A 288,358-nucleotide genomic window follows, 5' to 3' on the forward strand; every position below is an offset into this window, starting at 1 on the left:
TGGGGGATAATGTCTCACCTCTCACATCCAATTGGTTTCTAAATCCTGTTGTTTCTAACTCTGTAACTTCACTCCAACAATCCTTGCTCTTTACCATCACTGCTGACAATGACTAGTTAGGATCTAGTCATCCCTACCTCAGTGATTGCAATTTTCTCTAGCTCAGTGGTCCTCTCCATTTTTTCCTGACATCAGCACACAGGGTGATGTTCACATGCATGATTCATTCCCTCAGTCATAGTCAATGTCAAGTATAGTTCTAGAAGTTTAGGCTATAACTCTACTCCTTTCTTTCCCATGCCATGAGAAAACATACTAGAATAGTAGTAAGAGTGGCACTATTAAAGAGGTTAACTTGGGATTCCCTGGTGGCGCAGTGGTTGAGAGTCCGCCTGACGATGCAGGGGACATGGGTTCGTGCCCCGGTCCGGGAAGATCCCACATGCCGCAGAGTGGCTGGACCGCTGAGCCTGCGCATCCGGAGCCTGTGCTCCGCAACGGGAGAGGCCACAACAGTGAGAGGCCCGCGTACCACAAAAAAAAAAAAAAAAAGAGGTTAACTTGAACCTGCTCCCATTTATTTCAGTCTGGTTCAAATGTGAGTACTATATTTTCAAATAGCAAACTGCTTGCAGCACATATGTGTGCAACTACATCATGGTTGAAAGCTTTGTGTTAACCAGCTTCCTTTACCAGTTTTCTTACCCCACACTAATCCCGTCCTCACGATTGTCAAAGTAAGCTAGTTTCTATTATGTAGATTTTACTACATGTTTTGCATTTTCTATGGTGTAAAATGCAACTCCCTTTGGTTTGGCACAAAATGCCCCTCAGACCTGGCCCTTTTTAGCTTCTTCAGGCTTTTCTCTTACTATACCTCACCTTGCATATGACTTTTGAAACAACAAAATAATGGCATTCTCATCTACCTTTCTTCATCCCCCCCCCCCATTCCTCATCCCACTGCAGTCTGCCTTAGGCTACAGGTGGTCCCTTGACTGTGCCCTTCATCCTGGGCACTCACGACCTATGTACCACTGAGTATCTTCACTCAGCAGTAATGGACACTTGGAACACTCCCCTTCCTCCTGATTCTTTGGCTGCCCGTTTATTAATTGCATTTTTGGCTTTTTTTTTTCCTACCCATACTTCAATATTCTGCCTCCAGGACTGTTTCCTATGTAGTTTTCTTTTCTTCTCTGTTTTCCTGTTCTTTTTTTTATATTCTACTATCTTTGAGAGATCCTCTACACTTTGTAGTTTCAACTACCATCTGTATGCAAATACCAACAAATCCTTTTTTTTTTTTTTCCTCTTCTAAGCCTTACATCTTTCCTGAGCACTATATACCCAATTGCTCATAGGACTTTCCCACCTGATGGTCTTATAAGTGACATAATTATTCACAGTGTTTCCAGAAGGGACTTCATTATCCCACTACCCTCCCAAACCAACCTTTTTCTCATTCAAGTTGCACACTTCTATAAATGGAATCATCCACCCAATTTCTAAGCCAGATATCTAGGAGAATCAATACTTGACCTCTACAACTCTTTTTTGAACCCTACATTTCAACCAGTTATCATATCTTGATGATACCTCACTAATACCTCTAAAACCCCACAACCTATCTCCAAATCCACTGCTACGCCTTAATCCAGGCTGCCATCATCTGCTACTTAGATTAATTTATCTTTTTCCTTCAACTCTGCTGCTCACTAACCCATCATCCTCCACACTCAACCAGTTATTTTACCTCAATTCAAATCTAATAATATAACCCTCAGGACTTAAAACCCTTCAAGATAAGTTTCAAAGATTTAATATGATTGATATGGCTCTCCAAGACTTGGATCTGGCCCCTCCTTCCAGCCCAGACTACTTGCCATGTTCACTCTCATACCATACAGTCCAGTTATATTGAACTTTTTTCAGTTCCTCATGTGGTTTTTTTTTTTTTTTTTTTGTCTCTGTTTTGCCTGCATGGGATACTCTCCTTATCCTACTCCCTTCCTTTGCCTGGCTTTCTCCTACTTCAGAGCTCCTGTTCTCTAGGATTGATTATGTCTTCCCACTGTAGATTTCTAAGGTCCCAGTATTTGCCATATCATTACATCACATTTCTTTACTAAAAATTTTCATCGCATATGACTGCTAATAAAGTAGACTCAAATTGGGGAACTATAAAAACGTTATCTACATACCTTAAAAAATTTTTTTGGCCTAATACTTTAAATGCACAATCACCACCAGCTTTTTGATGTAGGGCTATGACTTTTAATTTGGAGATGAGTACATTGAATGAAAGAGCCATTGTCTTTCTTTACCACAGTGCACCATGTGTAAGTTCTAGTTTCACTTTATTTAAAGTGCAGTGATAACTTAAAATAGGGTGAAAAGTTAAAGACATTGACCAGTCAATCTGAATGTACAATTTTCTGGATTATTAAGACTTTTTTTCTCAGTCTTTTCTGGTTTACATCTTTTACCTAATTTTGGTAGAAATGTTTTTAATGATTTCCCTTTATTGAGTCTTTCCAAAATATTCAACTTAATTTTCAAAGAAACAACTCTTTCATTTTACAGTCTATTTCACCAAATTATGCAAGCAATGTTTAATTATATTACATGGTTACAATAATAAGTCAACTGTCATAAATAGTTTGAGCATAAACACAACTAATTCTTGGCAAGCATGCAACTCAGCCAATGAGAGAAGTGTGTAGGCTTACTAGAGTGTAGCCTACTGTCTGAGAGCTTTCACTGAGCCCAGAATATTAATGAGTTTGTTTTGCAAAGGCAATTGATAGTATTAGTTAGTTTGCCAAGTCAGTTAAGTGGAGGTCTGTTAAGAGTGCTCTGTTAACACACTTGTCTCTCTTCCACATTGACTGTAGGCACTGTGAGGACAGGAGAAGAATACATGTCTTAGAAAGAAACCATCTTTTTTTTTTCACCATGATGTTCACCAACATGTGCTGGGCACACAATAATTTTTTTTTTTTTTTTTTTTTTTTTTGCTGTATGTGGGCCTCTCACTGTTGTGGCCTCTCCTGTTGCGGAGCACAGGCTCTGGACGCACAGGCTCAGCGGCCATGGCTCACGAGCCCAGCCACTCTGCGGCCTGTGGGATCTTCCCGGACCGGGGCACGAACCTGTGTCCCCTGCATCGGCAGGCGGACTCTCAACCACTGCGCCACCAGGGAAGCCCTCACACAATAAATATTTGCTGACGAAATGAATATATTAATAAATAGGTGGAATACCTACTCCTCATAGCCTGTCTTTCCTTCAGTATAGCTCAAGTGTCAACATCTTAATTTATAGCCTGACTTCCCTGATTGATCTCTCTATCCTTCAAAGTAAAATGTGTAACTTCCCTCTGTCTCCACTGTATTCTAAACCTACTCCCAACCTACCTCTTTAAAATACTCTTACTAACATTTCATTTTGTTTCTATTTCCTTTTAATCTATTACATATCTCTGGAAGTCAGGAAATTATTTTTATTTTTATATCTTATGTTTAATATATAAATGGCACATGTAATATTTCTGAGAAAAATTAATTAATAAATAAATGAATACATAGCTCTGCCATGTAGGTATACTTGTCACTGCTTTAGATGAAGAAACTGAGCCAGAAAGATTAAACAGCATAAGCAATAGTACAAAGCAAATAAATCTTGGGGTCTCCTTGGTCCATGGACCCCAAAGCTCATTCTGTCTTTCAACTCTACTATGTCTCCTTTAACCACCTAATAAATTAAAACTTCTTCTAGGATAGAAGTAAAGCATTTCCTGGTCTCGATCAATTCTTACTTGCCAGCTATCCGTGAATATTAATATTCTCTTTGCTAAATTTTTTTTTATAGACTCATAGGTGAATAGCAAGGAGGAAAGACAGATGATGAATGTGCAGGAAAAATGATACAAACCTGAGCAATAAGGTGGAGTATGTGGTCTGAATTAGAGGAATGTGGAAACTGAGGTGGGAAAGAGATTATATAAAGCAAACCAGACCCAAAGATATAGATTTACCCTATGGCATTAATTAACCCATGGAATGGGAACATTTATATAAATTATCCATGCCACTGTTTCTCTCCATGGAGGATACTGTATTTCCCATATATGGTTTGGGAAGGCTTCCTGGAGTAGATTGATCCCAAGTGGGTATCTTGAATGATAGGAAAAAAGAAAATAGCTTAGTGTTTGGAACAAGGGATCTAATTTGCAGGCTGAAAAACCAGTGTTATTGAAGGAAATGACACAAATGAAAAAAGGCAAACCTGGATGATGAATAGAGTGAAGAAAGAGTCATTGCAATGTTGTAAGCAGTAGAGAATCTCTGCACACTCAAGGGAAGAAAGGAACAACATCTTTATATTAAGGATTTTCCTGGACCTCCCACTCCATACCACTGACTCTTGCATTCATCTCTGATTTTGTCCAAATCAGACTTGCCTAACGCTCATCTTCGTTCTTCAGACGTCATATCTAATGCAAACTCTCTTAGTTCTCAAACTCAAAGCTTCATATTTTAGAAAATTCAGACATAAAATAAATTCTCCAGTTTTCTAAACACATTTATAACTGATTTACTTTCAGTATACTTAATAATGTAGCTGTTCAACAACTTTTTGTGTTTCACCACAAATTCTTTCATATAATCTGATTAAAACACATCCAGAATATACTACTACCTTTCCTACTCTACTCGTTTTCAGTTTTATTCAGCAAAGATATACATCCCTGTCGTCACTTTCTTCAATATCATTATCTTTGTAACATCATCTCTTTTGTTTTTCTTTACTATTTATAAATTCTTAATCTACAAACAAGGTGGGTGGGTCAAGTAGTCTCTCCCTTTCCACCTTTCACTTCAATCACTTTTCCACACATTTACTTCCCCTAAAATCAAATCGGCTATCTTCACTGAAAATTAAAAGTACAAAATTGTCTAAAACATAAAATATATTGAGATATATAATTATCTTCATATTTGTATCCCTGGATTGTCACAGGTTAACTCCATAGATTTAGGCAAGCCATTAAACTCTTAAGTCTCTCGTTACTCCAACTAGAAAATGGGGTGGACAGTAGCATCTACATCATATGACTGTTTTGAGGATGAAAAAAGAAAAATATGGAAATCACCACAGTGACTGTTACATAACTTAATAAAAGGTAGCTGTGGTCATTATTACAATACAGGATTATTTATACAATTGAGTTTAACTGTTAAGACAGATCAAAGATCTGCTACTGAGCCCTTGGAATGTGGCTAATGAAATATGTCTAGTCCAAATCGAGATACATTGTAAATATAAAATAAAAACTGGATTTCAAAGACAATGAAAAACAAAGAAGGTAAAATATCTTATAGGATTTTTATGCTAATATTAGGTATATTAGATATATTGGAATAAACAAATTATTATTAAAATTAATTTCACTTATTTATTTTAAATGTGGCTATTAGAAAAATTTTAAATCATGTATGTAGTTTGTATTTGTGGCACATATTACATTTCTATTGCATAGCACCATGATACATAATAATCACAAACTCATGAGTGGGTTTAGTGTTACCTAGAAGTCCTGTCATAAACTTTCTATTTCAGCTGAAATGTTGTCACCCATAATTAACTTTATTAATTTTTATAATATATACGTATAATAGAAGAGGCTCTCTCTTACGATTATAGATTTTAAATAATCCATATATTATGATGTGAAATTCTTTCTATATTGTATTTGTAAAATGCCCTCCTACATAGCCTGAGAAAATAATATTGGGCATCGTATATTTTATGTATCCAGTTAATTTATATTTGTGTGCATAGCTGAAGATGTGTATGATAATAAATGGGAAAACTTAGTTAATTTTACTACAAAGCACGCAGGTTACCAGAAGACCAGTAACACATTGTGGTTAAAAAGTGGTTCCAGAGAAGCCTATGTAGGTAAAAGAGATTGTCTAAAAGCTCTGTCGGGCTACAGGGTTGTTCTATAACTGTACATCCTGCCTTAGTGTGACCTTGAACATCATCTGACTATGAAACCCCAGTTCCCAGTCATGTGATGAGTTGGTGGTGGAGAAAAAAGGCTTATGTAAATAGATTCTCCAAAAGCCTCATGGTGAGGACCCCTGTTTCTAGCTTTGTAAATTGAAACGAAACCTCTAGCTCAAAATAAGATGATAATGCATGGCACATTTAAATAACTGCAAACATACACCTATTTTTTTACACATATATGCCACATCTATAAAAGAACAATTTTAAATGGTATTCTATTGCATACATCACAAAGAGAAACAAAAAACTGTTCAAACCTTCATGAGAGAAGGAGACACACATGACTGGACACCACCCACCACCCCAGCAGAGGTATATGGGGATTCACTATCTGGCCAAGCAGTGGTCTGTGTCTGTGCCTGTTTGAGGTCTCTGCTTGTGCTTTGTGTTTCTCTTAGACACATTCAAATTCAAAGGAACTTAAAATTGAGGAAGCTTTCCCTTAAAATTCTTTTGTAACACAATTTCAACCTAACTTTTTAGTTATCTTTCTGAGAACTTCCCAACAGAATTTTCAAAATCTCGTATTTATTTATTTATTTTTTGGCTGCATTGGGTCTTCGTTGCTGTGCGCGGGCTTTCTCTAGTTGTGGCGAGCAATGGCTACCACTTGTTGCGGGGCATGGGCTTCTCATTGCGGTAGCTTCTCGTGCTGCAGAGCACAGGCTCTAGGCACAAGGGCTTCAGTAGTTGCAGCACGTGGGCTAAGTAGTTGTGGCTCACAGGCTTAGTTGTTCTGCCGCATGTGGGATCTTCCCGGACCAGGGTTTGAACCCGTGTCCCCTGCATTGGCAGGCAGATTCTTAACCACTGTGCCACTAGGGAAGCCCCTCAAAATCTCTCTTAAATCCCACCTTTTCTATGAGGCTATTTCTGGCCCCAACACCTTCTCCTGGTACCTGTGTTTTGATTCTTGGTCACAACTTTTCTTTGAAATCATTTCTGTACATCTCATTCCTTCTATTGTTTTATGCATTCCTTGATAAAACTCTTCTTACACTTTACACTTTAATCCCTTGAGTTTAACTTTAAAGTTTGCTTTTTTGCTGTACACTCTCCCTAGATGATCTCATCCACTCTGTGGTTTCATATTACCATATATATAGTATATGTGTGTGTCTATATATAGTATACATACCATATATTTTATATGTCATATTGTGTGAAATACCAGTATGACATCCAAGTGGGGTTTACATGAACTTAAGCTCAGATCTCTCTCCTGATATTAACCTAGTATCTTCGATTTCCTACTAGACATCTCCAACTGGACATCACAGTGGTATTTCACACTCAGCGTGTTCAATATATTCCTCCTCTTTCTACCCCTCAAATCTGTTTCTCCCCACTGTGATTTTGACATCAAAAAACGGCACCACTGTGTACTTACTTTTCTGACTCAGAAACTAGGGTATCCTCCTCAATTTATCCTTCTTCTTCACCACCTACATACAACCAATCACCAGTCCAGCACTTCTACCTTTTAAATATCTTTGGAGTCTAAGCACATCTATCCATTTCCAGACCACTCCCATAGCATCAGCCACCATGATCTTGTTCTAGGATTTACTGTAGCAACTTGTACTTCCTGTCTGGCATCCCTCCAACCTAGTCTCATACTGAAGCCCAAGCAATTTTGCAAATCTAACCATGTCACTCCCCAGTAGAATCTTCATTGGTTCTTGTTTCCCTTGGTATAGATTCAAATTCCTTGAATTAAAAAAACAAAGCCCTAATATCTGACTCTATTTACTCACCTCTCCAGTTTTATCTCTTGCTGTGTCCCTGTTCTCATCAAATACTCCAGCCATATTGAGCATGCAATTTCCTGAAGGTAACCATTCATATTTATTCTCTTTCTGTCATCTCTTTCTGATTCTCCTTTGTCCTATTCCTCTTGTCCATCTGTCTGTTTTCTCTCCACCCTCCTCTCCAGGAGTTTGTAGATGTCTTCCCTCTGCATAGAACATACTTTCCATCTTCCTCTCTGTTTTCCACATTCATCAAATTTACTTCGATTTATCCTTTTGGACTCAGCTGAGATGTCACTTCCACCAGGATGCTTTTTCTCGCTCCAGTGCTAAATTAGGTTCCCCTTCTATTTATCATCACAGCATTTTACTTTTATAGCAATGACTATCATGTTTTATTCCTAATTATTTTCTTCCTCAGTGTAAGATAATTTCATTGAGTACACAGACTTTGTCATATTCAATATTATATCCTAAGCACCCAATTTGACACACTGGAAGTACTGAATAAAAGAGTGAACTCCCTGTAGTACTTAGCAAAGTGGCTTGCCTGCAGTAGACATTCTAATCCCTTAAATTTTATTTATTTATTTTTTTAACTTTATTTATTTATTTATTTATTTATTTATTTTTGCAGTATGCGGGCCTCTCACTGTTGTGGCCTCTCCCGTTGTGGAGCACAGGCTCCGGACGCACAGGCTCAGCGGCCATGGGTCACGGGCCCAGCCGCTCTGCGGCATGTGGTATCTTCCCAGACCGGGGCACGAACCCGTGTCCCCTGCATCGGCAGGCGGACTCTAAACCACTGCGCCACCAGGGAAGCCCCTCCCTTAAATTTTAGATGATTTTACTAGTGAATACTGTAACAGGAACCAAACATGCACAAAAGGAAGAGATGGTATAGAATGGAAAGGGACAGAGCTTATGGTCTCCTCAAACTTTCAAAGTAGACTCAAATTTAATTTTGGAAACAAAATCATCTGCACATTCTATCCTCTTAAAGCCTCATCCTACAGGCTAATTCTGTAGACATTTGCTTAAACTTCTCCAAGGACTCAAAGTGACCTTGTCAAGAATCCCAGAATAAATAATGTTCACTGGGCCAGAATCCTAGAATGAAAGTGTGAATATGTTGCTTCATACTGGTTTTTTGTTCTTCTAGAGCTATTTACCAAGTAATTTCTTCAAGGTTCTCAGAAGAAAAAAAAAAAAAAAAAACCTTTACATCTTCAAATGATAATAATTTACTCCCTTCACCTTGACAGAATCAGGTTTAAATCTAGGTTTTAAAATGTATACATGCTTTCATAACTATATCTCCTAAATATTCTATGCTTAATATTAATAAAATGATCAAGGACTTAGACCCATATGTAGCCTAACTTTATACTTAGAGTAAAATATCAAAAGGCCTTGCTGTGTCATGAATTAGGTGTTACACCATATAAAGCAGGCCTGTTTTGTACATAGTGATAAATGCAGTGGGATAGGTCATTCACTCTTACTGTCATTCAGATGGCCAATGATGTTGCTGTCCTTGTTTCTCCAAATTAGTTTTATTATGGAGTTCTGCCATAATAGCTGGACAAATGGGATGAATTTAGATCTCACAGACCAAATTTAGAAACTAAAGCTCTTTTTCTTTTCCAGACTATTGCATTTGTAATTTACACAGGTTCAAAATAGTGAAAATAAATCTTACTTAAAAATGAGAAAAGTAGAAAAAGTCTTTTCTTCTGAGAAATACAAGTGTTATTTATAACTCAGCCTCCAGAGAACTAAAGAACAAACAGCAGATAAATAGAACCCAGAAAGTTTACAAACTTAAAATGTAACAAGTGAACAAATTATACTAGGTGTACCTTAACCCTCTGCTGGTGTATTATTATAGGTGACATTGACTGTCCAAAAGCAGCAGGCTGAGAGATCACCAATCCTGATGCTTGAATATACTAGGTTACCATGGAACACTAGCATTACCCAAAGCTACTTATAAACCTCTATGTGGTGACTAATAATTGTAGTTGGGTTATACACACATTGGAAATGTGGCTGGCAGGGCATACGGACATTAATATGAGCCACATGATCACAGAAAAGAAAACACATGCCCTCCATTTATCTTGCTCATCTTTGGAGGCTTCCTTTAAACTGGAATAATTGCGCCACGTTTTCTGAGTCACATACAGGAGTATAATATAACTCATCCAAGCATATCTAACATACTTCATCTTAAAAAAGAAACTACATCATTAAGATAATCTACATTGAATGATATGTTAGCAAATTTTTACATGGCCTCAAAGTCACCACACAATATCAAGCTCTTCAGTGTTAAGTTTTCTATAGGTTAGAAACTATGACCAGGATAAATTACTCTAAGAAGAGTTCAAAATATAGCACAAAGGAGAATGTTATTAATGCTGAAAAATATCATATTGAATATGGTGGCAGGTATCTCAAGAGGATGTTTAATAATTTTTAAAAAGCCCAAGCCACATTTTTATAAGTAAGGCAGAGAATGTTTTTCAGCATGCTCTAGTTTAAATAGATAATATTGGTGTCTATTTTAGAGTTTCAATTTAAAAAAAGTGTAAGAGAGATAATAACATAGTGTTAATTCAAAAGAATTAGACAACAACTCATTTCATATCTCAAAGACCCAAGAAAGCTATTTAAATTCTTCTTGGTGAATAAAGTGCTGTTGTCCCTTTACGTGTGCCTGAAGCAGAGTTTTTCCCATGCTCATTATGTGATCAAGTGATCACATTCTTAGTTATAATCAGACTTGTCAAAACATTAAAGAAGAAAGCAGAAGACTCTGGGCTTATACTTGTAACTTGGAAAATATATTAGTGTAATACATTGGTATAGCCAAACTCTACCATTTGTTAGGATGACTACAAAGTAATTTGGCTAAGAGTTTGGAAAAACATGAGTCATTTGCTGTCCCAGTTTTTTTTTTTTTTCCTTGAGTGTTATCAAATGATAGTAATATATATACATGTTATAATCTGATGCAAATAAATAAAACAAGAAGAACAAGAAGGGAGGTGGGGTGAGGTGGGGAGACAAAGGATAGTCTGTTTGAAGGCCAAAATATCAGGTTACTTACTTATATTGTAGAAGACAAGGGAACATGGTGGTAGGCGTAACTACAGCAACCATTGCTGAAGACTGGGGAACTTGTCATCAGGTCAAAGCCAAGAAATTCCAGATGGTTGTACATGTCTCAATCCTGAGGGTACATGACATCAGGTTGGATTTTATCATAAATATATCACTCACTTCATAATGGCTAGAGTTGGAACTGGAGTGAATCTTGGAAACTCCCTTAGGCTACAGAATTAACAAAGTGGTAAATTAGTAGATAGGTTTTAGCACCTAACAAGAATAAGCACAATATCTAGGCCACTTACAGAATTTGGAAGATACCATAAAGTGACAACTTATCATTGCAAACACTTGAATATCATGGCCAGTGCTTCCAGTACAAATATCTTCACATTACTCATGACAAGTTAGCTCAAGAGTTTTAAATAGAAAGGAGTTGGAAAACAAGCGTAAATATTGGAAATTATATTCTGCAATAAGGAAAGAAAAGGAGTATGAGGATATGGATAGACTGATGGATAGGCAAAGAATGCCATTAATTATGGAGGAAACTTGGTACACAATCAAAAGCCCACACTTATTTAAATCAAGCATGAAGGCAGTTTTCAGAAGACCATGTTTAGGATAATTTATTCATCTTTAAAATTTCTGCAGAAAAATTTTAATTTTTAATTAAAATTAATTAAAATTAAAATTTTTAATTCCAGATTATTTTTGCCCTGCTACTTAATGCTGTTTCTTAGCCTTCCTGACTGTGTCAATGAGTTTATCTGGAATCATTCTGTTAAAAAATCACAATAAGCAAAACATTACTTATAAGGTATGACTGTTGAAACATTTTTTGTTATCACTACCTTATAATATTTGCTGCCTTTGTCCATTTGGGCTGATATAACAAAAGACCACAGACTGAGTAGCTTATAGACAACAGAAATTTATTTCTCACAATTCTGGAGGATGGAAGTGCAAGATCAAGGCAGTATGTTCGCATTCTGGTGAAGGTCCTCTTCCCGGTTCATAACTGGTGCCTTCTTGCTGTGTCCTCAGATAGTGGAAGGCACTAGGGAGCTCTGTGAGGTCTCTCTTTTTAGGGAATTAATCCCATTCATGAGGGCTTCACTCTCATGACCTGACCACCTCCAAGAGACACCTCCTCCTAAGACCATCAAATTAACATTACGATTTCACCATGTGAGTTTTGGGTGGACACAAACATTCAGACTATGAATCTATTATTCCCCTTTATTAGTGGGGCTTATCAATCAAAGGCTGAATAAACTTCTTTTGAAATGAAACACTGGACTAAGTATATACAGAATCGAGTCTAGTTTTAGCTTTTTCACTTATTGTGGGTGTTTATGAACAAAATCACAGCAACCTGAACCTATTATTAATAAAGTATCAGGTAGCCTACAATTTCCATGAGAACTTTGAGAGTAAATTAGATAAATCCAGTTAACAACTGTGCTAATTTGTAAAGTCCTTGTAAAAAAAAAAAAAAAAAGAAAGAAAAGGGCATAGTTAAAACTCATATTCTGGTTGCACTAAATTACTTACATTAAAAATGATTGTATTTCAGATTAATCAGAATTGTGACAGGGTGAAGAAGAACAGATAGCAAATGGTACAGCAGGTTATGTTGAGAAGAGAGGGGAAAGAAAAAAGGTTGGTGCGGACACAGATGAGGAGGGCGGTGAGAAAGAAGCTGGAAAGAGATGTAGATGAACTACATGACATCATGAGAAAAAACAGGGGAAGAAGGAAAAAAATAGGAAAGAAAATAAGGCCACTTACTCCCTAGACTGGGATATTCTGCTTCCAAGATACACATCCACTTTTATTGCTCTAATAGCCAAACGCCCTAGGTCTCCCCATCCCTACTTCTGAATGGGGAATATTAGAAACTCCCCCATCATTTGCAAAAGCTGTGTGGGCCATAGTCTCTTAAGCTTTTATATCCACCAAACCGGAACCAATACGTGGGCCCAGGGCTTTGAGATAATAGGGACTTTATTCCCATTCCCTCTTAGTTAAATTCTCCTACTTCCCTATCAAGGGATTTCACAAAACCCTCCCAGTGGAGACAGCTGATTCTGATGCCAATCTCCATCAGCTGAGGTAAAATGACAATACTGCATGACTCCTGCCTTATCTAAGGCCCAGTAGTGCCCCACACATACACCCTTACCTTCATTTTTACCTTTGGTTCTTCCTGTGCATTTAAAAATCTTGCTTCTTTGCATATGCTCCAGTGGGTCAGACGATCAGGTTCATATAGCTCTTTTAAGGGCTTCTAGAACAAACAACTCAACACCTACATGGGCAGCAGCTGTTTTTACTGTTTTTTTTTTTTTAAATCTTTATTGGAGTATAATTGCTTTACAATGGTGTGTTAGTTTCTGCTTTATAACAAAGTGAATCAGTTATACATATACATATATCCCCATATCCCCTCCTTCTTGTGTCTCCCTCCCCCTCCCTATCCCACCCCTCTAGGTGGTCACAAAACACCCAGCTGATCTCCCTGTGCTATGTGGCTGCTTCCCACTAGCTACCTATTTGACATTTGGTAGTGTATATACCAAATGTAACGTCAGTGCTCTCTCACTTTGTCCCAGCTTACCCTTGCCCCTCCTTGTGTTTTGAGGGATTTGTCCTGTGCCTGACAAAACTTCAAGTTAGAAGTAGTTGGTCTGATCTAAGACATGTTTTGGGATTGTAGAGCAGCAGTAAGGACAAAAAGAAAAAGGCTAACATTTCTTTTTCTCAGACTGAGCATCTGTTTATTTTCTGGGATCTCCCTTTACTTTTCCCCATTTTTATATGGAATTATGGGTACCTTATAGTCTTTATCAATTCCTCTCCTCTGCCTGTTAGGCTAGTTTATGCAAGCACCTCCCTCAAGTTCTGTGCCACCCCAGAGAAAATCAGCAAAATTCAGCTTTACCAGTTGTTATCCTTGTTAGTATCTCTAGTGAGAAGTTAAAAAAAAAAAATCACATCGGGAACTGTTAGTAGGGCTATTAATGAAACATGAGGTTTTGTTGAATGTTTAATGGGTCAATCTTAGCACTCCCGAATAGTAAGAGGCAGAGTGGCAGAGTTGCTAAAATGCTAAAAACGAACTTCCTTCAACAGGTGGCTCACACCCCAGGGAACCCTTGGGCTTGAGCATGTTGATAAAGTCTTACAAGCATATCAAGATTTCAATTATTTATCATTTCTCTGACTCTACTGCAATAGAAAAATCAAGAACATATGGCAGGCTTAAAAAGTCTTTTTCATTTTACTTCTGTCGATACTGTAAGTCAGGAGAATTTGATATTTCTTGCTGATCTTGAAGGGATCCTTCATAAACCTAACACTTTTAAACCTTGCTACTTCATTTGTTTGCACTTTCCCCCCACAAGGTAGGTTACTATTTTGGATTAAAGGCTGGTCGATGAAGTAACATTTCATTAGAATATGTAGCATTTTTCATTCTCTGTGGCATGTGGAAGAGAAATTATTGGGGAATGTGATAAATATTCATAAAATTCTAATACTTATGGATGAAGGAAGATTCTAATAGCCATCTCAAATGTGATGGTGGACTTTAACTTGGCATGGGGGATAAAAGATAGCTAAAGCTCAATAAAATGAGTTTATAATCATATGTGTTCTTTTACGTTTCCAGTTATGAAGACATTTGTAACAAAAAACCTTATGTTAAAACAAACCATATTTGTAAAATCTGAGGAGATTACGACTCACATGGTGGTGGTATAACATGAAGTGGTAGTATAACAGACAACCCATTTTTGCCTACGTGATTGAACAATCTCTATGACTTAATCCATAATCTAATCTTGGTCTGATTTCTAAGAAATGCTGGTTTCTAATATGGTGATTGACCATTACTTGGACGGCTTGTGTAATTCACTCTGTACTCTGGAGCAAGTCACAACTTTCTTCCCTCAGGTCTTACTTTTTTCTTCTATAAATAGGGGATAGGGGCTTCCCTGGTGGCGCAGTGGTTGAGAGTCTGCCTGCTGATGCAGGGGACACGGGTTCGTGCCCCGGTCTGGGAAGATCCCACAGGCCGTGGAGTGGCTGGGCCTCTGAGCCATGGCCGCTGAGCCTGTGTGTCCGGAGCCTGTGCTCCGCAATGGGAGAGGCCACAACAGTGAGGCCCGCGTACCGCACACACACACACAAAAATAGGGGATAGGGTCTGACATATATACCTTTAAGACTTGTTTTAAGGGTAAAATAAGCTATATATGAAAACTGCCTGAAGAGAAAAGAGAGGTCATCCTTAACAAACCATAGGTTACTTTCTTTGTTCTCTGCTTTGGTGGACTACATAGTAATGATGGGGGTTTCTGATCTCACATGTACCCAAATCTCTGGGTCAGAAATCATGACATGTATACACAATGGCAATGATAACTTAAGCCTGATATGATTCAATAGCTCAGTTTTCTGTATTTGAAAGATGTGTTTGTGTACAGAATTTTCACCAGAAAGTTTTTATAGCAAACTTTTTATGTCAGAAGTTTATTTTATTGGTAAAATATTAAATAATATACAGAATTAAAAACTGCACTTACACTTCTGAGAAGAAATAAATCTTGGACAAATTATATGCTTGTTCCTGAGATTCCCTAAATTTATTCCAGTAGCTGTGCACTCAGACAGTACAAACCTTTATAATATAATCCTTTTCACAAAGTATTACAAAGTTTCTGCAGCTTCTTTAGTTGTACATACATACACACACTCACACATGCATATACAACACTCATACACGTATACACAATACCCACATACATGCACAGAACATGTATGTGTGTGCATTAAAAACAAAGAAAATACAAGTCCCACATTTTAGTCTGCAGTGACAAAACTGTTAGCGGAGGTCTCCAAACTGGTATATAGCAGAGTGACTTGTCACACAGCTGCAAAGACTGTTTCAGTATTTCCATAGTAAACCTCATTTTCTGAGGTATGGTATTTGAGCCTTAAAAAAAACTACATTACACTGAGCAAACCTGACATACAAGGTCTGGAATTTTAATTTTACATATATATATATATATATATATATATATATATATATATATATATATATATATATTTTAAACAATAGTTTTTATTTTCCCAAATTATTAGTTTGAAAAAAAATGAGGTTTACTGGTTTGACCTATGTTTTTTTCGCTTCTAAAACTTAAAATATCCTAGAAACTGTCAAGCAATTAGTTTTTAAAGTAGTCTAATTACCTTTGGTATTGTTAAAGAAAAAAAATCTAAAATGGCCAAGACATATACTGTACAAATGCAGTAACTGCCTTTAAAAGAAATGCCAAAGAAATGTTATCTTTTAAACCAAATATGTATTTACATTACAGCAGTTTTACTACAGGGACACAGGTATAAAAAAAGAAAATCAGAATACTACATATAAATATGTATGATATGAAAAATACCTCTTAAGTTTGTATGAAAACAGGAGTGCTCCAAATATTTCTTAAAAATTTTCTCCAATAGGTGATAGGTAAGTGTTTAAAATTGAGCTAAGTGCTTTACTTTTATTTTAAAGTTCATTTCCAAAAGGAGAATAGAGAAATAAAAAAATACTAGGTTCTTAATTTAAAACACTGGGTAGGGTCTAAGAAAAAAATTCAGTCTCTAAGAATTTCAACTTTCGGACACATTTCTCAGGCAAAAGATTACTAATTGCAAAGAAAATTTAGCCTAAATAGAGATATTATGAGATTAGACCAGTAGTTTCCATGTTCTCTAATCTTTTGACTGTGGAGTGTTTTTCTTTTTGCTTGTTGTGTCCTTTAACTAACATACCATAATTTTCAAGGGTTTCTTTTTGTCTTTAACTAAAGAAAGAAGGAGAAAAATAACCATAGTTTTTAAGACTTCAAGAAAAGTATTGCACTTATACAGAAAGAAAAGAAAACATCTTTTAAACTAAATAGCAGAAGCAATCATTCTGGGATTGCAAATAACACATGGTCTAAAAGGTCAACTATTAAGAGCAAATGTGAAGCCTGGAGAGCCCACTCCAAACCTGGAATATTATTATAGTAATGTTAAAGCATTTTCTCCCAACTGGGAGATAGTTAAGACTTTTTGTTTCAGATTTTTAACATCTTTTAAAATTCTTGCAAAAAAGTTGTTTAATCTCTCATAATACACATTTTAGGAAGAAGAGCAAATCAGAACGCAAAATCCAGCAAAAAAGGAAGGCAAACATATCATGTTATTATGATTACATAATCTCTGAAGTCATATTTTAGATACCCAATATTTGAAAGTGAAAGTAACACAAGGGTTATATACCTTACTAGTTTTAACTCAACTACCTTTTTAAAAAATTATAAAACTACACTTGAGTATAAAAATATGTCAGCAGATTATACAGACAACAAAAATCATACACAAAAAATTAAGACTTAAGAGACCTATGAATTGGAAATAAGAGTTGACCTAATCCTCAAACTAGTAGGGGGAGAGAGAGGCAGAGATGTCCAGAGACAATGATGGAGGGAACGTGGACAGAGAAAAGAAAAGAGGTGAGGAGAGCAGACAAAATTTAAGAGATCACAAAGACCTTCACTACACAGAAGGGGAAATGATTTATGTTAAAATCTGAGCGTGCTTGACAGTCAAAATGTTTTATCACAGTTTCAGAAATTGAACTACTTAAAAAAAAAACAGAATAAAACAACAAAAAACAAAACCCAGAGTCCTTCCCTTGTTACAGTGTATTCATTAAAAAAAAAGAAATCCATTTCCAGTAAATTAAGTAGAATCCTGATAAGTGCATAGTTGGGGATTCAGTGACCTCCACCCGTTCAAGAAGGTTTTCTTACTGTGTGTCACTTGAGGTAATTTGAAGGGCCCGATTAACTGCAAACTGGCTTATCTGTACCTATATGAAGTTTTATGCTGTACTTTATGTGGCTTAGCAGAGGGCCTCTAAATTTTATATTTTATTCACAATAAAAAGGACATCTTAGAAAACTAGTCATTCATGTACCACTCTCTGTATGGGATAAAGGTTAATACACAACAAATTTATACAGAAAATATACAAATGCAATGTTACGGGAGAAAAACCCCATCAACAGAATTAGGAACTTATTTCTAAGAGTGTGTGTGAAAAATATCCACAAACTTACAGTACAGCAAGAGAAAACTAAAAGGCTAAAAATACAATGTTACATAAAAACCTTATGGAAATTCCAAAATTTTAGGTTTCTGCAATAAATGTAAAAATATTCAAGATGTCATTATTTGGCCTAGCAATACACTATGATAAAAAGAAACGCTAGCATATCACAGCTTCTTGGTCATATGACATTTGCTTTGAATAACAAGCAGCTCATTTTTTAAAAAGCTGTCATATTTTAACACATCCATTGCAAGTAATACACAACCATGGTAGGAGACCATTTGAGATTATGCTTTGGAGAACAGCAATGTGATATGACTGTTCAGTTTTGTTTTGTTCAAGGAGAATTAATTACCTGCTTCTCTACATCATTGCACAAAACATTAACAGGTTAGAAGACAGAAGTTCTAAGACTAGCAGAACACTAGTCTACAGGTGAAATTCCAAAACAATACTATATTTTATTGACCAAAAAATTCCACTAATAAAGCCTTGTATGATATTAGAACTTATTCTTCCTTAAAAACAAAACAAAAACACATACCACAATGCAATTCACAGCTACAATTTCCCTCTACCTCCTAGTTTACCTGCATAATCTTGTAATGGTATTCAGAAATATTATCAAACTAAAAAGATATTAACATCTGGTTTCAAAGTTTCCTTTTACTTTAAGCAGATAAGCTGAAAGTCTCTGTATTGGAAATTCCTCTAAAAGTTTTGACCTAGGAACGCAAAGAAGAATTATATAGTAATCAATTTTAAGTGATTTTTAAAAATACATAATAAAAGTGTGGTAGAGCTACAACGGCTAACCAACACTCTCTCAATGCATTTTAAAAAGGCACCAATATAAATAAATTTTATAAGTATTTAATACATTAAGTTCAGGATCTTAAGACCAGTTACTGTATATTTTAATTATTTTGCAGAAACTGGAGGTTTAAAAACATTTCTAAGATAACTTTCATATATACAGACTTTAATTTCACCCTCCCCCATTCTTCTTTACTTTTGCATTTGGGGAATTTTCTGTTTTAGAATAATTTTCACACAGATAGTACTTACTAAATATATATATATAATATAACTAAAGATGACCACAAATGTAACTTATCCCTTTTTGTAAAATGAACAGTTCAAAGTTAAAAAATAATGTATCCAGTACCTCCTATATTCTAAGTTCTGTCTTGAAACCAGGAGCATATAGTTTTTTATTTGTATTTTTGCAGCCTTTTCTGTTCTTTTTCCACCATAAGGAATCACTTTAAAGATAACATTTGGGAAGTAAGTAAAACATCATTTTCATCTAAATGCCTTCACTGATGTAAATTTTGTCAAACATTTATAAAATGTCATAAAACTTCATGGTTCTGTGAGGTCTACAACTGAGACGCAAAAACCATAAATCAAAACAATACCAAGCTCACTAAAACATTCTTCTCTTTCTCCATTTGTCAACAAGTAAAAGTTGAAAATTTTTCTTTTCTGTATCTTCCTATTCAAAAGTAATTTGTGTTTCTTTCACTTTGGAGGTTATATCAAATCAACTTAAAGCCTTTTTTAAAAAAATTCGATTTGTTTTGATTTGTTCTGTAAGTACACAGTAAAGCCTCAAGGTTTAAGTTGAATAGCTGTGACTAGTCCTAAAGACACACTAGTAACTTTAATATTTCTCAGTACAATCTGGTAAAGTAAAACTACTAAGTTGCTCAGGTATTAACTATAATTTTAACTCTCTATAGGCTCTTGCAATACATCTGATCACTCTGCTTTTTTTCATGAATTTTCTTTAAAAGAATGTATGTGTATGTGTACTATGATGCATGTATATAGCTGCTTGTATGTATGTAGGAGAGACAATCCCTACTTTTAGCCAAATCTGAATCCTAGTCTCTCGTTCTCCTATTTTGTCCCTCCAGAAAATTCTCAATGGCATGTTTCAACAACTCAAAATCTCTTCCAATTTGCTTACTGGTCACTTTCACTATTTTAACAAGCCAGATTAGAATGACTTTTTAAAAGTGATTGATCACTATCAGAGAGAGGCAACACATTTCTCTAACAGGAGCTGGAGATAAAATTCTGGGCAAAATTAGGGCAAAGCAATGTGATGAATTTTTGCCAAACTGGAAAATACAGAAGCTAACCTATTTTCATGCCCCTCAAATAATCTGTAATGTGAAATCTCACCTAAATAAACTGGGCATATAACTGTTATGTAAAACTTGATTTATTTGGTGTGACTCTCATATCTATTTTTAGGTGCTACCACCTTGCATATTTCCTTTCATGAAGAAGCATGCAAATATAGCCATCCAGGGTTTCCCAGAGCACTGTGTCCACAAAAATTCTGTCTAACCTACACATTCGAAGTGATCTTGCTCTCATTTGTCCCTGCCACACCCTGAGCCATCTTTGCCTCTTTTTGTTCCTTATATAAAGCTAAGAAAGTACAAGTACACACTTGTAGCAAATACACTCTCAAAAGTATTAAGTCCCTTCAATAAAAAAGATTCTCAAAAAGATGAAATCAGAAAAGGAGAGTGCATTAGTACTGTCCTCATGGGGGTACTATACAACTCTGTAGGTCCACCTAAATTCAGTTTCATCCCAGGGCAGGTAGGTACATGATTGTTCATACACTGGAAATAAAAAATAGTAACCAGGAAAAAAATTCATAGATGATGCCAGCAGAAACTCATACATAGCCAAAGTTATGAACATATTGACTGCCATCCAAATATTTCCTTGAATTGTAGTAAAACACAAAATCACTAACCTTAAATTATTTACCCTCCTCTAAAAGGAAAAAACAATTAAATTCCAATTATTTATGAGTGGTTGGGGCAGGTGGGTGAGGAAGTCTCAAAGACATGCTTCACCTTTGAATACACTGTATGTTCACAATGCAGTAATGTACCAAAGCATGCAGGAAAAGTGACAGTGGACGTTTTCTTTAAAACATTTTGCATTTCTGTTTTGGTGCCTTCTCTCAGAGTTAAAGGAACAATTTAGACATTTCTCCAGAAATAATTACCAGAGGGCTGGTAAAAGAGAGTTGTGTTGTAACCATTTTTGCCTAGCTCTAGCTGTGTCAGTGCTTAGAAGCTGCTTACATAAGCAGATGGTAAACTAGAAAATGAGTGAAGAACAGTACTGGGGCCAGATCTGCCTATCTGTCCACAGTTCTCTAGTCTTGCTAATTCTCACATCATTCTTGCATCATTAAGAAACACAGTTTCAGCATCCCCTGTGATGAATTTTTTTAACAGCGGTTATCAGCTTAATGTAATTTTAGTATTCAGACATGGTTATCAGATAATCCAGTCATGGTCAGGCCTGTCCTCCGTAAACACAAACAGTAAGTTCCCCCTCCAAGGGTGCCCCCCAAGAAAAAATTTAATCAGTTTCATTCAGTTCCTCCCCTCTAGTGCTGTTAGACTGCAAAGAAAAAGCAGAGGAGCGCCCATATAAAAGAAATTAAACTCTGTACATGAAATATGGCAACATATGTATGAATTAAAAGAAGAAAAATTCTGTAGTCGAGGATTGAGATTCATTTCTGACCAGAACTTATAAATAGTTGCATGTTTTTGAGACAGAAAAATGTGGACGTGGACACTTAAGCTTGGAGGTTCAGTCACATTCTGGACTCCAAGAAAGGTAAAAATAAGTTTTGCTTTTCTGTCTTATCTATAGTTAATGTACCGGTTACAAAGAGGTTCCCTTTTCCTTGTACCAAAAAGTGGTAAATATTATTATTGAAGAAATACTAGAATAAATAGCCCTAGTTCCATAATCTTATGGGGTTCAAGTTACCACATTCAGGTCAAATTAGCAATTGCTCTGAGGAGATTTTGAAAGAAATAGCCTATGGCAAGACTTTTATAGACCTTCCACTAGAAGAGTAAAAGACGAACAGACTATGGACAAAACACTGGGTGGTCACAGCTTGAGAAAAACCAGTGAAAAGAGAAATACCAGAAAAGGGATCTCTGAGTGGATTTTTCTCCCCTACTGTTAGCCTAATTATATTTTTCTGCTGACTGGTTAACACTGATTAAATGCTGATAAAGTGACAATCGTAAGCATACTTTTAGAAACAGATACATGTACTATGCTGCCATCACATTGCAACTTTAAAAGAAAACGTCCCAAACAAATTTAAGAAAAGCAGAGGTCCCTTCTGGAAACTACTGACTGCCTCTTAGCCACTCTTAGACCATGTTATTCTGAAAACTAGATAAAAATACTATTCATTAAAGGTGTTAAAAGTAAGGCTGCCAGGGTGTCTATAAAATGCCAGTCATCAAAACTATGGAAAAACAGTGCTTAAGTTTAGAAAAATAAGATCCTAGGACCTCAGACGTATTTGTAGCTGTCCTTAACTACCTGTAGTTTAAAAGTGTTGCTATATGGTACAGTGTACAACATACCGTATTATAAATTCCATAGGGGAAGTAAACATAGAACCCACAACAACTCATCCAAGGAGTTATCACTGAAAATAATGTGTTTGTGTTCCATGATCTCTAGAGGGAAAACAAAAAAAACAGTTTACATTTTGAAACAAATTCTTCTTTGAACAGTAAAATTACTTATCCCATTTTAAACTGTGAAAGTCCTACCCAGAAAACGCTAATCTTTCCTGCCTTCAATCGTAATCCTGAACATCAGTGGCAAATTAGAATCCTTAGGTGAATCTTTATGAATCAAGTGATTATTTTTTTCTCAAAGCATGATATGCCTTAACATCTATGCATGGCAGAAATGAACTGCTCTTTAATTCCCATAAAATAAACAAGCCAAGTTGTCAAGAAAACAATATCCCATCCCTTCTCTCTTCTGTTTCTTCCTTATTGTAATTAGGCAGAGCAAATGACACTGCGTCCATAAAATAAGAATTAATGACAGTAATAATATTAAAAAAAAAAAGGTATGTCAACATCTGAAGAAGGTGGGACTGTAAGTGCAGTATTTCTTCATGTGCAGTTCATTACTTCATAGGGGTCCCCTTTGGAATGAAAAGGCCTAGTGGAATGTGTGCTCCCCTCGAACAATGTGTGATGAAAACTCATAACGGTCCTGGCTTCTGTAGCCACAGATGTTGCATTCCAGTGGGTCCCGGTAGCCATGGCAACCCATGTGAATGGTGTACATGACATGGTCTAGGAAAAGGACTCGACAGTGCTCACACTTGAAGGCCCTAATCTGTTCTCCTTCTCCATTAAAGACCTTGTAGATGTCCTTCAGCGAGCCCTTAGGAGCCTTGGTGGTATCCAAAGCCTTGACGTCCTCCTTCATGTAAGCTGGGCTTTGTTTCCTCTTGGGATTTAAGGCTGGGTTTCCTTGGTAGGACTGGTGGTCATCATGGCTGCTTTCTGAGTCAGTAGAATCTAGGCAGCTATTGCTGGGAGAGGCCTCTCTTTCCTGGGGTCGACTCTTTGGTCTGATGAGAGAGATAGGGCCATCCATGTTGTTTTCATGACTATCGGAGGTTTCCCTGCTAATGGGTCTTTCTATCCTATTTGGATGATAGACCTGAGAATAAGCTGAGCTTATAACTGGGGCCACCTCAGCGATTGTGCTTGGTGGGTGCTGCATCAGAGGGTGAAGGGCCTCAGCTCCAAGGTAGGTGATTGCATTGTTGATGGCTTGGTCCATCATATGAGACTGCATCAGCTCAGCCTCCTTCTCATATGTTAAGTTCATGTCAAAGTGAATGTCTGGGTAGCTGAATCGCATGAGCTTTTCCCCTGAAAGACAGAGGGGGAGAAAAGTAAAAAAGGAAAAAAAGAACACAACAAAATAAGTGGTTGGACTAAAAATATAAAAGTACAAAGTTAACTCATCACTTCCATTTTCCATAATATGGTATCTCTTATTCTTTAGATCAAGTATTTAAGCTCTTTAATTCTGCTGAGACTCACAAATACTCTTCACCTACAAAAAGGATTAGTAATAAAAATTTCACAAGCCATTTGCACTTGTTCTAATGCCACCATGAAAATGCATCTAGCCTGAAAGTTATAATTGTGTGTTATTTTCATTCTCTATTAAAATGCCCACTTGTCTAGAGCTCAGCCACTATAGGAGAAAGAAGAAATACCAGGTGAAAGTAAGTCAGAGATTATACTTGTTTTTGCATACTTTAAACATCAGTGACCAAGCCTCAAAGATCATAAAAGCGAGAGTGATCTGGTTATAACACTTGTTATCTCACAATTGTGTAGGCTTAATTTGGTTGATTTAGCTGCTATATTAGAGAAAGATTATAGATCTAATACATGTCATTCTGGAAAATTTTTAAATGCCACAAGTAAAATACTGTTAAAAGCTGATATTGTCTGATAAACTGAATGAAATTTAGGGCTATATAAAAATAGGATATTTCCCAAAGCACTTATTATAAACTTGGAAAATACTATGTTTCATTGTTTTGCTTCTTGAAATGGATAATTATTCATTTTTGCATCAACCCTTTCTTATTTAGACACATGTGCAATGGTGCTGGTATGTATGTATACCCATTGTTAGTTTTCTATACATTTTCTTGACTGAAGGATATTTGTAGTTTTCCCTTTAACATTTACTTCAACTAATTTAATTTTACTTCAGTATTTTACTTCAACATAATATCTAATATTAACTATAAAAGAGTCTGGTGCATGAAATAGTAGTTTAAATTTTTCTCCTTCAAATATTGCCAGCTTTGGACAGAATATTTTATCTTTGAAAACTTCTGCCACTAAAACAATGTGTTCTCCTTCTAATACTTAGTTACTTTGATAGGTAAATCTTACAGATAAATGCTTCTTTAAAATATATGTGAAGTTCTTATAAACGTTTAGTGTGTTGTTGTAGGTGCCTAACATGTGATGCTGATCCATAGAACTGTATTCTGGAAAAATACTTTCATGTGGCTAGTATTATTACAGGTTTGAAGAAATGTCCCCCAAATGAGATGAAGGTAATGGTCAGAGTAATGAAAATAGAAGAAAAAATATGATGAGTAGTTATCTTGTAGCATACAATTAAGATATTGCAACGTCAAGAGTTTAAAAGTTAAGCTAGACAAACCTAATCTATATTCTCAAAGAGTTTACAGTTTAAAGGGAGTGACAACAATTTAGGGATCTTTATAATACAGTGTGATATGTGGTATGGGGTCAAATAAGAGGGATTGGTAACTCATAGTAAAAGAAAACTTCTTGAAGAAAGTGACATCAGAGAGAAGAATGTGATGACAAATATTAGCCAAGTAAAGGAATGGTGGGGGTTGGAGCAGCTGGTAGGAAGGCTCAGAGGCTAGAGGGCATGACGCATTCTAGGGATTACTTACACTTTGCATATGGCTGAGAATGGAAATAGATGAGAAAGTTGGCATCAGATAATATAAGGCTCATTCAACAATTAAGGAATTTGAATTTTATCCTGAGAGCAGTAAGAACTGAAAGGGTTAAACAGGGAAGTGACTTAACTAGAAACTAGATATTTATTTAGCAAGATGGTTTAGGAAGTTGTTGCTGTAAAGATGTAGAGATCATGGTGGCTTCAACTAGTAGAGTGGCAGTGGAAACAGAGAAAATTCGATGGAATGGAGAGAATTTTAGAACATGTTGCTAGAACTTGGTGATTATCTAGACACAGAGAATGAGAAAAAGAGGTTAAGTATGGAGCCCAGGTTTCTGGACTGGGGAAATTAGTGGATAGCAATGGGATAGAAAATATGGTGAATTCAGATTGGGGAATACTATGAGTGATAAGTCATGTCTAATAAGTACTGAGATACAGTCTCAAACTCAGGAGAGAGATCTGGGCTTGAGATATAGATATGAGAGTCATCAGTTGATAGAAAGTAACTTCTGAAGCCATGGGAATAGATGATATCACCCAGGCATAGGTAAAGTGTGAAAAAGAGAAGGTCAAAAATAGAACCTGGAAGAACATCAAGATTTTTATGCCTGCCCATAAACTAGGGCAAGTGGGATTTGAGCCCCATGCTTAGAGAGCCCTGGGCCTTGTTCCTCATGGAATAAGGAATGTACAGGGACAAGGGAATGTGTTTACCTGGAGCTTACACACTAGACCATACTCTAGGTACCCAGGACCCCAGAATTCCTTCTCCAAATGGCTGGGAGCTTGCACCAAGTGTCGCACAGTCCTCTTCATAGGGTCCATTCTCCTGAGTACCAACTGTGCTGCCGGTATGTACACTCTTAGATCTGAAGAACGGTCATTTCACTACTCTTGTGTGCTCTGTGTGGGGTGCGATGTGAAAAGAACTTGGATGTGCAGACTAAAGTCTACACATATGTGCATAAGGCCCCTTTTTGCTACTGGAAAGAATCAGGAGTGGGTTTAAAAGAGGGGCCTGGCTGCAGGTCAGGGAGTGGTGGTTCTGCTCATGCCTCCAAGGTCTGATGTGGAACTCCAAGGAGTCTGAGAATTCTATATTTATTTGAACTCAGTCTTCCAGATTAGGAGGTTAGAACACAATAGTTTTTAAGCCTGATTGATAATATTAAAATATTTAGGCATATGAATTGAGGCCTCCATTACTACTGTTGTCCCATTTGGATAACTGTTGGGGTAAAATCCATAAAAAAAGACTGAGAAGGAGCAGTCAGAGAAGCTGGAAGAAATGTAAGAAAGATCAATGTCATAGAAACCAAGGAAAGAGAGTGTTTCCAAAGGAACTAACTATTCAGCAGTGCAAATGCTCTCTAGGTTTAAGATGGTCTAAAAAGGTTCCTCTGGACTTGACACTCTGAAGCTAGTGGACACCTCAGTGAGAATAATTTCAGCAGAGCACAAGGAAGAAAGCCAGGTTGCATAGACTGGGGAATGAGTAGAAAGAAAGAACTTATAGAAAGCAAGTATAGAGAACTCTTTCAACAACTACATCCTTGAAGAGAAGGAGAAAGTAGGTAGCTGGAAAGAGACCTGGGTTTGGGGTTAGATTTTTTTTTTAATCATGAGAGTTTATCACTTTGAATGCCAAAAGAAAAAGGCCAATAGAAGGGAGAGGTTAAAAATATATGTGAGAAAGGGGGAAAATAATAGTGTAAGTTATCTGGGGGCTGGGATAGGAGAATTCCAGAGCACAAGAAGAGGAATTAATCAGAAAGAAGGATGCTTCTTTCATCAATGAAAGAAGAAAGTATTCATGTGAATGCACGTGATCCTACAGGATTCGTGATATTATACTGAAATCATTTCAACTGATTTTATTTCCTATGAATCTAGATGTAATATCACCAAGGAGTGAGATACCATGTTTTGGGAGAGTAGAGAAAGGTCGAAATGCCCAAAGTGGCGAGTAGGAGAGAAAGCTATTCAGGGACGAATTAAAGGAAGGCTGCTGCTATATAGTAGGGATGGGACAACCGGTATTTGAGATCAGTTACTCATTTATTTACAGTGATGCCAATTCATAAGGCTGTGGGATTTTCTCTAAAATTACTAGCAGCTACGTAGATGTGGAAAAGAGGCTCAGTTGGCTCCATTAGAGAGTGAGGTTTAACTAGGAGAAAGATAGAAGGACAACAAGACGACAGAGTCATAGAATCTAAACTGAATAAGAAAGGAGAGGAGGAAACATATACAGAAAATTCAAGGATCACTGGCCTGGAGGGCTTGATAAAATCAAAGAACAATATTTAACTGAGGGACATGATAAAAAGAAATTTACAGTAAGTGTGGAATGATGAAAGTTCTCACTTCAAAAGACATCATAAAAACAGTTACTATGCAATTGTTTGTTATTCAGTTGACCCTTGAACAACATGGGTTTGAACTGCACGGGTCCACTTATAGGAGGACTTTTTCAACAGTAAATACTATAGTACTACATGATCCATGGTTGGTTGAATCCATGGATGCAGAATAGTGGATATGCAGGAACTGTGTATAAGGAGGGCCAACTGTAAAGTATATGCAAATTTTCTACTGTATGAGGGTCACTGCCCCAACCCCTATGTTGTTCAAAGGTCAACTGTGTATTACCACTAGGATAGAATCCAAATAAAGAAAAAATACCATCAAATTCTAATAAAAATCTAATGTCCTTATTTTAGAATCAAAATGTAATTTTAAAAATCTACCCTTTTCTAAGGAATGTAGTCAAATCGAGAGTAGCATCACTAAGTCAAAGGAAACATGAAAATATTACAAAGAGCAGAACTAAGTAAATTCAGAAAATAGAATAGCAATAAATTTCATATTTTTGCAACTATACTAGTCTCTAGTTGAGACATAGACATTTAATGGACATCCATCAAATTAATTTTAAAAACAGATGAATGACACTTTTAAAAAGTTATTTATAAACAGGAAGAAAGAGACACAGAGAAATAAAAGTAACTTAGGGCCCAAGGCAGATCTGAGTATACTCTCAGGGGCTAGTTTTAAACTGACCTAGTATAAACTATGATCCTTGGGGCTACCCTTCAGCATTCCTTCAATGAACTTTGTCAGTTAATCTCTCCAGCTTGTCTTAAAGTGATATTTTGGTGATTTGTTAGTTCTTTAATTTTAGATTGAAAAGAAATCTTCTCTAAGTGTTTATTGGAGTAGGACAATTGTATCACCCTTTCCTCCCTGAAATAACCAAAGAAAAGATTTTCTCTCAGTCACTACTCAACCCTCACAAGGATGTTCTATAATGCGTTTTGACACTAGAATGTGAGAATCTGTTTATTTTTATCTCTTCTAATTTTTACTCTATGTAAGTCTATAAGAATATATATTACATATATAGTGATAATTCTTTATATTGAATCTGTTATTCATTCAGTTTTTTTTTAAAAAAACTAGATGCTTCTGTATCCTCAGAGATACTTTACAACTTACACTCAGAGTTGGCATCATTCTGTATACTGTATCAAAGAATATCTGAGGGCTTGGAAATGCAAAAGGAAAGTCTAACACATCACATTTAATCTTTTCAGTTCAAAACTGTAGGCTACATGAAAACAAAGATCAAAATATGAACTATAGATCCAAATATGAAACATCTTGAATGTAGGCTGCTGCATTATGTATTTTAATGCAGAATTTTTAAAAAAAAGATTTCTTTTCATTCTAGATTAAATACTAAAAGCATTAACATTGTGTAAAGAAAACAGCTTAAAAACCTGGCGCTAATGCAAATTTAAAAAGATTACAAAACTGGCTAGTAGGCTTCATCATTTCCCTTAAGTATTGTTATTTCACTTTATATAATATTTCATTTTGAGAAAGCAATTGATTACTATCACTCGTTCCTTCATTTCTATTTCTTAGGCCCATATGCCTAAGGGTGTGTAGTGTGTGTGTGTGTGTGTGTGTAAATGCGGTACACACGGAGTGGCATAATGGAGTAAAGAGATGGGCATTTACTTCATGAACTGAAATACACCAATATATATTTCTAGCACATGGGAACATGCCTTTGCTCATTAAAATCAAGTTTTACAGAAATAAAACCCTTTGTAATGCTTACCCACAAACTTTTGTGGAGTGGAGCTTTTACGTTTTCCCATATTCCCTGTGAGCTTCTCTATGACAGCAGGTCTCTCAAAAGGCACCAGAGAAATATTGTTGTCCATAATAGGCTCTTGTTCCTTACAATCTTCCATAGGAGGTACTATATAAAACCATACAAAAAATGTAATCTGATAATTTCTTCAACATTTAAAAAGATACAAAGCTGGACTTGCCATCTCAATATGTGTTATACAAACATAAGCTAGTATGCTTGAATAAAAGTTAAGTAGAAAGAATAACCTCTAGTGTTAAAGTATACTTTTAACACTAGTGTGTGTATACTCACACACACACACACACAGAGGATTTGTTTTTATCCGAGTCTCTCTCAGATCAATGACATAAACTGTTGCCACTCTTGGTGGCCAACGTGTTCTTCTTGTGTCTCATCTTAGTCCTCTGAAAGTGTTTTTAACATTGATTAAAATCAATACTACTTTAAGACTGCACTGTTCTCAAGGCTTCTAGAGTTTATTTTTCTAAAACAATTTAAGTAAGTCAATTTGTTTTGGAGGAAACCTTACACAGACACACAGAAGAGCAGTATAATATTTAATCAGTTTTTTTTCACCCATGTATTTTCCTGTAACAGATTTTCTATTTGATGAGCGGAGTGAGCTGTGATCCCTATTGGCAGTAGCTACATACCTGCACAAAGCAGTCTTCATGAAGGAGATCCAATTCTAAACATGTCCATGCACAGTAAACGGTGACAGCTTTAAGGTTGTAATTTATTTTAAAAACAGCTCTTCAGCAGGACAAAAGAATCTATTTCTAAACTGGCATATTTGCTTACTAAACTACTGCTCTAATTCATTTGACATAAAGTCTCCAGTGCTGCTCCCTCTTTATCCCATTTGTCTAAGTTGCTGTGGGCTAATATATTAGTTCATAGATATTGACATTACATATTGACATTTATGGTGTAGACACAGAACTTATAAAAGTTGTTTTTGAATAAAAATACTGTCAAAGGACATTTAAGTAAAGATAGAGTAATATCAGAGACAGACCAGATCAGTTGATTAAAACCAATATTCACAGGAAGGACCATAACTTATTATTTCTTGATTACTGTTGCTTTCTCCAATTGTACTTGTGTCAGCGCTGTTTGGAAATCTAAAGGTTTCATATTTTAGGATATCTTTACTTCTTCATCATGCACTGTAAAATGATTTATTCTGCTCCTTTGGTTTGTAAGGGGATAGCCCCACTGTGTGAAACACAATGTATTATCCTTTATAAGGGCAGACACTAAGAGTGAGAAAGCAAGAGATGAAAGTTAAGAAAATCCAGTGCACAATTCAGGTGACCTATTTAATAACCAATACAGGTCGCTGATTTTGAAGAAGTGAAAAATGGAATCAGAAAATGTTTTTGTAATTCAAGCATATTTAAAGACATCCATATTCAACCTAAGTTTTGGGTTAACCTAGTATAGCCAGGTGGATGGGCCAGAAAAATTCAATCTTCAATCTCTATTTTAATGGCAAGGGATTCTGTAATTATTGGATGTTAATTTGGAAAAAAATTCCAAGAGGAGACTTAGAAACAAAGAAACACATAGGTCACTTTCTATACAGATATAATTCATGATATACAACTGCAAAAAGATGTCCCCAGATATTAACACAACATCATGTCCTCTCTTAGCAACAACTAAAATAAGAAAAAAAAAAAAAACTTGAAAAGCAAAGAAAGAATGACCACAGAATTCAAATAAGGGGGGCCAGGAGGATGGAATGGCAGTGATGATGTGGAGGGGAGCCATGCAATTAGATACAGATTATTGTCAAAATTTTAACTTTTGTTTTAGATGTTGAATTCACAGGCACTTACTACATTATTAAAAAATAACTATATAACTGAAAAACTGGCCATGAATGGACCAAAGATGAAAATATGTCATGAACCAAGATCTAAAACGAAAGAAGGAAAGAAAAAAAAGTTTGTTGTTGTCAACCTTGCTAAAAAACAGCAAAACTGGTTAACAGGGTTTGCCCCCAAATTGAATATACTAATTAGTTTTGAAATGAGTAGTCTAAAACTTGGCAGTTTTGCTCTAAGTCTCACCTTGAATTTTCATATTTGCACACATTTAACACTCAAAACGAAACCTGGGTGTGGGAACTGTCCCACACCACATCCACCTCAATTCAAGTGATTTGTCCCAAGTTCAATGAAGCTCATATGAACTGAAAACAATGACTTTGGCAGAGCTCTGATCTAACTTCTACTTCACAACCAACAGTCCTTTACATATCAAACATTAGTCTTGTTTCTACCATATCAGCAATAATAATAACAACAACAGACTCACCCTATGTGCTAAGTACTGTTTTAAGGCTTTCCATCTGATAATTTATTTAAGCTTTCAACAACCCACTGAGATAGGTACAATTACCATCTCTGTTATACAAATGGGGAAACAAAGACCCAAAGATGTAATTTTCTCAGCATGCTTTTTTAAAAATTGAAACATAGTTGATTTACAATGCATTTTTTTTTCAATTTTTTTTACTGAAGTATTTTCTCAGTGTTTATATCTAGTTAACAGGGAATATATGAGTAGAACCCAGGTGGTGTGACTCCAGAGCCTGGGCTCTTAGCCACTATTTGAGTGTTGACTTTGTATAAACAAGTTTGAAATATTTTTAAGGTCTCCAGTGAGAAAAGACCTGACACATTTTATATATTACATAACTAATCTAAATTATTTGCTTTCATGTATCTGGGTGCAACTCATCAAAGTATTTCTAGATATACATTGCTTGAAATACAAAACAAGTTGTCTAGTTAACTCAATAATGCATTAATCGCATTGTGAGACATTCAACTAGGCTAAGAAAATACCAATATGCAAGCTCCACTTCTTAGAACAAACTTCATAACCAAATAGCTTCCTTATTTTTGAAGTTATAACCAGGATAAAAATAGTTATCCTTGTATTATTTCATTATCTCACCACATTGATTAATCATAAAGATAGAACCATACAAGTGTTCCCTAAATAGCTATTTTGCCAAACAACCTACTCAAATTTCAAATTCCCAGAAGACACAGTCTGAGGGACCTAGATTAGGTCACATGTCCATCCCCCACCAGAAGAGGGCAGGGCACCTAGACTGACAGTCCTGCCATGGCTTCAGCCGATTAGAGAGGACAGCTCTCTAAAGGAGAATTTGTTAACTTTAGGAGGATGAGGGCATGTATGACATGTATGACAGGCAAACAAAACAGATGTCTTCTATTTTGTCTCAAATTTTCTCCATGTTGTAAAACACAAAAGAAGCTTTTATCTAAATTATATTCTTGACAACATTTGGCAATGCCCATACTTGAAATCACTCTTTCCATTTTCCCATCCTCTGGTCTTACTCAGCTTCATTGCTCTTTTCTTCCCCTTCCTAATGTGTTCTTGGTCTTCTAGATGTCTTACTCTATGCTCTATATAAGGTTATACCCATATAACCTTATAAAATCTCTTACTTTAGACTACTACCTATATAGTGATGGCTCCCACATCTTTATTGCCTACTGAGACTTCTCTCAAGAGCTCGAGATCTATATATTGAACTTCCTTCTAGATAGTTTCACTTGGCTGTCTCTCACAGGTGCCTAAAAGATAATGTGTTCAAAAACTGAAATCTCTATTTTCCTCCCCAAACTTTCTCTTCTTTTCCTGATTCCCATCTCAGTGAATGACACTACCATCTACCTGATCATCCATGCTAGACGCGTTGGGCAAATCCTAGACTTCTTCCCTTTCACCCAGTCTTCTGCCCCTCCTCCCTGTCACCTCTCCTTATATATATGCATAGAGGTACTATGCGTCTTAGATTCTATGTCTATAGTTGCTCTCAATTAAATAACTGTTCTGCATATTGCTGGCTACTAAGCCCAACTCAACCAATCAGGAGACTGTTGCAATGGACTACTTGGCCTTATCTTGACTCTTCTGATCTATCTCCCACATTTCTAGCAATCAAATGTAAATGTAATTAATACTTTTTAGGGTGAAGTACAAAATTCTTTGCCTAGCACAACAGGTCTTTGATGCCCTGTTCATTGCCTCTCTTTCAGGCCTTATCACCTTCCAATTTCTCTTGCCTTTACCAACTGGGCTCTAGTTATACATAAGTACTTGTAGGTCCTTAACCCACCATGCTCTTTTAGACTTCTGTTTCTTCACACGTGCTGTTGTTCTCTCCACATGAAACACCCTTTTACATTTATTTAGCTGGCTATTTTGCCTTTCAAAACCCCACTCAAACAAAATTTTCCCTAGAAATTCCTCTTGGACACCCACTATGATTTAGATATCTGTCCTCTGTGCTTATCATCTGATGCTTATCACTCAATGCTGTAACTATTGGTTTACTGGTCTATTTCTTCCAATAGCTGGTAAGTGACCTTAGGTAGGGACTGCATTTTATTTAACTCTGTGTCTTTAGTACCCTTTACGATGTGAGACAAATGGAATAGTCAATGGATGTTCACTAAACATCTTAATGAAGGAAATGTTGTCACCCATTGGAAATAGGTTGAACAAGCTTACTAGGAAGTTTATAGGTTCCCAGTTGTCTCCATCCTTGCAATAAAGAAATTCCCTTTACCAAATAATTCAAAACACAAACATAAGAATATATATTCTTGCTTTAAAGTTGGCAGTCTTTCTGGGTCACACTTTCATTTTTGTCTTCAGGCAAGGAGGAAAAGCTAATTACATACTTTGCTTTTTAAAGCTTTTACTTGAAGCTGAGAAGACTTGAAAAATGAGCATAAAATAACTTTCAAATAAGATAATCTGCCATAAAACCCAATTCATCATTATCTTTATTTCCAAAACTACAAGTCATCAATTTCCTCCTTTTCCATCAAACTTGAGGACTTTTGATTCTAACTTGTAAATATGTCTTCAGTGTTTCATCCTTTTCTCCTGCTGCTTCTCTTCATCTTTTCCTTGGCATTCTCAGGCCTAGTCTCTCCTCACACTCCAGTCAGGCATCTATCCTTTATTCTACATTGGTGACACTGTTCTTTAGAAGAAGGAATTTGGTGACACTGTTCTTTAGAAGAAGGAATTTGATTACCCCAATGAAATTCAAACACTGGATTAGCATGTAAAGCTCTATCGTTGCATCACAACCTACTGTTTTAGTCTCATTTCCTACCACCCCTTTAACTCCAACTACGTTCTATGTCTATAAACTTGTTAATGTTCTTTTATACCTCCAAGTCTTAGCCTATGGAAACTTCTCTCCCTGGAATGTGTAGTTTCTGTGAATCTATCAGATCTATGCAATTTTTCTCATCCTCGTGTATGGATCAAACACTTCATTTAAGAAGCTTTTTCTTGACTTCTCCAGTCAGTTAGGTCACTTCTGCATCTGTGCTGCTGGAGAAGTGTATATATGCCTTTATTAGAGTGTTTGCTTCATTTTATTGATCTTTTATGTATTTCCTACCAGACTACAAATATAAGAACAAAATTGTATCCATTTATCTTTATATTCCCAGAACATTCCATAGAGCTTGGCACATAGCAAGCCCTCGATATATGTTTCCTGAATGAAGTGAAAGAAAGTCTCTTTGACTTCAGATGCTTCCTCACTAGAAGGAGCCAACATGGGAACATGTTTTGGGAAAGAAAGGCTAGGAAATATAACAATGTCAGATATGAAAAAGAAAGAATAGTAATTAATTTCAAAGAGCTAATGGGTGACCACAATGATGGTACCCCCCCCACATACTCTGAAAGAAAAGACAGAATAACAGATACGATGTAACAGGATTCTAAGAGAGGGAAGGTATAAATATGAATTTCACTGTGGCTCTGTCAAAAATAAGTCACATGCCAAGCCATGTATATGAGACAAGGTTAATGATGAACTGTAGTAGCATTTTATCCATATTGTCTCTCTTATGGCATTTATCGACTCCTACCTCATAGGGTCAATTCTCTATTAAGCATATTAACAAAAGGAAGCAGAGATTAAGGATAATCTCAATTTATTATTACACCATACCTAGAAAAAGTACAGATTGAAATAGTAGTAATATAAACTTATGTGGTTAAAACTCCATCCATTATTGAAGAACAAATATTTGGGTCTATAAATGATATCAAAACCTACCTGCCCCCTCCCATGCATGCACACACTCCATCTTGGCTTTATCCCCTGCTCTACCCAGTACCTGAGTGTCTTTCCAACTTTCCTCACTCTTCCAGTTTCAGAGCCATCTGTAAAGGACTTCGCCTGTCAAGGGCTAAGCGATCTGGGGAATGGGGGTTGATGCTGAGGCTGTAGTTGTTTAGAAGTCTTTTTACCCCAAAATATACCTGTTTAAACTTTTTGGCACCACTTACTCTACAGCTGATTAATATCTCAACAGATAGTTACATGTTGACTATAATTATTTATGTACGCCTTACCTCACTCTAACAACATAAGGTCTTTTAGGAGAGATTCTATTTTTCGTATTCACATGTGTTTGCAACACAGTTTCATAAGTAACTGTGAATGGAAAAATTAGTTAATAAAACTAATAATCCAGTCAAATGTCAAAATTGCAATGAGAGAATATTATACAGAAAAACTAGTAGTAGTGCCATAAGGTGTCTTTGGAAAACTTTGGCATGCCCCATGCCTCCATCAGCTACCCTGACTCAAGCCACCTCTAAAAGCAGCAATTTGAACAGAAACAATGTGCTCAGTAAGTAAATGAAGCCTCAAATGCCTAAGTTAACAGGGGTAAGTAACTTAACTTTATAGGGGATGCAACATTTATTTTTTCTTAATATTTAATGCCCGGAAATAGTAAAAAGAACTTTTTTGGGTTTTTTCTTTTTTGTACATCCAATCACTTTTAATTCACACCAAGCCTATGAGTGACAAACTCAGACATCACATAGCTAGACCAGAGTTGTTGGACTCCTAGGTCCACCATTTTAACCTCGATGCTCTGGATCCTACACTACTGTTATAAGCCCCAGCAATGCAAGCTTGCAGTACCAAATTTACAAACACTTAAAACATGGACACGGTTTTAAAAACGTTGGTTGATAATAATATAAAAACAAATAGACTCAACTCACAACAATGATAGAATTAAATCTGATTCTTTAGATTATATAACCTATCCTCAATACAAAGAAACGCTTCAATTATTCAGGATAACAAAATAAAAGATTCCCAGTTCATCAACAAGTAATCACTAGCTGTCCAATAAACATAGTTCCACAGTACATACTATGTAAAACAAACAAAAACCTCACAGATAATCCTTGAGCTGCCTATAAATACAAAACCGATATTTATATTTTAAAAGTGACTAGAGGATTTCCCAACTGTACTATTTAATACTGGGCAAATCTTTTTTAAATGAAAGATATAAATGTATCAGTAAGTTAACATTTCTCTATATATTTGTATGAATAATAAAATCAATCAGTATAAAAATATAATTAGTAGGACCAAAGAGATGCCCCAAATCTAAAGAATTAAAATTCATAACTCTCCTTAAAAAGGATGATTTACTAACATTAACTTTTTAGTTATAGATAATTATTAATTGATAAACCTTAGGGACTGCTTTCCTACCCGCTATTGTAGGAGATCAGGATGTTTTATTTGGGTTTTTATTTTTGTGGAGGGAAGTGGCACCTAATTGTGGTCTAGATTGTTCCTCATACTTGTAGAAAGCAAAATCAGTAACTTCCAAGATAAATCACAAGACAGATTGGAGACATTTTCAATTATATCACTGATCACTTACCTAAGATAAATGAAAATACACAAATAACCAATTACTTCTTCTAGAAAAACCTATAGACTTATGTGAAACCATCTCGAACTCTTTGGTGCAGCCAATGTAAAAGAAGAGTAAAGAGTACCTTACTTTGGTGTATTCAAGGCCAGCTGCCATTATGATGGCAATTCAAACACACGCTATCAGAAATAATTTGGGTGTATCACAAAAACTCAGTATAGCTTGTTTGCAAAGTGTCCCAAAGCTCAACTCATTTCAAGTACTTAAGATAATCCCATACAAAGTGAGTGTGACCAGAAATTGCTCTAAAATAGACATGCTGAAGGGTAGAGAGAACTATTTAACCCATAACAAACGACGAAAACAGTAAGGGAGAATGAAAATGGTGAATGCCATTGCTACCCACCATGGTGACTCATGACCTGCCCGGCAGCCTCCATGCTGACATTCTGGAGATAGTTGTGGCAGCGTTCCTTGTGCTCCTCCAGTGAACTGCGCTGCTTGTAGCTTCGTCCACAGTAGTTGCACTTGTGAGGTTTACCCACTGTGAAGAGAACTCAAGATTAGTGTGCTGTCAAGTCTCATCCAAAGCAAAATCACCAGCTAACTTTTGATAGTCTGGAGGAAGCATTTATATGCTTTTCAGACTTAAATCTCTTCCACCACCACACTCCAGTTGAGGCAATTAAAGATAATAAACTTCTACCAAGATTAAAAGATAGCAAGAAAAGGCAGATCGTACCTTTGGTGATAGGGGAAATAATGAATCAAAATCATGCTCTGACTGTATCCTAGATCATGAGAGCCTGATGATTGATCTTCAAATTATCTGACTCTTAACACTAACATTTACTCTTACACAGTTCTCTCAGCTCTGACTCATTCAAAAGACAAATCAGGAGTGTCCTAGATACATGATGAGAATTATTTTTATTTATTGGGAGGGGGCTAAGAATGGAGAATTTTACTGAAGGAAACTAAAATCCAATAACTTGAAATGTCATTGTCTAATGAAAAGATTATTCATGGGTACCAAGAAGACTAGAAAGAATTCAGGTGATGAGAAAAAGCACAGATAAAGGCAGAGAGTTTCTCTTTTCTTTCCACCTTAGTAATAACTATTCACACATGCAAAACTTTGTGGCAGATCAGCCTATTCTCCTACATCAGTCAGCACTGTTCTTATATTACCAAGAATTATTAACCTACTAGGTGCTTTGAGTCAGGATTATTAACAATAATCACCAAAGCCCTAACATATTTAGTTATACAACGATAGTGATACTTAATTACATATTTCACATTCAGGAAATGAATTATTTTCTAATAGCCACATCTCATTATACCTGGTAAAATACTTCAATGCTCACATTAAAAAAAAAACTTTAAAAAATTAAGAAGGAAACAAAACACATTTAGGGAAAGAGGTGTGTTTTAATGTAAGACTATTCACAAGGGTATCACAGAGCACATTGATTCTTGGTGTTGAATGGATACAGAAAACCATAAAGCATCAGGTGGTCTGTTGCCAAAGCCCTCAGTTAAGCACATTGTGAATCAGGTCAGCTGCTCTCATTTGACTCCCTTAGGAATTATTTTGTTTTGCCTAGAGGACAAATAGACAACTCTTTTTCATGGTCAAAGATAGCATCCTCAACTCCAGGTCCCTTACAAACCCATGCTAGGATAATGGTCATAAATGAAATTGAAATACTTTAACAAGACAAGGTATTCACACCTGCATAAAAATTTCACTACATTGATTAAAAAACCCAAACAAACCTTTAGATTGTATTTGAAGTGCATATAAATTCAAATCAGTGATTTGATAATCACAATTTTTTTGTAAACCATCTTAAAAAACAAAAGCTACCTAAGGCAGGATCAGTCATTTCTAAAAATACTAGGCAAAGTAACTTCTATTTTTCAGAACCAAGAATTTCTGGGAAGTAAAAACCAGGTAGCTTTTTAAATTGTGAAGACTCTTATAGCACTGTGTGACAGCATAAAAAAATACAAGAAAATATTTTTTTAGTCAAAAATATTAATGTAAATAGTATAAGTATATTTATATATAATTGCATTCCAAGATATGGGGCTGCATATGACAAAAAGCCTCTAATGAATTTTCTCTCAACAAGTCTATTAAGCAATTAATACTTGTTAAGCATATACATTGTAGTTAACAGCCCACTATAAACTAGTTCCACCGTCTCTGTCTTCCCCTTCTTAAGTCCTGTTGCATTGTGTCCTGTGATACCTATGTTTTACTATAACATAATATCCTCCTATACTTCTTCCCCTTAATTCTCTAAGCAATTGACACCTTTTAAACTGAATTAAAATATAGTTCTTGTCCACTCCCCTTGGCTCAAAACCCTCTATAAACTCCCAACTCCCCAGATAAGGAAGAAAAGACAGGATATTTTCTACTCCCCTCATTTTAGAATTCAATCCCATCTGCTTTACTTCAGCCTCTCCCATTTTGTCATCTATTTGTTTAAAACGTCACTCTTTCCTCTCTTCATCCCATCCTTGTTCTCTGTGAGTATAACAGATATTTGAGTAAATTGCTCTAAAAGTATAACCTCAATTTCCCCAAATCTTCATCTGTATTCTATTCCAGCAATCCACATACTGGGTGACATGCTGGACTCTGACATATCATAACTATTCTATGTCCAAGAAATTTGTTCTGGAAGTGTTCCACCTTACCCTTCTACATGTCTCATTTAATACATCTTTACTGAAAGCCTACTAGGTACCAACTCTGGGACAAGGCGGGAATGTAAAGTGGAGAGCAAATTCTCATGGTGCCTATCCTCATGCAACCAACAGTCTGTTGAGGAAGACAGACATTTAACAAATATACAAGCAATACATTACAAATTGTAAATTCTACAGAGCTAAAGAATGGTAAGCTAGTATAACATGGGGACCCCAATTTAGTGTGAGAAGGTTGGACAGGAAGGTCTGCCTGAGGTATGAACATTTAGGCTGATAACTGAAGAAAAAGTAGAAGTTAGTCAGATAATGGGGATGGGGGGGGAGGGTGGAGGAGAGACAGTGTTTCCGGGAACTGCCGTCATCTCTTTCTATTTACTCTCAAGTTCTTAGTTACTTCGAATTCTAGATCATGCCCTTGCTACTCTTTTGAAAATTATTTTCAAGCATCATCAACAGTCCCTTCCAAATCCAATGGCTCTACTATCCCTACAAGACCATTTCCTGTCAGTTCTTTGATATTTCTTTTTTTCTTTTTCCAGTTTTATTGAGATATAATTGACATAGAACACTGTATAAGTTTAAAGGGTACAGTAGAATGATTTGACTTACATACGTCATGAAATGATTACCACAATAATTTTAATGGACATCCATTTTTCCTAAAAATCAAGGTCATGAAAATATTGTTTATATTTACTCCCTATATATGATGAGTTTAACTGTATAATAGGTATCAACTATATGAGTTAATATGTATAACATATGTATATATATTCACAGAAAAGGACCAGTCTTTTGCTACTTCTCTTTTTACAAATGTTATTATTTACACAGTCTCACTATCTGAAACACCTTCATTCTGCTAACCCTCCTCAAAGCTCCCTTAACTCCCCAGTGCCATCTTTTCCAGGTTCCAGGTCTCCATGATGTAATACCTTCAACATAGGGACCTTCTATCGCCCCTCCCCTAATAAAGTTCTATATTGAGGGTTAAAAAAAAAACATTTAAAAAAAGTCATCAGTAGTCTCTGAAGTGCTAAATCCGGTAGACTTTAATCAGTCCAAAATGTTCCTAAGTCCTTGTCCCTATCAAACTTTCAGGAGTCTTGAATCTCCTGTTTTAGCTTCTGGGATCAGATTCTGCATCCTCACTCCCTGGCTTCTCAATCTTTTCCTACCTGGTAGATATATATGTACCTCCAGGATTTGCTCTCAGTACAGTAGTCTCCCTCTTTTCCCTCTAGATTAAGCCCTCATTTCTATGAAATGTCCAAATCATGCCTGGAATAATTTCCCATGTTTGGAAGCTCCTATTTGCCACAAACATTTTAAAAGTGATCATGGTGAACCCAAGGACACAGTTTCCCCCCTCTGTGCTCTCACAGCGCTCTGTCCATATTCTGTTAATGCATTACTTATGACAATTGCATTGTAATTATCCATCTGATCTCCGTTTCCCTCGTCCAAACAATGAGCTCTGTCATGAGGACAAAGGTTATGTTTTATTCAATTTGGAATTGATAGTGCTTACTGTAGTTATTAAACATAGGAGATACTCAATATGTATTTGTTAAATGACTGTACTTCAACCGCATACTTCCAAATGCCTTTGGAGTATTGCGTTATGCATATTCCTCTGAAATCTAAAATTCAACATATCCAAAATTATCTTCCTCTACAAAACTACTTCTTTATTCTGACTGCTCTTTTGTGCGTTACTACTGTTTTAATAAACCAGACTCGTGACAAGGCAACCACTATTGTTGCCTCCTACCTCATTTCTCACATCCAAATAATTGCTGAAGTTTATTCCTCCATCTCACTCCCAGAACCAACTTCCTAGTTCAAATGTTCATTATCATGAACCTGGGCAAGATTAGTATACTTCAAACCAGGTGTTCTCTTGCCTTGTGTAATTATTTTACTCCCCTCCTCAACAACCTTCAATGACTTTTCACTTCCACTGAACAAAGTTCAAATCTCTGTACCTGGCATTCAGCATCCTACACTGTCTGGTCCCAAGGGATACATCCCATCTTCTACCCCAGGATTCAGCCAGGATTACCTTCCACTTTTACACTTCTGAGTCTTAGTTCTTTCTGGAATGGCTTCACATAATTTCTGCCTCTTGAAATCCTACACATCCTTCCAATCTCCCTAACCATGTTCCATCCAAAAGCGATCTTTCCTACTAAAGAACTGTAACTGTATTGGTCCTCACACTTAGGAAACTTGTAACATTCTGTCTCTTGAGTTATTTGTGATTACATCTGACCCATGACCAACTTGGGTTTGTACTGCATGGATCCACTTATAATGTGATTTTTTTTTCGACAAATACATACTACAGTACTGCATGATCTGCAGTTGGTTGAATCCACAAATGTGGAACCGTGGATGTGGAGGGCTGACTGTGAAGTTATATGTGGATTTTCTACTGCAAGGGAGGGGGTGTTGGTGCCCCTAACCCCTGTGTTGTTCAAGAATCAACTGTATGTATACATTCATTTTGATCTCCCATGTTAGATTATGAGCTTCTTGAGAGACTGAATAATGTCTTATATATCTTTGTAACCTCCAAAGAGTTTAGCATGGTGATTTGTTCACAGCAAGAACTGATAAGTGGTGTTTTCATGAATGACATAATTTCCTAACTCTTTAAATATTTTCCTTTCACTGGTTTTCCCTGAATCTTTTATGAACTTTAAAAGCAATGCATCCATATAGAAAATTTTAAATTCACCAAAAATTATTTATAATTATATCATTTAGAGATAAGTATCTTTAACATTTTTATATCATGTATTTTTTCTGTGCATGCAAAGATATATTTTGTTATGAAATTGGGTCATTTTATATGCTGTATTTTACAATTTGCTTATTTTACTGAACAATATATCTTGAAATTTCCCCATGATATAAAATAATAGTTTTGTTGCTGCTGTTAGGTAACATTTTTTTCCCGAATTCTAAAATTATGATATGTTGATTTAGTTTGCCTTAGCATTCTTAGTCCTTTTCTTATTTACTTTAATAATTATTTTTCTTTTTACCATAGTTACTATGCCCATACTTGAAAAAAAATATCAAATAGTCCTAAAGGGCACTTAATGAAATAGTCTTCCCCTTACCCCACCCCCATCTAAACATAATCTATATCTCTGTCCTCTCTTTTTGGAATTTCTATTAGTTTGATGTTAGACCCTCCAGATTGAGTCTTGAAATTTCTTTTTTCCCTCATATTAATTATCCTTTTACCCTGTTTACTTTTAGAAAAATTCCTCACCTTTTTCTTTGAATCTGTGAAATATTTTCTGGCGAATATAAATTTCTCTGACCTCTTTCCTTTTTCTTAAAAATAGTATTCTGTTTTTTCATGGGTACAATAACATTTATCTGAGCATAATTTTTTCTTTTTAAAAAAGTTCTTTTTATATTGTCTTCTCTCGCTTTTTTTTCTTTTTTACACTGGTGTCTGTATTGGAGGCTTTCCTTAAATGTCTGGTGCCTGAATATTTATTGTCCATTTATATTTAACAGTAAGGCACTAAAAAGCTAATTGGAAGTTCAGGAAACACAGGTGAGGTTTGTGAACTACTGGTGAACTACTGCAGAGTGACCAGGTAATGAAGCAACCTTTTCATTGTCAGACCCCCAAATATAAATATATATGTCTTTTCTCTAGGACCTCTCAATTCCCTTAGAAAAGATACCTCCAATTTCCAGCCCTGGGGGTAGGGGGGGATATGAAGCTAGATATTAGTATTCCGGAAGTAAGGCAAGATATGGGGCCAGGAATCTAAATGTCCAACTGCAGTTTTTTACATACTGTCCCTGCTTTAAGTCCTTTGTTTTCCCCCTACTCTCTACTTTTCCTGAAGTCTCTAAGCTAGAACCTTTCCAATTCAATATCTCCAGAGAATAAATGTTATTTTCCTGTAGTTGCTTGGCTGTAGTGAGAGTGGCTCTGTGGCCTGTTTTGTATTCAGATTTTGAAATCCTTTTATGTTCAATCCAGAGTTTCATCCCTACCATCAACAGTCATGTTCCTTCCAAGTCCAGAGACTTTTCAGGATTCTCTAGTGCCAAATGGCTTTGCTACTCATCCTTTATTCCCTTCTATAATCACTGTAAGTTCCTGAGTCTTCTGTTTTGTGAAGTCTATTACCACCCCTCCCTTTATCTTCTTCCCATCCTCCTCTTGCTGCTATTCTGTCCTTTCCCATTGTCTTTGATCTTAATGCGTTTATACTTCTATAAACGTCTACTGTGATTTTAGTGTAGTTTTAAAGAGTAGAGACAGATGTAGCTTTTCATTTCATCATGTTTAGACAGCAACAGACAGTATCACTTTCAATGTTGGTATGCTATGGCTCTGGAAAGGGTGTGCCATAACTCTGTATTTAGATAAATAGGAGCATGACATGCTAGTAAAGATTAGCCACCAAAAAAGGAATCACATATTTGTAAGACAAGGGAATTTGTGGAAATGTAAAAGTAAATATTTCCTCTATTCTACTCTCATCTGCTATGTATTTGCCTGTTATAATACAACATTCCCTACCTATATTCAAATATGTTTTAGTGTAAACATTTGCAGTGGTTCTCAAAATATGAACTGCATGCTACCTATGTTAGAATTACCTGGAGTGCTCTTAAAATGCAGATTCTTGGGCACCATGCTAGGGCCTAGAATTTCTGAGAGAGGTACTCTGATCTCCCTATATTTAACAAGCCTGCCAGGTAGTTGCTTATGTACTGAAGTTGAAAAACAATGGTCTATAGAAGCTCATAAATCATCATGTTCTCTAAGTCTGGTATTGAGTTAAAATTTCTTATCAAAGTGCAGAATACTTTTCTTAACTCCACCATAATGATCTTAATTATATTATTGAAGGAGTTAAAATTAATTTTCTTTTACAAGAAATGTTGGGATGAAAATCTGAAAAGCCTATGGATGAAGTATCATTTATTACTGGTAAAAAAATTTTTTTAAGTATTTATTTTGGTATGGGAGTTTACTACTGTACGTTTATAACATCTTTTGAGGACAGTGATCCAGTTTAAACTTTACATCAATTCTACTTCAAACTGACCTGTGTGTCTGGATTTTAAAATTCAAGTGGATCAGAGTCAGTTTGGGGCCATCCCGACTGGTTAGGAGAAACCCTAGAAGTTAACCCTTGCTCCTGGGAGACCCCAGTGGGGTCCAAATGCTGGGTGAGCCCATCATGTCCTCAGTAGGTTCCCAAGAATACAGACCCAGGCCTGAAGATAGCGTGTGAGATGCCACCCACAGCATCACCATCTGGGAGAACAGGAGGGGAGAGAAGCCTTTAACAATCTGGCATTACCCCAAAGAGGCCTCACTTAGCCAGAAGTTACCTTTTTACCCTGGAATTGTGTGTTACAACTGGAAGAAAAGGAATAATGTTAATGGACCCGTTAACTTCCCAATTCTACTGATAGTGCAAAATTGAGCCACACATTACTTCAATTATATGGTCAAGAAAGGAGCCACATTTTCACGAAACACGTGGGTTCATGTTTGTTTCATTAAAAACTTGGGCCGCACCAGAAAGACAAGATCAAGCCTCATCCACCAGAACACAGGCACTAGTCCCTTCCACCAGGAAGCCTACACAACCCACTGAACCAACCTTAGCCACAGGGGGCAGACATCAAAAACAGCGGGAACTACGAACCTGCAGCCTGTGAAAAGGAGACCCGAAACACAGTAAGTTAAGCAAAATGAGAAGACACACACACAGCACAAGAAGGAGCAAGGTAAAAACACACCAGACCAAACAAATGAAGAGGAAATAAGAAGTCTGCCTGAAAAAGACTTCAGAATAATGATAGTAAAGATATCCAAAATCTAGGAAATAGAATGGAGAAAATACAAGAAGTGTTTAACAAGGTACTAGAAGAACTAAAGAGCAAACAAACAATGCTGAACAACACAATAAATGAAATTTAAAATTCTCCAGAAGGAATCAATAGCAGAATAAATGAGGCAGAAGAACGGATAAGTGACCTGGAAGATAAAGTAGTGGAAATAACTAGTGCAGAGCAGATAAAGAAAAAAATAATGAAAAGAATTGAGGACAGTCTCAGAGACCTCTGGGACAACATTAAATGCCCCAACATTCGAATTATAGGGGTGCCAGAGGAAGAGAAAAAGAAAGGGACTGAGAAAATATTTGAAGAGATTATAGTTGAAAACTTCCCTAATATGGGAAAGGAAATAGCTAATCCAGTCCAGGAAGTGCAGAGTTTCCCACACAGGAAAAATCAAAGGAGAAACACACCAAGACACATATTAATCAAACTATCAAAAATTAAATACAAAGAAAAAATATTAAAAGTAGCAAGGGTAAAAAAACAAATAACATGCAAGGGAGTCCCCATAAGGTTAACAGCTGATCGTTCAGCAGAAACTGCAAGCCAGAAGGGAGTGGCAGGATGGCAGGATATATGTAAAGTGATGAAAGGGAAAAACCTACAAACAATCTTACTCTACCCAGCAAGGATCTCATTCAGATTCAATGGAAAAATTAAAACCTTTACAGACAAGCAAAAAGAGAATTCAGCACAACCAAACCAGCTTTACAACAAATGTTAAAGGAACTTCTCTAGGCAGGAAACACAACAGAAAGAAAAGACCTATAATAATAAACCCAAAGCAACTAAGAAAAAGGTAACAGGAACATACATATCGATAACTACCTTAAATGTAAATGGATTAAATGCTCCCACCAAAAGAAACAGACTGGCTGAATGGATACAAAAACAAAACCTGTATATATGCTGTCTATAAGAGACCCACTTCAGACCTAGGGACACATACAGACTGAAAGTGAGGGAATGGAAAAAGATACTCCATGCAAATGGAAAGCAAAAGAAAGCTGCAGTAGCAATTCTCATATCAGACAAAATAGACTTTAAAATAAAGACTATTACAAGACACAAAGAAGGACACTACATAATGATCAAGGGATCAATCCAAGAAGATAATAACAATTGTAAATATTTATGCACCCAACATAGGAGCACCACAATACATAAGGCAAATGCTAATAGCCATAAAAGGGGAAATCAACACTAACACAATCATAGTAGGGGACTTTAACACCCCACTTTCACCAATGGACACATCATCCAAAATGAAAATAAATAAGGAAACACAAGCTTTAAATGACACATTAAACAAGATGGAGTTAATTGATATTTATAGGATATTCCATGCAAAAACAACAGAAGATGCTTTCTTCTCAAGTGCTCATGGAACATTCTCCAGGATAGATCATACCTTGGGTCACAAATCAAGCCTTGGTAAATTTAAGAAAATTGAAATCATATCAACACAATGCTATGAGACTAGATATCAATTACAGGAAAAATATGTAAAAAATACAAACACATAGAGGCTAAACAATACACTACTTAATAACCAAGAGATCACTGAAAAAATTAAAAAGGAAATCAAAAAATACCAAGAAACAAATGACAATGAAAACACAATGACCCAAAACCTATGGGATCCAGCAAAAGCAGTTCTAAGAGGGAAGTTTATAGCACTACAATCCTACCTCAAGAAACAAGGAACATCTCAAATAAACAACCTAATCTTACACCTAAAGCAATTACAGAAAGAAGCACAAAAAAACCCCAAAGTTAGCAGAAGGAAAGAAATCATAAAGATCAGATCAGAAATAAATGAAAAAGAAATGAAGGAAATAACAGAAAGATCAATAAAACTAAAAGCTGTTTTTTTGAGAAGATAAACAAAATTGATAGACCATTAGCCAGACTCATCAAGAAAAAAATGAGAGAAGACTCAAATCAATACAGTTAGAAATGAAAAAGAAGTAACAACTGGCACTGCAGAAATACAAAGGATCATGAGAGGTTACTACAAACAACTGTATGCCAATAAAATGGACAACCTGGAAGAAATGGACAAATGCTTAGAAAAGCCCAACCTTCCTAGACTATTTCCAGGAGGAAATAGAAAATATACACACAGCAATCATAAGCACTGAAATTGAGACTGATCAAAAATCTTCCAACAAACAAAAGCCCAGGATGAGATGGATTCATAGGTGAATTCTAACATTTAGAGAAGAGCTAACACCTACCATTCTCAAACTCTTCCAGAGTATAGCAGAGGGAGGGACACTCCCAAACTCATTCAATGAGGCCACCATCACCCTGATACCAAAACCAGACAAAGATGTCACAAAAAAAGAAAACTACAGACCAACATCACTGATGAACATACATGCAAAAATCCTCAACAAAATACTAGCAAACAGAATCCATCAGCACATTAAAAGGATCATACACCATGATCAAGTGGGGTTTATCCCAGGAATGCAAGGATTCTTCAATATATGCAAATCAATCAATGTGATAAGCCATATTAAAAAATTGAAGAAAAACCATATGACCATCTCAATAGATGCAGAAAAGGCTTTTGACAAAATTCAACACCCATTTATGATAAAAAAAAAACCCTCCAGAAAGTAGGCATAGAGGGAACATACCTCAACATAATAAAGGCCATGTATGACCAATCCACAGCCAACATCATTCTCAATGGTGAAAAACTGAAAACATTTCCACTAAGATCAGGAACAAGACAAGGATGTCCCCTCTCACCACTATTATTCAACATAGTTTTGGACGTTTTAGCCACATCAATCAGAGAAGAAAAAGAAATAAAAGGAATCCAAATTGGAAAAGAAGAAGTAATGCTGTCACTGTTTGCAGATGATATGATACTATACATAGAGAATCGTAGAGATGCTACCAGAAAATGACTAGAGGTAATCAATGAATTTGGTGAAGTAGCAGGATACAAAATTAATGCACAGGAATCACTTGCATTCCTGCACACTAATGAAGAAAAATCTAAAAGAGGAATTAAGGAAACACTCCCATTTTCCATTGCAACAAAAAGAATAAAATACCGCGGAATAAGCCTACCTAAGGAGACTAAAAGACCTGCATGCAGAAAACTATAAGACACTGATGAAAGAAATTAAAGATGATACAAACAGATGGAGAGATATACCATGTTCTTGGATTGGAAGAATCAACATTGCGAAAATGACTATACTACCCAAAGCAATCTACAGATTCAATGCAATCCCTATCAAACTACCATTGGTATTTTCCACAGAACTAGACAAAAAATTTCACAATTTGCATGGAAACACAAAAGAATCCGAATAGCCAAAGCAGTCTTGAGGAAGAAAATCGGAGCTGTAGGAATCAGGCTCCCTGACTTCAGACTATAGTACAAAGCTACAGTAATCAAGATAGTATGGTACTGGCACAAAAACAGAAATATAGATCAATGGAACAGGATAGAAATCCCAGAGATAAACCGACGCACATATGGTCACCTTATTTTTGATAAAGGAGGCAAGAATATACAATGGGGAAAAGACAGCTTCTTCAATAAGTGGTGCTGGGAAAATGGACAGCTTCATGTAAAAGAATGAAATTAGAACACTCCCTAACATCATACACACACAAAAAAAACCCAAAATGGATTGAAGACATAAATGTAAGGGCCGACACTATAAGACTCTTAGAGGAAAACATAGGCAGAACACTCTATGACATAAATCACAGCAAGTTCCTTTTTGACCCACCTCCTAGAGAAATGGAAATAAAATAAAAAATGAACAAATGGGACCTAATGAAACTTAAAAGCTTTTGCATGCAAAGGAAACCATAACAAGATAAAAAGACAACGCTCAGAATGGGAGACAATATTTGCAAAAGAAGCAACTGATAAAGGACTAATCTCCAAAATTTACAAGCAGCTCATGCAGCTCAGTATCAAAAAACAAACAACCCAATCCAAAAATGGGCAGAAGACCTAAATGGACATTTCTCCAAAGAAGATATACAAATTGCCAATAAACATATGAAAGGATGCTCAACATCACTAATCATTAGAGAAATGCAAATCAAAACTACAATTAGGTATCACCTCACAGCAGTCAAGAGTGGCCATAATCAAAAAATTTACAAACAATAAATGCTAGAGAGGATGTGGAGAAAAGGGAACCCTCTTGCACTGTTGGTGGGAATGTAAAGTCATACAGCCACTATGGAGAACAGTATGGAGGTTCCTTAAAAGACTAAAAATAGAACTACCATATGACCCAGCCATCCCACTACTGGGCATATACCCTGAGAAAACCATAATTCATATACCACAATGTTCATTGCAGCTCTATTTACAATAGCCAGGATATGGAAGCAACATAGGTGTCCACTGACAGATGAATGCATAAAGAAGATGTGGCACATATATACAATGGAATATTCCTCAGCAATAAAAAGAAAGGAAATTGAGTTATTTGTAATGAGGTGGATGAACCTACAGTCTGTCATACAGAGTGAAGTAAGTCAGAAAGAGAAAAACAAATACCGTATGCTAACACATATAGATGGAACCAAAAAAAAAAACAAAAAAAAACAAAGGTTCTGAAGAAGCTAGGGGCAGGACGGGAATAAAGACGCAGACCAGACATAGAGAATGGACTTGAGGTGACAGGGAGGGGGAAGGGTAAGCTGGGACGAAGTGAGAGAGTGGCATGGACATATATACACTACCAAATGTAACATAGATAGCTAGTAGGAAGCAGCTGCATAGCACAGGGAGATCAGCTTGGTGCTTTGTGACCACCTAGAGGGGTGGGATAGGGAGGGTGGGAGGGAGACGCAAGAGGGAGGAGATATGGAGATATATGTATATGTATAGCTGTTTCACTTTCTTATAAAGCAGAAAGTAACACACCATTGTAAAGCAATTATACTCCAATAAAAGTATAAAAACAAAATTCAAGTGGAAGAACTTACATTGACTAATTTCTCTTACATTGCTGATCGTGCTGTTGCAGTCTTTTAAGAGGGCTATATAGTGTTATTTCACATAAGAAAGAACAGCATGGAAATTAATCCTTTCCACTAGCAAAAGATAAATGGTTTGCCTGGGTGTTGACTGTGGGAGTCTATCTTTCCCACTTCCCACAACACCACGTTAAAAGCCAACTGGAATATGTTGTCAGAACATAGCTAAAGCCTTTAAGTCATTTATTTTTCAACTATTACTTTGAGAACTCATGGGGAAAAAGATAAAATGAGAGGTTGGGAAGAGAGAACCATTTTAGAGTCGCCAATTTCCTGACTTGATAAGCTAAAGTAGGACTCATTCACATGATCATAGCTTTATGTGGGCACTTCCAACCATCTTCCTCAAATATCTGTTGCCTCTGAAATCTGAGTTATAGTACATATAGATTTTTACTTTGTTATATCAGTTTTATTGAGGTATAATTTACATTAAATAAAATCCACTCACTTTAAGTATATAATTCAAGGAATTTTGAAGTGTATATGGTTGTGTAACCACCATCACAATTACAATATTTTAATTTCCATCACCTTAAACCAAAGTTCGGGATTGACATGTACATACTTCTATATTTAAAAATAGATAACCAACAGGACCTACTGTAAAAATAAATAGATAAATAGAAACTTGGAAAAACTGAAATGTATGAAGAATACAAATTAAAATCATCTGCAATAAACATTATTATAAATCTAAAAAAAGTAGGTCTTACTAATAGAGTTAGTCTTTAAATTGGGTAGTGTAAGTCATCCAATCTTGATTTTTCAAAATTATTTTGTCTATATTAGTTCTTTTGTGTTTCCAAAGAAATTTGGAATCAATTTGTCAATTTCTATAAAAAATCCTGCTAAGATATTGATTGGGATTATATTGAATTGATAGGCTAAATTTCAGGAGAATTAACATCTTAACAATACTGAATTGTTCAAAATATGATCATACTATCTCCATTTACTTAGGTCTTCTTTAATATCTCTTGGCAGTGTTTTATAATATTTATTGCACATAATTACATAAACCTAAGTATTTCACATTAAATTTATCTCTATTTTTCATATATTTTGGATGCTATAATAAATGGCACTGCTTTCTAATTTTCAGTTTCCTATTGTCCATTGCTAGCATGTAGAAGTAAACTTGATTTCTTTTTATTAACTTTGCATCTTACAACCTTAATGAAATCACTCATTAATTTTAGTTTTTTGGTAAATGCCTTGTTATTTTCTATGCTATAGGTGATCATGTCACCTAAAACAAAACATAGTTTTATTTATTCATTTCCAATTTGTATTCTTTCCCTTGCCATACTGCATTGACAAGATTCCCAGTACAATGTAGAAAAGTAGAGAGAGCAGACATTCTTGGCTTGTTCCTACTCTTAAGGGTAAACTTTCATTCATTTATTGTTAGTGTGATGTTAGTTGAAAGTCTTTCAAGGATGGTTTTTATCCTGTTGAGAAAGTACCTTTCTATTCTATTGCTGAGAATTGATAAACCCCACTTCGTCATGATATATTATCCTTTTTTATATATTTCTGGATTCTACTTGCTAAAATTTGGTTAAGGATTTTTGCATTTATGTTCAGGAGGGATATTGCTATACAGTTTTCTCATGTTATAATGTCTTTGGTTTGGGCATCAGGGTAATGCTGAACTCATACAATTAATTTGGAAGTATCACTCCCCCTTCTATTCTCTGGAAGAATTTTCTCCTTACATTATTTCTACCTTAAATGTTTGACAGAGTTTAAAAGTGAAGTCATCTGGCATTTTCTTTGTGGGAATGTTTTTAAATATTGGGTGGGCCAAAAAGTGCCTTTGGTTTTTTAAGTAAAAATAAAAGACTTTTTTCAATTTCACCAAGAACTTTATTGAACAACGTATTCTCCCTTTTGTTCCACTACCTTCTGCCATTTTTCAGGGAACTTCATATTCCATCTTCCCAAAACTTTTTATTTTTTTGAGCAAAGAACTGTTTCAGGTGCCTTTTACAGTCTTCCAGGGAACTGAAATTTTTTCCATTAAGAGAAGTTTGTAAAGACTGAAATAAATGGAAATCTGAAGGTGCAATGTCTGGCAGATGAATCAGAACTTCCCAACCAAGCTGTAACACTTTTTGCCTGGTCATCAAAGAAACATGTGGTCTTGCGTTATCCTGATGGAAGATTATGTGTTTTTTGTTGACTAATTCTGGATACTTTTCATTGAGTGCCACTTTCAGTTGGTCTAATTGGGAGCAGTACTTGTTGGAATTAATTGTTTCGTTTTCCAGAAGGAGCTCATAATAGAGGACTCGCTTCCAATCCCACCATATATACAACATCACCTTCTTTGTATGAAGACTGGCCTTTGGTGTGGTTGGTGGTGGTTCATTTCACTTGCCTCAAGATCTCTTCTGTTCCACATTGTTGTACAGTATACACTTTTCATTGCCCATCACAATTTGTTTTAAAAACAGAATGATGTTTTCATTAGGTGTAAGTAGAGAATTGCATGGGGAAATATGGTCAAGAAGGTTTTTTTCGCTTAACTTACGTGGAACCCAAACAGCAAAGCAATTCACATAACCAAACTGGTGCAAATTGTTTTCAACGCTTGATTTGGATATTTTGAGTATGTCAGCTATTGCCCACGTGGTATAACGTTGATTGTTCTTAGTTAATGTCTCAATTTGATCGCTATCAACGTCAAATGGTCTTCTCGACCATGGAGCATTGTCCAAAGAGAAATCTCCAGCACAAAACTTCACAAACCACTTTTGACACATTTGATCAGTTACAGCACCTTCTCCATATACTGCACAAATCTTTTTGTGTGTTTCAGTTGTGTTTTTACCTTTCTTGAAATAATAAGGCATAATATGCCAAAAAGGTTGCTTTTTTCTTCCATCTTCAATATTAAAATGGGTACACAAAAATTCACCAATTTTGATGTCTTTTTAAAAAATACATGCTGATATGACAGCTGTCACATACAATCTAACAAAATTGTTTCAAATAAAGTTAGAGACAACTAAGTGCTACTAGAGCCATCTTACGGAAAAAACTGAATGAACCTTTTGGCCCATCCAATATAATTTCAATTCCTGGAAAGAATATTAAGTTATTAAGAATATCTATTTCTTCTTGAGTGAGCTTCAATAATTTCTATGTTTCAAGAAGTTTATTTCATCTGCTCGAATTTATTTCAAGTTTACTGACATAAACTTGTTCATAATATTTCCATATTGTACTTCCAATGGCTATAGGGGTTTTAGTGATGTATCATTTTCATTTCTGATGTTGGTAAATTGAATATTCACTCTTTGTGCTGGTTGATCTTGGCTAGAGGCTTACACATTTTATTAATATTTTCACAGAATCAGCCTTTGATTTCATTGGTTTTTCTCTATTATTTGTCTGTTTTCTCTTTATTATTTCCCTCCTTTAGATACTCTAGATTTAATTTATCCCTCTCTCATAATCTCTTTAGAAGCAAGCTTAATTGGTTTGAGACCTTTCTTCATTTCTAATACAAGCACTTAATTATATACGTTTTCCTCCAAGTACCACTTTCATTCTCATCATGTTCATGTTTCCTTTATATTCTTGAACATAAGGAACATATTTATTATAGCTGTTTAATCAACCCAATCTGCTAATTCCACCATTTGATCATTTCTGGTCTGTTTCTACTGAATGATTTTTCTACTGATTGTGGGTAATCCTTTCCACCTTCTCTGCATATCTCTTAATTTTTTAATAGCTGCTGGCTATTGTGAATTTTACATTAGTGGGTCCTAGATTCTGTTGCATTTCTTTAAAGTATGGGTTACTTGTTCTGCTATGCAGTTATATTACTTGGAATCAGTTCAATCCTTCTGGTATTTGCTTTTATGCTTTAAGGCAGATCTAGAGAACGTTTTAATCTCAAGGCTTATTTAGCCCCAGTACTATGGCAATACCACTGAGGTCTTAAATCAATGCCCTGCATATGGCAAAGTCTTTCTATACTGGCTGGTGAGAATGAACTCTTCCCAGCCCTAAATGAGCTCCAGGAATTGTTCAGCCTTCTGCTTTCTGGTGTTCTTTCCCCAGCTTCAGGTAGTTTCCTCATACATGTAAAGAGATCACTATTTAGCCAAAGAGTAAAGAAGGCCCTCTGAAAAACTTGAGTTTTTTCTGTGCAGTTTCCTCCTATCTGATACTCTGCCTTGCATATCTAAGCACATAGGTCTCCCTGGACTCTGATCTCTGTCTCCTCACAGTGAGACTGCCTGGCTCTGTTTGGGTTTTCTGTCCCTGCACTGTGGGCTGGAAACTGCTTCTAGGAAGTAAGCTGGGGTAATCATAGACCTCACTGCCTTTGTTCCCTTCTCTCAGGGATCACAGTCCAACAGTGCCTCTTGTTCAATGTCTAAAAGCCATCTAATATTTTGTCTGGTATTCCAGTTGTTCAAGGTGGGAGGGTAAATCTAGTCCCTAATACTTCATCATGATTGGAAGCAAAAGTTATGTTAGTAATTGGGTTAAATACCAAGAAATTAAATACCACTAACTTTGGAGGTTTTACTATCAATACAATTCAGGTAACTGAAATAAAGTTTCTTTTAAATATAATTCTAAGAATATTCATTATAATACCAAGAGTCCTAAAACACAGAAGATAGCTGTGTCAGTGTTCCCAAACACTTGAAAGTTAACACCTAGTCTCTTCTTTGGCATACTGTTCCTCATAAAAATCCTACACTAACCAAAAAAGGGAAGAATTATCAGTATAATGTCAGAGATACAGATAGAGACTACTGACCTGAACAATGAACTACAAATTGAAGATGCAGTAAAGAAAACTTGACAATCCTGACAACTATTCAATTACTAGAAAATTCTAGCAAATTTTTTTGTTTTCTCCATCTGTCATTATGAGGAATTAGAAATAAGAAATACCTGCACCTATACTCCTAAGAATCCCACATACCTACCCAGAAGTAAAAGCAAATCAAATAGCCATAAAGAATTGTGAAGTAGAAATGTTTACCATAAATTCATAGGGTGTTATGAAGTTATATAGCACAACCAAGACTTGTTCACTTATATTTTCTTGAAATATGTCACTTCGAGTTATCCTAGTGAAACCTATAAAACCAATTACAATAGCACTAATTCACGTGGTAAATGTTTTATTCTTTATATAGATATGTTTGTTTACACATACAGAAACATGCAAAGAAACATTTATATACAGAAAATATATTTACCATTTGTCATGACACATATAAAATCAGGAACAGAGCATTATGCATATATCACATTCATTTTCCCTTAATAAAATTAAATACACCCACTTTCCTATAAATATATAAATAAATGCACAAATTTGATTTCTGATTTTCTTAGCAATTGCTTAAAGAATTATAAATTAATCTGAAGAAAGATTAGCCCTGAAATATGGCACAACTGTCATTATTTCTGTAATTATATTACTAACTGGGTTAAATACCAAGTTATACTTTACCTGAATTAGTGGTTGGTTTTATTGTATCAACTGTGTACATAAAAAATTCTAATATTCTTGATCCCTACTGCTATATTGCTGCATCAAAAAAGGTTTTGCCAATTCATATTCAGACTAGTAGTATACGAGAGAGCCATTTCACAATACTCTCAACAATAAGTACTCTCATTAAAGTAATAAATTCTCCACTATTGTGCTAGGCCTGTGACCCTCCAGTTGTAGCAAGGCACTCTGGGGACACAGAAGCACACTCTTGGGCAGGATATTTTAAAGCAAGATAAGCACAGGATATTTTAAAATTTGAGGGAAATAATAAAACTCTACACCCCTCAGGTGTCATGTGAACTACCTGCTCACAGATTCAACATTACAACACAATACATTCCTTTCAATGATGTCATCTTTGTGAAGCTAGGTTTCAGCAGTTGCTGCAACACAAGGCAAGTACCTTGTGAAAATCAGTGTGGAACAGGAAATGAGAGGGATGGTGTCCAATCTGATTCCCGAGTTGGGGAAGTTGTGCAGTTCCCAACAGGGTGTACAATCCCATTAGTAAGTATGACTGTTTTAAGAATGAAATGAAAACACTTTGTCTTTCAATTTAGGTATACTATTTTTCAAAGTGGTTGGGACAGAGATACTTAAGTCGTTTAGACTTGACTACTTAATAAATGAAACTGTTAGGTATATTTCTTTTAGGTCTAAAGGCACTGGAAAAACTTACTGAGACACCAAGGGCACTGTGAACCAAGAAAGTTTGGGAATCTCTGTGCTAAACAACTCAATATAATCATATTTCTTTTTAATCTTTGTATCTATTAAGGCTAATAAACCTTTGACTTCTCATAAATACTTAATTTATGGCTTTTTGATGTTTAGATGTTTTGAATCTTCATGGAGTTAAAATTGTTGGTAATTTTCCTCTTTGTGATTTATTTTACTGTTCTAAGTTTCAAAATTCTGCCTGATACAGAATTTCTGAGAAATATCTACATCTATTTTTTTTCCTAAATCTTTAGAAGTCTTAATGATTAGGTTTTTTTTTGATAAAGTAGAAAGAGAGTATTTTAGAAAGAAAACAAATTCTTACTTGAAAGTGAGCTATTTTTCAAAGAGAACCTCTGTTATGCTAAATTATTTCAGTATAATTCGGTGTCTGTAAAAAATTATTACAGTAAAATAACTTTTATCTCTCTAGGCAGAGTTTATCAATGGCAAGGAAGGAGAATGTTAAATGTTCAAATATGTCTGTGAACTAGGACAGTTAGGTGGATTTCAGAGAGATTCACAATGTACATGAGCATACCAAGGTTCTTTTGATGTTTAGATTCAATAACAAAACAAGCAAATAAAATCTGTTTAACCCAATGTTTTCCCCAAATTATTTTAAATATAAAAGTATTTTATAACAAGTATTAATTTCCTAAGTAACTATTTTTCTATGGATGTACACTGAAAAAACTGAACTATGATAATAAAATAGGTACATGCTGCCAGCTTTAATGTACTTTACTGTTTGTTCTTTTATAGGATTTGCTAAGTGTTGAGCAAGGCCATATAATTCTTTTTATTCTTTTTTTTTTTTTTTTTTTGCGGTATACGGGCCTCTCACTGTTGTGGCCTCTCCTGTTACAGAGCATAGGCTCCAGATGCACAGGCTCAGTGGCCATGGCTCATAGGCCCAGCCGCTCTGCGGCATGTGGGATCTTCCCGGACCGAGGCATGAACCCGTGTCCTCTGCATCGGCAGTCGGACTCTCAACCACTGCGCCACCAGGGAAGCCCCATATAATTCTTTTATCACTCATTTAACATACATTTATTGAGAGTCTTCAAGTGCAGTGGATACAACCCTGAACAAGACAGACATTAGCTTTGAATTCACAGAGCTGACATTACTTTTTTTTTTAATTTTATTTTTTTTAATTTTATTTTTTTATACAGCAGGTTCTTATTAGGTATCCATTTTATACATATTTTGTATATATGTCAATCCCAATCTCCCAATTCATCACACCACCACCCCCCCCGCCGCTTTGCCTCCTTGGTGTCCATATGTCTGTTGTCTACATCTGTGTCTCAATTTCTGCCCTGCAAACCAGTTCACCTAGAACCATTTTTCTAGGTTCCACATATATACATTAATATATGATATTTGTTTTTCTCTTTCTGACTTACTTCACTCTGTATGACACACTCTAGATCCATCGACATCTCTACTAATGACCCAATTTTGTTCCATGTTATGGCTGAGTAATATTCCATTGTATATATGTACCACATCTTCTTTATCCATTCATGTGTCAATGGGCATTTAGGTAGCTTCCATAACCTGGCTATTGTAAACAGTGCTGCGATGAACATTGGAGCACATGTGTCTTTTTGAATTATGGTTTTCTCTGGGTGTATGCCCAGTAGTGGGATTGCTGGGTCATATGGTAATTCTATTTTTAGTTTTTTAAGGAACCTCCATGCTGTTCTCCATAGAGGCTGTATCAATTTACATTCCCACCAACAGTGCAAGAGGGTTCTCTCTTCTCCACACCCTCTCCAGCATTTGTTGTTTGTAGATTTTCTGATGATGCCCATTCTGACTGGTGTGAGGTAATGATAACTCACTGTAGTTTTGATTTACATTTCTCTAATAATTAGTGATGTTGAGCAGCTCTTCATGTGCTTCTTGGGCATCTGTATGTCTTCTTTGGAGAAATGTCTCTTTATGTCTTCTGTCCATATTTGGATTGGGTTGTTTGTTTTCTTAATATTGAGCTGCATGAGCTGTTTATATATTTTAGAGACTAAACCTTTGTCCATTGATTTGTTTGCAAATATGGTCTCCCATTCTGAGGGTTGTCTTTTCGTCTTGTTTATGGTTTCCTTTGCTTTGCAAAAGCTTTTCAGTTTCATTAGGTCCCATTTGTTTATTTTTGTTTTTATTTCCATTACTCTAAGAGGTGGATCAAAAAAGATATTGCTTATTTTTATGTCATAGAGTGTTCTTCCTATGTTTTCCTGTAAGAGTTTTATACTGTCCAGTCTTACATGTAGGTCTCTAATCCATTTTGAGTTCATTTTTATGTATGGTGTTAGGGAGTGTTCTAATTTCATTCTTTTACATGTAGCTGTCCAGTTTTCCCAGCACCACTTATTGAAGAGACTGTCTTTTCTCCGCTCTATATCCATGCCTCCTTTGTCATAGATTAGTTGACCATAGGTGTGTGGGTTTATCTCTGGGCTTTCTATCCTGTTCCATTGATCTATCTTTGTTTTTGTGCCAGTACCATAGTCTTGATTAATGTAGCTTTGTAGTATAGTCTGAAGTCAGGGAATCTGATTCCTCCAGCTCCGTTTTGTTCCCTCAAGACTGCTTTGGCTATTCGGGGTCTTTTGTGTCTCCATACAAATTTTAAGATTTTTTGTTCTAATTCTGTAAAAAATGCCATTGGTAATTTGATAGAGATTGCATTGAATCTGTAGATTGCTTTGGGTAGTATAGTCATTTTCACAATGTTGATTCTTCCAATCCAAGAACATGGTATATCTCTCCATCTGTTTGTATCATCTTTAATTTCTTTCATCAGTGTCTTACAGTTTTCTGCATACAGATCTTTTGTCTCCCTAGGTAGGTTTATTCCTAGCTATTTTATTCTATTTGTTGCAGTGGTAAATGGGAATGTTTCCTTAATTTCTCTTTCAGATTTTTATCACTAGTGTATAGGAATGCAAGAGATTTCTGTGCATTAATTTTGTATCCTGCAACTTTACCAAAATCATTGACTAGCTCTAGTCATTTTCTAGTGGCATCTTTATGATTCTCTATGTACAGTATATGTCATCTGCAAACAGTGACAGTTTTTCTTCTTCTTTTCTAATTTGTATTCCTTTTATTTCTTTTTCTTCTCTGATTGCCGTAGCTAGGACTTCCAAAACTATGTTGAATAATAGTGGTGAGAATCGACATCCTTGTCTTGTTCCTGATCTTAGAGGAAATGCTTTCAGTTTGTCACCATTGAGAATGATGTTTGCTGTGGGTTTGTTGTATATGGCCTTTATTATGTTGAGGTAGGTTCCCTCTATGCCCACCTTCTGGAGAGGTTTTATCATAAATGGGTGTTGAATTTTGTCAAAAGCTTTCTCTGCATCTATTGGGATGATCATATGGTTTTTATTCTTCAATTTGTTAACATGGTGTATCACATTGATTGATTTGCGTATATTGAAGAATCCTTGCATCCCTGGGATAAATCACACTTGATCATGGTTTATGATCCTTTCAATGTGTTTTTGGTTTCTGTTTGCTAGTATTTTGTTGAGGATTTTTGCATCTATATTCATCAGTGATATTGGCCTGTAATTTTCTTTTTTTGTAGTACCTTTGTCTGGTTTTGGTATCAGGGTGATGGTGGCCTCATTGAATGAGTTTGGGAATGGTCTTTCCTCTGCAGTTTTTTGGAAGAGTTTGGGAAGGATGGGTGTTCACTCTTCTCTAAATGTTTGATGGAATTCACCTGTGAAGCCATCTGGTCCTGGACGTTTGTTTGTTGGAAGATTTTTTTTTTTTTTTTTTTTTTTTGCGGTATGCGGGCCTCTCACTGCTGTGGCCTCTCCCGTTGCGGAGCACAGGCTCCGGACGCGCGGGCTCAGCGGCCATGGCTCACGGGCCAAGCCGCCCCGCGGCATGTGGGATCTTCCCGGACCGGGGCACGAACCCGTGTCCCCTGCATTGGCAGGCGGACTCTCAACCACTGCTCCACCAGGGAAGCCCTGTTGGAAGATTTTTAATCACAGTTTCAATTTCATTACTTGTGGTTGGTCTGTTAATATTTTCTATTTCTTCCTTGTTCAGTCTTGGAAGGTTATACCTTTCTAAGAATTTGTCCATTTCTTCCAGGTTATCCATTTTATTGGCATAGAGTTGCTTGTAGTAATCTCTTAGGATGCTTTGTATTTCTGTGGTGTCTGTTGTAACTTCTCCTTTTTCATTTCTCATTTTATTGATTTGAGTCCTCTCCCTCTTTTTCTTAAAGAGTCTGGCTAATGGTTTATAAATTTTGTTTATCTTCTCAAAGAACCAGCTTTTCGTTTTATTGATTTTTGCTATTGTTTTCTTTGTTTCTATTTCATTTATTTCTGCTCTGAACTTTATGATTTCTTTCCTTCTACTAACTTTGGGTTTTGTTTGTTTTACTTTCTCTAGTTCCTTTAGGTGTACGTTTAGATTGTTTATTTGAGATTTTTCTTATTTCTTGAGGTAGACTTGTATAGCTATAAACTTCCCTCTTAGAACTACTTTTGCTGCATCCCACAGGTTTTGGATCACTGTGTTTTCGTTGTAATTTTCCTCTAGGTATTTTTTGATTTTCTTCTTGATTTCTTCAGTGATCTCTTGGTTATTTAGTAGCATATTGTTTAGCCTCCATGTGCTTGTGTTTTTTATGTGTTATTTCCTGTAATTGATTTCTAATCTCATAGCATTGTGGTCAGAAAAGATGCTTGATATGATTTTAATTTACTTAAATTTACTGAGGCTTGATTTGTGACCCAAGATGTGATCTATCCTGGAGAATGTTCTGTGTGCACTTGAGAAGAAAGTGTAATCTGCTGTTTTTGGATGGAATGTCCTATAAATATCAATTAAATCTGTCTGGTCTGTTGTGTCATTTAAAGCTTGTGTTTCCCTATTAATTTTCTGTTTGGATGATCTGTCCATTGGTGTAAGTGAGGTGTTAAAGTCCCCCGTTATTATTGTGTTACTGTCGATTTCCTCTTTTATAGCTGTTAGCAGTCGCCTTATGTATTGAGGTGCTCCTATGTTGGGTGCATAAATATTTGCAATTGTTATATCTTCTTTTTGGATTAATCCCTTGATCATTATGTAGTGTCCTTTTTTGTGTCTTGTAATAGTCTTTATTTTAAAGTCTATTTTATCTGATATTAGTATTGCTACTCTAGCTTTCTTCTGATTTCCATTTGCATGGAATATCTTTTTCCATCCCCTCACTTTCAGTTTGTATGTGTCCCTAGGTCTGAAGTGGGTCTCTCGTAGACAGCATATATATGGGTCTTGTTTTTGTATCCATTCAGCAAGCCTGTGTCTTTTGGTTGGAGCATTTAATCCATTCACGTTTAAGGTAATTATTGATATATATGTTCCTAATACCATTTTCTTAACTGTTATGGGTTTGTTTTTGTAGGTCCTTTTCTTCTCTTGTGTTTGCCACTTAGAGAAGTTCCTTTAGCATTTGTTGTAGAGCTGGTTTGGTGGTGCTGAATTCTCTTAGCTTTTGCTTGTCTCTAAAGCTTGTGATTTCTCTGTCAAATCTGAATGAGATCCCTGTGGTGCAGAGTAATCTTGGTTGTAGGTTCTTCCCTTTCATCACTTTAAATATGTCATGCCACTCCCTTCTGGCTTGTAGAGTTTCTGCTGAGAAATCAGGTGTTAGCCTTATGGGAGTTCCCTTGTATGTTATTTGTTGTTTTTCCCTTGTTGTTTTCCATTATTTTTCTTTGTCTTTAATTTTTGTCAATTTGATTACTGTGTGTCTTGGCGTGTTTCTCCTTGGGTTTATCCTGCCTGGGTCTCTCTGTGCTTCCTGGACTTGGGTGGCTATTTCTTTTCCCATGTTAGGGAGGTTTTCAACTATAATCTCTTCAAATATTTTCTCAGGTCCTTTCTCTCTTCTCCTTCTGGGACCCCTATAATGCGAATGTTGTTGCGTTTAATGTTGTCCCAGAGGTCTCTTAGGCTGTCTTCATTTCTTTTCATTCTTTTTTCTTTATTCTGTTCCCCAGCAGTGAATTCCACCATTCTGTCTTCTAGGTCACTTATCCATTCTTCTGCCTCAATTATTCTGCTATTGATTCCTTCTAGTGTATTTTTCATTTCAGTTATTGTATTGTTCATCTCTGTTTGTTTGTTCTTTAATTCTTCTAGGTATTTGTTCTTTTATTCTTCTAGGTCTCTGTTAAACATGTCTTGCATCTTCTTGATATTTGCCTCCATTCTTTTTCCGAGGTCCTGGATCATCTTCACTATCATTATTCTGATATCTTTTTCTGGAAGGTTGCCTATTTCCAGTTCATTTAGTTGTTTTGGGGGGGTTTTGTCTTGTTCCTTCATCTGGTACATAGCCCTCTGCCTTTTCATGTTGTCTTTCTGTGAATGTGGTTTTTGTTCCACAGGCTGCAGGACTGTAGTTCTTCTTGCTTCTGCTGTCTGCCCTCTGGTAGAGGTGGCTATATAATAGGCTTGTGTAAGTTTCCTGATGCAAGGGACTGCTGATGGGAGGAGCTGAGTGTTGCTCTGGTGGGCAGAGCTCAGTACAACTTTAATCCACTTGTCTGAAGATGGGTGGGGCTGGGTTCCCTCCCTGTTGGTTGTTTGGCCTGAGGCGACCGAACCAGGCTCTTTGGTGGGGTTAATGGCGGACTCTGGGAGGGCTCACGCCGAGGAGCACTTTCCAGAACTTCTGCTGCCAGTGTCCTTGTCCTCATGGTGAGCCATAGCCACACCCCGCCTCTGAGGAGACTCTCCAACACTAGTAGGTAGGTCTGGTTCAGTCTTCTATGGGATCACTGCTCCTTCCCCTGGGTTCTGATGCGCACACTACTTTGTGTGTGTCCTCCAAGAGTGGAGTCTTCATTTTCCCCAGTCCTGTTGAAGTCCTACAATCAAATCCCACTAGCCTTCAAAGTCTGATTCTCTAGGAATTCCTCCTCCTGTTGCCAGACCCCCCAGGTTTGGAAGCCTGATGTGGGGCTCAGAACCTTCACTCCAGTGGGTGCACTTCTGTGGTATACGTGTTCTCCAGTCTGTGAGTCACCCACCCAGCAGTTATGGGATTTGATTTTATTGTGATCATGCCCCTCCTACCATCTCATTGTGGCGTCTCCTTTGTCTTTGGATGTGGGGTATCTTTTTTGGTGAGTTCCGGTATCTTCCTGTCGATGACTGTTCAGCAGTTAGTTGTGATTCCAGCGCTCTTGCAAGAGAGAGTGAGCGCACATCCTTCTACTCCACCATCTTGAACCAGTCTCCGAGCTGACATTACTTAACCATTCAAATATTTCCATTTGCTTTATAATGTAGAATGATTAATTTTTGAATTAAATTAAAAACTTAGTATAAAGACACAAACACCAGGAAAAACAGTTCATAAGTGTGGAGGAGCATTTTAAATGAAAACTATCACAGACAATTGAAAGCAAAAGAATCTACTTTTTATTTTTAGCTTAGTGTGGAAAAAATAGGCACAGTTGTAAAAAGGAGTCTCATGCAAGATTACTTTCTTAAGAATGTATATTGTTGACATCTACTTTTCTATCATTCTCTTTAAGTAACAAGTTTCAAAAGATTTCTTCAACTGAACACCTGAAAAAAGGAAGCTAAATGCAACTGAATGAAATACACATTGTAAAATATTTTGGCAGTGTAACAATTATGCTTTCCAGGATCTTCTTTATCATAGAGAGTGTAATTATTTCTTATTTCTATATTTGTCTATAAATTAATTACTTAAAAAACAAAGATGCTGAAATCTCCGAATTTTTGCAGCTGTTAAAAGTATATACAAGTCAGTTGTTTTTCATACCACAGATATTTACCAACTACCTAAAGTGTGGTATGTATAATCATAATAATAAACATAATATTCATAAACCATTGAACTTAGAGGTATGCCCACCTCTCTCATAGCAAATGTAACAATAATTATTTAACTGATTGATTGATGAATATAAGAAAAGGAGTCACCAAAATTACAACTGTGAAAAAAAGTTATAATACAGCCAGGAGATGGTGAAGTAGAAATCTAAGACACAAGACAAACAGATGTATTTGATACTGTTTCATTATTTTAAATATGCAAAACATTTATCATGAGGAATAAAAAGTATAAAGTCAAGGAAGAACTTTCTAGGCTTATAGAATAAATAAATTAATAATCCCATCACAGAAATTTTCCTTTTTGATATGATTTCTATTCTCGCTTTAAACTACTTTTCTCATATGACTTTCCAATGTTATAATAACTCAGGGAAGTAAGCAAGGCTTTCAGATATTGTAACAATGCAAGTAAGAAAGAAATCTGGATATCAAAGGGGTCCAAGTAAATTGAAAGCAGATAATCTCTAATTTATGGAGTATTTACATAGGGTAAAGAATGATATATATACATATATCCATACTACGGTTTCATACTTAGTTTTCAAATAAGAGCCCTAACACTTACTGTCTATGTGTGAACCCTAGGTTAAGTTAAATAAGGAACTATTTATACCTAACTCATAGGATTTTTGTGAGAAATATAAAAATATGCACATAGAAAACTTAACAAGGTACTTGACACAGTAAATGCTCAATAAATGGCAACTTTTCTTCTGTCTGTAGCTTTCATCACCTAACACATTATATAGTTGACTTATTTATTATGTTTACTGTTGATTGCCTATCTCTCTTCATTAAAATGTTAAGTTACACAGGGCAAGATCTTTTTTCTTCACTGCTGTATCACAAGTGCTAGAAAAATGCCTGGCACATAGCTAAGAAATATGTGTTGAGTGAATAAATGTGGTTTCATTATTAGAGCTTTTTAAAGCTTCTTTACATGGTACCAAGGATTTTCAACTGAAAGAGGCCATCGCTCATGTGTGTTATGTTTACTATCCAGGAGTGAGTAAAAAGAGCACTCTTGAGCTACATCTAATTTCACAAGAAAAAATCTAAATGTATATACACTGACAAACATGAAAAATATGCATTAGCTGACTCTATAGAAATTAGAATAGGTCAGTGTTTGCTTCCTTTCCTTTTTTTTTTTTTTTTTTTTTGCGGTACGTGGTCCTCTCACTGTTGTGGCCTCTCCCGTTGCGGAGCACAGGCTCCGGACGCGCAGGCTTAGCAGTCATGGCTCACGGGCCCAGCCGCTCCGCAGCATGTGGGATCTTCTCGGACCGGGACACGAGCCCGTGTCCCCTGCATCGGCAGGTGGACTCTCAACCACTGCGCCACCAGGGAAGCCCTCCCTTTCCTTTTTAATGGGGATATTTTTTAGAGCAAGTACATTATACCATAAGGCCCTCATCATTCAATTAATCAACAAGTACTTTTTGATCACCTATTATGTGCCGAGCACCATTCAGGGAGCTGGGAATACCCTAATAAATAAGACAGAGGAGACCGACAGTCTCACAAACTTACATTCAGCTGGAGGGAGACAGGTAACATATGCATAAACAAACAGAAAAGATAACCACAGATTCTGGTTCAAGCTTTATAAGACTTTAGGATAGAGACAGAAAGATAGAGAGGACCTAGGAGGATGCTTTAGTTAGGGTGCTTATGGAAGGGCATTATCTCCAAGGAGATGACATTGAAGCAAATATCTGAAGGATAATGAAGCAACCATGTCAAGAACTGGGGGAAAAGCTGAAGGTAGAGACTTCTAGGATCATTAGTGCAAAATCCAAAGGGTAGGGAACAACTTAAGGAACCTCACGTGCAAAGAACACAGCATGAGGGGTAGAGTGGTATATGCTCAAACAGAAGAGGTGGGCAGAACTTCCATTGGCCATGATTAACAGTTTAATTTTATTATAAGAACAATGGAAAGCCATTAAAAGATTTTAAGTAGAGGAATAGCATGATTTAAACTAGTTTTTCAAATAATGTTCTGGCTGCTGTATGAAGAGCAGATTTGAAAATAGGAGAGTGGTAGCTGAGAGCATGGGCTCTGGAGTCAGGAAAAGCAGTTTATACCCCAGCTTTTCCTGAATATATTGGAAATTGTATGAAATGTGCATATGTAGTTATAATGGTAAGATTTTTACTGTATCATAGCATAATTTTGAAAAGCACTCTCTCATAGATGAGTTATTCTATTCTTAGATTTATTTATTTTATTCTAAATTTTTATATGTCCTCAAGCATTATGGAATATTTTTGTTTATTTAAGCATGATATGTTTCTTTAGTTTCATTATGTCAAACGTTTTTGTGTGCTTGTGTGTTTGTTTAAAATCTAATCCAAATAATACATTGTTGGCAAAATATACATTTAAAATATAAGGTAAAAGAATAATAACCTTAATAAGATAAAGCTTGACATAAGGAACCATACACATAATATTCAAAACTATAGATTGTGGGGATATTAGTGTCTCTCTCTCTCTCTCTCGACTCTACTTATCTGTAAAATAAGGCACTTAAAATAGTGCTTGTCACAAAATAAAAGCCCATTAAATTTTAGCCATTAACTTTAAATTTTACAATGGACTGACATTTATCATCTGCTAGGAAACACATATAACCACAACTGATCTCCAGTAATCTTAAAAAACTAACTTTCTAGTTAATGTAAGAATGTTCAACTGAAAGCATCCATAGATTTTTTCATTCAATCGATACAGTATAAGGGATACAGATGCAAAAGAGAATATAGTAAGATCTTTTCTTTTGAGATGCAGAATTTAGGATCTTTCATTTTTATCTACATGCTTATTATATTTTTGTACAATTTAGAGAGAAACCATGCTGACTGATGATTTATGATACCTTAAATAAAATTTTAATTATATTCTAAGTATATTTTATATGCTTATAATGAATGGTACTGGGTTTTATTTACCTCATTTGTATAGTTTTCTAACATTTGGGAGTTTTCTTACAAGATTGGCAAGACAGTACAGGCTGTGGATGAACAGGTTTCTTTGACTCACATGCACGGATCAAGTAGGAAAAATAAAAGGAGAGGGTGGAGGTTAGCTTACAAAAAAAAATAACCCTCAACAAAACAAAACAAAAAACAGTGTGATGTTCATTTTTGGACACTGGATAAGTAAAGAAGTTGGCATGCTGCCCTCACATTTCTGCCATGGAGTTCCAAACATGTCAGGCCTGCAGACTCAGCACTGTGGAAAGGAAAATGTGAAACAGTGACAAGCTCAGACTGTCCACAGTAACATCCAAGTAGGATGCAAAACTGTACTACTCAACTTGTCTACAGAAAACTGAGAATAATAAGAAATACGTCCATGGTTCCTGCTTATTTCTTAGAACTCCTGAGAATAGAAAAAGGTGAGGAAAGGTCCCAGAAGTAAACTAATCTGATTTGGTCTTCGAGCCAACGTGGAGAGCCACATCAGATGAGTATGTGTTAGAGAAGAAAGACTGCTTTTCCATTACTCCTTCTAGAAATAAGTGTCAAAAATTTAAAGAAGCATGACTACCACTATTTGAAAAAGATGAGATCGTATATGCTATTAAAAACTTAATTTCTTTTATAAGGATCATATAAGGTAGAGTATATAATGATTATTTGTGTTCTACTGGGTAGAAATCATATGGATGGTCACAGCAGCTGGCCTGACTGAAAGTGGCTTTCCCTCCCGGTCAGCTTTCAATGGGCAGGGCCTTGCGTGTGTATTGTGTGTGTCTGAGTCAGGAATGAAGACACTAATCCCATCCCCTCTCTTCAGTGTTTATTGCAAAGCATACAGAGAGGCACCACGTAAGTGTCAGGACTTAATAGGTGAAATCAGCACAACAAAGTTATGCAAATCACATGTGCAACTGACACTGCTTGTGTAATTATCAATGTAATCCTCCTCTATCAACCACCTCCAGGAAGGAAAGGAGTGGTGGAGGGTGGGCAAAGTCCACTCTTGGGAGATCACCCAGAGAGTGGGCCAGGTGCCAGGTCTACAATCAGGTGAAAACAGTTCCTTCTCAAGGGAAGTCTGCAGGGCAAATTATACTACACTAAATGCACCATCACTGCTATGAATGAGCTACACTAGATTCAATTTCTATAACCAGCATCATTTAATCCAATATGTCTATCATTATACTAGTCTATGGTTTAGTATTGTCTGGATGGATCTCTTTAGCAAATCTGTTAGAAAAGTCATGGTGATCTGGTTTTAAAATAATGTCAATATGGAAATAACTGATAATGATAATCTTTTAGCCACATACCCAAATTTCAGACATTTTAAACTCTTATTTTGCAAAATAATCAGTACTATTAATATCCAAAGGTCTATAACCTGTAGCAAATCCATGTTATAAAAAGATTTCATATGTAATAGAAACTTAAGGTACTTATTTATGTACTTTTCGTTTACCTCAAAAAAATAAAGCAAAGTAATATTGAAGCAAACATTGAAGGATTAGGGGGAAAACAGCCTATGAGAAAAACAAAGAGTAGAAGGCAGAAGGAGAGACAAGAGCGGGAAGATAACTTAAATGAAACAAGATGAAAAGGGTGTATTAGAGAAGGAAGTTAGTGATTACAAATGCCACATGTGCTTTGAAGTAACTTTTAGTTTATGGAATTCCTGAACAGTCAATAATTTAAGGAAATGATGCGACAGTAGTAGTGAGTCCCTTAGTAAGAAATGACAGTAAATCTGAGGGCACATCATCCTCGTGGCAAAGTAACAGACTGTCCCATATGGAGGAGACTTAAAACTAGAGCATTTGACATGAACTTGTTTCTTTAACAGTATGGTTAAAGGTCAGCACTATCTCAAACCAAGTCAGATGCTACTTTTCAACTTTATTTTCAAGAAATTTGAAGAGGAGAAAACTATCTTTTCTTACCAGCTTCTCTAAGATCATGTAGTTTATACTTTGAAAATGCTTGTTAGCTGGTTTAATAGTCCACTAAATGTGAATATCCAAATATATTCAAAAGCAGGGTGAGTCATAATATTCTATAGGTATATTCTCATGATAGTTAAAGGAATAACTGAACAAAATATAAAATAGAGTTAAAAATAAAAGGCAAACTTTTAAGTGAGTTTGCAGCAGTATACTATTGAACTGATACATTTTTAAAAAAATTAGTATTAGGAAAACTAATAAAAGTATTCCATATTTCTGAGCTATTTTTATGGATAAAATATAGTACATGGGATTATAGGGTCTTAAAAAAACAAAAAGACAGTCCTTATATAAAAGAACTAAAAATGTACAATGAGGCGGATGTTGTTTTAACAGATGGATATTTATATGGTACATCTGGTCCAGTTGCTTTTTATAGGACAAAATAGCTTTAACTTGACAACTAGACATAAAGAAAAAACTTCTTAAGTGAAATTTGTCAAACATTGAATAGATTACAAAATCATGTTGTAAAAATTAACATAACTGAGGTGTTTGGAAATAAACTAGACATTTGCTCAGAATAATGTAGGCTTATTGATCCTAAGTCAAAAGACTGACACTGGAAGATTTCTTAAATAGATATATTCTAGGATTATATGCTATAGATATATCACATAAACTAATTTTTAAAAGTGTTTATTTTTAGGTGATATATCCAAATAATTATATAATAAATACTGATTTAACTGAAAGCTAATAAGGTTTTCCTTTGACTTTTATAACAGGTCTTACTGAAAACACAAAGTAATTCTTATTTTCTTAAAATGAGATGAACAAAAAAAAAATCAGAAAAAAATTCCTAAACTTATCTGCTTATTCAAGGATATTTTATTTATATATCTCTGAACAGTACCTTAATGTTATAATAAGCAATGTAAAAATACAGTAGTGTTAAGGAATACAAGAGACAGTGGATAAGTTTCCTTGGGACATAGGATTTTTCATTTTCAAATGAAAAGATTCCATTTTTAAGCAAAGAATATATTTTTTTGTAAGAATGTAAGTCCAGTACAATTCCATGGCCAAAACTGAATTTTACATATGGCATTAAAAACATTTGAGACTGCCCAAGAGGCATTCTTACTTACTTTTTTCTCTTTACAATTTATACAAAGGAATGTATATTGCATATATATTACATAAGCTTCCATACATTAAAAATACATACTCTTCTATTGTGTTTTAAATATTTAATTTGGGCACTGCATTAGAGTATGTGAGAAATATACCTGAGGTGCTAATTAGGAAAAAATATGCAATTCTAGTTCCTCCTAGATTTAAAAAATAACAAGTATGCTAAGTATTGTTTTGATTAATAGGGGTCCAGGGCTTAATTGTAACACTATTTCCCCAGTGTACTGGCTATAATAAAGACAAGTAAAAGGGGTAATACCTAACGTATGAAGCACACTAATCAAATTTCTAAGAATGAAAGGACTATAATCACTTGCTAAACTAAAAATCTGACAAAACTAATAAAACATTTTTTTATAGCAAGAGCACTGATTCAGCACAAAAAACTGACATAAATACTATGTTATGTTATAAATTTACATAAAGGAAATTAGATGATTTGTGTGGTAAATCTCAGATTAATGGATAGAGTTTAAAATATAAACCAGTATTTTTTATTTTCCTACAACCTTATATATTAAAATAAGGTTGGGATATGTTTATAAAGTGTAGTTTACTTTCTCAATGGACTAAAAATTTGACTGTGGTCTCCAGCTGATATATTGTTGATGATACAATTCTTTATTTCTCTCTCCTTTCCTTCTCGTCATTTAAATTTCACATGTAAAAGGATCTGGGGTTTTTTTTTTTCCCTTCCTCAGTCATTCTTTTTTTTTGAGTGTTCCAAAGAGGCGAAAGTAGAAAGAGGGTTGCAATTGCTAGATATCTTAAATTTAGCCACCATACTGCAATAAAATAAAGCAATTCTAATGAAATATCCAGCATCAATATCAGCAGAATAGCTCTAACCCATAATATATGAAAATAGTTAAAAAAATTAAAAACTGATGACTTTTGTACAAACAAAACTTAGATTGTATTATTTCACTTTTTTTTCCCCCTGAATGGACAATATTTCACAAATAGGATATAGCACTGCCATAACAAAAGTAAGAAAGGTTCTGATTTCTCCTGTTATTATCTTAAGAAGTTGGGAATAAAACCTAGGAGTTGTTGACAGGAATTATCTGCTATTGAAAAAAGATGATCATATTAATCTATTTCCAGAAATAATATTATACTGTTTAAAATTATTGTTAGAAAACAAACTTTTCCATAGCAAATACTGGTAAACACTACCAAAATATTTTTGCTCTTTAAGGAGCCCTGATTTATTAATTATTTATAAAATTGGGCATCCTTTCAAAATTAAAAAAATGTTATCAATGACTATAATCAAAATTTAAAACATGCAATCAAATGTGTTACTGCATCTTCCATTCCAGTGTGAAAAATATCATTCAAGTACTAACTGGCAAAGGTGGGGGAGAGAAAAGTCAACATTGTTTCACACTTCTGCTGGCATTCAGCAACACAGAGAGAGCTTTTTCAAAAATATTCTTTAAAAGGGAATGCATTTTAAATGAACAAACTATATCTGGAACTAGAAGTGCAAAATCAGAAACTGTCTATATCAAGGTTCTGAGATTTACGTTAGCAGATGTTAGCAGAGAAGTAATGTTGGTGCCATGAAGGTCATCTGAAAATCTTAAGACCTATTCCATTTTATGCAAATCTGTTTTGAAAGTTAAAACAAACAATAGAAAACTAAAAAAAAAAAAAAAAACAAAACTGGGGAGTGGGGACTACCATTTTACTCTTTAAGGTTTGATCTTAGTGACAGATGGGCAGCAAAATCCCAGGAGAAAAGATAACAGATTGTTATTAGTGTCATATAATGTGAGCAGCATAAGATTAAAAGATTAAATTAAGTGATCTGACAAAGTCACAAAGCTAATTTGCAATGAGCCCATTCGAAAACCCATTTGTCTTGACCTCTTGACTTCCAGACAGTACTCTTTTTTGCTTTATCATTTTGAGTTAAAAGAGTTCAGCAAGACAGAGGATGCTATAAACATATGGGGCTGTATCATTTATTCCGTAGCATGTAGTACAGATTTTGGAGTTTGTCTTGGTTTGAATTCAGGCTCTGCCCGTGTGACCTCTCTGTGCCTCAGTCTCCTTACCTGTAAACTAGGAATAATATTAGCAAGAAGCTTTCTGTCTCTCCATTCCCTTTGAAAAGCATACTGAAATTCTGGTGCTCCCAGGCCCTTCTTTGGTATGCCGACATAAACACTTCTAGCAGTTGAACTGGATACTCACGTTCAGTCAGTTATGATTCTAGCCAAACCCATTTATGCCAGCTGTACCTGTTATCATAATTAAGTAAATTTTTCAAATATACATATTCCAGTAAAATAAGTATAGAAGAAAGTTCTTTCTATAAAAACTAATTTTACCACTATGGAAAAATTCAATAAAGGTGAGTTGAAAAAAAACTGCTAATGAATTGGAGGTAGGCAAAGGTAATCTTAAAAATCAGTGAGAAAAATCTTTAAAAAATTTAATAGAAGTCTGATTGCTTCACAAGCTCTTTAAGTTCTTAAAGAAACTGAAAATGGAATTGAGATGATGTGATATGAGTGTGGTTTAGGCCAGGAAAATTACTTGGAATTCCATAACTAAATTCCTCACTGAAAGGAAAGGGCCTGACCTTATATATATATATATATATATATATTTTTTTTTTTTTTTTAAAGATTAAATACATATTTTATATTGGGTTGGCCAATAACATCTTATGGAAAAACCCGAACAAACTTTTTGGCCATCCCAATGTTTATATTTTTAAATGTTAAGGACCTTTTTTTTTTTTTTTTTTTTGCTGTACGCGGGCCTCTCACTGCTGTGGCCTCTCCCGTTGTGGAGCACAGGCTCCGGACACACAGGCTCCACGGCCATGGCTCGCGGGCCCAGCCGCTGCGCGGCATGTGGGATCTTCCGGGATAGGGGCACGAACCCGTGTCCCCTGCATCGGCAGGCGGACTCTCAACCACTGCGCCACCAGGGAAGCCCCAAGGACCTTTTTTATGAAAAGAATTTCCCATATTGCTAGACGTACTGTTTGTAATTGATAAACTACCTGGTTTTGCTCATGTCAGGTAAAAGAGTGTTAATTAAACGAATAATCCATAGGAAGTGCTTAGCACAATGCCTCATGCCTATGGAGAGTTCAAGAAATGCCAGACATTACCTGTCAATAATGTAACTATTGGGGCTATGCAACCAAAATCAAGACACTACCTGGTGTCCTCTAGAGTATGCAAGAGAGTTCCAAATAGAAACTTTCAGCTTATATGGGATCTTACAAGGGAGGGAAGGAAGAAAGAAAGGAAGGAAGGAAGAAAGAAAGAAAGAGCGAGCTAGCATTTATTGAATGTATACTGTATTCCAGATATTTTTCTTAAACTGATAGATATAAAATCTCACAGAAATATGTAAGTGCACATCAATACTGGGCTCATTGTTACCAACCTACTACATGGAAAATTTTCAAATCTAAAACACAGGAAGCAAAGATGCAGTATTAATACTGTAGAACACAATAGCTAACTAAATAGAATAAACAATGAACACTCATTACCCAAAGTAGGGGTTGGGATGGAAGAGAAGGAAGCAAGATACTTCGTATTAATAATAATATTTATAAAAAACAGAAATTAGAATTAAAAATCATTACATTACACTTAATACCCTATACTAGTAAGTTTAGGCACTAGTTCTTAAATGTAATCAATCTGTGGCATATTTTCTTTCACCTCTATAGCCATTTTCACTCTGCTCTGCTCTACTCCTGCAGAAAGCTAATTTCTATTGGCTTCATCAATAGGCTCCTTTTTCCTCTGGCTTCTGGTTATGCTCATTTAATGTAAGCCATCAGCAAGACAGGAGGGGTGGAAAGAGTGAGGCCAAGGTGTTTATTCCTCAGTCACAGGTTAGCAGGGGTACATTCCTCTAATGAAGGTCAGTTTCAAGACTGTCTCCTACATCTCCTAATTCCAGTGACCTCTTCAGACATGGGATTGCAACCATCCCTTGTTGGTTTTCTTTATGCCTACCCCTTATCTTGTAAATATTAGTGCTTTTATGAATGTCTCCACATTTTTCCCATTTGAGTGTCTTACTGCTTTCCTATCAGGGCTCTGATTGATACTTATTGGTAGCAGGAGTGGCCCAAGGCCTCAGACAAAATGGCATTCTGGCATTGAGTTTCTCATGTTTGAAGAGAATAGCATGGCCTCCTTATCAGGAAGTTAGTGAAATCCTGGTAATTCTAGACATGTGCTAGCAACATGATTATTCAAATTGTCACTGATGGTAGTATGAAGTGCAGATGCAAGGCAAAGCTTTAGGAGTTGTGGTCTTTACTTGTTGAAGGAACAATGGTGGTGTCTAATGTGAAGACTGTAGTGTTACATGGCTACTTCTGATGGCCTGAAGGATTATACAAAGGAGAAAAGACAAATTGAAGGTCCTGAATGCTCAAGTCAGAACAGCGGTGAAATATCAAAGTTCTCTGTTAGCTTTAAGAGAGTCCTTATTTACTTAAGGCTCAGGGCAAATAAGGCAGAAGACCAACTCCAGAATCTGATTTGAAGGGTTATGAAACTGCCATCTTAAATAAAATGGGCAAAGCCAATACCATTTGGTCTTGGTAACAGGGTAATGATGGGGAAAGAGTGAAACAAGGGTTGTTACGATCTAATCAAATACTGAGGTTCAGAATGTTGAACCCCTAAACCCTCCTGAACCATCCTTGCCAGAAGACACATTTGTCTTTACTCCCTACCATTCCATTTAAGGAAACCAACAGTCCCATAAATCAGCCTTTCCGTATAGTAAGAGGACTTCCAACTGCTTCAGCTGAGGCAGGAACTCAATCAGAGAATGGCAATTCTTTTCAGGACTCATTTCTGTTACCACTCATGGCCCTCCAGGCTCATACCAAGTTAGATATTAATATAGCCAAAATCGAGGGATATTTAGGAGGTGACAGCCTGTACACTGAAAGAATTGCAAAACTTTACCAATTTGTGTCAGTAAGGAGTCCAGATGGCATGTAAGGAAATGGATTGATTCTAAGGGTTTTATACCAAGAAGATGAACTAAAATGCTAGATCAGGCCAAATTTATCAATATAGGTGCATTCATCTGGAATTTGGGATTTAATATATTGCCTTGAGCAGGTAGGAGTGACTGGTTTATTGAATCCTTGATTTAATGATGGCTTACACAGTGAAAAGTTGAAAGGGCAGAATTTTCTTGGCACACCAAAATAGAAGTCCAAAAGCTCAAGTAATATTGGAAAGGATCTATTATGAATGACCCTGTTCAGTCCTCCCCTAACCATACCCCTGGAAGGGCCTCATCAAAGAATTACATTGGTGAGGAAAGAACCAGCGTGCTTGAAAAGCTTCCTGGTAACTGTCTTCTCTAGGCTGGAGAGAACAATGACAGATGTTACCAACAGATCTGGGCTCCCTAATTTAAATGTATCCAACGTGATCTTCTGAGATGGCAGAGGCTTTGTGGTAGAAATTAATTTCAGGAAGTGCAGTTATCTTAACAAGCCACAGGGATGGGATAACAATGTGTTTTGTGCCACAGGGTTCTATGGAAATGGCTAATGGATTACAGATCCTCCAAGAATGAAAATGATGGTTAGACTGCCAAGCTGCTAACTGTCTTACATGGACAGAAAAAGTCTAGGTCTTGTGGGCAAAAACCCAACTTTAGTTGCCGTAGTGGGATTCATGATCTCTTATCCACTGCCCAGACCTAAATCTATTCACATATCCAGAGCCACATAATCTTAGGTGGAGACAGAGTCCCTTTCAGAAGGGCCCTGAAACCTGGCCACCTCTGTATGCTATGAATTTTCCTCTAAGCCATTCCAGAATCACCTGTGGCCATTTATGAGGGTGACTGTGAATTGGGAGAAGGAAAATACCAAATCCTTCTGCAGGTTATTAGACAATTGTATTAGATTAGCTCTGAATTGACATTAATCCCTGGAACCCAAAATACCACTGTGGCCCACCAGTCAAACTGGGAGCTTATGGAGGTCAAGATATATATGGAGACTTCACTCAAGTCCATCTTATAGTATCATAGGAATAAATGCATTTAGTAATGGGAAGAACCCTTACACTGGTTCCCTGACCCATGGCAGGAGGTCTATTATAAAAAGCCAAGAACAGTGCTGTCCAATGAAAATATGAATCACATATATAATTTAAAATTTTCTAATAGCCACATTTTAAACAGGTGGAATTAATTTTCATAATATAGTTAAATATAATTTCAACATGTGGCATTAACCATATGAAGGTACTTAACAGCCACATGTGACTAGTGGCTACCATATAGGAGATTGCAGCCCTAGACCTATCATTTCTCCCAAGATAATAAACTAGAACTGAAGGATGCTAGGGTGGTCACTTCTACTACATACCCGTTTAAGCTGTTTGTTAGGCTAATACAAGACCTAGATGGTTCTATGGATGAATGTCAGTTTAATCACATCATAATGCCAACTACAGAAGCAGTTCTAGTAGTAGTATCTCTGTTGGAGCATATTAACATAGTACCTGATACCATGTATGGAGCTACTGACTTAATTTCTTTTAAAAGTAATTCCTTATCAAGAAAGATAATCAGTGGCAGTTTGTCTTCACAATGCAGAGTCAACATACTTTCACTATCTTACCTTAAGGCTAGGTCAACTCTTCTCTCTTTGTCATAATATAGTCCAAAGAAATCTGGTTCATCTTGACATCTCACATAACACCGAGATGGAACATTACATTCATAGTATTATACTAATTGGATTTGGTGATGGGTCAGGAAGTAGTAAACACTTAAGATGCCTCAGTAAGACATATATTAGGGCATAGGAGATAATCTCTATGAAAAGTTTAGAGACTTGCTGCATTGGTGAAATTTTAGGTGCCTAGCAATGTAGGCATGCTGAAATAGAGGCTCTATAGTAAATGATAAGTTGTTGCACCTTGTACCTTTCATTATGAAGAAGGAGGCAGAAAATGTGGTGTCCTCTTTGAATTTTAGAAGCAAGATATACCACGTTTGGGTGTTCTGCTCTGATGCATGTACTAGATAGTCAACAAGGCTGCCAACGTTGAGAGAGGACTGGGGCAAGAAATGAATCTGCAGTGTACCTCTGCTGTAATGAAAGCTGCTATTTAGACCTTTGGTTCTAAGATCCAGGAATGTAATGATTTTTGGAAATATCTGTGGTAAGCAAAGATGGTATATGACATCTGCCACTGAAGCATCAGAATGCAAATCCCTAGTGGAGTAAAGATGTGTGATCTTCTCAGTAATGATTTGCCATTTGAAAAGCAGCTCTTAATTTGTTATTGGACTCTTGTTAAGACTGAGTATTAGGTCATGGGACTCCAAAAGACTATGTGGCCCAAACTAGACAAAATGAACTATGTGTTAATCCGATTCAACATATCATAAAATAAGACGTGCACAAGAGCATTTCATTGTTAAATGAAACTTGGATCACACAGGTTTGGGAAGCCCAAGTATACATCATGAGCAAATAGCTCACGTGTTTCTGATACCTGCTACTACTGCTTCACAGTCTCTCACAATCGGGCCTCATGGGGTGTTCTCAATGACCAATTAACGTAGGATAAAACCACATGAACCCAGCTTGTAAATAAATTGTATGGTATTTAGTATTAGCTGCAACTACTGTGTTATAGGCCCAATGAAGGGGGCTGCCCCTGAAATATAGTAGTGAAAGATAACCCCCTAGCAGAATTTCAGATTGTACAGTTTGCATGGAAGAAGAGATAGCTGAGGTAATGATACATGGCATGGCCATATGGTCAAGGACTTGGAAAAACAAGACTGGAAGACTGGAGAATGAAGGTTTGGGAGAGTTATGCAGATGTGCCTCTCAGAATAGGTACAAAGTGTGACAACATGGTTACTATATGAATTCCCTCTAGAGGGCTTCCATTGTGGAGAACCCTCTTGGTAATCTGGACAAGATTATGTGATGGGTGACCCAAGCCAATAACACAATCTATTTTATGAATGACAGATTCTTTATCTAGCTACCCTGGTGCTTGCTCAAGTGGCCCATGTACAAAGTGACAATAGGAACAAGGGTGGAAACTATGTATGGCTTCAACAACATAGATTTCCCCCTCTCTATGGCTGATTTAACTACCACAACTGCTGAGTTCACCACTTTCCAATGCTGAGACGCTGATAAAGCACTATTCTCCAAGGTGATCGACCAGTCAATTAATGGCTGGCAGGTTACAATGAACTTCTTTCAACCTGAAGGAGGGAGAAATTTATTCTCATAGGAATTAATAGATATTTGGGATATAGATTTACCTACCCTTCCTTCAATACTTTTGTATGTGCCTCTACACCTGGATTTAACAGAATGCCTTAACAATTATCATAGTATTCCTTAAAATATTGACTTTAACTAGGATATTCTTTTCACAGCAAAGGAAATATAGAAATGGGCTCAAACCTATAGATTTCGCTGGCCATACCTCATGCCACATCATCCAGAATCATTTGGCTAAATAGAGTGGTAATGTGGCCAACCAGTGGAGTGGTTCATGTATAGTTGCTAGCTGGGAGAAGTTTGGGTGTGTTCTATAGGATATGATAAATGCCAAAAGTCATCTATCTCCTTCATTGCCAGAATGCATAAGTTTGAGAACAAAGAGGTTAAGGTAGTAGTGGCCACAACACAAATACCTCAAATAACTCATTTAAGGGATTTTCACTTCCTGTGCTGAAATCTTGGGATTGGTGGTTTTGGAGATCTCAGTGCCCAAAGGAAGAATGTTTCCACGAGGGATCAGAGTTCTCTTACCATTGTATTGGAAGCTGAGACTACTCCCTGGCTATTTGGGGCATTTTAAGCTGCTGAATTAACAGGAAGAGAAGTGGGCTATTGGCTGGTAATTTTTCCAGATTACCAAAATGATCTGGGGTTGTTACTATATGATATGGGCAAGGCCAACTATGTTTGAAACTCAGGAGATTTACTGGGGCATCTCTAACAAAAACTTCTCCAATAATGCTGGTTATTGAAAAACTACAGTAATCCAAGGAAGAAAGGGCCACCAAATACTCAATGTTGTAGGAATTCAGGATCACCCATAAAGAACCCTGTCCAGACCAGGGTCTAAAAAGAGGGTGAAAGTAAGGGGAAGATGAAATTGGCAGTGGAAGAAGAAAGCCATAATGATCACCTTGAGCCTTCTGACCAATTAGAGAAGCATGGACTTTGGAAGCTATGTCTTATGTTCTATCTATTGTGAAAAGCATTGGTGATGGTTAGTGTTGGAAGTAGGTCTGAACTGACTTCACCCCTTGATGATGCAGTAAGTGGATGATACACCTCTCCCCCTCTCATCCCTCCATTAAACTCCCCTTATTAGCCAATTTGAGCATATCTGTTTATATATCTGCAAAAGTCATGACTTAGTATACCAAAATGCAAAATCAGCATATTAGCAGTTAAAGGGACCATGTCATTTTTTTTGAACCTCAAAGTAGAAATGTATTTATTTATAAAATTTACAGTTTCATAGAAACAGCTTTGCTTTATGCATATAAGCTTTATAATTATATAGAACCATGTAAATTATAGGGTCTGGCCTTGCAAAGCCAGTGGAAGGGGCTTACTTTGGGTGACATCTTTCCCTCCCCTCATTCCACTAGCCACCAACCAGGAACCCCTATATGGGCCATGCCTAATCTGCATAATGAAACCAATTGTAGCTGTCCAGCTTAGTCTAACACAAAAACCAAGGTGTCTTGACTTCTTAGACACTACCCACAGGGATAAATCTCTTGAAAGAACAAAAAGGAAATCAAGGAAACAAATTGAGATGACTGTCAAATGCCTTCCAGAGGTGTCAACAGGCAGTGAACCTTCTAAGAGCAATCTAGCAATCACCAGGTAAAAGTTACATGTATACACTAAACCATGATAGTAACAACAACACAGTTTTGTAAATTTTGTGACCAGTAGAAATAGATGTTTAAAGTTATATTTCTGCCTCAACTTCATCCTCATGAAAAGCTATGTTTTATATAATCCTTGGTCAACTGAATAATACTTTAACAAGCCAGAGTGCATGGCTACCTAAAGGAAATAACTCAGGTCTTAAAATTATCTTTCAATAAAGAATACTTTTATAATAAAACAATACCACTTTAAGATATAATTTTCACAGCATAATTTCTAAATAAAATATAATGTGTGATAGTTGGAAATGAGTGAACTGCTTTAAGTCAGGGATGAATATAAAATATATACTTAAAACAGTTTAATATTTGCTTTAATTTCATTTTTCTGTAACAGCCCCAAATTTAAGAGTTAATGTCTAGAATAGTTTTACCTTATTTCACATTCACATTAAAAAACTGTGTAAAGCCTTAAGGATTAACAGGAAAAATGTAAAGAAAGATAGTATGAGCATTACCTCACAACCCACAGCACTCTCTAATATAATTTGTCAATGTAGATGAAGATATCACTTCCATCATATCTTCATATTAAAATTAAATTTTAATATGTCATTATGAACAGAAGGAGCATATAAAACTAGCTTGAAGAGTATTCTGTATTAATTTTCCACCTTTAACTTCTTAGTTATGGCAATTCATGCTAAAGCCAAATGAAATTCATTCAGTATCTAATCATTCTTTTGCTTGTATGCACTATATTCTGGCATTTACAATAAAATCAAACTTATTCTAGATTTTTAAATGATGATTTATGAAGCAGAGAAAAGTTTCAGAGAGCATCCAATGACTATAGTTTGAGAGTTAAAGAAACAAGGAGGGTTAAAATTAAACATAAAACACTCTCACAGCCAATTTTCTAATGAGCATAATACTTTCAAGTTTAAAAATAGTGATATTTGACTTCCCACTGAGGTTCCAGCCCAGGTACCATATCAGTCAAAATAATACCACAGGTTTCCTCTCCTCTATGGTAACAACAGCACGTAATGATGATATTTTACTAGATTTTCCATTATTCTGGATTAACCATAATTACTGCATTAATAATTGTAAAATTTAAAAATCATAGAAAATTTATATAACAGCTGTTTTCTTCAATGGCTTGAAACTCTTCAGTTGACAGTACTCCTTTCTGCCAAGTCTGTAAGTCTAAAAAAGAAGGGCCATATGCATCCTGCAAGATTTGTCAGTTATTCAGTGTACACAAATAAAAATACTGTCTAGCTCATTCCCAGCTATGCACCAAAGTTAGAAGTTACTTTGTATTATGCTATAGCAGTCTCCTGAGTTCTCATATTTTACTTTCTACTCAAAGAGTTGGTGGCACTTACCAGAGTGGGTCCTGAGGTGTCCTGTGAGGGCGTCCCTCCTTCTACAGGCATAGCTACAGAAAGGACATTTGAACGGCTTCTCTCCAGAGTGTAACTTTATGTGTCTCAAAAGGTTGCCCTTCTGAGTAAAAGAAGCTCCACACTGGTTACAATGGAAGGGACGTTCACCTGCAGAAGGGGAAAGAGGTGGGGACGATCAAGTAGGTTATGTGCAAGTGACTAATTTGCTGTACAATGTTAACTACAGCCAGTTCTCTGTGCTGAGAATGTCCAACTCCCTCCTAAGCCTTCCAAACCTTTATCTTCCTAGAATTTGCTTTGCTAATAATACCAAAGTCCCAAACTTTAGGTCAAGTGCTGTTTCCGCTCTTCATGTAAATTTTACAGGATTCCCGTCATTGACTGCAAAGAGTAACAATCATAGCATTGACCACTGGTTGAACAACTAGGTGCCATCACTTTACTGACTTTATTGGTTGCTTTACATACAATATTTCAAACTTCACGATGGCATTACTAATTTGGTATTAATAATTTCAATTTACAAATGAAGGAATGGAAGTTCAAGTATCAAAGTTTCTGATTATAGTCACAGCTAAATAGGTACTTGAGCTGATCATGACTCCTGGTCAATTTGACTACAAAATCTTGCTCTCTTTATTGTACCATGTTATCTCTTTAAAAAAATCACAGAAACTTTGAGCTGAAAGGGACCTTTAGTCTAACTCTCTAATTTAGTTGATAATTTTGTTATCAGGGAGTCAAAGAGGTTCAATGAATGAACTAGGTTGCAAAGCTCATTACCACAAAATCTCAAAATATAGCCCAGGTCTCTGGATTCTCCTAGTCACTAACAATAAAACCTGTGGCAAAATTTCCTGATATAATCAGAGAAAATCAAAAGAAAATTATTCATCCAGACATTTCCTGTACATATATTCTCTGTTTCTTGAGAAAATCATTTATTTGATAGGAACCTTTTCTCCTACTACTCATATTGCCCTAAAATTGTTTAAGCCAGAATTATCTGCTGTCCGTTGCCATCAACTGGCTGTTGACAATGTCACTGAAGGTAAAAACGTAGTTTGATGAGGGAGTAAAATTGGCAAGTAGGATCATACGGATAACATCATTAAACCATGATGAAATACTCCCTTTAAACATGTCTATCTCTGAAGATAGACATACAATATAAATTAATATATAAATAATACAAATATATTAAAACTCAACATTAGGGTAAAAATTAAATTAAAAAACAATTCCCTTTTGGTTGAACTGGACCAATTTTGTACTTGAGGTTAGATAATGACTGTAATTTTAATAGTTTTCAAAAAATTTACACTGAATTGTCATGTTTCATATCTTTAACTGAAACATTCATAATAATAGTGAATAATGAAACCGCACTATATTTGGGGGCCTTTAAAATAATGCAAACTCAATGATTCTTCTTATTAAAGAAAGCTAGGAGGCATAAATAAGATAAACTTGGTCACCTTCCGGCAGCTACCACTGCACATTCTATCATATAGATTATAAAGCCCAAGGAAATTAAAAAACTGACAGATCAGGTGTATTTTGAATTCTGTAGTTCTTGCTCATTTTGGAACTTAATGAGATATATACCGAAAAAGAGTAATCTGTGTTTGTGTAGCAAGGGTTAAGCCTTTTGTTTTTAAGAAATTTGGAGAGGAAACTTATGACCTAAGTTTACAAAAACTCCTATATTGATGGTTGAAAAAGAATTATTCATAATGTTAAAGTTACCTTAAATTTTAAATAATTTAACTTGGTTGATTCATTTGGTAAAACTGACAAATCAACACTAAATACAGCTTAAAAAAGAGGCACAACCTAAAACCTCTCGTATGATATCTTATAAAATAATCAAAGTTTAAAAATAAACCTAATTTTGGTAATTTTTTTAATCTTATGCACACAGACACACACACATATACAACTTAATTCTTTTGCGTGTTTCAGTGGAACAGCAGTCTAAAACTTTTTAAAATCAGAATTTTCTTCTCCCCACCTGTGTCATGAAATTAGTAATAAAAAGGCAGGAGGATTTTATTAATGAAATTTTCTTACTCTCTAAAAAGTTAATAGCAAATGTAAATTATACATTTTACTAAAAACATTTGATTTTACTTTTGAAATCTATGTAGGGTTTCCCAGGCAATAACAAGTTAGTACTCAATAACTTTAAAACAAATTAATGTGGTGAACAAAAATATTTGAAATCATATTTGCCTCTGGAAAATACTCCTGTAGCATGCTAACTTTGATTTTCTTTAAGCCTCCTACAGTCTTTGAGCTGAAATATTTAAAAATTCCTAATTTAGGTTACTGAATTCATCATTCAGAATAATGCTAATCTAAAAAAATTATAATAAGGATAATTTTTAAAAAATAATTTTTAATTTACTTAATTGAGTTTTATGAGACTAATGACAGGGTAATTTAGTTGTTAGGTTATATTTAGAAAATATTCCAGATATCCTCAAATATTTTTTAATAAGAATTACTTCTGAATTTATATGATCATCTTTAAAGGGGTAGGAGAAATGTCTAGTTATATCCAGAGACACTGCCGTGTTGCTGAGTGAATAAGTCTTAGTGTGAAGGCGTTTGCTAATTCTGTTCCCATGGCCATGGGAAGTAAAGAAAGAAGCATGATGGAGGTAATCAGTCATGTGCCCATTTTTGATAAGAGGAAAGAGACTATGACAATAATGCACTTTGATTTCAATCAGATGAAGCTTCAAGAAATACTGATTTTCCTGGCCTATTAATTTCAGAGGTATGTGTAAAATCTGATAACTAGCTGAAAGGTACAGTTGACTATCCATATTGTCTATGTAACTTGAAACAACACATCTTGGTTATTTCTTTTATAATAATTTGTTTTTTCTTTAATAAATAGACTGAATCAATTGGTCCTTTTCAGGTTGGTTTAGACCTTCTCTAAAAAAAAAATATATATATATATATATATATATATATTAATCACTTTCTTCAGATGTAAATAAAAGCAAATTTCAGGAGAAACCCACAAACTTACTAAATACATTAGTGACATTAAAGAGTAAGTCCAATTCAAAAACATCAAGTAGGCTATTGTATCTGTGATAACTAATCCTCCCATGGGTGGGCACCAAAGTCTGGATTAACAACTCTGTATCCAGGAGAACAATTAAGATGTAGTCACGTAGCCATGCTATTCTTTATTTCCCTTCTCAATGTGTTTTTTTTTTTTTTAATCTTCAAATCTACTCAAGGACCATTTTATTCACTGGGTGAAGTTATCTACTTATTATGGAATAAATTATATTTCAATATTTTATATACTTTCATAAACATATTTCTAGATCTGTGTTTATTGAATTGAAATGCAAGTATACATGCATCAATTTGCTTTGGTGAATCAAAGACAGAGGGTGTGCCTGTGTTGCATGGAACAACCACCTACAAATATGAAAAATCCCAACCATGTGTAGAGAGGGCCTTAGAGCAAGAGAATGGCTCTACAAAGCTGAAACGGACAAAATATGATGCTGAAAACTTAGTTACAAAGATAACAGTACCCTACGCCAAAGAGATGCAAAATTAAGGATATTCTACATTTATAGTGTTTGTATCAATTTGTGTTTATGCATGAATTGATTTACTACCCCTATTTCTTTTCTTCTCCCTGTATTCCCAGTGAAGAGTGCCTGGAGTATCCGATGACAATATTACCTGATTACCTACTAAAGTAGCAATACCAAAGAAATAGCACCAAGCCATTAAAAAAGAGGCTGGAATTGGCACTTTAGTAGAGTATGAAAGAGAAAGAAGAAGAAGTGAATTAGATATGATACTCCATGTCAGTTTAATGAATTGGGTGGTTATGTATCTTTTTCCACTATCAATTTTATATTAGACATTCCATGAGCTAAATGCTCATAGAAACAAGCATATGTTTCTCAAAGGCTTTTAAGGATTTAAGACAAAGTCTTTTATACTAGCGAGCTATAAATAGTTGGTGAGAGGGGGAAGTTCCAAAATGAAGACAGTTCATCAAATTAAGGAGAAAGTATTTGGTTAATGACTATATTCTGACTATATATATTTTTCCAATCTAAAGAAATACAAGTAGACTTTCTATTCTCATATTGCTAAAATGGAGTTGAAAATGTCATGACCCACTCAGATGTATAAACTGGGTCATCAGAAATACATATAAAAATGGCTAATTTAAAGACACATCACAATTTCATGGTTAACAATGTATGGCAGGTATCCCAAGCTCCTCTACGAATGGCTAGTAACTTTAAGAAAAACCTCCCAGATCTGAGGAAAGTGTAATAATTTTTCCAATACTCTAATAAGTATTTATTAACAATAAAAATTCATAGAGTTCCAAGAGTACTTTAAATAGTTGTTCAGTCGCCTATTTTCCTTGCCTTTACTAGCTGAGTGAATCCCATACTCCTAGGACTTGTGGAAATCTGTATAACTATTTAGAAACACTTTCCATGTTAGTTAGATGGTTTTCAACTCTACTAGAGTAAAAAATATCAAATGGACAGTACAGTAGGTATGCAATTGTTAACTGTGTTTACAAACCAACAATCCTCATGAAAATCACTGCAGTTACAGTGAAACATCAATTAACCTAAATTTTCAATAGAGTATATTCAGATTTTTTGAATATTCTTAACTCAGACCATAAAAGTTTTATTAAATATCTTAGAAAAATTTTTTAAATATATTTTTCAGCCTTAAAATGAATACTATATGCAATTCAACTGAAAAGTCATTAGACTAATTTTGTTTAGTTTCTACATTGCTAGATGGGAGAAGTTAGACATCTGAGTGTTATCTTCCTCAGTATAATCACTCTGAGATGATGAATACATCGTAACTTTGTGGAACTCTTCTTTTAGAGCTGCAGTTGGAATTACTTCATGAGCATAGAAGAAAAGTAGCCTCACTACTTTACAGCCTTTTCCATTTTTTCTTATCAAATATGGTACCAAGCTTGATCTTTTAATTTTTCCATGAGACATTTTTAAAAATTAAAAAAGATTTTCATTAGTAATACAAATATTACTATAAACTTAAAAATATTTTAAAATCATGATGCTGTTTAAAAAGGAAATTCAAAACAAAAAAGTAAAAATGTAACTGACTATATGGTTGGGTAAGAGTGTAAGCCCTAAAGCTGATGATTTTGTTTAAGATAACACTGATTTTAATGTGTAATTTCTCACTATAATTAAAATATCAGCCTTATAGTAATACCTCATCATAAAGTATTGATGTATTGATATACCAAGCATAGAATATTGGAACAAAACCACTCTGGACATCAGGAAGCCTTGATCCTAGCCTCACAATGTCCTTAACCACATAAGGGATCATGGATAAATCACTTGACTGTTTTGGGCTTTAGTTTCTTGATGTGTAAATGAGAGGTCTGGACTAAGACGACATCAATGTCCCTGGTATCTCTCATGTTTTAAGCATCTACTTATGAAATTGATTATCTAGAAGTCAATCTTTTAAATCAATGTCTGTACTGCGATTTATCTCTATTCCAAAAGAGTGTCATATTTTAAAACTCTGAGTGTATGAGTTATTACTATTTTGCTGTATAATACTACTCTGCATTATAGTTTAAGCTATCATTACCTTTAAATCAAATTTCATATAAATTTGAATTTTTCTGGGTCAACGATCTGCCTATCTTGCCACAATCTCATTTCTTGTGTTTTACATTAAAAAGAAATTAAAAAAAAAATTTACCAAAGGATTTGAAGAGGTTTATATAAGGCCTTCTCACTGAGTTGGTTTTTCACATTACTCAAAGGTCTAAAAGTATATATTAAATTAACCTGAGGTTTCTTTCCTCACCTGATTCTGTGATTACACATTCCTACCACCCTTTGCTGTATTCTACCCTATGTATCTCCTTGCAAGAGTTGTAGTTAAAAATTACAGGAGGATGGTGACATCCTGAAACTGGGGGAGATAAATGTCTGCCTCCTACAGAGACCCATGGTAGGCAAAGATTGATTGGAAATTGTATTCCAAGAAGTTAACTAGACAAGATGAAAATGATCAACCCTTACATAAATGCATGAGTACCATGTTATAGTATAAACGTTTAGCTAGCAAATTCCATTACCTGCCCATGGGTATGGTAAAATATGTATAGGAATACAAAAAGATCAAGTTACACAATGAAATTCTCCTATACCTTTTGAACCCTTATCATATTTTTGCTATATTAAGAACTGTGGAAACTGAATCCCAAACTTCTTTTTGATATGCTATTCAGATTTGAAGGCTGGAAGTCAAGACCCAGGCTACTCTCTGCTTTTCAGCAATCCAATACTAGCAGAATTCTGAAAAGGTAGTTTCACCATTGCCACCCCTGAATAAAAAGGAAAGAGAATAGATGTCAGGTAATATCAACATCAGATGTCACAGGCAGTCATCAGGTTATTCTTTCAGCTGCTTACCAGTGTGACTCCTTTTATGTACCATAAGCACATTGGGCCCAATGCAAACCATGCCACAGACGTCACATTTCAGTTTACCATTCGGAAGCCGGATTCCTCCCTCGCCTTGAAGCTCCTGGACTTTCCTGTTGTCTGCCACCTCGCTGCTTTCAATTAGGGGTTCTTCTAGGCTGCTACCCTCATCATGGCCCCTGATCTCGTCTTCGCGGCTCAGGGGTTTCCTGTCACACTCTTCATCACTCTGCATTTCTAGCTTTACTGAATTTGCTGTAATTTAAAAAGAAGAAAGGAAGACATTTTAAATGCATGTTATGTGTTGTCACCTACATCTCTTTTCCACCCACTGCCATTCTATTAACATGGTTGAGAATGCTATACTAAGTAGAATATAGTCCATCCCCCATGCAATGTTAATACATACTGTGTTCTATGATATTTCCGTGAAGCTCTGGCATGAAAGTGAAGATGGCTTAGGAAAGCTCAAGATCAACTGGTATTGTTATACTTTTGAGTTTGTCACTAAGGCTACTGAGACTGAGGTAGGATTACGAAAAAGACAAGATTAGATACTACTTAACCCACTGAGCTACACCTCTTCTGAATGTAACAATCATTATATATACACTTCATAGTCTCTGTTTCCCATCAGGGTACTTGCATAAACCTGCTTTTTTTTTTCTTTAACATCTTTATTCGAGTATAATTGCTTTACAATGTTGTTAGTTTCTGCTGTATAACAAAGTGAATCAGCTATATGTATACATATATCCCCATATCCCCTCCCTCTTGCCTCTCCCTCCCACCCTCCCTATTCCACCCCTCTAGGTGGTCACAAAGCTTCGAGTTGATCTCCCTGTGCTATGCAGCTGCTTCCCACTAGCTATCGGTTTTACAGACGGTAGTGTATATATGTCAACGCTCCTCTCTCACTTCGTTCCAGCTTACCCTACCCCCTCTCTGTGTCCTCAAGTCCATTCTCTACATCTGCGTCTTTATTCCTATCCTGTCCCTAGGTTCATCAGAACCATATTTTCTTTTTTTTTTTTATATCAAGAGAAACAACTCGGGATCTTAATCCAGCAAATATCTTAGACATATGAAGGCACACTGTCAAGGCAAATATCATAAAATCAGACTAAACACATACATTCAGTTGAGAGCTGTATAAATGAAGGGCAGAGTGCACAGACTTCATGTGCTCTTAAGCTACTCTTTTTATTCCTATGTGAAAAAAGTTATCTATGGAACATATTAGTCTGCAAATCAAAGTATTCCAACTTTAATCTATGCACACCAAAAAGCAGTGAATGACAGGAATGGCATAGCATGCATGCACGCACTTGTGACTGTTAAGAAATTCAATGCCTTCTGTTTGCTGTTTTTGGATCATCCCACAGAAAAGTTGGAATTTTGTTAGCACAGCCCTCATTATGGATTGCTGACAGAGTCCTTTCACAAGAGAAACAAGCTTTAAATGAATACCGGTTTTTTATCCAGTGATCTTGAAAATGCCTCAAGAAATCATATCAAAGTTACTAAGCAAAACAAATTATTTGGTATTTCTTGAATAGAGGAACTATTTTCATAAAAAGGAAGTAAGTTCTTTTTACTGCAATTGTTTTCTTAGAGAAACCACCCCTTCTGTGATTTGTCGTTAGTACTCATGATAGGTAGTACATATTATCAAAATGACTCTTCCCTTTCTCCCTCTTTGGAACTCCCCTGTGAACTACAGGCAGTGTGGTACAATGTGGGGATCACTGGATTTAGTCAGGAGAACTGGCTTTGACATTTACTGCAGTATAATCCTGAACTAATTATTTAACCTCTGAATCTTACGTCTTTCATTTGTGGAGATGAATTCAGATTACAGAATAAAGTTTAAGCAGAATAGTTTAGCTATTAAGAGTGAAGATCCTACGGGCTTCCCTGGTGGCACAGTGGTTGAGAATCTGCCTGCCTGCCAATGCAGGGGACACGGGTTCGAGCCCTGGTCTGGGAAGATCCCACATGCCATGGAGCAACTAGGCCCGTGAGCCACAACTACTGAGTCTGCGCGTCTGGATCCTGTGCTCCGCAAAAAGAGAGGCCGCGATAGTGAGAGGCCCGCGCACTGCAATGAACAGAGGCCCCCACTCGCCGCAACTAGAGAAAGCCCTTGCACAGAAACGAAGGCCCAACACAGCCAAAGATACTAAATAAATAAATAAAATGTGACACCTTTATAAAAAAAACTTATGTAAACTATCCCAAGTTTACAATAACTTATAGTATGTAAACTTAACTTATAGTATGTTAACTTACAGTATGTAAATTATAATTAACTTATAGTATGTAAACTATAACTTATTAACTTATAGTATGTAAACTATCCCAATTAACTTATAGTATGTAAACTATTAACTTATTAACTTATAGTATGTAAACTATCCCAATTAACTTATAGTATGTAAACTATTAACTTATTAACTTATAGTATGTAAACTATCCCAAGATCTACAAAGGGATAGACAGTCTTCTTGCCTGATATCTAATAAAATATCTACTCCCTTGAGTTTTACCCTATTTACAAATTAGGACTGCTTTACTGGGTTTTGAGAAGAGTAAAGACAATATTTTTCCATCTTAATATCCCCAGTATGCTAAAGAAATCTGTGGCATATAGGAGGTATTTCAGGCAGTATTCCCTGAGGTATTTTACTTGATTTAGAATCTTCTTTAAGCTTTTTAAAAATATGTTTAAAGTATCCATTAACATAGCAACGAAAAATTAATCGTCATAAAGGATAAAAAGTGAAAGTTAAGTCCTTTTCTACCCAAAGGTCACCCATTCTTCAGTTCTGGTCTCAAAAACAACCCCTATCCTTGTCTTCTGTTTAGAACTGTGTGTGTGTATATGTATGTGTGTACGTGTGTGTATATATATTCTCTCTTTTTACACAAATTGGACTGTACAATTTATCTGACTTTAACTTTCCTTTCTTCAATTAACACCTGTTCAATATTTTCCATACACAGAAATCTACACTGTTCTTTCTAATACCTGCATAAAATCTACTTTACAAATATAATTCATTCATCCAGGCTTTTAAGATTACTTCTTGTTTAATGCTATTATAGACACTATTGTATAATACCACACAGAACTGTTAATCTGATAAACAATGGTTATTGTACTTCAGATTTTTAATATGCATTTTTTTATTGTGAATGAAGTTGGGCATCTTTTTCTATGTTTAAATGTGTTTTTTTTTTTTTTTTTTTTGTAAAACTGCCTATCAAAGTTCGTTGCCCATTTTTCTACTAGGTTGTCAGCCTTTCTCACTGAATTTAAAAGCTTTATATACTAAGGAACTTAGTGCTGTGTCTGATATGTTGTGCAAAAATTTCGGTTTATCTTTTTACTCTAGGGTATTTTTTGGCATGTATGCTAATTTTACATTTTGAAGTTTTTACATTTTGAAGTTTTTACATTTTGAATTTTTAACATTTTCAATTATGGCTTCTGAATTCTGTGTCTTCAATAGATTTTTCCATATTCCAAGAAATTTTTCCATATTTTTTCTGAGAAGGAAAATTTTTCTAATTCATGTAAAATACTATTGGTTACCCTATGTAGTCCCACATTTCATCCACAATTGTCAGTCATTTAAAAGAAGTATTAAGAAGAAAACAAATGAAAAGTATGACTTTATGCAGCATGATTTCACATACCAGCCTGTGAGCAAATTTTCCCGCACATTTAAGTGATGTCCTAAAGATCACAAACTTCGCAGCAATGCCATCATTTACATTCCTGAACTAGTCAATATCTGATAAGCTACCTTTAATGAGTATAAGGTCTACTAGCATTTCATTTCGAGAACTGAAGAAATGTATACCTAAAAGAGTGGATTTTGGGTCTGAAACTATAGGCCTCTTAAATTTCAAAACAGTACAAAATTATGAAGGATATGACTTGATGTTACACTAAAGTATCATCTTTTCCCTAGTGAGAATATTATAATATGGACATCAAAACATAGTATCAAACATGGGTAAATATGTCATTTAACAATTTATTGGGTATTAAAATTATACTTAGAATTTCTATCCACAGAAGAATATACTTGAAATGAATATCCAAAAAAATATGTTTATTAGCACTGAAATACAGAAAAAGTGGAAAATTATAGTCATCTTTTATCTAACAATATTATACTCTAAGGAATTATATGTTTGCCATGTATGGATGTGTACACACTATTACTGTAGTAAATAGAGTATATTTATTGATATAGTAAATCAATAAAATGAAACACATTTTATTACATACATAGCATAGATTAAATTTTGCATTAATATGATGGCCTATATACAAACAAAATTCCATTCTAATTAATTTTTAACCCATCCTACTAAAATTAAGTTGAAATTCTAGGACAAAAAGTGATTACTTAAAGTTGTCTGAATTTTAACTGTTAAATAGAAAAAATTTCCCTACTCGAAGAACATAAAAGAAATTCTCCTATGATTTATTATTACTGTTTAGGATGTTTCTAATTAACACAGAGCACCTAATATTTTAACTCATTAATGATTAAATTCAAATGTCTGGTAAACTTATACTCTAAATTATAATTTATATATTAATAAATGAGTTATATCATAATTATTTGTAGTTACAATATATAAAGCTATTATATTAATCATTGTATAATAATCATAGTACATGAGTTACCAAATCTTTAAATTTTAACTCTTCATATAATACTTCTTTTACAATTTGGTTAACAGAAAGGTATCCTCATAAATGGCTAATTTCTATGAAGATAAGAACCTCAACCAATAAGACACAAGGACCAAAATGGAATTCTCTTTAAAACTCATTGAACCAGCAAATATTTATTGTTTGCCTAATACTTTGCTAAAAGTGATTGATTATGAAGGTTTAAGACTAAAAGCTGAAGAATATTTTTCACTTAAATAAGAAACCTATATTAGCAGGATGGTATATACCCAGGTCATGAAAGAGTTTATGAGTAAAAGTACAAGAAATATTTTACTAACATGTAATTTGAATTTATTGAACTAAACAGTACATAAATGTGAAGAAGCTTTTCCTTAGAAATTGGACATTTCCTATTTTTTACTCCATAACTTCACCAAATTACCCACTTATGCAAGGTGGCATATGATTTTGCAATGTCTGGCACCTGATGGCTTCAAATAATACAAAATTCTCAATTTTTAAAATTTGGGGGAAAAGATCATTTTTTACACATATGGTGAAGTATATCCAGTTAATTTTGAATTACCAAATTGAAGGGATAAATTATATCCTCATCCTTAGAATGAGGTTTTCACAGATAATCCTATATTTTTTAAAATGTCAAGTTTTGAAAAATCATAGTAACCAGAACCTAAAATATCATTATTAAAATATTTTTTAAATCTAAATTAAACTTTATACAACTTAAAACTTTATTATTAATATGAGTTGATTCTACTAATCCACGAACAGATTATTGAAATTTCCTAGCCAGGAAAATAATGCAAAGGGAATATGATTTATTTGCTGTATTTGAAAGGATATAATATTTATTGATCTTATGTAGTATAAAATAGGCCTTCTAGATTAATTACTATCCACTTAGTGATTTGTTTAATCTCCAAATTATATTTTTCAACTCTTAATTTTTAAAGGAAGCAAATACTATGGGAGTTAAATATTTCTTTCACAGTGCTAATAATAAAAGAGAGCTAAAATGCCATTCTTATCAAACTGGGAAAAAAATCTTTCAGGTGTGATGTATAAGTGGACTTTCATATGCTTGGTTTCTGTTGTGTGAACATTCAAGAGGACACTTAAGGGGTGTTATTACTTATAAGCATTAATTTCTCCAGGGCTATGCCAGATACTTGAAACGGTGTTATACACACTAATTGAATCAATATGTCTATCTAATAATCTGTTGAAGTTGCTTCTGAGCTAATACAACTCTCTCTCATTTAAACTTTCAAAAAAGAAACACCAAACATGATTAAATCCATGTTAACAGCCCAGCAGCTGTTTAAATAATGTGTTAAAAAAAACAAACTGCTTTCAAAACTCTGATGTAAAGCACAATTATTTACTAATGAACTTACAACCATCTAAACAATGAAAGTAAAATTCTCACAACAAAAATTATATTAAGGTATGTGCAATCATTTTTCAACAAATTTCCTCAACAAAATTTCACACAATATAAAAACTTTGTTCCTTTTTTTTTTTTTTTTTTTCTGTATGCGGGCCTCTCACTGTTGTGGCCTCTCCCGCTGCGGAGCACAGGCTCCGGACGCGCAGGCCCATCGGCCATGGCTCACGGGCCCAACCGCTCCGCGGCATGTGGGATCTTCCCAGACCGGGGCACGAACCCGTGTCCCCTGCATCGGCAGGCGGACTCTCAACCACTGCGCCACCAGGGAAGCCCTAAAAAACTTTGTTCCTTTTAACTGTGAGTAAATAAATGCATAAGTCTTGCAAAACAGCTGCCTCATAACATCCTTAAAGTATTCGTTTTAGAAATGGTTGGACAAGTGTAGACACTGGTGTCAGTGAACTGCAGCTGAGCCATTTGTAGGTAGCATTCTGTCTTCACATCACATCACCTCATTTTCTCGTTCTACCCCCACTCTCTCCTTTCCCCAATATAGTTAGACTATGTATTCCTTAAACCTAGTAGGGTAATAGATCAAGACAGTGCTGGTTTCTGAAATATGACTACTATTCCAAAAACAGTGTAGAAGAAAGTTACTCTGCACCTGATTGTAGGAAAGCAGGGTCTTTACCTCCCTTTCTGCCCCTTAACTAGTTCTGGGACCTTTGGGGAAATTTGTTTATTTTGACTCAGCCACCTGCATCACCTGAAATATGGGAAAAAATTGCACTTGATGCTCCTGAACACAGCAGGCTAGATAAAAGTCTCTTTACACTAAGGATTTAGAATCCTTTTCATAATAATAATAATAGAAAAATAACAACTTACTGTAATTCTTCATGATTTAAAAAATTCATATTGTCTCATTTGATACTCAGAACCACAGTGGATTGTAGGTAGGGCAAACACAGATAAACAAACGGAGGCATGGTTGTTAAATAACCTCCCCAAGGATGCAAAGGTAGTAAATGTGAGCCTGATATCAACTCAAGATCTTCTGTCTCTTAGCTTCGCATCTTCCTATGACATGATACTGCCTCTCCAATTAAACAAGTAACTAATATTAGTATTATATTTAGGACAAATACCAGTCCTGGGCAAATAGATCTTTCAGATGTTATAAAACTGTGTCCATCAGTTGAAGAGGATACCAGGAATTCAAGACCACATCAGTCAGATAAAATAAAAAAGTTTCCACAAACTGAACTACAGAATTAATACTTTCTATCAAGTCTGGGATGCATATGCCCACTCAAAAGAACTACTTTCTTATTTTTAGATTTGCTTTGGTCTTAAGGCAGGGGTAGGTCCATGTAGTACAACTAATTCCTGAAGAATCTGCCAATATTCAATCATTTTCCTGATCCTTTTTCTATAGTCCTTGTCATGCTATGACTTATCAGTGGTAGGTAAAGACAGCCATTTGAGGAAAAAATCAATATAATCTCTAAACCAACAGTTACGGAGGATGGCATTTTAGGACTTCCTTTGTCACATTTTGGCAGTCTTGTGTCAATTTTTTTTACAAAGATAAATCATACTTATGAGTAGCTCATGCAGTATTTCATTTACATTCAAAGAGACCTTCACAACAAAATAAATACCAAAAAAGTATCCTCTCTACCTCCTTGGAAAAAAAGTAAAACTAAGGAGCCTAGACATCTCACTCCCTAATGGTCTCCCACAATGCATGCAACCATAAACAGCATGTCCACCACCAGACTACCCATCTTTAATGACCAGCACAGTGGCACCACTGTAGCCCAAGGATGAAGTTTCTGTTTTCTGGCAGACAACTAGTTCATGAGAAATGTACAACGTGGAGAAAATAAGCCTAGTTTAAATAGAAATGCCACAGGCAAACAACAGTCTATCCCTTTATCCATCCTTTAAATGAATGATTGCATTTGCCAAGTCCTAGAGATTCAATATGTGCCATGTCTTGCATATCCAACTCCTTTTTTGTGCATTTTCGTGGGCAACACAGAACTTCTTTTAGATTCCCCATGCCTTCTCACCTGGAACAATTTCAACAACTTTCTAGCTGGGTCTCTTTTCAGTTTTTTTTGCCACACTCTACTCCCCCAATTCATCGTATGTTCAGTTTTTAGATTAATTTTCCTGAAGCAGAGCTCATATTGCTCTTCTAAATGTCTTCCATGACTGCTCACTGCCTACAAATTAAATACAAAGGTGCTGGTATGGACTTTAAGGACCATCACAGCACAGTTCCATCATTGCTCTTGGCCATATGTCCTACTAGTCCCTTAGTTATTCATACTTTTTCCAGTCATTTTCTAGTCATTATTCCTGGAACTTATCCTATACATCTCTACTTATTTTTTCCTCCCTGGCCCCTATTATTATTTTCTGGAATCTTTCCCCTACTTCTGTCAATATCAGCATACATTCGAAGCTGACTTATCTTCCACCTTTTTTCAGGAAGTGTTTCCTGAGCACAAAGATACATTACAGTGATTTCATTAGTATATTTGCCTTAACTCTATGCTCCCTATGGTGTAAGAGTTTTGAAAAGAAATGCTATCTTTATTCACAATTGTAAAACCATCTTTCCCTTACACATACCAGGCATTCAATAAATGTTTGTTGAACTGCTGTTGCTGATTTACCTACCATACTTCTTTTTTAAGTTACATAGGCTATGTATAAATTAACCACAAGTGACAAATAATTATCACAGAATTAGGTTTTAAGCACAAAACATCATCAACATAACATTAACTAAAGAACCACTGTATAAAAGGAAAGACTTTAGGTGCATTACATGCACCACCTGCTATTAATCATGACAGCTGCTCTGTGAAGTATACAATAGTACCCTCATTTTACAGATGAGAAAACTAAAGCTCAGAATGGGTGAAGTAACATGTCCAAGTCACACATCTATTCAGAGCCAGATCTGAAATTAGAACCAAGAACTGATGACCAACTTCTTGCTATGTCCCCTATGTCACCAAAAGCAAAACAGTTACTAGTTACCAGTAAAGAAAAAAGGATGTCAGTATGTTAAAGAAGAGTAACTTTGAATCGATGTGTGCCATCTGACATTTTCTTTACTGCATGTTGAATACAGGTGTAGTAGTTTGCCAGCTTTGAGTAAAGAGAAATTTGTCTGAGAGCCTGTTTTGGAGGAAGACCAGCTTCCACTGCCAGATTTTCTGAGCATGGATTTTATTTCATATAAGAGCAATCTAGTTTGAACTGGTGTTTGGCAACCATCTGCTTAACATAACTGTGGGAGATTTGTGAAGCAAATTACATTGTGAAGTTCTCTCTTTAATAAGGGGAGTACAAAATTGTTAACCAAACTTCTGTAAGAAGTAAAATCATTACTATAAAATCCAGCTGAGTGGGCATATTCCCGAAGGGACCCAAACATTAGATTGCCAGAGGTCACTGAGGACGTTTAAACCAGGTCAGAAGGCAGTGCTGCCGGCTCGCTAAAGAGAAAGAGATAAGAAATGGAGCAGGGTTTCTGTTACGGAGCAAGGGCAACAGAAGGAAGAACCAAAGCCAGGCGATGCACTTCAACAGCTTTACTGAGCCTCTGAACTGAAGTGACAGAGGAACCCAACAGCTTTCCATACCCTGGGTTCAAATATCCCTGGTTGCCAAAATCTGGAACAAACATCAAGGCTACAGAAATTCTTTCCCTGATGTTCTTCCATAAACCCTTCACTATTTGTGTGAAATAAAGAGAGTCAACATTTGGCCCCAAGATGCAGGATTGTTTGGTTAAAAATGTATAATCAAGAAAACGTATCAAGTAGTAGCAAAAAAGAGAAAATTTGTAGTTGTGATTAAGAAAAATGAATCTGAACAACCACCCAGCAAATTTTATTTTCTGCAGTGTAGCAGCGGCAATGTTTTTTGCAATGTTCATACCTGTTTCCTACCCCTAAGGAATAGACACTTTAGTGAGTCATATAGAGTGCATTTGTTAAAAGGTAAAAAAAAATAATTACAAAGCAACATAGGAGGTACTAGGTGAATAATGGAAATGCTGGATTAGAATACCTGTGTTTAAGTACTTTACATATGTGAACATTAAGAAGTAATTCAACACGCCTCTGTTTCCTACCATGTAAACTGGGAATAATATCCTCTATATAAAAGTCAAAAAATTGGGGAAGCATAGTCAGTTAGTGCAAGCAGTTAGAGCCTATGGCTAAAAGACTCAGTTCCCTCGGGTTTAAGGCCAGGCCTTTTCATTTATTAGCCACGTGACCTTAAGAAACCTCTCTCAGTCTCATTTTTCTCATCTATAAAATCAAGAAAATGATATTACCTGCCCCCTAGGGCTGTTCTGAGTATTAAGTACAATTGTATATACAACATCCTTACAGCTATTTTACTTCTTATTAATAGAGCTACCATATAAAAGCATATCATAAAATGTAGGACATCAAACAAAGGTAACTGGGTGGGGGGGTATGTTTACTCCTGGGAAGCATGGGGATGACAGAGAAGGCTTCACGAAGTAAGTGGCATTTAAGATAGTACTTACAGGTTGGATATGCTTTATATAATAAAGAGAAGACAGATGGCACTCAAGAAGGGGGGCGAGCATGAAGAGAAAAGAAAGATGCATGAATACATGTTGGTTTTGAGTGACACCATTTTTTTCTGGAATGCATATATTCAATGGGTAACATAAATAGAAAATATTTTAAAATCAAAGTTTAAAATAGAGTAAGGCACAAGGGAATTAATGCTTGTAGGTAGTAATTTCAAAGATGAGTGCTGTCAACTTATTAACAGACTGTTTCAACAACCACAGTATGAAAGAGGGATCTCCTTAGAATTTATTCATTCATCCATTCAAAATTACTCACTGAGCACCTGCTCTGTGTCAGGTACCACAACGCAGGATTGAATAGGACAGATATGGTCCCTGCTTTCATGGCACTTGTGAAATTTATGCATATATGTACATATGTATGTATATATATATTTTTGCTTTTATATATAGGTAACTGTGCACAGTAAAATATTATGATGTGAAATACAATGACTTGAAAGCCCTTCCCCCAGCATATGCTACTACTATAAAATCTCAGTGCAAAATGCAGAGCATAAGTAATCAAGAAATACTCTCATAAGATCACTATTTCAAAAAGACAGCTTTTTCTGAATTGTAAGTAGTTACTTTAAGCAGTCATCGATCTGTGAAACAAAGTTTTGATTATTCAATGTGTTGTCCTTCTCCATTTCTAGAACATCCTTTAGCCAGCTTTCTAAAGCTCATAGCTAAAGTATATGAAACATACTTAAAATGATGACATAGTTCTATGTATCATAGGAAGCAAATTAAACAGGTCTGATATCATTAAGGGGCATACAAATAGCTTGTCTTAGCTTGTAAAAGTAAGCTAATACACTTATTAGATGCAAAGGAGCCCCTTACTCATTTAAAAAATACTTTCTTTTAAATACTTGATATTTTCTAATCATATTATAAGTAGACTACAACTTACACAAACTGAGTTTTATTTCTCCTTAAGTTATGATTTTGTGCTGATCTCACATCTCTGTCACCTGTAATTGGACGGGTTACCTTCTAAGAGACTTAGCTTCCTCATCTGTGAAAACTAGATAATGCTACTTATTTGTGCAGCTAAAATAAGTAAGAGCCTACCTGCCTGAGGCCATGATTCTTGAGGTCCCTTCAGTCTGTGGTATATGTGATTCCAGGATACAAGCAAACTATACTTGAAATTTTATGTAAAAAACGATTTGTGTAATCAGTAATAATAATCAGCTACTTAGTATCTAAATATAATTTTCTTTATACAAAAAATCATTGCCAAAACTGATGTCAAGGAACTTACCCCCAACGTTTTCTTTTAGGAGTTTTACAGTTTGAGGTTTTAAATTTAAGTCTGCAATCCATTTTGAATGCATTTCTGTACAGGGAGTAAGACAGTGGTCCAGCTTCATTATTTTGCATGTGGCTGTCCAGTTCTCCCAGCACCATTTATTGAAGAGACTATCTTTGACCCATGTCTGTTCTTGGCTCCTCTGTTGTAAATTAACTGACCATATATGAATGGGCTTTTTTCTGGACTATTTTACTTTCATCTGTGTCTATTTTTATGTTAATATCACACTGTTTGGATCACTATAGCTTTGTAATATAGTTTGAAATCAAGAATTGTAATGTCTCCAGCTTTGCTGTTCTTTCTCAAAGATTGCTTTAGCTATTCAGGGTCTTTTGTGGCTCAATAGAAATTATAGGATTTTTTTTCTCTTTCTGTGAAAAGTGACATTGGAATTTTGATAGGGATTGAATTGAATCTGTAGAATCCTTTGGGTTGTATGAATATTTTAACAATATTATTCTTCCAATCCATGAACACAAAATATTTTTCCATTTATTTGTGTCTTCTTCAATTTCTTTCATCAGTGTTTTATACTTTTCAGTATACAGATCTTTCACCTCCTTGGTTAAATTTATTCCTAAGTATTTCCTTTTTTGGATGTAATTATAAATGGTATTGTTTTCTTAACTTCTCCAATAGTTCATTGTTAGTGTATACAAATGCAACTGATTCTTGTATACTGATCTTGTACCCTGCAACTTTACTAAATTTGTTTGTTAGTTCTAACAGTTTTTAGGTGAGTCTTTAGGGTGTTCTATATATAATATCATGTCATCTGCAAATAGAGACAATTTTACTTCTTTCTTTCTGATTTGGATGCCTTTTACTTCTTTCTCTTGCATAATAGCCAAAATATGGAAACAACTTAAGGTGTCTTTCAATGAATGAATGGATAAAGAAGACATGGAATATAAATACAACGGAATATTATTCAGCCATAATAAAGAAGAAAATCCTATGTTTGTGACAATATGGATGAACCTCGAGGGCTTTATGCTAAATGAAATAAGCCAGAAAGAGAACAACAAATACTGCATGGTATCACTTATATGTGGAATCTAAAATAAGTCAAACTCATAGAAATAGAGAGTAGAAATGTGTGTTGCCAGGGGCTGGAAGGAGGGGAAAATAGGAAAAGGTTAGTAAAAGGGTACAAACTTTCAGCTATAAGGTAAATAAGGTCTGAGTATCTAATGTGTAACATAGTAACTATAGTTGATAACACTTTTTTTGTTTAATTACAATTTTCAAAGAGTGTAGAACTTACATGTTCTCACACACTCAAAAATGATAAATGTGTGAGGCATGGACTGTTTATTAACTACATGGAAGGAATCCTTTCACAATGTATACATATATCAATTCATCACAATGTATACTTTAAATATCTTACAGTTTTGTCAATTATATTTCAATAAAGCTGAAAGAAATTCAGGAAGCTTTTAAAAATAAATAAATTTCTTTATACAAAATATGTTCCTAGGTTTGGGGTTCAGACAAAAATCTTACTTTTAGATCATATATTTAAAACCTCTGGGTTTAAAACAGCATCCCTAAGTCTACCCATTAATGAATTTCTGAAGGTCACAGGTAAGAGCATGTTTAAATGTGAATACATGTATTTATACATATACATAATATATATACTGAAAACCTAGTTGGTATGTGTGCAGGATATTCTTTATTAAGCAATAAATGTTAGCTACTTAAGCAGAAGATAGTGTAATGTGATGAGTGTGCCATCCCCATGTGTTTCCTTCAGGTGAATACTTGGCTGGCATCCAGAAGGGAAAAAAAAAAGCAAAACAAACACAACATATTCAAAACTTAAAAAAAAAAAAAAGAGTGCTACAACCTTCACAGAAAGCACAAAGTCCTTGATTCAAATAATGCTATAAAGACTCTTGAAATTTTCCTCTTTTCTACCGTGTCCCTGTCAGGATGTGAACCCTGCCATTATGTATAGCTTGCGGCTATTTGCAAGTTTCCTCCCCAACTGGCACTAAGAGGCAAATTGCAGGTTTCCAGGGAGGGGGAAATGTGTGACAGTAGGGATCGCCTCAGCACTTCACATGGACTGTACAAGCCCAGTGATACCAGCTACCTTGCTCCCTGTGACAACCGGCCACCAAGTTTCATCGGTTAAATTTCTGAAAGTAATACAAGTTGTTACTTTTAGAAGCCTAGAGTTTTTCTTTGCTTGAACTATTACAAGGCATTTTACTTCTTTTCCACCTTCAAAATGGGTGAAATTATTTCAGGGGCACAAGATTACCCAAATCTATGATTTCTGTCACATGCATCTCACAGCTCACTGTCCTCTTCCACATTCCTAGTAGGCTGCCTCTGTGCAAGGCAGCACATGCTTACCAAAAGCACCTCATTCTGTGGAAGCTGTCAGCAATTACTGCGATGAACTTTAAATCTTTTTCCTCTAACTACTGGAGTATTCCAGAAATAATGACACAACTTCTCCCTGTTTTAAAATGTCAAGCTGACCACTCAGAAATTCAAGCTACGTTTCTCCAGGAAGGCCCAAATGATAAGACATTTTATGAGCCTTCCGTTTCATCTCCTGTTCCATTACTATGCTGCCTTAACACCTTCATGGTATAGCAACACCTTCTGAGACAAGCTGAAACTCAAACCACAAAAGCTGACACCTGAACAAAGTTAACAATATGTGCCTGGCAAGTGTAAGCTATATATATTTTTCCTTTCCTTGATCTGATACTATCATTTGAATTAATTTTATTTTCTTCCTTTAGTACTATTTCTAATAGTTTGAATCTGTTGCATGATTAATTTAATTGTGCAATAATATTTTAAAATATATATACCCAGTATACTCTGTTATTTTCATGTATTTCAGGACCAAATGTATTTTCAAGTGCCTGGTTCAACATTCATACTCAGAGAGAAAATACAATCTCTCCAAAATTTGAACTTCCTTAAACTCATGAAGCTTTAAACTCCCAGCTGACACCAGAATTAGAGATTTTCAAGGTTAATGGGAATGCAATAAAATCTTGATGTAGTTTTTCAAATAATATAGAAAGCATATGACTTATAATTTTAACTATGCTCAATTTTGGCAAAGAGAGGTACATTATTAAGAAAGAGATATATAAAGATCAAGTAAGGTTTAAATGGCATATCTTTAACCATACAAAGGAAACACAAATTAAGGTATAGGATCCTGATGAATAGCTTTTACGGACAATGTACTTCTCTCTTCAGATATTAAAAATCTTGTTATTGCTGACATCTAATATAAAGTGTGTGTTTGGGAAGGCACTGGCTTGTATTCCAGGATCAGGTAATTCACGGGCTTTCCTGATGCTGCCTTCACATCATCCCTTTCCCATAAAAATAAATAAGCAAATCCCTTCACTCATTCAGTGCATATTTATAGAGTGCAATCTATACACTAGACACTGCTAAGTATTGGAGATACAAGGGTGAACAAGACAAGCAAGGCTTATAACACGATTGAGACAGAGACGATTGCAACAATGTAGGTTGTCCTCTGAGAGGAACAGAGTGCCAGGGGAATACAGGTCTCAGTGACAAGATACAGAGTTTGAGAGGAGGAAAAGGAAGACAGGAGAGCCAATGATGGTGTCCAGGTCACTCAAAGCATTACTGCTGAAAAAGAAAAATACAAGGTTCTCTAAGGTTAAATCTAGTTCCAGTGGGGCCATACAAATTCATTCATTATGTGGGCCAGTTTGAAATGGCTACTATCAATGGAAGGAGTAGGTGAAAAGACAGGGAGAAGTACTAACATTTAGAGAAGGCCCATTTTGTTGCGTGTCCTTCAACATTAGCCATTTAATTCCCAAACTTTGTGGTAGTTATTAGCTTCATTTTATAGAAAAGGAAGCTGACGATCAGGACCACATAATAAGGCTGAAAAATACTGTGTCTCTGAAACCAGCCAAATACCCTCATGATGTATTTCATTGGGTACAAAGGGAACCAAATGGGGGGGTACCCAACTTCCACAGATACAGGAACCAAATGGGGGAAAAAACCCAACTTCCACAAATACGGGAATTCAAGGTTCATTCTCTATTGATAGTGCTATCTTAAGACGTATTTTACTGAGTACTATACAGACACGTTTGTTAGTAACTGACCTTAGAAGAGTACAGAATAAAGATATGCAACACTAAGCAAAACACAAACTCATTTACTGAGTAACATGCATATGAATGAAATGCAACAAACATAAAAGTGCAAAGAATTTGCAGAGAAAAGAAACTGAATGCAATGAATGGGTCTAAGAATTGGAATTTTATGCCTGATTTGAAGGTGGCAAGAGTGTGAGTGTTCATTCACTCCACAGGTATGTCTGGGTATAAGTTTTGCACCAGGTACTCTGCTAAGCACTAAAGACAGAGTGACAAAATCAGAGATAGTCTTTGCCTTCATATTCCCCTCATATCAGGTGGAGGCAAAGGAAGACAGCAATCATTCAAGAGTCTGTTTGGAGGAAGGGAGTTAGTATAAAGGCAAAGAATTTGGAACAAGAAAGGCTCAGAGCAATTCATTAAAATTCCTGGAACTGAGGGACTTGTGGCCCTACCATATACCCCTTTATCAGAAATAACTTCACTTCATTACTGTTTTAATGATGTGAATTTTTGTTTTCAGTATGTAAACAACTAACAAAGCAGAATATTTACCATTGAAAATATATTTTAAAGTGTCAGTTGGCAGGTCTCAATAATTCCTAGAGTTCCTTTACCACATATACAAACAAATTATCGAATTTTCCCATTTCCCACTATGAAGGTAGCCCCACAATTTGAGCAAACCCTAAAAAACTAAAGCACGCACACACACACACACACACACACAATTTGAATGAAAACCTAAAATAACATGTCTTCAACCCATTATACTAACCGTCATTAAATACAAGATCGTTCTGACATGTAAGACATGTAATAGAACATTTGGTCAAAAAGTAATAGCTGGGCTAAAATATCTACATGCTGATAATAGTTGCAAGCTTTCACTATGCTGCCATATTATCAGTCTTAATGAAATTCACTTGTCACTTCCATTTTGAAACAGTGAATTCTGGCCTTGCATGACAAGGGTAAAATTAAAATCTCTATTCTTTTTCTAATCAAATCAGCTAAAAATGAAAAAGAAGAAAGAAGAAACTCTTCTCACTGGTCAAAAAAAGATTAGTTTTCAGATTCCTTTCCTTTGCTTTTTTTCTGCTTCCACTGTTGAACTCTTCAAATAGTACCATCAGCTGCTTTTTTAAAAAACTCACTCTGTCGCCAGCAAGTATATTGAGAAAAACTAACCAAAATATGTGGTACTATACAACGGTAAGGAATAATGGGGGTAGACAATCTAGAATTTACTTCTACACCAGCTGTGGGCTTTATTATCATTATCTTTTACTGGGTATTGAACCCATCCTATCATGGAATATGTCACAAAGCAGCTCAATCTAAAACAGAGAAGGCAAAGAAACCTGTCTACTTATCTTGACTTTAATTACAAACTTCTATAAAACCTTAGTGAATTTCAGCACTCTTAAAAGTAAGCCTAGGGCCTCCCTGGTGGCGCAGTGGTTGAGAGTCCGCCTGCCGATGCAGGGGATACGGGTTCGTGCCCCGGTCTGGGAGGATCCCATATGCCGCGGAGCGGCTGGGCCCGTGAGCCGTGGCCGCTGGGCCTGCGCGTCCGGAGCCTGTGCTCCGCAACGGGAGAGGCCACAACAGTGAGAGGCCCGCATACCACAAAAAGAAAAAAAAAAAAAGTAAGCCTGGGGCTTCCCTGGTGGTGCAGTGGTTGAGAGTCTGCCTGCCGATGCAGGGGACACGGGTTCATGACCCGGTCCGGGAGCATCCCACATGCCGCGGAGCGGCCGGGCCCGTGAGCCATGGCCACTGAGCCTGCGCGTCCGGAGCCTGTGCTCCGCAACGGGAGAGGCCACAACAGAGAGGCCTGCGTACCACAAAAAAAAAAAAAAAAAAAAAGTAAGCCTGATAAGAGAAGGGGTCATATTTATTTATCTTTTTATCCCTATTTATAGAGCACCTTCTCAAGCCTAGTGTATTAGACACATTAGACTTCATTTTCTCTTGTTATTATTTTGTGTTTTTGTTTAAGTGTTAAGCATGGCAACCCAATAAAAATTAAGTATGGCCTAGAAGATGATATGAAAATTCAACTCAAATGACACATGAACCTGATAAAGTCTAATGCAATTAGTCTAATGTAGCTAGACTAAAAACGAATGTAGTTATTATGGTACTAGGTAATGATATACAATAAACCTACCACAGAACTAGAAGTACATTCTACTACTACTTGTTAGTGATGGACTTCAGTGAGTAAAAATGAAGGTAAACATTTTGTATCTCAGTTTCCCAATGAGTCAATGGAAATAAACTAACTCCATATTTCCCACAGAAGAACTTTACAAAAGTCAAACAGAAAACACTTCCAGGGAAGTATTATACAGATGTTTTCTCATAATCATAGTTGTGGCAAGAGAATTATTCAATGCTTGACGGGCAAATTGATATAGAGCATATTACACCTCTGAAGGATGTACCTCTTGTACCACAAGAAAATCAGCAGAAAATCAACTTACATGTTTACCTTTCCAAACTGCAAAGCTGATATTAAATACATAATATTCAAATCAGGAAACTGAAAACCACATTGACATCTAAAGAGCCAGACGTATGTACAAATTTATAAATAACGCAAGTTATTCAGAATGATGTGAAGAACTGTCTCTAAAACAAACAAAATCTAGAGGCTGAGAAAAAGTGAATTTTAATTTCACTTATTAACCCCGAGAGTAGAGAAACACAACTATTTAATCCAGTTTCTATAATCATATTTCTCCAGTCCCGTAATTGTTTTTTAACATCCTCTCAAACTTAAAAAAGTAACAGTAATTTTCATTATTTTATTGCCAATGTCCAGAGCACTGATCTAAATATCAGACTAATTAAGAGTATAATAAAAGAGCAAAAAGTAAGAAAAAAAGAACTTTGATGAGGTAGATCAATCTCTTACTAAAAACATGAACAAAATAAGTAGTACTTATTTCCCAAGCTTTCCCTTCACTAGTAACCTAATGTAAAACTAAATACAAAGAAATAAAATTATTCTGACATGTTTATAAGTATTATATACAAATATTTATATCAAAGATTAAAGTCCAGACAGAACATTAGTTAGAATTTACAAAACCACAACAAAACTCTTAAATCCAATTGACTGGAGATGTTTACTTTTTTTCTTTTTTTTAAGACTAACATAGCATTAATTACTGCATAGAAGTTATGGTTTAAATTTCACATGTAATCTAGACTCCGTGCTATATTTCAATATTTACCAAGTTTTGCTAGAGTAATAATATATCAAATTTTCAGAAATGATTCCAATTAGAAAGAAATCCTTTCCTTACATATTCTGTAAAAATTTTACTCATCAAGTTTTTTAGCATATTAATGTGGTAATATAGAAAATTATTATTACAATTTTATTTAAAGGTTCACAAAATGTACTCAGGCCAGAGAGACAGGCATGGATCCTCATCATAAAACAGCAGTGTGTTTTCTTAAAACTAACTTATAGGGATTTCAGATCTGAACTATTTGTATACTTTCCTAGGAAACAATTCTAAAATGGCATACAAATTGTTTCTCAGCCATCTTCCATACTGATGCCCTATTATTAACATGATTGAGATAGTCTAACCTAAAGAGAAATGCTGAAATCCACTGCCTTATTTTGCTCAGTTTAAAAAGTTTTATTTTGTTCTTCTGGTTTAATACAGGCTTATCAGTATTTTAATGTATGTTTCATTCCCATTCATTAACATTAAATATAAAATAGTAGATCTCACTGGGAAAAGTTTCCTAAAAGTTATGCCATGTATTAGTGAAATAATCCATTGGCACATGCTGTATATGTTTATGTTCATTAGCAAAATGTTCATTTAAATACTTAAAATTAGCATATCAGCAGTAATATTTAAAATTAACCAAGAAATAAGTAAAAAGGCCACTCAGAAAATACATATCTTTTATGCCCTATGTGACTTCAAATGTAGGTAAAAGTTCTGATAATGTCATTAGTAGAAGTTTATTATTTTTTTTAACATGACACCCAATTTGCTCTGGATTTCACCTAAATATATATTATTTATCGACTACCATTTGAGAATCCTAGTACAAACACTGCTTTTCTGAGGTAGTATAAAAAGCTTCTTTAAAAATGAAACTAGTATCCTCAAAGGAAATATTTGATTAATTTTTCATTAACTGATATATATTGACATAATAACCATAAGGTAGTTTATATTAAAAACAGAAAACATATTTTAATAATCCTCACTTGGGTAAAAAATACAGATAAAACGTTTTCATGTGACTTCTATCTTGGTATAATTCAAGCACTGAAATACAACCTGAAGAATATGGAAAGAAAATTCATGATCCTTCTTCACCTGGGATGAAAATTGTCAAATGACTCATGGGCATAAAATAATTAAAAGCAAACCCTAAAAATACATGACCATCCAGGCACGGGACTTTACCAAATTTAGGTAAAAAACACAGCAAAAAGCAAAGGGCATGTGGCATCACAGCATTCATATACATATATTAACCCACATAGAGACAGGAAAACTATGTTTTTTAAATTGCTATTTGTAAAAAATAATACAGATTTTTTTCCCAACCCTTTTCTACAAGTGAAAACATTTAAACTAAAACTAGATTTTTATAAACAGGGAGAAAAAAATGAATTAAGCTTCAAAAAACCCTACTACAAAACTTACAAATCTTCCAGGGATGAAGGTGTCATATGTATTACCACACAGTTTTTCAGTTGTATAGAAAAACCCATTTGCATATGTTCCATATGTTCCAAAACACAGAAACATGAAAGGGTTCCAACTATATAATGACATTTCTAAAATAATAGTAATAGAATTCCTAAATATAAGATATACATAAGGCATAAATGAGAAACAGAACTATTTGGAGACAATGTGTATTAACCATATAATGCTAATATGAAAATTAAATATGACAGCTTGCAATTTAGTTTCACTGACATAGCATCTACCAATCTATTCAGCACTTGTACTACAGCCTTTTAATTAAATCAAATGAGATAATGTATGTGAAGTGCTTTTTAGCTCTAAAGACAAATGTATTAACTACAGTTATTACAATTTTTTGGAATTAAATATTTAATATATATTTGGGGAGAAATGGAATACTATCATTTCCTTTCCTCAATACTAAGAAATGGTCATTCATTTTCAAATGTTCAGGAAAATTTCTATATGTTATTTTAAATTAGGAAAAGCCTGAAATATGGCCCACTTCCACATCCAAATTCTACAATTCACTATAAAAAATCAAGTGTATTAATTTACAAAATCAGGAGGCATATAACTAAAATAAAAATCATTTCAAGGAAAATTCTGGTTACCTTAGATTAAAAGATGGTTACATATTGGCAGGAATTTACCAAAAGGCCTGCGGAATATCTCTATGTAGGCTACTTAAGAATGGTAGAAATATCCATCTTACATGATGTGAGATTCACCAAATCTGGTATAGAGAAGGCTTATTTTAATAACTTCCTAGTGATATAATTCTCCATTTCCAGAATTCTAACACCAAATGAACATCAGAATGGAGGACTAATATGTATACTAATTTGTCATTTGTTTGTATTAGTGGTTCTTAAAAGGTACTCTTGAAAACCACAAGTGTTTCATATGCTAAGTTGCAGTACTGCATTGTTAAAGTAAAATAATACTGGTCTTTTCCCACCACAAAAAGTCAATTTCTAGAACTTTCCAAATTTAAATTTTTTTGTAAGAATTTATATTAAATCACTGTTACTAACTACCCCTTAGCATATTGAATGCTGTCAAACAATAAAATGAATGAAAATAGCAAATGAATATGAATGACAAAAATGGAAAACAGTCTAACATCTTTAGTTTGTCAGTTTATTTTAACTAACCCTTGGGGTTCTAGTTGTGACTTTATTCTCTGTATTTATATTTAAAAAATCATGTTCACAGCTAGTTTGAGTGATGAAATTAGATCTTTATTTCTCTTTGAAATCTAGATTTTGCTTTTGTTTTAAAATCTATAACACCAGTGGGTTAGGTTAGGAGATCTTATATTCCTTTCCAGCTCTAAAGCTTTATGATCCTACTAGGGACCCCCCTGATAAATCTACATATTCTAATCCTCAAATCTTCAACTGTAAACAGATTACTCATGTGTCCTTTGAAAAGACAATTCATAAATACATGAATTTATGTTCCAAAATACATATATAGAAACTGAATCCCACAAAATTCAATTGATTTTAGTAAAATCACAAAGTAGGTTGAAGATCCATGGCTTAAATTTTATTAGTTGTTTGTTTGTTTGTTTGTTTGTTTTTGATCCAAATACTGTGCTTTATCTTCCCTTTGAAAAGTAATGCCAGAAAGGAAATTTTACATTTTGGTGAAATAAAGTGAGTTGCTTACCTACTTTTGACCATTAAGTCAATTATCTGCCTCATAAAAGTAAAAATTAATAAAGGAAACCTCAACTAAAATTAAAGTCAGGAAGACCTGCAGAGAGAGCTCTCAAGCCCTATCACTCATCATCAATTACCTCAACAGGAAGAGATGGAATCCAAGGATCTCTTGCATCTCTAACAAGAAGGTGCCTCTACTTTACTACCCCAGCAGGAGGAAGGAAGATTTTCTTCTTGTCCAGTAACAAGCCCAACCAACGGGAAATGCCACAGCTCAGCCAATAAGAAGCCATCACCACCCTGAACTCTTATTTTACCCCACTGAACTTTAATTTAGAACAGCCCCTGCCAAGTCCCTCTTTTCCTTATAAAAGCAAGCTACCCTCCCTTGTTCTCCGGATTTCCTGTGGTCCACCATAGCTTTCATTTCTCAAGTTGCAATTCCTCTGGCCATTCTCAAAAAAAATTCATTTTGCTCATGAGATAACTGGTTATCTTAAAGTTGACATTACTTGGTGTCAAAAGTGAGATGGGAAAGCAGTGACCACCCCCCACCCTACCCAAGGGATAATGATCCCCAAACTGAGCAAGGTATGCACATTGAGCCATTTGTGTTCATTGTTTGCATGAGTAAATGCCTACTTTCAGTTTGGTAAGTCTCCTCTTGGATTCCAAGCTCCACTCACTGCATTTTGAGCTCTCCAGCTTTATTCAGGATCATGAAAGAGTTGGCCCTTGGTGTCAAGACTTCATCCTTGGTGGATATTGATTATTTTCCTTTCAAAAGCACACTAGTGCATTGGCACAGTTCCTCTTCGAATTGAGCTAGCTAGGAAGTTTCTTTTGTTCTTGGGAAAATTTGATAAGTGGGATCCCAATCACCTGAATGCTCTAAGGGCAACCCTCCTTCAGGGGCCCTGGCCAAGTTTATGTTTAACAACTATGGGCCCTCCATGTGCACATTTTAGCTAAATGGAGCAACCTGACCAAGAGTAATCTAGAACTCCATTGGCCATTATGGGGAACTTTTCACCTCACCAAAACTTGGGTTTCTTAGGACAAAATTAGAAAGCCATGGTTCTAAAATAAAACACACTGAAATGGAATGGCTATTTTAATTGCTGCCTGGAGGCTTCCAAACGTATCCAAGACCCCAAAATCACCTCTTTGAAAAATAGAATTTCTAAATTAACCAAGACAAACAAACAATTGAAGGAAGACAAAATGGCTCCTGAGTCTTTCTTTTCCCTTCACCCATCTTCTTTGTCCCTGGGTAGGTGACAGCTATCTGTACTCAGGTTCTTCCCCTGGTGCCATATTCCTCTCTTCTCCTCTGCAAAAACTTCCCCCTTTAAAATCAAACCCTCTGAGAATTCAAGTTCTAAACCCCTAATTACCGTTTCTAAGTTAACTGGAGCAAAGAAACAACTAGAAGGAAAAATTTAAATAGCCATTACTCTAAATTTTTGATAACAGACAAATATACTCCAAAATTCCTAGGAGAAAACTTGCTTCTTGTTACTGTCTCTTTGTTGAAGCTGCTTGATAAGTCACTCACCTTGTTCAAAATGGGGAAACTTTGTTTTAGAAAAGTCCACCTTAAGGAGCACCATTAAAGAGAAGTTTCCAAATCTCTCCGGAGACAATGAAATGCATTCTTTGATTTATATGCAGAAGTCTCTCAAGAAGACAAATTGGCTCCAAAAGTATCCTCTAAAGGGATACTTACACTATGCAAAAAATAAAATCTTTAATTTTAAAAAAAAAAAAAAACTTTGGACAACTGAGCAAGTAACCTTAACTTAGTCCATCTGCCAGGAACACAATTTGGATCCAACTATTCTACTGAGTTTTATACCTGAGACAAGGCTAAAATTTAAAACAAAACTATAAGGTCCCTGGTCTGCATCTGTCTGTATTTTCATGTGTGTCTATATATATGTATATATATGTGTTGTAGATGTGTGGTATTTTTTTTCCCTTTCTGAATGGTACTTCTGAATGGTGCTGCTAGAATTAATTTGTAAAAGGACTCTATTTAACTGGCTTAAAAATGAACACATGCCTTATATGAACTAAAATATAACAGACTGGCCCAGGTGCTTTTCGTGTTTACATGATCTGGGATAAATTTTAGTAAGTGAAAGCTAGCTTAAGGTTGTTCATTTAATTAACATGCATGTTTTCATTTAGAGTTATCCATGCTGAAAATGAAGACTTTTAACTTTCATTCTACCTGAATTTATTGGTCAGATGAGTTCATGTTACATCCATTACAAAATCTGTCAGCAAGAAAAATCACTTGGTGTGATAAAACTTTCATAAGTAATCTAAACATAATTGTTGAAAACAAGAACATTAAGGGGATGCAAATGAGATAATAGCTTCCCCAAATCTTTCTGGTAACCTAAAACCTTACAGTTTTGCTAACTTAAATTAACTGATGGTTAGTCATTAAATATCTAGATCATTTCCAAATAAGATAAAATACTGAAACATTAATAAAAATAGGTTCACCCACGTTTGGCTCTCTTTTCAAATAAACTATAGATATTTGGTTCTATTGGTAAACATGTTTTGTGTCACATTAGAAAATTTACTATGAGGAAAATATACATTTACAAATTATGAAATGTATTCATAAAATTTGCCAGTAACAAACCATTCACAATTGTTTAAAGCTAGAAATAATAAGGGAAACAATTCTGTATGCAAAGAAAACAGGATGTGTGTTTTTGGTAAGAAAAGATATAAAGAATGGAAATGCATCTTTTGTTGAGGGGAAAGAAAGAAACTTTGTCCTAAAGTGAGGCTGGTTGTTTCAGAATAGGAAAGAGAAAAACAAACAAACAAGCAAACAACAACAACAACAAAAACAGGACAAAGGCTGAATGAAAACAGTAAGTTGTAGAAAATTTGTGAAAAAGTAATCTTTAAAAAAGTAACTATTTGTGTGGTCAAGCTGGGTAAAACTGAATTATTACAAGAGGTTTAAAATTAAGAGGTTTAAAATACACTACTGATTTTATTAAAAGTAAAACGCAATTTTCTTTCATTTGTTAAAAGAACAAGGTTTACTGAACTTTTGGTCTGCGCCTGATAAGAGATTGTGAAAGGTTTTTCCTTCCTTACCTTTAAATATCTGCTTAGAAAACAAGATTTGTATTTTATCAAAATTATTTCCCATGCTTCACGATGTCTTAATCAGGTCTCTAATTAAGAAATTTGAGTCTTCTCAATATTAAAAGAACTAAGTTTTGCTTACAACCATGTAATCTGTGCATTTGTCTTTGAACTCTTTTACTGTTACTTTGGTCATATAGATAATTAAGTATCATTTCATAAGAATCTACAATACTATGATTTTGGTCATAGGTCCAAAATATTTTGATATTTTTTGACAAACTTCCCCAAAATCACATTCTAAGTGAAGTCTTTTTGACCTTGAACTAACTTTGAGTTCTTCCAGAGGGTGCCTGAAAAATCTCAAAGGATTTGTCTCACCTGGTAAGTTTCTAAACTAATCAGGCTTACTTGATATGCTAAATTACATGGGAAGCTTGTCAAATAAGAAGGAATACTAAACTTATAACTTTGTATCTGTTAATTAACACATGTTAATATGTGTCCCAAAACTGCATTAAACTCCTGAAATTCTGCAATGTCCTGATATGGGTTATAAAGTCATAATTTTAACATGTATGTCACAGAAATAAGCAGATCCTCTTGTCAATTTCATTATAATGAACTCTCATCAGATCTTTAATAATGGACATTTAAAGTCTTTTCTTTTTTCATTTACAAACAGTTATGCTTTACTCTGATGCTTTTGCAAATGTGTTTCCCCTTCAGAGAAATTCATGGAAAATACTTTGATAGGTACTCTAGAATACAGGTTTTTGTTACATTTAAGATCTTAATAACAAACTGGGTAAGAATTTCTTAAACTCTAACAGAAAACCAATTGCTTTAATGTTTTGTTTTCTGGATGTAAAGGGCTCCTTTTTCTCCTCTCCCTTAAGCTATCTATAACTTAGAGCAATTTGGTAAAATTTATCTTCACGACAAACATTGAAACATTAATCCTTTTCTCCCTCCATGATCCCTCAAAGGTTCTGAAACTCTTATTAAATGTTCTTGTTTTTCAGGACAGTATGTATTTGCATAGGTCCAATGGGAATCTGTTCCCCTGGTAACAGGATGCCTAATGCACCTGGTTCCTGCTTCCTGTGACACACGGCTGAAAAAAGGGGTATAGAATTCAATATTGTAAAGACCTAATTGCTTCTATTAAAAATAACCACACATTAGTGGAACAATCCTGCTCACAGTGTATTTCCAGAAGATGAAGACCCCAAACACCACACTCTGCAACCTGGAGATTTGTTTATTGGGAAAGACACCTCCAAAAGGACTCTCTCCAGCTTTGCTGGAAGTGCCCCTATCAGGTACTGCTAACTAAGCCTTGTGCCACTAAACTCCAGAGAACGGATTCTTGGATTCACGTATCATACCTAAAGTAAACACAAGACCCCGACTGGACCTATATGTCAATTGATGACCTGAAAGTAAAGACTTCCAGGAAATGAAGCAGATGACACCTGACAGAGACAGATTTCCCAAGATGTCTGGCCCAGGCCTGTAAATCTTTTCATCTCTGCTCGCTCTTGCTCCTTCTCCCTCTCTTGGCAAGACAATGCCCTTATTTGCATCTCTCAACCTATTGAGAAAGGGGGAACCTCTCCCATGGTTGGAGCTGTCATCAGAAACCTAGATCTGTCCAAGATAGTAATGATCCTATGAGTAATTCCATGGAATTTTAAATGCCACTGTATGCTTGAATTGTGCCCCAGGCCCATTTTAGAAAGTGAGGGTACTAAGCCCACTAACCTCATTCCTCCCTTGCTTCAATCTAACCCAACCTTGGGATGGGAAAATAAGAGCTCTCAAATATCTACATAAAAACTCTGTGGGACGGCCAATATAAATTGAGCCATTTGTAAGCTTGCTGACATACCCATATGTTTGGATAGCCTTTTGATATGTAATAATATAATGTCTGAGCCTTGGCTAAATGATGCTAATGTCTCTATACCAGTGAATGGGTCCAGAGACACTGTCAGTTTTGCAAACCTCCTGGCTACATCTTTAAATGTGGAGGTTTTGGTAATGGCCTTTATGCTTAGGCAACTCACTGCCTTGACAGCAGGAGGATAAAAGGACAGTGTGCCTTGCTGTATTTACTGTCCTATTCTCTCTCCATAACAAAATAGAAACTTCCCACTGTTCCATCTCATTAAACTTCTATAATCAATCACCCTAAAGGAGAACTTCCAAGAAGTATATGTGGTTCTGTGTCTGCCTCCATAGCTAGAGCTTTCTTTGCATTGATGGGAGTATGTGCCAATGGAATAAATGATCAGAAATCTCTCCCTAACATTAGGAAAGCTGGTCAATTCCACAGCCAAAGCAGTTTTAGCTCAGCAAAGACTGTTGACTCAATGGCTAAAATACTTTTGGATAATCATATAGTGCTTGATTATCTACTTGCTGAGCAAGGAAGTGTCTGTGTGATAGCCAACACCTCCTGTTGCACATGGATAAATGCCTCTGGAGAGGTAAAAACACAATAAAATTAGGAAACAAGCACATTGGCTACAATAAAGTTCACCTAAAAATTCATGGTCTTTTGATCTATTTAGCTTGTTACCTTCAGATCTGGGCTCCTGGTTTAGAACCATCATGCAAACTACGTTTGCTATATTGTTTTTAATTCTGCTCTGCATACTTGTTAAGTTCTGTACCTGCTGTTTGATGAACCTTTGTAAAAATGACATACCTAATAAGGTGATGCTAGTTTAGCACTTTGAGATGATTCAACACTTATGACCTTGATGAAATATAGACTGGATAAGAAATGCCTGAGAGTTCTCCCAACTTGTTACTCAAATGTGGCCTCAAGCAGTTTCCAGTCCGTGTACATTTCCTCTGATGTGGGACAGGACAAGCAGGAAAGTCTCCTTCCGGGACAAAGGGACAAACCACTAGATGTGGAGAACCTGACACCTAATCAGCAATGCTTTCAAGAAAAGTTCTTGATCCAAAGGGGGAAATGTGAAAATAATAAAGGAAATCTCAACTAAAATTAGAGGAATACCTGTAGAGGGAGCTCTTATGCCCTACTACTTGTCATCAGTTACTCCAAACAGGAAGAGTTGTACCTTGTATCTCCAACAGGAAGGTGCCTCTACTTTACTACCCCAGCAGGAGGAAGGAAGATTTTCTTCTTGTCCAGCAACAATCCCAGCCAATGGAAAATGCCATATCTCAGCCAATGAGAGGCCATCACCATGCTGAACTCTTACTTTCCTCCAAATAATTTTTATTTAGAACATGCCACCAACTCCCCCACACACACATTTCCTTATAAAAGCAAGCTCCCCTCTTTTGTTCTCCACATTTGCCTATGGCCCACCATAGCTTGCATTTCCTGAACTGCAATTCCTATGGCTATTTCTGAATAAACTCATTTTTCTGGTGAGATAACTGGCTATCTTATTTTTTCAAAGTTGACATAAGCAGGGGCCAGAGAGAAAACCCACCAAACAGAATGGGACTCTATTGTAATTTCCTGCTATACCAAGGTCATCCTTCCCTCCCATGTCAACCTCACAGCCAAACTGTATTCTCTAAGAGTTTTCTGTATCTTGATCTATGAAGGACAGCAGCTGCATGGTGGGTACTAACTTCTGAAATATCAGGTTGATAAAAAAGGACTAGTCCATCATCATGAGGTTAAGTTTATTGAAAAACTGAAACTATTGCATTTGTTGGTTTTTGTTTTCTTTGATTTCCTTTATTTGAAGGGTGAGGTGAAGGAATATCTATGAGCAACAGGCTCCATCCATAAACCTCCATCATAAATTTCTTGCACATTACCAAGAGAGGATGCTCATACTGTCCCACCACAATTGGGCAGGATATGTTTGCCAGTCCCACTAAAACTGTGTAAAATATGAATGAAATAGCCAGAGTTTTTTTCCTTTGGCAGTTACTTCCATTTTCCCCAAAATACGAGGGCCTTTAAAGCACTTAATTAATGCCCATATGTTTTTCCACTCTCCATTCTGATGTCCACTTTGTCCTTTCCACACACATCCTAAATGGACAAGATTCTGTATATGCTTTCCCATCATCTGCCCCAATCAAAATTCACCTATCATTTCCTCTATTCCCTGGAATCCCGCCAAAAGCTTTTATGAAACCAATTACCTAATCTGATAAACTGATGATCTATTTCTAGCAAAAGAATTGATTAATACTTAAAAACCACTTGTGCCCTAATTTCACTTCCTATAACTTTCAACTAGAAAGTTCAAAGGAACAAAAGGAATAAAGTTACTCTTAAGAGAGGAAAAAAGCACCAAGCTTGAGCTACTCTATACCCAGATATAAACATATCTGGTATATTCAGTTCTGATATGGTAACAGGTAAAGAAGAGTCTTTTTTGCTTACCTAGTAATTTACAAATATTTCATTAGTGAACTTCCAAAGAAGTTGAAGATTTACTTTAATATAATTTGTGGAATAGCTGAAAAAAAGACTAACTATGAATTGATAACTAATGAAGCTAGGTGATGGATGCATGAAGGTTCATTAAACATCTACTTCTCTATATATTCAAATTTTCCATATTAAAAGTAAAGAGAAAATAGGTAAGAAAATCAATCAGTTGATCAATCAGTCCAGGAGCAACAGTTATAAAAATACAGCAAGCAAATTTAATTGAGAAAGAACCTTGAAAATTGTTGGAATAGAAAATAAGTGATCAAAAAGAAGAAAACTTTAACAACGTATGACAATAAGAGACATGGGTAAAATACAAGTGATTAAAATAAGTAAAATAAGTGAGAACTACTAAGTGTTTAGAAAATACTTTCAAATAATTTCTTAAATCTTGTAAAATTTCATAAACCTGATAAATACTTTTAAAAGCCCAACTTAATTAACTTTCAGAACAGTGACAAATCTAAGATAAAATATCTGAGTTAGCCATGGTAAGAAATGGTTTGAAGGTAACTTAACAAAAACTATATGATGCATATCACTGACTCAAAATCCTAGCTAATTCTGACCACCTTGATAATTGCAACACACATGGGGGGGGAAATAAGACCATTTACTAAGTTCTCTCTAGAATCCTAAATTTAATCGAAGATGGAATGTTTGGCATAGTCTTGACCTATTCTTAAATTAGTCCTAATCATTTAAAATCCCTTTTATAAAGAGGTTTTTTTTTTAGTGTTAGGCTGGATTTTTTTAATGTAAATTTATTAAAACTGATAAAAAGAAATTAGAGTTCTTATTCATTTGTCCAATATTTATTAAGTTAGGTAGAGTCATAAGCCCAGAGACTAGAAAGATGAATGAGGCAGAACAACTGCCCACAAACTCAAGAGCAGACATATCAGGCCTGGGAAAAGCATAAGAGGTAGTTCAGGAAGACTCACAACACACACAGCTGGCCAGTGTTATCTTAGCAATCAACAAACTGGAACTTGGCCCAAAGGTACATTGAAATCAAGATATTAGTCAGAATAGAAGGATAAAAGAACAATTATATGAGTGTATCATTATTAGATTCAATTCCACTCCAGTATCCATAATACCCGTGAAGCAGATGCAAAACAGGTGACTGGCAATGATCCCAAATGAAGTAGCAGAAGTCATTCATTCTTTTAAATATTTACTGAACTACAATGAGCTCAAAGTCTAATAGAGACAGAAAGTCAACAAATAATGAGAATATGGCGTGATGACTGCAAATAGATGAGTGGACTTGGGTATAGGGGGAAGTGTAAAGGAAGGGATGACCAAGGAAGTGTGGGTTAAGGAAGGCTTCCCAAAGAATATGACAAAACTTCATCTTAAAACATGAAGTCTGCCAAACTGTGGGAGGACACCCAGGCACAGGGAATAATGTGTATGAATGCAGTAGAGTATGGAAAAATGGAGTGCAAACAATTGGTGGTCTGAAACTAGCCATGGGGAAGGTGGGGTTTAAGGCCAAGAAAATCAAAACCCTGGAAACAAACCACAAACTCAGGCCCTAAGGAACTGAGGTACCGAGGTCAGACCACGACTAACAAATATAATTCTGCATTCTTAGTGGGCCACCACACAGCTCCTAATGTCCTCCCTGGTTAGGGTCCAGAATCTGAGTCTGTTAAGGATATTCAGCTGTTAAGGTCAGAGGTCAGGCTGCAAAGTCAGGCAGATCATTAAATATACTTTAATAAGAACTGAACTAGAACTAAACCATAGACCTAATAAGGCCTCTAAAGAAGTAGTGGAACACCAGATCAAGTTAAAGGTAAGTGAAGCTGACTACAAGTTATCCAGTAATTATGAAAAATCTAGGAGTTTTAGTAACATGTCAAATGGAGATTCATTTTTCTAGTTTTGTTCTATTCAGTGTTGTGCACTACATGTTGAAACAATTTGCCGTGAACTCCAGCAGCAAGTAATATATATAAGTTATTGCGCTAAGTTCGAGTAATAAAAGTAATGATAAAGAATGATCCTTATACTCAAGAATCTTATAGCCAAATTAACGAAATAAAACAGCTACCTAAATATATGAACAAATCTACAAAGTACAAGTGTCAGATCAGTGCTTTCTTTTATTTACCAATGTACTTTTTCACTAGCTTATCCTGTAATGTTATATTCATGCCAGAAGTGATGAGATTGATAATAAGAAGAAAACTGATAAAAGTAGCAAAAGCCCACTATGGTATCAGTGCCAATGACGGCAATGAAGCAAATCCTTGGACCAAATCAATTCTAAAACTATAAGTCTATAGGGTTTGGCTCTTATATTCATAGTCAGTATTCCAGATTATTTAAAGTACTCAAAGCCCTCAATAGGTGGGATGTGAAGGAATATTTAGATCACATAAATTTATCTCTTATGAGGCAAGAGTTAAAAATGTCCTTTTTCGGGCTTCCCTGGTGGTGCAGTGGTTGAGAATCTGCCTGCTAATGCAGGGGACACGGGTTCGATCCCTGGTCTGGGAGGATCCCACATGCCGCGGAGCAACTAGGCCCGTGAGCCACAACTACTGAGCCTGCGCATCTGGAGCCTGTGCTCCGCAACAAGAGAGGCCGCAATAGTGAGAGGCCCGCGCACCACGATGAAGAGTGGCCCCCGCTTGCCACAACTGCAGAAAGCCCTCACACAGAAACAAAGACCCAACACAGCAAAAATAAATTAATTAATAAACTCCTACCCCCAACATCTTCTTTAAAAAAAAAAAAAGACCTTTTTCAAAATTTGGCGAGTATGTGAATAAGAAATATCTGCTGTCACCTTTACACAAATACTAAAAGGACTCACACATTTTAGTGACAATTGTTTTGGATGGGATTTTCAGCAAATTAACTTACTATATTCATAAAAGCTGGGGACATTTTCACTACCTTTGACTGTTCAAGAATTCCTTTTTCATTCTGAAATATGTTTGCAAAATATAATTTCAAAGGAGAGGTTTTGCTTTGCAGGGTTAGCAAGTCATTTAAGTCTCCCCAAACCATTTTATATTTATTTTCCTTCATGTGTCTGTTTATCTGATGGTAATTTTACACTTTTGATACAAAATAATACATTCTCAAACCCTCAGTTAAAATGAGCCATATAAGTGAAACAATATCAAAAACTATAGCAAAGAAAGCAAGAAATATTAAAATTAAGTATTGAAAACACTCTACTTTTACAATATTTGAAGTTTAAGTAACCTGCGCAAGCTCTAGTGGAAAGAGCAGATTTTGAAGTAAGTCAGGCCTTGGTTTAAATACCAAAACTGATGCTTATCATTTACCAATTATTCAAATACCCCTGTCTAAGCCATAGTAAACTGAGAACATGCTGTGGAATCAAACCGTCTTGATTTCAAATCCCAAAGCTGTCACTTACCAGCTGTGTATCATAGAGCAAGTTAGTTCACCTCTGTTTCTCTCCCCTAGAATGTTTCACTGTTTTAAAAAAATTGAAATAATGACAGCTACTTCTCAGAGATACTTTCAGGATTAAATAGTATAAAGTATATGAAATCATCTCACATAGGGCCTTACACACAGTTGTACTCAGTAAATGTTAATTCCCTGTTCCTCTCCTTCTCCAAAGGATTCCCCTAAACTACCATTTGCTCACCATTATTAGTTTGGTTCCTATAGTCAGTGTTAGAAAAGTACTTAGTAAGTATTTTTTTATAGCTTGGTACATGAAAATGAACATATATGAGATCTTGTAGAAGTAACAAATTAACAAAAATATTTTGAAACTATCTTAAAATGATAAAATATATGAATAAAAAACCATCTGCCACTCTAAAACAGGAGTATACTTGAGAAGAGAAAAATCGTGACTTCCCCCAACCTTAAAGTTCTATGATGGCAGGTATCACAACTATCTTAGTCACCTGATGTTTTCTCAACACCAAGGACAGTACTAGGTATACAGTAGATAGTTCATTAACACTGTTGTACATATAAATGAGTGAATGAACAAATGTGTAAATGACATAGGTTTGAAAACCTCTGCAGTCTATAGCATGAGAACAGGTCCCCTCACCATCTCTTCTTTAAGTATTTTCTAATTTGCCACAAAGCCCCAAGATTTTGTTGGGATGGGCATTACTTGAATGCCTTTCATACATGAAGAAACATCGGTACGACTTCTCTAAACTCAAAAATAGTAATAACATGAACCTTTGTGGAAGTCATATTTTGCAACTTTTGCAGCTCTTCCCTGTTTCCCCACCACACAATGGTACAACGCTCTTTGCTAACGTAGTATTCTTTTTCACTGGATGTCCTTGTTTGTCCTCATTTTCCTGCTTTCATCATTCCAGGTACAGCGCCAATGTTATTTCCTGAGAGAATATCCCTTTCTGATGAATTCTGGCAAAATTAATGGCTGCTATCAGAATAGTGAATCTACACCCCGACTGTAAGGGGAGTGATATGATTTGACTGTCTCTTCTATTAAACTCTGACCTGAGAACAATCTTATTCACCTCTGCATTCCAGACACTTAACACAGTGGCTGACACATACTAACATGCAGAAAAGGCTTCCTGAATCTAATTGAATCCTTTCCCAACTTATCTTTCTGATTTGTTATAATAACACTTAGAAACAGGTGATAAAAGCAATTTTAAGAAGCATTTTTTAAAATAAGAAGTTTAACTCCTTTTATTAAAAGGTGCTAAAGAACAACTAAATATTTTCTGGATTACATATATTATCAAATAGAAAGGCTTTTGGACACATAACTCATGTTACCAGCCAAATTTGCTGACGAGGTAAGTGACACCATTGATATCTTAGAGGATGAATGGCACGTATATTAACATATTTACATCAAATATTAACATATTTCAGTGTGATTTCATTTAAGTGAGGCTTAGTTTTAAAAAAATGATTAAGGACTTTATTCACCATATTCTGATTCTAGAAACTATTTTTAAGTCTTATTTACAAAAGCCAGTAAAACTGGAGTTTATTCATCAACCCATGAGAGTTTTAGCGTGCTGGTTTCACTGTGGTGTAATAAAAGAATGAGAGAGTGGATATCTACTCTGTAAAGGTGTTGCAGCATTAATGATAGGGAAACTGACCTGAGAAAAACATTTGAAACCCACAACATAATCTGTAGAATGAAGGAGGCAACATGATGTAGAGTTAGCCTGCTGGTCAATACAATGCACTCTGTTTAAAAGTTATCTTATCCTGATGTATAACCTCTTTATGTTTTGCTGTGTATACAGAAGAGCAGGTCTCTATTCTCAATTATCCTGAAGGAGGTTGCACCTTGTTAATGATAGGTGTCAAGATCTCCAAAAGAGATGGACTTTACTCACTGGAAAATGTTGAGACTTTCCGGGATCACTCTGGCCAAGCTCTTAAACTTGAGAAGGTGGTGATTAAAAGTTAGCAAGTAGCTCTGTAGTGGTGAGATGTGGAGTAAAGAATAATTGCTAACCCAAACTGCAAGCAACACCAAATATTAACTTCACTGAATTGTAGACCTCAAGACTGATTAGTATAGGCATCATCACCCCATTAAGAACAGGAATTACCTGGACTTAGAAAAAACTTCTGAATTTTCACCTAAACACTATACTAATAAATCTTATGTTCTTCAATATTCAGCAATACTTCTCAGTGTTTAAATATAACTCTGAATGTAAGCATGTAGAATCCAGGGAAAGAATCTCTGGAATGCTGTAACTGTTTGAATAGTTCCTATCCTGCAAATACCTACGTCCAAACAGACAAAAAAAAAAAAAAAAAGGCTGGAAGAAAGCTGCAAATGTTACTAATTTAGTAGTACAAAACTCTCTGAAAATACTGTTTCGAACAGTGCAAAATAATATAGGTGTGATTCACAAAAAAAAACAGACTAAAACAGCTCTAATTTTCCATAGACACGAATGTCACCTGTGGCTGCCGGGAAGCAGAAGTGATCTCTATGTGGTATTAAGCTAGTTCACATGAGTGACAGGAGTCTGCTTATTTTTCACACAAAAACACTAGCCACAGCAGGGGCAGCTCACCTTTCCTCCATATCCCTACAGATGTTTGGAGACTTCTGGACTTCCTCAGCAGGAACTACAGGGACTAACAACTCTTTCAGAGAGACACCCCCCACCCCTTATACAATCAGGCACCGGTCCAGCAGCCCCTGGCTGTGCTGGAGCAAAGAATTTTAGGAATGGGGAAAGGAATGGCATATTCCTTAGAGAGGTTAGCCTGGAATGGGGGTGGAGGAGGGAGGAAAAGAGGGCACCCTTCACATCCCTGTCAGTCAATTATTATTAACTATTATGCTGATGGAATGGAATCTAACATTACACTGGCCACGTCTGGCTCTCTTCCATGTTCAAGATGATTGCCAAAGAAGAGGCTGTGGTTTTATTAAGTGATCTAGCCTTCGCTCCTTAAAGATCTCTCTGTTAATGTAATAGGAAGAGTCTCAACATAATATTCTCTAGTATACATTTACTCTGTTCTGAAAAAAGTTTCCATAATCTAGTACACTTAAAATAGTAATCTGAGGTTTAAAACAAAGGTTAGAGGTGGTCAAACGAATGGAAAACCTAAGCAAATCACAGGTCTTGATACACAACGTACGGTGAGATTAACTGTAGAGCAGTGAAAAAAATGTGATCTAAATACTGCCTGCTGCTGTATTTGACTCATTATTTCTGTGGGAATTTGATTTGCATAAATGTATGCCAGACCTTATGAGGCAACAAATATCAATTTACATCACTGACCATATTTCCAATTCAGAACCCCCCCCCCATGTGCTTACAAAATTCAAAATACTGATTTTAACACTTTGCAGTTCTAGGAGGTACAAAAACGCAACTAATTTAAATAAGAAAAGACCCCTTTCAATCTATATATGTGCAATAAACACCCATTATTATTTGTTCATTCATACCCTAGCACATTCCAAGATATTTAAAATCAGTTTAAAAAATAATATTGCTGGGGCTTCCCTGGTGGTGCAGTGGTTGAGAGTCCGCTTGCCGATGCAGGGGACACGGGTTTGTGCCCCGGTCCAGGAAGATCCCACATGCCGGGGAGCAGCTGGGCCCGTGAGCCATGGCCACTGAGCCTGCGCGTCCGGAGCCTGTGCTCCGCAATGGGAGAGGCCGCAACAGTGAGAGGCCCGCGTACCGCAAAAATAATAATAATAATAATAATAATATTGCTTTTGTCCAAAATAATAACAATAACTGAAGATATTTATATCTACTAATTCATTCCAGGCACTGTACTAAGACTTCTGCAAACATTATCTAATGTAGTCATCAAAACAACCCAGTCAAATAAGTAATATTATCCCCATTTATAGCTGAGGACACCATGTCTTAAAAAACTAAATAACAGGCATATCTTATAATTAGTAAGCAGCAAAATCTTTGGATAAGACCCTTTGTTCAAGAGTCAAGGCTTCTATCTTCATGTCTCATAGAAATGAAGCTCAAACTTCCCCTGTTCAAAACAGAGCTCTTCACTTCAGTCCCCAAACCCAACCCTCCTCCCAGCCCTCCCGTACCAGTAAATGACATCACTATTCACCAGGTTGCTGAGGTCAAAACTAGCAGTCATTCCTGACACCTCCTTTTTCCCCCACATACCACCTCCAATCCATCAGCAAGTCTAAAAGCTTCTACTTACCCAACACATCTGACATTTCCCACCATCTCCACTGCTCCTACTTGAGTTGGTCCACCACCATCTTGCACAAAGATCCCTTTCCCCCAGGCCTCTTTAAGGTCGCCTTGTTTGCACTACTGCTCCCTTTGTCCACTCTCCACAGAGTATCCAGAATGGTCTTTTGGAAATATTTATCACCCCCTACTTTCCTTCTCCTCGTTTACACCATTATATCCGCACTGTCTTGTTGTTCCTCAAATACACAAAATATGCAAAGTTTTATAATTCCCAAAAATAATCCTAATGCATCTGCATTTGGTAAATCTAATGCTTTATGTAATTTTTTGGCTGACAGATCTGGGGGCCAAAAAGTAATCTCTACTCTCTCGCCCCAATTCTGTTTATAACCATTCATGGGCATGAACACCTTCATCCCATAAAGGAAAGAAGACGGAGGAAACTGAATTAAGGGTTAGTAACAGAGAAGTATCAAGGCCAAAGTACAGCCTCATATCTGTTCCCCACGGGACTCCCTGCCTGAGAGTAAATGCTTATATAGTAGAAGAATAAGGGCCAAAAAAATGATAGAACTGTGTTCCATGAGAAATGAAATTCGGAAAAGAGATTATGACCAGAAACAAATCAAGGGGCACTTCCTGATATTCTGGATACTAGCAGCATTTGTTCAAGGCCAGATGACATAGTAGGGCACAGAGTTGGGGAGAGGGCTCCTACAAACAAATCTCAGAAGCCACCTATGGCATCCTTGATATAAGCACTGGCTTTGTCCTCATGACAGCAAAGGGTCTTTGTCAATGAACTTCTTGTGTTTGGGATGTAGACCTTTGAGAGTCAGAGGAGGGATGGCAGGAAGTCTATGTAGTGACAGCTGAGAATGATTTCCAGCCACCTGTGAAGTGATAGTTGACTCCTGGAAGTAACTGGTAACTAAGAACACTATGAAGAAGGTTAATTTCCATGAACCAGGCGAGTGGGGCTAGCATTGGGAACCCCAAGCCACCTTAATCTGCTCACTAAAGTATATGTGTCTCTATGTGAAAGTCATGGGCTGGTGATATCTGTAACATTTAGATTCTGCCTACAGGTGAATTTTTTTCTTTTCTTTTTAAAGCTTTCTAATGGAGAGTAAACAAACATGGTCTTTTGTGTCACTAGCTCCAGGCTCATTTTCGTTGGCATTCACACTTTTATTTGATGCCCTGGCCATACACAGAATTATACAATGAAATGTTTTTATATCGTACTTCACTTCCACCAAGAAATAAACCAATTTTAAAATTCAAGATTTTTAAAAATTACAGATGTAATTGGTTAAGATGAAGTATTGATATGACTAGGATCCTTAGAAAGAGGGGAAATTTGAATACATGTGCACGTAGGGAGAATGCCATGTGAAAACAAAGGCAAAAATAGCCAAGGAAAGCCAAAGATTTCCAGCAAACCACCAGTAGCTAGGAGAGAGGCGTGGAACAGATTCTGTCTCACAGCCCTCAAAAAGAATCAGCACTGCTAATATACTTTGATCTCAGACTTCTAGCCTGCAGACTGTGAAGCACTAGATTTCCACTATTTAAGCCACCCAGTTTGTGGTACGGTACTTTGTTACAGCAGCCTTAGAAGATTAATACAAGCTGAGATGAGGTCAAAGAAATGCAGAAGTGATCAAGAAACTACTGCAAAAATCTTTTGAAAGACTCTAGAGAAGAGGAAAGATGCCAAAGCACCACAGGTGGGGTAATTTTATAACTTTTAAAGGCAAAGGACATGAATTCTGCAAATCAGATAAGCTTATGATGAACCCATTAAAATTAGTAGGCAAATGTTTGTGTAACAACTTTTAAAAAGTTCCAATATGGGTTCACTAAGAACAACACTTTTATTTTGATTCACTTATTACGCTGGTAGATTAAAATGTGGACTTTGTTCATCCTGAACTTACACATGTGAAGAAACCTCTCCCAATATTCTTAAGGTCAAAATGGAGAAATATGCAGGAAATAACATGAGAGTTAGGTACTTTCATAATAGGTTGAACAACCACACCCAAAAAGTGTTGATTAATGAAAAGATGTTAACTTGAAGAGAAGTCTCAAGTTGTATGCCATGGGGCTACTTTAACCTGATTGAAAAGAAATATGCAAAGCATGTTTGTCAAACCTGTGGACGACACGCAGCTGACAAGGATACCTGATCCTCTGAATGGCTGAGTCTGGATTCCAGAAATCATCTAACTGAGGAATCCCTGAAGGAACTAGAGATGTTTAACCAAGAGATAAGGAACAAGGGAAGGTAGATATGAAAGCTCAAGGGTAGAAATATGGAAGATGTAGGAGCAATGAAGTTCTTGCAGGAAAAATTTGACATCTTAACGAAAGAAAGAATATTTCACTTCTCTCTACCGCTATCACTCTAGTTCTAATTAATATATTTTACTTAACTATTATTGCTGGTTTCCTCATATCCACTAGTTTCCCCATTTCTTCTCTTGCATTTTCCAATTTTCTCAAAAACAAGTTAAGCCATCTTTTATAAACTGTAACCAAAATGACCTTCTGTACCATTTCACGGTATGATTATGGTCATACTTAAATTTTTACTTTAAATATAACAGGATAGGGCTCTCGCTTGCCTTAGAAGTGCAGTCTACATGCCATACTGCAAGGAGGAGTAGGAAGCATTAATCAGTTTGCTACTCTCAAGACTACTGGTCTTTTATCACCCATCAATGCTGGTCTCATCTGTCATGGCATCCATCATCCTGGCTCCCTATTCAAGCCACAGTGGCTTGATGATCTGGTTTCACTTGGTGCCCAGCTCAGCCATGATTTACACTTACTATAATTGGCTGCTCTTCCTCAGCATACGAACTACCCTGATGACATCTACACAACTTTCCAGCATCAGCCCCATGAGCTCAAAAGCTCTTCTCAGTGTTGGTCCCCAGCCTGTGTTCTTCCTTTCTGTCCTCAAGTAAATTTTTCCTCAAGGCAATTTTATATCACGATTTTCACTGCCCTTTCCTGAGACTGGGTTTGGGTCAGGACCACACAGCTCCATCCCAACAGAGACCAGGTATTAGTTATTTCTTTTCCAGAAAGCCCTAAGCATCTTATGTAAATTGACTGCCTCCTCCCCAGGAACCAGCTTTACAGAGCAGAACACACCTGTATTCTCAGGGAGTGGTGGCCTTTTATTAATGAAGTCAGAAAGCTTTCTAAGACAATGGCTGTGTTCTTGCTCTACATTCATTTAACTAAAAAAGTCATTTAAGTAATACAGAAAATCAGCCTTTCTAAATTTAAATACTTGCTACCCCCCACCAAAATCTATAAATCAAATCCTGCCAACTCAGTGTTCAAAATCTTTCAATAGCTGCTCATTTGCATTAGGAGAAAAATCCACACTTCCTCCCATGATCTACAAGAAAGTATTTATCATATGGGTCCTTCCTACCTCTCCAGCCACAACATGTCTCATCCTTCATCTCGCTCACAAATACTAGTTTCAACTGCCTTCTTTCATTGCTTTGATGAACAAAAACATTATCTCCCTCCTTAGGGCCTTGCACACATATATACTCCACTGCTCTGTGAGCATCCCCTCCTTACCTACTCTTCAGCTAAAATTTCACCTCTTCTAACTATTTAATATAAACTAAAGCCCTAATGCTCTTTTTCACAGGCCTCTTATACTTTTCTTTTCATATCACCTATCATAAACCATCATTAGGTATTTCTGTGTATGCTTACATTTTTGATGTAACGCCAGAGCCATGTTTGTTCTGTTCATTACTAGAGAATAAGTTCAGTGCCTGGCACATAGCAAACAGCAGGAAATATTGTATTAAATAACTAAATAATAACTAGAAGTATGCAAAAACAGAACCACCAGTTTTGCAATCTTGGAAAACATCTTCATTGCATATCAAAGGTTTTGCAGAAAGGATTGCTGAGTTAGAAACATCAACTACATGAACTCTAACTTTCTAGTTCTGGAATTAATGCTTTATAAGACGTAGGCTGATATGGATTATAAGACATGAAGGTCATTATAAATCTGAGAAGTAAGTAAAACTTTCAAAGAGGAATTACCTACGATAGGACTAAGATAGAACTTAAAGGAAATGTTTGACTTGGAATAGCACAAGATAGAGAATTTCCGAGGTGTGAAAAAGAACACAGGGAAACATAAAAAGGGAAATGAGAACATCTTGTGTTAAAAGATCAATCTGACTTCTTTTAGGAGAGGCATAAAATAACAAGTTAAGTAGAAATGGTAAGGTCAGTTGATAAAGGGTTTGAACTGAGTTCTAATTTCTACCTCTTGGTCAGAGGAGTGATGAAATTATGGAAGAGTCATCTGCCTATAATGAATATGTTAGAGGGAAAAGTAGCTAAAGGTAAAGGGCCAGTAAGAGGCTACTAAACTAACATAATACTTATGAAGTAAAGACCGGAGTGATAGTCTCGATATCTAACAATTACATACATTGGTACACTGCAGAGAGGCTGCAGTTCCCATAAGCATCAGCAGGAGAGAACTGGCAAGGGACTATCATAGCTTCAGGAGTTCACATGTGTACTTGGCATTTGCTAGGAGTGGTGGGCAGATTACCAGCACTGCCACCATGGGTACCATCATTTTTGAGGCAGTCTGTGCCCCCACTGGCCTGGGAGAGGAGTTTCATAGGAAGACGGAGGATGCTATGCACAAGCTGAGACAGGCTGGCTCGCTCGCTGAGAGCATGTTAGTCAACAGGGTACTCATGAAGCTTTCTTCATGGATAGAGTCTAAATACTTATGGAACTCGGCGCGAAAAGCTATTCATCAAACCTGCACAAAAGCATTTTAGTATTTTAGCAACCAGCATAACTGTACCTTCAAGTGCTTGCTGAATGTCAGCCCCGGGTAAAGAAAGCTTAGAATGAGACAAGGAGAAGTAGGATGAGAAAGGTCAGGATCAAACCAAGAGATATCTTATAGGAAAAAAATAAGAAACTAGAGGACAGGCTAAGTATGAGAAACAACATTTAGTAATCAGTGATTCCAAGATTTCAAGCCTAAAGAACCATATGGAGTACAGGGCTATACTAATGACAGATAAGATATTTTGGAAAGAGAATTTGAGTGAAGTGGTATATAAGAATTCTGAGTTTTTATTATTTTGAGCTTAAAATGTTATTTATAGTTATTTCTAAATATCCTAAATACAGCTAGAAATATTCATCTTAGGTTCAGACCTGAACTCAAAGTTTCAGACTTTGGGAAAAACTAAGGAAAACTAAGGATAAGTGTGATAATTGTAGATAAGCTCTTTAAGTACTGAACACTACAAAGAATGATTGATAGAGAAATAGCTTTTAGAATAAAGCAAATTAAAATCAACCAAAATATACCATTAAAATTAAAAATTATGGTGTTACACAAGTACTGAATAAATCATTCAGAAAACGCAACATTCATTCAAAACAGTGATGCTTAATCCAGGAGGCACACCAGAATCATGTGGGTAAATCATTTAAATACACTGATTGCTATGGACTAAATTGTATCCACCACCCCCCTCCAAATTCATATGTTGAAGTTCTAATCCTCAATTTTATGGTACTTGGAAATGGGGCCTTTGTAAGATCATTAGGTTTAGATGAGGTCATGAGGGTAGGGCCCTCATAATCGGGTCAGTGTCCTTTTAAGAAGAGATACCAGAGGGTTTTCCCTCTCCCTCTCCCTCTCTCTCTGCCACATGATGACACAGTGGGATGGCTGCTATGGGCAAGTTGGGAAGATTCTCTCACCAACAGACCCAACAGACCCAACTATGCTGGTAACCTGATCTCAGACTTCCAGCCTCCAGAAATGTGAGAAAATAAATTTCTGTTGTTTAAGCCACCCAGCCTAAAGTATTTTGTTATGGCAGCCTGAGCAGACTAATACACTGATATTTGACCAATTAAATGAGAACCACTGACTTAAATCATATTCAAAGATTACAGAAATAACTATATCTAATTTAGTCACCCAACTAATTTAATTGAAATATTTTAGTAGGAAGATCTGCGACCTAGCAGAAAAGTATCCAGCACACAGCTAGCACTCTAGAAATGTTTGTTACATGAACAGATATATGAGTGAATGAGAAATGCATACACGCATGACTAAATAAAATGATCTTGTGAGAGAACATATATAAAGTAAAATACCATAAGCTGAGAAAATATAGAAATTTATTCTTCAATGAGATATACAACAATAAAGATTTATCTGATAATGAAAACACTGAGGAGTCAGAAATTTAAAACCATGTATATATTACTCATTTTAATTATACAACAACCTCTTTAATTATTCAATGGTACACAATAAACATTTTGAAGATTAATTCTTTACAAGTATTTTTTATTAAAATTAGCATAACCTTGAGATTGCTTTTTATCTAGTTTTGCTGAAGTTTCTTATGGTGGAAAAGTCTGACATTTCAATTTGGGCTAAGAAGCACACTTTGCTGTTTCACTAAACCTAAATAAAAATAAGTTATAGCATGTATTTCAACAGAAGCAAAACTCAGGAAAAATTCTTAATTTTGTATTTCTAGCTCCTCTAAGGATATTGTTTCCATTTACTAAAGAGAGAATTATAAATATTTAAAGTAAAATGTAAATACTATGCCTTGGAGTAAAAGAATCCCATTTGCAGTTTCCTTAGTATCAATTGATATTCATAAGTAACCCATCTCTGGGTTACAATGACTACTAAATATCATGCAGCCTATGGGACGATAACCTGGAACGTATGCCCAGAATTGCCCAGAGAAGAAGGTATAGCTGAAATTTCAAAAACCAGCACCCATTCTCTGAGAACAAGGTGCTTGATCAAGAGAGCATTATACTCAAACTTGATGTAAATTTCACAAACTTAATTGCCAAAATATTGACCATAAAAACATCTAAGAATATCTAAAAACATCTCTAAGAATTGTGACTCAAGCCTGGGCCCCCCAAATAAAACTGCTGATAATTACATGTAAACTATGATTTTTTTTTCTCACTGATTATCAAAGCAACAAGTTTTCATTATATAAAATCAGTATATACAGAGATAGATAAGTCAGCATCCACAAATCTACCCCTACTTTTAACATTTTATCATATCTCTTTTTGTTGCTTCTTTTCAAAGAGAGTTGAGAGCACAAATGGATAGATAAATAAATTATGTATTATTATTCTTTTCAAGGAGTTGAGACTATATGTAAATTATATACATATATAATATGCATTATATATTATTTACTCCTCTGAAATAGTCTAATCATTTCCCATTTCATTAAGAAAATCATCACATAATTTTCTAATGTTGCATAATACTTCCCTTTATGTAGCAACCATAATTTACTAAGCATTGTTTCCAAAAATAATGTTTCAGTGACCATACTTATACATAAACTTCTGTCTGTATTTCTGATTAGTTTCTTAATATTAGAATATTAAAAGAGGCGTTAGTAGATCAAAAACCAGTGGGGACATTATAAGGGTCCTGATACATACTACAAAACTTCCTTCCAAAATGAGGCACCAATTTATATTCCTATGAGTATTGTGTGAAAACTACAATATTACCAATAGTGTTGTCAGTCAAACCAACACAACATTAGCAATGTAAAATAATCTCAGTAATTTTAATCTACTTTTAATATCCTGGGTGAAACATGATATTTCACTTTTTAATGTGTTTTTCATGCTCACAAATAGGGATTAACATTTTTTTTCTTCTTCTAATTTTTAAAACATTATAAAGATGAGTTTGTCATACAAGCTATTAACTCCTAAGATTAAAAAATTTTTGACAACTGCCAACTTAATGTCACTCACTGAATGGCTGAATTATTATTGTCTTTATATTTTAAGACTGAGATAATACATTGAATATGTAGTAAAATCAAGGTTGATGGTATACTTTATAATAAGATGGTTTATTTTGCTAATTTAATACAACTGTGGAATCATTTTAGATGTTCAAGTTAAATATGGGGGTTCTAGAAATATTTAGTAGTTGGAAATAATCAGACTTGTAATATAAATTGACATGCAATATTTTTAAACATTTTATTAGTGAATAATCATATCTAAAAACTTAAAGTTCCATCTCTGCTATAATTACCAAATAGATAAGAAAAAATAAAACTGCACAGCTAAGCAAATAGTTATACTGTATAATATATATAATACCAATTCTCTTTCCCAGGACTTTTTAAATCACAATTACTTTTGCTGACAAATATTTTAAATCCCAAGGTTCATAACTGATTTAATATTTTTCAAGTACCAGAAACCTCCACATTTAGCCTTTCTGTGCAGCATATGAGTTACTTAGGTGACTTTTATGAGCAATCAAATCCATGAGATTCTATGAATTAATAAGATATAATTAAATTTAATTAACAAACTCTCCCATCCTTATTTCTTCGTGTATAAGGGGAACAGTGATTCTTATACTAGAGAGTATTGTATTCTGGACCTGGCACATAGAGCACAGAGATGCTCAATAAATGTTAATCCCTTCCCTTCACTCCTTGCTCTCCCACCCTTCCCTCTCTATCAGTATATACTTGCTGACAAATCAATTATTTACATTTAATTAAATGTGTGATAAAATATGATATAATTACACGATACATCACCAAGTATCTTTATACCCTATTAATGTTAGATACAATCTGCCAAAGTACAGGACCATATCAAAGGACACTTTTCTGACTCAATATTGAAAAACGAAAGACACTGTGAATTATACATTTTTGCAGTTAACATGTAGTAATTAACCTCAGAAAATCCCAGAAGTTAGGTCAGCTATATCATGCTATATTGTTGGTTCTAGACCTTCACTGTGCATCAGAATTATCCAGGGAAATTAAAGGATCATTATAGATGCCTGAACCCACCCCTGAAGATTTTGATTAAATTGGTCTGGGGTGCGGCCAAGCATTAGTATTTTTTAAATATCTCCAGATGATTCTAATGTTCAGCCAGAATTAAGAACCACTGATCTCAAGTCAAAAGGAGATAAGCTACAGAGGAGTAAAGTGACTTGCAAAGGAAGCCAGTGAAGAAGCTGAGCCTAAGAATCCAAATCGACACTTTTAGGAACTGTAAGAAAAATCTCACTCTAGAGTTAGAAGGGGTTTGAGTCTGATGTTACATAACCTGAAAATATTTAAACACATTATTCAGGCAGGTACCACATTTAATCCGCATTTAACCTTAAACAAAATGCTGATGGTCAACAGTCATCCTTGATGTTGTCACAAATAGTCTTCCCATCACACTACCTTAATTACATAACTAATATTCCCTTTGCATCTTAAAGAAAAAGAACTTTAAAGACTAACATAAAAATGAGCAATCACTTTTTGCTATGTAAGAAGAAATGTCTTCACAACTAATCTACTCTATACAAAAATGAACGGAGTAAAATATGGCAGAATCACTCCAAAGCAAAGCACTCTCTCACTCTGTCCTGGTTAAAACCTGTTTGTCTGGGGATTGGCTCAGCTGCTCTAGTTCCAGCTTCCCAGCCTTCCAAGGCACTGACGTGACCTCAGTCATCTCTTTGCTGCAGCTGGATCCAACTAACAAAATCCAACACATGCAGGCACTTGTTTCTCCATTATCCAGTGCCTTCAAGAGCAGCAGAGAATCAGGACCCAGTCACCCCTTATAGCCTTGCCCTAGATAGTTTTTATCCTAAATATTTAAACACTCTCCAAAGGTGATCAGGCAGATAGACACATGAATGATCAGTAGTAGAATGACCAAATGGAGACAAACAAAATATAATATTAGCTAGTTGGATTATAGAGTTTTAGGGAAGAAAAGCATCTGGAAAACCAACTGAGTTTACCTATCACTGATGAAGATCAAAAGACTTATTTGGTTGGGGATTCTACATATGGAAAGTCACCCTTCTTCCCTTTCTCCCACCCTCTCTCCCTCCCTCCCTCCACTCCTTCTTTCTTTTCATTTGCAAAGATAAAGACAAAATAGATTACTAAAGAGGTTGAAGAAGGAGAAAAATACTTTAAGTATTACTTTATGAGATGCAAATATTAAATACATGCTTCTTGAGAGCTGGGTAAATGTGTCCACATGAAGAGCTGGGATAGCTTTCAAAAATCCCATCTCATCTCCTTTTTGAGAAGAGGGACCCTACCTTATGAACAGTATCAACTATAATCTTAACACATTATCCCTAAAATTTTGCGTTTATCAATAATTGGTAGTAACAGACTCTGAGGTCAACATGTATGATGAATACTCATCTTACTGTGCTGTACCAACTTACTACTGGAGGAAACACTTGAGTTTTCCTTTTCTACCTCTAACTAGCTCCTGATTTTAGAGCACGACACACATAAAAAATTAAAAGCTACTAAAACTACCATAATCTCTTTCCTCCATTGCTAAAAAAGCATGTCCTAAAAATCTGGGATATAAATTAGAAAACACCATCTCCTATCCTAACATACAAAATGTATGTGTTTAACAATCTCTCCCCCACCCAGTACTCATCTTTAAAATGAGGGTAACATGAAACCCACCCCACTGTGATTTTATAGCATTAAATGAGATAAAGCAAACCCCTTGTACTTGGCACATTGTAAGCCCTTAATAAATCATACTTATCAGGCATATAGTAAAAGCTCTGCTCCTTTAGATGCAATGAAGAGTTGGCTTTCATTTTCATTTTTGTTTCATTTATAAAAATTATGTGGTATTTTACTTAGTAATATAGGTTGGTTTAGGGTATGTTTCTATTTTAATGCATAGCATTCAAGGTAACTGACACAGAGCACATAGGTGACTCTCATTATGTTATGTCCTCTAAAGTAATGCTTCTCAAAGGACATGTGAAGGATCACCTTTTTTAAAAATTCCCAATTTGTCACAGACAAATACCTTTGTTTAATACAATAAAAGTAAAAGTTGAAAAATATAAAATACAAGCTCCAAATTTTTATTACTCTGTCAATTTTTTCCAAAAGTTTAAACACTTAATTTCTATGTTTATCTCAAGGCCAACTAGTAACAAACACTTCCTGGTCCATAGACTGCACATTAAGTAGAACTGTTATAAAGAATATTTGATGTTAGGAATGATGGATAGGGACTGTTTTATAATAAAACCAACTAAAATTAAAAAATAAAAATCCTTCTATTACTGATGATGTTTCATTTACATGGACCACAATAATTCAAATGAGATATAAAAAATAAATAAAATAGCCAGTATACCATTTTCAGCCCTTTGTAAAAACATCTTTAATCTACTACCTTGAAAGGCTATTGAATGAAGGAACTGGATTTTAACTTAATATTGAGTTAGTACAGAGCAGTATAGAATAACTCCTATACTGTAGAATCATCACTAAATAAACTATGATAAACAACCAGTAAGAGTAACCTCACAAGTTTACATTTAAATTATTAAATGAAGTTCCTCACACTAATCTAACTACCATATATTTTGGAACATTTGGTGACTTTAACAGAACCTGTTGCTACTCCAGACAGTACTAAAAAAAAGTGCTATGTACTTGTATAGAGCTAAAGAGAAACCCCAACAGTATAAAGACAATAAAGTCAATAATATATTAAGATTTTTAGTTTTTCTTATAGAATATATAATGTTTATTATGTCTTGTCTTTTCTCTTCTTTTATGGTTTCAACACAACCTCTTACCAGTTTTGGCATTAATGCAAATAACAATACAGACTCTACCTACACAGTTGAACTTTATTAGGGCTGTCCTTTTATACACACACACATATATTTTATATATATTTAAATATATTTATATATTTTTCTATGTGTATAAAATAAAGGGATACAAATATCCCTTTATTAACAAAACAAAATCTCCTATATCCCTATCCCTAAGAAGATAATAATACAATGAAACAATGCAAGGTGGAGAGAGAACATTCTTGTGTCTATAATGATAAAGTTTGGTTTAATCAGTAAATCACTTCATACCTTTCAAGCCTATCTAAAAAAAATCTCAGAAACCATGAAATGTTTTCAGTGGTAATTTAGAAGTCCAACACGATATCCATTGAGCAACAGAGCCACCTTCGCTGGTTATTTAAAACACGATATAGTGCTTGGGATTGGAAAGGAAGGTAAGAGGTAGTCTCTAAACCAGCATTACTGGGACTTCCCTGGTTGTCCAGTGGCTATGACTAAGCACTTCCACTGGAGGCACAGTTTTGATCTAAGGGGAACTAAGATGCCACATGCCATGGCATGGCCAAAAATAAATAAACAAATAAATAAAACAGCATTACTCATTATTTCTCCCATCCAAAAGAACTTTTCTCTTTTGACAAAATTCAACACCAATTTATGACAAAAACCCTCCAGAAAGTAGGCAGAGAGGGAACTTACCTCAACATAATAAAGCCCCTATATGACAAACCCACAGCCAACATCTTTCTCAATGGTGAAAAACTGAAACCATTTCCTCTAAGATCAGGAACAAGACAAGGTTGCCCACTCTCACCACTATTATTCAACATAGTTTTGGAAGTTTTAGCTACAGCAATCAGAGAAGAAAAAGGAATAAAAGAAATCCAAATCAGAAAAGAAGTAAAGCTGTCACTGTTTGCAGGTGACATGATACTATACATAGAGAATCCTAAAGATGCTACCGGAAAACTACTAGAGCTAATCAGTGAATTTGGTAAAGTAGCAGGATACAAAATTAATGCACAGAAATCTCTTGCATTCCTATACACTACCAATGAAAACTCTTAAAGTGAAATTAAGGAAACACTCCCATTTACCATTGCAACAGAAAGAATAAAATACCTAGGAATAAACCCACATAAGGAGACAAAAGACCTGTATGTAGAAAACTATAAGACACTGATGAAAGAAATTAAAGATGATACAAACAGATGGAGAGATATACAATTTCTTGGATTGGAAGAATCAACATTGTGAAAATGACTATACTACCCAAAGCAATCTACAGATTCAATGCAATCCCTATCAAACTACCAATGGCATTTTTCACAGAACTAGAACAAAAAATTTCATAATTTGTATGGAAACACAAAAGAGCCCAAACAGCCAAAGCAATCTTGAGAAAGTAAAATAGAGCTGGAGGAATCAGCCTCTCGGACTTCAGAATATACTACAAAGATACAGTAATCAAGACAGTGTGGTACTGGCACAAAAACAGAAATATAGATCAATGGAACAGGATAGAAAGCCCAGAGATAAACCCACGCACCTATAGTCACTTATTTTTGATAAAGGAGGCAAGAATATACAATGGGGAAAAGACAGCCTCTTCAATAAGCAGTGCTGGGAAAACTGGACAGCTACATGTAAAAGAATGAAATTAGAACACTCCCTAACACCATACAAAAAAATAAACTCAAAATGGATTAAAGACCTAAATGTAAGGCCAGACACTATAAAACTCTTAGAGAAAAACACAGGCAGAACACACTATGACATAAATCACAGCAAGATCCTTTTTGACCCAACTCCTAGAGAAATGGAAACTGAAAAAAAAAACAAAAAAAACAAATGGGACCTCATGAAACTGAAAAGCTTTTGTGCAGCAAAGGAAACCATAAACAAGACAAAAAGACAACCCTCAGGATGGGAGAAAATATTTGCAAAGGAAGCAACTGACAAAGGATTAATCTCCAAAATTTACAAGCAGCTCATGCAGCTCAATATCAAAAAAACAAACAACCCAATCCAAAAATGGGCAGACGACCTAAACAGACATTTCTCCACAGAAGATATACAGATTGCCAACAAACACATGAAAGAATGCTCAACATCATTAATCATTAGAGAAATGCAAATCAAAACTACAATGAGGTATCGCCTCACACCAGTCAGAATGGCCATCATCAAAAAATCTACAAACAATAAATGCTGGAGAGGGTGTGGAAAAAAGGGAACCCTCTTGCACTGTTGGTGGAAATGTAAATTGATACAGCCACTATGGAGAACAGTATGGAGGTTCCTTAGAAGACTAAAAATAGAACTACCATATGACCCAGCAATCCCACTACTGGGCATATACCCTTAGAAAACCATAATTCAAAAAGAGTCATGCACCACAATGTTCATTGCAGCTCTATTTACAATAGCCAGGACATGGAAGCAACCTCAGTATCCATCAACAGATGAATGGATAAAGAAGATGTGGTACATATATACAATTGAATATTACTCAGCCATAAAAAGAAATGAAATTGAGTTATTTCTAGAGAGGTGGATGGACCTAGAGTCTGTCATAGAGTGAAGTAAGTCAGAAAGAGAAAAACAAACACCGTATGCTAACACATATATACGGAATCTTAAAAAAAAAAAAAATGATTCTGAAGAACCTAGGGGCAGGACAGGAATAAAGACGCAGATGTAGAGAATGGACTTGAGGACATGGTGAGGGGAAAGGGTAAGCTGGGACAAAGTGAGAGAGTGGCATGGACATATATACACTACCGAATGTAAAATAGCTAGCTAGTGGGAAGCAGCTGCATAGCACAGGGAGATCAGCTCGGTGCTTTGTGACCACCTAGAGGGGTGGGATAGGGAGGATGGGAGGGAGATGCAAGAGGGAGGAGATATGGGGATACATGTATATGTACAGCTGATTCACTTTGTTATAAAGCAGAAACTTAACACATCATTGTAAAGCAATTATACTCCAATAAAGATGTTAAAAAAAAAAGAGCTTTTCTTCCTCCGGATGTCAAATTAAAAGCTTCCTTACCTAAAGTAGTCCAGAAAAGACATCAGAAATGAAATGGAATAGATACCTTCACTCCAATCTGCCTTAAGAATGCCCTAGGGGGCTTCCCTGGTGGCGCAGTGGTTGAGAGTCCGCCTGCCGATGCAGGAGACACGGGTTCGTGTCCCGGTCCGGGAAGATCCCACATGCCATGGAGCAGCTGGGCCCGTGAGCCATGGCCGCTGAGCCTGTGCGTCCGGAGCCTGTGCTCCGCAACGGAAGAGGCCACAACAGTGAGAGGCCCACGTATGCCAAAAAAAAAAAAAAAAAAAAAAAAGAATGCCCTAGGAAAAGGACTTATATTAGCTTTCTTCACTTTAAGGTTTTTCTGGTGACTGACACTACGTACTCTGAAGATGATTCTGAGGTTACAAAAACAAATGAGTTTCAAATGGAGAAGAGCCTTCCCTAGGTCCAAATTAAATTTATATTTCAAGAATCAATGATTAAAAGTGTTTAATATCCGCAAATGAAAGTAACTTTAAGACCCCAGTGTATAAGGTCACAGTCAGCTATCAAAAAATAACCCAGTGCCTTTCAAAGTACTTTTAATCAGTCTCTGTATTCCACCATACATGGAATAGAGTACAGCTTGTTCCATGTTTGGTCCAAGATGCTAATGATAGTAGCTGTGGCAATCAAATCAGTAGCACAAATGATAGCACATTAACACCTAAAGTGCAAAGGAACATTCTTACCACTTTATTCTCACTTTAGTTCTGTCCAAAGGACAGGAAATAATGTCATTCCTCCCTTAACAAATGAACCTACCATTTCAGATAAGTGATCCATAACCAGTTACCAGTATTCAAAACTGGCACTTAGAAAAACACTGTCACCATGCAAGCCAACACGAAGTGAATTCCGGGCTATAAACCTGAATCTGCTACATAGATTTTTCACATTTTTGGTAAAACCAAGATAGAAGCACATATAATGCATAGTTTTAGGGGTTTCCCCGGTGGCGCAGTGGTTAAGAATCTGCCTGCCAAGGTAGGGGACACGGGTTCAAGCCCTGGTCCGGGAAGATCCCACATGCCACGGAGCAACTAAGCCCGTAAGCTGCAACTACTGAGCCTGTGCTCTAGAGCCTGCGAGCCACAACTACTGAAGCCTGCATGCCTAGAGCCCGTGCTCCGCAACAAGAGAAGCCACTGCGCAATGAGAAGCCCTCACACCGCAACAAAGAGTAGCCCGCACTTGCCGCAACTAGAGAAAGCACACGTGCAGCAATGAAGACCCAACGCAGCCAAAAATAACAAATAAATAAAATAAATATAATTCATAGTTTTAAAGTTGTGGCGATCTTCATTTTTTCAATTATATTATAATTTGTGACTGGCATCTTTCAGATGGCACAGATGTACTATCCTAGAAATAACTGACTATTTTCTGTACCCAGGAAAGCCAAGACATGGTTAGCAGTTGTCAAGGTATCTATTTGCCCAACTTTCCTCCAGCTGGAGCAAAGGTAATAAGCTCTTGAAGAATACAGAGAAAGTGGAAAAAGAAAAAATTTTCAGATTGAATCTTCAAAGCTGAATTAAATTGCACAGTGCAGTACAGTACTTGACCATAAAATGCAGTTCAAACAAAAATAAACCAGAGCACTTCACAATTCACCAAGACAAGTGTGGAGGTTGTTTTTGAACCTCTTCTTTGTTTCCAACATAAAAACATTATGGCATTTTAAACAGAAATAAAATGTCAATCTCTTAAGATACCAATAACTCATTATCAGAAATTAACAAAAAGGATACATAAAGACCCACAGCATAGAGCTAAAAGTTTTGATAGGACCATATATATTATTTAAAAGAAGGAGGCCAGGGCTTCCCTGGTGGCGCAGTGGTTGAGAGTCCGCCTGCCGATGCAGGGGATACGGGTTCGTGCCCCGGTCTGGGAAGATCCCACATGCCACGGAGCATCTGGGCCCGTGAGCCATGGCTGCTGAGCCTGCGCATCCGGAGCCTGCGCTCCGCAACGGGAGAGGCCACAACAGTGAGAGGCCCGCGTACCGCAAAAAAAAAAAAAAAAAAAAAAAAAAAGAAGGAGGCCTCAGTTATATTGAGTTTGTAGAAAGATATACTGTTGATTTTACTAATAATGAAATATTCCACTCTTTCTGTCACATTCCCAGTTGTACCAGAGGAAGAAAAAAAAAGCAGTGCTTCCTCAGCATTCCTGCTACTCTACAACAGCATGCATGAAGGCACCAGGATGGAAGCAAGTATGACCAATAGGGCAGCTGAAAACAGATTTTTTTTTTTACTCTAGAATATTGTGGAGTAGGCAGTAATGGAAAAATACGAGAGTAAGACAGCATGGAGGCAAGAAAATAACTGGAGGCTCAAGCCCATAGAGTAATCATGCTAATGAGAATATAAACAATAACAATGATAAGTAACTGAGCTCCTATACTATTCCAAATACTATAGAGGAGGCTTCATTACATACCTCATCTAATTCTGACAGTCAACAAATGTAAGTGTTATTGCTTCTCCTTATATAGGTATATCAACTGAAACTCAGAGGTATTAATTTATTCACACAAGGTCACTTAGTAGCTAGCAATTTTTTGGAGTAAATGATGATAGATTGTGATCAATGATGATAGACAGACAGACATGTATACATGTTTATCACAGCTAACAGAGACACTTGAACTTTAACCTATGACTGACTGTCTCCAGAGCCTGGACTGCCTATAAAAATATCTTATTAACGCTTACAAAAGGTAAACTGATTTATCGAGTCAACACACTAAAAAGGAGAGGCTTAATATAAGTTTAGCAGGCACGTGATGAACGTACATTGAATGAAAGAATAAATGAAGGAGTGCATGAGGACAAAAGATGAATAGGCTTTTTTTTTTTAAGGAAAGAGTAGGAACTCTCTTTAAACTTTATTGTTACCTTCATTCCCTGAAAGAAAAGGTCTTCTTAAAACTACAAATTGATCTTCAATAAATGCTTGTTTTGTAAACTTTGGATAATTAATACAATATTTGAAGGGAACTTAACAAATTACTATTATAAAGTGTATATAGATTTCTAAGGATGTTGTTATAACTTAGAACAATTATTACAGAAAAACACACTGTAAATTTTTTTTAATAATCACAAATAAAGTGATCAGATTTATAAGGAAAATGTTAAAATTATAAAAAGAATAGTATATTTTGAAATGTACTGAATAAAAGGAATGCTAATTATGTTCTATAAAGGGCACATTCAGAATATGTATATATTTTCTGCATAAACCTGTGTTTTGTTTCCTTTATTTTAGTTCTCACACACTTCAGGTTCTATTTGTAATATAGGTGAAGTATAGGAGTAAAATATAGGAGAAAAAGAGGGTTAACTATTCCATGCCCTGCAAAAACCCTCAGAAAAAAAAAATTACCTTGGTGGTGTGATGAATTGGTAGATTGGGAATGACATATATACACTAATATGTATAAAATGGATAACTAATAAGAACCTGCTGTATAAAAAAATAAAATTCAATTTAAAAAAATTAAAAAAATAAAATATTCCAAATCAATTAAAAAATTATCAGCATGGTTAAAACAGAACCTGTTAGTCTATCTCTTAGGCTACCCCACAAGTGTTTTAAAGTTTTGTTTTGCTGTGGTTTTGAACCTTTTTGTAATCTCTCTACCTCTGCTTCCAACAGAAAAAAAAACAAAGAGTTAAAAGGCAAATACAACAGTAAACCACGGGGCAGAGATAGAGCTCTCTCAGCCCATTCCTTAACAAACTTGTTACCAGGCCTGTTCGCACCATCCTAAGTCCTATGTTTCTCTGGCCTTGAGCCAAGAGTATCGTTTTACTCCGAGTGAAGAAAAAGAGTTTCATTCTTCCAATCTTGTACTACTTTCACCCCGACCTTGTAATCTTGTTTTTCCACATTTTCTAACTACTCAAACAAAAGCCTTCCCCCTTAAAATATGCACAAAGCATAGGGAAAGGAAGAGAATGAGAAGGAGGTGTTCTCTCGATAGATAGTACTCATAGTACTGGGTGCTATTTTAAACACTGATAAGAACAAGCATGGAAGCAGCGACTCTGCCTACACCCAGTGAATTCAGGTAATGTATCCATTGTTCCACGTTGCTATGGTCTGGTGACAGGAACCACAACTAGAACAAGCTTGCCCAGCATTTTCCTTTGCATTTAGATGCCAACTTTGATAAGGTCACACCTTAAAAGATCCACATAGCATGCAACACACAGATAGCAATAAAGCCTTCAGCCATTCCCAGACTCAGATAAGCCAGTAAAAAGAAGAGGAAATCAGAACAACATTCACAAACGCAAACAGATTTACACAGCCAACCAATTTGTAACTACCACTCTCTAGATCCTTCCTCACACCAGGCACCTAAGTGGTGCCAACAACAAAAGTAGTGGAGAGATTTCACTCCTCCCCCCTCCCTGCTTCCATCCCAGAATTTTCTCGGAGGAGCTCACTGCCTTCCCTCACTGGTCTCCTTTGAGGAGTATCCAAAAGAAGTCCTTCATGGCTGTGTTTCTTTCAATTCCAATGACTCCCTGAAGTGAGTCATTCCTGACCCTTTATACCCCTGAACCTCCCTGAAGATCTGATGCCTCTCCCACATAAGCTACCCATAGAAAGCAATTCCCCAACTGCCTTCCCTCCCAATCATTCCCCGAAGATCCAATCCTCTCCTCCCCTGCTGTTTTCCTTTCCATCCGCTCTCTTAAAGAACCTGACATCACTATTAGTGAAAATACACAAGAGGTTTGGGAAGGAAGGGGAAGAATACCACTGAAGTGAGGGAAAACACGTGCACAAGCACACATACACACACACACACACACACACACAATGAAGGAATATTCTAATTTCTGAACTGTTTTTTTTCTTACCTGAAAGTTTTGTTTATACATAATACATTATATCACCTCTGATATACTCAAACTTTCCCAAATCACTTGATGAAATGATTTTATCTAAAACATTTCAATAAGTGTAATACATGTGTGTGTATTTTCCTAACAAAAACAACACAATTTACAGAAAGCTCACCAACTTATAAAATTGTGACCAAAATCCAAAGACAGAAGTGCAAAGATCCTTTTTTACCTCCTATCAAGCACTGAAAATCAGAATTCTGGGGAAAAAAAAAAAAAACTTCTTCAGTAAAAGCTACTGATAGATTGGCATCATGCTCAAAATCTCTGTAGTTAAACTGCTGAACTGCTGTGCTGTAGCTTACTGTTTAACCAAACTCTATCACAAAACTCTATTTCATTGTAACGTTGGCACTAAGATTTAAGAGTTTTGAAACAACTTCTTTTACACTATTTAATTTTTGCCTGCTTCAGACAATATAACATCTCTGGGGCAAAAGATAAATGTATAATCTGTTTGAGAACATTTTCACCAATCTATATACTTTCATAATCAGAAATATAGTGATAAGAATTAAGTGATTCCATTTTTTTCCTTTTAAAGGTATAAATTTACCTAAACTTACTTTATTTAAATTGTCAAACTTCATCATTGACCACTTCTTTTTTAAAAAAGCATACTACTATAATGGCTGATGATAATAAATCAAATAATTAGTATTTAAATATTTTAACATTGATCCTATTTTTAAATTTTCTTCTGTAGTTTCTAAAATAGTAATTTATGGAAAGAGGGGGCCAAACTCTTTTTCTAAATGAAAAGGTGGTCTAACCACTCTTAAGGAAATATGTTTGTTTTTAGTAGGTTTTCCATTCTGATACTAAATATCTAAAAGCCCTTTGCCACTTGGAAAATCTAAAAGTAAAGTATCTTAAGTCTCACTCTCACATATCTTGTTCATATTCAGTACTATGAGAACACATTAAACAATCCATGTACTTAATATGTGATTAATATATAATACTTACACAATAGGGCTAAAAAGTATCTAATTTTTTAATACTTTTCAGCTAAAAGGTTTTTCTAAATTATAATGTAATTTTCATTCAAAATATCTCCGTCATTGCACTCATCAGGTCATAAGGTAAAGAAGAGATATATCATGTGGTTGATAAATGGGAAAAAATTATGAATTTAGAAATAATTATATCATATGGGGGGCCAAATTAGCCTGCTCAGATTCAGAAACACTTTAGGGTTCTCTCAGATACATATGGAAAGGGGGTCATCACAAAGCACTTGGACTGTTAGTAAAAGACAACCAAAATAATGGTCCTCTGAAGATACTTTGTAATCCCTTGCCCTTGAGAACTTTAAGGCTTAGCAGAGCAAGAACATGAAGAATTACTTCTTACTTGGGTGCGATTCATTATATTTATGTCAAGAGATGATAATTATAAGGTCTCATGGCTTCAAGGTTGTAGCTTTTGAGAGAGGGGAATCTTTGAATCCAAATATATTTCGTGCTTCATTTTAAGTATGAATGCATACATGCATTTATCCAGTTTCCATTAGAATCTCAAAACTCTAATTGTAGAATTGTCTATATTTCTCTCACTATAGACAGAGCAGATTTGGTCATCTGTTGTGAGAATCTGACTAGAACTTAATAGGTACACAAGTGAATTGTGAATCAAGTTCAGTTATTATGAGAACTATACTCCTACTTTCATGCGCCAGAGTTTTCAGTGATAATTTGGATAATTTGTCATGATATATATATATATATATATATATATATATATATATATATATATATATATATATATATATATATATATATATATATATATATATATATATATATATCTTTCTCAGGAATACTTATGGGAGGAAAAACAATTAAACATACATCACACATACATATTTCTATATTCCTACGTCTTTCTTGACAATATTTTTGAGAATTTTCAAAAATAACTGGAACATGGTAGAGCATACTACAGCCTGAATTAGAAGTCAGAAGACTTAAAGTTTATCTATTTACTAACTACAGCCTTGGACAATTCACTAAGTTTTCTGGGTCTCAGTTTTTATACCTGTAAAATGAAGGGGGTTGAATTATCTCTCAAAAACTATGATTAAATGAAATGAAAAGATTCAGGGGCATGATCCTCAATTAGGCAAAAGGTAACATAAAGACAACAGGGACACCAACTTGAGCTGTCAGAAGGATGAAGTGAATATAGACTTAGGAAAAAGGATTGAAATTACTAAATAGAAACCCACAAGATATCCCTTTTCACTGTGTAGCTCACTGAATATTCCCCAAAGTATTCATAATGAGTATTATGTATGATGTCAACTAGAACACTAGCTGCTAAGAAATGGAATAATGAAGAGTATATAAGATGTGAAATTATTCCATTGGAAAGTAGGGGATTTGTTTAAATTGAGCAGAATGCTGGCAGAACTTTACATATTTCTTTTAAATTTTACCTGCATTTACATAGCACAAAATAACTTTCCTTACATTAGCTTAATGTACTACTTTTACCATCCCCAATGTCCTGTGATCTGTATTTGGTCTCCATAAGCAGATTTAGATGCATGAAAAGACATAGGGATCACCTTCTAAAAACCCTTAGTGTGGCCCACAATTTCAGAGAGCTGAGCTACATGCTGAGCTACTGAACTGATGTGACCTGAGATCTGATCCCACTTCAGTAGTCATCAGGCTACAGTGGTAGTGTTACTTTACCAAAATAAACCCCTCCTCAATATGAAAACGTGCCAAGAGTGCTTCCAGGTGCCAACTTCTACTCTGCTGGAATAAGATTCCACTAACAAAGTTAATAAAGCTTTGAACTGTTTTTCTTTAGGAGGTATGTGATTAGATTCTACTCATTCTGAAATTAAGTCTCAAAGTAGATGTAAAAACACACTGCTTTTTAAATATTATACGTATATGCAATACATGTTTATTGTATAAAATTCAGAAATCTAGAAAAGAATATAAAACAAATATCACAATTCCAATACTCAAAGATAACCATTATTAACAGTTGATGTATATTCTTCCTATTTTTAAGAAGTATACATACATTTATATATAATTGGGGTTTTATTTACAAATTTGAGATCCTGCTAAGCTTGTGCAGCCTTTTAAATTTCTGTATTTTGAAGACTTCCTATGCCATAATTATCTTTATAGCACATGATTTTTAATAACTGTATCTTATTCTCTCCAGTGGATATGCTGTTTTTAAAAACCATCAACCATTATTTAAAATCTTTCAAAGAATTTAAATGGAACAGCTAATTCTCCATATTAAATACTATTTGAGGAAATGATTTTAAAAGTGATTTTAATAATTGATCCTATCAAACTTTCAGTAAATGAAGAATGAATTTAAACCAAACTTACAACAGTAAAAACTTTTGTAATCAACTTCCCTTTTTCATTCAAATAAATCAAATATTATAGGTAGGGGAAAACTGTGCATATTGCCTTATTAAAATTCATCTTGGAATTTTTGGGTTGCACATCATGATTAATATAACCACAAAACTAATAAATGCTTATAGTCAGCAGTCTTTTTCGAAGACATTCACTCTAATCTTGACCACAAGCCTATGAGGCAAGTATATATTGGTATCATTTTTATAAATTAAGAAACCAACTTTCTGAAAGATTAAATAATTCTCACAGCTAATAAATGAATCCTACCAAACGTTAAGAGGTAGCTCTTGAATCCCATGTTGAATAATGTTCGATGTTCTCATTTATATTTATGTCTTATATATTCACATTTATTAACTGAATTTTAACCCTAATGAAAACAAACTCCTAACACTAGCACTATTACCATCATGTTACAGCATGGCAATTTGACAATGTTATACTTCAAGGAGATAAGCATAATAAGGTAAAATATATTCAGATATTTTTTAATAATATTATAATTTTCAGAGCTGCATGATGTATAGTAACGTCCAGGAATTTTTAAGATGAATTCCAGTCCTGATTTTTGTTTAATTGGTTTTATAAACTACCCCTTACACATATTTTTGGATAATAATTGCTTGATAGTTTTAAAGTGTGGAAACCAAGACAAAATGCAATTTAAATTATTGAATGTATACAATAAATAAAACTATCAACAAATGATTTGAGTGTGAGGAATTTAAATCTATGCTGGGGGGAGGGAAAGCAAATGGATGAATTATGCTAGTCTCTTACAGTTACACTTGCATGGAACCATGGGGATGACATTTTTAGTCCCACTTCTGAGGAAAATTACTGAGTAATAGGGGTTTTTTTTATTTTCAGTGCTTATCTTTTCTTTTTTTTGTTGACTACATATATATATATATATATATATATATATATACATATATATATATATATATATATATACAAATATATTTGCAGGGCTCAAAAAAAAGTTTTAAGGTATATATATACAGTGAAAAGTTTCGCTTTAACAAAGTATATAGTGAAGAGTCTTACTTCCAATCCCTTCCTCTATCTGCTCAGCTCTCAACCCTTAACCCTCTACCAAAATACCCTCAAAACACATTTTTTGGCTTTCTTATACATCTTTTCCAATATTTTTAATATAGTGATCAGCAATTTATCTCTTTTTTTGCACAAATGTAGCTTATATTATTCTGTCCTTGCTTTTTTTTTTTAACTTAGCAATATATGTTGGAAATCTTTCCATATTCATAATATTCCTCATTTTACACACCTACATAATACCCCTTTGTTGAGGTACCTAATTTACTTAACCAGTACTCTACTGACGGACATTATTTGCAAACTGTCTCCCATTTTTACTATTAAAAACAATGCTGCAATGAATAAATTTGTACATTTAACACTTTACAAATATATCGTAAGATAAATTTATAGAAATAGGAATACTAAATCAAAACTTATATGTATTTGTTCTAACTTATATTCATACCAACTTATACTCTCATCAACAATGTATAAGAGTCCTATTTCCTGATAGCCTTGCCAATAGAGTATGCTATTACACATTTGGATTTTTGCTAATATACTGGATTATAAATGCTTTCAAGTGTAGTTATAGATTTTTTTCTATTTTGAAACTCTTTATATGTATAAAAGTCACTGGTATTTTTCTTTGAACTATGTGTTAGGATAATTTGACCAGATGTCCATTAGGTGTTCTTTGTCAGTTATTAGGTTTTGTTATATAATAGGGAGATCAGATCTTTATTCATAATGAGTTGCAATTTTTACCTTCAACTTGTTATTTATGGTTTTGCTGATTTTTCTGCCATGTTGAAGTTTTAAATTTTTATAAATTCAAACATATTCATCTTTTTAATTGACTTTTAGATTTTAAATTTTATTTAAAAGGCCTTCTCCATACTAAGACCATAAGAAATTTATATTTTCTTATACTACTTTTATGGTTTCATCTTTCACATTTAAACCTTTGTTCCAAATCAGAGCTTATCCTGATGTTCAGTATGAGATATGGATTCTGCTGTATGTTCAGTATGAGATACAGACTACATGATGTGCCAATCAAAGAATACAGTAGTTCTTCCCATTTTTAAGTATTCTTTTTCATGTTATTTAATATAAATATTATGCCATTAAATAACAGGTACATTAATTTTGAACTTCCCTATTATGGAGTTATTGTTTGTGATCATTTTTCAACTGATTCTCTGAGGTTTGGAAGCATAAAATCTTATAATCTGTAAATAGTGATTATTTTACCTCTTCCTTACACAGTTTTATATCCTCTTTTCTTTCTTTTATCTAACTGCATTGGCAGATTCCTCCAGCACAATATTAAATAATGGTAAAGAGAGTGAACCAAATTTTTCCTTGCTTCCGATGTTAGTAAGCATGCCTCATGTGTTCCTATCAATCATGACTTTTGGGCTGATATAAATATATTTTACCACATTGACAAAGTCTCCTTTCAATCCTATTTTACTGAGTATGAAGAATGGTCATTAATTGTCAATTTTTTTATATGTCTTTTCAGTGTCTATAGAGATATATGCATATGATTTTCTCCTTAGTTTAATATGATAAATAGATTTCCTAGCATTGAAATATTCTTACATTGCTGAAATAAACCCCTCTTGTTGACAATATTATTACTTTAATGGAACCTAGACTGTTGTGATTTTTTAGGAACTGCCACTTATTTTGGACCATTTTATTTGACAGCATTAAAGTATAAGAGGCCAAGTCTTAAAGTAATAAAAAATTACCAACCAGAAAGATTTAGGGAAAAGGACTTGAATTTAGATTTGGGACTGTATATAAATTAATTGATTACACAAGACTGTTACAGGTCCATTGATTAGGAACTGTAGGACTAACATTTTCAGTTCTACTCCTCAGGGGAATTATAGGCTCAGCAGCCTATATTAGCCTAATATTGTGTATGGGTTTTTTAAAATGTAATAATACATTAATTTAACTTTATAAAGATTTACTGAACACCTACTTCTTTTTTCAAGGCATTGACTGGCTCTATAGTGTAGTTCAGTGGCTTGCAGTTTTTGACCTAGATACACAATAAAAAATACATTTTTTATTGTAACTCAATATATATGCCTATCTATGTGTGTCTAAATATATATGCATGTTTATGAAAAATGGTTTCATAAAACAATATTTATACCTACTACATATAATGTACATTTACTACACACAAATATATCTTATATTCTTATCTTTTTTATTCCATACTATTTTTATTAAACTGCTAGTTGCAAAACACTATACTTATTTTACAACCCATTAATAAATTGCAATCTGTAGTTTTGGAAATATTGTCATACTAGCTAAGAACATGGATTCTGGAGCGAGACAAACTAGGTTTGAATCACAGTTATACCTCTTGATGGCTTTTAACTGTAGCTATGTATCTCATCTTTAAGATGAGGGCAACAGTATCTACCTATGAAGATTAAAAGAGCTAATACTTGTAAATGCATGTTTCAATAATATATTTGACTGGTTTGATAAAATATTTCCCTTAACCCTATAGTTGCCAAAAGAAAAACATCATCCATGATATAGAAACTGAGGAAAAATCATTCAAAATACAGTTTTCCTAAGATCTATTAGAAATAATGATGAACAGCAAATATGATCTAAACATCTCATCTGGACTGTGTCTTTCCTTCCAAGGCATATAATCAATAAATCAATAAATATTTGCTGAATTAAATAAGCATTAAGGTCTCCCTTTTATTCTCCCTTTTATATACAGATGCACATAAGTCCTTTTAAAGGACTTTATAAACCAGTAACCATGCTAAGTAATTATAATTTACCAGTACACTATAAAGAAGTTACCATACATTGTGACTCAAATATATATTTTTGACTATTTCATAGAACCATATTAATATCTCTAGTAGATGTAGTCTTTTGCTCCAGATTTTCAAATCTGTAAACTCGATAAAGAAACACTTCTATGCTATGTTTCTTAAAGATACTTATGAGAACATTCTGGCTTATTGTCTATCCCCTAACTCCTTACTACTTCTGATTGAGTAGTAAAAGAGGTAACGAGACCCTCGACATAATTACAGGTATTCATAAGGAACTTGGTGACCTAGTTCCTAAAATACATGGGTTCAATGTCTCTTACCCAGAACTCCTACTGGAGAAGTTGGTGGCACTAAAAGAGGTGGTAGGAACAAATATCTTTCTTTCTTCAGATTTATATGCTAATCCTTAGGGGAGTCAAACGAAATGGAAATAAGCATATAGTAAACATCTGTATGAAAGTATGTAGGTATCTAGTGGTCATTCTCAGAATAACAGAAAAATATGAGTCTTTCTATTTTATCCACCAAGACTAATAATGCACACCCATGCTGGCTCTTGGCACGGCTGTAGCAAGCGACAATCCAGGAGACATACAATGGTGTAACTCTAACTCAGTTTGAAATGGTAGGCCAGAAGTAACCTAATTTTTGCAGTATTTAGGTATAAAAACACCTTAAATCCAGCCTGGAGGAAAGTTATCGTATTTCTTCCTCAACTCCCAGCATTCCAGGGCCTCTCCAGAGTGAACTTTGAAGGCAATGGATAAAATTTACAAAATTTCACATTTCCATCAACTTGCTGGAATTTGACCACTATACATATCAAATGATACTAATAGTTAGGTAGGCTACCTCTGGTAAATATGCTACATTAATTTCAAGTACAATCTCAAGAAACCCTTTAACTATACAAGTGTCTGTTTCTCAACAAAAGAAAGCCATGTTTGAAAGTCAATTCGTATTTTTTAATAAATTTATTTATTTTATTTATTTATTTTTGGCTGCATTGGGTCTTCATTGCTGCACGCAGGCTTTCTCTTGTTGCAGTGTCCTCTCTTGTTGCGGAGCACAGGCTCTAGGCACGCGGGCTTCAGTAGTTGTGGCACACGGGCTCAGTAGTTGTGGCTCATGGGCTCCAGAACACAGGCTCAGTAGTTGTGGCGCATGGGCTTAGCTGCTCCGTGTCATGTGGGATCTTCCTGGACCAGGGCTCGAACCCATGTCCCTCACACTGGCAGGCGGACCCCCAACCACTGCACCACCAGGGAAGCCCATAAAGTCAATTAACTTTTGAAGTAAAAAGTTTTGTTTTTTCTATTCTCTCTCTCTCTTTTTTTTTTTTTTTTTTTTCCAATTGTAACTGTTGATATTTTGGAACATTTTTTCCTAATTGGGTGAATGGGTGAAGGGAGGTATTTGTTTTATTTAGTTTTAGCATGCTCCTAAATCTGACTGGGATTGTGTTCTTAAATTGGGCATCTGTCTGACAAGGAGGAGCAAGGGGTAACCAAGTTTGAAAGAAATAAAGGTAAATGGATATTTTTACACTTATCACAAGGACGGCAAGCACTAGCCAGCTGGCAGAACCGCAGTCTCTCACTGAAACTGCAGCACCACCCTCTCCCTAATACACCCATAACAATCAGTGCTGCCTAACACATCCGCTGGAGACATGCTCTCTATCCTTCAACGTCTTCTTGAATTCCTTCAACATTGATACTCAACTCCAAAATTCAGGTTCAAGTAACAGCTGACTGAAATTTTTCAACATTTTTTCAGTGCTCATATTTGCTAATGATAACAATAGGATTTACTGAAAAAATGGTATCTTCTTCAGAGAAATCTAAAATTTAATCTGCCTCTAAAATAAAAGGGTGGGGCTTCCCTGGTGGCGCAGTGGTTGAGAGTCCGCCTGCCGATGCAGGGGACACGGGTTCGTGCCCCGGTCCGGGAAGATCCCACATGCCGTGGAGCGGCTGAGCCTGTGAGCCATGGCCGCTGAGCCTGTGCTCTGCAACGGGAGAGGCCACAACAGTGAGAGGCCCGCGCACCGCAAAAAAAAAAAAAAAAAAAAAGTTGCAAAACGGTAGATTCAATTGAGCACTAAGAAGGCAAAATCACAGCTAAATTAGGTAATACCAGGGCACGGTAGCTATGAAAAAGCTGGAGGATAAATATATACAAACACATATACTATTATAAATCATATTTCACATTGCTACATAGTTCTTAAATTAATTTCATTCATTCATTATTCAGTAAGTTTATTGAACTTTTAGTTTATGCAAGGCATGGGCCTAAGAAAATAAAATTATACATTTGTATGCCTTACAGATGAACTGGTCTTAATTTGAGGTAGGAAGAAGGGAAACAGTGACTGGAGAGGAAAATAAGACATTAGCCCTCTCGTGAATAAACATGCTATTCTATTAGTTAGATGCAACGCTATGGGCTTGAAACAATGGAGGAATTAAACCTTGGATGGAATATTTCCTTTTATTTCTCCGCCACATTGGGAAAACGTCTGTTTTCATAGTGAGGTCTCTCAAAATAATAGCAGGCTAATCGGCACAGGTTCTTGAGATAATGGAAGCTCACCTGGCTAAGCAGGCAGCCTGCCCATCAACTTCAGATCCACATATCTCCCGAATTACAATCAGAGACTGGTGTTCACACCCTGAAACCAATCCATTACTCTCATCTCCTGCCTTAAAAATAAATTAAGGGGATAGGTGAAGGCATTGCATAACTCAAACTATGTGGATCTCAACAAATATGTCCCATTAACTACCACGGAATAGTCATATTGGCATTAGACCAAGTTTTTCCTATCAAAACCAAAAGATAATAGAAATGTTACCTGCCAAATGTCAGTAAACCCAGAAAGTCTAATTATTTACATGGTATAATAAATACTTAGGTTTTATTTAAATTTACAACATTTTAGAAATGAATAGCTATCTCAGAATCACACTGCTTGAGTGTATGACAGAAAAAAATACCTGTGTAGGGCTTCCCTGGTGGTGCAGTGGTTGGGAGTCCGCCTGCCGATGCAGGGGACACGGGTTCGTGCCCCGGTCCGGGAAGATCCCACATGCCGTGGAGCGGCTGGGCCCGTGAGCCATGGCCGCTGAGCCTGCGCGTCCGGAGCCTGTGCTCCGCAACGGGAGAGGCCCGCGTACCAAAAACAGAAACAAAAATACCTGTGTAACAACAAAGCTTTCTCACTTTGTACACAAAAAATAGGGTGAAGCAAATATACCAGAGTACCACCTGAACCTCTTTTAATAAGAATAATAGATGATACTTCACTGACTTTCTGGTAAATAACACTTATAGTAGGAAAAACAAAGTCATATTATCAACATCTTAAGTGGTAAACTTTCCCTTGGTTACAGGAGCACAAAAATGATGTACTAGTAGGTTCATTACCACAGAATGAAATACACAATAACTGTTAAAAATCATGATATATATATATATATGCTTAATAACATGAAAACAGTGTTTAAAATGCAATAACATGAAAACAGTGTTTAAAATGCACACTGTTAAGGGAAAAACAATCATACAATAAGCAATTTTTATTATATGATCCTAGCCATTTCTATGTTTACAAAGGCATAGAAAATGACCTGGATATACTTTAAGTTGTTAAATAAATTACATACAAAGCAATTAGAACAGTGCCTAATACATAGTAAATGCTATATAAGAATTTCTGCTATTATTATTTTGCAGCAATTATGAGATTATGAGTGCTGCACCCCTTTTTTTACTTACACATATTTTTTCTCCTTATTAAACTACACTCATTCTATAAAAATATTTACAATAAAATGCATATCATTAAAATATACTTAATTAAAATCAGGATTTTCACATCTAATAATCACAATCCAGGAGAACTAACCCATATTATAAATCCTCCACAGCACTGGTATACCTAATAATTTTTACTCAGTGGCGTTTTAAGTTCAGTACAAAAAAAGCTCAGAATTAAAGGTATATAGGAAACAGTAGAAACAAACATCACAGTTTTAGACATCTGAGTATTCTGTGCTGTACTAAGAAAGAAATTAATTTCACAAAATCTCCTGACCTCAGTCAACAAGCCCACACGTAAAGGAGTCGTCATTAATTCAACACCACCTCCCCAACTCAGAAAGTCACAGGAGCCACTGTCATTCATCCAACAGTTATTTAATAATAGCGTTTCACATTCACAGGATCACTTTCTAGGTGCCCCAAATGTTGCTAACGTTTCATGCATCAGCTCATGTAATCCTCCCAACAGCCTTATAATAGAAGGGTAGGGCAGAGGGCAATGAAGCTCAGAATGATTAAGTAACTTATCCGTGGTTGCACAGCTCATAAGTGGAGCCACGATTTCAAGCGAGGCAGAAGCTAGGCTCCAGCATCTAGTCACTAGTTCAACATCTAATATGTGCAAAATGTTAGGCATATCAACACCCTTGTCCTGCTAAGGCCAGGGTCTTGAACAATTACTCTGTCAATCCTCTTTCAACTCTCAATCCGAACCCCTACCTCTAGCACCACTGTCACTGTAACTGCATTTATAGCCACTATCGCCAGAACTCCTGACTATATGGGGAGAAATGTATCTCTCAAGTTCTGATTTGTGATTTGAAAAGTATTTCCTCAGAAATGGCTAGCCTGCATAATTCTATTGATAAGATAAATGTCACATTAACTAAGCTTTTTCATTGGTTTTTCTGGAAATTTAACACCATTTTACCATGTTTTCAAATGAAAAGTGCATTCTTTTATTCCAATATTTTACTTTTAAATTATCAAAAAAATTTTCTACAATATGTATCGATTCATAATCAAAACCACCATAATCAGGATATGGAGCAAAAAAGACATTTAAAGTAAAAAAGAAAAGTGGCATAAACAGACAAAGACAATCCCTGTTATACCTTGTTCTGTGTCTGCCAACTAACTGACTAGGTTTTCCCTCCTTCCTAGGGAAAACGCATTGGATACCAAAATAGAAAAGTTTTGTATATTTTTGCAAAATATATGTTTATACTTATGGCATTTTTATCTTTATGGATATTTATTTAAAAGCTGTAGTTTTACGGAGGCTTTACCAAAACAGTTGCAATTCTTTTCCATGGCAGTGTTTTGACAAGTGTGGAAATTATTAAATCAAGCACACCTTTTCCACACCACACATGACAGAGCACTGCTTATCCATAGGGAAGGGCTAGGCAGAGGTCTCTGGTGTAAGATTATCAAGTGCATATTTATGCAGTATTCAAAGACATTTGTAAATGTGTCCTGTATTTATAAAACTATAACCAGAAGTTCCTTATATTGAAACAAAACAAACAAAAGTAAATAATACCAAGTCCAACAAACTGACAAAGGTAGTTTCAAATCTTACTATTAGCTCAAGCTCTCATCGGCCTTATAGATATCACCTGAGACCTCCTCACTCACAACAATTATTTTCACCCTGTGAAAGAATGGCCAAGGAGTCACTTCCAGATCCTAATATTCTCCAACTTTTTTAACCACAAAGTTAGTCTTTATTGCTGATATTCTGTACTCATGAAACAAAAAGTCTCAACACAGGTCAAATACTACTTTGGAGCTGGAAAAAGTTACTTCAGTGTTATTAATTTGATCGAAAACAAAAGGAAATATTCATGGGCCCCAAACATTTCCTCCATACCTTCCCATATGATCTGGTGCCTGAAATTCCCGTTATTAAAACTGTATTACAGGGCTTCCCTGGTGGTGCAGTGGTTGAGAGTCCGCCTGCCGATGCAGGGGACACAGGTTCGTGCCCTGGTCCGGGAAGATCCCACATGCCGCGGAGCAGCTGGGCCCGTGGCCGCTGAGCCTGCGCGTCCGGAGCCTGTGCTCCGCAACGGGAGAGGCCACAACAGTGAGAGGCCCGCGTACCGCAAAAAAAAAAGAAAAAAAAAAAAACTGTATTACAACAACTTGAGACCGAATTTCTAGAAAAGCCTCTACTAAAGCACACATGCTACTCTAATACAACTGTAATCTATTAAACTAAGTCACTCTCTAAAATCTCGGCTTGAATGACTTTACCGAATTGTTCTATGACAGGACAGAAAGCTGAGAAAAGCATTCCTACTGCCATAGACAGGTTCTGATTTGGATAGAGAGGGATTGTGGAGACAAGTATCAGCATCATGCAACCCTGCAAGGAAGGCAGGACTGAGTGGGGCAGTGAAGCAACAAGAAAGTACCACAAGGGAAGTGGGTTTCTAAAAGGAGCGCTAAGAAGAAAGAATAGCAAAAGGCCCAAGGACAATTCATATGCTTCACTAAAACTAGCCTGATCTACATAACCTTTGCTGGGGCACCCATGGCATGCCCCTTCCTGCAGCGTTCTAAGTACTCTTCCCACCACAACCTCATTTATTTTTTAATGAAATAGGTCAGCTTGACAAAGGGCAAATGCCTGAGCTGAAACAAATTTCCCTAGGGTTAGTCAGAGGAAGTTTCATTACATGTCTAAAACTATGAGCCAGCACAAACAGGATAGATGCAAGTGTGGGAGAGAAGAAATATGAGAGGGACAAAGAATAAAGGGTGTACCACTGTTATTATTCTGTTACAGATGACACATAGAAGGAAGTCCATAGGAATTTTGCTTATTAATACTCTAGCCTACTGTGAGGCCCAGCAACAGACGTATCCATACTCGCTACCTCCAAACTACAAGAATAAGCAGGAAGCAAGGCCTGAAGAGGTTTGAGTGCTGAGGGCAGGACTATCCATACAGATCTGGGTTCGGAGGTCACCATCCTTCATGGATTCCTACTGTATCCTGTTCACATAAGGACAGGTGAAGTCAGATCAAAATTGGACTTTACTACTTGATCCCCACCCCCAGCTAAAGGGGATTCCATCTGTCTTCCCCTAAGGGCAGTCCCCACTACAGCCCACTTCATGAAAGCCCATTCACTCTCCCTTAGTCATCTGTTCACAAAACATTGAAAAGGGGTGCACCTATTCTGTACCTGGTGCAGTTGCAAGATCACAGGTACAGAGTTGATCAAGACATAGTCTATGCAGCAGAGGATCTCAAAGGCTAATATGGGAGACAGACGTAAAACAATAAGAAGAGAATGCGATAGATACTATAATAGAAATATGTACACACTTAGTACTACAGGATTACAGGGGAATAATTAAAGCTTTAAAGAAGCAGTAACATACATCTGCTCTTTAAGGATTGGGAGTTTCTTGGGAGTCAAGAAAAAGGGACAGAAATTCAAGGAAAAGGGAAGGGCTCAGGCAAAGATAAGGTAATTTGAAAGAAGTTGTTATGTTCAACACAAACGTGGCAAGTGTCTGTGGTTGAATCATGGTATATGTGAACGGGAATTTCAGGAAATGAAGATTAATAGATTATGTTGTTTAACAAAGGGTGTAGTATAAAATACAAAAGAGCTTATTAGTTCTTTATAGGTAATATAGCTCTTTTTAACTCACTGTAGGTAAGGGGAGTCATGATGGTTTTAAGGCAGGGGAATGATAAACAGATTTGTACTACAGAAAGAAATGTGACAAGGCCAGAGAAAGAAAATGATTAATTTTATGAATCGAACTAGAAGACAGACAACCTCCAATTCTTCCAAAAAAATCACTGGATCCTCTGCCTTAATTATATGGATATAATTGGGAAACTGTTATGTTTGCTGTCTCAAACTCACATCTAAAATATTCAACTGACATTTCATTTTTTACTTATGATTTCTATCTGTGAAATTTCATTTTTTTAAAGTAAGAATGAATCCTTCTCTGTTCAATATACATTTTTCATAAAGTATTCAATAAGTACTCACTGATTATGGGGCATAATAACCTATAGGATCTATTGTATAAATAAGTTTTATGCTTTCTGATTCTGTTTCTATCCTTTCCATTATTTCTAGCAATTCTCTTATGTTCTCTGATTCTATTTCTAGTATGCTTTCTGATTCTGTTTCTATCTTTTCCATTATTTCTATCAATTCTCTTATGTTCTCTGATTCTATTTCTAGTGTATTTCTACAGACTATTAGAGAAATATAAGGTCAAGTAGGTAAATATTCACACAAGTACATTTAAAGCATGCCTCTCCTCTTTCCTTCTGGCTGCAGCTCATGGGGATATGACTCCCTATCTTACGCAAATCAGTACTTGGGTGCCACAGTGATACCATTAGGTATATTTCTTACATTCAGTAGTAACTAAGTGTGGAAGTTGGAGTCTCTGTGAAACTGTTTAGCAGATCATATAGGATATTCCTGGAATTCCATCAATATTTTTTCTAACATTCAGAGTTGCTGTAAGTGAAAGGACCCTAATGAAATTTTTGCAATTAGCCTTGGAAGATCTGCTCTTAACAGACTAGCCATCTTCTTTGAGGTACAATAAAGGAAAATATCATTGTAGCAAAGGCCTTTTATAAACACAGCATTGCTTTAAAATGACCATTATTATATTTTTGTACAGACAACTAAGTAGCAAAATGGTAACATTCTTAAGAGTTCCTTCTCAGTTTGGTTAGAAACTGCACAGCGCTAATCAGCTGTTGAAATCTAAACTGATTATTTCTGAAGTGTCAACAGATGCACAAGCTCCAGAGCTGAAACAGGAACATGTGTCTGGTTTTTTGTAAACAGGCTGAAGGAATACAACTGACAGGAGTATTGTCTCTTCTCTAGAGAGAGAAAATATTGTCTCAGAAAATGCAGTGTGAAAATGTTGCACATGGTTTTATTAAACGTCCCAAACAAAGTAACCTGGAAGGCCAAGAAAAAGGAAAGTGACCAAAGGCAGGTAGAGGAAAAAACCAGAGAAAAAGAGTAAAGACATTCTACCTGCTGCAATAATGCAATGTAATATATCTTTACCTTTTTAGCTTTTTCTTGAAAAGGGCAACCTCCACCTTTCCCTCCACCCCCTGAAAACCCTAAGGACGCAGTCAGGCATATTCTTCTTGTACCATCACAGAAAAGTAAGGGACATTTTAGTGTTTGATAGTAACATGCTGTAATCCTCTGGCTCCTTGGAGTAACCACTGTCTCCTTTCCAAAGCAGTCCTTTCCAATTTCCTGCATAGATATTATTTGATAGCATTTCTGAAACTTGCCTGATCATCAGAATCACAGAGTCATGGGTTCCTTCCTTGCTGGTTCTGATTCAGTACACCTGGAGTGAAGTGTGGGCCTCTAGTTTTACAAGCATCCCAGATGATTCTTATGATCAAACAAGTTTGGGAAACAGGCTGTATAACACAACTATTTTAAAAACAACTTGGGTATGAGGATTATCCCTTCCCGAGAATTTCACAATATTCCTTGAAATGAAGGGAGACCCAACAGTGTTATGTGAACTTGGTGAAGCACTCTTGCCAAATCGGCAGTGGCATAATTAAATGGGCTAACAAATTTCCTAAACATATACCCAATCATTTTTCAGCTAGGGAATCCTCTAATCAGATAATTCTCCAAAATAAAGCAAAGATGTGTCTGACAAAGCCTCACCTGGTTAATCAAGAGAAATTCCCATGGCTAGACTTTGCCACAGGTGATCTGGAGCACTGGTATGTCTCCGAAGCTAGGGTCAGCTCCTCCCCAAATGTTCAAACACAGACAAAGCCAGCTAATTTCCCTGTTAAATGTGAGTCACCATCCTAACAATTTAGATTGCTAAGGTGCACATACTGAAATATATGCTTCCCGGCACAATTCCATATCCAATTACCATAGTAAATCCAATAAAGGCACAGTAAAACTGCCACTCAGCCAGGGGGGAAATACGAAGTCATAAGCCAATTCAAATATTGCTAATACCCTTGGAGGAACAACTGTGGATGCCTAGAATCCCTGTCAGGAAACCCCGTCTTATCTTTTTCACCTCGGAATTTTTCATAATAAATTTCAGCTGGAAAATTTTGGTAAGTTTCTACATCCTAAGCTAAATGAATGCCTGAAAGATATTCCCATTTTTTATTTGAGTTTTGCAACATCTCTCTATATGCCTCTTCCCTTTTAAGTCTTAGAGCAACAGGCTTTCAGGTAAATATAACTGCTAAAACATCTATGTACAAAGTCAAAATTTTGCATTCCCTTTGAAATGCAAACATAATCAGTGAATTTATGTCTTCAAAATATGCCCAGTTTTCAGGCAAAATATCATCTTAAATATAATTTAATCTGAACTGTCAAAAGACTTAAAACTTATTTAAGGTTTAAAAGAGAAATTCCTTAAATTTATTTAAATAACTTAAAAGTTATTTATAGTTTTATTAAGAGGTAACTTATTGAAAATAAAGTCAGGGTTTTTTATTTTGTTTTGTTTTTGTTTGTTACTTAACCATACTTAGATTGTTTACTTGTAGCTGTCTGGGCGAAGATGGAAAGAGACAGGACATACATATGCTAACTATGGCATTATTTCTCAGAATAAATTATGACGGTCTTTTAAACACAGGGCCAATGCAAAACTCTAAAACATGTTCATGAAAACCTAGGACTACAAGCACTAATACAGAACAAAGCATCTAAAATTCCCCTGAGATATTTAGTATGTGTCTTAGTAAAAGGCAGTGACATTCCAGAGAGGCAGATGAAGGCTCAGCATAAAAGACTTTCTAAGAATCAGAGCTGACCAACAATACAACAGCTTCTCTCACACAGAAGTGGTCAAGGAAAATCCCAGAGACCACCTGTCACACGTGCTGCCAAGAATATTCTTGCTTTGTTTAGGAAGTTGTTCTAAATGACCCCTGGGGTCACTTCCAAGTAAGTGTTTGATTCTTCAAGGTTATTTTCAGTGGTGAAATAAATGACATAGGTGTACACACAAACGCACACACACACACACTTGCAGTCCCAGAAGAGAACTTAGAAGCCTGATATTTTTAAATGTGATTTTATAGGCAAAAAGCAGAGATTGAATCAGCTACATCCTCAAACCACCATTCTGCAGAAGGGAATTAGGTACAAATTTGTTCTACCTCAGCATGCTCTTTGAGTCAAAGAAAAAGCCCAGGTCCCTAGTGGCCTCTAGCATATTCTTTAACAGGCTGCCATCAATCTAGTTCTTGGGACAGACTGGGAGCTACAAAACTACAGAACACATTTCGATGTATAATTGTATAAAAAAACACAGATGTCATGAAATGAACTTTCTCTGCTCTCCAGCATATTTCAGTTTCCCATGCGAGAAAAACCTAGTAGTTTCCTGAAAAAGCGTACCAGAAAGCAAACAAACAAAAAGAGTACTAGACTTCAGTCTTTTTCAGGAGTAGGCTTAGCCTGTGAGTTTTGAGACAAATCAACTTGCTTATGAACTGAAAGACCTGGAGAGCTCCATTAGTCTTGAAATAGGAAAGAAGGAGAAATCGGGTCCTATGTAGACAGCTCTTTATCCCCTTGCATAACCTCATGAAAAGCATCCCCCTTATTCAAAAGCTAGAACCTCCAATGTAATTAATCAAATAGTTTTTAAGTAACACCTTATTTTTCTTTCTGTATTCTCTGCTTGCTACTTCTACTTTTTAGATATGCACTCTTTTCTCCTAAAAGAATTGCTGCTACACAGATAGCCAGGTTCCATGGTATAACAATTAAGATTTTGTTAACCTTAGAACTTTATTGAAGTGCTATGCTAAATACCTTGGAAGAGTTTCTTATATGATTTACCAAGATGAACCAATGAAATGAAAGCAGAAACAGGAATAAAAGCTACATTTTCTGCCATATTTAACTTTTGGAAGTTTTTGTTTAACATCAAACAATCAGTATCTTCCCATTAAATCTGCCTTGAGACATGGACTACAAATAAAATCTTTTTCCTCCTTTCTCCTAGTTCTTAATAGAGTTTTTAATTATAATTTCTTCTGGATGCTGAAGTAGAAATGTTCTTCATGGACAGAAATTAAACACAGACATTCCAACCAGCAAACATACAAAATACTGTTTAAGTAACCATAATTAAGAAATGTCAAATAACCTTAGATACTATTTCCCCCCTATCATATTAACCAACATTGATAAAATTCAGGGCTGTCGAAGGTGACAAAACAAGGACCCACAGCCTACTTTTAGTGTAAATTGGTAACCTTTTCACAGGGCAATCTGCCCATACTTTATCCACCAAAATGGTCATTGCACATACTTCATGACAGCAATTCTGCACCCAAGTTATCCTAAGGATGCTGTGCAAAGGTAAATGGCTGGACAGGCCATTCACTGTAACACTGTTTATGTAATAGCAAATGCCTAGAAACAAACTAAATGCTCATCGTTGAAGGACTATCTAAGTAAATAACAGTGTGTCCTCAGGGTATAATGTATAGTGGAATTATATGCACCCAAGAACCAAAAAAAAAAGTCCAAAAAAAATTCCTAAATGCAAAATCAAGTCATAAGTCAGTATGCACAGTGTAATCCTACTGGTAGTAAAAAAAAAAAAAAAAGAAAAAAAAAGAAAAATATATAGATATATATATACCAAAAAATTATGGAAGGATAATTAAGAAATTAGTAACATGAGAAACGAAGGGCTGGGATTACCTGGGCAGTGGGGCTTTTACTTTTCATTTTATATCTTTCTTTACTGTTTTAACTTTCTACTCTGCCCCTATGTCACTTTTATTTAGAATATTTATTTAGACTACTCTTCAGTCCCAGACTATGGCAGAATTTTGTAACACTGGCCACATCCCGTGTGGGATGAAGCTCACTACCCACACCCCATCATACCCAGCACTATCATACCATAACACCAAAGTTCCAGTTCGGAACTTACGTAATGAATGGTTTCAGAGCTGACATTTCCCCCACCACTTTTCTTCTTTCTTCACATCCTTATGTTATTTGTGCTGATTTTGGCCTCCCTTTCTCTAAAACATAAGCTTGTCTGAGAGCAAGGTCAATGTTGTTTTAATCCTTGCTTTCGCCAAAAGCATCTAGCACAATACTTAACAGGTATGAGTAATAAATAAATGTTAGGTTTGCTTTTTATGAGATTATAGCTTTGAGGCTAAAATTTTATTTTAAAGGGAAGAAACTACCACACTTTCCTGATCATGTATATTTGCTAATAAATCACCTCCACATTACAAAAAGAAACACTGAGGTACTTTAAACTTAGATTTGCCATTATTAAACAATTAAGTAAAAGATGGAGAAAAGGAGACCGAAACATTAAAAGAGGTCTAAATAAATTTTGTAAATGGTATGAAAATATGCAGCCTTTCATTAGGTATGCCATATGGGGCAAGAGAACACAGGCAAAGAAAAAGGAATCGACTGAAGAAAAAAGTGTTATAATAATCCCCTCATTTCCAATAGCATCAACTACAATTTCAAAAAAAAAAAGGCACTGGTTTCAGCTCCAAGTACACATTTATAACAGTGAATAGGAACTACCCATCAGAATGGAATGATTATTGATTTCTTAATGGATTACTGCTGCACAAATTTACACTCACCAAAAAACCATCAATCTTTGGGTAATAATTATAAACCTATCACAGTACATACAGCATTCTGACTGAATTGAAACTTACTGCTATCTGCCGGGAAATGACCAGTTTTCTATTTCTCCAGCTCCAACCACAATACAGAATGGCAAGCAGATACTTACATCAAATGTTATTATAGGACATGGCTTTGTGACAGCCACAACATGCACCATCTGTAAATGGCTATTAGAGAGGTAAACAGTCAGGTCCTGGTGGACATTTTCTTATTATTCTTTAGCTATGAAAACTGTAAATAAAATGGGCATTAGGTAGTTACACTTGTCAAACGCCTATCATTACTGGCAGGTAGTGGAGAAGGGGTCAAGGGCAAACAGTACCTTAGCTGAAGTCATGCTGTTCTGACTTTACATCCTAATTTCAAAACTCTCCCCAAATCTGCATCAGAAGTGCCAAACCACTAAGCTACAGAGGTTAGGTCTCTGTCTAAACCCTAAGTGTATTCTTAGTGAATTGCATTTTTACTAAATACCAAGTGGAACACCATTATAATTCAAATATTATTTTCCAAAAAGAAAGCCCCATTATGTCAGTTCCATCAAGCAGTCTTTAATCATTGGATAATTATGTGATCCAGCATTAATCAAATAATTTCTAATTCTTGTATTTTCCAGCTGTAGGTTTTAGATAACACCACTTCCTTCCAGATAGTTAATCCCATTCTGAACGCCTTATTGATCTTTAGTATGCACATATAGTCACAGAATGAAGATAGTTAATCCAACCTAAATAAGAGTAATTTGCAATCAATGGTATACTTGTCATTTTCTCTATAGCTTCTAATCTATTGAATATTATCAGAATTTTTGGTTAGATATATCAATTTTCTTTTCTGAAAATTATAACATGTAATTTTTCCACCCAATTAACTAACTTTAAAAAATGTATTTCCAAAACATCCTAGGAACTAAAGAAATGAGATTTGATTGTTTTTATAAAGTATTCCCTTTCCTAAGTACTAAGAGACTATTAAATTATCAAGATAATCAACCATAATAATTAAAATACTATTAAGTATAATATAAAATCAAATTGGGCTTCCCTGGTGGCGCAGTGGTTGAGAGTCCGCCTGCTGATGCAGGGGACACAGGTTCGTGCCCTAGTCCGGGAAGATCCCACATGCCGCGGTGCGGCTGGGCCCGTGAGCCATGGCTGCTGAGCCTGTGCTCCACAACGGGAGAGGCCACAACAGTGAAGAGGCCCACGTACCGCAAAAAAAAAAAGATAAATAAATAAAATAAAATTGCAAAGCTAAATAAAGTTACCATAATAAAATAAAATAAATTTGTGAAACACCACAATGGATTTGTGAAACTGTGAAATTTGTGGATGGCAAACTTGTTTGTTTGTTTTTTTAATGGAAAAGAATATTCTAAACGTTATAACAATCAAATAAGAAAAATACTCATATTCTCTAGAAGGCAAGAGATGACTTTAGAATGAGTTGATACTACTTATAGTTCAAGTAATATCTTAGGAACCATATCTAATAACTATAAAAATAATATGCAAATATTTATAATCTACAAAGAATAACAGTTAATTGTGCCAGAAAATGAGCTAAGTGCTTTATGTAAGTTACTGCATTTATTTCTTAAAACCTTATGACAGGTATTATTATTTACAGCTGAAGGAAATGAATGTAGAATATCCAAGAAACACTCCCAAGGTCACATAGTAGAACAATCAAATATCAGCAATTCCCTACATTTACCTTAAAGTAAGGAGCAGGGCAAGGGCTTGACCCCAGGTCTATGTTACTTGAAAATCTTAACCACTTCCATTGGGCCTCACTGCAAAGCATAACAACAGCTGCACCCCCAGAAACTGCTACGTTCCGGAGCAAACAGGTACCCAATATTTATTGTGAATGAAGCAAATGAACAAATGAATGAAAAGCAGGAAAGAGCAAATTATGTAAGGGAAGCAACACCAGGCCAAGAGCAAGAATACAAGGTTTTGAATCACTGTTCTACTCTTTCCCCATGTGACCTTGGGCCTCAATATGCAGATTTCTAAAATACAGGCTTTGGAATAGATATTACAGTGTAAAGTACTGTGTTTACCATACTGGCGCATGCATACGCACAGGCATGCATGCACACACACAGACACATAAACACACACATGCAGAATTCTATTTATGGAAGGGAAAGGACAGTAATTTAGTGAGACCTTGAGCCCATATTTATCATCTACTATGTTCCTGGCCCAATTCTGAGTGTTGGGGTTACATCAGTGACCAAGACAAATGTTCTTCAAGCGTGTGTTGAGAGAAGAGACAAATAAATAAACTAGATAATTTCAGATACTATTAAGTATAACAAAATAGAATAGGGTAATGTCATAGAATGCCTGAGAGGGGATTATTTATCTAGGGTGCTCAGGAAAAGCCTCTCCAAAGGGGCAACAGTTGAGTGACAGCAGAGAAGAAGGAGGTTTCATTCAAAGTTATGAAGGAAGAGTGTTCCAAACCCTCAGATGGGAATGAACTTGCCCTGTCCAAGGAGAAGAAAGAAGGGAGATATTTTGAGAGTTTAGTGAAGAAGAAGAAGAAGAATGGAGGAGGAGGACTCAGACAGAGGCAGGAGCCATGTCCTATAGGATCTTGCAGACTCTGGAAAGGAATTTCAACTTTATTCTGTTTTTTAATAGAAAAGTTTTGTGTTTAAAGCAATGGATGGTTATTATCTGGTTTCAGTTTTAGAAGGTGCAGGTCTGACTGTTGGGTAGATTATGAGGCAAAGAGGAAAAAGAATGGAGGCAGAAAGACCAGCTACAAATTTTTGTAGTATTTTAGGTTTAGAAGACTAGGAAATGATGGCAGCTCAGACTAGAGATGTAGGAGTGAACATTATGTAAATTCAAGAATATTTTGGGGGACTTCCCTGGTGGCACAGTGGTTAAGAATCTGCCTATAAGTGCAGGGGACATGGGTTTGAGCCCTGGTCCGGGAAGATCCCACATGCCGTGGAGCAATGAAGCCCGTGCGCCACAACTACTGAGCCTGCACTCTAGAGCCCGTGAGCCACAACTACTAAGCCCACGCCCTGCAACTAATGAAGCCCTAGATCCTGTGCTCCACAACAAGAGAAGCCACCGCAACGAGAAGCCCACGCACTGCAACGAAGAGTAGCCCCTGCTCACCGCAACTAGAGAAAGCCTGCGTGCAGCAACTAAGACCCAACAACGAAGACCCAACGCAGCCAAAAATAATAATTTTTTTTTTTTTTTTTTTTTTTTGCGGTACACGGGCCTCCCACCGCTGTGGCCCCGCCCGCTAATAATAAATTTTTTAAAAAAAAATTTTAAAAAGATATATTTTCGAAGTGGAGCCAACTATTTCTGATGGACTAGATGTAGAGTTTGAGGAAAGGACCAGTACCAGATACAGATTGGAAAGTCAAAGCATCCCAGTATCTAAAAAAAAGAAACTGAGAAAGAGGCAATGACCTGCTGATGGAAACATAAGGGCTTCTAATAGATGTAGGTGAATACCAGATGTTTTCTGTTCACTGAGTAATTGGCAGCCACTGATTATGACACTTCTAATGAAGCCACTCTCTCTCTGTTTCTTTCTCTCAGAGAGGGGCAGCGCATTTTTCTCACTTTTCTGTCAAAAGCTTCTAGCTTGCTGATTGCAACTAACTGGACCCTTTCCTTTATCTCAATAGTCAGTAACCTAGAAAATCAAAACACATGGTAAAAATAGAAACTTGGAAATAAATACTAATTACCAAGCCCAGGGTCTCTCAGGGGCAGCAAAGAAGTAAAACACCAAATTCAAAGCATGAGTGCACTTTAAAGCAAAAAATAAATAAATAAATAAAAGACTTTATTATAAAGTGATAAATACAACTTAATAGGCCTTAATCACCAGGGATGTGCCCATCCAGATACATGATTCTGAAAATATATCAGTATCCAAAATGTATCCAAGAACTCCACACTTGAAAAGCAAGCATTCGGGGGAGTGCTGAAGTTCCCCACCATCCTGAAGAGCCAACCAAGTAGGTAACAATGCACTTTAATTGATTAAAAACAACTTGCTAGCAGCAAAAGTATTTTACAGTAATTCAACTCCAACTGCTCACACAATAAAGAAAAAGATGGCAAATAGAAAATTATAGATTTATTACCACAAAGGGTTCTTTTCAGCATAAAAATGCAGATGACCTGTTATCATTAAATTGCTACTATAGAGATACAAGCACTTTCAGTTCAGTTAGGATTAAGCACATTGCTTTCCAATATATGCCAATTAAATATTATAGGCTTAATTTACAGAACCTATACCAAGCAAACTACATTTCATGAACTTCCAAATAACATACAATTTTGTTGTAACAATAAAGAAAGGAAAAAGAAAAGAAAAAGAAAAACCAAAGGCAGAGAAGCAATAAAATGATTAGTTCTTAAGAAGATGTTACAATGTAAACAATGAGAAGACTTGGCATTCTCCAAGCTATTAAATACACTGCCAGATTTTTTGTAGCTATAGGCATGATTACAAATGTCTGTAAAACCCAGACACATTTAATCAATTATTTCAAGAAAGGATTCAGATAAAAACTGGAAAAAAGAAACTTTCCTAAAGGTTGGGTATCTGATCCTAGGTACTGTTATAACAATTATATCATGGACAAAGGTGATAAGTATCATGATTGCTCTAAGAAATTTAAGGTCTGGCCTCACAATCTAGCATAAGCAGAAATGTGTACAGTTTCAAGGAAGAGGGATTTGATTCATGGGTTTTTAAATGATCTTTGGGATTTAGCTACTGGGTAAGAGTTCACTAAAAACAGCAGCAGTATTACTCCCATTTTCATGTGTGTCTACTAAATGGCTAGGTTATGATTTGAGAGATCTTGGATCATGGAAATTAGAAAACTTCATTAGACAAAGTAATAATAATAACTTTATTTTTTTATTGAAGTATAGTTGATTTACAATGTTGTGTTAATTTCTACTGTACAGCAAAGTGATTCAGATATATGTGTGTGTATATATATATATATATATATATATATATATATATGTATATCGACACACATATACACATTCTTTCCAAAATTCTTTTCCATTATGGCTTATCACAGGATATTGAATAATAATAACTTTAAAACTATAAACTTTCTCAACAATCTCTCTTACTTCACACTTCTTAACAACAAATAACCAAAATGTCTTGGGGTGAATTTATATATATATATATATATATATATATATATATATATATAAATTCTCTACAGATCTTTTAGAATCTTTATAAAATCTATCTCTGTACTGTAGAGCAACATTGGCCTAAAAAGATGCATTTTATGAAGTCATGTGAGGCCTCTAAGCACTTGAAGCTTTTAGTCTAACACAGTATTTTGCTTGAATGAGAGTTGAGAAGAGAGTTCAAGAGCCTAAGCTAGTGTTAACTTTAGACCATTTATTTTAAAACTGCCTTGTGGTTAAAAAGACTAGCTGGGTGATATATCCTTAGTATGCACAGTGCTGAAGTGACCAAACCTGTGGGGTTAATCTGACTAATAACTTATAGAAATAACTGAGTTACATCTCTAAGGTGTCTAGCCAAATAAGCAGTTCATATTAACTCATAATGTAGTTAAAAATTAATAGGCAGCCTTCTTGATTGAGAGACATACGTATAAGGCAACATGCTAGCTAACTTCTGTGGAAAAGAGAAACTAATATTTCTTGAAATGTTTTAGGCACTGTGATAGAAGCTTTACTGAAGTGTTTTATTAATCCTCACAACAACCCCAAGAGACAAGCACTAACTTTGCCTATTTGACAAAGGAGGAATTGGAGATTAACACATAGCACAGCCCAAGTTATAAACCCAAGTCTGATCAGCACTGAAGTCAGGCTCTGAAGGCTACCCTCAGGCTGTAGAGATTATAGTCATTTTCCCTGCACTCAAGGAGATTCCAGTCTCACAGGGGCGATAAGATGTACACAAGCAATGGAGTAATGGTAAAACAAGATAGGAAGTGATAAAGGCTTCCTAGTTTTTAGAGAGGAAACTATTCCTGGATAAGAAGGATCATTTGGTTTTAAGGACTGACTGCACTGACACTATGCTCATAGTAACCCAGACCCAGGAAAAGTTACACTTCAGACATGAAAAGCAAAATGTGTAACTTTAAATGATCTCATTGGGATTTACAAAGATTTCTGCATCTTTTAATGACCTATGAGTAGCTTGTTTATTATGTACTCTGCTATAAAATCTTTTCAAAAGAATGTCCACTTTTCTTCTTGATTGTTCACAGAGGGAAAAAAATGGACATTACTGGGGACTGATATATAGTTCTGAGAATTCCAGATATGCAACAGAGAGATGGGTAATGATGTAGGACACACAGCTCTGTGAGTATGGAAATTCATGGAATTTCAGAACCATACTTGGAATTCACTCATCAACATATCTAGTAAATAAGTAAACAAGACCCCTCTCTGGGCCAGGTCAGGAGGGAGGCACGCTGTGCAGTCAAATCCTGCCACTAAACACGTCTTCTGAACTGCCATCTTCAAATGAAGTGCATTCCTACCGCATAATTACCATTTCAATTACATCCCTCACAAACAGAGCCAGGTTTATTTGTGATTCGCATTAATTAGGTAATTTTAGTTTCATTTCTTTAGTAATTGATTTGAACACAACAGAATTAACAATTGCCTCATATCTGCACACACATTTCTTTTCAAACAAGGATGATCTGACAGCACTCAGACAGATGAAGAGCAGAAATATCCACTCAGTGATGCAGATATCTTGAGTTTTACCAGCAATGCTTTGGACTACTTTTTTTTTTTTAATTGTTGTTGATTAAAAGCAGACTAAAAGCACATCCTTTCTAGAAGACTAGTTGATACAACATGTATGTGGGATCTTTTTCTTGGTTATTTGATTCAAGTTTTTTCTCATACTCTTTTTATCTAACAATAAAATAATAGCTACCATTCTGGTTAACTCACTCCATTCCAGTCACCATTCTGGTGCCTTTACATGTATTATTTCTAACACTTGCCACTCCTCTGACAAAGCAGATTATTAATATCCCTGTTTGACAAACTGAGATTCTAAGAGATGAAATATCTGTCTAGAGGTCTCACATTTGATATATATCAGGGCTCACTTTTTTTTACCACACAGGGAGGGGAAGAGGAAAATTCATTCAGTTCTGTATTTTTAAAAAATATATGTTTATTATTTTCTAGGAACAAATAAAAGGCTTAAGTAGTGCCAGGAAGAACAGATTCCTCTGAGACTGCTTAAATAAATATTAAGATCAAGTTTTAATGAGCACATTGTATGTTAGATGTGAAAGCATTTCGAATAGCCTAAAATATTTTACAAATAAAATATATGACTTTTAATAGACTTAAAAACTGTTTTTTCTTAAGCCAGTTAAACATATACCCTGATCTTGTTTTTATTATTTATGGGCTTAGCAAAACAATAATACATGTGTAAACTTCATCTCACGTCTGATAAATGTTTACTGCAGTATTATCACAAGGTTAATTTTAGAAGAGTATTCCAGTAGGTAACAGCCAACCTGGGAATTCTAAATCTCTGACAGGGTATGATCTGAAGTAAGTCTTTTGAAACACTCAGTGCTTGTGTCTTAGATACTTCAGGAGGAAAATGGAAAAACAAGAGATCAGAGAACAAAAACTGGATGCAAAACCCCATCTCATCTGCTCAATATCAAGTTCCTTCTTCATTGCCGCCTCCCATGAGGGAAAAAAAAGAAAGAAAGAAAGAAAGAAAGCAGAGAAAGTTCTTACTGTTTCTGGCAGGATTATGGTCTCCCTAACTCCCCAACGGCCTTTCCCACTGAAATGAAGTAAAAAGGCAATTGAGGGACAAGACCAAAGTTGACTGCATCCGTTATAATTTAGGAACACAACCAATTAGGATACCTCTCAGACACAGCACATATTTCAGTCACTTTTGCAAAACATAAAAGCAATAGATGAGTCCAAGATGCCCATCAGTAACACCACTGGGTTATGACAGCAAACAATCTATTTTAGGTACTGCCGACTTACTTCTACTGCTTCAATCTTCCAATCTTTCTAGGCTGAAACCCTTAGGACTCCAGTTCTTCTAACCAGTCAACCCCCATCTTTCACTCCCTAGCTTTCAGATATCTGAAAAAGTACACTTCTTTCTATTGACTATCAATATTTATCATTTATCTTCTACCAGAAACCACTTTAATCTTATGGCCACATTCTTCATCACTCAAGCAGGAGGTAACGTCTTTAATTAACTTATACATTCAGATATTTATTTATGCTTTCTGAAAGAAGAAAAAAGGAAGGGAAAGATCCTATTTTTCATTTGCCTATTCCTCTCTCCAGTAGATCTGCTAACTCAAGTGGGTTCTGTGGCTTATCCCTCACTTCTGGATTCGCCATTCATGTTCTCTCTTCTTGAGCTAGCTCTCTTCTCTGTTCTCTATACTCCATACCTCTACTCTTTCCTTTCAACGAGCAACATTCAATGGAATTTTAAATTGATGAACATGAAAAAGACACTAAGCGTCTTTTAAAAAAGTAAACTTGGGCTTCCCTGGTGGCGCAGTGGTTGAGAGTCCGCCTGCTGATGCAGGGGACATGTGTTCGTGCCCCGGTCCGGGAAGATCCCACATGTTGCAGAGCGGCTAGGCCCGTGAGCCATGGCCGCTGGGCCTGCACGTCCGGAGCCTGTGCTCCGCAACGGGAGAGGCCACAACAGTGAGAGGCCCGCGTACCGCAAAAAAAAAAAAGAAAAAAAAAAGTAAACTTTATTATCATATACAAGGTAGAACGGGAAACCTAAGGATAAGTTTTAACTTATTCTACTCAGATTTCTTTTGGCATCGTAATGCTAGATGTCTCCTTACCATTGCCAGAAGTACACTTATATGAACATTATTTACTTTACACATCTCATGCTATGAATCAATAACACTCAAAAAACTTTCCAGAGTATGTAACTTTATTTGGAAATTCCACTGTATTACAGCCATTAAGAAAACACCTTATATTCAGAATAAATTTAAAATAATATTCAATGAGTCTGTTGACAGCATTTGTATATGAGAATACCCCTGGCTTCAGTATTTATCATCAACAGCAGTAGTCTAATTTCATGAGTCCATTATATCACTGAAATTTCAAGGTTAGACCTTTCTTATCAGAGATATCATTGTCTCTCTTACAAAACAGCTCCATGCTTTGAGAAGATGGTTGATTGAATTCATTTTTTTAAAATTATACAAGTAAAAGATCTTTTATAAAAGATCCAAATAATTCAGAACTATTTAGAATAAATGATAAAACACCCTATTTACCTTCACAAAAGCCAAAGTGAACACTACCAATAGTCTGGTCTTTCCTTCCTTCTTTCCTTCCTTATTCTTTGCTTTCACTCACACACACACACACACACACACACACACACACACACACTTAAAACATAAATGGCACTCTCTTGCACATACAGTTGTATGAAAGCGATTGTTTAGTTAACTATAATTTCTCTGATTTGCTTAAAAAATAACAGATCTTTAAATCTGTTACCAGTTATTGTACTCAAACTGTAGGACCAACTAAAACTACTCAAATTCATCAAAAGATAGCCTTATTGTTAGCACAATATATATAAAAATAATTCATTTTAAATTATGTTTTCTTGGGGAGTAGGGGTGTTTCTTTTTGTTTCCAAAAAACTGAATCCAAAAACTGTAATTAGGTCATTAATTTGTCATAGTTCAGACAGATGGCAGTGTGTAATTCATATTTTGAGTAAAAAACAGCAGACTTACAGAAAAATATCTCATATTTCTTTCTCTAGTTCTCAATTATGTTCAAACAAAATCTAATACCACTTTCAAATATTTTGCAACATTCAGCAATATATCAGAATTTGTTTTATATTTCAAAATACTATATTAGAATCAGTATTTTTAAAGTACTTTCAATTTTAAAACAGTCTAAAAATGATTAAGTACTACTTACCTATTTTCAATACCTAAAAATTCTTAAACAGCCCAATTTCCAAGCTCTAAGTGATATATGAATAATCTAAGCAATCATTTCTAGTAAAAATAAATGAACCTACTTCAATCAGGAGTTAAATGTAAATCCTCAGCTCGAAAAGGATACAAATGCTACTTTTCCATCAAGAAGGTAACAAATGTAATGAAAATAATACAATCTACCTCAGACTATATGGATAATAAAGATACTGACATAAGTCTGATTAAAAGGCTTGAAAGATATGTCTTACAAAAGAAATATATTTCCATATGTAAATACTACTTGCTAAAATGTTTCTTTTGAACAACAAAAACAAAACAACAAGGCTCTTCATGAAAATGACATAACAGGAAATGTTTTATATAGTTGCAGAAGGAATAATTCCTCTTTAGACCTCAGCCAGAAATTCTTAGTTAATTCAACAGAAACAGAGCAATGCAGCTTCCTAGCACTTCAAAATATGGCCAAGCCCTGCATACTGATGTCTTAGTAAGTAGTAGGTAAAGTTGACACCGTCAGGTGTAAGGAGAGCTACAGCTTCCATGATAATAAGAGAGCAATGACAAAAATGTCAAAGGTGTAGACACCAGAATGTTAATTTATTAGAACGTGACTTTACACTGACTAATTATATGCTCCTCAAAATATCTGGAGAGCATAAGAAAAGTTAATTGAAGCATTCCATTTTGTACATGCAGTTTTAAATAAGTGATAGAAAAACTGATTTTAAAATTATATGTGGCGTGAAATCTGTAAACACTAAATGTGCCATATAAAGATATTAGTAATGAAGACGATGATGATGACTATAACATATTCACTGAAACGTTTACACTAACTTGAATTCCACTGACTATGTTAGTATGGAATCAGAAAACTAAAGAGATGTTTAGAATCTTGAAGATTATCTGTTTGGGGCTGATGTGAAGATTACAAAACCCTTTTGAGACTGAGACATGGTTGAAATAAATACATACCCTAACAAAGAAAATCACAAGTAAAATGGGATTTCAGAATTATTTCAACATCTAAGAAATCAACTTTCCAAATTTCCTCAAATAGATCCGAAACACATTATTTAAATACACATATGCAATATGTGAATCACAAGCAGTTCCTTAATTCAATAAATAATTACTGGACTCCTACAATGACCCAGTATGATACTGTATACTGGGAATGAAGAAATATTCTGTAACATCTTACGGAAAAACCCGAACTTTTTGGCCAACCCAATAGATAAGGCATAGCCATTTTCTTCAAAGATTCACATCTGGAAAATCTCTAATTAATTTCTTTATAATCAACATGTGGCCCCAAAATAAAGCTGTGTGCTTTGAAAAAAAATCTTAAATTCACACTCAGTAATTAAGATAGCCTTCCCTATTAACTAACCTAAAATACTATACTTTTCTATAAAATCTCATTTGCTGTGGCCGAACTACTTCAGAGATTTCATGAAACTAGTGTGATGTTTATTCCTCCTGACCTATTAATTAGAAGCTCTCCTAGATCCCCAGCTAACGTAAGGTGCCTTTCTCAGGTAGCAGTGCTATTTTCCATCTTCATCTAAAATAGATACTAAGACCTCTTAAACTGCTGGCCACATCACCCATCAACATTTCTGTGAATGGAAGTTTGAATTTATGGTAATAGTAGTTGGGGTATCCTTTATAGGTATTATAAGATAGCTTTCATAGAGTTAGGCTATAAAATCAACATTTAACAAATCTAAGCAGAAATGTAAAATTACATTAAAGAAAATGAATGGATCCTAGGCTGACAAGAACTGGTTATAACCTGATTACATGTATAAGTTAAAAACTGAATCTGCGGGATTTAGCCAAGGAAGCCAAGAAAAAAAAAAATGACTCTCAGAAGTATTTTGGCTGAGGCTATATCTAGGGAATCTAAATCCATGTCCATTCAGGGAAGAAGGAATTGGACAAAAGACTTCAACCATACTGATGCAAATGGCACTGCTATTTCTATTGTGATGCTGAACATATTAGGGTCTCTTAGTCTGGTGCCATTAAACATTTGAATTATGTAACTAACTCCCTTTGGATTCCTTGCTAACCAAATGACCTTTGCTGCTTTACCCATATAGGTCAGTACACACACAAAAAAAAGATCTGGTCAAGCCAACTGAGGTGATCCAGATCCTATATTAGTTGGTTCAGGTTTTGTTTGTTTGTTTTATTTTTAATGAAAGTACAGACATAAATTGGTATTGCAATTTTAAACATCAATTTTGTAAAACTGTTTAATGCGAGTCAACCTTGAGATACGGGACCACTCTATGCATGCTGCCAAACAAGTTTCGGAACTTAAAAGGCTGAGAACAAAATCCTACATTATAAAAAATTTCTTGGGGAAATGTTCTCCTGTGGGAACCTATTTTAGAAGCTGGCTGTATTTTGGTCTCTGTTTCATTGTGTGTCTTCAAATTTATACACTTTTGAAGAATTCTCAGAGGTAAAAGGTGAGAAGCAGTTCATTTCTCTACAATGGATATAAACTATGGTGAGCACAACACACTTATTTGCTTCTAAATGCAATGGGATTATTAATATCTCAAATAAAATATGAATTCTCTTGGACCTTGCAAGATAACATACACTCCAAAAAAATCCCTAACACATTTTTTGTGCCTCAGCATCAGCAGTGCATCACACAAAGAAAATGCTTAATAAATGTTTGCTGGATCAGTGATTAAAAGATAAAAAGATCTCCACAGCAAGTCCTGAATCTCCACATACAGGAAATCTCAGATGAAGTTATTTTCATCATTAACATTCATTTGAAATTTCATGGTGTCTTGGGTAATCAGGGTTTAATTTCTAAGATGGAGTTCTATAATATATGTTTTAAGGAAATAGATTAAGATGTTTTCTATACCACACTTTTCCCCTTATATTATTTTATCCCAAGGGGCACAATATTATAAACTTTAAAAAAGATTATGTACCAAATAATTTATATTATTATATATAATGATATATATCATGTTGTATATTTATCTCAAAGTTTTATATTTATCTCAAGGTTTTCAAAAAGGCTCTGCATAAAATCATTAAATTCTTTGGCTATTAATGTAGCAGAACTGGCTAGGACTTAGTTAACAAATGATTCCTCATATGTTTTAAGCTATGTATTTATAGATGAGAAATACGTTAGAGAATAAAGACAAATCATTACAGTAGAGGCCTTGGAGTGTATGGCATATAATTTTTTTTAATATGTAACCATCAAAGTTATGATATTAAATAGACCGCAAAATTTTAAGGAGAGGGCTAGCATGTTTTGTTTAAAAATCTGTGAGTCAATCACATCAACTAATCCAACTTCTGAGACTAGCATAAAAGGACTCCATTAAGCAAAAAAGAGTTCATTAAAACCTGTGATCGTACATTTCCATATAGAATTTTGATTCAATGGGGGCAGTTGGGGAAATATGGTCACTGACCAAATGCTGAGAATTACTTAGGGAAGAATTTTTTAAAGAAATACTAAGCTATTGTTAAAGTAAAACAGGAGGGAAAGTAACAAAACCACAAACTACATATTAGATTTCACTAATTAGGAAAATTCACACTTAGTCTAAACTATCCTCCTGCCTGATTGCTATCCTCTCCCAAATTCCACAGGTGCTTCAGACTTTCTGTATACAGAATTAAACTAAACTAAATCTTTTCCTGGAAACCTGCTCCAGTATTTCCTATCTTCCCTGATGGAACCTATTGCCATCTATCCAATAATCTAGATATCATCATGAATTTTCTTCTATCCTTAAACCCTACTATCCAAGTCCTGTCCACTTTAAGCTATTATTTCCCAAATCCTTCTCTTCCTTATTATCTTCACTACCACTAGCTCTCATGACTTTTCACTCTGTCATTGCAACAGCCTGTTAAAGAACCCCCTGCCCCTAGAGTGTTCCCCAGCCACAATCATTTTACTCCTGTTGTAGCTGGTATGATCCATGTCAATAAAAAGACTGAAGTAATCTTCTTTGTTAAAACCCTGTGCTCCCTTGAAAATGAAATCCAAGTTTCCTCTTATAAAAGATATTCCATTATCTTGCCCTGGTTAATTCTCCAGAGTCATCTCTGGCTTCAAATTCTAAGACTCCAACTTTGCACTCCAGAAATACCAATCTGTTTGTATTTCCCAGAACATATCATATTATTTCTCAGCTCCTACTGTGGGTTTGTTTGGTGAACAAGCCTTCTGCTTCTCTCCTAAATCCTATTCATTTAATAAGTCTCAGCTTAAGCAGCATCTCCCTCCAGGAAGTCTTCTCAAACTAGTACCACCCCTCACTCCCCATAATAATAAGAACACTGAGGTTATCATAGCATAATGTCCTGTTCAGATGTCTCTTTTGAACCAGAGCATGAGCTACAGGAGGACAAAAATAGTGTACTCTTCACCTTTGGATTCACCTTAGTGTGCCTGACACATAAAAGACAGCCTACAAATATTTGTTGCATTCATCAACTAGAACAATATAGCAACATGTCAAATGCTTGTAAGTGATAATTTTAAGTTTACTTCAAATTTAAAACACCTAAACTATTACCCCCAAAATGCACAATTAGCAACAATCAGGCCTACAACTAGATTAGGTATCATCAAATGAGAATTGATGGTACGACCAGAAGCAACAAATATGGTGAAATTTTAGATACAGATTTTCAAAGAAAGAATTTGATTCTAGATATGCCTAGGTTACTCTACTAAGAGGACTTTTTCCATTCTTAAAGACTGTTGTCTTTAGAGCACCAATGATAAGCAATGATTTTCTTTACATGTAACCAAAAATATAAAACTTAGCTCAGGAACACTGAAACCCAATAAAAAGAATCTCTGGCACATAGACAAACTCTACTTCTTTCTTAACCAAAATCTTCACAGATGCTTTAAATAATAGAGGGGTTTTTCTTTCATTTTTACCCTAAATTATTAGAAATGCCTATCTCCATTCCATGGACCTATGTAGTAAAATGGAAAGAGCAAAAGATCTGAATTTCAAACAGATATTATTTAAAAAAAAATAAAAAAACTTTCTTATGAATCATGGTTTGGTGCAAAAGAAACTTGCCTACTCTGAGTGACAGCAGCAGTCATTATTTATTGGATCTTAGCATGTGTCAGGAACTGTGCTAAGTATTTTGCATAATATTGCCTCATTTAAACCTCACAACAGGGACTTCCCTGGTGGTCCAGTGGTTAAGACTCTGCACTTCCACTGCAGGGGGCATGGGTTCCATCCCTGGCCTGGGAACTAACATCCCATGTGTCACGCAGCACAGTGAAAAAGAAGAAAAATAAAGATAAAAAAATAAACCTCACAACAGCCCACTGACTTAGGTATTGCTTATCCCAATTCTACAGATAAGAAAACTGGAGCTCAGAGATGTGAAGTAACATGACTAAGATCATACAGCAAGCTACTGGCAAAGCAAGAATTCTAACACAGGCCTGCATAACTCCAAAGCCCATATTTTTAACCACCTGCAATCTACTGCTTCTGAGCCTCAGTTTTCTGTATTATAAACAGAGTAACTTCACAGAGCTGTTGTGGAGACTAAGTGAAATAATATGGATCACTTAGTATAGTGCTGGGCATCCTATATATATTCAATAAATTATGCCCCCTTTCTTTCTCTCACTCCAGTTGTGATTACACATTTATAATACGGGAAAATAGTTCCTAAATACTCTTTACCTATTTCAGCAGAGATATCCTGATCCTGAGTCATGATTAAATCACAAAAGGAAAATACTAACTGGTCAATAAATATATATTATATAAACAGATATAAAGGAAAAAAGCAAAGAAAAACAACATAGTCTACCTCATTTTAGGACTGTGACCCTGCTATTGATCTTTCAGAACATCATAAAATCAAAATGTATCCATATTCAAAGTTAGGAGAGAAGAGGATGGGACCCAGGGATCTCAATTCCTTATGGCTCGAAGAAAGACTCCCAAAAGAACCTAACCAATCACATTACATTGTTTTTAATGTATTTCCAGTGGGGAAGACAAATTTGGACAAAGATAGAGGCAATATAAACAACACTTCTACAGTAAGCTGTTTTGTTTCTCCAAGACAGACATTTATTCTTACTTCAAAGCAGACTTAAAAGATAGGGGGTGGGGGGTGGGAGTGGAATGAGCAGCAAAGAAAAAAATACAGAAATTTTGCTGTTAATTCCCTGCTCATACGTACTTCCTTTAGTTCCTATTTTTTTTTCCTTTTGGTCATGACACATGGCCATGACACTTACCTCTGATAGGTGTAAAGAAATCAAGTCAAACTTATTTTTTTAATTTCCTGACAAGTAAAAACTAAATGTAAGGTATGTTGGGTATATATACAAAACTAAGTACTACAACTGAAAACAGAGCAAGCTTTTACATCAAGTCCATCTGGTGTTATATTAGGGTGTGTCCTATGGAAATCCAGCCAAGGGTGACTGCCAAACTAAGCTACAGAAGACAACTCAGAAAGCTGGTGAGTCCCAAAACATAAGCTGTATTTTTTAAAGTGCATTAGAGCATCTGCTTAACAAGATTATCTGTTATCATTCCACCCTTATAATAACCCTATTCTTCTGTAATACTGTTTTTGTCACTAAAACATGGGTCAGTACTGGACATGGTGGGCACCCTGAGATAATCACATTTTCAAGAGTTATCAATAAAGTGATCTAACTAACCCACAAGGTAATAATCAGTTTTACATCCCAATCCTGACAAGTTTATCCTTCTGCTAAGGGACCTAAGAGGCCAACTGGTTTCTTCAAGCCTCCATTTCCTCACAAGAAAAATAGAAATCATACTATACTTATGCTTCACTAGGTTCTAAAAATGGAAACTAGCTAAGAAAAAAAATGAATGTGAAGCACTCTAAAAAGAATAAACTAGATTCCCTGACCTGATTATTGGTCAGAGTCTTGTAAAACTAGAATTACTACTTCTTCCAATTCCATACATGCCACCTGGCCATCAAACTGACTGATAAATGGTATTGACTGCAAAGTTGATCCATGTAAAGGTTTTAAAGTAATAGAAACAAAATTTATGTCACAATGTATTTTCATACCATTAGCTCTCTCCAAAGAAAATTTACTTATTAGCATTATAAAAGTAAATGATAATGAGAAAAATAAGATTAATGACAATTTTTTGAACCTTAAAAATCTTTCAAAATACTCAGCAGCAGGTATAGCACCGTTTGAAACCAATACTGAAGCAACTATACAAGAAATGGAAATGAGCTAACCCAGAAACATAAGGAATCACAAAGTAAGTCTCATCTGATGGGCCGAAATACAATATGGATTATTTTTGTATTGTTCTGTCTGAGTTGTCTGTCTCAGATTCTTAACACCCAGATTCTATTTTTAAAATCACTTAACACTGTGTATTTCCAGTAGCCATCAAGGCATATACTGTCATCCCTGACACCAAAGATTGTCAGCAGACTCAATATGTACACTAATGATCTTGGGCAACAATGCCCATCTTCTTATCAAAGAGATCCTTATTCTAGAAGAAAAAGTCTAAGTTTCTCTAAGGAAATCCACTCAAAAATATAGGATGTAGTCATTACAAAATGTTAAGTTCACTAATACCTCTTACTTCTTTTTATCTTACATGCTGAATTTTAAAACCAAAGACTGTCAGGCACTGTAACATTTTTAGTTCTCTCCCAAGTCACCGATGCTCTCTTCTAGCACTGTCAAATAATGATAGCTGCTGTCATTATTTTTTATACAATAGCTGGCAGCAAGTTATACAGATACCCTTCATCTTAGAATAGTCATCAAATAACTTAAACAAATGACTATGACCTTAGAATAAAACTGACCACTTTCCTAAAGCCAAAATAAGTGGGCTATCACACGGTAGTGTTACTTTACTGCTAGAACGTCAGTTATTTCATAAAATCAAAGGTTTTATTCCTTTTATTTTTTTTCTAAACTGTTTTAAAATAACTTTTTACCTCTTACACATATATTCTTGTCCTCCTTGCTGCTATGGAACCTATCTTATTCTATCATAGAGGTTTTCACATTTACTTTCAGCTCTAATACTTTCAACCAAAACTGCAATTCTGTTTTTGGAAGTCACAGCCCTTTAGGAATAGTAGTTGAAGATATTAAAAAATGCAGAAAATAAATAAGTTCTTCTCATATAATAAAGTCAGCAATGCATATAAAGGGATTTAGGAAAACCAGTAATCTCAGACACAAGTGATCTGAGAAGTCACACACGCACAAAAAATTATTACAAGTCACAGAAAAACATCTGAGTGACCGATTGTAGGTCTCTTATTCTAATTAACAGACAAGAGTCCCTCTCTAGCACTATTTGCTTTGGCAATCTAAAATGCTGATATTCTCCTAGATCTAACAGAGAGGAAAAAATGGGTATCTTCTCCATCTAACACCTAAGTGGGTAACCTAGATACTGTAAATAGAGGCTACGTAAAGGATGCAACAGACAGCTCTGAAGTGCGAGCCAAAATATTTAACCTGCAACTCTTTGGAAAAGAACATGAAAACACACGCAGCTTAGCTAAAAACTATACTAACATGGAATTGCCACAGGCTAGTAAGTTAAAAAAAAAAGAAACAAGAACAAAACCTCTTTACCAAACATAATTTTACTGCTGTTGGGTGAGAAAAACTCAAATATCAAAAGCACAGTTCTTATTTGTCCAAACTGATCATGCCCATACTCTGCAATGTTTATTTAAAATAAATGAGTGAACTGCCTTTTAGAAAGGACTACTTGCAAAACCAAAATCAAATTCACAAATAAAGGAGCTAATTAACCAATTAACAAGTATTTTCCAGCTGATATTCTAGCAGTGGCTGGGGGATGACAGTCAAAGTCTGATTACCCAATACTACGTACCCCTTATATTCAGTGTTTCTAAAGACAATAGCTAAATATTAAGCTAACAGAAATTGCATATCAATCTATCTTTACTCTTTAGGAAATTAAATGAAAATTATCTGAAAAATAAAAAATCTATCCTGCCAAGGACCTAGTAACGTTAAATGTTAAAATGTAAAAATTGTACTCCCTACATTGCAATAGTAGTATAACTTTTATCAAATCAATAGCCAACTAGCAGAAAAAATAAATTAATGCTACAAGATCCATTACAAGAGATTAGCACTATAATTTAATATACATTCCATCACTATTAATTTTCTTCCTACATGATAAAGGAATTTCAATGACTGCTTCTAGAATGAAATCTTCCTAGGAAGTGCTTCCCAATAATAAAAATAAAGAAAACTTTTAAATAAGTAAAGTAAGTTCACATAGTTCAGTCAAAATTTCAAGTCAGTAACTAGAACCACTTAAAGTTAATGAATTGCAAAATGTATTCAATAGTATTCTATATACTCTTGCTTATAATTCAGAAGTCTTAACTACTTATAAAGCTAGTAGCTTCACAATAACATCAAGTTTTGAAACTGTAAGAGGGAAGTGGAAAGAAAATTTGTTCTCTCAGGATAATCAGAATTAACATGTTAAGAATATGCTCATAATTCACTTGATGATTCAGTTTTCTTTACTTATAAAATCTTCATTTAAAAAGGAAAGAAAATGCTTTTCCTTCACATGTCAAATAGAAAGCTTTTAAATTAAATTATATTTACATGTAAATCAGATGGCCTTTCTGTATAAGAATATAACACATATCAAAAGTATAAACACATGATTTCAAATTAAGTTTAAGTAGGAGTAACAGAGCATTTGCACTTGATAACTTATGAAACATTATAATTAAGAGAAAATAAAATATTTTGTCTTCTGTCACCGACAGCATGTAAGTTGCTTTTCTATTACACAAAAACAATGTTTACTATATCAATGAATGACCCTTTATCAAAAAGAGTAGCCAAAACTGTCTATTCCTGCAAGTTCAAAACATTCTTCCAAATTTTCTCAGTTCTTCTCTGGACAGTCTAAAACAAAATGCTTTCACTTTGTCAGAGAAATGGATGTAAATGAGTTCCACAAATTTTCAATTACATTTCACTTCCAATGCTTTGGACACGAAACTTTCACATGTTTAAAAAGAAAAAAAGCAACTAACTGCAATTCTACCACTGATGGATTAGCTTTGTGCCAAGGTAATAGAAAATAATTTCTTTTTCTTTTTTTTACTTTGAAGAGTCCTTTGGAAATAACGTTTCCATACTTTTTTACCCAGAAACAAAAACAAATCTAGTCATAAACCTGGCAAGACAAAAGAATAACCAGAAAAGCCTAACATTTCTTACCTGATACAGGTAAGCACCAGCTCCCAAATGCCACCTTGGGATAGTTCAGACTAGTAAGCAGGCTCATGTTTTACGATACCAAAATGAACAGGAATAAATCAGTGTTGTTCTTTCTTTAACAAAATCTATAGCAGCAGCTACAACACAATGTGAGAGGACCCTACAGACCTAACAAATTCAAGTCTATCGCTAGAGAAATAGGAAAAAAAAATCATAAAATGAAGACTTACTGCTTGTCATGTGACTTGGTGAGGCATGCTGTCCATTGGGTGTGCTTGAGGTGAGGTCAATTGCCATACTGGAGTGCTCCCTTTCAGGTGAAAGCTCATTGTCACCTGTTTTCACAAAATAAAATCGTTTGGTCTCTGTTCATTGTCATCTAAAATCTAATTACCAACTTTGTAATCATATATGCAGGGGTATGCATATATGATTTTAATGAAATAAATTTTTCCCTTAAAAAGAAACCATAAGGAAATGTTATTTAGAAATACATAATAAATGAATGAAATGACGAAAAGCAACAACCAGCCCACGATTAAAAAATTACAAACTTTCATTATCACATTCATCTAAACTGTAAAATAATGGAGACTGGAGTAGTTGATTTCTAAAGTATCTTCTAGTTGAAAAAACTGTTTTCTTTTAACATCTAATTTAATCCTTAAGCACACAGTATTTTTAATGAGCATTTCCAAAATGCTGGCTATCAGAGTTAGATGTTTGAAAGGACAGTTTGCTAAAAAAAAATGTCAACTTGAGTGAGCTAATTCTCTTTCACATTATGTGTCTGAAAAATTAGGTTACAGAGTACTAAGTATTTAGTACATGCCATATTAGTAGACATATATGTAACCCGACCTATTCTAGACTTAAAGTAAATGAAAAAAAAAAAGTAGTAAAGTGTTGATCTGCTAAGCTACTACTGATTTAAATAATATCCTTAATATAGCAGGTATATATCTAGAGTTCCTTCTTATTTCACTTCAGTGTTATTTTCTCAAACTCATTTACAAGGTGAAATTGTGAACAGATAGGAGGTAAGAGTTTACAGTTCTTGATAAAAACTTCCAATTCAGAAATTACAATACAGGTAACAAACATAATTTTATTACCAATAACAGATTAATGAAAATGAATACTTACATGTTATATAGCCATCAATAGCCTCTGTTTCCATAGTCAAAGTGCAATGCTGCAATACAAAAGATTATACCCTTAACACAATGATTCCTTTCAGTATCTGCCATTAAATGCTTAACTTATTTGAAGATCCAAGCAGTTAGCCCATGTTGCTGCTGCTGCAACCTGTGCCCAAGAAACATACTACAGTGTACTGTATGTGCTCATTTGCAAGTCACTGAACTCTTTCTGCAAATGATCTGATTCCTGCTGGAGATAGGATAGGAAAGATAAGTGTGCTATGAGATGGGCTGCAGCAAGAAATGAATGACTCTTTTAATCAGAATTTACTCGGTTTAGAGAAAAAAATAGGAAGGGGGTACACCTCCAAAGTGCCAGCTTTAACTGGGATTGAAGTATTTTACCATTCACTACTTCCTACAATCAAGCTGCAGTTTGAGGACTTCCCGAGTATACAGATAGCTCTATTCACAATTGTTGCAAGTTGGTTCATCATGTTCTAATAGGGAGGGGGGGAGGACAAACAAACAGAAGAAATACAAAACAAAACAAGAAAACTTCGTGCCCAAGTATGTCTCGAAGGTTTCTGCAGCAGTTACCCAACTGCCAGGCTTGTATTGACATTTTAGCCAACCCCAAGTTCTGTGTAAGCACCTGTTCAATGTAACCTTAATTTCCTGCCAGACCATGGTTGGATACCACGCCGAGCCTACTTAATACACTCCAATTTTGAAAAATTCATACACTTTTTGAAGAGGGGAAGGGGATCACTTTTTCAAAGTTTGGGGAATTATTTTCGTGCACCAATGACACAAAACAAGAACTTAATTCTCAGAAACAAAAGTAAATTGTATGAGATGACACCCCCTAGCTTTGATTTCACATAACGAAAAGATCGATAAGCTAACTGTATTCTTTGAAGAAAAAAGTTTAAAGAATTGACATGTCCTGAGAAGATTTTTACTTATTTTTTTTTTCCTTTGGCCCTGGTCCTTTTTGCCTTTAGTTTCAAAACTCTCACTGCACCAGCAGCTAAATTATTCACAATGAGCCATTTCTGTATTGATCGCCAAGTATATTTAGCCCTGGCTCCTGGAATTTCTCCATTACTTACTGGAAAACAGGCAGCTTCACTTCTTGTCTCCAAAACCACTTCCCTTCTCCCTCCCCTCCCCTTCTTCACCACCACCCTCCCTACCGCCCCCCAAAAAAAACTTTTCTTTCTTCCTTTATGGAATAATCAGATCAAATTCCCAACTCAGTCACTACATAGCACTTAAATTTCAACCTGCTGTACTGTTATCAAATTCTTTCAAATTATGATTACATAAGGCTTTAAAGAAAGGCATCCGTAAAGTTTAAAGGGGTGCAATTTCTTCGGATATTTTACAAATGAGTTTATCCCTTTAAAAATGTACACATTTAACACACACATATTAAGAAAGAAACGTCAGGGAGAAGCGAAAGAAGTCTGCCCCATCAATGAAATGGTTATTAACCCTCAGAGAAGGAAAGAAAGAAAAGGAGAAAGAGAAACGAAATGTACATACAAAAGAAATTGTCCTTTGATTAAAAAAGATTCATCACCATTTCCAGCTCTGTCGGGAGATCTCAGCTTCTTCTAACCCCTCAAAGAGGAGGTGACAATGTCGGGCTGAAGGATAAACGGAGAGAGAAAGAAAGAAGTTTTTTGTGTTTCCCCCTTCTCTTTCCCTCCCTTGCCCCTTCCACGCCAAGCCCCCTGCAGAGTTCAAGGCAAGGAGGAAGGAAAAGCACTTTACAGGTGGGTCATTCCGAGCCCAAATCCAGCAAACAGATCGGCTGATAAACAAAACCAAGAAATGAGAGAGAAGGAACACCCCCCTTCTCCTTCTCCTCCTCCTTCTACCCCTCCCCCTCGTCCCTTTGGGATGGTCTAGTAGGAAAAGTCACTCAGGAATGGCACCACGTACTTTCAGGAAAGAGGAAAAAAAAAGAGAGAGAGAGAGGTCAGTCAGTGCTACAGCAATGCGATTAACAAGAAGAGAAAAAACTTGATCCACCGGTTCCTTAAGAATCGACCAAAAGCTAAGACAAGAAAACTGAAAGAAAAGGCGGGGTGGGGGGGTGGGGGGGTAGGGGGGTGTTGAGAGGGGAGGGACAGTCAGGGAGAACCCAGCAAAGAACCTAGGCCAACTTCACAGGACTGCTTTTCGCCCTTGGCAAAAAAATGATAATAATAATAAATTAAATCTTAATTCCATCTCTTTTGCCCATACCAGAACCTGTCAAAGTGATTTAACGGCTGCCTTTTTACATGTCACACCAGGTTGTTGTTGTTTAATTCCAACAGGATCTGGATATTACCTTCTATCTGGACAGCTGTAATTTATTCCAGGCTACCCAACCTTTCTTGGAATTCAAGTTAAAACAAAGCAAAACAAGTCCAAATCCATGACAGCTATAGAGATGAGAACTGATTAATCGATTAACATCCCAGAAACAGACTACAAGGAGGGGACGATAAATTAAGGCAGAAGACATCATCTTCAACCCGATTCCCTGAGCGTCCTTTACAGAAATCATTACCCTAATCATAACCACAATCCATCCCTCCCAGAGAAAAATATCTATAGTATTATTATTATTACTGGTTAATAGCAACAAGTCATTTGATCACATAACAGTGCAAAACGAGATACTATATAATTACACTTAACTTTGAAAACACTCCCCCCCTTTGCAAATCAGATACACATATTTATATATAACCTATGAATCAGAAGACAAAACAAGAGCTGTTCTTCACCACGCAAAAGGCAAGCGGAGATTTACCTCAGCAGTGCATGCAGTAAAATAATCCCATCACCCTTTTGTTTGTGTTTACTGTTAGTGTGTCCTCTCTCTTTCTTTCTTTCCTGTGCCTAACGTGTGTTTGTGCACTGCAGTTGGTGGTGGAAACTAAGGCAGTGGATCTGTAGCTAAGGGTAATCCTGTTTTTACTTCCTCCATCTTCAGCGAGGAGCAGGGTTAGCCCGGGACAGCTGGTCAAACCCCGAGAAACCGATCCGCCGGAGCCCGAGCACATCTCCCCCGCCGGCCGGGCTCGCGCAGACGCCCGCGGGCGGAGGGCGGGCTGGCGGCGGCGGCGGACGGCGGGCGGCGGGGCCCGGGGCGCGGGCGGGAGGACGTGCGTGCGCGCGCGCGCGTGTGCGGGCCCTGAGCTCCTGTGCGTGTGTGCGTGTGTGTGTGTGTGTGTGTATGTGTGTGCGCGCGGGCTGGCGAGGGCGCGTGTGCGCGTGTCTGCGCGCTGCGCCGCTCGGCGCGCTCGGCAATCGATTACAGGACAAGTGCTGCCCCGGCGGCTCCGCGACGCGCGCCCTCCCTCGCGCCCACCCGCGCCGCCCCTGACCCGGTGCCCCCAGACGGCGGACCCCGCCCCCAAAGGGGGGGGACCAGGTAACCCGCTTCCGAGAGTGCTCTGGCAGCCCCCATCCACTCCCCGCAAATCGTAGTAAATCTCACGTTTTCTGCCGGCTCGGAAGGAAGAATTGCAACGGCGAGGGGAGGTTCATTTCGGCCTTGAGAAGTTTTCTTTCAAACTGGGACTTGTGGTGAGGCCGGACGAAGGGAGCGGGACCGCGATCCAGGCGCGCGACGCGGAGCTTTGGGATCGGCGTCCTGGCCGGAGTCTGGGTGTGCGCGTGGACCCACCCACTCAGCTTCGCAATAAACTGTGCTTTGCGATTTCAGAAAACGGCCCCGATAGACCAGGACACGAATCAGCAGAGAGGGGTCCTAGGGAATGGATTGAGAAGGAAAGTCAGGTCTGAAATGAAGCTCAACTATTACTATTTTGAAAGTGCTTTACAGTGCAAGTTTAAAATTAGAGTGTCTACTTGTTTTATCTCCACCGGGCACGTGGCACATCCACCAAAGTCAAAGGAACGGGGGAGGGTCCAAAAAGTTATTAGGAGTAAAGTGTTGTCCATCAATATCATCAGTTAGTTATAGCACAACTTTTGTATTTGGGAAGAAATTATGTAGATCGTCATGAGAAAAACAAATGCACGTTCTTTCTACAAACAGTCGCATTTAGCATCTTTCTTGACCACATTTGCAAAAAGAGGGAATAGAGACTTCTATAATTAAAGGGAAAGGAAAATGAAAGGAGCTGAAAATACTGCACTGTGTAGTCTGGGTGGCTTAAGTTTGAAAACACATGAAATTATCAGGACTGCCAAACAGCATTTCTGAGAAACCATATCACAGATTGTGAAGAAAATCAATGCTGAAAGAGTAGGAGCAGGCACTGTACGCCTTTCAAGAATCCCAGAAATAGTTGCTGAGGTTTTTTTCTGCTGAGGAAAGAGAAATGATACGTTGACAATAAAATCATCACCTATATCTTAAGCATCACTCTGTATATCTGGGAAATTTTGGATAATATCTTTAGATTTGGGGACTGGGAAGGAATTTATTCACACTAATAGACACTAAATCATGAACATCATATGACTTGTATAATCCTGTATTTAAATTTTTTAATGAATTACTTTTTAAAGTTTTACTTTCTATGTTGGATTTATTAAACAACAGTTGTACCAATAGGTTTGTTTTTTAAATTATGGAAAATGATAGTTGGTGCCGTGCTGCAAACAAGATTAACCAACTTTCATTGGAGAGCAAATCATTTGGGCTCAGGCTAGGAACAACTTTATGAAGATTTTAAGAACACCTGTGAGTTATACGTTAGTAAAGCAGGTGTTGTTTTTAACCTGTCAATTATCCAAATAAAAGTAATTTTCCTAAAGTCATATTTGGGAAAGACCAAACATAGAACTCCACAGATCATTCTAATCATCCAAATAGATAGCAAAGATTTTAATCTTACATTACCATAGAAAATTGGAATGTTCATAATATATAATTTCCCAATATACAAAGGGTAACATAACTTCTCTAAATTGCCATAAATCCCCCCTAAAAACTAAGCTAAAGTGTTTAAGTATCTGCAAAGTTATGGAGGTTCTTAGAAAAGATGAATTAAAACATATTCAAAATTAAGATGAAGTATCTGGATAGTTTAAGCAATTTAATTCTTTAGTAGAAGTGGATCCATTGTGAAGTCTTAAGGAATCATCCTCAAGTTCCCTAAAGCTAGCACAGTTGATACAGTCTTTGCCCCTGGCTGATTAGAGCTTAATTTAGCTCCCTTGAAAGGCTATCCTTTTCATGAGTTACTTTCATTGGCTCCCTAATCACCAGAGGTACACTCTCTCCCTCTAGTGGCCAAGTGTTCAGACACTTGACATTTGGTGGCCCTGTCTCCCCCAAAATGGGGGACTTGGGCAGGTAGCAGTGGCGCCCAGATTTTAGAATGGCAAAGATCTCATGACCACTTGTGAGAATTAGACCATTTGGGGAAACTTTTCCCTCTTCTTAACATCCTATGTTCCTTTCTAATTTGCAGATCATGGTATATCCAATTTACCCCAAAGAAGTCAAGATTATGTTTACATACAAAGGCTAGGGGTTCTATTTCATCCTCTGTGGTCAAATAATCCTGGCTCTGAAACTCACAATTCCACTTTTGGGAAGGAACCTTTGTATAAACTGTAGAAATTCACTTTGCTAACAGTTTTTCTCAACAGTATTTTTATAGTGGTCAGAGCATATCTGTATTTCCAGCCTTTGCCATAACTGTCCACACTTTTATAGTTATACTACACATAAAAAAATATATCCCCAGCAAGTGCAGTAGCATATCCTTTGGCTACTATATGCAGTTGGAGAGTTAAATTTTCACTTTGGGGGCCGGGTGAGGAGGCAGGGAGAAAACGTACCCCACCCCCACCATTTGTCATATCACTGGTTCTTCCTCCCCCTTTCTGTCCCATCCTACAGAATCTGTTCCTTCCCAGCACCAACCCCTACCTTAGCACTTGCACATTTCCTTCATTATGCAGTGTGTAAATATGTTATTCACTTGTTGAGTTTTTAAAAGAAAATCTGTCTCTCTCACTAGAATGTCATCTTTTTTAAGGACAGAGATTATGTCTGTCCTGCTAACTGTTGTTTTCTCAGAACTAGCACAGTATTTGGCAGGAGTTCGTAGTCAGTAAATATTTTACTGAATGGAGGAATATGGAGCAAGTCCCATACTCACCTGGCTTCCATGTGTCAAAACTATTTTCCAGGGCCAAAAAGTATAGGACAACCAAGATACACTCTAATTCCGTAAAGAATTTGGTCAAATCTTGGCTCATAAGTCATGTTACAAATAACCTTAACAGGTCAACTCTGTCTTATGATCCACGTGAAGAACATGAATGCCTTGGTAGATAATATAAAGTTTTATAAGTATGAATCGTAAAAGTGGGTAAAATAATTTTGAGTAAAATACATTTATGTGACCCCTCTGTTTCATAAACAGATTATTTCATGTTAATACCTGATAGTTCATGAACCAGACTATCAAAGAATGCAACAGATTTAATTCTATAACTACTAAGTGCAATTAGCAAAAGAACATTTTTAAAAGGCAGTGTAGCTAAAAGATATGTTATAAGGTATTAGTCTTGTTTTCTTCAGATACTTTATCTGTTTTAGATTTAAAAGCCCTAGTACCCTTTAAAAGAATTTGAATAAAAGTTCCTTTTTTTAATTCAAGCAATTAATTTTATGTTTTTAAGTTTGGGTTTTGTTTTTAGCAGAGGGTAGGAAGGGACAGTTTGTAACATTGCAGTACTTTCCTAGTATCAAAGAAGAAATTTTTGGAAACTGATTATGTACTTATTTTTTTATTTAGATGGCTTTATTGTGTTAGATATAGAACATAATCAACCAGAGTAGGTGCCCTAAAATAACTTGAATCCCTGAAAAAGTTAAGTTTACCAAGCACACATAGGCACAGTGTTTTAAAACTGATTACTTGTTTTATTTTTGTCAGGTGGTGGTGTTCTCTTTGAAGTGGTGTTCTCTTTTTAAGCAGGATATGGAACAATGGTCTCACTTTCTCCTGTCGACCTAGCTTGGCACTATGAAGAAGCAAGGAAGTCATAAATGGAACCATAGTTTCAAAGAAAGCATTCTAAGATACCCCATCCATTTCATAAGTAAGGTGTATTAATACCTCCTAACTATGCCTCCGTGACTACATTGATAGTCTGGGGTCTGTCTAGCTGCCATTCGAGTCCCACGTGGTAGGGGTCTTCTCATTCCATCCACCTTGAACAATAGTTTCTTTTAACAGTTCTTAAGAGTGTCACTTTGCAATTATATAAGGCTCTTGTGCAAATACCCATGTCCCTAGAAAAGGTAACATTATGACTTAAATTCACACTTTGAAAGAATAATATCACATTTCTTCTAGAAAGCACATTTTGATATAGAGCAGATGATAAGCTATCTCTATCCCAAATGAGAATTATAAATTGTGGGAGTTAGACCAAAGGGGTGAGGACTGGAGAGATTTATGGAATAAAAAATGAAAGCACATATTTTTAAAGATGGCATTGAAATCTTTCATAGTTGCTTTAAAATGCAGATGTGTTCAGCATTTGAGGGAATGAGTGCCATTAGTGCAAAAATGAAGGAACTTTGAGTTGGGTCAAGTGCAGATAGATGATGCTCGAAAAACAACTCTAAAACGCATAGGGAAGATTCTTCTAGGAAATTCTGAAATCATCGAACACAAAAAGTATAATGAGGTTATTGGAAAGTGTTAGTACAAGAAAAAAAAAAGATGATTCAAATTTTTGAAGACACAGCTCACAAATAGAGGATAACAGTAAAAGGAGAACACTTATCTGGTGAGCATTAATTTAGGTACAGAATAATAAACACTCTCTGGGAGTAGAAGGAAAATCAAAAGTGATCATTTGACTTTGGAACTCGGAGGTGAACATAGGGCCAACTAGCTTAAAGATCTATAACACCGGGCCTCCCTGGTGGCGCAGTGGTTGAGAGTCCGCCTGCCGATGCAGGGGATACGGGTTCGTGCCCCGGTCTGGGAGGATCCCATATGCCGCGGAGCGGCTGGGCCCGTGAGCCATGGCCGCTGGGCCTGCGCATCCGGAGCCTGTGCTCCGCAACGGGAGAGGCCACAACAGTGAGAGGCCCGCATACCACACACCAAAAATAAAAAAAAAAAAAAAAAAAAAAAAGATCTATAACACCGATGGTTGGATTCTGCTGGAGATATCCATAGTCTAAAGCAGAGTGATGGCAGGTTGCATCTCAAGAGAAATATTTGGCCGTCAAACTGGTGCCAACAGGCATGTGATCCTGATGTTTTTTAAACCTGAGAAAAGCTCATGGAATTACATGCCCAGTGTTTGTGAGAAGCCTCAACTCTTTGTAAACCAAAATTCTTTCACAGTCCAGCAAAGTCTAATCACATATTTAAACAATACTATATAGACTGAAGAAAATAGAACTCATTAACAACAGAAAACAAAGGAAAGAATCCAGGGATTCAATTTTCCTCCTTTTAATAGCCAGATGGTGGCAACCTAGGGAATTCAAAGCCATACAGGGATAGAAACGGGGAGCCCTTTCCTGCTTGATGACTCTGAAAGGGGGCATGAGGTGTGGAAGGAGGGAAATGAATCAAAGAAAGGTCATTTACAGGTAGTCAAGTCAAAGGTCAACTCTCCTAATTTTCATGACTTGTGATTTAAAGAAAGTTTAGCTTAAAATAGAGGTTAGTTTGGCATTCTGAGCTGTCCCAAGACATGATATATGAAGATGAGAATAACACCAACAGTATCTCTCCCCGAGCAGCTATGTTCAAGCTTCATAAAGGTACTGAAAACTTGACATCATGGAGAGGTACTGGACACCAAGGGAAGTCCCACTTAGTAGACTAAGGATATCATCAAAAGTCCTATAAACCATATTCCAGAAACTGCTTCCTTGGAAGACTATGTCTTTCAAGTGTACTCTTTTTGAGAAGTAAATCCTCATGCATAATCTACAGCACTTTAATTTTTTTATTGTAAATGTTTTTATCTATATTCTACCTTGTTCTAGACTGGTTTAAGTTACCTTATAAGGATATGTATTTACATTTATATAATTATTATATATAGTATTAAATTACATTTACATATATGGTATTAAATTTAGAGGTACAAGAAGAAAGCAAAACATAAATGAAAACATGAAATGAGAATAGTACTAAAACTATATATCATGATTCCCACCTAAATATTTCTTTAAGTCAGGCCACAAAATTTGTAGCTTTCTAGTAGCCAACCCAAAAACAAAACAAAACAAAACAAAGCAAACAAGTAAACCCTACTGAGGTACATTCTCCACGGCACCCATAAGATAAAAACTGAGCAATTATTCAACAGCAATACAATTCTTTTAGGTTCTAATAAAAAGAATACTGTGTAATGTAATGCAGCACTTTAGATTGATGATACAACTAAAATCAACAAAGTTGAGATATCGGTGGGATTAGGAAAGCCGTATGTACTGTTATTATCATCACTATACACATTTATTTTATGTCAGGCATCATAACCCGCACAGTCATATTTAAAGAGAGGTAATATTAGCCCCATCTTTCACATGAAGAAATTGAAGGTTGGAGACATTATTTTCTAGTCCAGAGTCTCACAATGTCAGAGCTGGAGTTAAAGATGTGTTTTAAGTTGTAGAAACCCTATGGTAATTACCACTAAGCTATACTGTCTCCTTAATAACCAAATATGTTTATCAATCATACAAGCCTGTTGCTGTATTTAAATCCAGCCCTTTTAGTGACATACTGTCTGATATTGAAACACTTGAAAGGAAAACTGAATGTCCACAGTGTTCTTAGGAGGTTATTCAAATGTGGTATCAGCATAGGAGTCTACCAAATCCAGTGCCTATTTGTGTGTGAAACTCGACCTGTTAGACATCTAATACTTTAACATTAGATATTCATCTGTACCTACCTTGAGCCCTCTGAACAAGCGAATGACAAGAGAACCACTGAAGGTGAATTAAAAGATAACTACCCTCTAAAGAATTAAGTAAAGAGATATAGACAAGAACTTTAAATTCTGGATCACCAAGCATATTTGCACATTTTATTTCAAAGGGGATCATTTCCGATATATTGCTCTAAGAAACATAAGCGTCAAACTCCTCCCTTTCGTAGACTTTTGTACTTCACCTATATGTGCAAAGAATGAATGACTGACTTTCTGTTGTGATCATTGTAATTTTAAATAGTTATGGTATTCTTAAATGACATTTTGAATTTCAAGAAACAGGTTGTATTTTAGCAGAGAGCAGCTCTCAGTTTATAGTAAAGGTCAGTTTGGACATTTTGCTAGGACTTATTAAGTGAAGCCTGTGAGATTAGAATTTTTATCTCAGTTTTAATTTACAAATACAGTGAATATTGGAGTAGACAAATAAAACTATATTATTTTAATTAGTTTTTTCCATCCCAGTTTGCTAATAGGTGTAGAAGTTGCAGATTTCTTCTCTCAATAACAGGGTTTTTTCTTTTTTTTCCAAAAAAAAAAAAAAGAAATAAATACTTTTATTGGGGGAAATTTACTTTAGGGAATTTTGAATAACCTGCTCTAATCCAGAAAAGCTTCCCCAAACGTTATGGTATAGCCAACAAATGAGATGAACAAGGGGTCTGGTATATTCATAATATATTCTTTAAAATAATTTAACATTTCCTAATATTTATTTTAGAGAATGAATGATTAACAGAAAACTAGTTAAATATTTAAACAGGAATCATCTTTCTTCACAATGTAATATGAATTAGAAAGGGGTACCCTACTCTCAAGTCTTTGGGAATATTGCCTTCAGAGATCATTCCTGATGTGGAGGTGAACACTGCAGCCTCTGAGACCTGGTACCATTAGGCAGATTAGCATACACAGAACCCTTGATCCATTCCAAACCCAACATTAGCAACTTTGTAATATTTTCACTCTCCATGTCGTTTTTCGTGTGGGGAAGGAATAGACTTGGCAATTATGTTTTTGTTTACAAATAAATGATGTTTGGGGGAATTTGTATAGCCATGTCTTATGAGTTTAGACATTTTTAGTTATTCTTTCTAAGAACAGTAGTGCACCTATGAATTTGAATTTCTGCAATCCCACATGGCTAAAGGCCAGACCATGAAGAATGAAGCTCCCTAAGGTCTTGTTATTGTGCACATGACCCTTATCCTCTAACCAGTCTTCTCTCCTGACCCTTCAGAATATTATGGACTCACCCTTTTGCCTGCTTTAGGACCTCAGTGGATATTTAGCCTCAAACAGGCCAGCTTGCTTATGGAGATTCATGAGGGACAGCAGCATGTTTGAGATAAGCTGTCTAAATGGAACCATTCAGAGATCTGAGAGGGAAACCAGGAGACCTAAGAAATAGAGAGAATGAAATTAACCACAACAAATGCTGCCTGTAGTGATGACAATAAAAAACAGATCAGCATTGAGAGAATAAGAAGGGAGGGAGGAGAGGCTGTGAGTATGGAGCAAAAATGTCCATGAGTTTGGCTGTAAAAGGAAAGGCAGAGGCTAGTAGCTGGAGGAGGATGTGGAGATGAGGGAAGTTTTGTTTTGTTTTGTTTTATTTTGTTCTTTATGTAAGACTTAGGCATTCCTCAATGCTGATGAGAAACTGTCAATAGCAATTTAGAGACTGAAGATAGAAGCAAACTGGAGAAGTGAGGCCCCTGAGGGGATAGGAAAAGAATATCAGAGCACAAGTGAAATAATTAGCTCCAGAGAGGAAAGAGATAACCCCTTGTACTTAAGAGAAGCAAGAAAGGATGGATGCAGATGCAAGGAAGTTGGTTAGTTGACATGATGGGAAGTTGGGGAGGGTTTGAAGAAGATATCAATGCTATTTACTGAGAGTGAAAGAAAAAGTGACTGGATTCAAAGTTTAAAAAGAGTGAATAAGCTTGAAATAGTTGCTATGAAGGATATGGGAGATGCTAACTAAAAAAGTATGGAAAATTGATGGGCAGAATAGAGGAACCAGTTGAGGCTGGTGACCATAAATAAGCCAGCGATATGCTCCATGCTGTAACTATAGCTGGACTCACAGCCCAGGTATAATATGGAAACAAAATGAACCACAGATGTATCCAGGGTAGAAATTTCACCAAGTAGGGAGCTGGAAGACACTGGATCAAAGAAATTGAATTTAATTTAAAAAATAGATTGAAGCAATGAATGATTGAGTAAACTATACAGAGAAGGATATTAATAGATTGGGTACTGACCAATAGGGCAAAGTAGAGTGATACATGGACCTAGGATTCCAGTGGGGTTGAATAACTTGTATAAGAGGGAATACTGAGTGAGACATATTAAGTATAGAGGACTGTGAAGAGAAATTTTATATCTCTGATGGAGAACAAGATACCAGGATCCAGACTGGAGGTTGAGAAGTCCTGGCCTTTAGGAGTTGGATTATCAAAAAAGTGATAGGATAATCAGGAGATTATCTTGGGTTTGGGGAGAATAGAGCAAGATACTGAACTAGGTACTGAAGTCTTTGAAGACTGAGTCACTGAGAGGCGGCTGATGAATAACAACAAGAAGGAAAGGCAGTGAAGAGGTAGCAGGAAAGAAGGAGCATAAGAGGAAATGCAGTTTCATACAGAAGTGTAAATATGCTTTAAAAATGGCTTTGGATTGTATGGAGGATGCTGACTCCATTTTCTAATCCTGACCTAGGTAGATAATAGGAAAATGAGTGGCCTTCACTTGAGAGGACTATGGTTAGGGTGACCATATCATCTGGTTTGCCAATAACAACCCTAATTTACACCTGTGGTCCTGACACAATTATTAATAGTGCCATCTTTTACTCTTAAAAGTGTCCTGGTTTCTATGTTAAGTAGCATGTTCACCCGCCTTAAAGAGGAGTAGTGGCCCCAAGGAAAAGCTCCTTCATTTAGGAAATAAATTATTTTTAAATAAGTGAGAAAATATAGTATGGATTTGCTTATTTGTTTGTTTTTTGTTTTGTTTTGCTTGAGAGAAGAGTTCCAAGGACCATAATAAGAAAGGTTTGGGAGGGGATGGGGCAGTGGGATTTTGAATCAGAGGACAGGAGATACCAAGTAGTATTTGAACTGAGAATACAAAAGAGGAGTTGATCACGGGAACTCTCATTTCCATTTAAATTTTCTCATCAACTTTCTGACTCCTTTAGTCAGGAGTCACATGGACAATCAGGCCTTCAGAAGTTAAATATGCCTGTTATTATTTATATCTTTACTTTGTGGCCAGAGATTGTAGCAGTTATTGTATTACAAGATGAAAGATTGGAGTAATAGGCCTTTACAAATATTTAACATTGTGCAAGTTTCCTACAGATTATTGCCATAAGATGGCTCTTAATTCAGATGATAGCTCCTGACAATTGCTTCCCCTTGCACTTACATTTTGAGCATTCTTTCCTCTGAACTTTGACAGATTCAGCTTTCTCTCTGTCAACTGAACTCCATTACTTCCTTCAAAATCAGGGTAAGAAAACAAGGCAGCTTAAGGTCTCTGGAACATATGAAGCCTGGTTTATTCATCAAAGTCACTAGATTTTGCCAAGCATTACACACTGAGAGCTGATGGTAAAAGAGTTAGAGAACTTAAATCAGATGACAATACCAAAAAGCAAATAGAAATTAACAACCTTGCTAAAAGCAAAATATTCTGATGCAAAATATTCTGATGTCTCTAGTCATAGCCGTAGGCTAAAATGCACCTTCAAAGACCAATGTAAGGTGTAACCAAAATAGAATTGAAGATTCTTTTTTTTCAGCGGCCATGGCTCACAGGCCCAGCCGCTCCGCGGCATGTAGGATCCTCCCGGACCGGGGCACGAACCCGTGTCCCCTGCATTGGCAGGAGGACTCTCAACGACTGCGCCACCAGGGAAGCCCAAAGATTCTTTTTTTTTTTAAAAAGGAAATGGTCCCACTTTCACTAAACACAGAAATCCCCATTACAGCATCTTCATAGGAGACCTTTAAGTCAATGAGTTCATTTGCATTTAAGTCTACAAGAAATATATGGTAATACAACTGATGCATAAAGGTTGTCAATGTAGCTTATGGAAATATAGATAAAGCTATTTCCCTGAGCTGTAGACATTCTTCAATGGTCATGTTAAATAAATCCGTAAGTTAAAATGAGTGGGTTTTTTTCATTTTCTAAAAATATTCATTCCAATTTGCAAATAGACTCTCCATAGGAATCCTTAAAGTAGAAAGCTTACAGCATTGATGTAAAATATGAATCATTTATTTAAAAGTCTATGCACAGTTTTTCAGAATTACCTCATGTTAAGAAATCAGTCTCACTGTCTAAAACTGTGATTCACAAACATTTTTTCTGTTTCTAAGCAATCCACACGTTTAATATATGCCTATTTAGTTACGTCTTTTCATTGTGTAAGAAAACTCTAAGCTGTACCCACCCCACCCCCTTAGCTTCCCACTCCATTCTAGAGGAATATCAGAGTATTGGAAGTGTTGTAGCAGGTTGAAAAATATTTCCTATAACAGTGTCTTTCAGATGTCAGTTTGTAACCTATTAGTGGGCCGTATATTTAGAGTGTTATAACCAGCAATTTTAAAAAAATGAAATAGAGTGGAATAGAGTAAACAAAGCAGCTTCTAGTGCTACTGAAAGAATGAATGCTTTGAAAAGGCCAAAATTAGCTAAATATGTGTGCTTTTCTTGTTAAATACTAAAAGCAGTTAAGGTGACTGGTTTCAGGTGAAATTTCAGTTTAGTTTAGCTACACCTTATCTTAAAAGATTCATAGTAGCCACCGCTGGTCTTCTATAGTTTTTTGTTTTATCAATTGGAAAGCAGTTCTGTTCAAGACTGATTTCTGGTTACTGTTAGAAGTTGATTATTGATTGATCCCCCAATACTTCCTAAAAGAATTTGAACTCAAAGTAAATCCAGAGAACAATAAGATGAAAACCTATATATAACATAAAAGAAATCAAAGGGGAAAGAAAAAGTATCAAGAAATGCTGGTTCCAAAATGCTGCAATTGAACACAAAGCTTACTTCTGAATTCATGGTAATCAGGCAAAAGAGCAAACACACTATAGGTTACATAGCCCCAATTATCTAGGAAGCTGTGAGATTATCAGCCCAAACACACAGAATTTCCCAGCTCAGAGCCCCAAAATGAATTTGACCCAGCTGATGCCAACAGAAGTGCCATTGGTGGTACAATGATCAAGAAGGCCTAGGGTCAAATCCCAATTCTGTCACTTATTGTGTTACTTAACAGTTGGACATGTTTCTTAATCTCTATTTCCTCATCTATTAAAAGTGGATAGTAATAATATAACTTAACTCTTGTTTATTTCTTTTTTAAATAAGGATTAAATGAGGTAATATTTGTAAATGATCAAATCAAGGCTGAGACTGGCTCTGCTACCTGGTAAGGGTTATATCGTGTTTCTTTACTTAATTAAGCAAGCAAATATTCTGAATGGCAGTTTTGCAGAGGACATTCTTAAATCAGTGTGATTGCAGTTAGTGCGGTTAATTATTATAGCAATATGAAAGCAAACCATTGCTTTATACCTTATGTTTCTATTGATTTCCTTCCCAATATTTTTATCTTTCAATTTTATTTTTAAAGAAAAATCAGAAAAATAAACATATTCTATGCCACATGGGTCAGAATACCCATATCTCATGATTCTTCTTCAAAACATTATCCTCCTAGTAAAATATGTCTGGTTCAGATTTTTTTGTGCAGACCTCAGTCAACTGAAAATTAGAGCATCTGTGTCATTGCGTAGAAAAACCTCACCTAGCAACCAACAGCTAAACTCACCCATACTCATGTCAGGGATGACAAGTTTACAATTTGCAAATTATCTCTTGGAAAGACTAAAAACTGTCCAGTTTTTGTTCATTTTCCCTTGTTGGGGGGTCTTTCAAATGAAAAATTTTGACATAAGCATTTTTAATGAAATCAAAGTTACAAAAAAATCTATAGACAAAAAATTTTGTATACGAAAAGACAACGTATTCAATCACACCTTATTCATAAGCAACTTTAGTTATACTGAATCAGTAAATCACGTTTTCTATTTGTGCCCCTGATCTATGTTACCATAGATTATACATTACATACATTAAAAATACATGCTTTGTAATTTCACTTACGTTAACTTACTTAGCATCTACACTCCACTACTGACATCAATAATGTTATCATTTAACTCATAATAAAATATATTTTTTCATGCATGAGTATCCTATCCCCCTTACTATATTAGAGCAATTTTAGAGAAAGACTGGGTCATTTTTTTCTAACATCCTTACTTCTTAATACTGTAATTTACACAGATTTGCTACTATCTTTGTTAAAAAAAATTATCATAGAGATGGAATCGTTCATCAATAAAGTAGTATAAAATACTCCAATGCTTCCTAGTCATTCATTCATTAAAAGGCACTTTTAATGCAACTTCCTTTTTCTTTTTATATTTTCAAATATCTATGCCTTTTTAAAAATTTAGGCCTTTGAACTTTGGCTAAATCAACCAAGCTATTATTGCCTTTTGCAGTTATTACATAAACATCTCTTTGGTTTCTCCTAAATCTTTGCAGAGTTTATAAAAAGCCTCTTAAGTGTTTTGAGTCCTCTTTTTTAGAAGTTATATTATCATATTATTTCAGTTCTCACTAGTCCTCTTTTTTAGAGGTTATATTATCACAGTATTTCAGTTAACACTGTACACCTCAAACATTGGTGTTGATTTAGAGTACTGTATTCATATTATATACTTTTTAAAAAGTGAACTTATGTCTTAAAATAGTGCATGACTTCACTATGACCACAGAACTAAAACTAGGATTAAAGTCTAGCTTTCAGAAACACCTGTTACTTATTCTCAATTTCTTTTAACTCAGGCTAGAGAACATGGTGAACTTTCAATTTTTAATCTTTAATTTTTATTTATTTTTCTTTTATGTAGTTCTAGTATTTTTATTTCTCAATAAAACTGACACATTTAATTTTCATTTTAATGAAAATAAAAAGTTACTTTGGACATTAAACTGAAAGTAAAATTAACTGTATATGCTACCACTTAATAGTAATGCAGATTTATAGCTCAGTGTATCTTAGTCTTATCTTTTATGTTTTCATTTAAAAGATTGTTTTACAGTAGATTTATTTAGGAGCAATATATTTTAGGAATTGTCAAAATTATTAGTTTTTCTCCTTTCCACTCAGCTCACATCTCTCATTTAGCTATATAAGAATTAAAATTTTTATTGGCAAATCCATGTTGCAAGTTGGATGGGGAGTTTTTTTTATTGCAAGAAGTGAGAACTTTATCATAATTAATTCATTTTTATTTTTTAAACGTTGATTAATTCTAAGAAATATTTGAGGTCACTGTGGGAGTCTGATTTGGGAATCTGAAGAATTAACTTGGGAGGGTCTCAGTGCCTACCAAGGTATAGGATTAAATTCAAAGTGACATAATGAAAGCAGTGTAATATATTTTGACACAACTCATTCATTTGATATATTATTTATCCTATCTATGTATTCTAGGAGGTCATAGCCATAAACTTTGAATATCTTTTTTAAAAATCTCTAATAATTAAAATGAAATTAATTGTGATGTGAAATAATAAAATTGTAAAAATTACTATAGCCTGCAGATTATTAATTGTTACTGAGCTTTGATTCTTCACTAAAAGCTGATATGTTGCTACCCATCTCCATAGACAGAATGTGTCTTAGAAAAATTATTCAATGTATCTTATAATAAGAGCCAGAAGATCTTTTCAATAGAACTAATAAATATTGCTTGGTTTTATTTTTAACAAAGCAATTTTTATCGAGACTTATCTGGCTAAGTAAAATAACAACAATAGGGGGAAAATCAGAATCTCCCTCATTACCTGCTTCTGTAATTGTGCATGCATAAACTATGCTTGAAGGCTTTGAAAGGAGAGGTTGTGCAACTTGAATACTAATTTTGTGAGTACTGTAATTTCACGTCTGCTATCCATGTTCAAGCTGGTTGTGCTTTGAGGAGCAGCTGAAGCTTTATGAAAACTTCGTAAAACATTCTATTTAGAAGCAATTCTTTTCCTTTGCATTATGCGCTCTGGGTATTTTTCTTCCTTTGTGTTTTATTTTAAGAACATTTGTATGAAAACAAGATCTTTGTTTCTTACAAGCACATCTGCTCTTGCTGCTTGTAGATTATGAGAAGTCATCATCCTCTGTGACATCATAAGTATTTCCATGGCAACCCATTGGGCTTACTTTTTTTTTTAATATAATAAAAAGTTACAGACTGTCAGCAGCAGCAAAGTGTTTATCTCAAAACAGATACATAATAACTTCCCAGTTTTCTGCACCCACTGCCTGTGGCCTATTCATTGCAAAGCACCAAAGCTTTAGCTTATTGCATTTAATTCCCTTAAAGTCCATGAGACTGTCAATTCTGATTATCCACAATCTAATGAAAGAATAGGGTGCTTGAAGGAACAAATTCTAAGTGATCAACTGTATTGTACATGGCTTGGCTGGTATCAGTTCAATGAGGGAGGAAATATATGACACCTTGTGTTTTATGTTCTATAGTAAATAATGATATAGATTTGAATAACAGCTGGAAGGATCTTGAAGCCCTTTACTTGAAATGATTTTATGAACAGTCTCTACATCCACTCAGCCACTTCAATGCTGTCACTACTGTGATGAAATGTGGCAGTGAGAGACCTCAGAACATAATCATTTGGATGGCGAGCCAAGGCTACTAAAGAGGTCTGGGACCGGGAACAGATTGTGGCACGTTCTACTACATCAATATCAGTCAAAATTAGGAAGTTTTAGTCACCATAACCAAGCAATCCCTAAGAAAATATTTATCGAGTACTTGCTATGTGCATAGCACATTTAAGGTAGCACACACACAATTCCTGACCTCCCAAGGCCTTCTTTAAGATTGTCAGATTAAAAGTATCAACATTTTTCCCAACACTACTTAGTTTTGAATTAAATCGTTTCCCCTTTTATTTAAACAGTCCCATTTTATTTTAAAAAGTGTACACGTTTGACATGAACCACATTAGTTCAGGATTTTTGGTGAGCTGAGCCCGAATAAGCTGTTCTGTGTTGAATGCTAAGGGAAATTTAGAGAGAGAGGGCTCAGAGGTAGCTGCTGTCTGGGAGCTCTTGGATTCAGAATGGCAGCAATAAGATACATGATCCTGGGTCTAAAGCAAGTGTCAGTTATACTGGTAGCAAACACACGAAATCGTGAGTCTGAAGATAGGTCAGGAATGAGAAGATGGGCACAAGTACTAAGGACAAAGCATCCAAATGAAGGGAAGAAGGCCTAGGGGATCCATCTAAGCAGAGGCAGGGCAGGTGTTGGGCAAAGGTCATAACTGCAGGCAAATGGTAGAGGTCTAAGCAGTGAGGTGGGCAATATTGTAGAGGCCCAAGAGCATGAATCAGGGACCCAGTCAAGCAAGACTGCGCTCAGACATAGGAGAGCCATTCACCGTGGTTCCAGGGGACATGGCAGGAACCAAGTGAAAAGGGTCTAAAGTGTTAAATGTCCCAATGAGTGAGTATTGTTGTGGCATATATTCGTATAATTATTTATTCACTAGTTCAGTGACAAACACTCTATTAGACACAGGAATTAATAAAATTGACAGAGTTGACCTTATGAAACACATTATACTGGATGAAACAGACAATGAAGAATTCAGCAAATAAATGTATAATTAAAATCTGTATTACATGTCATGAAGGAAATAAACAGGTGTCAAAGTAAGAATTAAAGAAGTGGGGGTAGAGAGGTGCTACTTAGGTATCACTGAAGGCCTCTCAGAATATATATATAACATGGAATTTAAAAAAAATCTTCTTAACCCTACCCCTCATCCCCCTCCACCCTGGCCTACCAGCTTTAAAAGGATAACTATTTAACGTGCACATCTGTGGTTAGTTCTATTCCCAGATTTTGTAATCAGCCAGTGGCTTCCTGCACCCAATGATTCCACACCATCAAAATCTCCTTCACATCCCTGAATCGACCCATGTATCTATCCAGACTCCAAGGTCAGCTGACAACCTGATTTCTCTTATTGCCACTTAAACCTCCATGATGATAAGTCCCTGTTAAAAATAGCTTATGATGAGGGTAGAAGTTTCTTCCATTCAGAAGAGGCTAACATAATAAACAAGCCAAATATCTCAGAGGCTTAACACGTTAGAAGTTCATCTGTTGCTCAAAGCATTTGGTGAGATTCAGGACCTTTCCAAATTTGCTCAATCATCCTCTTGGGTGATTGGAGGCCTCTGCTGACTCCTCTGCATTTCCCTAGCAACCAAGGGAAGGAAGAGAGCAGAGAATCGTGAGAAAGTTTCTATGGGCCAGGCACAGAACTGTTGGGCATCTCTGCATTCATCTGCCCACATTCCATTGGACAGATCTCAAGTATTCAATGGTACACCTAACTACAAGGGACGCTAGGAAATGTAGTCTAGCTGTGTGCCCTGAAGGAAAAAAGAAATAGGTTTTGTTGAGTACAATAGTGTAACTATTTAACAAAAAATTCATTTCCCTCTTTTCCCCACACAAAGAGCTTACTCATCCTCTCCCTAAGTGAGTTCACTGAAGGCCCCAACCAGTCACTAAGAGACCATGCTTTGATTGAACCAATAACTTGCTTTGAACACAAAAAGAAGGCAATGGCATTTTGAGAAATACGGAAGACCAAGAAACATTATTAGTATATCCTTTTGTCTTGTGCTATTTCCCCCTATATTAGCCAACCACTTATACAAAAATGATGTCATAGAAGGAAAGGGAAAGATGGAGCAAACCATAGTTCCTTCTTTCATTCCTTCCTTACTCACCAGTAAGCCAAAGGTAGAGAGTATTGAAAGAATATGCACACGTGGATAAGCAAAATAAAAACAGTTGAATTCGTAATATGAAGCATTTCCACTGTTCTGGCAAGAACAAAATGCATATGCATGCTCATGCTGCAAAACAAGAGTTGTGTAATTTCAGTAATTCCACATGTGTTAAATGCTCTCATATTTGCATTTAAAATTGGCGTTGTAGGGCTTCCCTGGTGGCGCAGTGGTTGGGAGTCAGCCTGCCGATGCAGGGGACACGGGTTTGTGCCCCGGTCCGGGAGGATCCCACGTGCCGCAGAGCGGCTGGGCCCGTGAGCCATGGCCGCTGAGCCTGCGCATCCGGAGCCTGTGTTCCGCAACGGGAGAGGCCACAACGGTGAGAGGCCCGTGTACCGAAAAAAAAAAAAAAAAAAAAAAAATTGGCATTGTACAATATAGAGATGAATAGTAAAATGAAATTAAACACTTATTTAGAATGACATTAAGGAGCAAATACGAAATACCGTAAGTCAAAACATGCTGTAAAAGAAAGGATAAGGTTTTGTTTGTTTGTTTGTTTGTTTTTAATTAATTAATTTATTTATTTGGCTGTGTTGGGTCTTCGTTGCTCCGCGCAGGCCTTTCTCTAGTTGTGGCGAGTGTCGTTGGTGCATGGGCTTCTCAGTGCGGTGGCTTCTCTTGTTGTGGAGCACGGGCGGTAGGCACACAGGCTTCAGTAGTTGTGGCACGTGGTCTCAGGAGTTGTGGCTCGCGGGCTCTAGAGCGCAGGGTCAGTAGTTGTGGTGCACGGGCTTAGTTGCTCCGCAGCATATGGGATCCTCCCGGACCAGGGCGAACCCATGTCCCCTGCATTGGCAGGTGGATTCTTAACCACTGTGCCACCAGGGAAGTCCCAAGGATAAGGTTTTATATTTTAGTACCCTCGATAGCAACTTTTCCCTGTGACCCCATAGTTTTATTTTGCACTGGGCTCTGAAAATTATGTAGCCTTCCCTGGGTCCAGTGAGCTATGTCCTTGCCCCAGTGTAACTGCAATTAAAGCTTCCAGTCAGAAAAGGGAGGAATAGGATACACACAGCAGTCAATGACCCATAGAAATGATTCATCCTTCTGGGTAGGCACTGTGAAGAGTGACTGCCCAAGATGCAGATAGTTTCTTGTTCTGTCCCTGATTCTACTTTCTGTGGACTTGGCTCCTGTCTCTGAGAGCTTCTTCCTTAACCATCATCCTCAGAAATATCTGAGACGGTTGTTGAGGAATGTCCCCTCCTCGTCGATTGTGGGGCTTTCATATTTCTCTTCTTGTCTAAGGGTGGTTTTAAAGACTTTTTTTTAGCCCTAGCTCACGGTTTCCTTGTTCTACAATTTCTTCAAAAAAATTTTTGGGTAAGTTTCTGATCTATTTGCTTCCAGTTAGTTCCATGTGCCAAGTTTTTGTTTTTTTTGTTTTTTTTTACTAGGCATAGTTATTAAACTTGCCTTATTCTTGGTTTCCTGGTCCCCATGTTTTTCCTTCAGTTTAAGGGCAGGTACCTTGAGGCAATCAGCAGCAATATGCTACGGTGGAAAAGACCCTCTCTTAATCTGATATTTACTGAAGGGCTGAGTTGTTTGCAAAATCTCACTGGCCATTTGTCATTCAGGGTCATTTTTTACTTCAGGCCCCAAAGCTATCAGCTTTTCAACCATGGAAGGCCCTTGATCCCTGAACTTTCTACTCCTGCCATTCTCTGCCTGAAAATCAGCCCAAACTCACCTGAGTGCATGTCTTTCTTGCTTAGATAATTGGCCAATACAGTATTGCATTGAAAGTTCCAACCACTTTCCCTACAGTCTCAGTAATTTGTGGTCAGCCTTCCAAGTTCTCCCATGACAGCCTTATTGAAAATGTGCTGAGGCCTGGCAGAACTCTCCAGACATCCAGCCTACTATAGTATATCTTCACTTTCTGCTGGCCAGTCACTAAATCAATGGCACTTATTTTGGGGTTTTGTTACAACAGCAGCACATGTCAAAGTACCAATTTCCGTTCTTATCTAGATAGGATAGCTGCTGTAACTAACACTAAAATCTCAGTGCCTTAATATATACTAAAGCTTATTTTTGTTCATGTAATACATTACTATAGGTTTATGAGGAGTGACAGACCACACAGTGATTAAGAGAACTAGGTTCCTTCCATCTTAAATGATTTTATATTGTTTTACCAAAACTTATATTTTTGAAAATCTTTGTTTAAAACTTGTTGTCGAAGCAATTAAAAGGTCTGTTTAGAAGTTCAGTTTATTTTAATACTTATGTTTAATGGCTATCACATCTGAAAAAGACCCCTCACAATCAGAGGTAGAGCCAAATGGAAGAAATGTACATTTGACTGCACTAAAAAAAATTATGATACTCAGTTTTCAATTTTGTTCATAAATTCACACAAAGATTTTGTTGAAATTTGACTTCTAATTTTAAATTTCCATCTTCCCTGATGTCAGTTAGTGGTTCTTACAAAACAATCAAAAGACTAATTATTCTAATTTTGACAAATGCACTTCAAACTCACTGAAATATTTTTAAGCAAGTCAGAAAATTCTATTTTAAAATTTTCTAGGTATGAGGATATGAGAAGTATTTTTAAAGATGACAGATTTATTTACATTATTTAAGCTACAAAAAAAATTATAGTAGAAATCATTCCAAAAATTCCTTTTCAAAATATGCCCTCTGTAGCATGAGCTTTTTTGAAAATGTAATTACTATTTTGTTCATTGTTAAAACACTACCTGTACCATGATGGAACTGGTGATTTATATTTTTGCAAGTGTCTATTGGGCAGTATAGCCACTGGTTATCACAGAAAATGTCACCAACCAGAAGCTGAGCATCAAAGGGGCCTTTGGGTGTAGCCCATTGAAGTCAGTCTTTCAGGGCACAGAGGAGAGTGTGAAGGGGTGAAAAGAATAAATTTGGAGGAGCCAATGAAGACTGGGGCAGGCCTCCCCAGGAGACAAGACCACTCAGGTAACACTGACAGCATCGGGTCGGAGGGGTGGAGAGACTAAGAATTGCCTAAGAAAGTACCTTTTGATAGAAGCAAGTTGTGAGGAAACAATGTTCCCCTCTACCGAAGATCGCTTGAAAAGACCTAGTGAGGTGCCAGTGTCAACCCGTGTATATTAAATATCAGTAAATTTTAATGCATTTATTTTTAGTTAAAAATACATACAAGTTCTAATGTTTTCTTCCTTTAACCCCAAGAAATTTTTCTGCAGACCCCTAAGGGTGCGCACACACCACTTTTGAAACCACTGGGTTAAAGACTACTCGGACCACTGTTGGCACGCTTAGTCCTAGCTCAGTTCCTGGTAAACATTCTGGCCAAAGGCAGGAAGAATTTCATACCTTGTGCTTAGTTTGCCTCATACTATTTTGACTCTCATCTAGATATACCAGAATCAGGTTTAGCCCCAGTCCCACTCACAGCCAAGCTTCAGGCCCATCTTCCACTCAACGTGTTGTCTGGCTCTTTGTGGAGAGCTCAGCATCAGCCTGTCACCACTGTTCAGCTCTAAGCTGAGTGCTATTGACAGAATGTCAGCCTTATGATTATATATGAGGGACAACATATTATGTCAATGCACTTGAGTCTTTCTTTAATCTGGTATGAAAGTTAGAATGACTTTTTTTTTATCTGCTTGACTCTTGGCAAACCAAGCAAGAGGTTTTAAAAAGAAAAAGAAGAAACATAATGTAGTTTATACAATGAACAGGATTTTAGGTTCCTACCCAATGGCTTCATAGTAAGAAAAGGATCTAAACCAACAAAAAAAAAAACTAAAAAGGGAGACAAATGACATCTGCAACTTTCTTCTATCTTTTTTGACAGGAAACATTTTTTAAATAAACTTTTAATTTAAGAACAGTTTTAGATTTATGGAAAAATAGTTGCAAAGATAATATAAAATTGGACTGTATAATTTCTCACCCAGTCTCAAACCCATTTAAAAATTTTTTTGCTTGTTTATTTGGTTAGATTGGTTTGTTTTTTATTTTTTGAAATCATATTCATTTAATGTTGCTTCAACAGATCAGGGCAATAATTCCAATATTTGTGTAAGGAGATACCACTGCTATATTCCAGGGATTTAGGGTAATAAAAACACCCTGCTTGGTTAGAATTCAGAGCTGTGAACTCTGGCCTTCTTAAGTAGATTTAGGAGAGTTTAAAACTGCCCCTCTGGGCAAATATTTTAGGAGCTGATGAGCATTCAACTTCACTTAAGATACAGCTTGTCATCAATACACCCAAGAGACTGACAATTTCTATTTATCGTTTAATGATAGTGAACCTGGCGTTCACCTGGCGTTCCTCGTTTAGCCCCAGGACAAGAAAGGGGAGTCATTTCGAGGAATAGACCAATCTTTGAAAGACTAGGAAGGTCACTAGTCTTTCGAAGAGTTTGAAGTAGCTTAGAAGCTTGCTGTCCAGTAGCCCAAAGAGGAGACTGAATAAACTCAAAATGAGGGACTGTGATTGCCCCTTTGCCACTCAAACCTCATGCCTTTAAAATATAAATTACTTGGGGGCAGAGGTCCTTATTCTCCATGTAGAAATTGTGCCTGACACATAGTGGCACTCAGTAGATATTTGTTGACTGACTCACTCTGAAGAAACTTGGTGATACCTACTCTGTGTAAAGAGTAAGAAGAGGCTACTGAATTGTCAACATAAGAGAGAAGGCTTAGAAGGAAGAAATTCATGACTTTGCACCCTATTTTTAAACCTTGGGATTCTGTAGGAAAAATGCACACGTGGTCCAAGAAGCAAACAATATTCAATAGCCCCTACATAGAACACAGAAACCATTTCTTACTGAAATCTAGAGTATTCAAAGGTTGAGGTATAGTTGAGAATGGCCACTGGCTAAGAGGAGATTGTACCCAGAAAGTCTTGTCAGTAGAGATCAGTGGTGCTGATTACATGTGGCAATAGCTGGGAGCTATCATCTCCACAGAAGATTCTCGTGGCTTAGGCAGCTACTTGTTGCGGGGCATGAAACTTGGTGTAAAAAGATGCTTCTTTGGACAGTTTTCATTGTTTTACATCATGAGACTTTAGGTCTTTGCAAGCAACCTGTTACAAAACATATATGTTGATATTTCATGTAATAATGATGGGCATGCTTTAGGTTCAGTGTGCACCAGGGGAGAGTATTTTTCAGGTTTTAGGTAGCCACCACATAGCCACATAGTAATCCCTTAGAGTAATAGTTCCCCTTTATATTATGGATATCTGTTAATAATATTAATATGTACTATTTATTGAACACTTACTAAGTGCTCAGCAGCATATGAAATATTTTGCTCTAATCTTAAAAAAAATCCATATAGTTGGTAGTATTACAATCTCCATTTTAAAGGTGAGGGACTGAGTCTTAGAGAAAAGTTAAGAAATTTGCCCATACACACACACATCTAACAAGTTTGGACTGAAACCCAGATTTTGTTGATTCTAGATCCTGCAAGCTTGATCACTATGTTAAATTCATAGAAAGCTTAATAAAATGAACTGTGTGCTTTCTTTTTACATTGTTCCATTATTCCATCACTAAACAATGTAGTTTAAATCAAATGTAGTATAGCCGTAAGAACTAGGGTTTGCTGCCTTAGAACCAAGTTATTCTTCATTTACTTCATTCAACAGTTCTGTGTTGTGCCCTTCTTATGGTCTTAGCACTGTATGGAAGATACAAAGAAACATAAGACACAGAACCTGCCCTCAGGGATATTATGTTCTTGAGAATAAGAGCAAATTAAATAATCACAAAATCCATATGATAAGTTCCCGAAGTGAGTTGTACAGGCATGTGCCATGGGAGTTCAGAAGAGAGAGGGACCAGTATGCGCCTGAGTGGACAGGGATCATCTTGTGGAAATGGAATGATTCCTTAGAGAGTGAGAAGGATTTGGGTAAATACAGAAGTAGGAATAAACTACTTCTATACCTACTTCTTCCTACAGGAAAGAGGATGAACACAGATTACAAAGTAAAAATAATCACTCAAGTGTCCATGGAATAGTAATTAACAGTTTAACTAGAAAGTATAATTTGTACTGGGGAACAGTAAGAGAAGAAAATGAAAATTAGAAACTTGTAAGAAAAGCCTTGAAGGGCCAGTCAAAGCTTTACTCTGTGGGACAGGGGAAGGAACCTGAGACTTAGAAGGTAGTAGCAAGAAGGGTTGGCTGTATTGGGTGAAGTGGAAGGGATCAAATAACAAAGCTCTGGGTGGAGGGAAAATAAATAGTAGGTACAGTGGGAGAGGGAGAGATGGTAGGTAAACTTCCAGTCAAAGAGGGAGAGAATGAAGACTGAAATCTTGGTATGTCTGGACCCTATGAAAATGCTTTCTGCAAAGAGTAGGTCATGTTGGTGGAGTGCCATTACAGAGAAGACATACAGCTTAATGGATTTAAAGAAAGCAAAGAATTTAAAATTCATTATATAATGTGAGCATTCAACAAATAGTTCGAAATTGTTGATGATGGTACACAGTTTTAAATACAAAGAGAAAAATATGAGCCCAACTCTGAAATTCTAAATATAAAAGAGAAGAGTCAGTGTTTCGTGGGTCGAGGGGAAGGCAGAGAGAAAAAAGGAAGTGCAGAAAGGTTAAAAAATGATACATCTGAATGTTCTAAATATCAAAGGAAGAAAAATTGAATGATAAAGGTGAGTTAAGGATCTGGAGATCGAAGGACCAGTCAATTTCTCTTTTCTACATTTAGTGATATGAGAAGGGCAAACAAGGGTGTAATCTTCAAAATATAGGCTGTGATATTTTCTAAAAAAAATCGACTCTTGCTTAAGGGGAATGGATGATGAAATAAGGTCAGAAAATGATTACTTTATTTTTCGATGACAATTATACATACGGAACTGTGCAAAGGGAGTTTAAATAAGTGAAGTAGAAGTTTTATAAGGCACAGTAGAAAGAATGGACTCGCTGTGAGAAATGGAAACAGAATGATAGAATCAAATTTGAGAGTTGGGAAGATATAGAGGGGGAGTTTTGGACCTTAGATAGCTAGTGTGAGTAATAGGAATTAGGGTAAGAAGTTAGTTCAGAACCTTCTGAAGAACATCACAGATATTTCTAGGGACAGGATGTCAGAAGAGACAAGCCTCTCTACAAACATGGACACCCTAGGGTCAGTTTCAATATATTGAAGAGAATGTTACAATTTTGGAAACTGACTTTGGGAGGTTCCTTGGGCAAGTGGGGAATGAAAGGGAGATTCTTTAAGAGATGTGGGAGCCAAAACAACTCTGTCTCTAGGAACACCATTCTCTATATGAAACTAAATGACTGTCTGGGGGATTTGAATAACTGATACTTCATTGCTCCTTCACTCCAGTAAGTTGAATATAATGATGTCCTTAACTTACTAAAAGGTTTAGAAGTGCCCCCTTGAAATCATCAAGAAAAGAATGGATTGGTGTATTTATTTCTTACTCTTCAGTGATCACCATGAGTTCTATTTCTTCCAAGAAGAAGAAATACTCTTTCTACCTTACCCTCATTGTCTAGAAGCCACATGTTTTGAGTGAAATTAGGCTAGTCCAGCTCCTTTAAGATTGGACTCTGATTAGTTGATTCCAATCTGAGTGTTACAGTCATGGACCCACTTATAGTAGATTGGTTCATGGATAATGGGTCATGTGAATCATGACCTAAGCCAACTTAATACATGGAATTCCCCTGGTCAGAGATTGATTAAGAGTCAGTAGAGAACTTAAGTGGTTCAATTAGAAGGAAGTTCAAGACTTTAGTTACTGTTTGCAGTAAGAAATTTAGTCACTCAATCATTCTCTCCTCTTTCTTTTTCTCACTCTCACCCTCTTACTGTGGTTATTGGTAATTTTGTAACCACAAGATTAACTAGCCTTGGAATAAACTTGCCACACTAGAAAGAAAACTGGAGAGAAACAAACTTCTCCTTGGTGAATACCATAGAGCTGCTGGATCAAGCCTTGGCTGCAACTTATACTATAAGTGATATTTTGAGTTTGTGAGTCAATACATTGCCTTTATTGTCAAGGCTAGTTAAGTATTATAACTGGGACACCTTTCTGAATTATATTTATACTCATCTACTGAAATATTTTATTTTTCCCATTTACTTGAATCTCAACACATGCTGTCTTGCACTGAATTTATTCGCCTATATTTCCTATCTTTCTGCACAGTTTTTGAGCTCCTTGAGGTCAAGGATTGAAATTTACATATTTCTATGTTTCTCCTAGCTTTCAGAATACTACTTTGCATATAGTAGTGCTTAATAGATATTTCTAAAATGAATAAATCAAACTTGTGAAAATGTGCATTTGATCTCATTAGCATCATACTGCAGTTAACACATATTAATAATCCTAAAACTTAAATAAACTGAGTATGAAAACATCATTCTTATAATGTTTCATATTTTACTTGTTTGCTTGTTTCTCTTCCTTGCTATAGGAAAGGCTGTGATAGTGATTTCTGTTTTTCACTTTCTTCCCCACAAACCACAAAAATTTCTAAGATGTTATGACAGTTTATCTAAAGTTCTAAAGATTAACAAGCATTAATCAGAGTTATCAGTTCTGTTGATGTAATTGTAACCAAAAGCTGAGTATCTTGACATTTTAGTTAGCTAATGTAGTCTTATCTTAGGTAAAGGAAAGATTTACATTAGGATTTTGATACATTGAAGATAGCCAAAGGCCAAAAGGAAAAGCTACATTGCTTTTAAAAGCTACCTTAAAAGCTACCTTGCTTTTAATTCAAGCCTTGACTCTTACTAGATATTTGACCTTGGCAGAATTATTTCTCTTGGTCTCAGTTTTCTCATCTATAAAATGGAGATATTTATATTATCAATCTTATAGGATTCTGATAAGGATCAAATGAGTTCATAAAAGCAGAGCACTTAATTTTAACAAATACTTAATGAGTACTGTTTTTCTTCTTTTCCTTCTTCCTCTCTTCCTTCTCCTTCTTCTTTTCCTGCTCCTCTTCTACCTCCTTCTCCTTCTTATTGTTTTACAGTATTGTTTTGATGTTATTACCATCCAAGTTGGGAAACAATTATAGTTTTCTCCATGTAAAAATTACTTTTTCTTTCAGTTTCTATAAAACATTGTATTTGCTGCTTCAAGATAAAAATATAACCTTCCCAGGCTTCCCTGGTGGCGCAGTGGTTGGGAGTCCGCCTGCTGATGCGGTGGGCGCGGGTTCATGCCCCAGTTCGGGAGGATCCCACGTGCCGCGGAGCGGTTGGGCCCGTGGGCTATGACCGCTGGGCCTGCACGTCCGGAGCCTGTGCTCTGCGGCGGGAGGGGCCACAGCGGTGAGAGGCCTGGGTACCGCAAAAAAAAAAAAAAAAAAAAAAAATATATATATATATATATATATATATATGTATGTATGTATATATATATATATATATATATAATCTTCCCACCTACCTGGTAAAGGTAAAGCCTGGCTGGTCACTTTTTCAGTCACATGCCCATGCAACAAATAAGTCTACCTGGGCTTCCCTGGTGGTGCAGTGGTTGAGAGTCCGCCTGACAACGCAAGGAACATGGGTTCGTGATCCGGTCCGGGAAGATACTACATGCCGCGGAGCGGCTGGGCCCGTGAGCCACAAAAAAAAAAAAAAAAAAAAAAAAAAAAAGTCTACCTATGAGAATATTAACAAATGAAAGGACCCTAGAAGAGAGTACCAAAGTTATAAAAATAAAATAATTACATAAACATAAGGTACTTTTTCAATAAAGTAAACACAGTGGCCTTTAAAATATATTTAATACATGAAAAATGTTTAATTCATAAAAAGTAGGTTTTTAAAAAACTAATTTGATTTTTATTTTACTTCAGTGTTTAATGAAGTTAATTTAAATATGTAATTACATTCCATTGAAATTTTCATTGCGATAATTATATACTCACATACAGTTATAAGAAATAATACAGAGAGATCCCTTACACACTTTGTTCAGTTTCTCCCTATGGTACCATTTTGCAAAACTATAGTATAATATAATATCACAACCAGGATATTGACATTGATTCTATCCAGCCATTTTATTCAGATTCCCAAGGTTACTTGTCCTCATTTGTGAGTGTGAGTACATGGTGTGGAGTTCTTTATGCTTTTCTCACCTGTGTTCATTCCTGTATTCATGACCATAGTCAAGACACTGAACAGTTCCAACACTGTTCCAACCTCCCTCCAGTCCTTCCTGTATTTACTTTCTGAACAAACAAACCAACCTTATGAATTAAGCACCCCAAGTCATGTTAGTTCTATTGCTAGATTAAGGACAAGGTTCATTTGTAAATCGTCATGTACTTCTGATATAAATCTACCTGAGCAACACTCATTAACAGGCACATCTATGTATTTTTACGAATGTACTTACTTTTCTCTAGTATCTCTCTACATATGTGTCTCTCTATCTAGAATAGAACTGAAAATACAAGGATTCATTCATTTATTTACTCCACACCCAACTCTCATTTATTTTAATTACAGGGATCTAGTCAATATTTTAACATCAAACCAGGGAGGGACTTTGTTATCTGGCATAATCACCACAAACTCTTATCTTACCTTTTATGTATAGGATTTTATCTATATTTATCAGATGTACATGACATTAAAGTCCAGTTATGGAAAATATTAAGATTAAATATATACTTAATTTTGTTTGTATTTTAAGTAGAAATTTATTTAAATGTATTTTTCATATAAGATATTAAAAATATAATATACCTAGATTATCAATATCCTCTAGGAATAAAATTATAGTCAGAAATGCCTATCAGCCAATGAATACATTGATCAAGGTATGAGAAATTACAGAAAACTTGAAATTTATGGCAGCTAAAGGGAAATATAGGAAGATGAACTTAGAAGGTGTGCTATGAATCCTTTAAACGATTTCAGTGCAGAGAGACTAGGCACTCAGGAACTACTTTGGAGAATACTTGCCTAGCTGTGTTTCCTTCCCAGTCATCGGTTCTGTCAACTGAGGATATCTCTTGAGGTTTTCTCACCAGGAAATGGAAATAAGTCCATTATTTGTAAGAGATTAAATATTGATCACAATTTTATATTATTTCATATTAAAATCTATATGTAAGTGCTTCATTATTGAGTTCAGTTTCTGTCTGATTGTTCAGTTTCAAACAGCAACACAAGAAAATTTGCTTCTACTGTCAACATAAAAAAATTAATACTGCATCATATAAAATGATGGAGATGACATTCAGTGTCATTTTGTGAGGTGTGGTGTTTGAGATTTAGTGCTCACCAAAAAATAAATGTTGACAAATGGCCAACATGATAAAATACTGAGGCAAAATAACCCAATAGGGAAATGAACATGGTACTGTAGTCAGACTGTAAGAGTTCCTTGCTATGCCACTGAACAAGTAAAACACTCGAACTCCCTGTGATTCAGCTTCTTCATTTGTAAAATGGCAAAATAATAATAATAAAATCTACTTTATAATATTGTGCAGGTTAAATTAGTTGATACATGTATAGCACTTAAAAGACTCCCAAGTGTGTACTGGTTGCTCAATAAATGTGAACTGTTACTAAACAAGACATATTTTTAAAAGTAATCTCAGCCTTTATCCTGAGTATCTCAATAATGTAAAATTATGCTGAGAAATGGCAATTGTTCAAAGAGCTATCTCAGAGATCTTGCAATAGTACTCTGAAACAATCACTGAAAATTAGTCGATTTTGCTATTAGAATCACTACCTCTTTATCATAAGAATTAACAGTGAGCAACACAACTCTGTATGCCATAGAGTTACAGAGAAACCCACATAAACGTTTGCCAACTAACTCCCTCCCCCGACATAGGCTGATAAGGAGCAATCTCCAGAGATTTCGAAGTGTTGCACAATTACAAGTAAACTGCGTATCATGGAAAGATTAAGGTATAATAGGTATATAGGCTGTTAGCCTTGGTATGCTATTTCATTTCCCTTTCTTTTATTTCCTCTGTCATCATTTCTCTATTTAGTATTTCCCAGCACCTTGCTATCCATTATTGCTTATTTATCACGTACCATATTTAATACCAAGCATGATATTGTATTGATCAACCCATTATGTCTTTCCAGCCTGTCCATCTCCTCTGTTCTGATGGTTTTACACATTAGCTTTTTTGAATGATGGCATAATTTGATTTAGAGTCCCCTGGTATGCACTATTTCTTGAGAATATATTAGTCACTTCAGTATGCTGCTTTAGTTCTTTCTGGGCAAACAGCAATACCTTTTGCTTTTACCTGCTGACCAATCCCTCTTATTCTCCTTTGCAAGCTTTTCTTCCTCTGCCTGTATTTTGCATGTTTTTCTTCATATTTTTATCCTAAATTCTCTTCAACTTCTTCTCTTTATGGTCTGCTTGAATGATCTCCTCTCCAACTGCTCCAAATCTAATCTATATAATAAATGACTCCAAAATCTAAACCCCTAAGCTAGACCTCTCTATTACTAGCCTTATGACAACTTCATGTGGTTGTCCTACAGTCCTCTAAACTCAGCATGACCACACTGAACTAATTATCCCCTAAGTCAACCTCCTATAGAGAATGACACCTGTAACTATGTATATTATCCTTAGCCCCTCACTTCACTTACCTCCTACAGCCAATCAGTCACCAGTCCCTGATGAATCCATCTTAAAAAAAGCTTTCCAGTTGGTCCTTTTTTCTCCATCTCTATCTCCGAAACCTTATTCCAAGCCACAAGTATCTCTTGCTGAGATTATTGCAAATCTTCCTAAGTGGTTTCCTTCCACCCTAAATATTCTCCAGGGATGCTGTCAAAGTAAGCTTCTTAAATGTGAATCTAGTTGTGTCACTCTTCCATTTAAAAAACTTTCAATAACTTCTTGCTCTCAGAACAGAATTGCCACTTTTTATTTTAACTCCTAAGGCCCTTCATGACCTGGCACCTTCTAGGAGTCAAGCTGTTTCATGGTGAAAGTATAAACTTTGGGATTACATGCCTGGATTTAGATCTTAACTGTTTGTTCATCCATCCATCCATCCATCCATCCATTATTGAGCAACCACTGTGTGCCTGGCACTGTTCTTGCCTCTGGATAGAGCAGTGAAGAAAACAGACAAAGCCTGCCCTTCTGGGGCTTTCATTGTAGAGGCATGAGACAAACAATTAACAAGAGAACACATATAGTATGTCAGATAATGATAGGGTGCTCCAGGGCAGTGGTCATGATGAGATTGATGTGCATACTTGGTGCATATTTGGTGTCCAACAGAATAATGAAACAAAGAGGGCAAATCTCTGAGGTAGAAGAGTATTGAAATGCCTCCCTCCCACCACCCCCCAGCTGAAATCATCTTGGGGCTAAATGTCTCTAGGACACTTTAATTTAATTTAATTAATTAATTTATTTATTTATTTATTTATTATTTTTTTTAGTATCTAAAAGAATCTCTATCTGCTGCCTGGAGAAGGAGAAGAGGCTATGAGGAAACAAGAGTGGAAACAGGATGAGGATTAAGAGGTGATTTGCAATTGTCCAGGACACAGATACAGTTAGAGCAGTAATGATGGACATGGTGAAGAGTGGTCTGACTCTGAGAATATTTCTAAAGTAAAACCCAGAGGACTTGCTGATGGGAAAGCATCAGGACTACCTGAAGATTTTGACTTGAGAACTAGAAGTGGTGGAGCCATTCACTAAGATGGAAAAGAATGTGGGAAGATCCTATTTGGACTTTAGAGGGAGAATCAAGGATCCAGAGTGTGTTATGTTTGAGATGCCTCATACATGTCCAAGTGGAGATGTTAAATAGGTGGCTCAGTATGATAATATGGAGTTCAGCTGAGTAGTTTGGATGGGGATATAACATGGGCTGTCATTAGTATATCATGATTTTAAAGCTGTGGGACTGAAATGAGGATACTGAGGAATGAGAGTGCTAATAAATGTTAACAAATGGCTCTGTATAAAAGATGTATATAATATGTACATTTTTACATACTACCCCTTTAGACAGGACTTGCTCTCTCTAATTTACCACAGTACCCACTACCCACTAGCCTACACATGTGTACTTACACAGGCGCTAGTCAGTCACTTATACTACCTGTCTGGCCATTCTGACATTGGTTTGTGAAACAGGAGTAGATTTCCTTTCTGGGTCCTTTTCATTTTGTTTATTTACTTTATGCTGCCTTTCATGCTGAGAATTTTGTACACTATATGTAGCTGCTGGGGTGTGGGTGGCTTAAGAGTTGTCTTTCTAAGAGAAATTACCAGGTTGACTTGAATTGACCATGTTGAACATGTTTCAGGTATTGTCTTGGGGAGGACAATTTTGGTGTGTAAAGAATATCAATATGTTAACTTTGATCAGTCTTCAGAATTAAGACTACCAGGTTTAAAAAGATTTTTAAAAATCCTTTTCCAAATATGGATGGCTCATTTTACCATAATTTTTTTAAGTAAAGCAAATAATTTCAGGTATAATAAAAAGAGCCACAAAAGTATCAATAATTTATTATGGAAATGATTTACTGTAGAAAAATTATATTCCGAATAGTCATGAACCAGATTTGTCATCAGGTGAATGTAAGGATCACAGAGTTACAGTTGGATTCTAAACATTGTCTGAGTTAATTGCCCTCTCACTGAGGGCAAAAGGTTAGCTTTCAGCCATATGCTATCATTTTTTAAGTGATTTTTTTTCTTGTCTGGAAAACGTATGAAATATAATGAGGAAGCAACAGAAAATACTTCACATTAAAACCAGAAGGATGACTTTCTAGCCAAATAGAGGTCATAATTTTTTCTCTTTTTTGAATTTTTATCTCCTTTCTGTTCTCTTTGTTCTCTCTTCCTGCTCCATCTGCCTTTCCTTTCATGGGTTTACATGTCTTATGATATTTTTTTCTTTTTCCTGCAGAGCATAGATATAATTTCCTGTGTGGCACTCAATATCTCCAAGACCTAGGATACTCCTTGAGAGGTATGGTACTATTTTGAGGTAAGTTATAGCATAAAACTGCATTAGCTACCTCATTTGTGAAAATTATACCAAATTCCCAGATATGTAGAGAGCAGTTGCTGGTAAAAACACAATCCTAATGGTTTTCATAATTGATGTTTTCAAAACCAGGAATAATTCTGATGATGTTTCATCCCCCTTTTAGGACTTTAGTGGTGAGAAAGGATTCTGTGTTTTATGAGATCTAGTAGTATTATATTTAGACTATTTTACTGCTGAATTTCTGTAGCAGAGAGACTTAAGAAGCTTTTCTTATACTAGTTTCTGAAACACTAATGGAACATATATATACATTTTTTTTCTACTTTTATTAACAGAACCACAGGAATGCATTTTTGTGGCAGATGATTCCACATGGAGTATGAACATTTTTCAGCTAGTAGTTTATACCTTTAAAAGAAGACATTGTTACACTATTCTGTTTACCTTTTTCAATAAAATGTAAGATTCACTGAGGGCTCTCCCAGTTAAGTTTTAAATTATTTTGTCCTACTCTAGAGTAGCTTTTCAAATTAAACTTTCTGCCGTGCTTATTGGTCTACACATTAATTATAAACTGCTTGACCTTAATGAATTTTTCTTCTATCTATTAGTCCAAATGTGAACTTAGTGTTTAAATAACTTAAGGTACATGATCTGACTCATGCAAACTTCCATTGACTTTTACTGGAGTCGGTGAAATTTTGTCAGACATCCAGGGTCTAATTTGTTCCTACATCCCAGAATACAAAATATAAACGAGAAACTGGTGAACTTTGTGCCATATAGCAGGTTAATGTTCTTTTAATGTTTTTCCTGGTCTCGATGGGATTTTTTAAATAAATCCATAGCATTTATAATGACATTTAGATTCCTGGTAGATAAGTATTAATTTATATTCTATACAAATACTTAATGAGTTTATTATATAAAATATTAACATTACCATTTATTATTATCATTATTGTTATTCTTCTTTAACGTTAGTTTCTAGGTGCCTTAGTTAAATGGAGTCTGTGTACAGAAACAATTCGTTCTTGCTGATTGTTCATTCCTAAAATATTTAGGCATAGTTTGAATGATGATATTGGGTAGCTGAAAAATATTTCTCATGTAGATGGAAATGAATAAAAGATTACCTAAAGTAGGATAAATCACAAGGAAGCTAACAGATCCAGCAGAATGGCAGCATAAAGATGTATACTCTACCCCCAACCAAAAAAGTACCTCTTTGATCAAAGTAAAGCAACCACAGTGACAAGTTGAAGTGAAATGGGGGAGAGAATGCTTATTATGTGTATGCAGACCACAGACGTCCAAAATTTTCTTTCAAATAGAGTTGAGAAGAAAATTAAAGGAAAATGCCATTTTTTTTTTTTTGAGAGTATAACAGTCTTACAGGAAATAAAGGAAATTCTGGCAGGAGTCAGAGGGACAAAGAGTGGAGCTGCAGGCGGACTCAGAAAGGATGGGGCCTTGGAGCCTCTTTCCCACCGTAGTTCAACAACATTCCAAGGTCCTGTTGGCATCCCTGGAATGTAAAGTGAGCACCCAGCCCCTCCTCACTTTGTTTTTCTGATCCAGCTTTTTGATAGTTGCCTGAGTTCCTTCAGATGAAGGAGGGAATACCCATCCTGGGAAGGGGTAGGTCTGAAATGGAAAGGAACAGAAGTAAGGAGACCAGAGGAGGTGGGGAAGAAAATAGCGACCACGGCAACAAATTAAAAATGGAGGAGACAACATAAAGCATGGAAAACTGAAACTAAGATGACAGAAATAAGCTTGCTCTGCAGTCAGTTACCCTGGGTCCCAATCCTGGATCACTGATTATTGTTGGTGTGTGCTATTGAACACATCTCTTAACCTGTTTGTGCCTCAGTTTTCTCATCTATCACATGAGGATAATAAACACCCTATGTGTGAGGATTAAATGATAATATGTCACTTATATAAAAAGGGATTATGACAGTACCTAGCACTTACTGTGTTCCGTAAATGGTGATTGCTTTTATTACATTAAATAATTTAATATATTTAGTTAAAATTATTAAATTAAATACTACTATTATTAAATCTAAATGATGTGCGCTTAAACAACTCACTTATTTAAAAGGTGAACCCTCAAATTAAATCGAAAACAGTCTTTGTGGTGTATGAAAGAAAGACAGCTGAAACAAAATGACTCAAAAATTAAAAGCAAATGGACAGTATGGTAGAAAAGCTGATTGCTATTACCTAGGAATATTTAGTCTGTGTAATATTATCCCAACCACAGGATAAAGGTCACTGTCTTCATCCCTTGACCCTGGCCTGTCCCTGGCTACAGCTGATGGAATCAGAGATGGACACCTAACCTCGGACCATCAAGCCATGGTCTGACTAGTGACCTGTGCGTTGTGTTTTGGCTGAAAAAGTCTTTGGAGAAGATTAGATTTATCTCTTAAAATTGTGGAATTAAATGAACGGAGTGGAAGAGTGTCGTTGGAGTGAATTGGTAACTCCGTGTAGCCTTAAATGAAGTATAGCATGAAAAGAAGCACATGGAAGGAAGCTTGTCCTGGGCTACCTGGTGGGGGACAGACAGGGAAATTCATGGATATAGTCTAACCCTGTAGCAGGAAGTGGTTTCTGCCCCTGCTTCCTGCCCAGAGACCACTAAGTGACAGCAGCAGAGTCCTCTATTGAGCCAAGTTTCTTTCGTTAAGGTTAGGACCCTGAAAGAAAATAATGTTATACGGGAGAACGGGGGGGAACTGTAAATTCTTGGAACCCTGGCCTCTCTGAGGTACTTTCCTGTACAGTTTCCCTCCCATGAGTGATGAGACTTCCCTTTATAAATTCATCCTGTGACCAAAGCTTGGAATGCAGAATGGGCTTGTGGAAATAAGCAAAAGCAGATTAAGGAAGAAAGGCCCTTTACCAGGAGTTCTAACTGATGTTTCCCTTCAGGGCCCTGAGGCTTAAGCCTTTATTTCTAGAAGAATGGGGAGAGGAGGAGTTAGTCCCATTTGTTGCTAAGCAACCAAAGCTTTGCAGGCCTGTTCTGAGGTCACGTTTGCAGCTATTGAGAATCAGTGACAAGGTGGATGTAGCGATGCAGGGAGAAGCCTCTTCTTTCAAAATTTCTGGTTCTGTGTTTTAAATGATGGAGCTCTCAAGAACAAAATTGATTGGAAGCCTATCAAAGTTCTTCAAAAATGGTGTTTTGAGAAGTAAGCCAGGCCTGAGAAGGAGAGGTAAATTTCAGACTCAAACCAACAATACAGAGCATCTTATCTCCCATACAAAGTCCGGGACCAATACAAAGAATGCCAAGAATAAACTTAGTGAGAAATATACCAAATCTGTGTGAAGACAAAGCAGAAACCAACCAACTAAATGAAGGCGATAAAAAGATATCAGAATAAATGGAGAGATATTGCATGTCCTTGATGGGAGGACAAATATTGTAAGGGTGTGAATTTTCTACAAATTTATTTGCAAATAAGTATACCACATAGATCCCTTCTGTTTGTTTTTGGTTTGTTTGTTTTGTTTTGTTTTTTACATGACAACACAACCTTCATTTATTTGGAAGAGTAAATGTGTGGGATTATTTAGAAACATTCTGAGACAGAAGAGAATGAGTAGGAATTTATCAAAGACATATTAAACCATATTGTTAAGATGTGACAATTGAAACAGTGTGATATTGTGTAATAATAGCATTGGAATAAATAGGCAGATCAATAGAAGAGATTAAAGAGTCCAGAATCAGACACAAGTGGGAATTTAGCAAGTATTATAGGTGACAATTCAAATCAATGTATTGAATGGATTTTCCAAAAAATGTTTTGGAACAAATGACTTAGCATTTGCAAAAATATAAAGTTGAAACTCTACTTACCATTTACCCCCAAAATAAATCCTAACTTTAAAATTAAAAGATTGAAATTGAGATTGAAATTGAAAAACATAAGATCATAAAGTACCAGAAGAAAATTTAGATTAATAATTTTACATTTCCTAATACAAGGAAATGTATTAGTCTGCTCGGGCTGCGGGAACAAAATATCACAGACTGGGTGGCTTAAACCACAGAAATTTATTTCTTACAGTTCTGGAGGCTGGAAGTCCAAGATCAAGGGGCAAGCAGGGTTGGTTTCTTCTGAGGCTTTACTCTTTGGCTTGCAGATAGCCATCTTTTCACTGCATCCTCAAAATTTGTTTCTTGAAGCCTGAAGCCTTAATGTGACTGTATTTGGAGACAGGGCCTTTAAAGAGATATTTAAGGGAATGAGGTCATAAGGATGGGGCCCTAACTCAATCTGATTGCTGTCTTTATAAGAAGAGGAAGAGACACCAGGGATGCATGTACACATAAAAATTGCCATATGAGGAATAAACAGGAAATATTTTCTAAGTATTACCTCCAAGGCAGAAAACAGTCATTAATTTCACTAGAAATAAAAGGAATTCAAATAAAATAATGAAAATCTCATTTTTCATTGATTTGATTTTTTTTTTAAAACTGTAAAATCCCACCATTGGTGACAATATGGGGTTGCAAGTATGTACAAGTACTCTCTCACACTGTTGGGGATAGAGTAGGCCAGTATAAATACTGGGCAGGGAAATGTGGCAATTTGTGACATATTAAAAAAAGCATGTGTATGTTTTCCTATTTATTAGATTTTATCCTAAATAAGTAGTCTAATAGGTGAAAAAAATGTATGTACAATCATGTAAGATAGTTTCAGATAATAAAAATAGAAAGCAAATTAAATGTTAATAAATAAGGGATTGGATGAACCAGTTAAGATGCTGGTTATACAGTGATATACTCTTCAGTCATTAAGAGATATACAGTAGATCAGTTCTCTGGATATGGACATAGAATCTCTAAGATGAAATGTTAAGTGAAAAAGCAAGTTAGAGTAAGTTCCCATTTTTGTAAAAAATATAAAGAGAAGTAAATATGTTGCAAAGGGGTTATATATAGTCTGAATTGTTTATGTTAAACATATAATACTTTGCTAATCAGAAAGAAAGTTATTTTCACTTAAAAAATACATTTGTAGAAATAAAAAACATATTCTATATACAGAAACTATATTTAAAATATACAGAAAGCCAACCTATGACCCAGCAATACCACTCTGAGGTATTTACCCTAAGTAATGAGAACATATGTCCACAAAATGACATATAACATCTTCATAGCAATTTTATGCATAGTAGCAAAACATTAGAACCAATTCAAAAGTCTACCTTCAGGATGACCAAATTGTGGTATATTCATACAATGGAATACTACTGAGTGATAGAAAAGGAGCAAACTATGGATATATAGAGTAAAATCTATAAAAACATTATGCTGAGTTGAGAGAAGAAATGCATAAAATAACACATACTCTGTGGTTCCCTTTTTATGGCCTTCTAGAACAGGTAAAATAATCTAAGGTGAAAGAAATCACAACATGGGTGGTCTCTGGTGGGAGATGTTGACTGGAAAGGGTTAGAAGGGAAGTATCTGAAGTGATGGAAAAGTTCTATATCTTGATTTCAGTAGTGCTTACATGGGTACACTTTGTTGCCAAACTCCTTTGACTCTACCCCTGAAGTCCATGCATTTTATATCATGGAAATTATATATCAACAACAACAACAACAGCAACATTAAACATTGCCACCTGACTATGAAAAACAAAGATATACAGAAAGCATATTTTTAAAATGACAGAAAATAAAGGTAGATAAAACACTCTTGCCTGAGGAACCTCAGAAAATAAGGAGAAAAGGCCTTATAAGGTCTATGGGTTTAAACATTTGGGGAACATGAACTTAGAGCTTTCCTGTGAAGGTTATATGCTGACTATAGATGGAATGTTGTAACTAAGAAAGGTCGCTTGACACTGATGAGAAAGAGCTTGAGAAATACAGTTGGATGATGGAGGAGAGGCATCCTGCCACCAGCCAAGAATTTGTCCGTTTAAGTGTATCTCTTGAGGTAGAGGTTTATTCCTAATGTGGAGACGTGCACATCAGATTTTCAAACTTGGTAACACCAGTTATTAAGAGTAAAGAAAGTTTTGGAGGACTTCCCTGGTGGTCCAGTGGTTAAGACTCGTGCTTCCACTGCAGGGGGCACAGGTTTGATCCCTGGTTGGGAACTAAGATCCTGCATGCTGTGTGGTGCAGCCAAAAAAAAAAAAAAGTAAAGAAAGTTTTAAATAATTTCTCTCTTTCTTACTCCATGAAGTATTGTTTGTTTGCTTGCTCTCTGAAGTATTGCTCACTAAGCAAGTTTTTAAGCTCAGTTGTATTTTTTTTTTTTAAGGAACATATTTGTTTTTTAAAAGATAAAAGTGTCCATATTATATATAGTATACGAACGTCTTTGATGGAAATCTGTATTATGCCTTATATTATGTGACTTTTGTCAATTTTATTTTTTTAATCTTTATTTTTTTTTTGCCTCCTAACAAGTAAAAAGTATATTTAAAAATATGCAAAGTTCACTTTTTATGAACTCGATACTCAGTCTGTTGTGTTGATCCCACAACATACCCATGATGCTAAAAATTCCATGCTGGAATTTCAAATGGGAGTGAAGCAGCATACTAAACTACTTTCAGCAAGCCTAGTGCCAGATGATGAAAAAGTATTTTTTTAATTTATCATGAGTCAATTGAAGTACCAACATGTCTGACTTTTACATTTAGTATTGAAGAGGAAATCAACAAGAAAGGAACAATTATTAGGTTTTGATTAGACATCAGACTCTCCACTACCCTACTATTTTTGTTTTCCTTTGTAAAAAGGTATGTGCAGATGTGCAGCCACATCTTCAAGTTTGCATTCATATCTGTTGGATGAAGTGTTTTGGTAGTAAGGATGCAGCAAGAAAGGGCTGGAAACTTTGTAAGAGAGGGAATCAATCAGAAGGAATGAAGTGTGTAAGGGGTTATAGGCCCTGCAGGAAGTGGATTCCAAACCCTGGAAGCCAGAAAGAGAAATGAAAACAAACAAATGAAAAGGTTGATGGATGAGACTTGATAAGTGCAAGGGAAGTTTAGTATTTGGAAGCTTCATTACAACCACTGCCTACTCTTTTCACACATATCCAACAGAAGTGCTTTGCTTTTCCCTGAGGAATACGTTATTTTATTTTTTAATTTATTAAAATTTTTGTTTTTCTTTTTGGCTGCGCTGCATGTGGGATCTTAATTCCCCGACCAGTGATTGAAACTGTGCCCCATGCAGTGGAAGCGCAGAGTCTTAACCACTGGACCACCAGAGAAATCTCTCCTTTTTTTGTTTTTTTGTTTTTGGTATTATTTTAATTCATGACATTTTGAGGTAAGCACTGTTATTAAGACATCTAAAAAGAAGCAAAAATATAAGAGTAATTTAAGCAGTTCAAAAGTAAAATTTAATATGAGAAGTATACATTTTTAGAAGATCATAATCAAAGAAAATTGGAAGTGAACACTTATGAAAATTTTCTGAATGTTTTAGATAAATGTTTAGTCAATAAATATGTAGAAAATGGGCCGAGGATTTACAACTCCCCTCCTGTTTCTTAAGTTATATATTTGTGTTTAAACAAACCTTACCTCTAATAAATGTATCATAGTCATGTTTCATTAAAATAACTTTTAAGGAATTACAAAATAAAATTTATATTAAAACAAGCATATGTACATATATTACTAATGAAAAATATTTTAAAGTTTTCAGCAAAATTGAATAACCTCTATAAATCAGTTTGGTACATTTGTTAAAATAAAAACTTGTCTTCAATTAAAAAAATTTTTTTTAGATCACAATTTTTTAGTCCATTTATAAACTGCTTTTTTTGGACAGCTGCAAAAACTTTCCACTGCATAGTCCTTTTTTTATGTAGTAAGACTGTCAGCAACTTTAGACATTTATGATCAGACTTTCTGACTTTTACTATACTCATTTAATACATATAACTTGTTATTTGGAATGCAGACTTACCCTTTAAAAGCATTCCCAAGTGAATATATCTGCAGTTTTCATATTGTAAAAAAATATATATAAATGATTTCTTATTTTGAGGCAATTGATAAAACTACTTTGCAAAAGAAATTTGGTAGAATATAACCTTTTAACAAAGGAAAGTTTCTGAACTTGAGGATGTCACAAAATATAAAGGTTAGGTGGAAATAACTGTGATTATATATCCTAAGCACATTTTTACCTACTAACGAAAAAATCCCAAATAAAATGTATATAAACTCAAAATTATCCTTGAGAATCAATGTGTTTTAAACAAAATTCAGTATGTAAATGCTTGTATTTTCTTCTTTAATCTAGGAAGTAACAACTTTCTCTAATCATTTGGGAATATAACTTTGTATCTTTGATTCTCACCCTGTATTTGTATACCAGTTAACAGTGTTAAAAGCCATCTCATTTACATATTTAATTTTACCATTATATAACATTGTTCAGTTGAAATATCATCCTCATCTTTCAGATGTGGAAACTGAGAGATATTCATTCTATCAATCATTATACAATATATTAACTGACTTTTATATGCCAGACACTGTGCTAGACTCTGGAGATACAAACATAACAAGAACCATCATCCTTGACTCTGAAGATTTGGCAACAATGACCATGGAGTATGAGCATTGCAAAAATAGCGGTGTGTATGAGATGTGCTGGGAATACATAGGAAAGAAAATAAATTGAAACTTGGATAAAGAAAGGCATCTTAGAGATGAAGGCTGAGCCAAGTATCACGAATAGATATTAGACAGGCAAAGAGGAACAGTGAAAGGATAAGATGTTTTCTTACAGAAGCAGCAGCCTGAGCAGAGGCACCAAAGGCAGAGTATATTGCCTATTCTGGGAACAGCTAAAGGGGTCCACTTTAGGTTGGGATGGGAGAGAGGAGAAGAAATTGTGAAGGATGGGGTAGGAAAGATGTCCAAAGACTAGATTATAAAAGGACCTTGTACACTATGCTAATGGACTTCATACTGACGGGTGTGGAAAACCAAGAAAACTCATCAGACTTGATTTTTTGAAGAAAACTCTATGGTTTTGGAGAACAGGCAAGATTGTATAGTAGTGAGTCTTTTCAGGTGACTATTATAATAAACCAGATACAAAAACAATAAGGGTCCAAAGTAAGGGAGCAATAGTGGGAATAGAAAGAAAAAGACCATTTGAGTTTATTTAAGACATTAAACAATTGTTTAATTTGAGACTAAATTGCTAAAATTTATAGTGTAAATAAGTCAAAATGAAAAAGACATGTGAACACCTAGTTCAGATGTGCAGTCACTTGTTAAATACAAGATGCCAGTGGGATTCTAGAAAGAATGACTGTATATGAATAGCCAAAAAGGGTTTCCCTGGTGGCGCAGTCGTTGAGAGTCCGCCTGCCGATGCAGGGGACACAGGTTCGTGCTCCGGTCTGGGAAGATCCCACATGCCGTGGAGCGGCTAGGCCCGTGAGCCATGGCCGCTGAGTCTGTGCATCCAGAGCCTGTGCTCCATAACGGGAGAGGCCACAACAGTGAGAGGCCCGCGTACCGCAAAAAAAAAAAAAAAAAAAAAAAAGCAAAAAAGTTTTAAATTAAATACAGAAAATAGGAGGCTTGTATTATAAGATATTAAAGTACTCGAAAACTGTCATGATAAAACATTATGACTCTGATACAGAAAGAGTCAAATCAGTGAGATAGTCCTCCAAAACAACAATAAATGTGGGTATGTCTAAAAGCATCATAAAGCAAAATTAAAAAGCAAACAACAAACAGAAAAAATACATTCACCATGTGCAAAAGATAATGGATTTATTCATGACTTTAATGAATAAGGTGTTCTTGGAATTACACAAAAATGGATAATACACTGACAAATGATATAAACTTCTCCAAATATAAACAAGTGGGCAATAAGCATATGCTTATTGAATAAAGTCCAAATTTATTCTTACACAGAAAAATAAAAATTAAGACAAAGATATGCCATTTTTACACATCGAGTTACAGAATAGCAAAAATAACTCCAATCAATATGTGAGGAAATGGCCACTTTCATATATTCCTCATGAAAGTGAACACAGGACAGTGAACTGCAACCTGTTTCTGGAGAGCAAGTTTGGCAATATGCCTTTGAGCCTTAAGGATGTACTTTGACTAACACAACATTGTAAATCAACTGTACTCCAATAAAGAAAACAAAAAAAAAAGGAATGTGATTTGACTCAGCAATTCCAGATACAGGAACTTATACTAAGGAAACAGAAATATGTGAAGAAATTTAGTGTCTTTGCCTATGTGACCCCCACCTCATGCAGACCCAGAAACAAAGTTTTGTGGGTGAGTCCTTTATTGGAGCACTACCCCAGGGAGTAGGAGAGAGGAGAGGAGAGCAAAGGAAGGAAAGCAGAGCCAGCACAAGGCTGCATGATTGATTCAGTCACTATTATGAGCAAGAGGTTGTCTGATACCACATAGACCATCTGGGAAGCCATATGAAATATGTCTCAGGCTTTCCATCCAAAGGTACATTTATGCACCTGCTCCCATCTCTCATCAGACAAAGTCTACCCCACAGGGAGTCAGTCCTACCACCTTTCAGGTTGCACTTTAACAGCCCCTCCCTATCCCCCATCCTCTCAGTCAGCTGAGGGTCATTCTACCTGTGCCTGTGGTGAGATGTTGTCAGGTTGCACTTGTCTGAAACTGATCAATGCCCTTGAATTGTCTAGAATATGAGGCTGAGAGTACCTGATGTAGTGCATAGGAGACATCCAACGAGGTCCATCTCTTGCAACACTGAGGTTGGCTTGTGTCTTCCATTACATACATCTCCCCTACTATAATATGGGGACTTCATTTTCGGTGAGGATAAGTTGCCTTCCCTTCTTCTCTGAAAGAGGAGAAATACAAGTCAAATTTGCCAGAAACCCCTGCAAAGTGAAGGACAGCTGCAGTCTCTCCAAAGACTTAATAAAAGAAGATGAGTGAAAAATGAGCAAACAAAAGCAAAACAAAAGGAAAACACCTTAGGATCTTCACTGCTGCTGCTGGTCCTGAGATTGTGATTGCTATTTATCATTTCCCTTCTTTGCTACCAGCTCAAAATTTCCCTAATCCATAGCCAGCACTTGGCTCTCAGAGTGGAAAGAGATCTAATGTAATCAACTTGCCGAAAACTGGTTGGCTTATCTCCTCAAGGAATGATGCTGTATCACCTGTTGATCTTTGCTGCTGGCAGCTTGGTCATTCAGCAGTGGTCGTAGTGAGGTCAATGCTGATGAAAGGGAGGCTGTTTTGTTGGGTTCACACATAGTCTCTGCCACTGCCTCTATAGTCACTGTATTCCTAAGCACTAGTACAGCTTAGGAGGGAGTCAAGTTGATATCCACAGGATAAGTCACCCTATTCTTTATGGTGGATGTGCTATGTAGGGCACTGATATCAGACACATATCCCCATGCTTTGTGCCCAGTGTGATAGGTCCAATCATATGCCTCTTTCACAGACTTACTTGTCATCAATTTTCTAAACTTGTTCTTTTTAGATCACTGAAAAACCAGCCTAGCCATTTGCCACTGCCTAGAGCTCCATATATGTCCTTACCTTAGGTCACTTTTCCTTCCATTAGAATTGAACAACCAAGTGTACTTCTCATAGTCTTCCCACTGGGAGAATTTTCCTGTACCAGTGTCATTTAGGCTATCACTCAGTGGTGCTATAACACAGCATGTGTTCATTTTTAGCTAGCATCAAAATATTGTACTGACCTATCTGTGAACCAGTCTCAATTACTTTCCTCCTCCTCTTCTATAGTTGGTCTATAGAGAAGACCCTCCACACCCTTGAGGCAATAGGTTTGAAATGATAAATAGGTATAGGTGCAACAGAGTGGTTGACATAGGACCACATGTTCATATGTTTACTTGAAGAGGATATCCTAACATGCCCCAGATCAATGAGCCCCTACAAAATTTATGGATGTAGTAGGGTCTTGAATTTTTGTGGGTTTTATCATCCAACCCTGGACAGCCATGGATCTTTCTAGGGAATCAGCTCCTCACTAAGTTCAATTAGTGTGATGGTGTGTATATAGTAGATTTACTAAGTTCAATTAGTGTGATGGCGTGTATATAGTAGATTAACTAGTAACCTAACCTCAGAAATCTTGTAGTGTCAATTCAGCTGCCTTCTATTCATAGAAGTCTCAAGCCTGCCTAGATTCAAACTCCCACCTCTTAATAGGAGAGGGCCAAGTTTCTATAACAACATGTGGGTTAAGAGATAATGTTTTGGTCATCTTTGGAAAAAATAATCTGTTACATGAATTCTCTGGACTGATAAATACATTTTTTCTATTTCCTCCTCTATGAATGACTTTTCACTACTTTATTAATACCATTCCAAGGAAATTCTGGCAAATATAGTCATCTCATTTCCTTTAGGATAAGTGTCAAGGAGCCATCCCAGGAGATTATTAAGACCAGCTCCAGATATACCTGACAAGACTTGTAATTCTGAGTTATGGGTTATGGATGTGTACCCTTACATCAAAAATTCTCCTCAAACCAGATTTTTATTTAACAACTCTATTATCCAGGCTTATGAGCCATTTCTACATGTTGTCCTGAATTCTGCTAATATATATTATTCAGGTCCTGCAATTTCTTGGTGTTTAAGCTATTTCTCCCAAGATCAGGAACTGTACATGATAGCCACTCAGAGATTTGACCCTGGTTATTGTCCTGTAGGCAATGAAGCATTTCAAGGGCAGGTCTTGCATCAACTTCTAAGGCCCCAGCCTCAGGTGAGATCATTGCAGGTTCTCCCTGCAATGGAAGAGTCTGCTCTTCTGGCTGTTTTAGCAGTATGGTAGGTTTAGGAGAATATGAGGTTTTGTGATTCTCTGGCATTTCCATCCAGATGTTCTCATTTTAATTCTCAGCTCCAACCCTTAATCTATATGGGCCCTGATTCTGCTGTAGAAGATTTGTCTTGGACTTGGCAGCTACATGTAAAAGAATGAAATTAGAACACTCCCTAACACCATACACAAAAATAAACTCAAAATGGATTTAATCCATTAAATGTACAGTAGTGTCTGACCTCAGTGTAAGGCCAGACACTATAAAATGCTTAGAGGAAAACATAGGCAGAACACTCTATGACATAAATCACAGCAAGATCCTTCTGACCCACCTCCTAGAGAAATGGAAATAAAAACAAAAATGAACAAATAGGACCTAATGAAACTTCAAAGCTTTTGCACAGCAAAGGAAATCATAAACAGGACAAAAAGACAACCCTCAGAATGGGAGAAAATATTTGCAAAGGAAGCAGCTGACAAAGGATTAATATCCAAAATATACAGGCAGCTCATGCAGCTCAATATCAAAAAAACAAACAACCCAATCCAAAAATGGGCAGACCTAAATAGACATTTTTCCAAAGAAGATATACAGATTGTCAACAAACAAATGAAAGGAGCTCAACATCACTAATCATTAGAGAAATGCAAATTAAAACTAGAGTGAGGTATCACCTCACACTGGTCAGACTGGCCAACGTCAAAAAATCTACAAACAATAAATGCTGGAGAGGGTGTGAAGAAAAGGGAAACCACCTGCACTTTCGTAGGGAATGTGAATTGGTACAACCACTATGTAGAACAGTATGGAGGTTCCTTAGAAAACTAAAAATAGAATTACCATATGACCCAGCAATCCCACTACTGTGCATATAGTAATGAGAAAACCATAATTCAAAAGAGTCATGTAACACAATGTTCATTGCAGCACTATTTACAATAGCCAGGACATGGAAGCAACCTAAGTGTCCATCAATAGATGAATGGATAAAATGATGTGTCACATATATACAATGGAATATTACTCAGCCATAAAAAAGCGAAATTGAATTATGTATAGTCAGGTGGATGGACCTGGAGTCTGTCATACAGAATGAAGTAAATCAGAAAGAGAAAAACAAATACCATATGCTAACACATATATGTGGACTCTAAAGAAAAAAAAAAGGTTCTGATGACCTAGGGGCAGGACAGAAATAAAGACACAGACATAGAGAAAGGACTTGAGGACACAGGAAGGGGGAAGGGTTAGCTGGGATGAAGTGAGAGAGTGATATTGACATATTACACTTCCAAATGTGAAATGGATAGCTAGAGGGAAGCAGCTGCATAGCACAGGGAGATCAGCTCAGTGCTTCGTGACCACCTAGAGGGGTGGGATAGAGAGGGTTGGGGGGAGACACTAGAGGGACTGGATATGAGGATATATGTGTGCATATAGCTGATACAATTTGTTATACAGCAGAAACTAACACAACATTGTAAAGCAATTATACTCTAATAAAGATGTTAAAAAAAAAACCACAAAAAGAAACCCAAAACAATTAAGAAAATTATAATAGGAACATACATATCAATAATAACCTTGAATGTAAATGGATTAAATGCCCCAACTAAAAGACACAGACTGGCTGAATGGACACAAAAACAAGACCCACATATATGCTGTCTACAAGAGACTCACTTCAGACTTAGGGACACATACAGACTGAAAGTGAAGGGATGGAAAAAGATATTCCATGCAAATGGAAATCAAAAGAAAGCTGGAGTAGCAATACTCTTATCAGATAAAATAGACTTTAAAATAAGACTGTTACAAGAGATAAGGAAGGACACTACATAATGATCAAAGGATCAATCCAAGAAGAAAATATAACAATTATAAATGTTTATTCACCCAACATAGGAACACCTCAGTACATAAGGCATATGTTAACAACCATGAAAGGAGAAATTGACATTAACATAATAATAGAAGGGGACTTTAACACCCCACTTACACCAATGGACAGATCATCCAAACAGAAAATAAGTAAGGAAACACAAGCTTTAAATGACACAAAAGACCAAATAGATTTAATTGATATTTATAGAACATTCCATCCAAAGTGGCAGAATACACTTTCTTCTCCAGTGCACACTGAACATTCTCCAGGATAGATCACATCTTGGGTAACAAATCAAGCTCAGAAAATTTAAGAAAATTGAAATTATATCAAGCATCTTTTCTGACCACAGTGCTATGAGACTGGAAAACAATTACAGGAAAAAACCTGTAAAAAACATAAATACATGGAGGCTAAACAGTGTGCTACTAAATAACCAAGAGATCACTGAAGATATTAAAGAAGAAATAAAAAAATACATAGAAACAAATGGCAACGAAAACACCATGACCCAAAACCTATGGGATGCAGCAAAAGCAGTTCTAAGAGGGAAGTTTATAGCAATTCAATCTCACGTCAAGAAACAGGAAAAATCACAAATAAACAATCTAACCATAGACTTAAAACAACTAGAGAAAGAAGAACAAAGAAAACTCAAAGTTTTTACACAGCAAAGGATACCATAAACAAGACAAAATACAACCTTCAGAATGGGAGGAAATATTTTCAAATGAAACAACAGACAAAGGATTAATCTCCAAAATATACAAACAGCTCTTGGAGCTCAATATCAAAAAAACAAACAATACAGTTAAAAAATGGGTGGAAGACCTAAATCGACATTTCACCAAGAAGACATACAGATGGCCAAGAGGCAGATGAAAAGATGCTCAATATCAACAATTATTAGGGAAATGCAAATGATAACCACAGTGCAGTATCACCTCATTCTGGTCAGAATGACCATCATCAAAAAATCCAGAAATGATAAATGCTGGAAAGGATTTGGTGAAAAGGGAATCCTCCTACACTGTCGGTGGGAATGTAAATTGATACAACCACTATGGAAAACAGTATGGAGGTTCCTTAAAAAATAAAAGTAGAACTACCATATGACCCATCAATCCCACTACTGGGCATATACCCTGAGAAAACCATAATTCAAAAAGAGACATGTACCACAATGTTCACTGCAGCACTATTTACAATAGCCAGGGCATGGAAGCAACCTAAATGTTCATTGACATATGAATGGATAAAGAAGATGTGGCACATATATACAATGGAATATTAGCCACAAAAAGAAATGAGTTATTTGTAGTGAGGTGGATGGACCTAGAGTCTGTCATACAGAGTGAAGTAAGTCAGAAACAGAAAAACAAATCCCATATGCTAACACATTTATATGGAATGTAAAAAAAAATGGTATTGATGAGCCTAGTTGCAGGGCAGGAATAAAGAGGTACACATAGAGAATGGACTTGAGGACAGGGGTTGGAGGGCAAAGCTGGGGCGAAGTGGGAGTAGCATCGACATATGTACACTACTGAATATAAAATAGTTGGCTGGTGGGAAGCAGCAGCATAGCACACAGAGGTTGGCTCGGTGCTTTGTGATGACTTAGAGGGGTGGGATAGGGAGGATGGGAGGGAGGCTCAAGAGGGAGGGGATATGGGGACATGTGTATGCATATGGCTGATTCGCTCTGTTGTGCAACAGAAAATAACACAGTATTGTGAAGCATTTATACTCCAATAAAGAGCTATTAAAAAAATGTGGTATATCCATTCAGTGAAACACTGTGAATCCCTGAGAAAAACACAATAATAAAAGGCTGCATTATGATATAAAAATATCCACAATACATTTTAAGTTGGAATATCTGGCTATAACAGCAATGTACAAACATGTTTTATAATATCAATTCTGTTTTGTCTAAATCAATAATTTCTCATTCTTTGGAATGACTAAGATTTATATACTTCTTTTATCCTTTCCTTTTTCCTATGTATCTTGCTATATTCTACTAGGTTCTACTCAGGCTGCAGAATACATTACTCCCTCTCTAGAAATTATTTCTAACTTTCTATCAATAGAGAATTATTATTATTATTATTATCTTCCTTCTCTTCCTTCTGCTTCTTCTCATTCTTCTTGTTCTGCTTGTTCTTGTCCTTCTTCATAGATATTGCACCAGAATATTAGAGGATGATAAAGTAATGTTTCTTTTGGGTGAAAGCCTGTTTTTCTAAAATTTCTTATCAATTACCTTGTTGTATCAGTCAGTTTGGGCTGCCATAACAAACAACTGGATAGCTTTAACAATAGAAATTTCTTGATGGTAGCTTAAACAATAGGAATTTATTTTTCTTAGTTCTGGAACCTGGGAAGTCCAAGATCAAGGAGCTGTTCACTTAGATTCTGCAGTGAGGGCTCTCTTCCTGGTTTGCAGATGCCACCTTGCCTTCTTGCTGTTTCTTCAAATGATTGAGAGAGAAAAAGAGAGAGAGAGAGAGAGAGAGAGAGAGAGAAAGAGAGGAAGGAAGCTCTCTGGTACCTCTTCTTACAAGGGCACTAATCTCATCATGAAGGCCCTACCCTCACAACCTCATCTAAACCCTGTTACCTCTCAAAGGGCACCCTGTCCCATCTCCAAATACCAATACATTGGGGGTTATAGCTTCGACATACAAATTTTGGAAAGACACATTTTAGTCCATAACACCTATTATGATTGATTTTATAGAATCATAGACTCTTACACCAGGATGAAATTTAGAGGGAATCCAACTCAAACTTTCACTCAAAAATAGTGATCCTGGTTATAAGATTCCTGAGAAATGATGGTGCTACTTTATATTTAACTTATTAATATTTGGGCATAGGAACTTTACTAGCCAAGAAGAATCTTTTCAAATAGTATATTTGTCTCTTGGGATGAGAACAATCCTGAGGACAAAATAATTTTAAAATCTTAATAATAACAGTAACAGTGAGTATTTTTCTCTTACCATGTGCCAGGTATAATACAAGCACTTTTCAAGTGTTAATGCATTTAATCTTCACTCTAATCATATAATATAAGTGTTATTAGTGTCCTTATTTTACAGACAAAGAAACTGAGGCACAAAGACTTTAAATAACTTGCTCAAGTTCCCATGGTTAGTAAGTGCTGGAACTGGGGTTTGAAATCTAGCCCTCTGGCTCCAGAGTCTGTATTCTTAAACAGTAGATCAAGAGAATAATTTCCAGAGCTTCCACTTTTATTTCCTTCATTCTCATTTGCCATTGCTTCTTTATTTTTCATAAGGTTTCTATGATCTCTAGGCCAAATGAGATTCCAAAAATAACAATTTTAATTTTCAAATCGAGGGCATGATTTCTAAATGGACCAAGTTATTTTTGTGAACCCTACATAAAATTCAGGAACAGAACTTTGGGAAGGAACTTCCAGATGGCAGTAAATCTTCACAGTTCAGTAATTAAACCTTTTGAGAATGTTACTCTGTTATGGAACCACTGCCTGATTAACTGTACAATATCAATTATATCAAATGGCACTACTTTAATTCTGTCAAAATTTAGGGAAATCTGACATGCTGACACGAGAGTCTATGAAGTGTGGTAATGAGCTGCCAGATGTCATAAAGTGCCACGGGGGGGAAACACCCTTGCTTTCAGACTAAAGATGTTTTTTTTTTCTTTATTCATCTTACAGTATGCTTTATTAAACACCATGAACATTCAGATACACATGCTTGCCCATTTTGAAGTAAATAATCTAATCTTTTTTTGAGTTTTTATGAATGAAGTTCAAGTGATAATAGTCAAAATCATAGAAGGAAATAAATATAGCATATATTTTTGGTTGAGAAAGATTATATACCTAGGAAATTAGGCCCTTATACCTTTTGTTCCCTCATTTCTGTGAAGAATGATTCTCAGAAAGTTAACTGTAACTTTGCAAAAGTTAAAAGTTTGACTTGCCTAATTTTACAGTGACAGACACTTGTCTGGTCATTAAGGACAAATCCAGGCTGTTTAAATAGCAAACTGGAGTTATTAAGTGACAAGATCTTTCAACAAAGTTTGGCTTTCTCAAAAAGAAATGCTCTTTTCATACAAAATAGAAGGAACTTTATTATAAATACAATAGCTATCATCAAATGTGAGAGCTTAGGGTTTCATCAATGAAGTAATAAGAATAGTTAAAAGGCACTGGTCACTCTGTTTTGATTTTTGCATCATTACTTTAATGCAGTGTTTAAATATTTTAATTTTCCCCTTGCATCCTGAGGTAGACAAAAGGAACCCTGCATGATGACTTAGAGAGATGGATGAATGTCCTTAATGAGCACCTTACCATGGAAATTCATTCCTTTTCATATATTCAGTGATTATCTCTTTCTGAACCATGAACATATCCATACTCCTTGACTTTCTTTTTACCTTCTTTCATGCATTTCCAGTTACATCCTGGGTATTTCCATTTGGAAATCCCAGCCCTCCCTGGAATTCAAGTGTCGAACCCACCAGTTTTTCTAGTACCCTCCTCACTGATCCTCTCCCTCCCTTTCCTTTGGTGTAGAGAATCATTGTTTTCCAAGTCTGCCACAGTTGAAACTTCAGAGTCTTCTTTATTTTTTCTTTGGCTGAATCACTTTCAGCATTCTATGGATTTATAACCTATTTATTGAATCTTTTGAACTCAATAAGACATAAGCACAAAAAAAGGTTTTATTTTTCTTGAATCACTGCTTACAATTAACAATAAAAAATTTGCCATCCCTTAATGACATTTGTAGAAGATTCCATTCTCCTGGAGCTCCCTGCACCAACATTGGTCAGGTTTTTCCTTTTCCAGAGCTCTTCAGCTCCTGTAATTATCCTCCATGGCTACAATCTGCTGGTCTCCTCACCCGGAAGGCCTTCTCTTCTTACCTACCAGCAAACCTTTCATTGGTGTTTCCTGGCTCATAGGAAATTTAGGCAGCCCTGCAATGATAAACAGTAGAAGACCTGGCTGATACCTTACCTTCTTGTCTTTGTCCTATTATCATTTTCCAGCTATTTTTTCTTGGCTCTGGTAGGCTGAAGAAAAAACAACAAATCCATTGGCTGAACTGGATGAGAATAGATGTCACTCTCCATTTTTGACAGGCACTTTCAAATTTTTATGAATGATTTTCTTGGAGTTCTTCTCTTATTGGTCTTTGGGAAAGGAAGCGCTCCTCCTAGACCATTGTCTTATACCACCTATGGAGAAAGGGAGAGTTAAAAAACATAGCACTTCACTCCACCTGTATTTTCTATTATATAGACAATAAGGCAGGTTGCAGCTGGGATGATACTTGCAGGGAGAAAATTGCTGGTTCAGCTGCCTCTTATATCCAGAATGGGTACCTGGCTCCTACTAGCCATTCAACTATTTGCTACTTTAGTTAAGGAGTAAGCTTACCTGAGGATTCTTTTTCTTGAACTTTGAAGTCTTTGTAACCAGTTCTGGGGCAACAGAAAGAGTCCTACTTAAGATGCTATTAAAGTCACCAAGTTGTCTTGTTATTTCCTTCAAAGTATTTTTCACATTCATAATAGGGGCAAGAATGTTATCTTAAGAGCTTGCACCAGACTTTTTTTGTGCAAATGTATATACGTGTGTGTGTAGGGGGTGGTCATAGGGAATCCTGTCTTGTTTAAGAAAATTCTCAGATGTCTCAAAGTAGAATATACATTGCAAATAAGAGATATGGCCAACCTATATCTCTGCTATCTACTAGGTAATTGTACACGTCTTAGCTTTAGCACTTCAAGATCCCATAACAGCCTCTGAAATCAGGAAGTGCATTTCAGTGATGACTTTTCTCACCATCTTCCCTGGCCTACGTTGGTCAGATTTTACAGGGCTATTCAAGAATGCTGGTGGCTTCTTATGCATTTCTTAATGACTAAAAGAAGGGAGTACAGCGTCAGCCCTCCTGAGAGACATAATGGGAAGGTGGGTGTGTAGGACACATATGATATATCCACTCTCACATTCTCATCTTCTTTAAGCTTCTGGATTTTTTCCTCTATGTTATGTAAAGGAAATTCTGTACTCTCACCCACATTAGACATAATTCATCACTGAGTTCAGGTTTCAGTTAAGCAAACAAACTAACATTTAGATTCAGCTGTTGAAACTTATACATTAAACTCAACCTCTGACAAGTTCATCATATTGATAACTTTGGTCTGAGTCAATGTTTATTCCATTCCACTTGATCTAACCTTGTTAGAATCCATATTCCTCAGAAATCTGTCAATATAAATTAGCAAAATCTCACAGTTCATTAGGTATGGTCAGACTTTGTACTTTTCTCTGAGACATGCCTGGATTTGACTGTGGTTATAGGTTTAGAGGCGATGAAGGCTGTTGGAGGGTATTGAGAAGAATAGGCTTTACTTTGCAAGGTAACTGTGTTACTGAGCTTATTACAGGATCTTCAAACAAGGAAATGGTTGTTTGCTCATATGATAGAGGAATGATTGCTTCTGCTGGCAAGGGATGTTCAGGGAGATTTGACAACTCCAACCCTGTTGTCTGATTACACTCAGATGTGGTCATTCCATGTTTTAAGGTCCATTTATTCATCATCAAACTCTAAATTTCATACAAATTATTTGGCAGGACTGTTAATCCAAGTTATATTTTCATACTGTAAAATATTCATTTAATTGTTGAGTTTAAGTTCCAGCCATTTCTGCATTATAGTTAGCTAGCATTCAAGATATATTTCTAAACGAACAAAATGAAATTCTACCATTCAAGGACTCTTGCTGAAATAACTATGTACTAAGAGAGAAATTGAACTAAGTAGAAGGAATTAAATGCAAGTAACAATGTTGGGCAAAGAAATTGAATAAATAAACTTCTAAACCAGTTAAGGGAAAAAAAGAAGAAAGAAAAATCATCCACACATTAGAAGGCAGGAAAGGTGGAAAAAAGAAGCAAATAAACAGCACAGTAAGTGGAAAGTTCGAATAAAATGGTTGAAACAAATCTAAATACGCTGGGTAACATTATCATAATGTATATTAGTAAAACTTGCTAGTTAAAAGACAAAGATTCCCAAACAAATTGTTTCGGAGTCACAGCTATATGTTGTTTACAAGAGATTCATTTAAAACATAATTGCATAAAACATTCTCTTAAAACATGATTGAATGTATAGTGATAGAAAAAGGAATATCACAAAATAATCATCAAAAGTAATCTGGGGGGCTTCCCTGGTGGTGCAGTGGTTGGCAGTCCACCTGCTGATGCAGGGGACGTCGGTTTGTGCCCTGGTCCGGGAGGATCCCACGTGCCGCAGAGCGGCTGGGCCCGTGGGCCATGACTGCTGGGCCTGCGCGTCCGGAGCCTGTGCTCCGCAACGGGAGGGGCCACAGTGGTGAGAGGCCACAGTGGTGAGAGGTCCGCGTACCGCAAAAAAAAAAAAAAAAAAAAAAAAAAATGTAATCTGGGGACTTCCCTGGTGGCACAGATGTTGACTCCTCACTCCCAGCGCAGGGGGTCTGGGTTTGATCCCTGGTCCGGACACTAGATCCCACATGCATGCAGCAACTAAGAGTTTGCATGCCACAACTAAGGAGCCAGTGAGCTGCAAATAAGGACTCTGCCTGCCGCAACTAAGGAGCCCACTTGCCACAACTAAGAAGCCTGCCTGCTGCAACTAAGACACAACCAAATAAATAATAAATAAATATTTTTTAAAAATGTAATTTGGCATAGGTATTAACACAAGAGAAAATAAACCTTCATAAAAAAATTATTAGTGTTAATAAGGTACATGTTTAATTATAAAATTTCAATTCACCAGAAAGATAAAACATTTCTGAGTTTAAAGGTATATAACAACATTGCCTCAAAATATACAAAGTAAAAATGAACAGAATCGTAAGAAGAAATTAACAAATCCACCATTATAATTGGATAATTTAATACCTTCTCCAATGTCAATAAATTCAAGATAAGCAAAAATGGTAATGGTAAAGAAAATTTGAATAACATTTAAAAACTCAATCTATTGGTCAATTATACACTCTCAAAACAAATAGAGAATACACATTCTTCTCAATCATATATAGATTATTTATAAAAATAATCCACCTAGTAAGTTCAGAGGAAATTTCTATAAATAACAAGAAATTTATATAATGTAAAATGCATTTTCAGACCAAAATACAATTAATTTATAAAATAAATAAGGAAAGAAAGCTCTTAGGCCTATCTTGGCAAACTAAAATTCTACAAAATTGTGGTCAAAACATAAATAATAATGTAAATTGTGGCATTTAGAACTGGATATCAGTGAATGCATTACATTAGAAATTTGTGGGACCCAGTTATATGAGAGGTATTTTTAGCTCTTTATATATATACACACACATACATACCTAAGAGAAAACAGGAAACATAGAAAAAAATAATGAAATAAGCATTGAGTAAGGGAGTTAGACCAAGAACAACAAAACAAAAGCAAGAAAGTAGAAAATAATAAGGAAATGCACAGATTAATTAAATATAAACAAGATCGATAAAATAAAAACTAGTTGAGACTGGCAAATTTTACTAAGAACAAAAAGAAAAGGTACAAGTAACCAGTATTAGGGATAAATATGGGGATATAACTAAAACAAATTAATGATGTATACTTGTTGGTCTATATGAAGGTACAGTTGAAAAATAATCCTATGTCTTCTACTAGTTCTTCTATGCTGTTCATTTGATTCATGCTTGTTTTGAAGCTATGAAGATCTGTCAGATTCTCTTTAAATGGCACTGCATCAGTGCCCTTGGCTAACTATTACAGAGGCTTTTTGGACACACACATTACTGCTGTCTTGGTATACCTTCAAATACAACTTTAATGTAGGGTAGTCGGGATTCTCTACTGGCCTAGTACAATTGTGGAAGGATTGAATTTTGGGGTTATGTGCAGGAGATCTTAATTTTCCTTTTCCTTTTAGGGTCTATATAATCTTTCATGATGCCATTTTTCCAGTGTTGAAAGACTAGTCCATTAACAGCCATACTCAATCAGTTCTCAATTTCTTCCTCCATTTACCAAAGATTTATCTCAAAGAATTACACAGTTAGAAATAAAACAATAAGTTCCTCATAACTCATCATAGTTAATATAATAACTCTTTTAAGATTATTTGCATATAAATGAGCTAATGGTTTTAAATCAGATAAATTATGTTTTCATGGAATGACAGGCACCAAACATAGTGAAATGGGCAAAGTATTTTTAAATGTATGAGGGTTTTAAGTACTCAGAAACATGAAAGTTTTAAAATTTGAGACTGGAATTGCAAAACTGATGTCATGAAGTTCTAATGCAGTGTTTCTAACTTACCCCAGTCCAGGTTTTATTACATAAAAATACATAGAATTTGTTCTTAGAAGAAATGTTCTTGGAACATTAATGAGTACAAATCCATCTACATAACTAAAAAAGTAAGAGGTTTAGTCCATATTAGAAATCAAGACCAGCTTACTTTGGATAATCTTTTGTTTGGCTAACACAGAACAAGGAATAGCTAGAACCAGTTTGGGCAAGTCCAGCTGCTAAGTGAGTCACCAGAAGCTACAATGCAAATCTTTTTTTGAAGTAACTGACTGTTTTCCATTCAGGTTTGTTCCAGGGTCAAATAGAGTTTCAGCATTCCAAGAAGAAACATGGAACTACCTCCTCGTTGTAGTACATTTTGTCTTCATGTCACAAATATTGATGCATGTATTTAACCAACTGCTATTTCCTGACAAGAATGTGTTTCAAGACTGTTTTCTCTATTTACATTTCACATGAAGAAAAGAGTACTGTCCATTGAGAAAGCTATTTCTTCATTAGGGCAGGTTCCATATCTGATTATTTTGTAAGATCTGAAGGTAAAGAACAAGACTAATTATGAAGCAATTTTTGTGAAGTAAAAAAAAAAAAAAACTCAAAAATTTCATTAGGAGCCCATGACAGAAATAAAATTAGAACTTGAGTACCTACATATATGGAATATTTCATAAGTTGAGGATCAGATCCCCTAATTTTCTTCTAGCCTATAATACATTGCTGCTACTTCTGTGTTAACTAAGAAATCTTATCAATATGTAATTGTTCAAAATGGAAGAAGACTACAACTGCATGTTTTCTAGTTATAGGTAACTTTTTTTGAGTATTTAGTATCTCCCAGCCACTGAAAACACATCGTCTCACTTAGTCCACATATAACTATTATCATCGTCTCCATGTTACAGATGAGGGAAACAAGGCTTAAAGAGGTTGGAGGACAGAACTTCCAAAATGACAAGAATGAGAACGTTCTCCAGGAAAAAAAAATTAACTGGTGAAAATTATAAAAAGCACTCATTTAAAACCTGGAAACTGTCCTAAGGGCATTTAAGCAAATGGGGAAGCATTTGTTCAAGAAAATCTTCTAAATCTCAGTAAGAACAATGAGTCTGTAGCCCTTGAACCATGACTCACTCTATTATTCAGTTTGTCGTGAGAACTCTATCCCAGTGTGTGCATCTAAAAGGGGGCTCCCGGGGGGAGCTTCAAGATGGCAGAAGAGTAAGACATGGAGACCACCTTTCTCCCCACAAATACATCAGAAATACATCTACACGTGGAACAACTCCTACACAACACCTACTGAACGCTGGCAGAAGACTTCAGACCTCCCAAAAGGCAAGAAATTCCCCACGTACCTGGGTAGGGCAAAAGAAAAAAGAAAAAACAGACAAAAGAATAGGGACGGGACCTGCACCAGTGGGAGGGAGATGTGAAGGAGGAAAAGTTTCCACACACTAGGAAGCCCCTTCGTGGGCGGAGACTGCGGGGGTCGGAGGCTGGAGCTTCAGAGCCGCGGAGGAGAGCACAGCAACAGGGGTGCGGAGGGCAAAGCAGAGAGATTCCCGCACAGAGGATCAGTGCCGACCGGCACTCACCAGCCTGAGAGGCTTGTCTGCTCACCCGCCAGGGCAGGCAGGTCTGTGAGCTGAGGCTCAGGCTTCAGTCGGACGCAGGGAGAGGACTGGGGTTGGCGGCGTGAACACAGCCTGAAGGGGGCTAGTGCGAAACGGCTAGCCGAGAGAGAGTCTGGGAAAAAGTCTGGACCTGCCGAAGAGGCAAGAAACTTTTTCTTGCCTCTTTGTTTCCTGGTGCGCGAGGAGAGGGGATTCAGAGCGCTGCTTAAAGGAGCTACAGAGATGGGCGCAGCCGCGGCTAACAGCACGGACCCCAGAGACGGGCATGAGACGCTAAGGCTGCTGCTGCCGCTACCAAGAGGCCTGTGTGCGAGCACAGGTCACTATCCACACCTCCCCTCCCGGGAGCCTGTGCAGCCCGCCACTGCCAGGGTCCCGGGATCCAGGGACAACTTCTCCGGGAGAATGCACGGCACGCCTCGGGCTAGTGCAACATCACGCTGGCCTCTGCCGCTGCAGGCTCACCCCACACTCCATGCACCCCCCGCCCCACCCCCCACCCCCCCGGCCTGAGTGAGCCAGAGCCCTCGAATCAGCGGCTTTTTTAACCCCGTCCTGTCTGAGCGAGAACAGACGGCCTCAGGCGACCTACACGCAGAGGCGGGTCCAAATACAAAGGTGAATCCCGGGAGCTGTGTGAACAAAGAAGAGAAAGGAAAATCTCTCCCAGCAGCCTCAGGAGCAGCGGATTAAATCTCCACCATCAACTTGATGTACCCTGCATCTCTGGCATACCTGAATAGACAACGAATCATCCGCAAATCGAGGAGGTGGACTTTGGGGGCAAAGATATGTATATATTTTCCCCTTTTTCTCTTTTTGTGAGTGTGTATGTGTATGCTTCTGTGTGTGATTTCATCTGTATAGCTTCGCTTTTACCATTTGACCTAGGGTTCTGTCTGTCCGTTTTTTTGTTTGTTTGTTTGTTTGTTTTTAGTTTTTAGCACTTGCTATCATTGGTGGATTTGTTTTTTGGCTTGGTTGCTCTCTTCTTTCTTTCTTTTTTTTATTATTAAAAAATACTTTTTTACTTAAAATTTTTTTTAATAATTACTTTTTATTTTAATAACTTTATTTTCTTTTATTTTACATTATTTTATTTTATTTTATATTCTTTCTTTCTCTCTTTTTTTTTTCTCCCTTTTATTCTGAGCTGTCTTGGTGAAGGGCTCTTGGTGCTCCAGCCAGGCATCAGAGCTGTGCCTCTGAGGTGGTAGAGCCAGCTTCAGGACACTGGTCCACAAGAGACTTCCCAACTCCACGTAATATCAAACAGCAAAAATCTCCCAGAGATCTCCATCTCAACTCCAAGTCACAGCTCCACTCAACGACCAGCAAGCTACAGTGCTGGACACCCTATGCCAAAAAACAAGCAAGACAGGAACACAATGCCATCCATTAACAGAGAGGCTACCTAAAATCATAACAAGGCCACAGACTCCCCAAAACACACCACCAGTCATGGACCTGCCCCCCAGAAAGATAAGATCCAGTCTCATCCACCAGAACACAGGCACTAGTCCCCTCCGCCAGGAAGCCTACACAACCCACTGAACCAACCTTTGCCACTGGGGACAGACACCAAAAACAATGGGAACTACAAACCTGCAGCTTGCAAACCCCAAACACAGTAAGTTAAGCAAAATGAGAAGACAGAGAAACACACAGCAGATGAAGGAGCAAGGCAAAAACCCACCAGACAGGGGCTTCTCTGGTTGCGCAGTGGTTGAAGGTCCACCTGCCTATGCAGGGGACGCGGGTTCGTGCCCCAGGCCGGGAGGATCGCGCATGCCGCGAAGCAGCTGGGTCTGTGGGCTATGGCCGCTAAGCTTGCAGATCCGGACCCTGTGCTCCACAATGGGAGAGGCCACAAGGGTGAGAGACCCATGTACCACAAAACAAAACAAAACAAAACAAAACAAAACAAAACAAAAAAACCCCACCAGAACTAACAAGTAAAGAGGAAATAGGCAGTCTACCTGAAAAAGATTTCAGAATAATGATAGTAAAGATGATCCGAAATCTTGGAAACAGAATGGAGAAAATACAAGAAACGTTTAACAAGGACCTAGAAGAACTTAAAGCACACAAACAGAGATGAACAACATGATAAAAGAAATAAAAAATTCGCAAGAAGGGATCAATAGCAGAATAACTGAAGCAGAAGAACGGATAAGTGACCTGGAAGATAAAATAGTGGAAATAACTACTGCAGAGCAAAATAAAGTAAAAAACAATGAAAAGAATTCAGGACAGTCTAAGAGACCTCTGGGACAACACTAAATGCACCAACATTCGAATTACAGAGGTCCCAGAACAAGAAGAGAAAAAGAAAGCAACTGTGAAAATATTTGAAGAGATTATAGTTGAAAACTTCCCTAATATGGGAAAGGAAATAGTTAATCAAGTCCAGGAAGCACAGAGAGTCCCATACAGGATAAATCCAAGAAGAAATATGACAAAACACATATTAATCAAACTATCAAGAGTTAAAAACAAAGAAAAAATATTAAAAGCAGCAGGGGAAAAACAACAAATAACACACAGGGGAATCCCCATAAGGCTAACAGCTGATCTTTCAGCAGAAACTCTGTAAGCCAGAAGGGAGTGGCAGGACATATTTAAAGTGATGACAGAGAAAAACCTACAACCAAGATTACTCTACCCAGCAAGGATCTCATTCAGATCTGATGAAGAAATTAAAACCTTTACAGACAAACAAAAGCTAAGAGAATTCAGCACCACCAAACCAGCTTTACAACAAATGCTAAAGGAACTTCTCTAGGCGGGAAACAAAGGAGAAGAAAAGACCTACAATAACAAACCCAAAACAATTAAGGAAATGGGAATAGGAACATACATATTGATAATTACCTTAAATGTAAATGGATTAAATGCTTCAACCAAAAAACATAGACTGGCTGAATGGATACAAAAACAAGACCCGTATATATGCTGTCTACAAGAGACCCACCTCAGACCTAGGGACATATACAGACTGAAAGTGAGGGGATGGAAAAAGATATTCCATGCAAATGGAAACCAAAAGAAAGCTGCAGTAGAGTAGCAATTCTCATATCAGACAAAATAGACTTTAAAATAAAGACTATTACAAGAGACAAAGAAGGACACTACATAATGATCAAGGAATCGATCCAAGAAGAAGATATAACAGTTGTAAATATTTATGCACCCAACATAGGAGCACCTCAATACATAAGGCAAATAGTAACAGCCATAAAAGGGGAAATCAACAGTAACACAATCATAGTAGGGGACTTTAACACCCCACTTTCACCAATGGACAGATTATCCAAAATGAAAATAAATAAGGAAACACAAGCTTTAAATGATACATTAAACAAGATGGACTTAATTGATATTTATAGGACATTCCATCCAAAAACAACAGAATACACATTTTTCTCAAGTGCTCATGGAACATTCTCCAGGATAGATCATATCTTGGGTCACAAATCAAGCCTTGGAAAATTTAAGAAAATTGAAATTGTATCAAGCATCTTTTCTGACCACAATGCTATGAGACTAGATATCAATTACAAGAAAAAATCTGTAAAAAATATAAACACATGAAGGCTAAACAATACACTGCTTAATAACCAAGAGATGACTGAAGAAATCAAAGAGGAAATCAGAAAACACCTAGAAACAAATGACAATGAAAGCACGACGACCCAAAACCTATGGGACACACCAAAAGCAGTTCTAAGAGGGAAGTTTACAGCAATACAATCCTATGTTAAGAAACAAGAAACATCTCAACTAAACAGCCTAACCTTACACCTAAAGCAATTAGAGAAAGCAGAACAAAAAAACCCCGAAAGTTAGCACAAGGAAAGAAATCATAAAGATCAGATCAGAAATAAATGAAAAAGAAGTAAAGGAAACGATAGCAAAGATTAATAAAACTAAAAGCTGGTTGTTTGAGAAGATTAAAAAAATTGATAAACCATTAGCCAGACTCATCAAGAAAAAAAGGGAGAAGACTCAAATCAATAGAATTAGAAATGAAAAAGAAGTAAAAACTGACACTGCAGAAATACAGAGGATCATTAGAGATTACTACAAGCAACTCTATGCCAATAACATGGACAACCTGGAAGAAATGGACAAATTCTTAGAAATACACAACCTTCTGATACAGTACCAGGAAGAAATAGAAAATATAAACAGACCAATCACAAGCACTGAAATTGAAACTGTGATTGAAAATCTTCAAACAAACAAAAGCCCAGGACTAGATGGCTTCACAGGTGAATTCTATCAAACATTTAGAGAAGAGCTAATACCTATCCTTCTCAAATGCTCCCAAAATAGAGCAGAGGGAGGAACACTCCCAAACTCATTCTATGAGGCCACCATCACCCTGATACCAAAATCAGACAAAAATATCACAATGAAAGAAAACTACAGGCCAATATCACTGATGAACATAGATGCAAAAATCCTCAACAAACTATTAGCAAACAGAATCCAACAGCACATTAAAAGGATCATACACCATGATCAAGTGGGGTTTATCTCAGGAATGCAAGGATTCTTCAATTTATGCGAATCAATCAATGTGATACACCATATTAACAAATTGAAGGATAAAAACCACATGATCATCTCAACAGATGCAGAAAAAGCTTATGACAAAATTCAACACAATTTTATGATAAAAACCCTCCAGAAAGTAGGCATAGAGGGAACGTTCCTCAACATAATAAAGGCCATATATGACAAACCCACAGCCAACATCATCCTCAATGGTGAAAAACTGAAAGCATTTCCACTAAGATCAGGAACAAGTCAAGGTTTCCCACTCTCACCACTGTTATTCAACATAGTTTTGGAAGTTTTAGCTATGGCAATCAGAGAAGAAAAAGAAATAAAAGGAATCCAAATTGGAAAGGAAGAAGTAAAGCTGTCACTGTTTGCAGGTGACATGATACTATACATAGAGAATCCTAAAGATCCTACCAGAAAACTACTAGAGCTAATCAATGAATTTGGTAAAGTAACAGGGTACAAAATTAATGCACAGAAATATTTTGCATTCCTATACACCAATGATGAAAAATCTGAAAGTGACAATAAGAAAACACTCTTATTTACCATTGCAACAAAAAGAATAAAATATCTAGGAGTAAACCTACCTAAGGAGACAAAAGACCTGTATGCAGAAAATTATAAGACACTGATGAAAGAAATTAAAGATGATACAAATAGATGGAGAGATATACCATGTTCTTGGATTGGAAGAATCAACATTGTGAAAATGACTGTACTACCCAAAGCAATCTACAGATTCAATGCAATCCCTATCAAACTTCTACTGGCATTTTTCACAGAACTGGAACAAAAAATTTCACAATTTGTATGGAAACACAAAAGACCCAGAATAACCAAAGCAATTTTGAGAAAGAAAACCAGAGTTGGAGGAATCAGGCTCCCTGACTTCAGACTATACTACGAAGCTACAGTCATCAAGACCATATGGTACTGGCACAAAAACAGAAATATAGATCAATGGAACATGATAGAAAACCCAGAGATAAACCCACGCACATACAGTAACCTTATCTTTTTTTTTTTTTTTTTGGTGGTACGCGGGCCTCTCACTGTAGTGGTCTCTCCCGTTGCAGAGCACAGGCTCTGGGCGTGCGGGCTCAGCGGCCACGGCTCACGGGCCCAAACGATCCGCGGCATGTGGGATCCTCCCGGACCGGGGCACGAACCCGTGTCCCCTGCATCGGCAGGCGGACGCTCAACCACTGCACCACCAGGGAAGCCCAGTAACCTTATCTTTGATAAAGGTGGCAGTAATATACAGTGGAGAAAAGACAGCCTCTTCAATAAGTGGTGCTGGGAAAACTGGACAGCTACATGTAAAAAAATGAAATTAGAACACTCCCAAACACCATACACAAAAATAAACTCAAAATGTATTAAAGACCTAAATATAATGCCAGACACTATCAACGTCTTAGAGGAAAACAGGCAGAACACTCTATGACATAAATCACAGCAAGATCCTTTTTGACCCACCTCCTAGAGAAATGGAAATAAAAACAAAAATAAACAAATGGGACCTAATGAAACTGAAAAGCTTTTGCATAACAAAGGAAACCATAAATAAGACGAAAAGACAACTCTCAGAATGGGAGAAAATACTTGCAAGGGAAGCAACTGACAAAGGATTAATCTCCAAAATTTACAAGCAGTTCATACAACTCAATATTGAACAAACAACCCAATCCAAAAATGGGCAGAAGACCTATATAGACATTTCTCCAAAGAAGGTATACAGATTGCCAACAAACACATGAAAGCATGCTCAACATCATTAATCATTAGAGAAATGCAAATCAAAACGACAATGAGATATCAAATCACACCGGTCAGAATGGCCATCATCAAAAAATCTAGAAACAATAAATGAAGGAGAGGGTGTGGAGAAAAGGGAACCCTCTTGCACTGTTGGTGGAAATGTAAATTGATACAGCCAAAATGGAGAACAGTATGGAGGTTCCTTAAAAAACTAAAAATAGAGCTACCATATGACCCAGCAATCTCACTAGTGGGCATATGCGCTGAGAAAACCATAATTCAAAAGAGTCATGTACCAAAATTTTCATTGCAGGTCTATTTACAATAGCCAGGACATGGAAGCAACCTAAGTGTCCATCAAGAGATGAATGGATAAAGAAGATGTGGCACATATATACAATGGAATATTACTCAGCCATAAAAAGAAACGAAATTGAGTTATTTGTCGTGAGGTGGAGGGGCCTAGAGTCTGTCATACAGAGTGAAGTAAGTCAGAAAGAGAAAAACAAATACCGTATGCTAACACATATATATGGAATCTTAAAAAAAAAAAAAAAGGTCATGACGAACCTAGGGGTAAGCCGGGAATAAAGACACAGCTCTACTAGAGAATGGACCTGAGCGTACGGTCAGGGGGAAGGTTAAGCTGGGACAAAGTGAGAGAGTAGCATGGACATATATACACTACCAAACGTAAAATAGATAGCTAGTGGGAAGCAGCCGCATAGCACAAGGAGAACAGCTCGGTGCTTTGTGACCACCTAGAGGGGTGAGATAGGGAGGGTGTGGGGGAGGAAGATGCAAGAGGGAAGGGATATGGGGATATATGTATATGTACAACTGATTCACTTTGTTATAAAGCAGAAACTAACACACCATTGTAAATCAATTATAGTCCAATAAAGATGTTTAAAAATAAATAAATAAATAAATAAATAAAATAAAAAGCCAAGCCAGAATCTATAAATGGTTTTAAGATGATTTAAAGAAAAAGAACTTTCAGGAAAAATAAAAAATAAAAGGGGGTTCCCAATGTTCAGCTCCCTGTCTGGGGCTACTTTATCTTCCTGTGAGGAGCAGGCTGCCAGAAATTCTTATTTCCCTCAGGTCCACGGTGTGGAAGTAGGCATGGCTGAGAGCATTCACTTTCCCACCCAACCTCCATTTGTAAGGCAGAAGCTCTGCCCCAGGCACAACAGATGGAGAATATTGAGTTCCTGATTGTAACCTTTCCCTTTCCCCTCCTCTTTTCCCAGTTCACTCGTAGAGTTGAAATCCCATATTGAGAGGGTCAAGCCAAGAAGACTGGGACAGCTGCCACTTTCCTCCATGACCAGTTGTCGAACAGGAGTATCATTCCTGGAAAAACACACCCTTACCCCAGCTTTGGTGCAGTGGCACTGGGCAGAACCACAAGGAAGGCCATGAGGAAGAAGAGCTCTCCAACTCTACCTCAGGGGACTGATCTTATTTGGAACAGAGTGAAGAACTCCTTACCTAAACTAAGTCTGTTGTCATGAACAAGGGAGATCTTGGTGGAAAGCTATTAAGAGGAAGCTGGTAGCTTTGATCCAAGCAAAATTACAGAGTTTAGTATAGAACCAGGGAAAGAGACATCCACGAAAAGCCCTCCTGGGATCACAATCAACTGTGCAAGTCATAAAGGTTTTGCACATAATTGAGGTTGTATGTACTCAGGAATAATCAATCTCAATTCCTTGGTACTGGTGACTCCTTTCTTCCTTTCACTAGTTACTCCTTCATTTCTTCAACTTTCTCCATTTTTGAATGGAAGTGTCGACAAATGTTATCCTATGCCTGCTCCACCATTGCACTTTGAGGGCAGATAACTTGTTTTTTAGATTCACTGGTCTAGAAATAGAGAGGAATTTTGCTCCCAAATAGATCAGACCCAGCATGTTAATCCTACATGATTTAGATAATTTAGATGACAAAATTTGGGACTTTTGAGCCAGTAATATTTAGATGGTATTTTGGACTTTGAGTTGATGCTATAATAGGTTGAGATTTGGGGATTTTTGAATGGGGGGAAAGTATTTTGCATATGAAATATATACATGGATCTTTGGGGACCAAATGGTAGATTGTGGTAGGCTGAATAATGGCTCCCACAAAGATGTCCACATCTTAATCCCTGGAACCTGTTAATGTTACCTTATATGGTGAAAAGGAATTTGCAGATGTGATTAAATTAAAGCTCTTGATGGGGAGAGTATCTTGGATTATCCAGGTGGACCTAATATAATCCTAAGGGTTCTCAATAAAAATGATGCAGGAAAGTCAAACAGGTGGGTTGAAAATGTGAGGGTAAAAGTGGAGATTGAGTTGATGGAGCCACAACTTAAGGAATACTGGCAGCCTCCACAAGCTGGAAGAAACAAGGAACTGATCTCCCCTGGAGTCTCCAGAAGGAACCAGTCCTGTTGGCATCATGTCTTTAACTCAGTGAAACTGACTTTGGACATCTGACCTCCAGAAATGTAAGAGAATAAATCTGCAGTGTTTTTAGCCACTATATTTGTGGTAATTTTTTACAGCATTCATAGGAATCTATTACAGTAAATAATCAGGTAACTGTGAAAGAGAATATAATTCCATATTTTTCTCCCTTCTTTTCTTAACTAATTTAAAAAGCAATTCCATTCTTACAATATAAACATAATTGTATTGTTAGATCTGTAACAGAGAACCATAATATTTTTGAAAATAACAGCATAAAGGAGGAGCGTGAGAACAAAGCTGTATTAAAGTTAGGAAATGACACCAGATGATAATACATATCTGCCAGAAAAATATAGAGAACCCAAAAGATACATAAGGAGGTTAAAATAAAAATCTCTATAATTATATGCTAGGTTTTCTTTCTTCTCTCACTTCTTTAAACTACATAAGATTATATAAAATAATAATTATAACAATGTATTGTTGGATTTGTAACATGTATAGACCCACCATGTATAACAGTAATAACACCAAAAAAGTGGAGAGAGAATTAAACTATATAAGAGTAAAGTTTCTACTTTCTATTGACACTAGTCAGTATAAAGCTGACATAGTCTAAGTTAAAATGTAGTTTGCAAGTAAGTTCTAGAGCAATTACTAAGAAAATAACACAAAAGTATAATTAAATAATTCATTAAAGGAATTAAAATGTTACACTAGAAAACATCAACATCTACCTAATATAGAAAAGGCAATAAAGAAGGAATATAGGCACAAAAAAATGAGACATGTAGAAAATAAAAAGCAAAATGACAGATGTAAATCCAACCATATCAATAACATTAAATGTGAATTTATTAAATACTCTAATAAAAAGAGATAGTAAATTTTAAATCGTGAATTTAAATAGTAAGTGGCAGCATTGAATTGAAGCTCAGCTAGACCAAATCTAGATCCCCCTAGTATAATTGTAACAAAAATCCTTTAGCCACAATCACAGGAATAAGACTCAATTCAGATAGATTCTGAGATTCAGAACCATCAGCAACAGTCATCACTGAGACCTGTATGGGGAAAGGGGACTATGAATGGTCATAAGTGTTGACTAGTAAAAGGGGAGGCAAAGGCAGAAGAGTTTTAATCGCTTTATTTTTGACAAGAAAATTCTTTTACTAAAGTGTGAGCTAGGAAAAGGTCTTTACATTGACATACTCTGACCCCATGAGTACACAGAATAGTACCCTTTCCTATGGAAGGTTGCTATGCAACTCTGTCTAGTATTTCTGTCTTTTTTTGTTGTTGCTCTTTCATGCAAGGGATTTTTGCATCCATGTGAAAAATTATATGCCAAATAATCATGTAATTTTAGTTAATGGGTTTTTTACTTACATATGAGGATACAGTTTTCAAGAATATGAACAAACTTTTACAAAGTCTAAATGGAAGAGTCATGGTTTGAAGCCAGGTCTGTGAGTCAACAGAGCCCGTGTTTCCTTAGTGCACCATGGGCTTCTCACAGCATCACAAAATGGACAATTAATATTCTAATTTTTTTCTTACTGCCAAGAAGAATATGACTTTTTGGTTACTGTGAGCTTTATCTATCTACATATGTGCTGCACTTCATGTATGATCATATGCAATGTATTCTGAGCTATTTTGGCACCTATAATAATTCCCTAGTCTTTTCTTGTGAGCAGCTTTCTGTATTTGAAAGCCATCTAACTATAATTTGGGCACCATTTGAGGCAGAGACTTATTTCTACAGGATCCAAGCAGGTAGCATAAATGTATGCAGTTGGTCAAGTGTGGGACAAAAGAAAGCAATGTTGTGGCAGAGAGAGCCAGTGTCTGCACAACAGTCATTCTTCTTTTTATCCTAAACAATAGAACCTTGAATTTTAATCTGGTACATGATTCCTTGCAATAATACCTTCATTTCAAAGCCTTCCTTGTAGCTACGGATGGCTCTATGTTAGAATTCTGGACAGTGGTGTGCTGTAGCTGGCTGGGCTTTGCAGAGCCAATGGTGCATATCGCTCCTAATTTTTTTCAGGGATGTCAAGCTGGTAGCTTGAAATCAGCAGGGCAGGAGAATTTATAAAATGAAAATTACGGGGCTGTTTATCAAACATTTACCAACGTGCTACTGGTTTGAAACAATGAGTTATAAACTGTGTTACTCTCCTTAAAAAACACCTTGCATAAGCCTCTCACCTCTTCTTTCTTGCATCTTTCTTCATCCTGCTGCTTGGCATGGGAAAGTGATGGGTGCTGCTAAAGCAGTGTTCTTATACCATGGAAGAGGGAGGAGACTGGGTCCTTGATGACTTCAAAGAGGAACCATATTATGTATTTGGAGCTGACCAGTAATACACATCAGCTGGCCTAATTAAGCTGCAGAACAGAGTGGAAAGAACTACAACATTGACTTAATGTAAAGCACTCTACTGGCAGCAGGTGATACCTCCCACCTCAGGAGAAGAAAAGGACAATGTATGTGTAATTCAATATAAAAAGAATAAAGATAGGTATCAGGAAAATAAATTTAAACAGTGACCAGTGTGGAGATTAGAGTGGACTCAGCCAGTGCACAGCCAGAACTTGCTTGGCTCTTTTCACATTCCCATGCACACTGGCTCCAGGTGTGTTTTCACTCTTAAATTGCTAGCACTATTTCTCTTTGTTGGACCGTTGGCCTCAGGCTGCTAGAACTTGCTTTGCTCTACTTTGTTAGAAGTACCTGGGAGTTTATATCTCCCCCGGGGCAGATCTTAACCAATGACTGACAGGTGCAGGGATATAAATATTCCAGCTATCTTGCCTTGGTCATGATTAATCTGAGGTGTGGGCTATACTGTCTTCAGACATCCTTTGTGGGACAGAGCAAGGGTTGTCCTCCGTAAGACTTGCTTGATAATACACATCTGCTCTCTCCTAACCTTGACAGTCCTATTTCCCTACTCTTCTACCAGTTTTTCCTGGAAAAACTTCCTATTAATCACATTCACATGAATCCTCTTTTCAGAGTCCGTTTCTGAGGAACCCAACTTAAGACAGAGATAATAAGAATTTTAATATTCTTCCCATAAAGCCGTGGAAGAATAAAAATCAATCATCTTGTTCTATCTTCCTGAATTTGAGCTTCTCCACTGAGATGTCTCAGATATATAGATGTGCTTGGGAAGAAAATCAACTCATTTTGTAAATTCGGGTTCATTTTGGAAGGTGGAAATATACATCTGGACTTTGAGAGGCCAGACCCAGATATATTAAATTAAAACAGCTGTGCTGTTAACTAATAATGTATGAGTTAAAATGATTTACTTTTCTATGAGTTACTTGTCCATCCTCTCCTAATTTTAAAATTCAGTACAGCTGTGAGTTTCATTAAATGTTTATGATCCTATTATAGGATATATTTTTAGCCTTAATAAAAGGAAGTTGATAAAGCTTCATTATCTGTCATTTCAGAGGAAGAGTAAAAAATCTAACATCTACCAAGTGAGTCTATAATATGTCATCATAAATCTTCTATTTCCCAAGCCTTTGCCTCTCTCTGGCATCAAAGATAAATGACTATTACTAGAATTAATATCTCTTAAATATATCATGATTCTTCAACTTTATTAGCCAAAAGGCTGTTATGAAAACTCCACTAAACTAGAATTTGATTTTCTTTCTATGAACTGTAAGGGTGACTGTGATTTTTCAGTACCTGTAATGGAAATGTCTTCCATATTAACTCAGCAGGTTTTCTTAGAGGAATGAAATTATTTTATATGTGAGAAAGGAAATTACAAAATATAGTGGCAAAACTATTCTTTTGAAAACCATGATCATTTATTTATTTATTTATTCTTTTGAGAATTTATTTTAATTTTTTTAACATCTTTATTGGAGTATAATTGCTTTATAATGTTGTGTTAGTTTCTGCTGTATAACAAAGTGAATCAGTTATACATATACATATATCCTCATATCCTCTCCCTCTTGCACTTCCCTCCCACACTCCCTATCCCACCCCTCTAGGTGGTCACAAAGCACTGAGCTGATCTCCGCATGCGATTTAGCTGCTTCCCACTAGCTATTTTACATTTAGTAGTGTATATATGTCAGTGCCACTCTCTCACTTTGTCCCAGCTTAACCTTCCCCCTGCCAGTACCCTCAAGTCTATTGTCTAGTAGGTCTGTGTCTTTATTCCCGGCTTACCCCTAGGTTCTTCATGACCATTTTTTTTCTTTTTTTTTAGATTCCATATATATGTGTTAGCATACGGTATTTGTTTTTCTCTTTCTGACTTACTTCACTCTGTATGACAGTCTCTAGGTCCATCCATCTCACTACAAATAACTAATTTTCATTTCTTTTTATGCCTGAGTAATATTCCATTGTATATATGTGCCACATCTTCTTTATCCATTCATCTGTTGATGGACAATTAGGTTCCATATCCTGGCTATTGTAAATAATGCTGCAATGAACATTGTGGTACATATCTCTCTTTTTTCTTTTTTTTGAATTTTATTTTATTTTATATAGCAGGTTTTTATTAGTTATCTGTTTTATACATTGTAGTGTATATATGTCAATCCCAATCTCCCAATTCATCCCACCACCACCACCACCCTCACTCCACTTTCTATGCCCAGTAGTGGGATTGCTGGGTCATATGGTATTTCTATTTTTAATTTTTTAAGGAACTTCCATACTATTCTCCATAGTGGCTGTATCACTTTACATTCCCACAAACAGTGCAAGAGAGTTCCCTTTTCTCCACACCCTCTCCAGCATTTATTGTTTGTAGATTTTTTGATGATGGCCATTCATAAATCACAGCAAGATCTTTTTTGACCCACCTCCTAGAGAAATGGAAATAAAAAAATAAACAAATGGGACCTAATGAAACTTAAAAGCTTTTGCACAGCAAAGGAAACCATAAACAAGATGAAAAGACAACCCTCAGAATTGGAGAAAATATTTGCAAATGAAGCAACTGACAAAGGATTATTCTCCAAAATATACAAGCAGCTCAATATCAAAAAAAGAAACAGCCCAATCCAAAAATGGGTGGAAGACCTAAATAGACATTTCTCCAAAGAAGCTATACAGATTGCCAACAAACACATGAAAGGATGCTCAACATCACTAATCATTAGAGAAATGCACATCAAGACCGCAATGAGGTAAAACCATGATCATTTAAATCACTTAGCTAGAAGAGGTTAATATCACTTCCAGGCTCTGAATCTTGCTTTAAAGTGGTATGAGCTTGATAGCAAAATAATACAACTTAATTGACCTAGGGAGAGCTCTTAAGAAACACCCTCAAGATATTTGAAGTGTTCCTATTTCTCCTACCAGACACAAAAGCTAATTTCATGTAAGTTTCTTTGTACTATTGTGAGTTATAACATAATTTCTCTAGAAATGTGTGTCCATGTAAAAGCTCCTGTAACACTTGCTATGGAACTAGTTTCTAATGCTAACATCATTAAGACTCATTTTGGATTGGAAGGAAGTACACTTGTAAGACATTGGAAACTGCTTCTATACTTTGGGGCTAATGAAGAAAAAAACTGGAGAGTGGCAAAAAATGAAAGAAAGTATTTGAAAGTTACACATGAAGGTTCTATATGTTTTAATGGTGATAGTGTCAGAAAAGCAAGTATTTTATATGATTATTTACTACATCAGCATCAATGAAAAGACATTTTAACTTCTGGAATTATGATATTTTTATTTAAAAAATTATATGAGAATTTTCATACATAGGCAGAGAGTAACACTACTGGCCCACATTAAGTTTTAGAAACTTGCTCCTTTGTTTTCAGGTATAGTCCAATGGAAGCAAAATTGGAAGAAAATTAAAGAATGTTTACTTCTCTTATGTCACTTAGGGATTTAAGAATTTTTATGCTTTCTCTATTCTTTCCCACTATGAAAACTTGTCTTGGACAGGAAAGACAAATATATTAATTCACACTAAGATGAGAGTTATTAGCTGTGGAAAAGATTACACCAAAATAGAATGTCGTGCAAACTATCTACCAACATTTTCCCTGACTTTCTTTAACTTTTACTCTCTAAATTTTCCCTCTTGTTCTAATTTTCCTGCTTAAGTTTTTCTATTTATTTTGGAAGCTGCCTCAAATTTATTTTTGACATGAATACAGAAATAAAACTAAAATAAATGATAAAGACTGTACAAAAATTAGCATCATTTCAGTTTTATAGATGAGAAAGTTATTAAAACAGAGAGGTAAATGACTTGCCTCAATTTACTGAAAGTATTTTTAGCCACAAATTAAGGCCTGGAACTCAAGCACTTCTGATTCTGGACATAGTATTTATTTCAATGGAAACTCCAGCTTTTTTGAGGACATCTTTGGAGCCAAATTGGTTGTAATGATCATTATACTGTTTTTTGTATTTTTTTTAATTTTAAAAGGCAAAATATTACCTTCCTGAAACATATCCCTTTCCAGGTTTGAAATCATAGGTCTTAAAAATAGGTGGATACTTTTAGTCTGCTACTAGTCTCTTCCTTACTGAGGATAAGCCCCTTGTGGAATAGAATACAGGTAAATCCCACCATATTAGTTGGCTTACAAGACTAGATATTGCACGGGGGGAAAAAGAAACCCACAGATGTTTTCCACATCATCTTTGAATTTTTTAAAATATGAAGTTCAGAAGTATGAAACTATATGAGTTTGGTTATAGTTAAAACTATGTCATATTTGAAAATTGAGAGTTTTCTGTCAATTTTTAATTTTCTCAACTTCCTGGATACTCAGATTGACCTTCTCATGAAGATTTTTATCATCAAATCATAGATTTTGAAAACCTTTTCTTCATAATGCTCTGTTCATTTTTAAAGCCAATGCTTACATTTAAAAACAATATTTTTTAATAAAGTATGCCAATCAATAACACTTATGGCAAAATAATGAATTAAACAACGACAGGTAATGAGTGTATACTCTTATCAAATACAGTGTTACTAGAATTAGAGAAGAAATCTGTTGTATTTCCAAGGCAGGGAAAGAAAAACTAATTGAGAAAGAGGTGGTTATATGTTTTTCCACTGAATAGTTATTTCCCTCTTGTTGAGATTGCTTTTAGAACCAGTGTTCTATTTTTATTATTCTCCTTTTGCCTATATTTGACATTTTTAGAAAGTTTTATTCATCAGAAACTACAGAATTTTTGTGTACACTGCTTTCACATGTATTTTCCGGAATATGTGTTGCCTAATTAAAGTAGAAGTTTTTATGTCACAATACCTAGTCTCTTATTCATTCTGAATCTACCACTATTAATATAATTGAAACAACAATACCTGTCAACAATACGAAATGATAAAAGGGTATATTTTTAATTTATTACCTGTTAAATTGGAGGAAATGATTAACTAAAAGATGCTAGTTAATATAAATAAATGTAAAGCTAAATATCATTTTAACTATTGATCACATGCTGAAAGCATTGCTTTGGAAAAAACAATTTAAGGAATTAACTCTTTAACCATAGTCAGGTCGTTTAACATTTTCAAGCCTCATTTTTTCAAAGGTTATATGAAATGTTGAATTAGAAGAATTCCAATCTCTTCTAACTTCAACCTTATAAATGAACCTTCTTTCAACGTTCTCACTTAAAAATTGTTTAAGATAAATAATAGGGAGAGAGGGATATCATCCTCCCTGTATTTATCAAAACCTAATATACTTTTGAGGGAATTTCATTAGATTAATCTGGTCAGACCATCTGTGGTTTTTTTCTCTCCCCCGTGCAATATCTAGGGGCCAGAGTAGTTGAAAAACATGATTAATAAACAAAATGAAACTGAGGTTGTGACATAAGGAAGTAAATATAACCTGAGAGGCTTGGAAGGAGGGATTTTACTGCTGGAATGCACCATGAAAAGATATGAATACCCTTGACTCAAAGGAAATATTGACCTTAAAAAACCAAAAGAGCCAGTTATTTTACCAGCAAAATGAGTTTACGCAGGAAAAGCAGAGAATTGAAATCTGGGACAAGCCAACTGTAGTGAGTCACAGGTAAGTCTGGAGAACAGAGGGGAAGGGCTTGCTTTTAAAAAGGAAAGAAGGAAACTGGGGAAGGCTGTGGTCATTCTTCATTGGCTTCAGGCTCTGGGCAGCTTGTCGCTAGGTCAGAAGGAAACGTTCTTTCTTTTGGGGTCTGAAAGCTGCGGTGGGAGAATCAGGCTTGAGAGCTCCCCCTTCAGGGCTTCGCCACTCCACTTTAAATGAGGTTTCCTTTATTTTCACAGAAACAGAATTTTATTATGAAAGGTAGAGTAGAGCTGAGTGCTAGAAAGATATATTCCTCATGAAAATCAATAGAATGGTGGAGAGTATTTATGTGAAGCTAAAAGGAGATTAGAAACAAACTTTGGCAGTATATCATTAGCGGTTACCAGGATTGCCTGCGCTCCTATCCTGACTGTGTTACTCACAGCTGGGGGACCCTGGACAATTTATTTTAATCTCTCTGTGCTTCAAATTCCTCACCTTCAGAATGTGGATGATGATAATACCTTCTTCACAGTGTTGCTCTGAGGATTAAATAAGATCAAACATGAAATCCCTGGCATAAAGGAAGTACTCAATAAATATTAACTATTATTATCATTGTAGGAGTGTTCTAGAGAGGACCTGACCAAAGAAAGTGAATAGATTAAATTCATCTAGTGCAAATGACAAAGCTAGACTTCAGGAACACATTCAGTTGAAAATCTCATTTCTTGACAGCAGAGCATGTGATAAATTCTTGTCTTATCTCACTGATAGTTTCACCCAGTAAAAGGTAAAGAAAGTTATTAGGGAAATTGGTACAAGTGACCCATGCAGTTGCATATTGGCTGCTTAAAAAAAAATCAGAACAAAGTATTGAAAAGAATCAATGTAATTTCCCAGGAAATTACTGACAGGATCAGATTTTAAATTGGCAAAACACGAGAAGAAAGGCCACATACTTACACATTACAGTGATACTGTCAGGATAATGTCAGAGGTGCTAAAGTCTAAAATGAACCGTGATGTATGAAAAATGTTAAGGTTAACAAAAAGTTTTAAATATGTAAGGGGATTTCCAGGAAAGCAGAATTAATATATGTGATGTATATTCTTTGGCAAAAGTCTGTTAATGAGCCCAGCTTGAAGCCTGCTGGCAAAGGAGCTGATCAAGCCTGATTGCTATGTGGTAAAAAGGGATCAAGACCCTGAACAGTTTCCACCTGAGATTCAAAATTGTTGAAATTTGTTGGGATAAGCTGCAGTAGTCTCAACCTAGGGCTCGTAGCATATAAGGGCAATTGCTCTCTAAGATAAAGTCAGCGTTAACATAGGAAGAAATGGGGTTGTTGGGTTGATCCCTATACCAGGTCAGGTGGGTGAATTAGAGTGATGATCCTGAATCCATGAGGCAATGGAATCCATGAGGAACATTGAACACACGATGTCCCTATTAACCTGTGGGCAGGCTACATAAGGCTAACCAACAAGCCTGAACACTGGCAACCCAGGCTGAGGGTAACAATGAAAAAAGTGTTTTGACAGTCAAGGCTTCACAAAACTATAATGGGCAGAAATAGCATTTATCCTTGGCAGCCCTGGTAAGGTTTTAGCAGTCAAGGAGAAGATGCTCTAGGACTAGCCACATGGAAGCATGACTTCTACAAGCCAGATTTCACACAAAACACTTTTGGGTTTGGTGACGCTACCAGTATCATGGCTCCATGCCATCAGGAAGTGGCCATAATTCCTCTGACTTCAAGGGGTTAGATATGAGCTTTGGCTTGAGTGTTGAAAGAATAAAATCGAGCCTGACTCTGAATATAAATAAGCATGGGGAGATTCCATCAGGGAAGGAGAGCAAAGGCTCAACTTCCTATTAATCTAGGTAGATGGAGCCTGGAGTAGTCCTTCTCAAACTATGATGAAGGACCATGCCCCACTCCTACCCTCTTCAAGGACAGATACCTCTGTAAAATAATAAGAATGAATTACTTGAAAAATAAAAATTAAAAAATCTATAATTTAAAGACCTATTTTTAAATGATTAGATCCAAAAAACATAAAATTAAAATTCAATAAAATAATCAGAACAAACACAACCTAGGGCAACATAATTACAGATTGCACATGTTGTTCACTGAAAGTGCATGTGTGTGTGTGTGTGTGTGTGTGTAAGGTGATTAATATACTTACAAACTGAACTAGAGCCCTGAACGATATTTCAGTCAGTGCCTCTCACCCTTGGGACATGTGGTACGTATTGAAAATGACAATATATATACAACACTGTAGAGTAAATAGATGAGACTACTTAGGCCACTGGGGCCTTCCTGGTCCTCCCAGGTCTTAGATACAACTCTAAGACTGGGAAAAAATGAGGCTAAACTCATGTGGTCACATAAATCATATACTGAGAAAAAGCTTCTCTTGTTCTCTTTCTGTGTGTGTGTGTGCATGCAAGTTATGAGAAAGAGCACTTAATTACAATCCTCATTTACTATTATTCTCACTCTCTGGGATCAACTAATTGCAGATGACATTGGAAGCCTTGAAACATACCTTGTTTTACATAATATAAGTGGCTAGAAACTTGGGTTAATTTGCAGGTATGCAAAACTCTTTCATGAAGACACTGTACTGTGATAACATTAGCATGCCCACATATTGCCCAACCAGGAGCCTGATTTTTAATGTTGAAAGCTTTTCAGTGTATTAAAATGCACTCTTCTTAACTCTTTTTACCATGATGAGTAATATATTAACACTAAATTTTATTTATGCAAGGTTTTTATTCTACCTTGAATTTAATGAGCAGTATCAAATTTTATGGTTACTGTTTTTCAATTTTTTAGACTCAAAGGACATTGGTAATGTGCTGACTTGACATAAGGAGCACAGAGAAGCAAACAGTGTGATCAGGTGTGGAATTCTGGCATGCTGTCATCCCAAGGCAAAGGTCTTGCCAGGCAATAAGAAATCAAGATCTTCCTTTATCCCTTTCCTTGACTCCATCTAGATGATGCCTTTCCATATGACAAAAGAAGTCAAAGCTTTAAAATGCTGGGAACGGAGAGTAATAAAGCAAGTTTATAGATGCTGTGTGTGAGCAGCGGGATGGGAATGAAATTATCAAATACACAGCCTAGCAAGAAACACTAGAGCGAATTCACTCTATGGCCAGAAGATCTGGATGGGAGTCCTGGCTTCACCACTTACTAGCTGTTATTTATTAAACAGTGAAGTTCTCTGTAATGATGGCATCTTTCCTCACGGCATTATTCGAGAATTAAACAGAGCCTGGATAATAGGAAGTGCTTGATGAGTGTTGAGTATTTTAACAACTCCAAACCAATGTAGACCTACATAAAATGTGCAGAAAATCTTTCTTCCTATCATGTTAAGTATTAATATACTATTTGAGGAAATGTGATCGACCAGAGGTGGTTCTGTGATTGGCTGCCTGCCGCTATTGATAACAGAGAAGATAATCGGCCCCAGTGGTACAGGCTCCTCACCAAGGGCTCAAACGATGTGAGCCTTTCTAGAATAGCAGCAGCTGGTATTTATTGAGCACTGGCTATGTGCTATGTGAAGAACTAAATATATATATATAATATATATATATATATTATATATATATACATATTTTTTTTTTTTCCGGTACGCGGGCCTCTCACTGTTGTGGCCTCTCCTGTTGCGGAGCACAGGCTCCAGACGCACAGGCTCAGCGGCCATGGCTCACGGGCCCAGCCGCTCCGTGGCATGTGGGATCTTCCCGGACCGGGGCACGAACCCGTGTCCCCTGCATCGGCAGGTGGACTCTCAACCACTGCGCCACCAGGGAAGCCCAAGAACTAAATATTAACATGTATTATGGTCTCTCTTAATCCTCACAACAACCATGTGAGATAGGAACAATTAATTTCTTTTTTGAAGAAGAGGAAATAATAATAGGGATTTAAGTCATTTGCCCAAGGTCTAAAAGTTACTAAATTGCAGAGCTAGTATTTCAACCTAACTGTGGAATCCCGAAATTCCTACTTTTATACTAGTCTCTATTGCCTCTTGGTAACTCCCTTAATATTTTCCTAACGCGTACTAGGAGTGGCACTCTGAGGTCCCATTGGTCTCCAATGAGTTATCCTTCCCTTCTTTATCTGGTCGGTCATCTGAAAGAATGTGAAGTAAATCCAAATTCAAACAGAAAAAGCTGAAGGATCAACTTTTCATTACCCCGAGGAATGTGTCCAAAGAACTCAAGTTCTCTTTTGGTATGTCATGGAGGCTCAGTTTCCTTACTTACTATAAACTGGGAATAATACCTATCTTGTAGGATTATGGTGACCATTAAATAGAATAATTTATGTTAAGTGCCTAAAATCATGCCTAGAGTATAAGTAACTGTTGTTGTTGTTGTCCTTGAGAGTTAGGGGAGTGCTGGGGGAGGGAGAAAAAAATTTGAAGGATTGCATGGGTGGTTTACAGACGACTTCAAAGATACATATGCCTATGCCATGCAGATTTTTATTCAGTCCTAAGGTTACACAGATTTTCTCTTTCCTGCTACTGTCCTTGCTGAAAGCTGTGTCCTTTTAAAGTATATGGGTAAGTATCATATTGTGTGTGAAAATCAAAGCGGCACTAGTCTAAAAATATGTAACCTGGATTCTATTCCTGGCCTAGCTACAGCTCCTGTTAACTTATTAATATGTGTATGTCTCAATTTCTTATACATATATATGTGTATTTATAGAATTAACTCCTTCTCCCCCATGTACAGGAATTTGGAAGTGATGACTGAACATCCACAAAATCCTAAGTTCTCTTGACGGAACCAATATGCATACACAAGGCTTATACTATTAGGTCACATATGTTAGTTATAAAATTGCTTTGTCAACAGACATAGGGTTCCATCTACATGCTTATAAACAGAAAACTGTTCATTTAATTGGAATTTACTTTTCTCATGAATTTTTTAGATTTTACATAAAAAGTTTCTGACATTTAACTTTTACAAAATTAAAAATGCTTGCACACTGAAGAAAGAAACTTAGCAAATAACACACTTTACGATGGCGACCTTATGCCAGGGCAGATACGATTTGAATGAACATTATCTTAGGGCACAATTTCAGTTGATTGTTGCATTCCATTTATCAATTGCAGGTAAACAATCTGCAATTTGGGAATTGGAAACATGGAGTATATACATTTAAAATTATTTCTCTACCAGATACTTTTGCTTTCTTTTTATTATTCTAAACTTCTCTGCAAACATCTTACAATTGGGGCATGGTAATGACCTTTGGGGATCTAAATATAAACATGTAGTTAACATGCATTTTCGTGCTAGGACTTGAACCCCAGAAATTTTGATTCAGTTTGATCTGCTCTGGGATCTATAAATTTTAAACCATCTACAAGTGATTCTAAAATGTGTCCTTCACTAAGCTGTAAGGTGAGTTTCACAGACCTTTGTAATCCGAAGGAAAGGTTAGCTTTGCCCCAGCACTGACAGCCACATCTGTAGAGAGAACATACTATTGGTTTCCTAGAAATTTTGTTTTCCAATCTTATGTGTGTTTGGCTGGAGTGTAAAATAAGGACGTGTGAGAGAATGAATAGAACGTCTTGATTTGTGAGGGCCCAGCACCAAGTTCACCTGTCTGCCAACTAAAGCTGCTTTTGTGTTCTCCTGTCTTACATTTATTTATTCCTCATGAAATTTACCCAAAGAAGTGAATCATCGATACTGCGGAAGCACTAGCATTTAGGATTCTCTGTTAGAGTTTGACTGTATTCCATGATGACTCAGTGTAATGTAGCAAAAGTATTTTTTTTATCATATATGGTGTTTTCTTGGACTTTGACATTTTCCTATTTGCTTTGATTATACCCCTCCTTAAAATTAGTATAATATCCACTCCAGAAGATTGTTGCTGCATAAAATATGGTCACGAATGAGCAAAGCACTTTGTAATCTGAAAAGTGATATACAAATGTTGAATCTAAGAAAAAATCACCTTCCTGAATTTAATGATCCATAGGAATATTAACCTTGAAAGGCATTTTATTCTGTGTGTTTACTTAAACCCCACCTTTGGCAAAAAGTTAAGGCAGGTTTCTTAGAGAACAAAGTTTGCCTTCGTTAGAGGAAATTTTTCAAACTGTAAAAATAGTCTTAAAAATAATTACCAAAGTACTATATGGTGATTGCAACAAATGCCAGTGATGTAGAAATTTAAAAAGTAAAAGGAATGGTTCCTACTCTACCCTGCCCCCATGTACCAGAGGCAATAACTATGACTCTATTGATGTATGCTGTTCCAGGATTTTATGTAAAGTCTCTCTCTCTCTCTCTCTCTCTCTCTCCACCCCATCTCTGTCTCTCTCCTTCCCTCTCTCTCTCTCAGCAGTTAATTTTTCCTTTAACAAAAATTATCCCTTTTCACATATTAAAAGTGTTCTCAACAAATTTTTAAGGCTCTTCTAAGTTAGATGCCTAAAGCTCAGGTAATGCTATGTTTGTGCTAATTTTTTGATTCTGAAGATATCAAGAGTGAAAAGCTGTCCATACCCAATTTTTCTAAGTGTCAGGGAAACACACACCTGTTTTCATGTCTTTGTATCTCTGTGTCTCCCCAGGGGATAAAGCTTTTACTCAGGGGATTTCTGGTTGGGGGAAAAGGGTCGGCACCTCAGTCTCACTCTAAGTGATTATTATCACACCAGTAAGTTTCCACTGTGGCTGCTGGGTGCAGGCTGTGAACACATTTGAAGTCAGCAGGGGACCGTTAGAAACCTCCCCTTTGCTGAGAGGAGCTGTAGAAACCTCTGCTTCACTGAAGCATACTTGCAACCTGCGGTCAATCGCTTCTTTTTTTCACGCAGTGTTGTTTTAAACTGTCTTCTATCCCACTGAGCAAAAACATACCCAACAAAAAACAGTACAAACAATCCCCATGAGTGTTTTTGAATTTTCCTCTGCTAATCTCATTGTTAATGGTATGAGGTCTTGTCAGGAGTCATTTGTGGTTTAGGCTACAAAATAACATAACAGTCACACAGCTTAAAAACAATATCAAGCATCAGATCAACGGCTACTTAATGCAAAACCTAGACCAATTGCTTTTCTACCTGTCTTACAGAAAAAGCATTTTATCCTCCTTACAGGTCACTGATTACTATACAAGAGGGCATATTTAGTAATCTGTAGAAGATACAGGGCACTACACTTAATAATGACATAATTGCATAAATTGCATACTGGGAAAGTTTGCATATTAGATTATCAGCAAAAGAGTATCCTGTTTAAAATAAAAATGATCTCCAGTAGTTAGTGGAAAGTGATTCAGATTTATGTTCCTTTATCTATGTTTGTCCTTCCTGGCAGTGAATTTAGCAGCACTTAAATTCCTATTTGGGGGCTTCCCTGGTGGCGCAGTGGTTGAGAGTCCGCCTGCCGATGCAGGGGACACGGGTTCGTGCCCCGGTCTGGGAGGATCCCACATGCCGCGGAGCGGCTGGGCCCATGAGCCATGGCTGCTGAGCCTGCGCGTCCGGAGCCTGTGCTTCGCAACGGGAGAGGCCACAACAATGAGAGACCCACATACAGCAAAAAAATAAAAAAAAATAAAAAAATAAAAATTCCTATTTGGTACAAATTGAAATGATGTTGTCCTTGGTTGAAAGCATTGAGTTTTCTACCAAATGGAATTTAGGTAGAAATACCATTTATAGTAGGAATTTCAGGAGGAATTCAAAAGGTATCCCACAACCATTAAGCCTAAACCACCTAGGACTAATTAATCTTCAATTTTAAAGTTTGTATTGTATGCAAAGCAAGGTATTGAGAAGTCTGTGTACTTACAGGTATTACTCCTCTTCTGAAAGGGTTGAGAAAAGAATGGTAGAGACAAATTAAATTCCACCACCAAACAACTACTAAAACAGTGGTAGATCCTGGTGATGAGGTACTCCCAGAAGACTATTGGTTTTATTTGTTTATATATATATATATATATATTTCCTGTTAATAAATCATAATATTATTGTAAATCATAAACCTTGAAATAACTATTGAGATTAGGGGGAAAACATAATAATAGCTATAATTTTACCACTTTCACTGGCTCAATGGACACTAGAACCACTAGTCAAATAAAGAAACCATTAGTTTGAAAACAAAACTATATAAAAACATATGTATTTTCCAATGTATTGTTCATTGATGCTTCCATTTGATTAAATTTATCTTTGGCATCTATACTTAAAAGCACTGACTTCATTATTGGAGGACTAAGGTTGATTATGGGTGTTCAGAATTTCATTATCACCTTCATGTGATTTGGGGCCAAGTATTGATCTTTCTGAGCTTTGTTAGTCTCCCTCTGAAACAGATACAATTATTTCTATCTCATTGCTTTGTTTTAAGAGTAAGGAAGGATTTCTGGGCAGGAGAGGAAATTCTCTGCTGCTTTCCCTTCCCAAGGGAAAACTGCCTCTGTCTCCACTCTTTCCTCTATCCCCAAGGAGTAGGGGCAGTGCTCTGATTGATCTGGAATTTTCTTCTTTAAATTCATTCTTGGTATTCTCAATTCTGATGCTCCAAGTAGTCTTCTTTCTTCCCTTCATAAGCTGCCATTCTTCTTGTGCCTCTGGGCATGTTGGATGACTGTGAGCTCAGCCTTCCAAAGAGTTGTAAAAAGGGAGGCCTTGATGAAAGAGTAGGCGACAAGTCTGACAATCTTAGGAGATGTCATGAATAATACAGTATTGAGGTTTTTCTGTTGTGAGGTCCCACATCTCTGTGGTAGGGGGTACTTGGAGGCAGAGAATAGCCACTGGGGAGAGAGAAGTTACCCCCATGAGTTGGCTGCTTCTCATCATTTCTCAATTTATTTCATTCACACTCCACTTAGGAAGAATTCCTTCAAGAGATGTTCAGTTAGCTGATGGAACTTCTTAATTTTCCACGCTGTTGAGAAATTATATTGTTTGTTGTGTTTCCATGGATATTTCATTGGGAAATATTTCAATGGAAAGGCAGGGGGAGACAATCACATGATTAACTGACTGCCAGAATGAACCCAAAGTCTCTTGAATTGAATTAAATATTTATTTACACAAGTATTACACATATATTTTTTCCTGCATATTCTTTTAGAATGTGTGGTTTGTAGGCCAATAGATAATATATCTATATTATGCATTTTTATAATATTTTTAGTTGTTATAAGATAGTCCAACTTCCTATTATTTGGATTTTTCCCTACTTTAACATATATATATTTTTTCAATTTATGTATCATTAATGCTGTCATTTGATCTAGCAATTACAATTAAAATTTTAAAGTGTAGAGATATTCCTTTAATATTTGAATTCTGTTCAATAAATATATATATAATTTTCAGTATCACTATTTAATACTTTGTCCAGTTTGTTTTTTAGGATATAAATATTTGCTTGTCCAATTTATTCAGAGTGTAGGGTTCAGCCATTTTGTTGTGAATCTGCAAGTTCCTACCTCTTTGCATTTGTGGTTGAACAACTCTACCTGTAGATTTCTGAAGTCTGAAAATCTAAAGTCATGTTTATTTTATGTTCAACTTGAAGACCCATCAAAATGAATAGATATTACATGAATCCCTGAATATACAACAGAAGGAAGAAAAAACAGAAATATTTATTAAAATCAAATTTTTCTTTTCCACAGCTAATTGCTAAAGTAATTATAAATAATTACATAGGAAGTTTTTTGCTGGTTTAAGCTGTTATGAATACAGATATATATTTCTGTTTTGAATCACTTAAGTTTACAGTTTTTCACTTAGTCTTTAAGAAGAAAATAAGTACATTTATCACACAATGACTGATACGAGAAATAGTGCTTCATGCAGCTTTTTGAGATACCTAAAGAAAAGCTTCTATGTCCATGAAACGTCCGATTTTGATTTATTCTCACTCTGTTTAGTCCACCTCCCTCATGGCTCACTGAACCATAGGAGAATGAATTTCCTGAAATGGTAACTTTGGCTTTTAAGAAATCACTTTGTGTCAAATCATTCATTATTCTGAGCTAACTTCTGGTATTATTCTGCTATTCTCTAGTCCAAGTGAATGACCTGAATCCTTTATATTACTAGGGGCAATTCTGAATAACTAACCACAAAAATGGTAGAGTAAGTGGGTCTTTTCTTTTTCGAATAAGCAGGTTGCTTTTAGAACCTATATTTTTATTGGAAGGAGGAATGTTAACTTGAGGAAAAGGTAGCAAGTGTTATTTTTTCGTGAGTCATCAATTAGATTCCTTTTCACGTAGGGAAGGTAGCACCGTCATTCTCCATTCTTTCTATCAATTAAAGAATTTAGAGAGGCCAGAGGAATCATTTGGGGACATTTGATAATAGATATGAGGGTCCAGCTGCTCCTCTCAGATTTGTGTTTACATGTCTAAGTCTGAGAAATAGATCAATGAGCACATACATGCCTTTCATTTCTTTAATTTTACTAGTGAGGAGACCTTTAAATACATTGTGATTCCTTTCACATGCTAACTAGTATACTCTCAAACTTTAATATTTTATATTTAATGGGGGAAAATAGTGCCTCACTTAAACCTGTGATGTGAGAGGCTCTGATACAATTGAAATGAGCCCAACAGCTGTGGAGATATTTCTGTGCCTCTTTGATGAAGTAATCTAGTTTGATGGATGTCTTTATTTCTATCTTAATCACAGCATGAAAGATTAGCAATACATGTGTTTCACTTCAGTTAATTACTCAGAACGCATGCACAAATACAAGGCTTTACTGCAATTAATTACTTTGAATTTCAATGAATGTACAAGAGACCACACAAAGTATTTGTTAGAGGAAAATTAATGTTAGAGAAACTTTGTCTAAGAGCCTCCTCCAGGTCTAGATTTTCTGCCATCATAGTGAAAAATCTGAAAATATAAACATGTAGAACATATAACAATAAATCAGATAACTGGATGACCTAATATCCTGTCTTTAGCTATAGTCATTACCTGAGGATTCAAAGAATAGTGAAAAACTATTAGATTAACTGCTGTGGTTATAGGAAAAAAAAGAAAAGGCATATGCTCTTACTGATACATTGATCCACCATTTATGACATTAAACATAAATTTTATTAGTAACTATTCTTTTGTACTGGTTCTGAAAAAGTTTATAGATTTAAGACAAGATTATTTTCTCATTTTCACTGTATGTGCCATGTTCTGAACACATCCTGATTACTGGGTACCATGTAAATAAATAACAATCTTTTATAGTTAGAAACTAGAAATAATCCTTTCACTGGCTGTGGGTTATGAGAAAAACTTCAAAATTGAGAGATAATAATAATAGCAATAATGGAATGTGGACTATAAAGAAATAGGCTAAAAAGGGAACAAGTAAAATAAAAAGCAGCTTAAGCTTCAGATTCATTTATCAGAGACCAGGACTGCCAGCTGGTTAGGTACACCCTGGGGAGAAGTCAGCTATCATGGATGCTGGAGTTTACAAGAAAGTCACCTTGTAGACACATGACACCAAAAGTAACATAATCATGTAAAAATCAAAATTTATTATAAAGAAATATTGCTGGGGAAAGAAAAAAAGTGATGGAAAAGGCAATAGAAAATGTGTATGAAATTAGGCAAAGAAATCTGTCAAAAATTCCCTAAAAATGGTAACAGAAAAAATAATTTGTGGCTGGAACACTGCTAATTCCCATAACAACTAAAGTTGTGCAAATACATGTAGTAAAAATGTGTCCATAACCAGCTTGACACATTTCCATAGGCAGCAATTGCAGATGTCTCCATGAAAGAAGGAAGGACATATTTTTATTTATTTTATTTTAAAGCTTATTCTTATTTTTAGGAGAAGGGACAAATTTCCTGAGCTGGGAGGAACCCACCAAGGGTGCTACACAGAAGTTAGTACCAATTTACCCCTCTCTAAGCTCTGGGTATTTTCATGATAAGTAAAGATACATTGTTGAACATACAGGTATATTTAATACCCTAAGAGCACACCTCAATGGAGCTTAATTTCTGTACTTTGATAAAGGATGGATCCTGACTTCATTTGCATCATGACTTAAGGGCACATTTATTTAGACAGCAGAGTAAGGGTCACAGGAATTTTAAATTTGGAAAAACATTCTTAAGCAATTACCTTCCTCGTTTCACTGTGACTCTTTTGCCAAAAAAGCATTTAAAAAGAAAGTAAAGCAAAGCAAAAGCAAGCAATAACAGAGAAGCCCCCTCAGCTTTTAAAAACTCTAATAAAAAACAACTCTATTGACAATACACAGGGAAAACATCAATTTGTTTTAGGGGTTAAGCTTACAATATAACACAAGTTCAAGAGTCCCTTCTGAAAAACTGAACAGATGAAAAATACTTTATGGATTGCTGGTATATTCTTTTTTTTTTTTTTTTTTTTTTTTTTCGGTGCGCGGGCCTCTCACTGTTGTGGTTTCTCCCGTTGCGGAGCACAGGCTCTGGATGCGCAGGCTCAGCTGCCATGGCTCACGGGCCTAGCTGCTCTGCGGCATGTGGGATCTTCCCAGACCGGGGCACGAACCCGTGTCCCCTGCATCGGCAGGCGGACTCTCAACAACAGCACCACCAGGGAAGCCCTGTTGGTATATTCTTGAGAAAGAATATTCTGGTTGAAAGAGCAGTTGCTTTCTGACTTTGGTTAGAAAATCTAAATTCCAACATAGTTGTTTGATGAAATTATACAATCCAAACCTCCTCTTATTGAAAATGGAATTTGGCTTTGGGTAAGTGACTTCATTACTCATCTGTTAGTTATTCTTTGAACAAAAGCAGTTTTGTTGCTCAACCTAGGATATGAATAGATAAATGCCTAACACCCTTTGCACTGAGGCTTGGGATGTTGCCAAAGCCATCTTGCAAGTTCAAGAGTAAGTGCCACAATATTAAAAGGTCTGAATATCAGATTCATTCACATTCAATGTCCATGAACTGCAAATTATACAAACAATTACTTCTCCTGAGATAACGTAATTTTAAACTTTTCTATGGCTACCAAACTGGAAAGTTCAGTTTTTCTGGAACCAAGATGTTACATGACCCATTGACACAAGTACAATTAGGTAAAACTGACATTATAAAAATGGTGATTGTCCCAGAATATTTTGGAATGAGACAAAATGTAATGGCTCGTTTTTGTCCCTGAATTAAAATGAACTATCTAATAACAAAAAAGAGAGGCAGATTGTTTTTAGGGTACATTGGTTGATTAATGAAAGAAACAGTTATAAACACCAAGTACTCATGGAGGTGCAAAACGAGGTGGATTCCCCTTACTGTTCATTTAGAAACCAGAGACATATGTGAAGGCTTACTTTTTTTTTTTTTTTAAATATTTTTATTGGAATATAATTGTTTCACAATACTGTGTTAGTTTCTGTTGTACACCAAAGTGAATCAGCCATATGAATACACATGTCCCTATATCCTCTCCCTCTTGAGCCTCCCTATCCCACCCCTCTAGGTCATCGCAAAGCACGGAGCTGATCTCCCTGTGCTATGTGGCTGCTTCCCATTAGCTATTTTACATTCGGTAGTGTATATATGTCGATGCTACTCTCACTTTGCCCCAGGTTCCCCCTCCCACCCATGCCCTCAAGTCCATTCTCTATGTCTACATCTTTATTCCTGCCCTGCAACTAGGTTCATCAGTACCACTTTTTTTTTTTTTAGATTCCATATATATGTGTTAGCAAACGGTATTTGTTTTTCTCTTTCTGACTTACTTCACTCTGTGTAACAGACTCTGGGTCGACTTACTTCACTCTGTATAACAGACTCACTACAAATAACTCAGTTTCATTCCTTTTTATGGCTGAGTAATATTCCATTGTATATATGTGCCACATCTTCTTTATCCATTCATCTCTCGAAGGATATTCAGGTTGGTTCCATGTCCTGGCTATTGTAAATCAGAACAGTGTTAGTGGCTGAAAACTTTGGTTTTGATTTAAAAATAAGTATATATTATAAAATGAAGTAAAAAAGACAAAAATGATTGTTTAGTTGTTGTCTCCATTTTTATAGGACTAAATATTAATACTTTTAAAAAATACTGAGCCTGCAAATTAGTGAATATTCAGAGCTGAAACCACCTCTCTCCTTTGAGAGAGTATTGTTTAGTACACCTGCCCTGCCTATTCTTTTTGGACATTTCTTCTTTATTTTTTATTTTTATTTTTTTTGCGGTATGCGGACCTCTGACTGCTGTGGCCTCTCCCATTGCGGAGCACAGGCTCCGGACGTGCAGGCTCAGCGCCCATGGCTCACAGGACCAACCGCTCCGCAGCATGTGGGATCCTCCCGGACCGCGGCACGAACCCGTGTCCCCTGCATTGGCAGGCGGACTCTCAACCACTGTGCCACCAGGGAAGCCCTGGACATTTCTTCTTTAAAACATGGTTATTTTTGTAAATCTCCTGCTTATGTATACTGTGTAGAATGGCAGATATGTTTCAAGACACCGTAAAATATTTATAATTAGAGAAATTTTTGTTAGTTGAAAATCAATAGGTATTTATTTATTTGTAATTTATTTATTTTATTTATTTTTGGCTGCATTGGGTCTTCGTTGCTGTGCACAGTCTTTCTCTAGTTGCGGTGAGCGGAGGCTATTCTTCGTTGAGGTGCTCAGGCTTCTCATTGCGGTGACTTCTCTTGTTGCAGAACATGGGCTCTAGGTGCATGGGCTTCAGTTGTTGTGGCACACGGGTTCAGTAGTTGTGGCTCGCGGGCTCTAGAGTGCAGGCTCAGTAGTTGTGACGCACGGGCTTAGTTGCTCTGTGGCATGTGGGATCTTCCCGGACCGGGCTCAAACCCGTGTCCCCTGCATTGGCAGGCGGATTCTCAACCATTGTGCCACCAGGGAAGCCCAATAGGTATTTAAAAGTGAAATATTTATTAACCTATATCTATGCACATACATGTTCACACATATCTACATTAATTATATATATAAAAGGTCCTATTAACCCAAGGGACATTAGAAATAGGATGCATTTTTTAATTTGAATCTGTTGCCACCCTATTTTGGTCTGAAGTACCTTTTATTGAATATCTGAAAAATAGTAGATATTGAATAAATATTTGTTAAATTTTCAAAATTATTTAAGTTTTATATACCTAATGCCCCATATTCAGAGTGATTTCATTTATTTTCAGAAATCACAGATCCATTTTAAAAAGTATGTTGCCTTTATTTTAAAACCATGGTGCCAATGTAGCTGTCTATCCATGATTGAAAAGAAATGTTTTAATTGAAAGATGATCCATGCTCTTAGATTTAAATAATAATGGGTATTGATTGTCCAACTTTTGGATAGCTCCAGAACGGAAAGAAAAGAAAAGAAAGTTTAGTTGAACTAAGTAATATAGGCACATAACTTGTCTACCTTATTTATTTAATACCTCTCTGCAACTGTTAATGATAATTTTCCTGGGATAACTTAAGTCAAGGGTAGCAAGTTCAAATGTCTTAGGGCCAGGCACGTAAATACCTTCTGGAGTTGCTGGGTTGTTTTGAGAGCTGGGATGAAACATTGACATACTCTGTTTAGAAGTATTTAAATTCAGTCTCCATGTTTTAAAACACTGTGCTCATCAAACAAAACCGTTTGCCTCCCTAACATTTTAGGCACAGGGACTAAATTAAAATGAATATATGGCAGTGGTTTTCCAGTGGCCTCTGTGGAAAGGCAGCACCAGAATGACTTTAGTTTGTTAATGCAAATTCTAGTTCACAATTGGACATTCTAACTCTGTAGATCTAGGTACCCATATTTTAATGTACAAACAATGTATATTTCTAAGGATTTACTGTTAAAAATACACAAACAAATGATCAAAAAAATCAGATGCACACTTCAAAAATAAAGTCATTAAAAATGATAGTGAGTGACTGAAGAAGTAGTGTTTGCTGAAATGAGAGGTAGTAGATGTGAGGCAGTCCTGATGCTTAAATATTGGCTTGTTACACATATTTCTGTTTATTATTGGTTGTATTTGAGCTTTTGCTTTCGTAAAATATAGGCACAATATGCAGTAGAGACCAAGGAAAGGAAATAATTTGAGTATGTAGATTAATACAAATAAATCCTCAATGGTCTGTGCTGAAGTTTGTTTCTGCTCTTCCTTTCAGTGTATTCCCACATATTTAAATGAGAGCTTCCTGGAGGATAAAATGGTTATGAATATTGGCACTTAACCTAGAAGCAGAAGTTGAATAAACTGTGGGAAAATAAACTTCTCTTGACCATGATTTCAGGATTAATATCAGCAGGCAGTTGTCTAAACTATAATTGTTTTCTTGATCTGCTGCTTTTTGTGACAATTATATTCAGTAAAGAAAGCATTCTAGTGAAGTGATGCAATGTATTCATCTCCTTCACTTCTTTTTTTTCACCTGATCTGTTTGCCTTGATGCAATAGTGTCTTCAGTTTGTTACCCTCAGACCGCCATCCCATGACTGGCCTTGATATTTCAGGTGAGTATTATTTCAACACCTGTGTTGTTCTGCTGGGCTGGTTCCTGGATGGGATCTATGAACCCTGAAAAACTAAATGAGACTGGCCACGTGATGAAGGGTGGCTGGGCAGCTGGTGGAGCCCAGACAGATGGAGCAATCTCAGAATCCAGAGGGTTTGGGCAAGAAGCATTAGCCAGAAGTCTAGGCAGCTAGGAGTCAAGGTAAAGAAGATAGTTTTGAGCATGGGGATGTAGAAGAAAGTGTTTGGTATCAGGAGACCAATGGAGGGAATGAGTCTGCATTTCAGTCTTATAGCAGCTACAGTCCTGGATGGCAACCATGGCAGAAGCAAGAGCAGCAAGGGAGAAACAAGAATTCTCTACCAGAAGTGGGGACTGAAATGTTTAATCTTAAGAGTTCTTAGGTTCATAGGTTCTTAATCCAATAGCCTAGTTTTTAGAGGCTGGGTTTAAGGTTGGAATGAGATTTGTTTCCAAGCTGACCCTTGGGATTCTTAAAATCTTCCTGTCTAGCATCAAAAATTTCTCCCAGAATCAGATACCATCAGTTAGAGAATTTAGTTGACCTGTTCAAGATCACAAGTTAATTAGTGTTGGGGCCAAAGTTAGATCCTAGGTTTTCAATTTTCTTTTTCTTTCTTTCTTTCTTTCTTTCTTTCTTTCTTTCTTTCTTTCTTTCTTTCTTTCTTTCTTTCTTTCTTTCCTTCCTTCCTTCCTTCCTTCCTTCCTTCCTTCCTTCCTTCCTTCCTTCCTTCCTTCCTTCCTTTTTTATTGGAGTATAATTGCTTTACAATGTTCTGTTATTTTCTGCTCTACAATGAAGTAAATCAGCTGTATGTATACCTATATCCCCTCCTTCTTGGACCTCCCTCCCACCGCTCGCCCCATCCCACCCATCTAGGTTGTCAGAGAGCATTGAGCTGAGCTTCCTATGCTTTATAGCATGTTCCTGCTAGCTATCTATTTTACACATGGTAGTGTACATATGTAAATCTTAATCTCCCAATTCGTCCCAACATCTCCTTCCTCCACTGTGTCCACATGTCCGTTCTCTACATCTATGTCTCTGTTCCTGCCCTGCAAATAGGTTCATCTGTACCATTTTTCTAGATTCCACATGTATGTGTTAATATACGATATTTGTTTTTCTCTTTCTGCCTTACTACACTCTGTAGGACAGACTCTAGGTCCATCCATATCTCTACAAATGACCCAGTTTCATTCCTTTTTATTACTGACTAATATTCCATTGTATATATGTACCACATCTTCTTTATCCATTCATCTGTCATTGGACATTCAGGTTGTTTCCATGTCCCAGCTATTGTAATAGTACTGCAATGAACACTGAGGTATGTGTTCTTTTGAATTATGGTTTTCTCAGGGTATATGCCCAGTAGTGGGATTGCTGGGTCATATGGTAGTTCTATTTTTAGTTTTTTAAGGAACCTCCATAATGTTCTCCACAGTGGCTGTGTCAATTTATATTCCCACCAACACTGTAAAAGGGTTCCCTTTTCTCCACACTCTCTCCAGCATTTATTGTTTCTAGATTTTTGATGATGGTCATTCTGACTGGTGTGAGTTGATACCTCTTTGTAGTTCTGATTTGCGTTTCTCTAATAATTAGTGATGTTGAGCATCTTTTCATGTGCCTCTTGGCCATCTGTATGTCTTCTTTGGTGAAATGTCTATTTAGGTCTTCCACCCATTTTTTAATTGGGTTGTTTGTTTTTTTGATATTGAGCTCCATGAACTGTTTGTATATTTTGGAGATTAATCCAGTGGTCCCCAACCTTTTTGGCACCAGGGACTGGTTTCTCGGAAGACAGTTTTTCCATGGACTGGGGGCGGGGTGGTGGGGTTTGTTCAGGCTGTAATGCAAGCGATGGGGAGCAGCAGATAAAGATTTGCACGTCCACAACCCACCTCCCTGGATTAATCCTTTGTTCATTGCTTAGTTTGCAAATATTTTCTCCCATTCTGAGGGTTGCCTTTTCATCTTGTTTCTGGTTTCCTTTGCTGTGCAAAAGCTTTTAAGTTTCATTAGGTCCCATTTGTTTATTTTTATTTTTACTTTCTTTACTCTAGGAGGTGGGTCAAAAAGGATCTTGCTGTGGTGTATGTCATAAAGTGTTCTGCCTATGTTTTCCTCTAAGAGTTTTATAGTGTCTGGTCTTACATTTAGGTCTTTAATACATTTTGAGTTTATTTTTGTGTATGGTGTTAGGGAGTGTTCTAATTTCATTCTTTTACATGTAGCTGTCCAGTTTTCCCAGCACCACTTATTGAAGAGGCTGTCTTTTCTCCACTGTATGCTCTTGCCTCCTTTGTCATAAATTAGGTGACCATATGTGTGTGGGTTTATCTCTGGGCTTTCTCCTGTACTATTGATCTATATTTCTGTTTTTGTTTTCAATTTTCAGACCAGGGCTGTCTATGCCACACCAGAAATGCATGTAGAAATATTTAATTGTTTTTGACATGTTTGCTTGTCACTGTTGTTTCATAACCATAAAAAGAATTAAATAATTAGGGACAGATTACTGGAGAGATAAAATGAGAGATAAAAGGAAGCAATTCACAGACACATCTAGTAAAGACATACAGAAATTTGTCTTGGATTTTCAGAAAGCCTCAGAACTGACTGACTTCTCTGATTATAATTTACACGTCTATGGTTGATTTTAGATGGATTCATTATAGATTGTCAACAATCATAAGATTTTTCAGATTGGAAAGTTCCATTATAAGTGAATTACCAAATAACACATAATTCCATATACCTATCTTACTGATAATTTTGTCTTTTCTTTCATTCTTCCAAACTTAGCATTAAAAAAATGTCTTGAAATTCTATGTTATCATAGTTTGAGCTTTTCTGTCCTGTTATTGTCCCAATTACCAAATTTTGAATTAAAAGTTTGTACAGGATAGATTCCTATATTATCTGAAAATTCAACCATTAATTCAAAGCAATTCACACTCTACGCAATCATAATTACATTTATAATTTTATGTTCTGTTTTTGCCTTATAACCTTTAAAGTTAGTGTGGACCCCTAACTGATATAAAAGGAACCAATATTTTTTATAATAACCAAAACATAAAAGAAATATTATTTCAAAATTTATCAGATGATATTATTCAGAGATGAATTTGCAGTATTACAGCAGCACAGTTGCCTTAGATATCTCAGGGTTTTGTTTGTTTTAAGCAAAACTGATTTTTTTTTTTTTTTTTTTGCTGTACGCGGGCCTCTCACTGCTGTGACCTCTCCCGTTACAGAGCACAGGCTCCAGACACGCAGGCTCAGCGGCCACGGCTCACAGGCCCAGCTGCTCTGCAGCATGCGGGATCCTCCCAGACCGGGGCACGAACCCGTGTCCCCCGTGTCGGCAGGCGGACTCTCAACCACTGCACCACCAGGTAAGCCCAGAACTGATTTTCTTAACAGCAGAATCATTGAGGTTTCTGACCTTCATGGGCCCAGGACACTGATAGTATAGTTTCATTTTTACTACACAGAATCACACTCAGCTGAGACTAAGCTCTGACATCAAGGTGCCCAAGGAAAGCTGCAGGTGTGGGAACGGGAAGTGAATGGGCCAAGGTGGAAAGGTTTTTGAGAGAATTTCTGTCACGGAGAGGATAGATTCAGGAAATCTACAGTAACAGGAGATTTTTAATTAATTAATTAAATTTATTTATACCAAACAGGGAAGAGAGAAAAAGCAAAAAAATGAACGGCATGTCCAGAGATTGGGACAAATATTTGAAAGAGCTGGGAAGAGAAGGAACAAATTTTGTATGAGAATATCTAGAGTGAGTTGAAGTCTACAGTCTTGCTACTGAAAGCATTATTCAAGAGCTAGCAGCATCAACACCAGCTGTGAACGCATTAGAAATGCAGACTCTTGAACCAGGTTCTGTACTTTAACACTAACCCAGACAAA

The 288,358-nt window shown here is 36.1% G+C and overlaps 1 protein-coding gene across 3 annotated transcripts; it reads right to left on the bottom strand.

The window, feature by feature from the left end:
• Positions 1-23,151: 23,151 nt before the first annotated feature.
• Positions 23,152-189,255, bottom strand: IKZF2 (IKAROS family zinc finger 2; the record flags this gene model as incomplete). 3 transcript variants are annotated; one of them, XM_081242268.1, is made up of 7 exons in its annotated part: positions 23,152-23,876; positions 29,606-29,749; positions 37,829-37,966; positions 82,698-82,865; positions 89,213-89,479; positions 188,291-188,395; positions 189,207-189,255. In XM_081242268.1, 7 exons carry the CDS (start codon positions 189,238-189,240, stop codon positions 23,152-23,154), a joined length of 1,581 nt encoding a protein of 526 aa, XP_081098394.1. The 3 variants fall into 3 exon arrangements, with proteins under 3 accessions (XP_081098394.1, XP_081098392.1, XP_081098393.1); XM_081242266.1 differs by having other exon boundaries at positions 89,291-89,479; positions 189,207-189,240; XM_081242267.1 differs by lacking the exon at positions 29,606-29,749 and having other exon boundaries at positions 89,291-89,479; positions 189,207-189,240.
• Between the last annotated feature and the right edge of the window lie 99,103 nt (positions 189,256-288,358).

Source organism: Mesoplodon bidens, assembly GCF_964165515.1.
Source record: "Mesoplodon bidens genome assembly, chromosome: 8".
NCBI lineage: Eukaryota > Metazoa > Chordata > Mammalia > Artiodactyla > Ziphiidae > Mesoplodon > Mesoplodon bidens.